At 40.5% G+C, this 288,358-nt stretch overlaps 9 protein-coding genes across 12 annotated transcripts; 6 read left to right on the forward strand and 3 right to left on the reverse strand.

Annotated features, from left to right (window-relative positions):
* Window positions 1–5,518: 5,518 nt before the first annotated feature.
* On the reverse strand, window positions 5,519–24,160 carry frk (fyn-related Src family tyrosine kinase). Its single transcript, XM_033648976.2, has 8 exons — window positions 23,566–24,160; window positions 21,344–21,465; window positions 17,288–17,451; window positions 16,994–17,162; window positions 15,676–15,831; window positions 12,258–12,439; window positions 11,222–11,387; window positions 5,519–9,692 (listed from the first exon to the last, which is right to left on the reverse strand). Exons 1-8 carry the CDS (start codon window positions 23,961–23,963, stop codon window positions 9,484–9,486), a joined length of 1,566 nt encoding a protein of 521 aa, XP_033504867.1. The 5' UTR covers window positions 23,964–24,160; the 3' UTR covers window positions 5,519–9,483.
* A 2,642-nt stretch (window positions 24,161–26,802) lies between these two features.
* nt5dc1 (5'-nucleotidase domain containing 1) lies at window positions 26,803–122,986 on the forward strand. Its single transcript, XM_033648746.2, has 12 exons — window positions 26,803–27,276; window positions 30,222–30,313; window positions 32,988–33,059; window positions 33,193–33,302; window positions 33,425–33,504; window positions 33,594–33,675; window positions 80,600–80,774; window positions 88,565–88,662; window positions 101,314–101,435; window positions 111,124–111,297; window positions 114,261–114,429; window positions 119,575–122,986. The coding sequence occupies exons 1-12, from the start codon at window positions 27,184–27,186 to the stop codon at window positions 119,685–119,687; spliced, it is 1,380 nt and encodes a 459-aa protein (XP_033504637.1). The 5' UTR covers window positions 26,803–27,183; the 3' UTR covers window positions 119,688–122,986.
* col10a1b (collagen, type X, alpha 1b) lies at window positions 33,665–40,118 on the reverse strand. The gene is made up of 3 exons (XM_033648745.2): window positions 39,965–40,118; window positions 39,346–39,478; window positions 33,665–36,268 (listed from the first exon to the last, which is right to left on the reverse strand). The coding sequence occupies exons 2-3, from the start codon at window positions 39,461–39,463 to the stop codon at window positions 34,413–34,415; spliced, it is 1,974 nt and encodes a 657-aa protein (XP_033504636.1). The 5' UTR covers window positions 39,464–39,478; window positions 39,965–40,118; the 3' UTR covers window positions 33,665–34,412.
* A 4,096-nt stretch (window positions 122,987–127,082) lies between the features above and the next one.
* Window positions 127,083–160,219, forward strand: dse (dermatan sulfate epimerase). Of its 3 annotated transcripts, none has more exons than XM_033649186.2 (6): window positions 127,083–127,359; window positions 131,382–131,847; window positions 141,661–141,914; window positions 152,117–152,356; window positions 155,412–155,619; window positions 156,632–160,219. In XM_033649186.2, exons 2-6 carry the CDS (start codon window positions 131,426–131,428, stop codon window positions 158,376–158,378), a joined length of 2,871 nt encoding a protein of 956 aa, XP_033505077.2. In that variant the 5' UTR covers window positions 127,083–127,359; window positions 131,382–131,425; the 3' UTR covers window positions 158,379–160,219. The 3 variants fall into 3 exon arrangements, with proteins under 3 accessions (XP_033505077.2, XP_078030206.1, XP_078030207.1); XM_078174080.1 differs by having other exon boundaries at window positions 131,387–131,847; XM_078174081.1 differs by lacking the exon at window positions 127,083–127,359 and having other exon boundaries at window positions 131,708–131,843.
* A 20,340-nt stretch (window positions 160,220–180,559) lies between these two features.
* LOC117270717 (uncharacterized) lies at window positions 180,560–203,567 on the forward strand. The gene is made up of 4 exons (XM_033648500.2): window positions 180,560–182,782; window positions 184,428–185,084; window positions 198,245–198,358; window positions 201,664–203,567. Exons 1-4 carry the CDS (start codon window positions 182,228–182,230, stop codon window positions 201,712–201,714), a joined length of 1,377 nt encoding a protein of 458 aa, XP_033504391.1. The 5' UTR covers window positions 180,560–182,227; the 3' UTR covers window positions 201,715–203,567.
* LOC144458258 (uncharacterized) lies at window positions 187,332–192,433 on the forward strand. The gene is made up of 3 exons (XM_078174082.1): window positions 187,332–187,407; window positions 187,516–187,956; window positions 188,236–192,433. Exon 3 carries the CDS (start codon window positions 190,079–190,081, stop codon window positions 191,894–191,896), a length of 1,818 nt encoding a protein of 605 aa, XP_078030208.1. The 5' UTR covers window positions 187,332–187,407; window positions 187,516–187,956; window positions 188,236–190,078; the 3' UTR covers window positions 191,897–192,433.
* Window positions 203,568–214,543: 10,976 nt separating the features above from the next.
* ndufaf4 (NADH:ubiquinone oxidoreductase complex assembly factor 4) lies at window positions 214,544–225,286 on the forward strand. 2 transcript variants are annotated; one of them, XM_033648503.2, is made up of 3 exons: window positions 214,544–218,425; window positions 218,591–218,688; window positions 222,708–225,286. In XM_033648503.2, the coding sequence occupies exons 1-3, from the start codon at window positions 218,290–218,292 to the stop codon at window positions 223,011–223,013; spliced, it is 540 nt and encodes a 179-aa protein (XP_033504394.2). In that variant the 5' UTR covers window positions 214,544–218,289; the 3' UTR covers window positions 223,014–225,286. The 2 variants fall into 2 exon arrangements, with proteins under 2 accessions (XP_033504394.2, XP_033504392.2); XM_033648501.2 differs by having other exon boundaries at window positions 218,219–218,425; window positions 218,588–218,688.
* Window positions 225,287–227,763: 2,477 nt separating this feature from the next.
* On the forward strand, window positions 227,764–240,180 carry gpr63 (G protein-coupled receptor 63). Its single transcript, XM_033649432.2, has 2 exons — window positions 227,764–228,241; window positions 234,523–240,180. The coding sequence occupies exon 2, from the start codon at window positions 234,638–234,640 to the stop codon at window positions 235,853–235,855; it is 1,218 nt and encodes a 405-aa protein (XP_033505323.1). The 5' UTR covers window positions 227,764–228,241; window positions 234,523–234,637; the 3' UTR covers window positions 235,856–240,180.
* Window positions 240,181–259,650: 19,470 nt separating this feature from the next.
* ufl1 (UFM1-specific ligase 1) lies at window positions 259,651–277,562 on the reverse strand. The gene is made up of 19 exons (XM_033649384.2): window positions 277,356–277,562; window positions 277,013–277,158; window positions 276,731–276,759; window positions 275,623–275,720; window positions 275,305–275,419; window positions 274,965–275,095; window positions 273,273–273,331; window positions 273,038–273,184; window positions 270,752–270,927; window positions 270,475–270,654; window positions 270,219–270,348; window positions 267,358–267,480; window positions 267,016–267,136; window positions 266,755–266,921; window positions 263,992–264,122; window positions 263,749–263,829; window positions 263,572–263,657; window positions 263,287–263,467; window positions 259,651–260,879 (listed from the first exon to the last, which is right to left on the reverse strand). The coding sequence occupies exons 1-19, from the start codon at window positions 277,430–277,432 to the stop codon at window positions 260,664–260,666; spliced, it is 2,394 nt and encodes a 797-aa protein (XP_033505275.1). The 5' UTR covers window positions 277,433–277,562; the 3' UTR covers window positions 259,651–260,663.
* Between the last annotated feature and the right edge of the window lie 10,796 nt (window positions 277,563–288,358).

A 288,358-nucleotide genomic window follows, 5' to 3' on the forward strand; every position in this document is an offset into this window, starting at 1 on the left:
GTCAAAGTATCCTTGGGTGAGATACTGAGCCCTAAATTGCTTCCAGTGGCTGTTCTGTTGTAGTATGAGTGTGTGTGAATGGTTACAGAGTAGCAGGTGACTACATGTATGGTAACCTCGGCCACTAGTGTGTGAATGGGTGAATGTGACGTGTAGTGTAAAAGCACTATACAAGTGCAGTCCATTTACCATTTGTATCTCATTCATTTGAAGCATACTGATGCCTTAAGGGGAACGCTGGTATTTTTCAACGTGAACCCTAACCCTAACAGCACTTATTAACTGGACATGCACTGAGAGAGCGCTGCAGCTGGCAGCAGCAAAGCAGGCTGCAATGTAACCACTCTGCGCATGTTCACACCATCAGTTAACGACTAAAGCCCCGTTTCCACCGAGCTGGCTGGTTTTGAGGCTCATGTGCCCACTTTTCATATCAATCAATCAATTTTATTTATAAAGCCCAATATCACAAATCACAATTTGCCTCACAGGGCTTTACAGCATACGACATCCCTCTGTCCTTATGACCCTCGCAGCGGATAAGGAAAAACTCCCCAAAAAACCCTTTAACGGGAAAAAAAAATGGTAGAAACCTCAGGAAGAGCAACTGAGGAGGGATCCCTCTTCCAGGATGGACAGACGAGCAATAGATGTCGTACAGAACAGATCAGCATAATAAATTAACAGTAATCCGTATGACACAATGAGACAGAGAGAGAGAGAGAGAGAGAGAGAGAGAGAGAGAGAGAGAGATGCAGGTAATGACAGTAGCTTACAACAACATTATTGAAAGTAATAATATTATAGTTATAGTTCTGGCTACTGTGGTACAATATGTTGAAAGTATGTATTAATATCTGGCAGTATACATGTGTGACAATAGTCATATGTGTATAATAACAGTAGAAGTATGACTAATGACTAATGATGGCAGCAGCAGCAGGAGGCATCTGGCAGGACCACGGCAGCAGCACAACCACACACGTCACGCTGTCCAGGCACCGCTGCGATATGAGTTAATCTGAGAGACAGTGGAGCACAAAGGCTCCGGAGAAGAAGCCGAGTTAGGAGAGTTTTATGAGTAGACTGTAACTATAAAAATAAAGGATGTTTTGTTACCTCTTGCAGCAGCTGTAGTTTTGCCTTTGTCAAGAAAGGCTTAATGCAATAAATGAGATGTGGAAACACCTTTGCCGAATAAGTTCTTACGTAGCGAACATTTCACTCACTTGACAGATCAGATGTTTCCATTGTTGCCATCTTTCCACATATTCCAATGCATTCTTATCCCAGGACATCAAATACCAAGGCTTTCTCATGCCATTGGGGTGTAATACCAACACTGAAGGCCCCCTACGGCACGTCCATGAGACACACGCGTTTAACATCTGTACATGACCTACAGCAGTCTTCTGGGTAAAACTCGGAACACGTGTTTAAAGTTGTCCATCGGTTGCGATCAGGTTGAGGCAACAAAACAAACATCATGTTTTGGGTTAAAATACATAGCATGAAGTGAATATGTCAGTATGTGACGGACAGACATATGTAAGTTAAGTAACCTTATGTTAAAACAGCACTGAATTTTGGATCCACACTGGACACAAACAGCAGTGTCCTGGGTGAAAGTCTGTGTTTGTTTGACCCATCCACTTCCCCTTCTGCCCACCGTACATGGACTTGCTTGCTATTTATATCTGTCAGTTTCTCTGAGCATCAAATATTGCCACGGACTACATTGGAGTTAGCTGAAAGCCTGGTGCATCAGAATCACACACCTATAGGGGCGTGACGAAAAGTTGCTATTTAATGACCTGGGAATGAGAGCAGGCTGTATAATTGTATGGTTTTTGTGGCATGCATTAGAATCATTGCATTAATATTTCTTTGTCTCATCTTCAACAGCATAAAACATGGCCAGTAGTAGCTGACATGAAAGAACAATTAAAAGTTGCTCAATTGAAACTCCTGAAGACCTCTCTCTTCTTTTCTTTCATACTGTACATGATAGCCAAGGAGACTTGTTTTGTTTCCGTTTGTTAACCTCTACGTCTTCTCCTGTGATTACTGGAGGATTACAGCATATAACATACAGTGTAAAGCATACCCTTTACTGTTAACTTCTGATGAAACTACACTTTGTGGAGCCTTGTATATATGCTTCAAAACAGTTGAAGAAAATGCGCCTAGTATTGCTCTTTGGTGTGTTATGAGTATGTTTTTATGTCACATTTCACATTGTGTCAAGGGAACAAGAAATGCCCAAACACATTTAAGACCAATTTCAGTGCAAATCTAGAGATGACATACTTGAGTGCTGTTGGACAAGTGCTGAAAATGTTTGAAGAAGAACACGTAACGGATCATTTTTCTGTGACATACACTTTGTTTTGGAGAACATCAGCTCATATAGACACTTCTGATGAAGATATATTTCTGGAAGTAAGTGCAGCAATTTTCTGAATGACGTCTTAATTCAGCCAACCAATATGTAAACCATCCCCAGTAAATATTGCTCTGGCAATGTAACTGACATTGGACATACCTCAACTATACTTAATGTAAGACTATAAGCAGACATAAATGTCTTTTCCTCTTCCTCCTTTCCTCTTTAATCAGTGTGAATTCCAAGGTTATAAACATTCATTGCACTGTGATGTATTATATGTAAATTACACAAATACGTCTCTGTATAATCTGAAATTACCTGCAAACTCAAGACTGGTTGATTTCGACCCAAATAATCAAATGTAATACACATGCCTATGTGTTTACATCTAAAAGTTATGACAAAGATATTCATGAAAAATATCCCTGAGGTCATCGGAGTCACAGCTTCCTGCCAACAAGTCTGATTCATGCTGCTCACACACTCCTCTTTGACAGAGATGAGTAGCAGGAAAAAATATTCGAGGGACAGTGGAAATTTACCAGGCACAAAAGGTTGCAGGTTAAACTGCCACAGACGACAGGTTTTAGTTTAGAGAACAGTGACGGACTCTGCTGCCGACGATCAGATATCAGGAGGAGGTGTGAGTGTAAACAGGAGAGTGTCAGCACCACTGTGTGGCCAAATTTAGGAATTACATGTGGGCATATTTTACAGGAAAGCCAGCGTATGTTCAGTAAAATTAATAACAGCTTATATGCATTTTCAAGATGTGATATTAGCTTTACCACTTATTCTATGTTATTTGCTAAATGTAGTTTTAAAAAAAGGTATTTTAATAAAAAAGGTCATACTTTTGTTTCTGTCATTTGTGTTTTGTTATTGATTATCTAACACCATAACAATATAATATATTTTTGTCAAGTTTTTTTTCTTGCCTGTCTGTTATAAGATACAACATTGCACTGCTGACCACTTGTACTCAGTGCACAAGTCAACAATGTGAGTTTCTTATTTTCTCTCTTACAGTATCTGGGGCTCCTGTCTTTAAGACTTTTTGGGGGGGAATTTTGTATTAATTTGACAGCTGACAGTGTAGCGAGACAGAAAACATGGTGAGAGAGAGATGGGTATAACGCAACAAAGCTCTCCACCTAGAATCAAACTGTGGAGACTGCAGTCATGTGGTATGGGCCTTATCCATTAGACTATGAGTGCACTCTGTGGTTGTATTCTTAAAGCCCAAAATCACTCATTTGTCTCAGAGGGCTTGACAGTTTGTACAACATGTGACTAAAAACCTTTAATGAGGCAGGCAGAGCAACAGATTGAAGAGAGACAGGCATGCAGAAGATGTCGTATCCACAGAACAGACAGACATATCTATAGTTCAATCAGGAGAGACTCATTTTTGTAGTGAAAAGAATATTTATTAGCATGTGCACATAAGAATGAAAAATGTGAAAGGTCTCTTGCAATTAGACCCCTTTGAGTTGGTATGATTTAAGGAGGGTGATGGATCCATAGTTGAATAGGGAACCCCCCCCAGGGCCTAGACGCTGGTGGTGGTGGTAGAGGTGGTGAAGACGAGATGAGAAAAGGATGTGGAGAAGATGGAGAAGTGCTGATGATCTGGATGAGCAGAGGAATGAGTCTTTGTTGAGCTTGTCCTGGACTCTGAGTACAGTGGGTGGATGTGAACGGGGTGGAGGAGGGCGTGATAATGCTGCCTAAAATGTCAGCTGACAGCAGCAGAAGAGAGAGCAGATTTCAAATTTTGTAGTAACATTGTTGGCTACTTTTGAAGTAACACCCTGATTGGCTGATAGAGATCGTGGTAGTGTTTGATTGGATTACTAGACGAATGAACACCATAGTCAGCTGATTAGAGGAAGCAGCAGGGGTGGGAGAGAGAGAATTGTGAATGGATGAACACAAAGAAAGTCTTCCTGATTGAACTTCATTATAATCACAATTTGGAGAAACAGAATGACAATATAAGGTGAAATAAGTGCAAACATGTACAAAGAATGTGAATCAGAGAAAACATTGAGAAAATTCTATGTGCCCCTAAGGAGCGGTAGGACCTGGACCTCAAAACCTCCACTGTACCATAAAGACCTGGACAGAGGACGGACCACACAAGGACAGCAAGAAGGAAAAGTGACAGAAAAGAGAGAAAGAAAGAGAAGGAGAGGAAGGCACACAGTTTGGTTACTCATCCTCAAATAGACAGAGGGATACAATCTTGTTCAGGAAGTTAACATTCTTATCAGCATGGACTTTGATTACTCATGTCTTAAACCCAATACAAACACTGACCCTGTTTATACTTGATTTTAAAATGCATCGAGTTATCTGATCACAAGTGGACAGCTACATACAAGTGTAAGTGACCACTAAGATACAGTGTGATCCGATCACACTTGCTGAGGTGGTCAGGGACACAACTGACCACATGTTTGTAGTGTAAACAATGCATGCTGATGCATTCCTGTCAAGTGCCCCGTCATCATTCTAGGACACTGTGGTTGTCATGGTGATGGCGTGCCAGTGCTCTGTAACTTGGCCATTATGACACTGGTGCACCGGCGACAACAATACCCCCAGCTGTACTGACCCAACCACTAACTTGACTAGTGAGCATGCTAGCGAGAGTGTGGATGCAGTAACAAAATCAAAACACAAGGGGTCAGCTGGAGATGCTTGATTGACACAAGTGGTAATGGTGATGTGCCTCGGCTGTCCACCTGTGCTGGCAACGCATGTTAATATCCACTGTAAATAGGTTCCTTGAGAGTGAGATCAACAGGTATGGAGCACCAGAGAAGCCATGAGAATACCTGAGTACGAGAAGATGAGTTTGACTCAGGAGACTGAAGTCAGCAGGGAGATTGCTCCATAGAAGACAAACAACAAAAGAAGGCTCTGCAGCCTGCTGTTAAACCTATTTAGATTGTTTTACTTTTGTTATTATTAATATCCTCCTCACTTCACTGAATGTGCTCAACATGTACACTTTATTTTTTTATATGTTCTGATTAATTTTGATGTTTGTGTACTTCATTCAAAACACATAGATTTAAGATAGCAGTTTAGCTTCAAATCAAAACCAATAACAAACCAAGATCATAGTAAATATACATCATTTAATTATGTCATACATAAAGCATAATTATGTTAAAATACAGGAGGATATATAAACACTGCCACGGTTATAATGTACAATTAAAAAGATTTTGTTCATGACACTAAAAACATCAAAGAAAATCATCAGAACATGAGATAATTCACCAGGTTCGAACACTTAAATATGTGTCAAGCATCCGATAAGGAGTGCAGTTTCTTACAGGTGGTCAGAAAGGATGTGGCCTCAGATCTGAGATCAGCTCCACAGCTTTAAAAAAAAAAAAAAATTCATAAAAAATAGGGATTTAGTCCAGCGTCACATTGTTCAGTCATTAAGACATTATATTGTAATTCCCACATAAGTAAGACGAAAAAAAAAAAAGCATTTAACTACTGTAATGTACCACATTATGAAAGCATGAGTGCACTGCAAATTAGTAGGTGGAGCGATTCAATTTAGCTACCAGAGGCAGACCATATGATTTTAGGGCTCCAGGAAAACAAAACAAAAAAAAAAAAAAGTATTGGCCCGGCCGGTATAACGGAGAAATATCTAAAATCATTTGTGCGCACAAATTAACAGAACATAACATTAAACAAACTTTAACACACATTTAAGGGATGACCACAAAATAAATCTCCATCCAAAATCAAAACTGCATTAAAGATTTACTCGTAGCTCTCATCAGCGACATTTTCAGATGCAACAGGCAGCTGTTTTCAGCCAAAAAAAGCTACCTGCTCACAGCTGATTTGGCTGTCATCAGGCCATTAAATGGCTGTTATCTGTGGTTATAAGTATCATAGATATGGGTTCGTCATGGCCTGCTACACCTACTCTAAGGTTCAGAAGGCCTTTAACTTTGTTTGGCTGCGACCTCGTGTAACCGTAATAACTATGACAGGAGCAAAGGAGGGTGTCAGGTGATGTAGTACAAAGCAGGGCCACAGGAAGTGCACCAGGCTTTGAAGCCATTTTTGCATTGGGCATACACTGGAGTTACACGTGTCACGTGATACCCTGTGGACTTAGACTTATTCTCAAAGACTTATTCCTGTAGACTTACATTGTGAAAAAGACATCTGTTAATTAGTGAATACATTTGTTTGAGTAACACAATCAATGCAAAATGATTAATTTCAGTACCAGAATTTGACCCATTTGGTCTGATAGCATTTGAAAGTCTGGAAGAGTTGCACGCTTAAATGTTTTCATCCCCATTAAGCTAGCAGAGTGCTAAATTGAAAGTAGCCAGCTCAGCTGGTGGAACACTCTAGTGTGCCTGCTCTATGTGCCACACAGTACAGAAGCATTGCCGAACATCTAGGTAATGTTATTTGTGGCAGTTGAACTTTTTTGGCTTCAAGCACCTTTCATAGGAAAGTCCTGCCTCAAACGCTGTATCCAGTTCTCTTTATCCATCCATGTTATAAAGAGCAAGAAAGTCTGCATTGGGTGTCAAACAAATACAGGACTTTCAACCAAGAGAGCAGGGTTTGTATCCCATGTAAAACAAAAAGTAAACACTGACTTTTTTTTTTCAAATCAGATTTTTTTTTTTTTAAACTGACGTACCATTCCTACATTTCCTACGCTTAAACAAGTATGTTTTGCCCCTAAACCAGGATTCGGCAACCTTTACAATCAAAAGAGCTATTTTTGGCAAAAAATAAAATAAAATAAAATAAATCTGTCTGAAGCTGCAAAACATATTTGAGTCTTATAATGTAAGTAACACAGTCTATGAAGTCTTAATTAGCCTATAAACATTACTAACAGATCTAAAGAGCATTCATTGATATGTTTTACTACAAGGTGGCTACAGTGGTCTATTTATAATTCGGTACTTTAACTTTGCAGCATTAGCGGTGAAAGCAAGCAAATCTGTCCACACACTATTTTTTTCTTTTTATTTTTTGGATTTGGAATCCACAGTTAGTTTAACTGGGAAAACTGCTGTTTAGGTTCAGCAAAATGTATAGGAAAAGGCACCAAGCCATAGTATTTGAAAATTAAAATAGTAAAAAAAAAAGTTATAAATTTCCATATAATTTTTTGTCAAGTCCACAGGGAGCCACTTGCGAGGGGCTAAAGAGCCACATGTGGCTCCGGAGCCTCAGGTAGCCTACCCCTGCCCTAAAGCTAAGCAAGGTGAAACTGCGTCCATTTCACAGCATCAGATATGCAAACGGCCATCAAATGGCCTGATAATAGCTTTTGAACATAGTAGTAGGTGTGGCAGGCCCCTTCTAACCCATATCTACGAGACTAAGACCCAAAGAAAATGGGCTGATGGCATCTGAATCCAGGGCAGCTGAGAACAAAAAAGACAGGAACTTGCTGGTGAACGTAGTGGAACATTTACCAGTAAGGAGACTGATTTTTCTCAGGGGTTGGTGGAGAGCTAAAAGAGAGTGAATATCGAACTTGGGTTACAGAGAGGCCATACATACATCAAATTAATGCTAATGTTGCTCGGTGTCCGCTGAATGTTTAAATAAGCCACTGTTTTCCAATGCCTTCTCCAAACTATCTTCAAGATGATAATGCCCTCCTCACAAGTGGCAAAGAAATAAAAGGATCGATGAATGCAGCTTTAAATATATTTTAAAATGTTAATACGCTTTAACAGAGTGTCTATTTGCACATAATGAGAATGGTAGCAATGCAGCAATTTGGCTATTTACGCCCCTTCCTGTGATGCGTTATTATGGATGATTGGCTAGCACTCATCATGTTGATGCGTGTAGGTCATAGTCAGGGCTACTACTAGCCAATCTCAGATCTTCTCTGAGATTTAACTTGTAAATTAAAAACAAACAAACAAACACACAAATGTACTGCCAGAAAGTCAGGTGATGTAGTATGAACAGCGACACAGTCCACAGAGGGTCAGCAGAGTCCACATTATTTTTTAGAATTAGTCGACTCATTATTTTCAGTTTTAAGGATCCATAAAGCTGCTGAATGCACACTGTGTACATAAACTTGACCAGAATAGATGAATAGACCTGTTTATGTTAACATCATAACTTCACTTTGCTAGGATGGCCAGGAATATACACCCAGGTGTAAATAGCCTCATTGGCTATTCCACTCTGGGTCCAAATATCATTGTTGGCTACAGACAGCTGGGTGAAAATAGTATCTGCCATAATTTATTACATATTTCTTATTCAGTTACAGTTATGTGCACAAATACTTCATTTTCAAGCACAAATTAGATCATTAGAACATGACAGTGCTGTCCTTTTGTGTTCAGCCAGCAGTTACTACATTGGCACAAAGGTTAAAACCTAAAGTGAAACTATTTGACTGGACTTAGCTCTACTGAGAAATAGTTTTTATGTAAGTAGTCTGTTAATAAGAATAGCCCCCCTCCCTTTAATAATGTTAAATATTTCCACTGGCTACATATGTAATCAGGAATGAGTGGAGATGACGGCACCTGCCATTCGTTCTGCCTCACGAGACGCAAAGCCAAACATACTGAGCCTGTGAGTGAGCACGGCTCGTAAATTCTCTCAGGTACCTTCTGGTAATGGAAAGAATGTGTGCTATGCTGAGCGAAAGAAGAACCAGTTTGTCGAGATGGACGGATAGCAGCTTTCTGTCTCTGCTGAAAGAGGCCTCTTCCAGTCAAGTCCGCTGTAAGAGTAAAGCTAGACCTACATAAAGCCTGTCTCAAAGTGCATTCAGTTGTCAAACCAAGCGAGACCGGGAGTGTTGCAACTGTTGCAGTAGTAAAAGCTTCCTCACTGCCAGTCAGATACAGTCATGGAGATCATTTTAGTTCCTTCATTTGACCGCAATGAGTGGAATTTTGAATTACATTTCAATCTGTTACTTCATAAAAACATCAATGTATGTTGATATTTGGATTCAGGGGATTTTGATTTAGCTTCAGTGCAGAAACAATGTTTTTTGTGTCTCTTTCTTTCCACGTCTCAGCCAGGACCGTGCGCTAGTAACGGCCGGCGTCGTCATAGGACGTTACATCCAAGTCAAAGAAGTCCTCCAGCTTCCACTGCAGGGTCTCGAATGTGGGCCGTTCCTGTTCGTTCTCCTTCCAGCAGTCCATCATGATGTCATACATGACTTTGGGACAGTTGGCAGGGCTCGACATCCTGTAGCCCTGTGGAACCCTCTGGACTACCTGGTAATTGGTCATGCCTGGAAGAAGGACATTATAACTTATCTTGCGGGAGACAATTATTTTGCATTAGATGTTTACCTGGAAGGTTTTGTGACTTTTAGATTGCTACCTACAAGTCCAGTGCGGAGGATTTAGGGAAATATATTGGCTGAAATTGAATGTAATATAGCAAGTCTGTTTTTCTTTGTTTATAATCGCCTGAAAATAAGAATTGTTGTGTTTTTGTAACCTTAGAATCAGCCGTTTATATCTACACACGGAGTGGGGCTTCATTTAAAGAAATCACCATGTTGTATCGCCATGTTTCTACAGTGGCCCAGAATGGACAAACCAAACACTGGCTCTAGATGGGGCATACATGTATTTGCGTCGGCCACCATAATTAGCAAGCCCCCTGTGACAAACAATGCTGGAAAAACACAATTTATTAAGGTAAAACTGCTTTATTCAGTGTTTTTAACCAGTTTTAATCACCTGGTCTGTTTGTTTTGGAGAGGAAGAGACCTCTGTGGATAATTTGGCTCAGGGGAAAAACCTCTTGAATTTCAGGGACTGGTTGCATAGAATACCTTAAGAATTCTCCTTAAGTGTAAGACTTAATTTCTCCTTAGCTAAGGGACTAAGAGTTTTCCTTAGTTAAGGAAAAATGTTAACTTTACTTTTGCTGCATTGACAGAGATTTTACAGCCTAAATACTTGGTTTGCTTGCACTTGTGCTTGTAACACCTCAAGTCTTTCATGCAATAGTTAGACTGAGGGTGCATTTGGAAATAGTCTCTCTGAGTGCCTGAGCGCAATCTGGTACAAACTGGACTGTTTGTACCGTTTGGTTATCCACAGCACCACACTCTCTGAGTGGCAGAGCGCCAAGCAGAGTAAATGTGTGATAAACTTAACTGTTGGTTAATTAGTGTAGAAACAGAATGCTCTGTTTCTTCAAACAACAGGGCTTTCATATTAGTGTAGAACATCAGATTGGAGATAAGGAGAAAACGTTAATACTTAAGTGAACATTTTAAGGAAACCTTTAAGACTTAAGGGTGTTTTGTGCAACTGATTTTAGTTTAAAGAAACCTAAACTCAGACTCAGGAAAATCTTAAGGTGTTTTGTGAAACCAGCCCCTGGATCTTAAGTTATCAGAGGAAAAAGGTGAGCACACATTAGCAGGTGCTAGGCTAGTGACCCATCCCCAAACAGCATTGAAGAAACACTGATTTGTAACGTGAAACTGCTTTATTCAGTGTTTTTTACCAGTTTACATCAGCGCGTCTGTATGTTATGACATATAAGAGACCTCTGCTGATAATCTAGCGTCCAGTAAAAACCTCCTGAACAATGAACACTGAAGGAATTCTAACCAGTAGAAGTGTCAGCTGGTTGCAGTTAACAATCCTCACTGCTAGATGCCACTTAATCCCCCTAAATTTTACACACCGATCCTTTATATTCATACAACTATCACACTTAGACAAACAGACAACTCTGAATAGGTTACTCCCACTTGATGTTGTAAATAATTTATGACAAGGCAGATAAAGGTCTCACCTGGGTAAGGCATCTGTCCGAATGTCATGATCTCATACAGCAAAATTCCAAAGGACCAAACATCTGATTTGATGCTGAACTTGTTGTCATGGATGGCCTCAGGAGCAGTCCACTTCACAGGGAATTTAGTTCCTTCTTTGGCTTCGTACACATTTTCATTCTCTTTCTAGAAACAAAACAAGGCGCACAAGACAGATTTTGACTTCCAGTCAGCTTTAGTGTAGAGGTCCACAATTTCACAACATGACCAGACAAAATGTGATTTTAGAGCGGTGTTTGATACATGGGTGCTGTCACGGCAGGCATTTGGGGCTGACAATACCTAATGTGAAACAAACTGTGTGGCTTGGGTTGTGGAGTGTTTATTAGACTATATAATGCATGCCATTCAATAAGGACAATATGTATAATTACTGAAGAATGTGGGCTTGCTTTAGTTTCACTTCAGCCAGTCTCCGTTGGTTAGCTGGGCAAATTTAGTGGGAGGACAGTGTGGGACTGAGAGGGGAGCTGTTTCCAAAATTTAAGATTTATCACTAAAATAAGCGCCAGTTGGTGGATCAGATTCACACCAAATTAAACACCGACTCTTGTTCTTGCACTCCACTGGTTTCTGCTGCTTTTTCCACAGTTCATTAGAACCGAGACTTGTTCATGTTCTTGCACCTCGAGTCCCCGCAATGCCCAGTTCGCTGCTTCCTGTTTGGTGCTGGAGAGACTGCAGCTATTGGTTGCTGATAAAGTTGATATCATTGAACTTCAGTATTTGAATGAGTCTAAAGACTTATGATAATATTTAATGCTTGATTTTGTTGGAACGTCAAGATGAGAAAAAGACTGATGGTCATTTTGACATTGGAAGTTTGTCTGTGATGGTGAAATTGCTTAAAAAGTTGTTTGGTAAATTAACTTCTTGATCAGCTTATACTGGCCTTACACCTAAGTATTTCTTCAGTGTAGTTAACATTTTAATTGCAATTGTAATTGTAATTACATTCATTATACAACACCTTATACAACACCGCTTTCAACTCACCATGAAGACCCTGGCGAGGCCGAAGTCAGCCACCTTGCAGATGTTGTTGTCGCCCACCAGCACGTTCCTGGCTGCCAGATCTCTGTGGATGTAGTTCTGTAACTCCAGGAAAGCCATGCCTGACGCCACCTGGGCAGCCATTTCAATCTGGTCAGGGACGCGCAGCGTGGCGCCCTTATCCTCTGTAATCAAGCAGAGAGGCACACAATCAGTCACAGTCTCACCATGTTTAGGTATCATAGGCAGCAGGAGAGAAATATGATAAAGAAGAAAATTATTCCGCCTGATTTCAATCTGGAGAAATTTTAACTGTAAAATAACAAAGTTTTATAATGTGGTGGTAAATAACAGTTTTGCACCTTACATCTGATGAGAAATTTTGGCCAATGCTGGAGGCTAGCTGCCTGTGCCTTCTTACCCTTTGCCCCTAACATGGAACTTTGACAAATCAAAATATGGCTTAACAAGGAATCATTCTAAAACTGGAACTCAAATGAGAGAAATAAGTATAAAACTCAAACAAACTGCACTTTTTAAACCACATTTTATCTCATAATTCATATTTCTGACTTAGCAAGCAAGAGTTAAAATAATTATTTGGCGATCATTGACTTTGTCAAATAAAATGTGAAATGGCAGCAAATGTCCTCAGCTGTAACAAGTTAAGAATAATTACTACCTCTTAATTCTGAACTAATAACCCTTGACTGTTGCACGCTGGTGTCTGCGCTATTGAAACGTCCTTCATCCCCCAAATGATCAATTGTATATTAATTACCTCATCCTTGTTATGCTTCATTTCAGGAAGAAAAATCATTTTTCTCAAGAATCCAAAATGGAAAAAAATTCTTGGGGAATTTCAGTAAAAGGGATTCCCATTGAACAACAGCAAAACTAAATCAAAATGTCTGTTTAAAAACTCCTGTTTAGTATAACTCAAGTTTAATTTATCCAGTTGTATGCTCAGTACTAACCAAAAACTAAAAGCTCACTATCTAAAACACTTGTGTCTCATAGATGGACAAGTAGCGCACCTACGCTGTTGTTAAACACCATCCCCGATTACTTCAGTTCATCAAGAATCTTCACCGTTTTTGGATTCTTCATTCACCACTGAACCCTACACACACCATCCACCTTCTTTTCACTCTTTAGGATTATACGGGTATGTACACACTCCACCTGCTCTTCTCAATCAAAAGAAGACTTAAAGTAAAATTTGTCCAGGGACTAACTCAACTCCCCTTTTACAGTTGTGTTTTTTGTAATTCACTATGCTTATCATGAACAATTTAATTAATAGCAGATCATGTGTTACACCTCATACTTGTGACTTTGAACATGTCCTAGCCATGACATGTTACAGTAGTTGGTATATGGTGAGTTATGGTTGATGTGGGTCACCAGACAGACTGTCTCAGGGTTGCAGACATCAATTCCACACCAGCGCTCCTCAGAGTGACACTCGGTCTAAATAAAAGTGACACTACATCTCTCAAACGACAGCGCAGCATGTCTGTGTGAGAGGTGAGCACTACACATGTCCCAGCAAGTACAAGGTCCAAAATGGAGCTTCTGTCAGAGCACTAATGAGCATCAGGGTCACTCTCCGTTTACTGCAGGTGTTAATGCCACAGTGGAAAAACAGGTGTCAGTGACCCAGCATTTGAAAAGGCCACCTCTGCCCTCCTAAGTCCATCCAGGAATTTATATTCTTTCCTGACTGTATACTCCTGCAACTAATGATTATTATCATTATTGACAGATCTGCTGATTATCCTCTCAATCAATTAACAATTGTTTTGTCCATAAATATTTTAGTTTAGTTATTTTAAATATTTTTTATTAAAAAGAAAACTAGAATGAACGCCTTGTGGTTATATGCCACCAACATCCAGTCAATTTGTAGTTACAGTTTACATCCATGTCTGTCCAGACTCTTATGTAGGAATGACAGTGGACAATACTTCAAATATGGATGTTGTTGTAAAGAAGCTACATTTTTGAAATCATGGATGATTCACACACATCTTCAACCCGGCAGCACAGAAGATCTATACAATCAGCAGAGTTTCAAGGTGGACAGTACACCCAAGGTAAGTGTCACCAATTCAGTATCTGACCAAATGTCTCCCCTTCTGTTCCTGAGATAAGGTTGAATAATGGCCAGAAAAGTTTTTTTGCAGAACATTATGATGACCTTTGACCTTCTGATATAAAATGTCATCAAATCATCATTTTATTCTGTTAGCTATTTGTGTGAAACTTTGTCATAATTCACCAATGCATTCTTGAGCTATGCCAATTTAAAAAATAAGAAGAAAAAAAAGTTTTTTGTGAGGTCACAATGGCCTTGACCAAATTTCTTGAGTCCAAGTAGACATTTGTGCTCAGTTCGAAGAAATTGCCACTAGATGCCTCTGAGATATCCGGCTGACAATAATGGTACAGACACTAGGTCACAATGACCTTTGACCACCAAAATCGAATCAGGTCATCCTTGAATCCAAGTGGACGTTTGTGCTAAATATGGTAACAGGTAATCAGGTAATTGCCAAGAGCCCAACATATATGTCATATTTAATTTACCATGATAAATGGCAGAGACATCAAATCTTAACTTTGGAGAGGGTGGAACCAGAGAAAGTTTGGCATTTTTGCTTGAAAAATAACAATGGCGATTAATCAGTTCACAAAAATTGCTCCTCAGTTGACCATTTGATTAATTGACTGATTATTTCAGCTCTATGTGTAGTACAAAAAAGAGAACATTAAAGAGCCATACACAAAGCTAAAGAGAACATTTGGCAAAATGTTGTAGACCAGCCCACCACAATTTGACACAAGTAGAGATGAACAAGATGAGATGAGATGCAACATGACATTAATGCACTTTTGAAGTATCAAGTAGGAGCTCTGCTAGGTTATTTATTTTTTAAAAGAGAACTACAGAAACTACATGCCTCTCCCTCTGCACCCTACCCGCCGGTGAAGCATCTTACAGTCTGAGAACCTCTGATCTGTAGTCAAAACTGTCCAATTAATCAGTACAAAAATTACCTATGAAAGAAAAACATCTGCCACAAAGCAGTATTGGCTGGTGTGCATTACAATACAACAAATGCTGACATCGGCTGTTAAATTAATCATGTAATGCATGAAGCTTGAAGTTCAAACACACATACAACTCATGCGGACCTGGAACCTGAAGTGGACTGATTCTGGCCCCGGCTAAATAAAATTCATGAACTATGTGCATGTAGGTACAAAGTTTGGATTGAAAAACTGTAGGATCTAAAATTGTTTTGTTGCTCTGGGATAAATCTCTACTGTAGTCTGACCATTGCACACTAACAGTGGACTGTCATGAAGTAGCAATAGTTCATTATATGGGTGTATGAAAATGAGGTTGCCTTACTATTGAGGAATTCAAGCAGGCTGCCATTCATCAGCTCTGTGATGATGTAGATGGGCTCCTCCATGGTGCACACAGCGTACAGCTGGATCAGCTTGGCGTGCCGCAACCTCTTCATGATCTGAGCCTCTCTCAGGAAGTCCTCGGCATCCATGGTACCTGCAAGAGTTGTATAGTGACTGTACATTAGGAGTGGAACTTTGAAATATAAATGTTTTGTAGTGGTTACTGTTGTGTTTGAACTTCTAGACAGATGCTTGGATTTTCTGTAAATGAGTAAGTGTTCACTCATCATTCTCAGTGACAACAGGAAATTGTAACTGAGGTCCCTCAGGGCTCTATCATAGATCCCATTATCTTTCCGTTTTGAAAAGCTCTTTCTTGGTGTACAGACATAATTTCTCCTTCCACTGAAATGCAACTTTTCTATCAAATAATTGAAGGCAAATACTGAATGCTTATTTCTGGCTCTTCCTGGAACACTTTGCATTTTGGAATCTTTATGACCTCTGTAGTTTGGCTTCTTACACTAAAGCTGCAATCTTTGTACAAAAAGCCGTAAGCAGTCCCTGTTAGCTTACTTGGGACAAATGGGTCAACAGAATAATATAGACCTGTTTTGTACAGTTTAGAAATGAATTCAGTGTTTTTCCCCATTTAATTCAACATGTTTATCTCACATCTCCAGCTTGCTTAAAATGCCACAGCTATGATCTTAACTATAACCAGAGAAGAGACAGTAACATGCTACTTAGACACTGAAGTTGTTTTCAGATTTCACTGATCCCATACTGTTGATTCTGATTCCTTAATAGTATGTTTCTGGTTTAACACCTGTAGTGAGAAAAAAGCAGCCCAGTCACCAAAGGAAAATGTTGGCATTGTACATCTCTGCAAACCACAATTACGTTATATTTGTACACGTCATTCATATCATGTCAATGTTTCTAATGTGACGTAGTACATGTCATGGTTTGTCATCTCCATGGGATGGCAAAGATCACTGTTCCAGACCAACAAAACCAGTTGTTTTTTTAGTGAGTCATCCCTGTGTTTCCAACAGTTGAACTTCCAACAGGGACTGTGTCACCAAACTGGGTATTTTAAGCCAAAACTTTATCTTTTCCTCACTATACCCAAATGTTTTTCTGTGCCTAAATCTAACCACATATCAACTGCAGCATTATTGACATGTAAAGAAACATAAAGTTTCAACATATCTGCTACATAATAATGTACAAATGTAACATATCTGTGGTTTGCAGAAAGGTATAATGCCAAACTTTTTTCTAGCAATTGGGTTAAGGAGGCAATAGTGTACCAGGTTTGAGGGTCTTCACTGCCACTGCTGTGGTATCATTCCACAGGCCCTCGAACACTTCTCCAAACTGTCCTGCTCCAAGCTTCCTTATCAACCTGATGGAGCTGCGGTCAATCTCCCATTGGTCCACAGTGTTGTAGGAGAGACCATGAGTCTGTGGAGCCTCCATCTACACACACAAGAAGAGTCGCTGCTTACTGAGATGAAGATGTGATTTTATAATGTACAAAAAAGCAGAGTAATAATGGAATTTAGAAAATAAGCAGGATGTATTTAATATACAGTGTGTTTTACCTTTTTGCATGGTTCACCCAGACGCACACAGAGGCCATCTGCCTGTTTGGAGTAATGTTCCACCAACTCCACAAGTGTATGAAAAGCTCTGGTCCTCGACACAAAGTAGTCACCATTCTCCAGTCTTTTCAGCTTGTAATGCTTCACCCTCCCACTGTCCTGCACTGAAAGACACGTCAACATCAGTGATATTCAAGAATCAACAACTGTAGAAGTCAAGTTTCCTCATGGAACATAGGCACAAAAATTATGATCAAAGCAAGCAAACACACGTTTGTCATGGTCTCACTTACACAACCATCGTGAGACATTCTAACAGGCTTAATATACGAAGAAATTTTAATTTCCAATCATTTCTAAAATATATTTTTATTATTGCTTTGGCTTGCTATTGTCAATACCGGATGCCGTAATTATAGCAGTGTATTTGTATTAACTGCATTAAAGCAGTGTTGATTGATTTTTTTGGGCCACTTGGTGGCAACCAGAGACTGTAAAAAAAGAAGAGGACATAGCCACGGTGAGGTCGCCCATTGGTTTGTTGACTACTGTTTGTTTTGTATTGGCCATTGCCGTCTTGGTTTTGAGGAGTTAGAAATGACCATATTTACCAGACACAAAAAACCAGAGAACACCGCCATGGTGGCGACTTGTCAATCACAAGGTATCACCTCCATACCCTGCTTTACCACCTACTTTACTATAATGGGACCATGATTCATAAAATGAACATCATGTTGTATTAAAGAAAACTTCAAACTAGTGATTGAGACCATAGACTCATTAGGAAAATGTTTACTCAGATAATAAATCAAGTGAGAAGCAGGGTTTTCCTCATTGACTTCTATACAATTGGACTTCTATTTGCAACCAGAGGAGTTGCCCCATGCTAGCTATTAAAAAAAATGCAGGTTTAAGGTTTTCTGCTGTTTGCTCCTGAGCAGGTGGTGTACAGTGGATTTATTAGAGCTTTTCCCCTGAAAATTGCCCGCTGCAGTTGGCAATGGGTTTCATTAATTATTGATGAGAGCCCCATCAAAAACCAAAACAATGAGCTACAAGAAGCTAAAAAGCTCTGTAGCCCTGAAGAGAACTGAGAAGTTTGGTGAAAATTCTCTGTAATGAGTTGACTATGAATGTTCATGACAGATATACATATACATAATGGCCATTAACTAAACCATCACTGCAAAGTCCTTTTTTAGTTTCTATACATAAATCAATCAAAATTTCAGCAAGGAAAAGTTGCTAAAATTGACACCTTTCTGCATTTTCACATATACATACAGTAGTGATGGAGTATGTTGTATGTTGTTGCCCAATGAACATTCTACAATACTATCAGAAGGCCTTAAAATACATATTATAGGGATATGATCACTGGAGATGTGCTTCAGTATAAAGAAGGATACAGTGCCATAAATTTACTAAAAATATAGCTAATAATCTTGAATTAGAATCGTAAAATAATGTCTAGGGATGAACAATAATATCGGTACATGCTCGGTATCAGAATCGCTCAACATGCTTTTTTTAATTTTTGCACAATGAATGAATATTATATACAATGAAAAATACTGTATTTCTTGTCTCCATCTGCTGGTGGGCAATCACGATAAGAGTATGCTTTTATAATATGATGTAAATTCCACTATAGAAGAGACTTACTGATCACTAAAATTAGGTGGGAAAAAAAAGTGTATATACATATATATCGATATCGGTATCAGTTATCAGCCAAATGAGTTGTTTGTTACATATCTGCATATCGGATATTCGTCATTGCTGCTGGTTTACATCATGCAGTAAAACATGGAGAAAATAAACATTAAATGAAATTTTTGTTGCAACAGAACAATTCTTTTTGATAAGCGTTTTTCAGCCTTTTGTACGTCAACTTTGTTCATATCAGTCGTTATCATGTGTTAATCAAGGACACAGGTTCAAAGGCAGCCGTTGAATAGTGGCCAACATTTGAAAACTTATAACTGCTCTATCAAAAAAAAAAAAAAAGTGCCGTCATTCTTTCTTTTGATTCCATCTAATTAAAAAAGTAAAACTTTTCCTGGGCTAAATATGTTATCACCTGATTCACACACAAACTCCCAGGGGTTAGTGGCTGTGAATTAGGTCATCAACCGGCTTTAATGAATGAACATGGAAAGAATTTGGTCATAATGGAAAGAGCAAGGCCAGAGCGAAAAGACAGATTAGAGCAGAGAGAGATAAAGTTATCACACTGCTTTATGGGAGCACAGACCTCTGTTTATTTAACTTGAGGACCTTGAAGCCATTAATCATTTGAGTCAGTTGGGGATAAGTTTGAGTCACCGAACAATGCTAGGGGTGTTTGGAAATGTGTGTTTTGTGGCAAAAGTACACAGACAGCAGAATGCTAACTAGCAAACTAGCATGACTACATCGGACAAACAATATCGATCAAGTGGACTAATACACTGGTACAGTTTAAATGTTTTGGCAGTCTGATTGCTTTAGGAATTATACTCAGACGTGGCTGCACCAAAGTGCCTCTCAAGTCATTATGGGTTAATAATTATTCTGATACATAAAACCACAAAGTTCTGTTAGTACGTGCCTGTAGCAGCAAAAGCCCTGAGTGTATTGAACAAGGGTGTATTTTATTGCTTATAATTTCATTCAATTTTATTTTTTTAAAGAATAAAAAAAGTCATTTGTTCTTCATAAGTTACAGGCTAAAAGCATGGATGCCTGTTTGGGTGTCTTTCATTGTCGACATAGTAGAAACTTAGATCTCTTTACTTTTTCCACATTCATTTTCCACCTATAACCCTTTCCCACCAACATGGAACCAGGTCCGTTCTGGTTCCCGCCCCTTATTTTGAACTGTTCAGAGCATCTCAACCAAAAATAAATTGATTCAGAACCAGAAAAACTTGGCTGCAACTTTGCAGATAATCAATGTAATCAGCGATTTTGCTTACTGTGTATTTCCATTGTGCATTGTGCAATGCCCTCTGTTGATAACGCATCCTTGATTACAATGTTCTACTCAAAACTGGTGGATACACAGGCTGGTTCATTATATAGGACCAAGGTTCCAAGAATCCTGAACATAACATGCTCAAGAGCCAGAGCTAATTTGGTGGAAAAGTGGTATTAGTGATCTGCAGCATGTAATATAGTAGGGATACCTAATCCCTAACCCTAGTCAGTGTAATGACTCAGTTATATCACTTATTATCTATATAATGCTTGCTAGAATTATACACGTTAGCAATCAGACATTAAACCCCTCACATTTTGCTGCTGAATAGAACCAGCATGTGCTCTCCTGTCAGTCCAGTCGCAAGACAAAAATATTGGCATTATCATGTCAGTGTTTCTAAAGTGATGTTGTATATGAGCTGGCTTTGTCATCAGGTGATGGAGGGGATGGGTGATGGCGTGTCACCTGGCAACCTGCAGACCATTGTCTGAGACCTACAACAAAACCAGCTGTACTATAGCAAGTCGTGGCTTTGTGTCCAGCAGCTTTTTAGATACCAAACGTGAGTGTTTTGTAGCCACCCGTCACTGTTTATCCAGCAGATTTTTAGGCACCAAATGTGGGTAATATGCAGTGACCCAATACTGTTTTTCCAGCAGGGATAGTGCCATGAAAAGCAGTTGTTTTTTACCAAGTCGTCAGTGCATTTCCTGCCAAGACAGTGGCACATAAAGCAGTTGTTTTTTATTAAGACATCACTGCTTTTCCAGTGGGGATTGTGCCCCGAGAGCCAGGTATTTCAAGCCAAAACATGATCTTTTCCTTACCATGACCAAGTGGTTTTAGTGTCTAAAGCAACACACAGTGCCAACATTTTATCTGGTGATTGGGTTGTTATTTATTAATGAATTCAACTTCTTGAAAGAAGGTTGTGTCATTTAATCTTTCAATATGTACATAGTACCTATTTAATGTTGATATTAATGTGCACTGTTCCTTTGAGCAAATGGGCAAAGGTATAGAAATCAGTGAATGCGTGTTTGGTTTCAGGGAAGAATTTCAGTTGCTACTGTAACATTTTATCTTACCTGAGAGGGAGAGCTCCCCTTCCTGACTTTCACAGTTTCTGATGAGGAAGGCGCCGTGCTGGTTCCCTTCTGCCAACAGCATCTTCTCTGCATCCAGCCTCTTGGTTTTGGGAAAATACCATCTGCAAATCAGAAATTAGGCAAAGAAGCAGAGCTGGTCAAACATAAAGGCCATTTCTGAATATAAATATTAAACAGAAAAACTTTAATCATCAGGGGGCAAAGGGGACAATTTGTTCCCTAGTAATTTGATTGATTGCAAATTGGCTTATTAAGACTGTCGGCACCACTAACACAAAGTATAACACTGTGATTTTTACCCAATCAAAAATGTTAAAAGATTAATGTGGTGATAGTGTTCATTTTTCCTTTTGACAACATCCCCTGAAAATCTCAAACCAACAAATATTGTGTGCGTTTCAAAGCCTGATATATCTTCATCCTCTGTACCATAGAGCTCCATTGTTGTCCAAAAACTATTAAAACATCAGTGAGCCACATTGTTGCCCTGGGTAACAAGTTCCTTCATAACTATGAACACACACACATTTTACTTTATTTTGACTTAATACTACAAATACCATTCTGCTGCCTCAAACACTCACTATATGTGGATTAATCTGACACTGACAACAGTCCCCAGCAACACTTGTTAAAAACTATGGTGCCCAGCTTTAAACAAAACAAAACAAACAAACAAAAAAAGACAGTATATATTCATGGCCCATTTTTAAAGATCTTCAGTAGGAGCCAGTTAGTTTGGGACAGGCCAGGGTGGGAAAGTCGTAAAGTATTACAAGACGGACTAATCTTTTCGTGAGATAGGTTGACAATACGAAAGACACAGAGTAAGACCAGCTTTATCTCCTCAGACCTATTATTTCAGTCTATATTGATCTTACATGACACATTATCCTCAATTGTTTCAAGTCCATAAACTAATATGAATAAGGAGAAGGTCAATAAGGTCCTTCCCCCACCCCCACCCCATGTCCCCCCCTAGCAGGTAATGGAATCAAAATACATTCACTTAAAGAAATGATCTGTTTTCTTGAATTTTCCTGATTATGTCCCAGAATTCTAAGAAAAGTTTTCATGAAAATAAATTTCTGCGTATCTTTCTCTGAATTAACTTGACAATATATAGGCCTAGATAATAATCAGGGTATATTCTTGTTAATTCAGAAAAACAAGAGCAGATTTTTTCCCATAAAGACCTCCATAATAATTTTGAGATAATAATCTTGTTCATTTAAAAAACAGGGCAGATTTTTGTGAATGCATTACACTCTTGTAGCTGTCCCTGATCAAACTGAGACTAGTCCCAGCAGCGTATCACATTCAACCACAAGTGCAGTCCATAAATACAGAATCTTAACCTAATCTATATCTAATTGAAACCTTTAACTTTACACACACACACACACTGTTTGCTGCTGTCTTCAGATATGTATATTAGGAAACTAATTCTTCTGGTTTCAAGTTTGTAGCGAAACCCTGACCCAAATAATGCCTATGGTGATGGAGGAAATCAAACCTACACTGTATTTTTACCTCAGTAAACAAAACAGGAAAAACCAGAGTACAACTGAGAAGAAACTGGTATCACTGAGAGTGTGAGGAGGCTGAGAACGAGACATTACTCTTTCCAACAATTCAGCTACACACATCAACAAAACCAAGTAGCCTACTCCTTTATTATTTTAATAAAAACAATGTCAGTTACCACACACAGTAGTATCTGAGCACGCTGAAGTGGCAGCCAAAAATAAATTCATGGCAAAACCAGTTTCTCTAACTATCCACAATGATGAAGTCATAGTTGCTAAACAGGATATACAAATGTCCATGAAAGGCCAGCAAAGGAATTCAATGCACCCTTGATGTTCTTGTGTTTTTGAGTCTTACTTTCAATTATTAACCTGTAAGCTTACATTTCCTGGTCACAGACAATCATTAACCAGTTTAAGACAAGACTTTACTCTGTAAGACATTCAGCACCAATTCAGAAAAATATGTTCTGTAAAGTGGCATGAGAAAAGGACTGTATGTGTCAGTAGGCTCTCCAAATACAACCTGGGACAATCAGTTAATTGTAAAACAAACATCATAGACTGGAATTTTGATAGGCTATAGAAAGGGGACTGCTGTTTCAGAAAATGCCCTGATAAATGAATATGAAGGGTGATGATGATGATGATGATGATGATGATGATACTTACGGTTCAGCATCAATACTCTCCACAGGGGCCACATAATTAGCCGGGATGTATCCCTTTTGATTGGCCGAGACCCCGGTGAGGGCTTTCGCAAACCACCATTCACCACTACTTTTATCCAGAGCCTCTAAAGTATCCCCACTGTTAAAGCTCAGGTCCTCCTCAGTCCGAGCGGAGTAGTCATACTTGGCGACGTAATAGACCCCTGGTTTCTCCGCTGGGGGCCGCGGTAAAGTTCTGTTCGGATTAAAGTCCGGCTCTGACTTTTTGAGGGCAACGGGATTCGTAATAACAGTGTCAGCTTTCACCCCACGCCTGGTCTCACCTCCAGAGTCGTCCGGCTTTTTAAAACATCCCAAAAAACTCTGCCAACACAAAGAAAACCTCTCTCGGATCTCCATGGTGCGATCGTCAATCACAGCAAGTCATTCTGTGCCGGGGATAAGCGGAAATAGTTTGGGGGAATCCCTTCTGCTGGCTCATGATCCAAACTCCATAAAACACAGAGTCATTTTAATGCTTCCAGTGTTTGACAGCATGCACTCAGACAACACAACACACTGAGGAGGACGTGACTGCCACTTAAAGTCTTAAGTTTCCTGGAAGAGAGTTCATGGTTCATGTTTAAGTGTGCCAACCCACAATCACCTGCACCTGCTGAGGAATGGGGAGCGGCTTACCTTCAGTGACGTCACGTGCCCCCTGGTGGCCATACTGGAGGACAGCGCCTGTGGGCTGATGATGAAGGAAGAGTTGTGTTTGGAAGAAATGCGTCACCATTTTCCGATTTATGTTTTTATGATGTTGTGAGATCACTCATAATGGAAGCCCCCTCCTGCCAGGAAAAAAAACACGACATACAGAAAGTGACATGATTTTTATGGTCAGTCACAATAATGTGGCCCTGAGGAAAGGTTATGTGATAGTGCCTAGAAATTAAGCCACAGCAAGTAAGATTTTTACTTATTAAAGGAATACTTCATCCCCCAAAATGACCATTTGTATATCAATGTCGCTTCGAATTTGTGAGGAAAACTATTTTCTCTCGCATGCTTCCATGTTGAATGAAGAATCCAAAAACTGAGAAAACTCTTGATGAAATTAGGTCATGGGGTTTAAAAACAGCAAAACTGTTTCAACATTTTTACATATTCTCACACAGCTCGTGCAGTATAATCCAAGTCTAATTCATCCTGTTGTATGCTCAGTACTTCACAAACACATGCATTTTTTGCTAAATCTGTGGTGTTAAAAATTTAACTGAAGGTGAAACTTACCTACTCTCTCTTTAAAGCCACACCCTATTGACAAAAACAGTAATTATACTTTGCTGAACATGGTTGTTGCTGGTCTACCACCGCCTCAATTGGTAGTTTGTTTACGTCACTGTTACTTTGGTGAATGCGAGCCAACCCTGTAAAACACCAAAGTCATACAACAACACAAATTAACTAACTGATGGAGGCAGTGGTAGACCAGCAGCACCCGTGTTCAGCAAGGTATAATCACTATTTTGTTGATGAAGTCTGGCTTTGAGGAGAGCAAAAATATGTTTCATTATTAAATACTAAGGTTTTACAAAAATGCATGTGTTTTGGAAGTATTGAGCATATGTATCTCAAGGCAACTGAGTTTTCTTCACAAATTCAGTGTAAAATGGGGTGAGTAACTGATGTAGATGGTTATTTGGGGGGTGAAGTATTTCTGTGAGTCACAATTATGAGATAATAAATCCAAATTATGAGTCAATACTTCAATATCATGGCCAGATTAACCTATTAGTAGGCCTGAGCGTAGGGGCAACAACATAAGGTAATAATGCAGAATCTGCTTTTGTGGATTTGCAAATTGAAATTTGCAATTAATCAGACTGCCATAAAGTAAATGACATTCAGGGAACCTGAGGAACTTTTGGTTACAGTTAAGTCAACATTTTGATACACTAGGCTACATCATAATTTGGGCTCCTTATTTGTATTTCTTTATTTATTTTATTTCATCATTACTCACTAATTACTGCTTCAGAGAGATAAACTGGGTGCTCGGCCTCAAAAAACAACTCAGTTATAAAGGGGGACACCACATAAATTAAGAATTCCAGTATGTTCTTTCCATGGCTGAGGGAAGTACAATCAGTATTTGAAAACATGAGGTAATCTCTTAAAGCCAGAAACCAGAGTAGGAAGTCTCAAACTTGTGATGTCATAGGGTATACAGTCTGGAGCTGCTTCATAGTGAGTGAATTGGAGTCTGATTTTGTGGACCCAAAGAATGATTCTTTTCTTCTTTATACCCAAATGAGCTTTATTCTATTGTAGTGTCCACAGTTCTGAAACAGAAAATGTACCGGTATACTCAGAGCAATCCCCTGGTGCTCTCACTGAGTGCAGTTACATGGACATGAGTAACATAAATGTTTATGAGGCTTATCCCAGTTTGATCAAATTCGGGATATGGTGTTATACAGTGTTATATTTCCCGAGTACTCCAGCCAGCATATTTGGGTTTCTCATAAACAACATATGGTGTTTACATTCTCAAACACATAAACGGGATACTCCACAAACCTGATCATGCACAGCTTATTCATGACCATGTAAATGCATTCAGTGTCATCTATAACAGTGGTTCCCAACTGGGCCAGCCACGGCGTCCAGATTTCTCCTTAGTCATTGGTTCAAGGTCCACACAGTTCAATATATTCAGCTTCATTCTTGCTGTTGGCCATGTCGTCAAGCTGTGTGAAGTAGTTGTCAGTTAATCATTCACTCTACAACAAGAACTTGCACTTCAGAATAAAAGCTATGCACCAGAAATTGCCTGTACTTCAGAATACAGTGTGTTTTTTACAAACTTGACACATTTGCTAGTCACTTGTGGTCCATTCAGGATGGACATGCAACCCACTTTTGGGCCACAACCCACTAGCTGGGAACCACTGATCTATAACATCTTACCCAAGTCATTATCTGTGGAGCAGCTCCTAGGTTTACACCTCTTGGCCTGTGTTGGACCATAGCAATAACATGTAGGCCATGAATTTTGAAAATGGGTGTAGTTCCCATTTAAAGTCATCACCATGAAAGCAGTCAATGTCTGTGCAGCTTCATGTTTAATGAAAATATCACTCCTGATGCATTTTATGAGAGGGTCTGTGGAGGGGGGTTCATAGGGCTCCAGCAGTTAATGTTGCCCCAGTAGTTTGAGTAGTTTGAGTAGTGAGTAGTTTCATCCAGCCCTGGATAATTGAATGCGCTTTCCAAATTCATTTGCGCACACACAGCGTATGTTACGGTTTCGTCCCACACCCGGAAGCAGTGCACTCTCCCGCACTCGCCTCTCTGCCGCCTTCTTCTGGCACACAGGAGTTTAACTCCTGGCTCTTCATGCTCAACTTATTGACGGTAACCGGTCACTGATAATCGACGCGGCTTTCGGAATACAGTTTGGTGAATTGTTTTCGCGGTACCGTAAGCGAAGGCTGAGCAGCGCGTGTCCGGACCGCAGTCCCATCCCCGCCGTCAGTCAGTGACATTGACACATCAGTAGTGTTGTGCTGCTGTGCACAAGTTACTGTGTGTACGGTAACGTTTCCCCGCAGTTCCCCCTGCTTCTGCTACAATGAGCGAATACTTCAGCCTGTCGGACAGTGATGTTATCGGCTTCGACCTGGACCACACGCTCTGCCGCTACCATCTGAAGGAGACCTCCAGGGTGAGTGTGTGCAGCGCGTGCAGCTAGCTCCGATACATAACCATACGGTGGCCGCGACGCTTCGATCCGCAACACATCTGGATTAAAAATAGCACGGAGCCGTCAATACGCTCCACGGTCACTTGTCAGTTCTGTCGTGCCTGTACGGATACATGGTGCTGAAATGCCCGTCAGTGTGGGTCGTGTCTGAATGGAGAGATGTGTGCAAGGTGATGCGATGCTCCTGATGCTGCAGTCACTCTGCGTGACTCACAGGTTGAACGTCGGCGGTGATGATCATACATGTCTTTAAATCCCCTCTGAGGCGTATTGGCAGCAGCATATTCTCATATCATGTTGCATTTGCGGTTATTATAAGCTACAGTCAGTGCAGGCTCACAGGGTCGAGCTGGATTCTGTGACACCGAGTGACAGAACCTAAATGACTGTTGAATCCCAGCCAATCATTATGGCCTGGTTTATCAGGCCTGGAGTTCATTTATGCTCTCTCCCTGTCCCCATGCATGTCACATGTATGTCTACTGATCCTGTCAGTGCAGTGGCCTAGGATAGGGAACTGTAAAGGGCCATCACATAAAGCAAATCTCATTTGAGGATTGTTTGACTTAATGGAAGAACCTGTGTCTATGCAGATGCAGTCATGCAAGAGATTTCTCTTAAGTTGAATGTGTATTACAGGCTAATGCATATTGCATGTTGAATATACTGAATGTTAGTGTCATTACAGAGATGCTTACTTTCAGTAATGAATTGTTTGTTCCCCTTAAATGACTGAAAAAACTTGATGAAACTTAAAGCTGCACCACTCAGTTATGTTGACATTAGCAATAGATGAAATTGCTACGTGTAATCACAAAGGTTATCACTCATGACGAACCCACAGTGAATTTCAAAAATATTTCACCCACAAAATGAGCATTTGTATAGCAAGAATTCACCATGTTACCTTGAATTTGTGAAGAAAACTTTGTTTTTCTTGCATGCCTCTCCGATGAACGAAGAATCCAAAAACCAGACCATTCTTCATAAATTGAAGTCATAGGGGTCCACATGTAACACCAGCAAAACTATATCAAAACATGCATATACAAACTCACACAACTCATGCAGTATAATCCAAGTCTCATTTATCCCAAACACATGCATTTTGGCTAAAAGCTTTGCATATAAAAGTGAACTGAAAGTGAAATGTATCTATGTTCTCTTCAAAGCCAGACTCCATTGACAAAAACAGTGATACCTCACTGAACACGGGTGCTGTGTGTCTACCACTGTCTTGACCCATTAGTTAATTTGTGTTATTGTGCGACTTTGATGTCAGTTTGGAATCACCAAAGTTACAGTAACACAAACAAACTACAGATCGAGGTATGGTAGACCAGCAGCTACTATGTTCAGCAGGGTATAATTACTGTTCTATTTCATATCAGGTCAACACGCCACCGTATGGATCACTCTCTTTGAGAATGACCCATACAGTGGCATGTTGACCTTCATTCATAGAACCACAGTTACCTTCTGTAATCATCCGTTATTGTTAATGGGGTCTGGCTTTGAAGAGAGCACAGATCAGTTTCACCCCAGTTTAGTTTTAACACCAAGGTTTTGGTAAAAATGCATATGTTTAGGAAGTACTAAGCATCCAAAACTATATCAAAACATGACTTTACAAACTCACACGACTCATGCAGTATAATCCAAGCTTTATTTATCCAGTTGTTTGCTCAGTATTTCCCAAACAGACTGCCCTTTCTGAGGGGATACTGACATGAAAGTGAAGCTTAATCCTTGTTCTATTCAAAGCATGACTCTATTGACAGAAACACTAATTTTACCATGCTGAAAACGGGACATGCTCAGTACTTCCCAAACACGTGCATTTTCACTAAAACATTACAACATAAAACACTTTTACCTACAAGAGGTGCACCCAGTAATGTGCCTGTGAGCTCCAGGCACGCTACTACTTGTATGCAAAAGTGTTGTAAATAGTAAAGTTTCAACAAAAATGCATATATTTTGGAAGTACTGAGCATACCACTGGATGAATAAGACTTATATTATACTGCATGAGTTGTGCAAGAGTCTGTAAACTGCTGTTTTGATATAGTTTTGCCGTTTTTAAATCTGGACCCCTATGACTTCATTTCATTAAGAATGTTTGTCTTTTTTGGATTCTCCGCTCATCATGGAGGCATGCAAGAAAAGCAAAGTTTTCTTCTTGAATTCAAGTTAACATGTGGTGAGTAATTGTTATACAAATGATCATTTTGCGGGTGAAGTATTCCTTTAACCCCCAACTCAGTACTTATCCTGAGCCCTGTTGAGGCTTTTCGCTTTCCAACCCTTTTAGTCTCATGTAATCTGTTTCCAGCAACCCCAGGCAACAGTTTTCAATGAAAAAGCTCTGATAAATCCACTGTACGATACCTGCTCAGCACCTTATAAAGCTCAGACAGAAAAAGTTGGTGACTGTATTTATCTTAGGAGTTGGAAAGGGTGAAACAGAGCTAAAAAGAAAAGTGAATATCGGACTTATATTCTTTATGTGTACATGAACCACACTCCTGCTGAATGTTTCTCTGTGTCGTTACGACTTTGTAAGATGCTATTATGTCAGTGTGGCATCATGTACAAAAAACAAAACAAAAAATAAAAATGTGTCCACATTTTCGCTCAGCATATACGGTTCATGTCTGGAAACTGTGAGCTGTTGAGTGTCAAAACATTATTGAGCTGGAAGGAAAGTTTTCCTGATCATCATGTCTTCAACCAGTGGAATCACCCTGTGCAGTGTTAAGATGGGAGAACAATCTGTAGATTCCTGGCCTTCAGTGACACATAGTTGCATTTCATTGTTGTTGTCATTTGCATTAGGAATGTGCGGCTTGTTCCTGTAGTTGATGATATTAAGTAGTGATGTTATTTCCTCTCTGTTTTTGCAGCTGATCTATGAGAGCTTTGCCAGGTTTCTGGTGGAGCATAAAGGCTATGACAAAGACCTGCTGAACCTAACCCCTGCTACCTGGGATTTCTGGTGAGTTGGGAACCATGGTAGTTTCCCCAGAGACTGTGTCCAGTATGCACTGCCAAGTGTGACCTTCCACAATTGTTGTTACTCATGATAAACTTCAGAAAGATTAGATGCAGCTCCCTCCATGGAGATCATCTCCAGGCATGTTTGGAGCCACAGTCCCTTGTTCAGCTGATCTGTGTCCTTCCAATTTGTTCCTATCAGTCTTTTATCTGTCATGCATCCCGTTTTTAAAATTTGATTGTTGTGTTTGGACCAGTTTCCTTCAACAGTATAATTCAAAAGGCACATTGCTGGATTGCAATGACCAGTATAGCCAATGAATTTCCCCAGGGTGTGTGTAACATTTTACCAGAAGGTTTTTAATGTAACAGAAGTTCATACCAGTTGACAAAAAAGTACCTTTATGTTGATTGCAGTGCCAACAAAGATCAGAGTCGGAAACACCCATCTTATGCCATCGAACAGGGGTGAATCCAATTTAGTTGCTTTGTGAAGTGTTTTCCAGACACAATCCCACTCTTCAGTTTCCAATGATATACCTCAGTCAGTTTTCCAGTTTATTTAAACTTCACTCCAGTTTTCTCTTGATGTTTTGTTCATCAGTTTGTATAATTTTGATGCAGTTTTATCTTTCTGTCTGACCATTAATTCTAGCTTTTGGTCAAATATGGTCTTATTTGCCTTTATTTATTTTAGAAAGACACCACAGAACCATTACTTTTATGATATAATTCTCTCGCAGCCAAATTCTAAACATTTGATCTCTTGTTTTGTCACCGCTTTTGAGACATCAGCATGTACCAATCATCTCAAGGATGCGTGGGCAGAAGAATTAGGTGTTCCACTGTCAGATGAACTATAGGAGGAAGGCCTGGCCAGTGTACAGAAATGCTCCATTAACTCTAGATATTAATTAATTAAATTTAAGGTCTTACATGGGCTACATTACTCCAAAACTAAACTAAATTTTTGAATCAGTGTCTCCCATATGTGATAGATGTGGCAGTGCCGAAGGCTCACTCTCACACCTGTTCTGGCAGTGTCCCGTGCTAAGCAATTTTTGGTGTGACATATTTAATTGGTTTTCTAAACAATATAGAAAATATTCAACCAGACTGCAATCTCACAATATTTGGCTCTTCAGACAGGACAACAGCTCTTCCTCCCCATCATAAGCAGGCTCTCAAAACAGGCATGGTTGCAGCCAAAAAATTAATACAGTTAAACTATAAACACACCCCCTTGTTTTAAAGGGTGGCTGATTCGCTTTAGTGAATTAAAGGAGCAGAATTCACAAAACTATTATCAGATGATGTGGAAGCCATTTTTGGCATTACTTGATGAGACTTAAATGTACATCTTGTGAGCCATGCCTCTATGTTGTATCATTTTTTTTCTGTGCAAACTCTGCCTTATCCTGATCTGACCGATATTTTAGTATTCCTTCTTCCATGTTTCTCTTTTTGTTTGCTTGGTTGTTTTGTTTTTGTTATTTGTTTCTCGCACCCCTGACAATATTGCAGAGTGGAATTTCTCAGACTGTATTTGGTTGCTCCATGTATCCTCTGTCCTTTTTTTGTTTTTTTCGTGCAACAGTGTCAGGTGCTGAGTGTCCATTGTGTATGTATTCTTTGTATTGCGAAAGGGTTAAAATAAAATAACAAACAAACAAACAAACTGATGATTGTTCAGTAGTGGAGCACTGGGAGAGTTATTGACTTTAATCAAAGGGTTATCGATATTGTTACATGGGAGACCATACATAGCCCTTGCAATGAGACCTTTTCTTTTAACATGTCTAAAACATCCTGTTCTATCTATCTAAAATCAATATGCAATATAATACATAATACGCCCATAGTACATGCATTCGGAAGGCATCTTGTTCATCAGAGAAGCTACTCTCTATCGAATCATGAGGTGCCTGGGGAGTCCTGCCCCTATGACAGAGGGATCTATGATATATTACATATGGTAAAAAGGCTTCTGAAGCAGTTATGTTTTATGTGAAAGAAGGTTATTTTATAGGTTGTTTCATAAATTTGTATGATTGAATTTTTGCTAATTCAAAGGTAGTGTAATGAAAGACTGAACGACTTTAAAACTGTTTAGTTATCTTTTATAATGAGGATATTTGTTTTGTTTGTTTCTCTAGCACATTTCATTTTCATTTCATTTTCATATTTACCAAACCATTCAGGGAGCCCAGGTTCACAGAAGCATCTGTTTTTCCATTCTTTTATTCAGGATTTTCTTTTACTTTGTCCTTCGTGTGAACCTTACAGTCAAGTGGTTCTCAACCTTTTTGGCTTGTGAACCTTTGAAATGAAACAACGTCTGCTCGTGACCCTCACCACAGGTTGTGGTCTGTGTGAGGACATGAGTTGTGACAAGTTTAATCAAGGAATCATTTTTGCTTCTTGGACTGTGTCATCCAAAGTGTAAAGGCAAATAGGTGAAGCTATCTAGTATTTTCAACAAAAGAAACATGATTTAGTGTCACTAGACAACCAACGGGATCCTTTGTACCCTGTTAAAATGTGGCAGTAGTGACTTCTGGAACATCTTCTGGAATGGCAGGAACAGAGTTGTCCATGCTGAGTACAGGACAGCAGTGATGGTCTGGATTCCTGTCTTTACACTGTATTTCTAACATGCTGAATTTTGTGCCCAGTTTTAAAGGACTCGTGGTGGATCTGGAGGATGGAAACCTTGTGAAGCTGGCTGAAGATGGAACTGTCTTGCGGTATGTTCTTGCTGCATAAATGTATTTGATGTGCTTCCCTAAACATGTCTTAAATTCCTTTGTCAATGTATTCATTGCTTTCACTGACCTTAAAAGAGAGATATTAGAAAAGTTTTATTCCTTGCTTGATCAGAGCGACACATGGAACCAACAACCTCAGCACAGAAGACATCATCAAACATTATGGTCCTAAAAGGGAGTGGAAGCACTTCAACAGTCTCAATACATCCTTCACAAGATCTGGTATGTTTACATCTATCCTGGCTGTATGCTGCTGGCTCTGATGTAGACTAATGTGCAGTATCTGGGATTCTTTCACCTCACCTGTCACTAGATTTCATTGACTTTTGTTTTGGTCTTTGCAGCAAAATACTATTTCTATGACAACTACTTTGATCTACCTGGGGCTCTCCTCTGTGGAAGAGTTGTGGACATGTTGCATAAGGTAATATTTGATTGGTTTTCAAATTAATGGTGAGATTTTCATTTAGATAAAAAACATAAACTAAATTGTAACTTCATCTTTTTGTGAAGAGAGGAAATGAGGTGAACTCTGACTTTTGGAAAGACATGGTTGCTGCCATCGACCACAATTACAACACATCTGCGTTCAAAGGTAGGCCTTTAATTCCAAAGAAGCACACATTTAAGTTTAATGCTTATTTCTAACGTCTTCTTGTTAAGGACCCATGCTGTAAATACACTAAGAACAACACGTACACACACAGTACACAGGATATTTTTCTTTTTCAAACTAGAACTTTTATTCTGTATTTTGGTCAGATAGTGGTAGATAACTTAACACATCCAATGGGACATAGTTATTTTGAAAAAAACAAATGCAGTTTGAATTTCTCATTCTGTGTTGTTTTGCTGATCACAGTGCTTGTGAGAATGTGCTGATCTCTAATAACATATAGTACAACAGTTTTACGTGTCTTTTGTATATTACAGGAAAATTCTTAAACAACAGACATTAAAAAAACAAACACAAATAAAAGACGTGCTGTAAATGTTACAGGCAGTTGTAAAGCACCATTTAAGATATCTTCCAATATTGTTTCATGTTTCTTATAATTGCAAAGGCACACACATGGTGAACTGGGGAAAGGAATCAATTTGAACCATAGATTTTAAATTTTCACTCAGAACTAATACCTTTGTCAGTCAAGTCATTCGTCAGCAAATTAAAGACTTTTATTTGTGTAGATTTGAATGAGGCAGTTGAACTTGTTAAAATTACAACCATGTATATTGTAATCTACAATCTCAATTTGGAATTTTATAAACTGATCTATTTCTCTGAGTAGTTCAATGTTTGTAAGATTTTGAGGTTTATTTGGATTTGTGAAATCACGTTGCGACAATCAAGAACCCAGAGAAAGCACAGTGAACATTATCTGCTGCAAATATGCCATTACTGTCCTCATCAGGGACCTGGACAAAGACTCTGTCACCGGCATGTAGCATAAGCACAGTACTGCCTGACATCTGATCCAGGAAGCCCTTGTTGTACTCATCATAGGTGAAAATAACTGGCTCCTCATTTTTGTAGAGGGCCACCAATGCATTGGCGCCATTGACATGCATATGATAGCTGAAGTAGTAGAGGCCTGGGATCTGGCAGGTAAACACACCACTGTGCTCGTCATAATGGCCCTCACCGTTGTACAGAACCTGGTCGAACTGAACAGGGGTTGCAGCTGGGGGGTAGGCTCGGGTCAGCACAGCACTGAAGGCGGACATGGGGGCCTTTATCATCTCATGAGACATCACAAGCTCATGGGACTTGATTGGCATGCTCTTCTCGTGGTGGTAGACAATCTCTCCTGGTGGGCCAGGTAGACCAGGAGGACCGGCAGGGCCTGGCTGACCATCTTGACCTCTGGGACCTGGAATTCCAGGTGGACCATGAGGACCAGAAACTCCCTTAGCTGTCAAGCCAGCTGGGCCAGGTGGGCCTGGAAGACCTGGGTGGCCCTTAAGTCCAGGGGGACCTGATGGACCAGGGGGACCAACTGGTCCCATGGGTCCTGGCCTTCCGTTCTCACCACTTTTCCCTGGTCCTCCTGCAGGGCCTGTGTGCCCTTTGGGTCCTGGGGCGCCATTTACACCTGGGAGTCCTGGGGCACCAGCATGGCCTTGACTACCCTTTTGACCCTGAGGACCATTATGGCCTGGAATTCCTGGAGGACCTACTGCACCAGGGCTACCTGGTTTTCCAGTGAGACCATGAGCTCCCTGTTCACCCTTGGCTCCCCTTGGGCCAGGTGCACCTACCATACCAATGTCACCTTTGGGTCCTGCAGGGCCTCCCTCACCCTGGAATCCTCTTGCACCTTGTGGACCAGCTGGGCCAATAGGACCAGGAGCACCTGGCTGACCAGTATAACCAGTTGGGCCTGGCTCTCCTTTCTGACCAGTGGTTCCTGGAGTACCGGGGGCTCCTCTGCTACCTGGTATTCCAGGTTCACCCGTTTTGCCAACACCTGGCATGCCAGGGGAGCCTGGCTGACCTGCTGGACCCTGTGGACCTTTAGCACCCATAGGCCCAGGCATACCTGGGGTACCATTCTGGCCTGGTTTCCCTGCTGCTCCTACGCCTGGAGCCCCAGTGTGACCCTTTGGTCCTTGTGGACCCATTGGCCCTGGAGCGCCATCTCTTCCTGGTGAGCCACCCTTGCCAGGTTCTCCAGGATAGCCAGTAGCACCAGGTATACCAGTTCCAGGTTTTCCAGGCATTCCAGATGGGCCCATTGGTCCAACTGCACCTGGTGGTCCTTGAACTCCAGGAACTCCAACACCTCTCTCTCCTTTAATGCCGGGAAGGCCAGGAATACCAGGGTGTCCCTTCAAACCTGGCTCTCCTCTTGGTCCCATTGCCCCAGGGATGCCAGCTGGTCCAGGTTTTCCGACAGCAGAAAGTCCAGCAGGTCCAGGTGTTCCAGGAGTACCAGGTGCACCTCTGGGACCCATTGCTCCAGTTGCGCCAGGTGCACCTCTCTCACCAGGGGCGCCAGGGGTACCTGGTTTTCCAGGGCCACCTGGGCTACCGGGTTTACCTGCTTGAGAGTAGCCAGGGGGTCCAGGAGGTCCTGGTGGGCCTTTTTGTCCAGGATGTCCGGTACCACTCTTTCCAGGAGGTCCCATTGGTCCCATTGGTCCTGGCTCACCTGGAGGACCTGGAGGACCTGGCTGGGCTGCAGGGGCTGGGGAATACATAAATACAGATACATGTGATGTAATTGTTAATATGACCCACACATAGTTAAGTCTCAGTTATCTTTTCTAGATCAATTTGGTTCAATATGTTATAACTGGATTTTGTGACCTGTGAGTCCTGTTAGTACTAAATCATGTTCTTTGATATAAAACCTGTACTTAACAGCATTCTATATGATGTAGGTGAAAATATAAAGTACACATAGAAGCATACAATGGTTGATACAGGCATTAAAAGCGTCCTCAGTTTTCCCGTAGAAGTTGAAACACTGAAAACAGAGTAAATATGATCAAGAAAATGGCTTCATTTTAAAGCATCTTCTGCCTTTTCGATGCATTACGTAAGATGTCCTCTTGGTCGTTGAATAACCCCAGGTTTGGCATACTACCCCATATCACCGCAACCTGACTCAAAACACTCCTCCCTATGATTGTAGGGTGGGTTGTGGGGACAGCACTCCTTTTTCCCAGGATAGTCTTCAGAGCAACACTGGTCTGAGGTGATGTTCTCACCATGTGTCTGCTGGCGTGGGACCTAACACACCAGCTCCGGTGCATTTCAGTTTAATTTGCCCACACTATACTGCACCCCTTAATTTCCTGCACTGCCCATGGCCCTGAATGTATGGTTAGTGGCCTGCAGCTTGTCGACATCACCCTGATGCATTTCCTGCCACAAAGTGTAGAGTTTTTGGGCAAGGTCATGTGAGTGCTTATATATGCACTACATTGGAGTATAATGTCAGTGTGTTGTTTTGCTGACAGTCATTGCTCGGTAATTTATGTTCCTCGACAAAATAAGAAAAACCCTACAAAACCAGCGTGTGGCAGCGGAGACACTGTTTTTTCCTTCTCGCTTTTTAATTATGATTTTATTTGACAGTAGTAAGAGATGACATGAAAAGAGAAGACAGAGAGATTGCGTATCACATGTGACAGAGTTCCTTGGCGGGACTCCAGGGAGGTCCTTGTGCCTTAACTCCTTGGCCAACAGGTCAACCAGTTGTTTGTCAGGAAGACTTTATTTGTGAGGAATGAATAACAAAAAGAATCACGAATGTAGCCTTTTAATGTACTGCACTGGTCAGCTTAAAGCTAAAAGTTAAAGTTACAATGGAAATCTTGTGTATATATCTGTATATGTATATCGGTATATCTATGTATATATATCTATATCTTTTTTGTCTATATCTATATATATTGTGCTTTCTCTATCTATCTATCTATCTATCTATCTATCTATCTAAACAGGGCAGAAATGTACAAAGAGTCCAGGAACTATCCACAAAGAGCATCTCTGCATCTCTTACACTATAGCTATCACACTGCATTCCTATATACGCCATAACTCAGGATGTGTCCTTGCCTGTCAGAGATTCAAATCCAATAGTGTTGGCCTCTCTTTTGAAATGGTGTTTTCAGAAGCGCACGCTTTGACAGGGCTGTCATTTTCAAAGCCACATGAGTCCGAGCCTGAAACCTCACAGAGCATATTTGTGCCAGAAGTGGACTTTTTGGCAGCCAGAAACACCACAGACTGGAGGTGATGATACTGACCACAGCAGCTGAACCACGTATGACCTGTTAACACTGCAAAGTACAAATATTCAGTGCAGCACCTGCGTCCAGTATTAATTTAGTTGCCTTCAATAAACGTCCCCTCAGTCAGAATCTTTATTCTGTCATCCTTTTCTTACTCGTCCTTCACGCTGAAAAAAAATGGCTTTGTTATGTCAGCTACAGAGTAAATTTGCCATGGTTTGTTTGGTAGATTTACTGTTTGAACTTGGGAGAGCGTTTCTCCACACTCTCTTTTTCAGCAACTGATTATGTGGTGTGAATTTAATACCACAGAGCAGTTTGTTAGGGTGTGCCTGCAACGTGGTAACAACATCTGTTTTGGAGATTTGTCAAATTTATGCTCTCATTGTCAACTTTCTGTTCTATTTTTATGTCAAGGGGCACAGTCAGACCACATCAAAACCTCCTCAAAAACAAGACTGGAGAAATAAATTCTCAACTGTCCAGCGCAGCTTTTGAATCATTGTTTAGTTGGGGTATAAAATATAGTATTACACATCATCCTGGCAGTTACATCATGACCACTGCTTTGATTTTTTTTTTATGACACATGCAAAAAGCAACTGTTTACTTCTTTAACCGTTATTTATCCAGCATATAAGTGCTCTTTTACAGCTATACCCCACCTCACAGTTATATACAGTCATACACATTCACAGCAGCTCAGCCAGGTCAACCACAGCCATCTGCTCTCGGCCAATGAGATGTTGTGTTGGACCTGCTGGGTGTGCACCTTGATGATAGTTAATGAGTAGGGGTGGCGTTGTGGCAGGAGCATTTACTGATGTGTATGAGCTAAGTTTGCCAGGCTGCACAAGAGGGGAACTTAGAGAAAGGTCAGTAGTGCTGATGATAATGATGATTGGCATAATGACTTGAATCTGCAGTTAATTAAGAAATGTGTCCTATTCATCAGGTACTTTAACTGATGCAGGAAGCTGCCATATTTCCAGGGTTCACATAGGTTATAAAGATTTTTCGAGTGGAAGTGGTTGAAATTAGATTTGACAGGGGGTCAAAAGTGCAGTTATATGCAGTCTATAACTCTACATTTCATTTGTGGATTGCTTTAAAATATCTTCAGATGCCTGCTTCCTTGCTTTTCAGCATCATAAGTTATAATTAAAAGTCTGTAAACATATGTCCTATAAACTCCACTGCAAGTGTGACTTAAAGCATCATTTGTTTTGCACATTCATTTACTTGTGTTTTAATTGTTGAATAAAAACGGATGGCTAATGGAGCTGATACAGTCTGAAAGCAGTTTCACAGTGCAGCCTGCAGTGATTGAAATGAACAATAGGCTTGGTTGGAGTTTAATTATTATACTAAACATAAGTAGATGCTATTCCTGCTTATTTACCCCAGCTGGATTTGTGTTAATTTCAGCATATCCCCTTAAAACTCTATTGTCATCATTACTCTTATTATAGTGAAAATATGGAGCCACCCTGGTGGGGAAAAAAAGAAATAAGTGACTCACCATGACTCTTGACAGGGTAGGGAGTCTTGCTCACTTTTGGCACATGGTAGTACTTCCCAGGGGTGGCCTCAGCCAAAGCGAGGAGGACGAGGAGAACACTTGTTACCCTCAGGTCCATCTTGGGAAGCTAAACCTGCAAAGACAGAATCCACTGATGAGAAGAAGCATCATCGCTCTGTTTGTCTCTAATGAGAGTCAGCAAGCAAAAGAAGCAGCACCTGTGTTGCTGCGCTTCACTGACACTTGACAGTGATAGGAAAGTGCGGTACAGATTGTGCATCATTTAATCTAACAGTCAGAATGAGGTGATGAATGAGCTGCATATAAATGCTGCAATTCTTTATTTCTAAATCAACCAGATCATATTTTTCTATCAGTTTTGCTCTCCTGAAGTGACTGTGGAAAGTATCCGCTTTGAACACATCTTTTTTACTATGTCATCAAAGCTTGTTGCATCACAGGCATAAAATTTCCCCCAGTGTAAACTCAGCCACAGCACATGGCTCATTACACTTGCCATCCACGCTCCACCAGTCACCCTTTCCTCAGTGAGAGCCAGGCTGCAGTTGGGATTCCCCCCCATGCACTAACCTGAAATCAGAAAAAAAAGCCACCTTACCGGGAAGGTTTACGCTCCAGAGAAACAGTGGGGGGGTCAGGATGCTGCTGTCCCGGCACTTCGCTGTTTATATCCTTAGTTGTGGAAACTGTCTGTCTGACAGCAGCTGCTGCTTCCCAGGGCACTGGGCTCAAGGTATTTATACCAAGCTGGTCTCCAGCATCTTGGAGGATCTACCTCGGGTGGAAGGCCGTCCCTGCTCTGATGTCATCTTTAATGACGGGTGCCATGTCCTGAGAGGGAGGACCGTCACTGTGAAGTGACAGGCCTCCCTCTCTCCTCCGTCTCCTCTCTCTTCATCTGGTGCTCTCCGTCTGTACGGAGCAGCAGCAGCAAGGGGATTCCTGTCACATTCCCTTTGGATGACATTTTCATAAGTTAGCTTTTTGATTTATCTTGCTCGAGTGATCTGTAGTTAAATTTGTGGCACGTGGTTGTGCAGATCTTAAGTTAGCCTCCTTAATTGAGTCATGCATACACATTTATCACTGTGTTTGCACTCTTTGACAGATAAGTCAGGAGTGTTCAACTCCCTGTCTTGATGTCTTTTCTGAGCCTGAATTTACATTTTTAACTGCACAAACACAGGTGCTAAAAACATCCTGTTATTGACTAAGTGGCTTGTAACAGGGTGTTTTTCAGGAAAAGTAAAGACTGCGCAAACCTGACAATATTTTCCTCCAGTCTGAAGACGCTATATTGGTGAGGCTGTGGTGGACTTCACGCACCAGACAGCTTTTTTACTGTCAGTTTTGTTTAATCTACAATCACACCCAGCTTTTAATGGATGCTGGAAAGTCGTGGCATATCTTGATCTGAAATTTCTGGGTCTGACAGACAGACAGTGTTTGCTAATTTAGATGCATTAAACTCACCACTGCAAAAGCAAAACCATAATGCTGGCAGGTTTATGTCTGTATACACTCTCTGGGATTTTTACAGACTGGCATGTGGTTTGCTGGAGGGATCCACAGTGCAGCTATAAGACACATGGGGGCAGAAGTGAGGTTTTGTTCTGAGCTGCTACCTGCTTCATCCTCCGAGGAGCCTCTGCTCTGCAGTTCAGATTCAGTGAGCTGCAGCAGCAGTGGAACTTGGTACATAGCTGAAATTGTACTGGTCAGCTCACTGTGAATGTGTGCATACATGTTATCCACTGATCAATGTTTTAAAAGTCCTAGTACTGACTAACATGGGACAGATACATTGCTCTGGGGCATTCAGAGATCAGCTTCAGAATGTGTCCTCTTTTAGTAAGGTCACATAATCACCCTGTTTTTAACTTTGACAAAAACACCTTTGACAGGTCTGTACTGCAGTTTATTGTCACTAGTAGGGCTGCAACTGACAACTTTTTTGATAATCTATTAATCTGTTGATTATTACTTTGATTAATTGATTATTAATCAAATAAAAAAGAGATAACTTAATATTTAATATTTCCAGCATTTCATGAAAAACAGAAAAAAATGGAAAGGTAGTCCTTGTCTTCTTGTACTGTGTTCCTTAAAACAACTAGCACACAGCGAATGTGTGCTACATTGAGTAATACAGACATGCCACCAAAAAAAACCAACATTTTTTTTTTTAAATAAATGGACATTTGTGATGCTGCATGCACTGAAAATAAAAGGGAAATGTAACTACGGTAATATATATATTTGATCAGATATTGCTCATGTTTCTGCAATAAAGGACTGACTTAAGACTCAGACTAATAGCATGAAATATTCTCAAAAAAAACTACATAACCTTATGCTATACTTTATTGTCTCTCTCTCTAACCCATTTTAAGCTAATTAGTATTAGCTAATTTCTGTCAATTTTTTTTTGTTTTCATGGAAAAACAATTACAGGTGAATTTAAAAACAAATGTAAGGCACATAGTTTTCGTCTCTTTTATGTCTGCTTTGTGATGGATCAGTACAGGCGTTTGCTTTATCAGGGGTATCAGCTTTGTTGAACATTAGCTAGTGATGGCCATATGAAGCCTCATGAAGCATCAATTCAGTGTGCTTTCAACCTTTTGTTGAACAAAAAGCGCCATCTAGTAGGCTCAGTAAATAAAGAAAATGCTTCATGAGGCTTCATTTGGCCATCACTAGCGTTAGCTTTAAAATAGCTTTATCAAGGGTGTTAGCTTTGTTGAGGAATGGCTTTAAAATAACTTTTTTTAGGGGTGTTGACTTTGTTGAGTGTTAAAATAACTATCAGGGGGTGTTAGCTTTAGAATAGCTTTATTGGGGGCCACCATTTACATGAATCCTTCACAGAATGGAAAGAAAAAAGACAAAAGGCATTTCTGTTTCGGACTCGGGTTGGGTTCAGTCAGGAAAATTGTATGATTGCTCTGTAGTGTGCTCACCTGTGTGTGTGTGTGTGTGTGTGTGTGAACGCGCGACCATGTAGAGACAGAAATGAAATGCCGTCGTGTAAATAAGATAATTAACATAAGGCTATTTAGTTTGTTTAATAAAAGGACAAGGTATAGACCACTTCTATAGGAAGAGTAACCTTAAATGACTTCTGTTGTGATCTGGCGCTAAGTAGAAAATAAAATTAAATAAAATTAACTTGACTTCAAGGGGAGGCAGGGGGTGCCGTTCGGGGGGCGGGGCGCCCCCTTAATATAATGGTAGGGGAAACACTGCCATTTCACATGCCTAATTATGACATTTTGGCAATAAGCTATGACCTTACTAATTTATTAGTTTGACAGTAATCTAAATTTATGATTAGAGAACAGAAACAAATCTTGTAAAATTATGCCCGAAAGGCATTAAAGGTACCCAGTTGAGCCTCTCATTGAATACGCTGTGTGTATCCTTAAAGAACGACAGACATGTCATATGCTTTTCCTTCCTCATGAAACATATTCAGAGAAGATTTTTGGAATAATTGGGATCCTGCATTAAACCAATGTTTCCTTGCTTGCAGTCCTCTTCTGCCTTGCCTTGTTGGCGCATTGCTGCATCTCTTGGCATGGTAACACAACCACCTGTCAATCAGAGGAGTAGCATAAAACCATCGACAACCACCAGGACGGTTGCTTTACCCACATGCATTGGACCGTACATGGCCTGGCCATAGCCAGCAGCTGGTTAGCTTAGCACAAAGATTGAAAAGACGGGGAAACCGCTACTATTTCTTGGCGGGAAGCAGTGACCTCCTGGATCTCTTTTGGTTGCATGGCAGTAAAGCCAGAAATTTGCGTGTTGTTAGAAAGGACTATATTAATGTTACAGTCCTTCCTTAAAGCTTTTTGTACATTTACTGTTGTGAATGTTTCTGACGTTCATCCCAAATAGTAACTCAAGTACAAATATGTAAAATATGACCCAGTCACAGCCACTATTTGTATGGTGAAATGAATGCCATGTTTTTGCTGCAATACCCACATTCAGTCAAACATATCTCTAGCTCATAGACTGCAAAATCTTCTTCATATTTTTTTTTATTATGTCCACTGGTGACAGCTGTGGCCAGAGGAATTACGTTTTGGGGTTGTTGTCCCATTGTTGTAAGTGTGATATCTCAAGAAAGCCTTTAGAATTTCTTCAGATTTGGCACAGATGACTGTTTGGACACAAGGATAAACTACTTTGATTTTGTTGGTTAAAGGTCTAAGGTCAAGGTCACTATGAACTCGCGTCCATCTCAAGTGTGCTTTGAGGGATTTTCCTCAAATTTGGCACAAATGTCCACTTGGACTCAACGATGAACAGATTAGATTTGGGTGGTCAAAGGTCAAGATCATTGTCATGTCACGTTTGTCTCATTCTTGCGACCGTGATATCATAAAAAAAACATGAGAGAGTTTTCTTAAATTTGGCACAAATGTATACTTGGACTCAACAATGAACTGATTAGATTTTGGTGGTCAAAGGTCAAGGTTGCTGTCACCTCATGTCTGTCTTATTCTCGCGACCACAATATCTCAAAAACTCTATGAATGAATATAATGTTTTTGCTGCAATACCCACATTCAGTCAAACATATCTCCAGCTCATAGACTGCAAAATCTTCTTCATATTTGTTTGTTTTTTTAATTATTATGTCTTCCCACTGGTGACAGCTGTGGCCAGAGGAATTATGTTTTCGGGTTGTTGTCCCATTGTTGTAAGTGTGATATCTCAAGAAAGCCTTTAGAATTTCTTCAGATTTGGCACAGATGACTGTTTGGACACAAGGATAAACTAATTTGCTTTTGCTGGTTAAAGGTCTAAGGTCAAGGTCACTATGAACTCGCGTCCATCTCAAGTGTGCTTTGAGGGATTTTCCTCAAATTTGGCACAAATGTCCACTTGGACTCAACGATGAACAGATTAGATTTGGGTGGTCAAAGGTCAAGATCATTGTCACGTCACGTCTGTCTCATTCATGCGACCGTGATATCATAAAAAAAACATGAGAGAGTTTTCTTAAATTTGGCACAAATGTCTACTTGGACTCAACAATGAACTGATTAAATTTCGTCAAAGGTCAAGGTTGCTTTCATCTCGTGTCTGTCTTATTCTTGCGACCACAATATCTCAAAAACTCCATGAGAGAATTCCTCAACTTTGGCACCAACGTCCACTTGGACTCAACTATGAACTGATTAGATTTTCATGGTCAGAGGTCAAGGCCACATTCTCATAAACAATACCTTAAGTAGGCCTTCACGGAATTTCCTCAAATTTGACACAAATGTCCACCTGGACTCAAGAATTAACTAATCAGAATTTGGTTGTCAAAGGTCACTACAACCTCACAAAACATGTTATTGCCCATAACTCAAGATTTCATATACTAATAATGACAAAAAATGTAGAATGAAGTAAATAAAGTGATGATTTTCATGTCCTAAAGGTCATCTTCTCTGTGACATCATAATGCCCTGCAATAACACTTTTCTGGCCATTATTCAGCATCATAACTGAGGAACAGAAGGGGAAACATTTGTTCAGATACTGAATCGGTTACTCTAATCTTTGGTGTCCACCTCGAAACTGTGCTGATTGTCGGTGCTGGCGGGTGGAAGATGTGTGTTAAGTGTCACTGTTTTAGAATATGTAGCTTCTTTACAGCAACATCCATATTTGACACATTGTCTGCTGCCATGGCTACATATGACTCTGAATAGACATGGATGTAAACTGTAACTGCAGCTGATAGAATTAACATCCTACATTTATAAAATAGATCAACTTGTTTCAAAATAAGATGAATCCACTCGTCATAGCAGCAAAAGACAGAGATAAAGCAACAGTTAAAAATGAAATACATAGTAAGATAATTGATAAAGCAGTGAAGTTTGAAAGCAGTCTTGAGGAATGTCTTGATGGCTGAATGTAGGATCAAATGTTGTTGGTTGCATTGCAAAAAGAATTCACATCATGATCGTCCTCAACCATACAACAGTCCTGATTGGTCAAGCCACTGTGTAATATATCTTTGGGTTTGGAGAAGCCTCTCTTCCCTTTGCCCATATCATTTAAACTGCCAACATCTCAGTAGCCGCAGATGAGTGCTCAGTGAGCCATGGGCATCTTTGGTAAACTCTTAGAATTAAATGACAGAGTAGTCTGGGGGTGGAGTCGACATTTAACAGCTTTCTAAGCTGCAGATATGCCACTGCATCTCATCATGAAAGTGGCTGCGACCGCAGTGAGGCAAGGCTGCTTTTTTTATTTCATTTGGATCTTTATTTTTTTTTTTTGGTGTGTCAGAATTAATGCCTCTCTATCTAAATTTGGCCACTGTGAGGTTTAATGTAAACGGCTACTTAGATTACTGGTTAAGCTCGTGCTGTGCACAGCAAAAGGCAGTCACAGTACATAAACATGTAATTAGGACGGGGAATGTACTGTATGGAAAGCACTACAGACTGAGCATGATATGGAGTTCTCCACAGGGTTTTCAGACACCTCCTGACAGCAGGGTGGGTGGCTCACTTAGCGCTGTATTTCTGGGAAGGGTCTGCTGTAACTATTATTGTGCCCCTCTAAACATCTTAGCATGCTGCTGCTGTGCTCCAGACGTGACCTAATGCTCCTTCAGTGGCTTTAATTAACTCTGCTGATGACAGAGGTTGTCCCCCAACATGCACAGCCTCTGTTTTCCACATTGTCCTGAGCAATGAGTATACCTAAGTCACATTTGTGTGTCTAAATAATCCTGAAGAAATGTGTTTTGCATCCTGGTCATCCATGGAGATATCAAATGTGGCCTTTTATTTTCTGGTTTAAACAATGTTTTTCTAAACTTGGCTTCTTTTTTTTTTAGTGTTTTCAAGTTGTCCCAAATGGGTAAGAAAGGCTATTTAATTCTTTGACTGGGGCTGCTAGGGTACCAAAAAAATCACTATTAATATGATCAAACCACAACAACAATACTTTTTCAAATACTTTACTTTGAGAATTTAACCTAAGTCCCACCCCTTTTTGTTCTGTGCTCCAATAACAGTTGAGAAAGCTTGGCACTGGCAGAACCTTGGTCAACTTTCCCCCGTCCTGTTTCACTTAGATATGCTATGTGCAATCCTTGTCTATGTTGAAAAGTAAACCAAATTTTTAAGATGGTATGGTTGAAACAACGTATCCTCATACAATGGTTCATATGATATCCTAGGAAAATGCACACACAATGCTTCTTTGACTTCCTAAGAAATAGCACCCCATGAATGATGTTAAATCCTTAACGTAAAGTTACCTAATTAACATAAAGTTACAGAGGTAAGGTTTAGACAAGTGAAGTGACTATGGTTAGGTGTTGAGAACACAGAAACATGGTGATGAGGACATACCTTAAAATGGCTCAGATTCATTTAAAGATCACATGGTTCTGGACGCCAGCCTCCTGGGGGAAAGTCTCTGGGGAAAGTCCTGTGTATATGACCCATCCACTGTCCCAAACTGCCCTCTAAGTGGACAGCTCGGAACTGCTTCCTTCCTCTGTCAGTACATTGGTTACGTGATTGCAACCCTCCAAAATATGTGGGTTATAAACAAATTACCGGCTCATCATTACATGTGATGTGTGTAAATTTTGGTGCTTTACTTTCGTAGGAAAATGTACGGAAAACATCTTGGATTAATAGAAGGTGGCTGAGGGACCTAGAAAACGACACCGGATTGCCTGACTGTGTGGAAGGTGTTTATTCCATTCAAAACAAATTTTGTCCAATGTAAAGAGTGGATTAAGCTTTGCTGTAGACCTCACCATAAGCTTAACAACATTATGACCAAGGAAACCTCTTCAGAGTTAAAGTTACTATATAAAGTTACAGGCTCCGGGCTTTTTCGGACCTAATTGTATTGTGGAGTTTTGCACAGCCGCGACTGGATCTTTGCTCTCACACCACAAAAAAATGTGATGGCACAACAGTCTCTTTCAATACATTATTCTATGCTTTCTTTTGATTTTCACATTGGCTAGTCATCCTGTTTAATTTGTCTTCTGATTAAATCAGAACCGTTGAAACAAGTTGTAGGAAGCCTCTGCAAGTAATTGGTTGCTGGCAGACACTCTGTGCTGCAATAAAATGGTTGATCAGCAGTGCCGTGCACTGTAGAGCCGATGCGCTGCTGGTTCTGCTGGCCTGAATAGAATATAATGTCTATAGCCTTACTGTTGTGTACAGCCTTATAGACTGAGCTGAGTAGTGATGCGCGGGTTGACCCGTAACCCGCGGGACCCGCAAATGGACCTGCGGGTCGGGCAGCAGTGATCATCTGTTAAATCGGTCTGTAAATGATATTTTGACATTATTGTTATAATCTATTAATCTATAATCTATTACTGTCATGGCATCCGAAGGTACTGATGCGTTGAGCAGGTGACAGTCCGCAGTCATTTTCATAACACACTTGTGTCACGCACTCCAAAAGAAACTTGGTGAAACTTTAAACAATAATTTATTGTACAAAACGGGGGAAACAAACGTTGACAAAAACGGTTCCATAATTCATATTAAATTCAAAAGATAACGAAAAAACAGCTACAAGTTAGAGGGAATAGTGATAAAGTGGTAAAACTTGGCATTGATCCACAACCTCAGATGGATCAAGCTCAGTTGGTAGGCTATACTATATTTTCACATTTTTAACAATGCAATTTAAAAGTTTTGATTTTTATTGATAACCTCCATTTACCAACAACAAAAAGACTACATTTAGCACCAAAAAAACATGTTAAAAAAAAAAAATTAAATAAAAAAACGAATATCGAATACCAAATTTTCATAACGAATACCAACCCATAGAAATCTTACTCGAAATATTCAAATATCCGAATATTTGGGCACAGCCCTACACGTCAAATATACCTTTGGCATTTCTGTACTGTAACTGCGATAAGCTAATATCGGCTGATGATATCATCCAGGCTAATTTATCAGTCTTTAGTTAATTTTTTTCGTGAGGGCAAGCAGTGGTACAGGAACTTAAAATAGGAAATACAATATTTGGGTTGTCACCAAAAATGTGAGGTTTCACACTTTGCTCAATGCATAAGTCAAATTTTCACACCACATTATTACTGTACATTCATTTAGCTCAAGCTTTTATCCAAAGTGATGTACAGTAAGTGCATATAACCATTGGGATACAACCTCCAAAAAGTACATCAGCTTTATCGAATTCATTTTTCTTCCTTAAATTTGTGTCTCTAAATGACTGCTGAAAGGAATTCTGCACCTCGGTCATCCTTAAAAAGAAGCTCAAACTTTTCATAGATCCTTTTCTCTTTTCTCTGTTGATCCTTTTTTCTCTATATCTTTACATATTCATGTATTTTTTCTTTACTGCACTCTCTTAACTGATTTTACTACATTCTGCATATTTTCACATTGCTGTGAATTAATGATTCTGGTTATTGTGCTCCCACATGCTGAAAACAGCAACTTTTCGGTCATGTAATACAAAATTCCTGGGGCATTATCATTGACACAGTTATGATAGTAAAACTCAGCCCCACTCTAGGTAAAGGACATGGTCAAACAATACACCCCAGACTGTCCATTACAGGGGGTCTGGCTGCTGCTCTACTGAATCTCAACCATTTGTTGCTCCTTTGTGGTCAAACAAGCTCCCCACTGACATCAGTACAGCAGAAACTCAACACATCTTCCGTTGCTGACAGAAACCTCATCTGTCCAGACTGCACATTGGCCCATAAAATTGAAAATAAATAAATAATTAAATAAATTATAATTTCTAAATGTAGGACTTGAAGTATATCTGCGTGTTTGATAAATACTTGCTTGATTCTTGCACTTTTAAATAAATACTAAATAAAAGTAATGTTTCATTAACAAAAGAAGCTAAGAATCCATACATGAATTGTTCCTATACGAAAACATATAATAGGAAACCCCTGAAAGATCTGGTGCCTGAGTGAAAAGAGAAAGTAATTGCAGGTTGATATGCCTATGCCAGCAGGGAAGAGTGGAAAGTAGGAGCTTAAGATAGAGGGTTTGAGCTGGGAAGTGACGGTGGTTCAGATTTAACGTTTTAATAAACCAAATGCCACTAAGAGGCACTTAGAGCTTTATGAATGGAAGGACTGAAGCCGGACCTCCTGGCTGAGAGTTGGCTGCAATTACAGAGACCCAAAGACAAAAATCATGGTTGGAAGTTTGACCAACCTGAGGCTAACTGTAATTCAGAATAGCAACCGAAAGCCCTTGCTGCATCCTTCTGGATTTCCCTCTTTTTTTATCTTGACATAGTCTTGCCCAAGTCATTATGAAATTATGGAAAGGTTGGTCTCATGAGAAGAAGGAATTAAAGCCAGAGACGCTGAATTTCTTGGTTACCAAATCAGATTTTGCTCTCATTTTAGGATTTATTTTAGGAGCAGGTAATGGTTTACTTTAGAGCGCAGTTATCTTAATCAAAGCTGAGTAAGTGCTTTAATGACCAGTACTTTTCATTTTGACTGAACCTCCCATACCAGCTCATAATCAGCAGCTTTTACAGGGCTGGTGTTGCAGTCTGTCTATCCAGCAGCTGAAGATCCCTAATGCTCTGACACAATCACACATCTTAGTCCTTGAAACATTGTGATGCGTTGCACATACAGTATATTAACTTGTCTGAGGTGAATAGAGTGGAGGCCCAAAACTGACAAAAGGCAGTAGAAAATGATCAAGTCCAAAATAGAACTGATTACATCAACCAGAAATAAAACTCTTAGTTAAATAATTAAATGAATGTGTCAAAACGTTATACTTTTCCTTGAACCGCTAATCAGTTGGGTGTAAAAGAGAAGAGTTCACTTGCTAATTTTTTTGAGCTAATGAAATTGGGCGAGAATAAAACAATTTGCACGGGGGAATTACATGTAAAGTCAATGTAAATATATGCTTAGATGCAAAGTCCCACTGGTTAGCATGATTTAAGGCCCGTTTCCACTGCAGAAACTTCGGGGTAATTTTATGGGGCCGGGGCCGTTGGTGCATGTCTCCACCGCAGGAACCACCCCCGAAGGACAGAGTTCCGGAACTTTTACGGGGGCTAAACAAGTCCCTGCCTCGGGGTAGGTACTCAGAACGGCCCCGAAAGACTCCTGGCTGGGGCTTGGGGATTACTTGGTGCTGATTGGATATACTCAAGGAGGGATGTGACGACAACAGAAAGCAACAAAATAGCCGGCATTTTTAAAACACAGCAGGCGAGGGTTAGCTCGTTCATATAGCTTCCGCCGCCATCTAAAAAAAACTCACTAAATGGCCCGTGAAAAAAATATTTTTTCCAGCGGATATCTTGGTTACAACATGATTGAGCAAGCAAAGCAGTTTTGTGTTGCTATGTGTGGTATTTATTCAGTTATGGGAAATCACGATGTCTAGAAAGCATCAGCTAACAGCAGCAGCAAAGCTAACATCAGGATGTCATCTGTTAAAAGCCTCCCGTTGTCGGATACGACATGAAACTACTCCAGTTAGCTCAATCATGTTGTAACTAAGACATCCGCTGGAAAAAATATTTTTTTCACGGGCCATTTAGTGAGTTATTACAGACACCGCTATCGGCTAACGGCGTCCCTACATCGCCCCGGTCAAAATGGTCGCGCAACGATTACGTAACATCCAGAGCCCGTAACTTTACAGGAACCTTCCTCATACTCCACTCTCTCAGTGGAGACACGGCAGTTGAAAGGGCCGAGCGAGAGGACGTTCCTGTAGTAGTTCCTGCCCCCCAAATAGTACCAGGAACTTCTTCAGTGGAAACGGGCCTTTAGTGTCATATGGTTATTCGGGAGAGATTACAAATGTGAACTTCAGCGACCAATTTGCCTCAAAATAGCCAGTCAGCACTGATATCCATCCTCAGGTGACGTATGATGCTGAGAACATACCGGCGGAAGTTCATTCATCGACTCACTTATTCCATGCGTGTATGATGCAAGTTAGTCGCACGTATGAAGTGAGTCAACACAAAATATTCTAACATTCAAACTTGCGCAAGTAACGCAACGGGAAAACTCACATCACGTTTGGTGTGAACACATCATAACAATAACTGAAGCATTTTGCCCGACAAGCTAATGCTAAAAAAGTTAGAAGCACGTTAGCTAATGCAGTTAAGAAGATTTGAGTTTAGTTTGTAATTATATGAAGGGAGATATTAATCACACATCTACAAAATGTCACAGTAAACTCTAAAGGCCATCCACACTGAGTCAGTTTATTCATATGCATTTTTTTTTTCCATCATCCATAAAAAAAAAATCGCTATGTTGGCGCTTTGTTGGCTTCTTGAACTTGAGCTCACGGTTATGGCAAAGACAGTCATGTACGCTATATGCTTGTTGTTTAAGTGGTTACATTGTTAGAGCACTATTAGGCAATGCTAACTGTAGGCAGCTAGAAGCCACTGAGGCTAACAATTTAGCAAGCCAGCGAGCGAGTCACGTTATACAGAAAATGCAGTCATAATGACAGAGGAGAAAGTTGAGGCTGTTGGAATATCAACATTTTCCTCAGACATGTTATGAAATTACAAAGAAAAACTCCATATTATAAAAGTTACAGTATATTAACTTACTACTCTCCAAAAATGAACTTCCATGGCCTTCGCTATTTCTGAAATGTCAACGAACACATCACCACAAGTGAATTCCAAGCTTTCGGAAAATTTCCTCTCCCTAGTTTGTGAATGAAAATGGAATGGAATGAATGAAAATTTTAGTGTGCACTACTTTTTGCTAACAATCTCACAATGCAATGTGCTGCATTTTATAGATGTAAAAATGACTGATTGCACGACACAATCTCAATTTATTTATTTTTTTTCAGTTGAGTTTATTGAAAACTATTGATAGGCATTATTTTACTGGGAGTAGTGAATTAGTAAAGAAGGGAGTGATTTCAGACAGTCATGCTATCTGTCAGCTTGTATTTAAGGCTGGCTTGCCAACATTGTCAGTGTTAGCTTTGCGGCTAAAATGCGTTAGCTAACGTTACAGGAGTTTATAAAGTCACACTACAGCGATTTGCGCTACAGAATATGGAAGATTAACAATACCTGCACTGGCACATGTGGTTTTATTAATGCTAGATTAATTCATCATAAATTAATATGAATGTTAGGTGCATCTAAATAGCTAACTGGAAAGGCTGTACCCGACAGGTTGGGCCGGGTTTGGTCAAAAATGTATAAATTGTATTCAGGCTCGGGTCGGATTCGGTCAGCTTTCAGTGAAAATGTAGTGTAAAAATAAATAAAATCCTATTGTGTCCTGTTTATTGCTTGGGGACTGTTATTTACGTGACAACACCTAAACAGAACACACACACACATTGGCTGTTTCTGCTGTTCATCTCTGAAGCTCCAGAGACGATTCTGAGTGCTCTTGCAATCAGGGGACTGTGTATGTAGCTGCGTGTGTGACTGGGTCAGCTGTCTGCGGCAGCGCCAGTAGTTCTGTAGCAGTTCGGTCAGTTCGTGGTTCTCCTGACAGGCCAGAGCACAGAACTGGGCTGCGCACACTTCAACACCCTCTAGCCAAGCTTGCAAACCTCCGCCGGGCTCCCACACACTCAGCTGCTCGAGTGAGAACGGCTATTATATTTTTAACTGCTGATGACACTGCGTAATGTGTGTGTGTGTGTGTTTAAACAATCTACTAACAGAATAGCACAAATCACTGCCTTTTTATGGTCATTTACAAGGTGTAACCGGGTTAAATAGCCTGTAACCAGAACAACTGTGTGACACAAATTCAGTGCTTTAGTAATTAAATAATGTCAGGCTTGGTTCGGTTTCGGACATAACAAAACAGAATGACTGTCGGGTTCGGACGGGTTCGGGTACTTTTCTCTCGGGCTCGGTCGGGTTCGGACAGAAATATGCGGCCCTTGCCGCACTCTAGCTGCCAGTGTGTTTAGCTAGGTCAAGTTTCAGTTAAGCTAGCACACTCCTCTTGATTGCTCCACTCATGTTAAACACACACACACACACACATACAAACAAACACAGGAAACCTATCGTAACCGCACAAAGACATTGACATTCCCATTTTGTTATCATACAAAAATTGGGAAAATTGGAAATTGGATAGAAAAATGGAATGTTTTATTGGGAAAAGGGGGACACATAAGTGTCTAAATCTGTGAAAATACAAAAAAAGAAAATTTAAAGAGTTGAAAAAATAAAATGAGAGAACTACAACATATAGTTAGGGATAAATTGCAGAGCTTGTACTATCTTTGGCTGTTTCGGGGCTTTACAGCACAGAACACCTGCTTGTGTATTCTGAGATGATTGCTACATTTCTTCTGTGATATTCTTGCAGTTTTACAGTGAGAAGTAACATGCTTACAAACTGAAGGGTTGCCGACCACTGCATCCTGTCGGCACGCTCCAGGATTGGAAACACGTTTGTGTTACAATGTTAATTCTGCATGTTTTAGGTTAAAGAGCCCACACCTTCCCTTAACAGTCACCAAAACGCATTTACCCTCTGCCTCTATGGTTTCTACACTTGGAACTTACAGCTACAGATGCAGGAGTCATTGCTGTTAGACTCCTGTTGTGTCTGTTGCATCAGATGTTGACATGGTATGTCCCTCGTCACATTCCTTCCACTGGTCCCCCAGTGTCTCCGTCAGCACAGAGAGGACTCAGGCCTACTGAGTGACTGGAGGTGGTGTTAGTGGTGAAAGAAGGTGTTGGAGGCCAAACCCAATGTCTCAAAGAGCTCCAGCACTATTATGTTTATGTTTTTCTGGAAGGAGCGGCGGTGTTTACCAAATTACGCAGAGCTCAAAGTAATTATGGTGCACAGTGACAAAAATAGAAAAGGGATGCTGACCGCTCCTGCGGACATTAAAGGCAAACGTATTTAAGAGTCATCTGTACTACTGTTTTCATTGATTTTGAGACACGATGAAAACTTCAAGTGAGACACAGTAGAGGAGCACGTGATGGGAGCCGAGCTCTGGTGGAGCTGTAGCCTACTGACCCATCACTGAAGGGACAGTCATATGACAATGCTGTTGTTGTTTTCAAATTCCTTTTACATTCCCTTCACACTCCGCCTTGATTCTGTTGACTGAATCTAAGGTGACAACAAAACATGTTGTCAGCTCCGGACGAGACAAATGGGTCATCAACTCTGTACCACAAATGTGCAATCCTTACTGAAATCACTGAAAAATAAGTGCAGACAGACACATGTACTGTACTGTAGGCATGTAATTATATCAGAAATTTATAAGTCTACACCCATTGCAATGAAAATCTATAAATTTTTTAGAAGACCAATATGATACCACAGTACAAAACAAAAAAAAAGAAGACAGTAAATCCCATGTACTTAAACACACACTCCTTTAGAGAAAACATTTAAATATCATTTAAATTTTTAAAAATCCCTGATGAAGTACTAGTCTGTATGGGTTCATGAGACATTGTTGGCAAGGAAACATACCGGTATATTAGAATATGGCCCACAGTATTAACATATTTCTCCGTCATTGTTGTTTTTCAGCACTTGTACACGTAAGACTCATTTATACTGGCTTTACAAAATAGATTTGTTAATTTCAAACGTTGTAAATATCACTGCCCATGCATCTTTTATGACATAGATGCATCCACAAGATAGCACTAGAGGGCAGAGTCAAAGTTTCCGGCAACAGCAAAGACGGAAACAGTGGAGGAGGTCATTATAATGTACCTTTTAATGGAGGCAGTATTGTAGGCAGCAGTGGTCTGTGAGGCCATTGAATATTTTGTTCCATTGCGCCATTCTTAAAATGTATTTGTCGTGTCCAACTGTCGTTGCTCGCTAGAAGTACTCTACACTGCCACCCAATTTCTAATAGTGTTGCTTTGTTTTATCCGTGTCCATAGGTTTTCAGAAAAAGTTCATAGATTCGGACGAAATGAATGCAGATTATGGACAGAAGGCTTCATTCATCCATGTTGTATCTAATGATTTGCATAAATGAGCCTTAAGATAGGAGGGTTGGTCTTTGATTGGGCGACTGGGTAAGTGACTGTGACGAGTGCAGCATTTTACCCAAAGTTCAACATTTTCCAACTCTCTGCAACCAAACCTGAAGTGCTCAGCACGGAGTAGATGTTCAATGCCTCGTCATGCTGCTGGCGTTTTTAGTATAGAGTAAACTAGCATCGAACATATAATGTGAACTGAATCTGAGATGTCACATGTATACGTTACAGCAATAGTTAACAAGTTCAGCACAAAGTCAGTTTAAAATTGAATTAAATTTTATTTTCATTCGAACGTTTTTGTTGTTGTTGAATTCATGAAGGTAAAATTCATGGAACAAAACACTTACAGTTAATTGTAAGCCCATTTTATCAACTCTTTTTGGAAGAAAAGCCGAACCCTAACCCTTTTTTGGAGGAAATCTGTACAGATCTGTGCATCTGTTGGCATATGAACCAGGCATATGTGGTCCACAGTGTTCTTTAATGTGTTCAGGTGCAGGGTATATTGATAGCAAAAGGCCAGAACAACCAAATACAAACCACTACTGGAAATAGTGCTATCATAAACCTTTTTTGAAACCTTAGGGCCAGTAGTGCAATAGATCAACAGCCTACAGTATCACTGAAAAAGGCATCTAGCCCAAAAGGAATTCTCTGTAAATGCTGATTTTGTCGTGAGAGCATTCAACATTTCAGAAAGATTGAGAGACATATTGATCAAAGCAGAATACAGAAAAGACATGGATGTCTTGTTCAGCAACTAACTGTTTCCAACAAAGTCACTGACCATATTCAGGGAAAAGATGTAATGAACTTCACAGTTTTCCAAAAAAACACAATCCCGAACCTAGTGATTACTTGTTGGCCAGAAATGCTGATTGTCTTTTCTACTCAGAGGAGTTCTGAGTGTTGCTTCTGCTGCATGTTTTTCTCCATGCAGACTGAGACACCAGTGCAATCACTTCATTCAGATGCAGGTTAACACTGTGGGGACTGACAGTGCAGAAAACCAGTAAGAACTGTGCATTCAGAAATAGGATGCTTAGAACAGACTGTGGGACCAAGCGTCAGATCTAGTCATGCCATTTTTGTGCCATTTTGGTAACAGCTTTACATAAACATAAGCATGTTTATATATATTTGGAAAGAACCTTGGTGTCATTGATATTAATGGTCCTTGAACATCTTTTGAGGCAAAGCCAAAGGTTTGTAGGTACACAGCTCTTCCATTTTGACTTATGCCCTGTCGACAGCAAACATGTTTTTCACTCTAAAGTCATATGTCTGTCTGACTGAACAGATACGCTTCAGTTATATACAGTTTGCAATGGCAGGGGAAGGGCCTGCATTTCACTTGCATTTTAGGCACATAACTGCAACCCAAAGCTTCTCTTTGGGTTTCAAGTCAGTTTTCTTTTGACACTAGAATAATGCTTCTGTAGATATAAGCAAACCTATACAGAGAAGGACGTTCATGGTAACTGACTGTAGATTCTGGAGGAGGCAAATCACATTTACATTGTACCTTCAGTCTGTTTAAGTGTACAAGAAACAACCATGGCAAAGTGTCTGAATGACACCTGTGTACATTGGCTTATGTGCTTTTTATCGGTTGTGCTTTCCTTACATGGCTGCTAGAATAATTTTTTTATGGCAAAATGGTCTGTGTATGATTCGATCTAAATTGAGAGTGTAGGGGCACAGGATGTCGTAAGTTGTAGGGGTACAAAGTGTCAGATTTTAGGGGTAGAGGGTGTCATAGGTGGTAGAGGTTGTGAGGGTACAGGGTGTCATAGGTTTTAGTGGTACAGAGTGTCAGGTTGTAGGGGTACAAAGTGTCATAGGTTTTAGGGGTAGAGGGTGTCATAGGTGGTAGGGGTTGTGAGGGTACAGGGTGTCATAGGTTTTAGTGGTACAGAGTGTCATAGGTTGTAGGGGTACAAATTGTCATAGGTTTTAGGGGTACAGGGTGTTGTAGGTATTTGGGGTTGTAAGGGTACTGGGTGTCATAGGTTGTAGAGGTACAAAGTGTCATAGGTTTTAGGGGTACAGGGTGTTGTAGGTATTGGAGGTTGTAAGGGTACAGGGTGTCATAGGTTTTAGTGGTACAGAGTGTCGTAGGTTGTGGGGGTACAAATTGTCATACGTTATAGTGTACAGGGTGTCATAGCTTTTAGGGATTGTAGGGATACAGGGTGATATAGATTGTAAGGGTACGAAGTGCTGTAGGTTGTAGGGGCACAGGAGGTTATAGGTCGTAGGGGCAAAGGGTGTCATAGGTTGTAGGAGCACAGGTTGCAAAGCTGTTTAAGACTAATCTGTGATTTTGATGAATAAAACTGACAAGACTTGTTACATTTATTGTGGCAGCAAGGAATCTTTTTAATGTAAGACTAAACCTTTTCATAGCCATAAATAGTCTCACCCGGTCACTTAACCTGTTGGGTGTTTTGAACTCAGGTCTTGGCGTTTTAGTATGTGCTTTAAAGGTCTTTATGGTAATGTGAACCCAGTGCTTATCAGCCCCGGTGGCCTGCGTCCTAAATATACTGGAATCTGTGTGGACTTTCCTCGCAGGGCTGCTCTCCTAGCTCAGGTCTGTTGTTGTTTTTGTCGGTTTAGATTTTATTTTAGGTGTTGGGCTGGGAAGAATCCCTGAGAACCATTCTTAGTACAGTGGGAAGAATGTATAAGGAAGTTCAGAAGCCCTTGGCTCTTTTTTCCCCCCTTCAATCCAAAGAAACCCTGCATCCCTCAGTGGAAATGAATAAGGAGCAAGTCACGAATAGCATTTATCTCACGAGCAGTATAAATATCTCTGGTTTGATTTTTACCACAGCTGATGAATAGATACTACAAATGGGCTGGCATTTGAATGAAGTAAAAGCTATTACACCCATTAGAGTAGCTTAAATAAGACTTAATATGTACTCCCAGAGTAAATATGCATAGTTAAAAAAAATTGCTGAATAGTATTTTTCTTTATGTTTAAGGTCACGCACCCAAAAAAGGCAGCATTTGCATTAAGATCAACATCTAAATTGATCTATTTTATCAACATTGTTGTGCAATATTACAACTAGTTTCATTCTCCCCCTGTAGCTTTTGGCTGCAGTCAGTTAAACTGTTCAGAAATGAAAAAACAAAACATCAAAGTACGTGTTGTTTATAGGGGTACTTGAGAAAGAACACAGTGAGGCTGTGGAAGAATGACACAGAGCTCAGGCACCGCAGTCTCTGAACTGTGCTGGGACATGTAAACAGCAAGGATCCTGCTCTTCCCAAAATGGGGGCTTCAGATTTCCAAAAGTTACTGCTGGACAGTTTTATGGCCTTGAATCGTACGCTGTCGACACCAGCACTGAGTGGTGTAATTTACAGGGTATTGTTTCTAAATCCACCAATTCTCTATGTGCTGCATCTCTGTGAAAAAAAGTAAAAAAGGAACAAAGATGAAACGGGCAAGAATGGATTGATTGAGAAAAAAAGACGAAAGCTGAGACTGAAGAGTCAGTTAATAAAATGAAATGAGGTTAGATGACGTGTCATCTGACCACATCTAAAGGCAAGGGTGTTTATACCTCTTCTGAATGGCTACATTTTAAGGTGAGGCGAAAAGCTTGCCATCGAAACTTCCTCCTGGCTCCGTCGCACTGCCTCTCCAATCTCTCCAAGAACTCTGACTTTATACCCTCTACCCCTTTATACCTATTTGAAAAACATACATTTATGTAAAAAACAAACAAACAAACAAACAAACAAAAAGCATAAAAACTGAGCTACTGGTGATAGAAGCCATTGTACTTCCCGTACATCCTCTTAATTAAGTTTCTCTCTTTCACCAAACTAAAACTAGCTTAATTGCCTCATAAACTCACCATAATACACACTTTCAAACTCAACAAACAAAATAAAATTCACCAAATCCGTCTTGGTTAGCCTTTCCACCATTCAAAATATCATTAACTCTGGTTTGGTCAAAATAAACCCTCAGTTCACTGAGTTAGATGTGAAAATTTGCTGGCTCTCTGTTTTTCCCTGCTGTCTCTCTCTGCCATTGCTAGCTGGCTTTTTACTTGTCCTGTAATGTTGTCCCCACTACTTGCAGTTGCAAAGTTTCTCCACTCAGCTGCCTGTTCCACCAGTAGAGACTGACCTCTGGTGGCATTTGCTGTGCACTACAATACCTTAATAAAGCATATCTGCATGAGAAATAGGAGTGTCTGTAGTTTAGCCATTTCTAAATACCCTGGTATACTGTAATACCATGATACTGCTCAAGTCTATTCTTAAATCTGTTCATTTTTCAGATGGCTATTTCAGTTACTCTTTCAAGGCGTTCAATGTTTTGCACTGGTTGATTGAAAAGTGATGGACATAGTTATGTGAAGAATGAAAAAGAGAGGTGCTTGAGTGTACTAAATCAAAGTACAGCTAACTAGCTTGCTTACTGGTAGTTAGCAAAGCCAGCTAGCTTATTGGAGTATTGTGACTAGCTGGGTCTAGAAAGTTACCAGCTAGCTAGCCTGGTTACACTGTGGTAGAGCTTTCAATATTACTTCATATTCCACTTAAAACTTAATTTATTTGTATTTTTAATATTTGAAAAAGGGCATGTTTGAATTTCTAATGCTCAAACCTAGCTTCTCATCAATATTTATGAAGTACATATGCATTGTATATACAGGTTTATGCATTGTCAATGCCACTATCAGTATGTGGTTGTTAAATGTTCTGTCCACTAGAGGGCATTCATACATTACTTATGAACATTTAGAACTACACAGGTGATAACTTTCTTGCAAAGTAATAATTACACTGAGGCACAAAATTAACCTGCCAACTTTAATGAATCTTTTCAGTCTGATGTTGTTTGTTAAATGGTTGGATGTGGTAATCTCTGTGGGTTCATCGCTTTCTGCCATTTTTGATATTGCAGTATTAGAGGTTAATGTTCGTGCATTGAACATGAGATTGTAGTTCTGAAAACTTTATTGGTCATCAGACTTGACAAAAGTTTTTAGTTTTTACATGTGTGTATGCCAATAGGAGAAGGGCAAGGTTAGGGATGGGTACCATTCACATGTGAATTGACACCAATACCTGGAATTTGGTATTAGTACCCAGTGGTACCTTTTTTTTTTTTTTTTTTAATAGGCCTACTTTCTGTTTAATTTATGTTGCCAGCCTCTGGGCTTCGTGGCCAGCTTCCTTGCTTTGGGGTGCTTTTGCCTGCTGTCTGAAGTTGAATTCAGCAGCTATGTGGAGCCCCGTCACTGGCCTCAAATGGTCCATGGCTGGCTCCAGGCTTCAGGGCGCTTCGCGAAACTTCTGTCTCTTGTCTAAATCTGGTGTTTTTACCCAGATGCGAATCAGTACTTGGTAGAACTGACATAATTCAAAAGGGTACTTTTAGCATTCGATTAGTGTTAATATTTTTTACTATTTGATTTATATTTGTCTCTCAAAATTCATTCCAACAGTCCTACACTGTAGCTCACTAACTAGTCCCTTATGAATTCATTATGTAACTAAGCTTCCAGCTTCCAGTATTTTGCGAGGACATGCAGCTTAATTTTGTGTGTGTTTGACCAAGCCAAGTTGTGAATCTTTGGAACTTTCTTCCGTTGATGTAGAGGTCATTTAAGTGCCGCCTATGAAAAATAATTCTTGCATCATTTGGAGAGTAACTGGTCAATGCCATGGAGGATTTGACTCAGCCCCATGGATCATACAGGGGGCTGCCTGCAGGACTGTAATGACCACTGGTTAGGTGCCCTTAACCAACCCTCCATTTACACTATAATTACTGGGAGGACATTAAAGCCACATTCTCTTTTGAGAAAGAAAATCAAAACAAATTTTTTGGGCCATTGGTTTTGTGTGTGTGGACAACACACATTTGATGTGATGCACCCTTGAAGAAAAAGACTTAGTAGCTGCTACAGGAAGTGATATGGAGTAGTAAAAGAAACTGATTTTTATGCTGAGCATTTATTTTAAACCACCGGATTTTGGTTTTGTTGCAGAAAAATTGAAAGTATAAAACCATTTTATTTGCTTATAAAATGCTTTTATACTTTTAATTTTATTTTTTTTTGCAGTGTGCACATATGTGATTCAGCTGTTACTTTGAAGTCAGTGAATATCTCCCAGCATAGTTGGAGCAACTGAAGAAAAGTAATGCCTAATTTTCTCAGTAAACTAGGGGACAGCTTTGGTGATGGGACATGTGCACTGGTTTTTATGGTAATCCAGCAAATCCAAAATAAGACAGCTTTAAAGTCAGCAGTTTCATTTCAAACATGGTATTAAGCTGCAAAAATACCAAAATGCTCTCATCAAATCCACCACGTCTCCGACCACTCATTCACCTCAGCGTCCACTGCTAAATTGACTGCAGAATTTGTTTAGCTCCACACAGCGTAATTGTTCTGAGCTTCCTGTCTGATAGCCTGGCTGCTTTCTGGATGCAGTGGAGTCTCCTTTAACTACAGAGCTGTGGTTTGTTGTTTGATTCTCCTCCTGCGCAGTAAAATCCCTTTTGTAATTTTGCAACGTTTTCCCCACATCTCAGTCTTACAGGCAACCTGCTTTTGTAGAGACAAGCCACCAATCAACAGTCTGCACTGTTATACACCCTTACAGTCCTTTATGGAAGCCAGTCAGAGTATTTTAAGCTTCATTACTTTCAAACTTGCATCTCCATGGTGAGTCTAATTTTGTCACAGTCAATGTTTTTCTCTACATTAAACACACAGTAGTCTTAAATGACCTTGGCAAGAAGGGAGCATGTACATGTGCCACTCGTATGTTGACTTAGCAACTGTATCCAAGTTTTTACAGCTTCATAAAGATTTAAGTTAGACGATGAAGTCATCCGTGCCACAAGCCTTCAACCTAAAGTGGTCTGGAAAGTTGCAAGGGGAGTTAATTTGATTTCTTTGTTTGCATTTTAAATGTGCTCACACCACACCAATCAGATAAACATAACATATATGTATAGGTGGGGGGGCTTTTTGCCTTTAATGGACAATGGACAGGACAGATCGAAATGGGGGGAGAGAGAGAGAGAGAGAGTGGGGGTTGACATGTAGCGAAGGGTTGCAAGCCTGAGTCGAACCTGCGACTGCTGCAGTGAGGCATCGCCTCTGTACATGGGCGCCGGCACTATCCACTATGCTACCAGTGCCCCAAATACAGTCTTTCTTTGTCACATCCTTTTTCATATACTTTCTGTCATTGCTATAGTTGTTAATTCAGTTGTTTGACAGTGAGTGAGTAAAAGTCATCATAGGAAGGCATGGGACAATATGAAAATTTTGATTATCCTTGCCAGAACAATTGCAATTAACAATATTATCACGATAATCATCAAAATGTGCTTAAAACTTTCAAAATGGCACTAAAACATAGTGAAATTAGTCTTCCTTTTATTTTTTTAACAAACAAATATTTCATACATCATTTTTGTGAACATCCATTTTATTTAAAAACAAACAATCTTAGATAAGGCAATCATAAATCATAAGGTTTCCCAGCATAAAAAAAGGATCCAGAGAGTGTTTTCTTTCTTCACTGATATTCACAGTGACTAGGATATTCACAATTATCCCAACGATGGAAATTCACCATGATCAGCTTAATGTGAGCATTTTTTTTTAATTGCGATCAACAATAATATCAAAAATCGTCCTATTCTTAATCACAGGCTCTATTCATCAAATGTGTTCAAATCAGAGAAGTTCACTCAAATACAGAAAGGACACCAAAGCTGAAATCTGTCTGTGCCAGTGGTTCCCAACTGTTGGGTCGTGGTCCAAAAGTGGGTCGCAGGTCCATTCACAATGGACCGCGAGTGACTCGCACAACGTGTCAGCTTTGTAAAAAACATTCTTTATTTTGAAGTACAGTGATTTTCCAGCACAGAGCTTTTATTCTGAAGTGCCGTTTTCTACTATAGACTACTACTGACTAACAGACAGCTAATTGACAGGTACAGCAAACGAGCTTGAGGACATGGTCAAACACAAGTATGACGCTGTATGTATTAAACTGTATGGACCTTGAACTAATGACAAAGGAAAAATCAGAACTCCGTGGTTGGACCAGTTGGGAACCACTGGTCTATGCAGATGTTTTGTTTTTACTTGTCAAGTTTTTAAGCTAAATGTCAGAGATTCCTGCATCGAACCCAAATATGATTGGTTTGGCTGTGATTTTATCTGTAACGCTCAGAGCATTGGAAAATGAGTTGACAGAGGGTCAGGGTCAACCAAGGAGCTTTTTTTCAATCCCATCACAATCTCACAGTCAGCTGATTGAACTGTGAAGTTTTCATAGGGACCACTACTTAAGTAGAAATTAGTTCCATGGAAGCTGCTCACAATGAGGTTTTTAGATTACCCAGAGAAACATTGATACTGTTCCTGGAAGAGGATTTTGCTGTTGAATATTTTGGACACCACAAATGAAATTGCGTTCACCTACATAAAGGTAGAAATTACAAAAACAGATAACTTAACTTAACTGGGCAAATTAAACTAAATCTTTCTGCTCGGCTAGATACCAGCATTTGTGTATGTAAGAACTTTTTTGTGTATTTTGGGAGAATCAGCTCTTGAAGTCTTGAAGTGAGAAAAACATTCTGGTGATTTATTTCCTAAGTCTGATCCATATATTTTGTTCTCCTGTGTTTTAAGAACAGGTGAAATCTTTCTGAGAGTTCCTTAAAAGTTTAGCCAGGGTCATTTTTCTAAGTTGCCTTTTTTCATCTGTGAAAACTTGTGGAGGAAAAAAAAGTTTTCTTTTTTAGTCAGGATCAGGCATTGCGCAAGACTTTTTCGTCGCTGGTCTATTTGACTGACAGGGTCATAAAAATCCGGTCATAATCTATTTTTACCGGTCATTTTAATTTTCGATTTTAAATGATAATAAAAATATTCAAAGACATTTAGTTTTCATTCATTCGTTTTTAATAAATCCAACAAGCAAGTTATAAAATGTGCTTTAATAAGGACATGAACGAAAGATGAACAGACATCCACACACCCGTGCCATTAGGCTTCACCCTGGACACACCGGACAGCACTAACGCGTCACTAACGCGTCCGGTGTGTCCAGGGCGTTATGTAGTTATGCCTGTAGGCTCGGTGACACAAAATTAAAATTGTAATGAAGTGATTATGGTATTGAAAAATGTGTTCGGTTATGCACTGTTGTGTTATTTTAAATTATAAACACGGTATTTTCTCCTCACGTTCCTCAGTGCGCGCTGTTATTTTATTTTGAAAAATGGCCGGATTCTCTCATCTTTTCTGTGTCCGAGTTCCTGTTTGGTACGATCCGCTCGATGCAGCTTGACAGAAGCGCTCGCGGCCCCCGTGAAAAATAGACCAGAAGCCGAACTGAAGCGCTGCCTCCGCAGGCGCTCCGCTCTGCTCAGCGGCCTGTGTGGACAGTCAGATAGGTTAACATGGGTGCTGACTGAAAATTGCCTCTGCTGCTGGGTGCCGTGCCTCGGTTCCGTGTCCGGTGTGTCCAGGGTAATATGTCAACAACGCTACATGAAGCAGATGAATGACTTTTTCTCTGCAGTACTGTGCACTCTGCCACCAAGTGGGCAGGGGTGGTAATTGCAACCAGTCAAAATGACAGACGGCCTTCAGATTTTCCGGTCATTGTTGTAAAAAACTGGTTAATGACCGAGAATATCCGGTTAACGCAACCCCTGGTCAGGATTCTTTTCTTTTTTGAGTGTTTGTTGTCGTAATACTCATTTTGGCCACAAGAGGCTGAAGTGCACCATTATCCCATGTTAAACAGGACTAAAATCATTTATGTTTTCTTCCAGGAGAGTTTTCATTTCTCCATGCAGTCTAAACAGAAGGTACATACTGTTGTGTAACATTACTGTCATGTCTTTCTTTTGGCTAAAACATCAGTATAGTTGAAACTAATAGAGGATTAGCGCCGATTTTAATACATTTCTGAAATAAATTTAAAACAAATCACCTAGAAAACCTAAAAAAAAAGATACTGACAAAACCTTTTTTGGCAAAACTTTTTTCCTACATTTTGCAAGGAACTTGAAAAGATTATTCTGGCAAACCCTTTCTTTTCAACTGTTCTTAAACACAATACAGAAAACTATTTGGATGAGAAATAGATCCCCAGACATGTAAAACAAATGTAGTACAGCTTAATTTAAGGCCAAGTTCTGCACAGCATCCATCTGTTTGACGGATGGGTGAGACATGACGGAGTTTGATGTTTGTTTGTTTACAATATGCGTGTTCAGGAAGGGCAACATTTACCTTCACCCCTCCTGTCTCGGCCTTCTGTCTCAGAGGACAGGGCGACACATAAACACCACAAATCCACAAAGTAACATTTAAATGCCAGCTCTCCTCTGCTAGGGTCACTTTTAACCTATTTTCATGTATCAAATGATCTGTTGGGCATTGGAGACTCTTTGTCATTCCCTTACAGCTTAGTAACAAATGTATACATCTGTTCCATGGGAAGATGTCATACTTTAGGGTGGGGATGCACACTGTTATGTCTGACTTGCTAAATGATGTCGTGGCAATGCTTGTGCTTTGATCTGGCCCATGTTTGCTCTCAGATAAGCTAAATTTCTGTTTTGCATGCAACAATAACAGTTGGAGAACATTCTGTATAGTATGAAATCAACAAACACACTCCACACTAATGAACTGGTAGCTTGGATCACATCAGGTTTGCCCCGTGAAGTATGGATGGTGTTACTGTATCACACTGATATTCAACCATGATTAATCATATGATTGGATGTTAGAGATGTATCTGTAGATGTTAGCCTTCAGTAAGGACATTTTTAAATGAAAGAAATTATTTTTTTGTGGCAGGAATGGTGTAGGAACTACAGGGCTGCAGAGAGAGTTTGACCTGATGGAGGAACTGGTTTATAACTTGACTTCCCTTCATAAGATGACAACAGAGGGAATCTCTCCCTGCCATGGAGTCATATCATGTGCAGCAACACTTGGAGCCTTATGAAAGCTTGTAACACCAAAGACCACATTTAATGTGCTTGTATTCTGAGGCACCAATAGTTGCAGTCAGTCTAATAAGCCTTTATTAGCCCACCTCACTGTTTTGTGGTTGTGAGCAACACAATGATTTTTTTATGCAGCCATTGTCATAGTGAACTAGATCTTCACAGCATTAAAGAAAAAACATTGCACTTCAAGGAACCATGTAGATTCAGGCCAAAATGAGGACAAGAGAATGAACTCAAATAACTTGAAGAACAAGGATGTATTCTCGTCGTCTTTTTTCCCTTCTACTTGTGACAGGGTGCAATAAATGCCTTGATCACTGGAACTCTGACATGCTAACTTGTGTTTGCGAGCAACTGTAAATCCTCGTCAAAGTTCAGAGCTTTAAGGGACCAGAAACCTGGAAAGTGTAAAACAGAGGAAGCCATGGTATTAGTACAGTACTGTATTGATATTACTGTTTATTCTAACTGTATTTGTACTGGGGGTCTCTATGGTTAACCATTAATTAGTTAACAGCCAAGAATATTTTTGACTGGTTACACATGTTTGTCTATAGGTTAATTTTGTTTCTCTTCAGTTCATTGCATTGCACACCACCTGTGTCTGGTGGGTGCTAACGTTTGCTAGCAGCTCTGCTTCCGGCGATTACCACTAGTAATACCATCCTGACACAACAGCATTGCTGTGGAAACATTGTATCCATGCTCCAGTCTCCCCCCTAGTGAGTACCTGGCTCAATTTTGAGCTGCAAACCCCCTTTAGCATTGTTGACTATACCTATGTTATCACTGTTAGCTCTGTGAGCAGTGTCAATGCGACTAACATACCATAGTTAAGAATGCTTGAAAGGGTTTGCGACTCAAAATGAAGCCGCTTACTCACAATGGCGACCTTGTTAGAGACTGGAGGGTGGGCACCATGTTTTTGCAGTGGTTACCGGCAGTGACCGCAAATGAGCAATGCCTCAAGCTAGCTCCCATTTGCACTGGGTTGTGCGCCATGCAGAGCAACCACAGCTAACGTTAGCTAACCAGTGGAGACAGCAGGGTGGGCAGTGGGCACTATGTCAGAAAGCCAACAGACAATCAAATAAAAGGCAAGACATTTACATGACAAAATATTTAAAAATTCAGCACCTCTAAATACTTCATGACATTGGCATTTTTTTTCCCTTCAAAATTAACCAGTTAGTAACCAGTTAATGGGTGTCGGGCTATTAAAAGCAAAATTATCCAAAACTAACATCCCTAATTTGTACAGTAAAAATGAACAGTTATGAGGCAGCTGCTATGATGCCTTTGGAATTAATATAGAGTTGTTTGAATAGCGGGCATACAGTTGGAAGAAAGTAAGTTGGACTGGTTACATTAGATTGAGCAACCCAGTCACTAAAAGAAAGTGTTGGCATTTTACATTTCTGCAAACCACAAATGTGTTTAAGCCAAACCATGATCTTTTCCTAACCATAACTAAGTAGGTTTTGTGCCTAAACCTAACCACACTTTCACTGCAGTCTTGCTGAAATGTGAAGTTTCAGCATATTTGCCGCAGGATAACCTGCAAATGTAAAGTATCGGTGGTTTGTAGAACCCTACAGTGCCAACATTTTTTCTGGTGGTTGTGTTAAATTGAGTCTGCACTGGGCAGCTGTGTCATTTAGATAAATATACTGTGTAATAAGTGGGATTGGACTCTATATCAGACTTTGATCAGGACGCCCTTACTGAATAATAGTGATTATTATTATCTCTTTGGTTTTGCCATGTAAAACATGGAGTTGCTTCATGAGGGATGTGTCACTTCTTTAACTAGCAGCGAAAAAAGCTGAAAAAACAAATCTGTTTACCTCTGCCGTCACAGACCACCATTTTCAAACAAACACAATACCATAAGTAAGGCTTTCTAAATTTCTATAAGTGACTCCACGTGCAGCATGTGAGGGCACTCCCTCCATTCATCACATGTCCGACAGTAAGCCCAGTCTGCAGCGGTATGCTACATCACACGAAGAGGCGCGGTCACTGTGACAATGAGAGAGCTATAAACTGTACATGTGGACTGGATATGGATGTGTTTGTTGGGGTATTTTGCACATTCAGAAAGCTATTTTTCCAAAAACTATTTCTGTCACATACAACAAAAATGAGACTGAGAAATTATAACAAAAAAAGGTCATAAAGAAGGAAGGTGTGGAATTATGAATTAACAGAAATGGCCTGGCTAAAAAGACCAAAACAAGGCTGTCATGATGTAGAAATATAATATTCCTTGTTTCCCCCACATGTATTGTCTGCAAAAAGTCCTGTATAAAGATGACTCCCTGTATGCTCCTGGTGGCCCAAAAGCTATTGTTTATGGAGATTGCACTGTGTGATGGGAGGATCATTCATCACTGAAGTGCCATAAACCCCCTATGATTAAAAGGAACCTGGCCGGACTTGCTCAGGGTTTCCACATTTCGCTTTCTGTGCTTTTTTATTGTTCTTCTGTGAGTCAGCGAGAGTCAGCCAAGATGGATACACTTAAATATATATAAGCTGTTGGAGGATTTAACTCCTGTATTTTACTTTAATTTCAAATCTACAGGGATATTTTTGAACACTTTCTTTCCATGTAATTGGGATCCTTCTGCACCTATAAGGCACATTTTAAAGGGATAGTTCACCCAAAAATCTAAAATACTCATTTTCATACTAGCTGTAGTGCTAAAATGTAAACATTAAATGGCGTCCTCCTCGGCTGAGCAGGGGCCAATGTTAACGTTTGTTTTCATTTGCCAGTCTGGCAAGTGGGTCAGAAATCTACTTACCTGAAGTCAGTTGTTACTTGCACATATAAAAATAGTTTTTTTTATTAGTGGTGATCAAATAACAATAAAGAGAATATATGGCTCTTGTAATGATACTCCGGGGACATTTTTTTGGAAACCTGACGTAGGATTCTATTCCATCCATCTTGTTTTCAAACTTGTGGCAAACTGCACAATACGCAGTTGGAGTTTCACCCACATCCTCTGATGCCACCCAACTAAACACCTGTTTCAAGGATTTTCTCATAGGTGCCTGATTGGCACTGGGCATGTGCACCTCCTAAGGTGGCTCACTCCTTAGCTACTACCATCATCAGCTCCGGACAAAAAAAACGACATGTTAAATTGCTTTGATTGGGCAAGTGAATTTCTAGATTTACTAGCCCGACATGGAAATTGACTTGCCCCGGGAAATCGGGCAGTCCATATTGTTTTGCCCTGCATTAGCTAGCTCAGTGGTGCTAGGTGAGCTAGCAGTAGATGCACGTTTCCTTCTGCACGGTGATGGTGCATGTAGTTCGGTTGAAAGAAAATAGTTCTTGCATGAAACTGCTCACAACAAGGTCTGTGGATTATCTTAAGTGCCTTGGTCATGATTTCTGTAAAGAGACACTGCTGTTGAGTTTTTCAAATGTATTGTTTTGCATTTTGAGTGCCATCTAGTTCCATTATGGAAGAGAAGGCAGACATCTCTACTGCCGATATCACCAACACTCGGCAACTCACACCAAAACTACATAGATTAATAAATAACACAACAGATAAGAAGAGACTATGTATTTTTGATGTGGGGGTGAACTGTCCTTTGAAGGTGCAGAAGTGAATGCATAATGTTATCTGAGGATGCATAATTTAAGATGTGATCTTCCTGAGATCAGACCTTGAAGTAAGAATCCTCACGGTTTTCTTAAGATAGCTCTGGCTAAATATAACTCTGGTTTGGTATAATAACAGATTGCAGTGTCCCTCACGTTTGCTCTGAGGGGAGAGTGACTGTGCGGCTGGCGTCACCGTCCCCCACAGTGATGTGCACTCGGATGTCCAAAAACCACCGTCCCTTTTTTTCTCAGCTGCTTTTGTCCTTTGTGTCGCCTGTTCGTTCTGCTTCAGTAGCATTTCTTCACATGGAAGGAAACCTCTGGAATCAGAATTTAGACAAAATTTGCCATTAGTGAACTATTCAAAGTTTTAAGAGTCACAATCACGTATGAAGGTGGTCCTTAGGGACATTAAGTGCCTCTTAAATGTCTCTTAGATAGGTTTGGTGTCGCTGACATCCTCTTTCCCTAGTTGGTGAGGCAACTGAGCCAATTAGAGCTCTGTATGCAGGATTAAAGGAATATGTCACCCGCAAAATGATTATTTGTGTAAGAATCCATTGGCCACAATCTGTTCTAAGATCTTATGCATTTTGCAGCAATTAGAGCCATCATTCTGTGGTGTTTTGTTTATGCAAATATCTGACATACTGCTATGCCCAAATGCCTCGCCTGGGGTCGATATCCTGGTGTTCATGCACAGTTTGTAGAGGGTGTTTTCTCTGTCCAGCTGGTAGAAACAATCCTGTTGGAAAAATTCAGGTAGACCAGACAGTTGAGGAGACTGTAAACAAGGAAACCCAGACCGCCAGAGGAACCAAGAGTTTCTGCCTGAAAACTGGAGCAGTCACCAGATACTCACCAGATCTCACTTCAGAAAACAGATGTTATCTGAGGCAACCCAGGGACATTACAGGCAGTGAGTCTACAAGTTGTTTCAGTCATCAAGATCAACAGAGGCCCAGTACAAAGAAGGACTGTATCAGTTAATCAGCCTGTGTTATGTTTAATTTGTGTAGGACACTGTCTGCCTCCACGGTGAACAAAGAATCCAAAAACTGAGAAAATTCCCACATTACACATCCAACAGTACAACTATATCAAAACATCTGTTGACACTTTCACACAACTCATGCAGTATAATCCAAGTCTCATTTATCCAGTCGCCTGCTCGGCACATGCATTTTCAACTAAAACCTTAGTATTGAAAACTGAACTAAAAGTGAAACGTATCTATGCTCTCTTCGAAACCAGACTCCATTGACAGAAACAGTAATTATTCCTTGTTGAACATGGGAGCTCCTGGTCTTCCACTGCCTCGAACAGAAGTTTGTTTGTGTTATTGTGTGAATTTGGTGAAGCCAAACTAACCCTTTAAAACACCACAATAACACAAACGAATTAAATGTTTGAGATGGCGGTAGAACATCAGCTCCTGTGTTCAGCAAAGTTAAATTACTGTTTTTTTTTAATTAAGTCTGGCTTTGAAGAGAACATAAATAAGTTTCACTTGCAGTTCAGTTTAATACTAAGTTTGAAGTGAAAATGTATATGTTCAGGAAGTGTTGAGCATACGACCAGATAAATGAGAATTTGATCATACTGCACAAGTTGTGCGAGTTTGTTAACGTACATTTTGATATAGTTTTGTTGTTAAAACATGGTCCCCATTGACTTCAATTCATCAAGAATTTTCTCAATTTTTTGATTCTTTTTTCTCCACGGAGGCATGCAAGAAAAACAAAGTTTTCTTCACGAATTCAACACAACACAGGGTGACTAATTGATACACAAATGATCATTTCGTGGGTGAAGTATTCCTTTAACTAGTTATTAATGGTCAGTAAATATTAAAGGCTGGCTGCTTTTTAAACCCCACTGTCCTGTGCAAAACACATATGTTTGATGGACAGAAAATGCGGGTGTGGAGGCTTTGGTGTTGATAGACACCACACAACCATCCAAAACAAGTTGATTGATTACATTTTACTTTTACATTAAAGAAAAGCGCAAATCCAACATACTGTAAATTACACACATCAATATGACAATACCATACATTCTGATATTGTAGGACGACGGTCTCATAGACTTAGGGTGTCCTCTTTGGTCAGAGTTTTAATTTAGTTTTATTGCATTTTTGTTATCATTGTAAGATTCTCCTCCTCTGTCACGGACCATAGATGTAAAAAAAGCTGTGTGCACCACGAGGGACATGATGCAGCAATTTGCGGCGCTCTGCTAAAAATGGAAAGTCCACAGACAAAATGGCCCAGCCACTGTTTTCCACGTGGTTCCAACAGGTGCTGGAAAACACAGCTTGTCTGGATGCCTTTTTAAGAGAAAACATTTAAGATTATAGCTTCTCTTTAGATAGCACCTTTATGTGCTTTATGTATACAGAGCATGATGCTCATTAAGTATAATGAGAAAATGGATGCAATTATCTTTTTGCATATCTGTTTTGATAACCTTTTTCTTCCTTGCTCATTAGCCAGGCGTTCGAGAAAATGAACGTGCCTCTAGATTCTGCCCCCTCATCACATTTGGTGTGGCTGTTTGTGTAACGCTCCCATGCTCGGCCCCTAATTTGCACTGCAACTGTTGATTTGTGTATCCTGTCAGGCCCCTTTGATGTGTGTGAGAGATTGAGCTGCTGCCGGTCGCGGTCCTCCCTCTCTGACGCTGGGCAGCTCTCCAGCCGTGTAGGCCCGGTGCCCAGGCACAGGCCTGCGGGCCCTCAGGGCACTTCAGCCCTACATTCACAGCCAAAGCCTGCACAGCCATATTTTACTCCACCACACACACATGCTGTAGTAAGCAGGCACTGGTGCTGGTCCAAGCAGAGTTTTAAATAGGCTCTTCCTCTGTAGGAAGAGACTTGTAGGTTGATCACATGTTGCTCCATCCAAAAATGCACCGCAGTATTAGCCTGACCTCTCTTGTCTCAGCCTACTAGAGAGGGGAAACCCCTTCTCTTCTGATGAACCACCATGGGACCTTTATTTTGGAAAAAATATGTAGGAGAGAACAGATTTGGTCATCACACTTTTTACTTTAATTTAAATATGGGCCGTCAGATGCGGTTTGTACTAGTGACAACTATAGCCATCATGGGGTTGGTTGTTACACCCATGCGTTCAGTTTTCTCTCTGTTATTTTAATGGGGAAAAATAAAAAAAGATAAAAGCAGTCTTAAAAATGAGTTTAAATTTTTAAAAAGTTTCCTTTCATTTAAATGCAGCAACGTAATCATCCCATGCATGACAGAACATAAAAATCATGTTCCCAACATTGTAGTGGAGGTATACGCAGGTATATGGTGTGTACCCACCTATCAGCCAAAAAGCCATTATGCAGGAGTGTGTTTCCACTTCCTTCTCCTTAACCCACCTATCTAACGAGTAGTACACCCACCTCATCAACAACCACTCCACCACTGCTCATTCCTGTAAGTGCAGTTTTCATCCTTATACAATAATACAAAGAACAATATATGTGACAATCACCCCTAAAGATAACGTGACAAGCATCCTCAACTGCAATTTTTTGCTAGCAAGGAAGCTAACATTCGCATGTTGTAAACTAGCTAAGAAAAATAAAGTGAACTATAGCTTTCCCTATAGCTTTCCCTCCCTTTCCCTTCCTACTTTTTCGTGTTAGTAATTGTTTCGTTAAAAAATTATAGTGTTAAAGTCTAGAGGACAAACACAGAAGAGCTGGATAATTAGATTTTGTCATGAAAAACAATGCAGGATCTGTCACCTCAGTGCCAAGTGTCTTACTCCTGAAATGACCCTGTAGGTGACCTCTTACCCCAATTCTAAAAAAGGTACCAACATTTTTTAACAGCGCCCTCTAGGGAGCGAGTAATCAACAGTAAGAGACAGATAGTTTTTTTGATTTGAATTTGACTTTTATTGTCCCCAAAGGGAAATTCTTTCTCACAGCAATGTACTTGTTTGACACAACAACAACAACCATAACAACAGCAACAACATTGACAAGTACGACGTCCTGACAGCCTAACAATAAAACTGAACAATAGATAGACGCAGCAAAAACAACAACAGCAACAATACGACACACTTAAAGGAAATGGCCACTTGTAGTTTTTTAATCCACAAAACTTGTTCAGTGGCACTGAACAAATGCTGTCTCAATTGGTTAGTTTTAAGCCTCTGTGTACACTATATTAAGCATATCTTCACTGCTTTATCTTGCCATCAAACAGACGTTTCCAACGGGGAACTGAAGCCATTATCTCAAAGCCAACAGACTCTAAAATGACAAAAACAGTCATTTTACTTTGCAGAACCCTGGAGTTACTGGTCTACCCTGCCTCGATCAGTAAGCGTGTAAGTAAAAAAACGGGAAAATATTCTAAATATAAAGTAGTCTTAAACTGATATTGATTTTTAGGTGGGTAGTTTTATGTGGCTAGAATTCATTTTGCTCAGCCACAGCAGTACATCACTTAACCTCCGTGGGGATAGATTTGGTGTATCACATACTCTAGCAAAGCAACACTGTACATAAAACAAGCACAGCAAAATTGGGCATCCATGTTTTATTATATATCTCTATACATTACAGTTGTGGCTGAAAATGACAACAGAAATAAACAAATTTGCCAATTTCACATGTTGTTGTTAGCACAGTGTCACAGTGATTCGGTCTACTGGTGTGGTGGTCTAGAAGGTTCTGTATCCAAGGAAACCTTGGTCAAATCATGCCAAAAACTTGTGTTGCAAAAAAAAAAAAATCTGCCTTTCTTGTCTCCTAATGTCTATCCATCTAAACTGTCACCTATATTAGATAAAAGCAAGTGCCCTAAAAAAAAAAACCTTTTTTTTTCAACCTTAAATTACAAAATATTTGATAATTAATACCAAGATACACAGAACAAGAAATTTACAAGTAACAAGTGAAGTGAGATTTTTAGTCATGAAGACGAAACTCATGAGGTCTTATCAGAATGAAAAATGGATACACTAAAAAGGCATTGCAACATATGCTTCAAACATCACAGTCTTGCGATTTGGAGGGGATGGTTTTTAAAGTGCAACCTTCATTCTTTTTGTATTCCTTTGTTGGGTAAATTCGCAATTTTATACAAAATCCACGTCTTATTTTGATGCAGTACAACATGGGTTGACCCTTTCCCAGGACCTTGTTTCATCTGTTTACTTCGGTGGTAAATTTCCCAGTGGAATAAAACAGCATCTGCTTCGTATCTCTGCAGCGTAGTATTTGATCAAATGTAACACAAAGGTGGTGGTGAGGTCACTTGTTTATCCTCTCACAGACAAAAGTGCGATATGGGATTTTGATGGCTGGGGAGATCTTTTAACCTCCCTCGTATGACCTCCCTGGCTGTGGGTAATGAGGCAGGACAGAATTTCAGCTGTAGGGTCCCAGAGGAGGAACAGCCTCACTAACTGAGGGCCGAACGTTTGCTTTTTCCGTTTAACTGATGCTGTTATGGTCTGCGGGTACAATTAAAAACTTCTGAAGAACTTTAGTGAAAATCAGAACCAAATGTTTACAGCTGAGACATGTTCAAAGGTGTGAAAGTTGGGCTCCTGATTGGGATCTTAGCTTTTGCTTGTTTGTGTTTGTCGTCATCTTCTGGTAAGAACCCTATACTGCCTTCTTAGAGCCTGAAATAACCTTTTCCTCACTCAAGGCCATACTGTGTTCCACCACACGAGGGCAGCATGTCCAAACATTTCAAACTGTAACTGCAGAATTGTCACGAGCTGCTTTATTCATCCACATTTTTGGCTCATGCACAAAAACTGAGTGGTATGTTATTTAGCAATTTCAAAGAAGACACGAGTCAGTGCCGGTAATTTCTAATCAAAGGATTTAAGGGCATTATGCTCAGCCTTAGAAAGAAATAAAAGACACATCACTATTCAGTTTTTTTGTGCTAGGTAAACACCACAGGGCTTTTTACTTCATGAGCCAGAGGTACCTCAAAGACTGAAACCTTAATAAGCAGAGGTGCCATAAAATCTGATCCCTCTAATGGACAGTCAGTACAAACTTCAAAAAAATCTCCAAATGTATAGAATTCTATTTGAAAAGGCCCAACCTGACTGAAAGACTTCAAAGGGCCCCATCAGGAATCTATAGGTGACATCATAGATGCTGTACATTTTTCAGGATGTTGGCCATGTCCATGTCAATACGAGCTTGCAGCAAGCTTCATTAAACTTGTTGTGTGTTAATTAGCAAATAATTAATTAATTCATGCCATGTTAACAGAATAAGAAGAAAGGGAAGACCTTTCATTCTTATAACTTTGGAGCATTGGTCAGATCAGGGCTCTTGTTAGAAAGTCATGATATCTCTGACTTGTGATTAAAACTAGGAGACTGTGATCTTATGGTCTGTACTATATTACATTAACCCTGCATTAGTTATTGAGGCTATAATGTTTTGCCCTACTGGCAGTAGGGCCTCAGGATGGAAACAATGTTGTTTACTTTGTTCACATATCTGCAACTAGCTTGTATGACTTCTATGAAATGTGTTATGAATATTCATAGTCTCCTGAGGATGTTTTCTCATGATCTGTGGGATCTCCTGCCCCTATGGCTAGTGCTGCCATTGAATCAAACGCTTGTAAAGAAGAAATAATAAAAGTGAGTGGTCCGATTGCTGTGAGATTTACAGAGCACACTGGTGTTCATATGAGGATGAACCATTTTGGACACACTATGATAGGGATGCACCAATTGGGCTGATACCAATACAGATATTTAAAAATAACAATTTAGCTGGAAAGCGATACCAATGTTTTATGTTGTTGTTGGGTTGTTTTTTTTTTGTTGTTGTTTTTTTATCATATTACCATATGTGCCTGCGAAACAAAGAATTCTTCACTATAAAAAAAACAGCTAATCTTGTATGAATTCACTTAGCCCTTCAACACTACTTTTGAATGAGCACAAATTCCATCATACAAATCTTTGAAACAACCTTTAATATAACCTTCTTTCACACATAGCACATCTTAACTAAATAACTGCGCACAAAGTTTATAATATTATATATAATATTGCTGTGAAACATCAACAAATTTTTCCTTGAAATAGTTGTATTTATTCAAGTTTCTTGCCAAAATCTAAAATTACAAGATTACCATCGACCACATAAGGATAATGATATAATTTACTTTTGCCTAATACTCATTTTTACTGCATAGAGCTTGAACGTATCATAATGAAACTCAATGCAACCTCTGTTAGTTATTAGTTCTGGCCATTGGCTGCTAACAGCTAACGCTAACTAGTGCTTCTCCTGCCGATTTCATCAAGGATTTCTTATTTATATTGTAGCATTATCAGGATTATCAGGAAACAATAGGGTGTGTCCCCTGACGTGTCAATAGTGAGTTTACTGCGCCCTTTCATCCCGAACGTGCCCTAGGGACAATTTTTTTACTGTTCTTGGGCCAACGGGACACCCTTAGTCTCGAGCCCTGCTTTTTAACCTGCACAAAACTGAGGTGACACTACAGAAAATCATCAGCCACTGTTGTTGGAGGATGGCGTCTTACTTTGCTGCAGGCTGATGGCAGTCAACAAGTTCAATATTGATGTTTGACCAATAAATTGGTGGATTCATATACTGTTAGCTTTCGTCTTGCACCACTCAAGGGTCTAAATGTCAACAGTGCACACAAGGCATTCTGTAATGGAAAAGACAGTTGTCTTGCTCCTAAGAGGATAAACCCATTTGATTTCAGTGACTCAACTGTCTTCATACTTGCACCATTGTCTGAAAACACTTAATTTTTTTTTTTTTTCTCAACCACTCCTCCAGTCCTCTAATAATACATTAGCAACACTGTCAGTGTGTCTCTTGGTTTAAAACATTGCTAATGTGGGGTAAAATTAACATTGCAGCTTTAATGGGCCCTTAGCAAAACGTCAGATCTGTATTTGTAGGTTGCCACAAAAATGTAACTCCATGGAGTTTTTTAATGTTCACACTGAGAGGAAAACATCAGAGAGGTGTCATGTGTCAGGCAAAAAAACAGAAATAGGACACTTGGGCCACAGTGTATACAGAGTCTCTGACTGTGTCTGTGACGCTCTGAGGGCCCAGTGATGCTCCTGAGAGGCTGCCGTTCTCTGCCAGGGTAAACACCTAAGCTCATGAATACACACCACTCATCCACACCCTGCCCTGTTTTCCTAAGCCCTCTTTTCTCCTGCTTGTGAATGAAGCAACAGCACCTTTCACTTATTGGTTATCCTCTTCAGCTCCAGAGCAAACACCATGTACAGGTTGCCTCATTTTTCTGTTTTGATAAGGTTGCGCATATCTCAAATTTGAATTTTGTTCTGTGCTTCACATTACTAAAAATCGCCAATTAAAAGTAATTGCATCACAGAGGAGAGGGGAAGTACTTTTCTATGTATCTCATCTGGATTACAAAAAAGTCTTATATCCTTTAATTACAAACCCTCAAGGTAACATTTTGTCACATTTCCTCCCATTACCAAGAAAAATTGCACTATTTCGTAACCTAGTCTTGAAACATGGACTTAGCATTATATGTTGTCAATCAGCATCGAGTTCCTCTATTCCCTTATGTTTTATTCATGGGTTTTTATATTCATGAGGCTTTTCTGAGAACATTAGGCCAAGAGTTATATTCTTTGCTGGACTGGGATTGTGTAACACAGATCATAACGCTGCCATATTTAGCTCTATGCAATATGCTGACAGGATGCACTGAAGGGCAGCTGGGAGGCTTCAAAGTGAGGGAAGCCCATTGACGGAGCCTCAGAAGTGGGTAGCATGACTCCGGGCTCCCCTTTACCTTTGTGAATATGAATGTGGAGGATTAAGAGAAGAACATTAGCTTTAAACTTGTTCCTAACTTGTGGAGACAACAAAATGTTAAAACCATAGTTTACATTTACTGTGTGTAAGAACGCTGACCATGCAGACACTCTCACTCACGATGTCTGTGTCTTGCATTTATTGATGATGGCAATATCAGAACATTTGTGGTGCTTCAATAGTTTCAACCATGCACCACTCTGTTTGTTTTGTTTGTTTTGATGAGTCCCTGGATAAATGCCAAGCAGATCATTTCTGTCCTGCAAATCGGATTTCTGATTGTCATTACTTGACAAATAAGTGATATTTTAAAAATAGCTTAATACTGTATAAAATCAAATTTAATCATATGTCAAACAACAATAAAACTGTCCTATACAGTTAATGTAAAGGGTTGCTAGTTACACCAGAAAGTGGCACAGCTTTCATCCTTACATCCTTGTAAAATGGGGGATGCTCGTGTGAAAATTAGAGGTGGAAAGTTAACTGATAACATTTTAGCCACTGCTGTTAGCAAGCATCCCCACTGACTGGTAATGGGTGGGACTGAGAGTTTGGTGATAGTGATTCCTTGTAAGGTCAAGCTAGCCGCTAACATGCTAGCACTAGCCTGACACAATAGCCATCCTAGCTAGCTGGCAAGCTAGCTTGTTTGGCAATTAACCAAATGATAAATAAAATGTTGAACTACCAGTTACTCCTCTCTAGAGGCAGGTAAACTACACCAACACTAAACTGTATTAAAAGTAGCAGCAACACTTCTGACTATTCAGAAAAAAAATAGATGTTACTGCAGAATTACTACTGTTAATACTTACATACTTCTAATAGGCTACCACTGTTACACTACAAAACAATTAAATCTGGTTATTGGAGACTTAAGTCCACAGTTGTTGTTCTGTAGACATCACTGATAAATGCATGGTTTATTTATTTCAGTACATTCCACAATTTTAGTTTAGTTTTCCTCCTCTGTCTGTATGCTGTCTCTGTCTCTGTCTCTTTGTCTCTGATGAGTTGGTTAGATGACTTTTAAACATCTGTCAAATTATCAGTAATTGAAAAGTGTATGTGCTTGATACTGTATGGCTGTTTTACATGGTAATGGCTGCACATTAGTTCTAGCTGTTAAGCTGTTGAGCCTCGCCTGTTCGTTTTTAACTGGCTCTTTGTCATTGCCGTATAGGCAGATGAACAATGTTTGGCTTCCACTAGTGCTGCAACTGCAGGCGGAGGTCCGCCAGGTGAAGTGAACAATGAGGGGAAGCCAAACATCGTTCATCTGCACACTGCAGGGACACAAAGCTGTTTGAAACTTGGCAAAATTTCCCCTTAAATGTCCACCAAACTCTTGGTGTAACTTAACTTTTGTCCTATTTGCATGCTGAAATATTGAAATGTAATTGTACAGTAAAGCAATGTTGCATCAGTTCAGAATAGCATTTAGTATTTTGTTGATGGTAATGGAGAGTGTTGTCACACATTGGTCTAAAATCTGCTATAATTCAACTGTGTTAAAAAGTCTGGTAAGTCTGAAGACCAAAGCATTTGATTTATTTATACACGTGTTACTGACCATGATGGTTCCATCTGTTTCGTGTCTTAAAAATCAAAGCCAGTTGTCTGACTACGTGTGTGTTTTTGTACAGACGATGCAGGGACGTACTTCCCCAGTGTGAAGAGGGACCCAGGCCGGTACCTGCAGCCCTGCTCTGACTCTGTCAAGACCTGGCTGCGCAGCATGAAGAATGCCGGGAAGATCCTCCTCCTCATCACCAGCTCCCACAGCGACTACTGCAGGCTTATCTGTGAACACATCCTGGGGTAAGACTTCACACACACAGGGACCACAGACTGGCCCCCTCTTAAACAAGACCAGGACCTGGTCTGCAGTCCTTACCATAACAGCCCCCACAGGATTTATAACCTGAAAGTGTCTGCTCAGTCCAAGCTGGCAGTTTTTGGTTTCCCTTCAACATTCCTTACAGCTCTCACATGCCATCAGTCATTCCTTTAGTCAGCGCTGGTTCACATGTCTTAAGTTACCATCATTATCACACACATATGCTACACTTATATATCTCCCAGCAGCGTTCAGCAGCCAACACTGAACATCAAGCTGTTCCTGTTTTTCATTCTTTTTTTTTCCACTTTGCAGATGTGAAACAGTATACACATCAGCATGCACCTCCTATTTTGTCCGTCAACAGTGTCTTTAAAATCCAAAAATTAGCACACACTTTGTGACACAACTTTAACGATTAACCATTTTCCTTCATCTTTTCCTATTTTTTGTTGTTTTTTCCTCTAAAATTGCCTTTTTTTAAAGTCTTTCACCCAATAGGCATCTACCATATACATACATATTCTATATTTTTCATATACCCTCTGAGACAGAGTAATTTAGTCAAAGTCCAGTCAGTTGCTTTTAAGCCAGTGGTTCCCAACTGGTGGGTCGCGGTTCAAAAGTGGGAGGTTCGCAAACATTTCCGGCACAAGCTTTTATTTTGAAGTGCCACTTTTTTGTTGTAGAGTGAGTAAATAATGAACTTGACAGACACAGCATACTAGTTTGAGGACATGGCCAAACGCAAGTGTGATGCGTAATATATTAAACTTTGTGGATCTTGAATTAATGACTAAGGAGAAAACTGGACCCCGTGGCTGGACCATTTGGGAACCACTGTTTTAAGCTAGCATGCTTTAAAGCTCCGGAAGCTAGTAAAAGCTAGCAAACGGTAGTAAGTAGTAGGGATAGACCGATATGGATTTTTTAGGGCCGATGCCGATACCGATTTTTTTCCATCACCCTTAGCCGATGACCGATTATGGACTGCCGATTTTCTTGTGCCGATATTTGGGGCCGATACTGCTTTTGTTCCCTCAATTTACATAAAAAAAATGACACAATGATAACAAATATTACAGGTCTCAAGTTTAAAATAAGAAACATTTATTGAACAGTAAAAAATACTAAAACAAGATGGAAAGTTGAGGTAGAACAGGTAGAATATTATTATTATTATTATTATTATTATTATTATTATTATACATTCAAATAAAAAAAAGAGTTCAGTGCTCTTAAATCTTCCAGTAATGTCTTTATAAAATAAACAAATATTTAAGCTGAAGCATAAATAAAACAACAACTACTGTACACAGTAGGATTCAACAGCTTTGTTCAACTTAACCACATACTTTCAAATGAAAAAAAGTGCCAGGGAAAAATAAATCCGCGAACCCATGCGCGTATCGGCCGATGCCGATACAAGTAAAAAACTCAAATATCGGCTCGATATATCAGCCGGCCGATGTATCGGTCTATCCTTAGTAAGTAGGCCTTGAATTCATATTATTTTGTCTTTCTTTTTTTATTTTAACAATGGTTTAGATTACTATGTGTAATGGAAAAGGTGTCACGTATGATAAACCCACAGGAAGTTGTCTCCAACTCTGCACTTCAAAAGCTCCTTTTAGTCTTTTCTTAGCTTATTGTTTAGATTTTTCTTGAAGCTGTAGCAGTCAGCAATCAAGTAGTGACAAACCCACTGCATACAGTAAATGTTGGTGGAGACCAAAACAGAGATAAAAGGAGAGTGAATATAATGTGCATGTATGGGGAACATATTTCTTGGTTGACTAGAAACACAACTCCAAAGGGATGCTAATGTTGTGTTGTGTCTGGTAGATGACTCAGGCAACTATTTGCAAACACATTTGTCAACTTTGAAATGTGTTAATATGTTAGATGAAATAATAAGTCTCTACAGCTGCTGCCAAAAAGCTGCCAAAAATTCTCTACTTTACTAAAATGCTTTTTGTGAGGACAGTGGTGTACTCACTAAGATAAGTTCATTGTTGAATTTGGAAATAGTAGTTTTACAAAATATTCTCTATCACTTAAAAGCTTATAAACTCAGAAAGTGGATTTCAGCTTTTAAGCTAGCTAGCATTAAAGGGGCTCTGTGAAATTCAGAGCTTTTGAATTGTTTGCACACAGTTCACAGTTTGGTGGTCGCTGAGCTAACGATGCTAACTCCATAAACAGCGCTAAACAACAACAACAGTGCTGACAGAGCTAACGGTGTTCAAGTCAGGGGGGAACCGAAGGTGGAGTGCAACCTCTGTGACAACCCCGTCCCAATATCAGAGGTAACTGCTGTAGGAATTGCAAAGTAGCAGCAATGAGCTATCTAGTGGGTTACACACATGGACTAACATGCACACATGCCCAGACTGTCTTATCACACTAAACCACAGGGTAGCTCGCATTACAACACGTACAGAGTGAGCGCAACTTCTGCTGCGTTCCATTTACCTCGGAAGTTGGAGGTTGGAGCTAGGAAGGACGTTACACCCAAGTTGACAGCGTTCCAGTATAACAAGATGGAAAACTGAGATGTTGATAGCAATACCAGTTCTGGCTGGGTTAGCCATTGAAAGCAATACCTTTTGATGACAGTGCATTACGCTGTATTTTGTGCATACAAACAGCGTGGCAACATATCCACGAAACCGTAAATTCTGATGTTCCGGTGCAAATGGAATGCACCATTCATCCTCTGGTCAGGACGCCATTACTCAACTATATTTTTACATAGCAAATAGTGGTTTGCTTCATTAAAGCTCTAAATGTGGCATACAGAACCTTTTTACGTTTCAGGAAAAAAAGCTGCTAAATTACTTGAAATATAAAGTGTACAATCAACAACCAATGGGTCTCCTGATTAAATACATTCGTTTTTGACTGAGTCAAATTTCCTTAGGCCTATTTGAAAAGGCTTAAGATCACTGGAGTCTGTATACTCACAGTTAGCTATTACTTACCATTTCACAATTTACAGCCAGTACCTAACATTATAATTGCAGGCATGCAGCAAAAGAGATTATTGTCCTAGCAAGCTCAGTCTTTGTAGTTTAGCACTGGCTTTGTGCATCACTGGCCTCCCTCTGTTACCAGTGCACACTGTGTGGTTTAGGCTTGTTTTTGTAGCCGAAGCCCTGTTATACACTCGATCAAGCAGCATGAGAGCATTGAAAAAACACAATGTCTGTGTTGCTGCTGTGCTTTTACAAACATAAGCCCTTCTTGTTCTTTGGATGGTGTTGTTATCTTACACTGCATTCGCCTGTGTAGGTGGTCTGCTTTTTCACTTCTCCTGCTCAGAGCTGATTGTTCTCTGTAGTCCAGCAGAGGCAAAAAGCAGGTTGAGGTAAAGCAGTTTTGGAAACCAGTTTGTCTCTCGGGGGCCCCTCTGGCCCAGGCCTCCCTCCACCACCCCACCCCCGCTCTCACCATTTCCTGTGAGGCAGCAAGCAGCCTGGTCATTCCTGTTGTTCCTCACCCCTCTCCCTCGCTCCCCTGCCGTTTCACTGGCTCCCCCCTCCCCTCCTGTGTCTGTGACCTCCAGCTCCGCAGCATGTGTCGCCTCCTGAGGAGAGCAGTCAGAGCCCCAGCTGTGAAGGAGGTTGTGTGTGTGCTCAAAATCATGTTCAAGTCATTACTTTACAAGGTCAGGGGATGCAGATTTATGTTGTGATTGCGACAAGAGGAAGTTAGGCCAGCTTCGGGTTGTTGGTGGAGAAGTGTGCTTTGTTTGCACGCTTAGTGGGCCTGCTTTAAGATCTTTCCTGTTTCTCCTCCACCTGAAGTTCGTGTAGCTACCTCTTCTTCAGGGAATCCGTTCAACTTCAGGCAGCTCGGGACCAAATACTTACTCTTTTTCTTAGTGTCTCATCATGTCAGCACATCACTGTGGAGAAAGCACTTTGTTGTGAAAGGCACCCTCTCCCACAACACAGTACTTCCTTCTCTGGAGAAAACCGCCTTAGGCCTCCAGCCGCTGCAGTGCGGTGAGCCGGCTGGAGGCCAGTGACACTCAGCTGTCAGAAGTAGCACAACAAGGCCAGAGCTGTCTGACAGGAGGCTACTGGCCAGTACCCAAAAGGCTGTCCAGAGGAGCTGCTGCCGCTGTTTGGCACCACCAGATAAAGGCATTTATTGCTGGAGTGCTGCATACTTTATTGATTTGTTAGTTGTTGTTAAGTCTTCTGATGTGATGTGCTGCATTTTTTGCCTGAAATAAAGTGTTAACAGTCCAGACAGGATCCTCTCCAACTGTGTAAAATTAGCCTCGAGATGGCTGCAGGCACAGTTAGAGAAGCAAGATTAATTCAAGATATCTTCAAACACAGTTTTACTAGGCAAAATACCTTTTAATCACATTCGGCATATCTCTACTTTACTTGTGACTCAGTTCAGGATATTAGCAACTGTTCAGCATTAGTTCAGGCAGAACACTATGTCAAGCTCAGCTCATGTCCCAGCCACCTCAGCTGATCTCAAACAGCCAATCAACTGATGGATCAGCTGATTGAGGGAAGGGAGTCTGATAGATCACATGATTCTTTACTATGCAACCAATTGGTGAATCTCATTCAGGGCGCCCTATTTAAACTGCTCTGGCCTGCCTACTGTTGCTGCTTCCTCTGCAAGCCACTTTGCAACCCACCTCCACCACAGCTCCTCCTTTTCATGCTGTGTCTGACTTATCAATGTCAAACCTGTTTGTCATTGATGCTGCCTTAGGCTTTCCATGTAGGCACATGGAAGGGCAGGGGGGTCTGCTCTTTCTGCCTCAGGCTTTCCTCAGTTGCACATGTAAGGGCAGAGAGGTGTTCTCTCTTTGCCCTAGGCTTCCCTCTTTCCAGGTGAAGAGGTGTGCTCTCTCCACCTCAGGCTTTCCACATAGACCTTAGGAAAGGCAGAGAGGCCCCAGAACAGAGCCATACCGCCAAATATAATACTGCAAATGGTAATAAAGTTTTCTTTGACTAAAGTGGTCCTGATTGAATGTGTGGTTATGTAGAGGGACAAAAATCATGTGGTTACGGTTAGGAAAATATCATGTTTTGGCTAAAAATCCCTGCTGGAAAGGCAGGGATGTCTAGGTAAAAAACAGCTGCTTTTTGTGCCACTATTCTGCCAGAAAACAGCACTGTCTCGGTGGGCTGAACCTCGTGTTTCAACAACCACCTCTCCAGCTTTACTTTCTCTGACTTTAAATACATGCATTAGGTACAAGTTGGTAAAGTGTGATGCCAAACTTGAATTGAAGGCTAACTTTTATTTAAGCTTACTGTACAGTAGTTCTGCTCTCTTTAACGATGCAGATTTGATCATTTAAGTACAGTCTTGTAAGAATTTTTGTGACTTTAGAAATCTGAAATTCAAATTAAAGATAGTCAAAACTGAACTGTATATATCTTCATTTGTTGAATTAGTTTTAAAGGAGTGCCCTGGTGGTCAGGGGTTTAAGGCGCTGACAATGTAAAAGCAATTGTAACACAGTATACTTAAGACTAGTTTAGATGTCCCAAAACAGGCACATCAACATCAAAATAGCCTTCTCATCTTACACCCAATAACATGGTGAAAAGTAAATTAATCAGTGTAATTAATGACTCTTGAGACAGTTCTTGTGAAGGCCTTTTAAAACTTTTATTTAATGTTAGATTTTTCTCTGAGCAGCACACTTGTGGTGTCACTTGCTGCGATCCATTTACTTTGGAAGCTGGAGGTTGGAGCTGGGAATTACGTCACTCCCAAGTTGATCGTGTTCTAGAATAACAAGTCAGGCTTCAGACTTCCCAGTGCAAATGGAGCGCATCATCTATCTCTGTGTTTTTCTGCCACTTCCTCTAGCCTCTACAGTTCAGTCAGAATTACTAGCACTATGTGGTGTTAAAGGTCCCTCTAGAGAGCAGCTGTGGAATGACCAGACTTGAATCTGCTATGGGTCGCACAATGCGTATGGTTTGAGTCCAGTTTCTGTTAAAGTCTAGTCTTTATTATGCACATTAAAGCATATTTCTGAATTTTGACAATGCCTACCAGTACTATACTACTAACAGTCATGGGCTGCCTTTGTTTTGGTTTGGTTTGTTTTGGTTTGTTTTGTTTTGGTTTGGGCTGTCAGCGCAGTGCAGCAGGGATTTGCATTTCCATCACAACAGGGCTACCTTCTTGAGGGTGTGTCTTTAGCTGATGATGGCAAGTCTTGATTGATGACGTTTAAAAACAGCAGGCTGATCCACAGCTTAAGTCCCCTGTTATTTTTGCTGCATGTGTTTTCCCACAGCTGGGCAGGTACAAGAAGTTAACCTGTTGCAGGTGAGCTGTTTGCAGAAGTGCAGTAAGAGCCTGTTGTCTGCAGCTCTTCATCAACATCTCACTGTGGCTGTTTCTGCTTTCACTTTCCTCCCTGCTGTATTATTACACTTGCCTTTATTGAAGAAAAGCTGCTAACAAAGTTCTGCTAATTCAGTGATAAACACTTTTCATTTCCCGTAGATTCATCACAATAAAAGTCCTCATTTATTTTGTTATGTAAAAACCTGTGTTGTGAAGCAGAGAAATAAGGAAATGTCTAGTTTTCGTGCAGCAACTTCACACAGCTTCTAATACGGCTGATAGCGAACATGAAACAGTAAAATAAAGCAGATATCTAAAGTAAAAACAGGACGCAGGAGAGAAACTAAACTCCAAACCACAGAGATTCCAATCTACAAAAGCAGTGAGAGCTGAACACACAGAGACTTTTAAAAACATCTCTTTCTGCTGCAGCTTGAGTAGAGTCTTGCAACACAAGCTTATTTCGGTGGATGAAGGGGTGCCGTTGGGGGTTGGCTGAGGTCGGTGAGACGTCACTGTTACCCGCTTTGAGGTGGGCAGCCTGGCTTTTTGGACCTCCTCAGGAGAAGGTCCCCCTCTGCGTGTCTTAACTGATAATGGAAACACAAATCGGTGCAGCATGGCTTGACTCAGTGTGGCCAAAAGTGACAGTGAAAAAGGCCCAGTAGTCTCCAGAATGCTAGTTCCTGGAAATATTGTGGTGCCTGGCTATTGAACATAAACCGGAGATCAGTTGCTGCATAATACATACTACCATTAACAATTGTAATAATTGATTAGTTTTTGTTTAAATAGAAGCCAAGGTTGGATACAGGAAAAGATACAGGTTAATGACGAATGCCAAACAAAGTCATTCAAGTTATAATATAACATAAATAAACTGTAATAGTAGCCTTTATAAAGTATACTTAGTAAGTATGGCAAGCTGTTTTGTCATGATAAATATATGTGATGAAACAGCTTAGCATATATACAGACATCCATGCACCAAACTGATTGGTTCACATGTTTTTAGGTTCCCATAAAGAAGCCCTTCCTGTTTCATAAGACTTTCTCACTGTATATGGAAGATTCTATAGGGATCCTCTTCATGTAGACTGCACATATACAGACAGTACTGTATTGTATGTCTCCTTGGAGACATGCTCCAGCTCTCAACATGCTCACTATCACTTCATGACTATAGCTCTGTGGGAGTGGAAGTGTTTACTTTATTAATCTCAGTATTCCCTCTGCAGCCCTGTATGTGAGCACTGTTTATTGCTCCATGTTTTCCATCATCTGTACGGGCTGTTTAGCTTCACTGGGCTGTTTGTGCTTGTGTAACTCAAGTACATTTGGAAGCTGTCCAGGCATTGTCCTTGACACAGCGGCCAGGCGCCTGTCACAGAGGTTAATGTTGTTTCTCTGGCTGTTACAGGAAGGATTTCGAAGAGCTTTTTGATGTCATCATCACAAACGCCCTGAAGCCTGGTTTCTTCTCCTTGGTGCCCCAGCAGAGGCCCTTTAGGACCCTTGGTGAGTATGCGTGCTGCTCTCATATGGCTACTGCACTTTATCAGCATTTGATGATGATTTAGTCCCTGACATTTCAACACATAGTTAACAAAACACCAATCAAGTTCCCAGAGCCCAAGCAGACGTCTGCAAACCACTTGTTTTGTCCAAACAGCAGTCCAACACTCCAATATATTCAGTTAACAGTGGTGTCAGACAGAGACACAACAGATAGTCACATTTAAGGAGGATGTTTGGTATTTTTACGTGATAAATTTATTAAACCATGACTCCATTATCAAAATTGTCTTTCAAGTCAAACGATATGTGTCAACATTATGGAAATGATCAAAACCTGTATATAGGATTGCCCAATTTCTCACTATCAGGCAATGACTAAAAATGTATTGTTGGTTTGAAATTGAGTTGAAATGTCTGACCAATGTGATACAAGGATGATTCCCTTCTTTAAGACATATCAGGCAGTTTTGGTGTAAACATAAATACTTGCCTAATCTTGCCAGTTCTAAATGTATACAGTCAATATCTAACTTAAACCTCCCATCCCTGGTCTGGTTCACCGATTGTTTAGTCAAGGAAATAGTGTTTACAGTTAGCATCTTTACGGGAAAATTCTCAAGAAAAGCTTCAGATGATATGCTTAAACATTTTGAGAAGTAATACGCTCACTTGCTTTCTTTCTGAGAGTGAGAAGAGAAGGTCAATTGCTGCCTTGAAGTGGAACTCATGAGCTTGTGGTTACACCATGGTAGGTTGTGCACACAATATGCTCAGTGTTCAAGTGGTTAAGACGTGAGAGCACCGCTGCTGGGCAACAGCATGGATGTTACTGTCTGCGTAAGCCACTGAGGCTAACAGTTTAGCAAGCTACCAAGCGAGTAGCATCATGCAGGAAATGCAAAGGCATAATGACAGAGGAAAAGATGACAACACAATACAAGTAAAATTCCAATATGTCAACCTATCATCCACCGTCAAAATGTCAGCAAGCATGTCACAACTCATGGATTCTGACAGTCACTCCCCTTACGAGATTGCAAATACCATAAGAGGGGGCACACGTATGGACTCTTCTTGTGAACACAGTTAACAACCCCATTGAAAGGCACAAATCATTCTCATGTCTGTCCGTAGCTCCACTACAGAGATAAAGTTAGGACATGATTAGCTTAGCTTAGCATAAAGCCTGGAAAAACAGCTAGCCTGGCTCTGTCTGGCTTTCAAACTACCAAAAACAACAACACCTGCCAACACTAACTGATTAACATGTTGTATCTCGTTTATTCCGTACAGAGACAAAGGTTTGAAAATGACATTTTGTAGTTTTTGGGGAAGTTATGTGCCTTAACTATTTCTTGGTTAACAACAGTGTAGTGCAGTGACTGTGCACAACTTCTCAGTGTCTTGTCAGCACAGTGATGTTGTGGTTTTTTGTTTTTTTACAGATTAAACAAGCAAGATAAGATCATTTGCGAACTCTAGAGGTGTTGTAGGTCTATGTTTGGTCTCTTTATGCTAAGCTAGGCTAACCACATCCTGACTCCAGCTCTGTTCTCAACACACAGATATATCTCACTCTCAAAAAGAAAAGGAAAAGCATATGTTTCAAGTAGTTTGTGCTCATGCCCTTCAATGCTTGCAGATTCCTGGAAACAGTGAGTTTAGCAGACAGGGTCGGTTCTCCCCAATAACAAAACAACAGATGTTTTTTTTTATGTACTTCTAATCATATGTTTCTTTTTCTGGAGAGAAATGTTTCTGTTTTTAAAGTCTATTTTAGAGCTTTTGGCAGCACAAACTAAACTCCACTTTCTCGGTATTAAGCTCTCCTAAAACGTTGGCACATGAAAGAAAACTATCTGCATAGCTAGATACTAGGTAAGTAGAACAATATGGGATTTTTTAATAATTTGGGTGAACTGGCCCTTTAATTAAGCAGTGCTTTTTAGATATTTCACTATCGTACATCTCTTGTATTATTTTAGGAATATATTGTAGTGAATCAGAGGTCATTCCAGCTGTTATCTTCCTAAACTCTAAATTCAATGTGAAGATTTCAAACAGCTGTTAGTCGTGTTAGTCAAAATCGGCTGCCAAAATTTCACTGGCTCCAGTCCTCGTCATCAGCAGTCTGCATAACTCCAGTTACCTTCCTGGGCCGTCTCCCCTCTCTCATCAGCCCAGGCATCTGATCCTGGATGCTCATGCTGAAGGTGTGCACTGACAGGGGCAGCGTGTTGGAATGCTCCCCTCATCTGGATTGTCTTCCTGCCAGCAATAACACTGGGGATGCATTATGTGTGAAGACAGGATGATCCACTCAGTGAAATATTCTCTTCTCTCTCTCTCTCTCTCTCTCTCTCTCCCTCTCCCTCGCTCTTCCTGAGTTTTGCCACGTTGGCAGAAAAAACATCAGCATCTGCTCTTCCTCTGGCCTCCGCACACACTGCCTCTCCTTTTTTAGTTGGAACATCACTTGTTATTCTGCACTCTTAAAAACGTCCTTTTGTTTATGAGCTCACAAAATGTATTTTTAAGAATCTGAGACAGAGTTTATAACTTTAGGACTGATGATTTTACACTTCCCAAATAGTTGTAGCGATGACAAGCAATAATCACATGCTAAATTATTTATTTACTCTCACTTATTGTATTGATTTAATCATTATCTGGAGCCTTTTTCGTGGAGTTTACATGTTCTGTCTGTGCTTGTGTGGGTTTCCTCCCACAGTCCACAAGACATGTATGTTAGGTGAATAGGTGACTCTACATTGCCCATATGTGTTGGCCCTGTAATTGGCTCAATGCAGCATATGCATATATAGATAAACATATTGGTGGATAAGTCAACAATGACAAGTTAAAAACGTCACTTTTGCTCTTTATAATGACTAATATTACACAGGTGACATGACAGTGAAGTGGCTTCCATTCCCAAACTGGGTTTTGGCTTTTGGCTTGGTTGTAAAAAATGTGATACCAGTACCCTTCAAGTGATACTGATACCAATAGAGTACTTAATTTGAAAATGGAAGCATCCAGTTGCATAAAATACTAACAGACACCACAGACATGTAGTATAGCCATGCTTCCACATGTTTTGGTGGCATCTCGGCACGCTGAACTGCCAACTCAGACAGACTATAGGGGTTGTAGCTGCTGTGGTTAGTGCTTGTCATTTTATAATTGTACTTTTTTTCAAGCCTCGTCTCCAAGCTGTCTGTTCTGGCACTGCAGTGTACAGTGATTTTTAGCTGACTGAAAGTACAACTGTCACGAGCAGATTTTAGAAACTGTAGCTAACCGGCTAAACAACGTTAGCTCCATAAGTTGGTTGGAAACTCTATACAACTTTGATATAATGCTAAAAGACTGCGGGTAAAGCTAACACATTGCAAGTAAAAAGTATCTTCACTGGTTGATGTGACATGTAGAGCAGTTCAAATAAACACAAGAAGTTTGTGCTCTAGAGAAAGGATCAACACTCAGTGAAAAACCTAAGCCCTATGATAAGCTAATATGGCAAGGCTTAACTATACAAACCAATGAGCAGTGATAACTAGCATGTCTTTGGGGTCATCGGGTGGGAACCTCCTTTCACCAGTGTTTCGTCTAGTTGGTCCCACGACACCTCCAGGAGGCTAGACAGTGATCTCTAGCGTCCCAGAGACACTCCTCTAATGCCAGGTCTCACTGCTCCCCTCCCTGCACAAACCCAATAACCTCCTTTACCTTACTTATGCATGGCTTTCTCAGCCCAAACAGCACTGCCACCTTCAACCAAACCCAGCATATGGAAATAATGCAGCAGCATTGTTTTTGTATCAAAGGGTAGGTAGTTAGCCCTGGTGTTAGAGTATAAACATGTCACTGTCAGAAGGAAGTGTGCATCTACTGCTAGCTCACCTAGCAACACTGAGCTAGCTAATGTTACAGCTCAGCCAAGGAAGACACCATTAATGTTCACATGTTGTTCTGTCACAAGTTATGAGTCCATGAGTAGATGCACACTTCCTTCTGCGTGGTCATACAGTTGGCAGGTCAGTTTGGTGGAAAGAGAATAGTTCCTCCATGAAATTGCTCACAACAAGGTCTGTGGATTATCTTGAGTAACCAAGTCATGATTTTTAGAAAGAAACATTGCTGTTGAGTTTTAAAACTTTTTTTGGCACTTTGAGCACCACAAGCTGAGTGCCATCTAGTTCCATTATATTGGAGAGAAGGCAGACATGTCTAACATAACATATCTCTAGCTTTAACACAAAGAACACAGGCCTATGAAGCAGGCATGGTCATAAAGGGTGCACAGCTAGCTCCTAAAGTTAGATTTTTGAAAAATTGCAATGTACTGCCTTGCTAACAGTATCGCAGTGTACACGATACGCTGATTCGCAACCCTCATGTAGTGATATGTATGGTATCCCCAGATTCTTGCCAACACACAACCCTAGCATGAATCAAGGTAAGAACTTAAGTGACAGAACGTTCTATGAGCAATTAAATCTCAACAAACTGTGTGCTTTGAAAAATGAACCCTGGGTTTAATGGATGTTAGTCCAGGATTAATAAATATCAGTGTGAAAGAAGGTTAAACTAGCCTCGGGCTTTCTTTATGCTGGTGTTTGGGCCAAGGGCTTTGAAATATAGATGTGCAAAACCCTTGAAGACTGTTATTTAAAATGTGCTGTAATCAGCCAATAACATGTCACACAAAGTGTGACATAAATCACTTCATAGCCTCAGGCTCCACGAGGTGCTGTACATCGTCGACCTTTATTGAAGTGAAAATGCCACAGCACGTCCTCAAAGCTGCTGCACATTTAGCACCTCCCTGAGCTCCAGACCACATACCACTCATTCCTCTTTCTCTCAAAGTCCAGTGTCCTTACAGCTGTTACCACGAGTGTGCGTGTGTGTGTGTGTGTGTGTGTGTGTGTGTGTGTGTGTGTGTACGCTTCCACACGTGCAGGTGCTCATCCCTGTTCTTTCGCTCTCTCCTGTCACAATATTTATAGCATATTTAACCTCAGTTTGAACCTGTAGTGGCCTGTACTCTGGAGGATACCATGGTTTTGTCAGTGAGAGTGAGGATCTGCATTTGACCTGCTGCTGCTCTTAAATACCAGTCAGACCCACAGGAGCAATTATCTGCATCAAAGACGGCGGTCCATTGATCCCCAGATAACAGCATTTAAAGAGCTTTTCATGAATTTAATTAAAGATGCATTACAGCACCTGCTGCTTTCATAAATAAATAATATACGATTACATTTATGTGGGTAACATTGACTTTATTCATATTTCCTGTTCAGCCCAATTAAGAATCTTACTTACTTTACTTATCCATGTTGATCTGTGCGGATCATGGCTGCAGTTAAGAATGCAGTTTGTTTGTTTGTTATTATTTGTCAGACTTGTGTTTTGAAATCTCTTGTTGGAGGTAGTCGTGGCTAAAACGGAAGCATGGTACAAACACTCAGAGAGGCAAGGGAAATAAAGGAACATTCCAGCAAATTTCCTATTATACTGCCATACAGTTGGAGGACTCGCAACAAACAGATTAAAACAAGAATGAAGCTGCAGAGGCAGATAGCATGACTCTCTCTCCCATAATGCAGCTAAATAGTTTCTACTAGTTTGACCCTCTGTGCTTGGTAAATTCCAACAAGTTTTAAACTCCACATTGTAACTCGAGATTCACCGATTTATTGGCTAAACATTGGCTGATATTCACCCTGTTGACTGAAATTAGCAAATAAGACAGCATCCAACGAATGGCAGTGACTGTTGTGTGTCTGTTTTATCACATCAATTTCGGGTAGGCTAAAAAGCAGGGCTTGAGACTAGTGGTGTCCTGTCATCCCTGGGATAATAGAAAGTGTGTTTGGTACAAACAGAGATCTCTAGTCAGTAAAAAGAAGTTTTGGGCGAAGGTAAATTGTGATGTTCTCATGATGTGTTCAAATGTTGTCTTGTAAAATGTATTTTTTGGTGAGAAGCTTGAATAAATAGAACTTGAAGGAGAAATTTGTTGATGTTTTCAAGGCAATATGTAAGCAGTTATTTGAAAAAATCTTTTTCATGTGAAAGAAGGCTTTGTCAAAGGTTGTTTCATAAATGTGTATGATTGAATTTGTGCTCATCCATATATAGTATTAAAAGGGCTGAATGACTTTAAAACATATTTAAATTTTTTATTTTTTCAAAGATTATTTTTTTAGCTTTCGCCTTTATTTGATAGGACAGTATTTCAGTGGCATGAGATGCCCACTTCACTCACCGAGCCACCAGTCATCCTGATTTTTGGAGAAAATTCTAATTTCTTTGTTTCTCTGGGACGAAAGCTGGAATAAATAATAACAAAGACAAAATAAACAACACCACTAGTATCAGCTATTGGCCAATGTGTTATTTTAAACAACAGTATCGGTTTTGACCCAGAATTTTACAATAGGTGCATCCCTAATTGTAACACAGGCTTTAAATCTGCTGTCTCCATGCTTAAAGGGATGGTTCATGTCCACATCAAAAATCCATATTTTGTCCTCTTACCTGTAGTGCTGTTTGTCAGTCTAGATTGTTTTGTTGTGAGTTGCAGAGTGTTGGCAATATCAGCCATAGAGATATCTGCCTTCTCTCCAATATAATGGAACTAGATGGCGCTTTGCTTATGATGCTCAAAGTGCCAAAATAACACATTTGAAAAACTCAGCAGCAATGTCACTTTCCAAAAACCATGACCTGGTTACTCAAGATAATCCACAGACCTTGTTGGGAGAGTTTCATGGAGGAACTATTTACTTTCTACCGAGCTCCACCCGCCAACTGTATCCACGTGCAGGAGGATGCGTGTATCACAATTTGGAGAAATTTGGCCAGAGGACTGAAGAGAAGGCAGACATCTCTACTGCCAGTTATCTCTAACACTCAGCAACTCACACCAAAACAATAAAGATTGATAAATAGCACAACAAGTAAGAGAAAAATGTACTTTTTTCTTTGGGGTGAACTGTCCCTTTAATCTGAGAGAACCCTGATGATATTTTATCAGACTCCCTCAGAGCCAGATAGGACATTATATAACTGTTTCTTTGGCCTGAGTCACACTCACTGTGATGAATAAATTGATCTTCATGTGCATCAACAAGAGTGTCCCTCTAAAGCACAGCAGCTGAATAGGAAGCCATATCTGGCAGTGACAAAGATAGCTTTGCCATGTTTTTGGAAGTGCTTCTTCAGCTAAGTCAGAACCAAATTCTGCCAACAGCTATCACTGTAATTACAGTAACTGCATGTGTAATTGCATTACAGACTGTCACTGTCTGTGTGTCTTGTCCTATCCCAGTGTTCTCTGACATGTCCTTTAGAATAAGCCGTAGTCAGAGCTGAAAGCAAACCAGACCATCGCAATCCAGATAATCAGGAGCGCCTGCAGACATGTCTGTGCCAGCCTCGTAGATAACTCGTTCATGGTTCTGGTTGTCATCACTTCACTTTGAAGAATAACCACAAAATGTTAGTTTGACAAGTTAAACAGTGGAACTACAAAATACAGGTGCCACCACATGTGACTAATAGTGTGATTGTTATCATTTAATTTTGTTTAATTATGTGCTTTGAATATGGTGATAATCTTGCTTTATGGATTTTTTTACAGTCGTCGTAGAGAATCCCATCTGATTGTACTGACGTAAACATACCCACTATTTAAACAGCCAAATATAGGCCTGCTGTCCATGTTAATAAATAACCATTTTGTCTGTGGAGAATCCACAGCTGGACTCTGTGTGTTTAGACGTTAGAGGCCATATAGAGTCATGGTTGTGTGAATACAGTCCTGACTATATTACTCTGGATTAGAGCTGTAATAATTCATATTGAGGGCCCTGTGTGGTCAGTGGGAGGGAGAGTTGACTGCAGCCTGTTCAACATCGACTCCATGTCTTCTTTCTGTAAGGACGAGTCAGCCTGGAGAGCAGCTTCTCTGTTTGCTCTCAATGAATGACCACATCAACACACGACTGACAGACGTCTGTAGACTTCACACTAAATCTGTGGGTGATAGTCATGCAGTGGCAATATGAATATATTTATTGTTCATTTATTGAAAATAACATACAGAAATTCGAGCTTGAACCTGCAGTAATTAATATGTTTATATTAACAATGGCTCAAATGAAATGTTGTGTAAAAGTGCTCACTTGTAGTTACAAACTGGCACCAACTTTGCAAGGCAACTAGTTGACTAAGACTATGTTGTTCAGTTGTTTCACTGTGGACAGAGTTCTCTACTAAGGCCCTGTCTATACGTATCCAGATGTTTTTGTAAACTTACATTTTCCTCTACATTTGGGCCTCTCGTCCACATGCAAACAGAGTTTTAGGTCACTGAAACGGGTAGTTTTTCAAATGCCCTCTAAGTTGAAGATTTAAAACAAAGCGTTTGGAATATGTATAGACAGGACCTAAAACAACCTGGAAATGCTAGTGTGGATGCATTTTTTAACAAAAATGCACACAGTGTAGTGACGCAGTCTAAGTATAGTATACACTACCTGCCCAGTGAAGGCAAACAGACAAAGCAAGAGACTAGCTGGTGAACAAAGTAAAAGATTTAGCAGTTAAAGAGCCGGACATCTTCCTTGGCAGTTGGTGAAGACCACAATCAAAAGGATAGTGAAAACTGGACTTAGAGTTGCCAGTTGGCCAGAGACATAACTCCAAATGAAATGATGCCTCGGTAAAAAACAAAACACCCCCATCCCCTCCGCCTCCCGTTGACCAAGTCAGATCATATATCAACTTAGAAATGTCAATATGATACATAGGAGACATGCAAATGTACTATATTTGTGATTTGCCGAAACCTACAATACCAACATTGTCTTGTGGCGACTGGACACAACTTGGTCTTGCTGCCCCCATGTGGCCAAAAAATCAGTTATGTAGGTTTGACCAATTTTAAGCTAAATATTTTTAGCCACACTAGCGGCAGGGCTCTGTGGATGGCAGTGTCAGTTTCTCATTCCACCACTTTGGTCCAAGTAGATTTACTTCAGACATTTGAGGTCCCCAAAAGACTTTAAATGTAGCGCTGCTAGCAGGTCAGATTTTCAGGTAGTCCAATACATTGATTTATTACCAAATACCTGCAGAACTAATGACTTCACCTTCAGCCTCGGCTGTACGTTGTTTGTAGGGCTAATTAGCAAGTGTTAGCATGCTAACATGCTAACATAGGGTTGCAACTGTGGTAAACATTACAGACTAAATCCAGTATTACATACATTATTATTTACATTTTACCTGTCAGTATGTTAGCAGGCTAACAATAGCATGTACTGTAGCTCAAAGCACTGCAATACAGCCTCACAGAGCAGCTAACATATCTGTAAACTCTTGGTCTGGTTTATACATTTTTTTCACTTTGTCCATTTTGGCTCAAGTTGCAACACGATGAAAGATGAGTTTTAATATACTTTATGATGGTTTTACCACTGTACATTAAATACAGTTATTTAAATCCATAAGCATTAATGGCAGAAGAAACTGCACTCCTATTCTCAGTTGGACTTTTCTGCATTCATTCCACTGAATCACTTTTTCTTCTAAGTAAACATAAAACGTAGCCAACAAGTGGAAAATCCTCGGTCATTATTCATGAGCTCTGTGAGCTCAGAATGACTGGGTGTTTTGCATGGCTGAACACACGGCTCCGACGTTTTCGGAGGGTTAACTGTGAGGTTTTGGAAGTGTTCCTGTGTGACACGTGGTGTGTATTGGGGTTGGACTGAAACGCGCCAGTCACCGCTGCTCTGCTTTCACTTACAGTCTGACCCTCCCCTCCGCTGCGGAGCTGAGCTGATGCTGCTGGAATACAGTGTGCATCAATGACAGCTCGATATCTTTATACAGACAGTGACTGCTTTAATTAACAAACACACAGAATCAAAGTAACTTTAGTTAGACCTGATGTTTTTCTTGTTTCATAATGAATTGATATATCACTCATATATGAAGGTGGTTTTTAAAAATGTATTTGAGCAGGGACTGTCTCTTGTGCTGGATAAAAAGATTATTTATTGTTGTGCAAACCAACTTGTTAATGAGCTAAAAACATGAGCTAAAATTAATGCTGTAATATTTATTAAGCGAACATGTAGATGAAGAATTAGATGTTTGACAGTCTACAATAATCATGTACAAATTCCTACTGATGGCCTATAAATAAGACAACTGAAAATAATGCCATTCCATTGTTAAAAGCACAGTGTGCAATTCCTGCTTCTAGGGGTCTCTCAATCAATACAGTAACAAAAGACAGACTTTGATGTCTATGGAAACAACCACCATTGCAGATGAAAATGTAGAAATCATGTTCATGTATTAACATTTTATTCATGTTAAGTTTAGTCACATTTAGGTATTTCATTCTAATGAAATAGCTACAAGTTAACATGCTAACTTAGCATTAGATGAGTTGAATTCCCATATGCTGTAAGCTACTGTAGCTAACATCAAGTGGCAAATTCAATCATGGGGTAGCCCAGTGCTGTTATCTGTGTTCAAAACAAGTCACACAATAACACAAACAAACTAAATGATCGAGGCAGCAGTAGACTAGCAGCTCCCATGTTCTGTGAGGTAGAATTACTGTTTTTGTCAAAGGAGTCTGATGCCTTCGAAGGAAGCAATAAATATAACAGCTTTAGTAAAATGTATTTTAGCCACCTAAAAAAAATCAATATCACATTAAGTGTATCCTATATTTTGATTTTTACCGCTTTACCTAGCCATTATACAACCCTTTCTAACGGGGAACCTTTGACAAAAACAGTGACAAAAACAACAGGTCTATCGCTGTGTCAGTTGGTTAGTTTGTTTGTACTATTGTATGACTTTGTTAAATCCAAACTAACTGTTCAAAACACCATACTCACTCAGTAACAACATTGTTGTAGCGTTATAACATTACCACATGCATTAGCTTGCTGGCTAGCATGAGCCACTTGTCATAGTAGCACATTGTAATAAGCTGGATCGATATTAAAATATATCAGTAAATTAGGTCTCTACTGGATTACTTTGTAACAAAATGACATGCAAGTAATAAAAAATGTGCTGTGTGATTGAAAAAAATACTGTATTACTGTGACTGAGTGAAATTCTGTGACGTTGTAAGATTTACAATGATGTATCATCTGTTTCTCTGGAACTGAGATCAACCATAAGGGGTAAGGGGGATATGACACCATTGACAGGCGACCAGATGATCATCTTTAAATAAAACTACAGCTTTATCTGGGTTTGAATATTGCTGGAATTCAAGGACACAATTCAAATAAATATATATCATAAGTCTAGTCATTTGTAGACATCTTAATTTGGTAATGCTACATATTATAGTTTACCTTCTTAATGTTGCCATGCTAGGTTTTGGGTGTTGTCCCAGTCCTTTTGTTGTTATTGGGATTGTGGATCAATTTAGTCCACAAATTCTTCTAGTTTCTGTTTTCCATACTTGAACCAGTAACATTAGCTATCATAACTGGCAGAGACGTAATGTTAATGAAATGCAGATTAGTGATGCGTGGGTCAGGGTTTTTGAAACCTGCACCAAACCAGACCCACAAACCCACAAACCAGAGCTGGAAGTTCCTGGTAATGACCATCACTAATAGCAAACTAATGCTGTTGGCTATAATGTATCTATTTTCCAGGAAACATCACAGTATAAAATGTGTGTTGTCTGTTTTAAAAAGTACAAACATACAAAGACGGCGGGTACTCACCCATCTTTTATGTCTTAAGTATGATGTAGAGCGAACAGCTGATAACCTATGTGGTTTGTTTACACAAGCACACCGCTGATTGTTTACATGATGTAACAGAAGTGCATATTTCACATATTCAGTTAGGACAGAGAGGCTTGCTTGCTGTTGGGACATGGTGTTAGGCCTACATATTTGCAGGGGGAAAGATTTTACCAGACATTATGACTGGAGAGAGTTAAATTTGTTGGACTTCAACAGATTTTCCTGGTCATAAGCCGAATAACGGAAAGCCTGAGTGCAGCAGTGCTGATGATAAAGCTGCTTGTTTTGTTGGAGAGACAGAGAGAGAAGAAGAGAAGGTGGATTATTGCTCTATGTTTCTGTAAGTTATTATTTTAGTTTAGTCAGAATGCTTTATGACCCACCCACCTGAAACCCATTATATGTTCTAACAAGCTTACCTGAACCGCCCGACCTGCACGTCACGTAGAGATGCATTTGACAGGTTCTTACAAAACGTTGAATTATCTCGTTATTTGCAAGAAAAAGCAAAGATTAGTCAGGGAAAAAAAGCACGTAGCTTAACTGCACCCCTATCCTGTTCATCATCACACAATCTCTAAAATTTACCTTAAGACAAAACCTGACCCCCAGGTTGTGAAACCATTGCTTAACTGGGAGAATTGGGAGCATTCTCACAGTTCATATAATTCACAGTCTGCCTCTGCTACTTTGTCCCCTTGTGGCCGTGCTGGTGAGTGCTGTGGTGAGGTTGAGCTGACGAGGTTTGGTGCTGGCGGACTAGAGGCTGTGCGGTCATGTAGCAGCTGGCTGTCTGGTCAAACTGTGGCGTCTGATTCTCTTCCCTCTCCTGCAGTGAACGACGTGGAGGAGAGCGAGGGGCTGCCGTCACTGGACAAACCCGGCTGGTACTCCCAGGGCAACTGGCCGCACCTCCTCGAGCTGGTCAAGACCATGACAGGCAAACAGGAGCCAAAGGTAGGCTGGCCACCTTGTACCTTGTTCAGACAGACCTCTGGCTGAACAACGTCTCAGGCTCACTTTGAGATTGACTCCAACTCTGGTTTTTGGCAGAGGCTGAAAGAGATGAGGGTTTCATGATAAATCAGCTCAGGGAGATTCACACTGGTGTGATGGAGAGAAGGAACGTGGCCCTTGGCATGACTCTCGACAGGCCTGCTGTGTGCCAGCATGCTGGGAGTTCACTGATGAAACAGGCCAAACAGTGCAGCCAACTCTCCTCATACTTCTCATACACAATGTAGCCCATTCTTAGAGACAGTTTCTTTTTGTACCTCTCAGGTATGGCAGAGAAATTAGCGTAACAAAAGCAAGATTCACTTTTTCTAGACTCCTGTGCAACAGTTGTTTATGTGACAGCAATATTCTGATATGGTAGATCTTGAATGATGTTCAGCTCTGCTTTCTTGCCCTGTTCTCATATGATAAAATCAAACACGAATCTGAAATTTATATCAAAATTATTACAATTTAAAAACCTTTATGAAGTGTTCTGTAGCTGGGATTTGTGAGATAATAGCCTCCATTTGTTTTTTGGTCAGTAATACGGCATGTTTTTGGAGATACAAGTGTCCACGGTCATGGCAGTGCGATAAGATTTTGAAGATTCCCTATGTTACTGCCGCACCAACTTTGGCAGTCCTGGGAATGTGTTGTAGTGTGTAGACAAATAACCTATTCAGGCAGAGGCAGGGCACTGCAGAGTAGAAAAAGAAGGACAAACCATGTCATAGTGAAAAATCGCTGAGTCATCTGAGCCCTCTGCACTCTGAATTGGAGCCAGCCACAAAAGCTCACATTAGACAGTCCAGTGAAAGCTACTTGGCCTATGGTTTTTTGCAGGGAGGGGAAACTTGCTTTCCCACACTGGAATGCCTCATCTGTTGGGAAAATCTATCAAATGGTGCAGTGCTCTCACAGTAAGCACCGAAGGAGTTCTGTACTGTATGTTTACATGTGTGAAAAATTCACTAAGAATTGGTGTCATATGCTGTATTTCCACTGCACAGCTCTACTCAGCCAAGCCTGCTCTTTTTTTCCACTAGCAAAAGCTGTGTGATAGTACCTGGAACTTTTTTTAGTACCACCTCAGTAAAGGCCCCAAGTGAGCCAGATGAAAGGATTCAGCAAGTTGGAGATGATGTCACAGCAGTTTAAAACGGCATTGCTATGGCGATCAGCTGAGAATCACGTCTACACTGAGGGTTTACTAGGGCGGCAGTAGCTCAGTCCATAGGGACTTGGGTTGGGAACCAGAGGGTCGCCTGTTTGAGTCCCCATCCAGACCAAATATGGAGCGTGGACTGGTGGCTGGAGAGGTGCCAGTTCACCTCCTGGGCACTGCCGAGGTGCCCTTGAGCAAGGCACTGAACCCCCCCAACTGCTCGGGGCGCCTGACCAAGGCAGCCCCCTCACTCTGACATCTCTCCACTTTGTGCATGTGCATGTGTGTGTCTTTCAGACCTGTGTGTTAATGACAAAATAGTGAAAAAATTGAATTTCCCCTCAGGGGGATTAATAAAGTATATTAAAAAAAAATAAATAAAAAAAATTAAATAGAGAAGGGGACCTGGTACCAAACAGCGTATAAATGCGCGCCCCACAAAAGACGTTACATCCTTAACGTACAGTTATCTAATTAACATAAAGTTACGGAGGTTAGGTTTAGGCAAGTATAGTTACTGTGGTTAGGTGTAGCAAAAGAAACATGGTGAGGACATAATAAAATGACTCAAAGTTCACACAAATCAGAACACATGATCCCAGGGGAAAATCCTGGGTGAAAGTCCATTTTTTTGTGACACCACCCCAACCGGCCTCCTTACAAGTGCTCTGGTCTGCTTCCTTGTTTACTGCTGTCAGCGCATTGGTCACGTGATCGCAGCCTTTCAAAATGTGTGGGATATGTAAGAATGTGGGTGCACTGTTTTTTGGTACAGTCATTGCCTGTACCAAAAGTAAGCTGAGTCAAGTTGTGTTGAGCCATGTGCTGGAAATGAGGTTATAGTTTCCAAAAGTTTTGGAACAACTCATGTCAGCCCCTCATTAAGAAATAAAAATGAACAGTTACATCTGTTGGATGACACAAATATCAGAATTTCACGTGACAGCCTTTAAAATAAGTGACTGCTGATTTGTCATACTTTTTACTCGTGCCCACAGTCTTATACTTCACCCCAAGGAATGACATCATAACTGATTTATAACACATGAGGGTCAACCATCAATCACTGATACAAATAAATTAGATGGATTATGGCCAGATTTGAGCCAAGTTGAGTAATGCATTGAGTTCAATAGATAATTTAAATACTATATAGCATATATATGATGTCTAACAATGAAATCATATGTTACCATTGGCTTGACAGTCTCAGTAGTTCGTCAACTACCCCTGTAAGAGATCACTACTAAGCTTTTAGCACCAACTATTTCAGGGAGCGCACAAATGCCAGTGAATGTTACTTCACTTTATTCCAGTTATGAGCCATACTAAGGTCTGTAGCAGGTAATATTTATGTGGGTATTGTTGTATCCCACATAACTAAATCAAAAAATCAGGAGAGTCGGTACAGATGAGGCACAGGCAGAGCTGCATCAGCCCTGCCAAAGTTCACCCCGCAGCACTCGTCATCGTCCACATCCCTCTCTCAGCTCCTCTCCCCCTCCTCCCAGCCTCTCTGCTCAATGCCTCCTCTGTTCCCCAGCCACGTGGAGAAAGCTCTCATGGAATTCAGTGTCAACCTGCACTTATAGCTGCTTTAAACACTCCTCGAGGTGACCTGAGGCACTCGGTGTTTTCAGTTCTCTCCACTTTCACCTGACAGGACTTAATGCAGGTGGGCTGAATGGAGGCATTCAGGGGAGATTACAATTCCCTCTCAGCAGAGTGCTGACACTGATGGGGTCATGGTGGAGCTGATGGGACACAGTCATGGAGATTCAGGCCTGGCTACGGTAGTTGGGATCTTTCTGGGGTGTCTCTGCTGTTTTTATTAGTAACAGAGGAGTTTGGAGTCACAGTTGATGTCCGAATTGTAAAATTCCCTCAGCAAGCCAATGACAAAGCAGTAATGCTTTGTCTTCATAGGTTGATGATTTCCTAATAATTAAACCCAGATCGTCCCAGTGAGTCATTGCCTTTTGAAATAAGAAGTGTAATTGGCTGCCATTATAGAAGTCAAGACAAATTTGTTATCCTCAAATGCAAATGGCAATGGATCTGTCAATCTCAGACAATGTTCTGCCTCATTTCTATTGGTCCTACTTTGTATACCGAGTCAAAAGATCCTCAAATTATGACATAATTGTACTTGAATTAATGCAAATAACATAACTTTAATAACTTCATAATGTTCTTAAAACTAGCAGGTAGATCTGTCTTGTTCCACTTGGTCTCAACTGCATTGAAAACACATGTAATGATCTCATCCTGTTGGCAGAGTCTTTCGCATCTTAAGGGTAATATAACATTTTTGGCCTGAATATGAGCCTAAATGACAAAATGGGGTTTTGCCCTGCTGTCTCATTGGCCCCCTCCTGTCCCTGCACTCCAGGCCCCACACAGTGTGCAGCACAATGGGTTCATTAAGGCCCCTCTGCATGCCTGCAGCTCTGTTTACCTGGGCCTGGCTTTGGCTTTAACTGCTCCTCTGAGTGATGAGCTGATAAGAGACGGGGCTGCAGGCCCACACTACAGGTCATCTTAAAGCAGCAGTGAGCTCTTTCTGATAGCAAGAGGACAGAAAGTAGACTCTTAAACACACTCGAGGCAATGAGTCTTGATGAGCTATATCTCCACTGAGACATCCATCAGACACTGAGGAGACACAGGGGCGTCACTCTGGAGTCCTTGATTTTGACCTGTTCACTGTATGATAAATCAATAATTCCTGGTTTAGAGTTCCAGATGTTGGACTGTTCTCACCATCCATTCGTTTACATCAGCTCATCTTCATCATTTCACTGGGGAATCAGTGACTGCCTTTGTGACTCATCCATACCGACTAATGCCGGGTAAAACACTACAAAAGAATCAAGTGGATTTCTGGCCCGACCCCCCCCCCCCATCCTCACCATCGTCAGCAAGTATCGTCAGCATCGTAAGTGTGGGCCAACCTAACAGCTGTGGTTAGACGGACATAAGCACTGTTTAACAAACCACAACCCTCTCATTTATTCAATGAGACCACTGCATTGTTACATCAGGAGAGCTAATGCAGGCAAACACTTAATTTCCTGCATTCTGGTGAATTTAATGCACTAATTTGTGCCTTTTCTTCATCAATTTAGGATGGAATTATCTTAAATTTCATCAAAATAGAATTCCTCTGCTACATGTTATTATTGGGGGGTACAAATGTGCATATTCTAAATTTTGGGGGGGCATGTTCCCCGTTGTCATCCAGCGACTGGACCACAAGGCAATGCACTAGGTTGGCCAAGCAAATATGTAAAGCACACATTCTTGGTAAATGAGTGTGTAAGGCCATATTTCTGCTGTTTCCTTGGTGATTGTGATGGGCTCCATCTGTTTTTGTCATGATGATCCTCATAGTTTCATAGAGCGCTGTGTGGAGTTTTGGATTCTGATAAGCCTTAGAACTCATAGATCTATCACCCAAACAAGCCTTCCTCTGATTTATTCTCCACCTGAAACAACACAGCCGCACCAAAGTAGCACCTTCCATTTTGTTTCAACACAGTGCAGGTTTTAGTCTGAGCACCTGGGGACAAATTAAAACAATGAGCTGAAAGCTGACGAAAGCTACATTGTTGATTCTCAGTGGGATCAGTAGCAGCAACAACCCTCTTACATTAGAAAGTTGTGATGGTGCTTTGTGTAGTTTCAACATATCTAAATTAGTACCTAGCAGGGCCGTTTTAAAACATTTGTGGAAAGACAATTTCAAGTCTCAAGTTAATCAAAACAGGTCTCAAGTTTAGACAGCCGCAGGTCTTGTAGGGCTCAGAATGCAGACAATCAAAATGACAGAATTTGAACAAAGCTGTACTATTAGTCTGTTATCGAGAGTATAACTGAGACAAAGTTTTTCAATGCATAGGCCTAATAAATAGCCAAGTTCTGTGACTACAAAGCCTGCCATTTATTTTTTTCATTCCTCCAGTTAATTTTTCAAGGTTAAAAAAAAGTCTTTATGAAGTCAAGTTTCAAGTTAGCCTTGCCGTACAGGAGACAAGTCCAATGCCGCGTTTGTACTTCATGGTTCAGCTCTATTCAGCTAACTTTTGGTACGATGTTCTTTTCTCCATTAGTTTCCCCTGCAGATAGTACTCCCTCAGTGCAGACGTGGTTCTCAGCTGATAGCCACAGTGACGTCATGTCAAACTGCCATGATATTATCTTCAGCATGGCACTTGCTGAATCCCTTCATCAGCAACCAAACAGAGGAATATCTACACTTCGTCAATTGCATGGTGTAGTATACTTACATTTTTTAAAATCTGGTTCAAGTAAATAAGAAATGTGGTCGCTATGGACAGTAGCTTGGCTATTTAAAAGTCACAGGTTTGTGTAGGATGTCTGTGTTGTGCCAGTGGTGATTCTCTTTGACCAGTCAGTGGTCTGCAGTGTTATAACTCCACCTTTCATTATCAGCTTGGCTCAACTGAGGTGAACCAGGAACTACCTACAACTTCTGCTGATGAAAAACCAACTAGAACAAATTGAGTTGAGTAGAGCCATGCAGTACCACGTAGTGGAAGTACGACATAAATCAAGTCTTAAGTCCTCATTTGTGGGACCTCTCATGTCTACAGCTCTGGTATTGATTCATGGAAAAGCTATTACGCCATTTGGATCATTTGACTTAATCCTAAAGTTCATAAAATGTAGGAATCTTGGAAAGAGGTAGAGTGACTCTAATGCAGAATACTTTCCTCCGTTCCAGGAATTATCCATAGAGTAGTAAATCAGTGTTATGAAGAAGTTAAATTCACCAACTCCATCAGCAGTAATTAAAGATTAAGAACACAGACACATCTTGCCTAGACCACCTGCCACTACATATATCATTTATAGAGTGTGCATCAAAGCACTGTGTGTGGAATTCATTTGAATCCGTTCAGTAAATGGCCTTGCATAACACTTAGTGTTGGCCAGACCTAGCGTGAGACTACGGGGCTGCTCAGGAAACTTTGATAGCGTCAAACTTGGTCTGTGCCAATATAAGCTGCACCGTGGCATCGCAGGTCATGCTCAGGGTTACGACAACAGCTACAGGCTGCATATACAACCAGTGGACAGTGTCATATTGTGTTGATGTGTTTGGATGAGAAGCGTTTGCCCGGCTGATTGAACTTCAGCCTGCAGTCTGATTCACTTCATGGTGCTTTGCCTCACGCAGAGCTCAGTCTGGTTCAGGCTAATGTAACTGTATCCATACACAATGAATCTCTTCTATAATATGTAGCCTCTGTGCTGGAATCCTCGGCCTCTGTAAATATTTATCATACTGATCCCATGACTCTGGCAGCAGCACTGCTGAGCAATGAGTAGTGCAGGGCTTTTTGGGGGTACGAAGACCAGCTGTGGGCAGTTCTGGGAAAGTCTGGTGGAAATGTGATTCCTGCTGCCCCCTCCCCGCAGGCCCGGCCCGCAGCAGCCCCGATTAGCCCGTCTGTTTGTTTACATGTGGAAGGGCCGGTCTCAGACACAGCACGGCTCTGTGAGGGGGAGGGACGAGACGCAGCTACTGGAATGCCTCACATCCTCTTTATAGCCTTCTGACTCCTGTAGAGAGGTTGGATTTAGGTAGATCTCACACAAAGAGGCATCTGCAACACCCCTGCGTGTGATGGCTAGAAAGGGTTTGCATGATGTGGCTTGCATAAATCTTTGTTTTTCTGTGTTATCAAGTTCATTCAGAAGATTTCAGGTGATGATGAAGAGCATGATTTTCATTGGATGGTTCTCCCACACAGCAGAGTTTCATCAGACTCCATTAACATAAGATAAGAATGACAGAAATATTTAAGTTTTCAGCCCAGACCTACAAAATAAATTCGAAATCCAGGCAGAAAGGCTGTATTTTAGACTTATTTTGTAATTGAACACTGAATTTTTCATATATTTGAACTTAATGTTCCATTTACTGAAAGCAACACCAATAAATGTTTATTTGTCTCAGTAACAAGGGTTTAAATGGCCATGTGTGATGTGAGACACTTATAGTTATGTAACCACAGAGAATTACAACCAAATATGCAGTTCCCCTCAGCTTTACAGAGCCTTTTATCCTCTTTCAGCTCAATTCTTTGGTTTTCTAGCCCACAGCTCAATTAAATTTTTAGTAGCACATCAATTTGTGCAGAAAGTTGAGGGATGTTTACACTTCTTAAAGGACCATACCATTAAATCTCCATGTTTTAGCCCATTTGTTACAAATCATATAGAAATAGAATGATAGTAGAACAGAGTAAAGTGTTTACTGTGGTCATTTGAGTGGTTCAAAAGAAAATGGTGATTATTGTTAGTTGTTATGGTGACACATACATCAGTGGTGCTGTAATGTATGTCACACTTAATAGTTTGAGCACTTTGTTTTGGCCTCCGTTTTGATGCTCATCATGTAGAATGCATTAAAAAACGCCTCTCCATGCTTTGTACTGCTCCACTGCTAGTTTGGCAGTCTGCAAAATCTCACCTCAGTGAGTTCGCAATTTGCTGCAAGTGGGTTTATACGAAGTTAGCCTGCAGTGGTACGCCAATTTTTTTTACCTAGAATAGTGAAAATATGACCCGCCCTACTTTCCCTCTGACTGGCTAGTTCTTTTTTGTTAGTTGATTGGATTGGTAAGGTTTATGCAAGAGAAGTGAGATTGGCTAGGGTTAGGGTAAGTATGTCAAGGTAAGCTAATCAGATGCAGAGTAAGGCAGAGTAGTGCAGGTTGTCTTTTCGCTATCCCAGGAACAAAAAATGACCCACAGTACCCATAAAATGTCCTCAGCTGGCACCATCATGCCATGTTTACATGAATGGAAATGTCCATTCTACTCTCAACGGATTTCTAGAATCAGAATCAGAAATACTTTACTTGATCCCCAAAGGGGAAATTATGATTCCTTACAGTCACTCTAGTGTAAATATCAGAGAATTATGAGAGGTAATAAAAAGTATGTAAATATGAAGTAAATGAAATTAGATAATAAAAAAGAAATAAAAAATAAAATGTGCGCTGTACTACAATGTTTAACACCAGTATGTAAAATATTACGAATATAAATACGTTCAATGTGCTGAGTCTGTAAAGTGTATAAAAATATACAAATTTGTGCATTGTGCTCTTTACACTTTGTGAACAGCTGCCTGCTGCTGGTGGAAACGGAGTTGACGGGAGCAGTGACACTCAAATGAAACACCAAAATTGTGGCTCGAAAAAACTGGCAATAAGTTGGCAATAATTCTCTATGGTTTCATCACTTCAAGCAACACCTCTCATGTTACATGTAGACATTTAATCCATTGTTAAAGGAGCTGTATATAATGTTCAAATATTTCTATGATTTAGTGTCTGATTGCTTCTCAACATGGAGACAGCCGAGCTAGCGGCTAGCAGCTATCGGGGCTAACAGCTCAAATAGTACTGACAGAGTTAACGGTGTTAACAGGGGGACACCAGGGGGTGGGTGTTACGTTTTCGTGACGTCAGTGTTGCAGATATCAGCGATAACTGTCACATGAGCGCGGGGCAGAGCAGCTGCAATTTGCTAGCCATTGGGACACACACACAGGGACTCACACGCACTAACACACACACACAGTTGAACTGTCTACTACAACAAAGAACAGAGAAGCTCAAATTACAACATGCCATCACAGTATGCCATTACTCTCCTGTATCTCTACATAGCATATAGGGGTTTGGTTTTATATTAATGCTCTGAATGAAGGTATGCAGCGCCTTTAATGCGAGTATATTGATTAGTGCAGCTTTAAGGAGGTAAAATTTGTCAAAACTTAAGATTGATCCTTTAATAGCACTGCATGTGATATTACCAGTAATTGTAGGTCAATAGTGAACTCATTTATTGATTATTTGCACTTTGCACAAAGATTTATTTCAAGCATTGGGTAGAAACAAATCTAAACAGTGACTTCACTGTTCAGTATTCCCATGAACTGCTCTCTGGTCTTTCACTTTGAATCCTCTTCTTACTAAGTATAAAGCCTTTTTCCTGTGTTCCAGTGTCAGCAGACTTCTGTGTCTTGTCATTTTAATCTCCAGCATTCCCCGCTTCTCACTCCATTTCCTCTCCCATTTAAAAGGGAATCGAGGTAAATGGCTGTTGAAATGGGATTTAAAGCTTTGAGCAGTGTGCGCCTGCACTTCACTTTTGGAATGCGTCTCAGTGAAGCCTGCCTCAGCCTGCTTTTCTTTCCAGACGTGGAGGACAAAGGAGATGTGATGGTCAAAGAGGTGGCGATGAGTTTTGCAGACTCATCGTGTCTGGTCTAGTTTGCCCTGGGGGGCCATAAGACATATGCCAGCCGACTTTGACTCCTGCTAAGAGAGGAATTTAGCTAAAGTGCAGCCTAACCACAGCACTTAAACTATTTTGTGTAGCTGCTGAAAGTAAACAAGCTCTCTGTCCCTTTCTTTTCCCCCCTCCCTCACCCTGCAGGTAGTGTATTTTGGAGATAGCATGAGGTCGGACATGTTCCCTGCCAGCAGCTTTGGGAAGTGGGAGACAGTGATGATCGTGGAGGAAATGGAGGGGGAGGGCGTTCCGAAGAGTGATGCGGCGATGTCCAATGAGGCCCAGGTGGAGCCGCTGGAGAAAAAGGGAAAGTTTGAGGTAAGTTCACTGAAGCAGCTGTTTCCGTTTAGCAGGGAGCTTTGCAGACCTCTGAAGCCCGCTCCTCAACCCTGCTAACAAAACCCACTCTCCAACCCAACCGTTTGCGCTCTCGTGGCATTGTGGGTAATTAATGTGCCAGGTTTTGACAAAGGAAGAGGAAATGTGTGAAATTAAAAAAATTATATCTGGTTCTGCTGCATTGATTTTGAGCCTTTTTGAAACTGTCCATCACGAGACTGTCAATTGTTGAAGTGCTCTTGCTGTGAATAAAGATGTAATTTCAGTGAGTGCCGCCCTCTGCCTCACAAAGCAGATGAGGACTTTAACCAGCAGGATGTTATGATACAGGTAGTGACACTGACTGTGCTGAACTTATCAGGAATTCCAGAATAACAACTGATACTCAAACACAGACACGTGGATCCTGAGGAAGTGTGAGGAGGCCACAGACCTCCACTGCCAACATTTACTTGATTAGCATTTGCTGAATAATAAAATAAATGAGTTGGCAGCAAAGGTTTGACATGATACAACCTTCAGACAAAGCAATTTATTATATGTTAAAGGAAGTACGCCTAGAGAGGAAATGAACCCGCAATCCAGGCTGAAAGGGGTGAACTGTGAAACTTTGCAGATAATAAATGCATGACATGTCCAGAGTCCTTGAACCGTCCCTGTCCATGACCTCTTATATTATCTACCTCTTTTTTTTTTTTTTTTTTTTTTTTTTGTAAATTATTTTCTGAGAGAATTTGGCTAGATCACTCTCACCTTTTAATCTTCCTGGACCAGACAATGTCAAAATAACAAACCAGATAATAGACAGTTAATGCACTCCCTCGCTCTTTTGACCAACCAGCAGTCATTCTTGGGGATTTATACAAATTGGGATGTATTTTATAATTCTTGTCACGTACATGAAGTGACAAGTGTTATCACATTCTGTATATTTTCTGTAAAGTAGCTGTGTTAAAACAAAAGTTGTTAAAATGTTCCAGAAAAACAGACATGGGTTAAATAAGAGAAAAATCACCTTTTTGATGGTGACACTGAGCTTGTTTCGGAGTAAAAGAAGGGAACCTCAAGCTCTAGTTCATCTATGTCTTGTTCCAGTAGCCAAATTCTCATTAGATTGCCCTGGTTCCCTTAACATCTGACCTGGACCTTGTTGACCCAGGTGACGTGCACCAGTATGACTCTTGCGTTTGCAATTTCACTCATCTTGAGGTAGGTTAGGAGCATTAAGAACTTTGCCTAAGAGTCCACACTGGATTATGATCAGGAATTAAATCCCAGTCTTCCGCGCCATAGTCAGTAGTTTAAACCACCGACCGATCAAGCTAATTATAACAATCCTGAGCAACAGCAACATCCAGAAGAAGGAATGTGAGAAGCTCGAAAATTACCAAGGGCTGAAAGGGGAGCTTGAAAAGATGTGGGGAGTAAAGGCAACAGTGGTGCCTGTGGTAATCGGAGCACTCCAGGGCTATGACCTACACACTGGGAGAGTGGCTTCAGCAGATTCCAGGTAGAACATCTGACGTCTCTGTCCAAAAGAGCGCAGTCCTAGGAACAGCAAAGATACTGTGCAGAACCCTCAAACTCCCAGGTCTCTGGTAGAGGACCCGAGCTTGAGGAAGACGCACCACCACCCATGGTTAGCATTCGAATACTGATTTGATTGTCAACTAATTGACTGAAGCTTTGAAGCATTGGGGTCAGCCCTTTGTTTCACACACAGAGTTTTTGATGATTAGGAGTATAACAGTGGGGTATTTATGGTGCTGTGAACGCACTTATGTGCTCAAAAGAGCAAGTATAAGAGCAGAAGTATGTATGTTAAGACAGAGAACATGATTCAATAATGGCTGTTTGCGAAAGGTCAATGATCCTGGTGAGTGCAATGTTAGTGCTGTAATATAGTGGAATTATCTTTTCATATTAACATTTGTTTCCTCTTGTAAACACAAACACCACTTTGCTGTGTGTCAGAAGTTGGTTTTAAAAGATGAACAATAAGAATTTTGATGAAGCTGAATGTCGCCAGTTTGTCTAAGAAATTAAACAAAGCTCTTGACTTCAGTCTTGCGTATCGGTCCCCTGAGTGAGGACGTTATTTTAGTAGATGGAGCCGGATGTGAAGAACATTACTGACAAAGATGAAATCTCGGTGGTGAAAGATCAAAGTATTTACAGACTTCCTCTTCCTGTGCCCCTTTTTCATTTACCAGCATCATCTCAAATACTCAAACTGATTGTGCATGGCTATAACACAGCAGTGCTGTAATCCCCATGCATGCACTCACTGTAATACTGCAGAGGAGGACCTGGAGGCAGACACATAGGCAATGTATTTGGTGATGGGTTTGATCCCTCTCATCTGTGTTGAATTAGGTCAGAGGTTTGTGCCTCAGCCGGCTGAAAGAAATCCCCCATCCTCAGAAATACCTCAGGCAATCCTACTGTGTTCTGCTTTTTGGTTCCCTCTCAAAAATTATATTTAGAAATATTTAATACAAATCTCTGTGGTAGCATGATCTTTCTTAGTATTTCCTTTTTTCTTCTCTGAATATTATGTAACAGTTCCTGATGACATTAGATTATACTGCACAGAGTGCTTATTTATCACTTTGGTTGAGCGTTATGTGTCTTATCACATCCTTCTTTTAAACACCACATCCTGTTGTCAAGACGATCACTGCTCATCAGCTCTTTCTGTGCATAAAGCGTATTGATGTATGAGTGATTATGGTTAAGAGAGCAGGGGATCTCTTTGAAATGTGATTCACGCAGTAGTCAAAATAACCCTCAAAGCTGCTTGGGTTAAAGCCAGTTTGAAGTCTATATTCCCTGTGCTCCGGGTGGAATTCCCACCTCCTTCTATCAGGTCTGCACATGTCTGAAAGGGAATCTTTACTCACAGTTACATACTTTGCTTTGTGTGTGGACTGTCTCAACAGGAGCAGGGCATGAAGTCACCCTCTGATGTGTCCAAGCAGTGGGGCTCCTACTTTGTCGACGTACATAAAAGCGGAGGAGGTGACGAGGAGACCCAGAAACTGACCTGGTGCTGCCACTGCATTCACAAATATAGCACCATGGCCATCCCTAGTGTTGAGCACATAGCAGGTATGTGGCAGGAGACAAGATGCTGGAGGAAATTACTGACAGTGTTACACATCTGCAGTGGATTGATGGAGATGTGACAGCAAAAAACAAGGTCCAAATAATATTAACAGCAATAATCATAATAAACTTTAAGAGCACTTGTCTAAATCAATGATTAAGTGCTTTACAACTTTAAAACAGAAAAAAAGACTACAATAAATGTAAAATTGAGTACAGAAAAAATAAGAAGACCAATTAAATCAAGTCATATGACATGATAAAAAACTTCAAAATGACAAATCATAAAATAAGACAAAGTTGAATGAACTTAACTTAATAAATCAGCCCCGAAAAGATTATTTGAATATTAGTTTGGTCAGGACCACTTTAGTCAAAGAAAACTTTATTTCCATTTGCAGTATGATATTTTGTGGTATGGCTCCGTTCTGGGGCCTCTCTGCCTTTCCTCGGGCCTACGCAGAAAACCTCTTCCACGTGCCTACATGGAAATCATAAGATGGAGAGAGCACACCTTTCCGCCCTTCCATGCGCCTGCGTGGAAAGCCATAAGGCAGAGAGCACACCTGTCTGCCCTTCCATGTGCAAATGAGGAAAGCCTGAGTGCCTACATGGAAAGCCTAAGGCAGGGAGAGCAACAGCAAAGAGGTGGAGGTGGGTTGCAAAGTGGCCTGCAGAGGAAGCAGCAACAGTAGGCAGGCCAGAGCAGTTTAAATAGGGCGCCCTGAATGACAGAGTATAATCTCTGTGTGGCAGTAGTTGATTACGATTTTTTTCTCTCTTGCCTGTGTGTCTTTGTGTTATCAGTCTTTGTAACCTCTCTAAATTCAGAGTTTTTTGCAGCTCAGTGAACGCCTCTCAGGCAGAACTATTCCCTTTTTCCTTCGTGGCATTTTGTGGAGTGATGAATAACTGATCAGTCAATCTGATCATAGCTGATCAGATATGGTTGACAGGTGAGAGGACCAGTTGTTTGTGAGTGAAAGCAAACTTTTAGACCCAGCAAAGTGAACCATTAAGTTTCTCTTTCACTGCGCTCTGTGCTCTCAGAGTGTGGAGAAATTAATTACTGAATGATATATATTCCAGCAGTGCTCCTTGTGAACGGTCCAGCTCCAAAAATAGCGAATCAAAATGTGGCGGCAGATGTTTTAATCGCTGTGGGCTGCCAACAATAAATGAATGTGTGGGAAACCCTGGATAGTGCTCGGCCCATTTTGTGTGCAGAGGTGTGGGACAATTAATCTCCTGTGGGAGTGTCTCTCAATAATTAATTGACAGCAAAATACCGAGACACTCCCACTTTTCAGATTAATTATTTCACAGCTGTGCACACAAAACGGGAGGAGTACTATCTATTTAAGATTAATGTTGTAAAAAGTTGTATAAAATATTCTTGATCAAGGTCCAGAGGGAAAGAAACCTTAGTATAACCAATACCTTGCTGGATGTGGAATTGCTGGATGTGCAAATATTTCCTTTAAAAAAAAGAGTTTAAATGAAGAATTCCTTTGCCATCTCAAACAGCACTAACTGCAAATAAAACCTGGATCCAAAACTTAAAGGCTTCTTACTGAAATAAGATGAAATATACTTATAAAACAGGGCAATTCAGGATGAAAGATTTTGCTGTCACATGAGCTTGTGGTTTCCAATGCAGTTCAGCAAATACATTACACTGCACTGATGTTCTTTAGCTCATCAACACTGTGACAAAAACAAAACTCATATTTTATTTTCATCACCCAGTCAAAGTGAATATTTTTGCCAGTGCTTTCCTGTAAATGCCCCCATATGGTGCCCAGACAGAACACGACTGAGAGTCAAACTCTTGGTGTAAAAACAGGAAAAAACAATCTGACGTGAAACTTTTAGCAGTTAAGAATCTCTGTTGCCACATCAAACATCCTTTCCATCATTTCAGGACAGAAACATTTACAAGAATCAAAAGAGAACTGAACAGACACAGATGTGGAGCCAACGTTAAAATTAACTCAGCTGCACAGCACTTCTGGGAAAACGGTACCAGCCTCACACAGATTCCTACAAATGTATTTAACGATCAGCTTAGGGCTCTTTTCACACCGGGATCATTTGTCACAGTCTGAACATGGTTGGAATTGACCCCCCACCCCCGACCGTCTTAGTCTGCTTCACCTTTGTTTACTGTTGTTGCTATTCATTTGTCTACTGCTACCCTTTAAAGTGCAGGTGTTTACAAGGGTCGCCAGGAAACCTCAGTCTTGATGTCTTGGTTTTCTTGGTAACAAAGACAAGAACTATTGATGTTAGCATACCGTGTGCATGATCTTCTTGCAGCGTGCAGATTGCACTGACACACAAACCACAGCACAGTTTAACAGGAACAAATGTCAGACAGCTTTAAGGGTTCAGTATGCTTCAGGAGGAACTAGGTCTGAGGTAGAAGTGTTTATAGCTAGATTCAAAAGTGGGCCAAAAAAATATAAAAATGGCTGTAGTGTTTAAACAAAAGTCAGCAGGAATGCAACAAATACACAATTTAAAGTTAAAGGAACCAAACTTGTCACAGCACTGGTAAACACTGGCAGCTCTACGTGACAGCACAAGTACTTTCAAATCAATACACCAACATCAAGTACTCATGTTGTACAACCTGTACAGAATGTTCGTCATTCCGATCATTCTGGACCTGCAAACTTAACTTCCTTTGATGTTAAGATCTTCTGGGCAGCTTGCACCTATTCAGTTGCTATGGGACATGAGTGCTTCTCAAGGCAGCTGCGTTTTAAGCACTTGAAAGCAGTAACATCTCTTATTCACTATCAGGCATCCGTAACATCATGATGCACATGAGCTCTTTAGAAAAAGAAAGCAGCTTATGACGTTCGCCTTCCAGATCCAGAATACTGCACCACGACTACTTCTGTTCATGACGCATCCAGTGCTACAGTTTGGCAGAGTGTGATGTACTAATGGATTGGGTTAAAGGGACAGTTCACCCTAAAATCAAAAATACATATTTTTCCTCTTACCTGTAGTGCTATTCATCACTCTAGATTGTTTTGGTGTGAGTTGCAGAGTGTTGGAGATATGAGCCATAGAGATGTCTGCCTTCTCTCCAATATAATGGAACTAGATAGCACTCAGCTTGTGGTGCTCAAAGTGCCATAAGTCAACAGCAATGTCCAGAAGTCATGACATGGTTACTCAAGATAATCCACAAACCTTGTTGTGAGCAGTTCATGGAGAAACTACTTTCTTTCTACCTACACCCACCAACCGTATCACTGCGCAGAAGGAAGTGTGCATCTACTACTAGCTCACCTAACACCGCTGAACTAGCTAACGTTCCAGCTCAGCTGAGGAGGACGCCTTAATGTTTACATCTTGTGTGAGTATGAGCCTCTCGTCCATGCATAGATGCACGATTCCTTGTGCTTGGTCATACAGATGGCAAGTGTAGAAACTGACAGTAGTTCCCACATGAAACTGCTCACGACAAGGTTTGTGGATTATCTTGAATAACTCACACCACAACTATCTGTATTAGTACTACAGGTAAGAGGTAAATATTTCTAGATTATATTTTTGAATTGGGGGTAAACTGTCCCTTTAAGGCCAATTTATTCAAGAAACTAACCAGTGTCACCAGTTGTCTGACCAAGTCTGAAGCCAAAAGAGTTTATCGTTGTTCCAAACCACCACAATTAAAGGCAGGGCAAATAGCCTGTCATTACAGAGGGGAGCACAACATGATAGTTGTTTAAATATGGGAATAACGGCAAACATTTTATGACAGTCTTCTCTCAAGGCATTGATGGTGCTTAAAGGAGGATTTTCAATTCTGTATACTTTCTGACCTCTGTGTTCCTGGCCAATTGCTGCGTGAAGTGGGTGTGAATGTTGGATTGTCCGGTTTGGAAAGTTACAAAAAATGTCAGATGCAATTCCAACATTGAGAAGCATTTCTTTTGAAGCATACTGACCCTTTCACACTGCCAGCTTGTCTGGAGTGCAACACAGACCATGTTTGGGAAAAAAAAAGTGATTAGAATGAGGCACTTGGCTGAAAAGCAACAATGAGAATTTAAATGGTAAGTATGGTATTTTTTAACGTGGACACCTATTTTCCCATGTTTTTCTGTCCAAGTGGCTAATGGGAACAACAATTTTTAAAACTGGCACACTATTAAGCGAGACTGCTGCAGCCGGCAGCAGCAAAACAGGGTGCAAAGGCACCATTGGGGGCGTTTGTGCACCGTTAAATTACATCCACTAAAAGTGTTTGTTTTTGCCACTGACGTGTCCAGATTATCATTTTAAGTGTCTGACAACTTATGGAAAGCATCCCGACAGAGATAGACATTTTTGGTAAAGAATAAGATCCTTTTTGTTTAACCAGAAACAGCCCTGAAATCACTTTTGCCAAACCCACCAGACTCCATTTGAATAAACAGTAATTTTATCGTCATAAAACACACTTCATTCAAAGTAGACAGAAACAAAATAAAACTCCAAAAACCCATCTTGGTTCGTCTTTTCACTGTTCCAACAATCACCAACTCTGGTTTGGTTGAAATAAACCCTTAATTCACTGAGTTAGATGTGAAAATATGTTGGCTCTATACATGCTTAAATTACTGTTTATTTAAATGGAGTCTGGTGGGTTTGGCGATGGTGATTTCGAGGCTGATTCTGGTTAAACAAAAAGGATCTTACTCTTCAGCAGAAGAGTATATATTTGTAGGGCGCCTTTCCATAATGTTTTCAAACACTTATAATAATAATCTGAGCCTGTCAGTAGCAAAACAAGCACTTTTAATGGATGTAAATTGACAGTACAAACGTGCACTGGGTGGTTACATTTCAGCCTGTCACTTTTTCATCCCACTTGAGTTCACAGGCCTGTAATTTATGATTGTTTTCTACCAGAGTTGTCTCTTCGGAGGAAAAAGATCAAACACGAATGAGTCCAACATTCCCTGGCCTGAGTGATTATTACCTGCTGTTTAGAACAAAGTGTGCTTTTCCACTGAATTATGAATCCTTGGTCTTGAACATTTGCTGTTGCTTTTCAGTAGCAGTGATGCCTTTAACATACAGGCGGTTTGCACATGTACTGAATAACCTGCAGTTGACTTCCCTGTTTGATTTTACTCTTTGTAGATCTCCCTCTGGATTACAAGTTCCCCAGGTTTTCTCCGGATAAGCCCTGCACCACAGGCTACTACCCCAGGCCCCCGGATTCTTTGCTGAAATGGTGCGAGAGTCTGTCTTAAAAAAAAAAGGAAAAGGTTAAAAAAAGAAAAAGTCCTCCCTAACCCCTCTGCCTCAGGAGAGGAATGTGCCTCCATTTTTGCCTGTAGTTTCCCACCTGACCCCGCCGCCATCTGTGGAGCACAGGAAGCATACACACCTCACCCATTCGGAGAAACCATGTGAATGTAAGCCACAGTATCTCTCTGTAATAACGCCTACATTTGAACGTCGTTTTGTGGTTTAGTGTACCGTACACGTGGAAATACGACAAAATAAGTGTGTGTGTGTGTGTCTGCATACAGTAATAATAGGAAATGTAGTGTTTTTATTGTTTCATGTGTGAGGCCCCGTATTATTTTCTATGGTAGATTGTTTAAAAATCAGAATTCTTCGAACTTTTCCAAAATAAAGTGAACATTTTACTGTGTCTTTATCCCTGAAGTGATTACCTCAAGAACGTTATCTACTGTAAGCAGAACCCAGATGGTCACAGTGTGTTTGTCCCTAAAAATCCTTTGGAGTCATTGTGTCAGTATTTCTGTACAACACTGTTATTGTGAAGTCTACTCTATTTTTTAAATATAGTTTTACTGTATGCATTTTTAGTAACCTTAACATTAGATTTAAGGTCTACTGTTTACCCTGTGTCAGTTTCGTAGAAGGTGTTAATCTTCAGGTCATTGTTGCTAACGAAATGGCACAATGCGGTCCTTTGTGTTGGCTGTCTCAAAAAACACTTTGAGAAACACCTAATAATAATAATGGATGATGAAGACTATGCTAGATGTTCTCTGTATTATTTTGGTGCAACAGTGACATGTGCTCTTTGAGTGATTGTGTAAAAACGTGGACTACTTGTGCTTCATTCATATGCAGTACCACATTGAGATATGCTTTACCGACTTTTGAATGGTTATTTTGTCGGTGTTCATAGACAAGTTGTGCCATAATATTTAAGGAACACTAAGTTTGGGAGAAATCTGTGGAAGTTTGCTTGTTTCTCTCATGTCAGTGAAGATTGATTTCGGATTTGTCTCTCTGAATCCAGGAAGTAGCCAGCTTAGCACTGAGACTGGACCACTATTCCGTCCAATGGGGAAAAATACAACTTGCAACAACTCCAAAACTTAAATGTTTCATCTTGATAGCCAGCAATCTTGACATAAAAACAAGAGTCAGTTGGGTTTATTTGACAGCAGAGTTTGGACTGTGTGCAAACTAGAGGTCATCACAGATCCATTAGTTGTATAGTGACTGAGAACCGATCAGGTCTGAATTATATTCGGTGTCTCATAGAGTGCTTCAAAAATGCGTCACAAAGCCTGAAAATGGGTGAGTGTCTTTTTACTTCAGGTTCCCTCATCTCAAAGTCAGCGGGTTTTTTAATTGTTTTTTGCTCAGATGAAATTAATTCTGTGGTTATCACAAGCTTAAGAGGCTTTCTTGCTTTGTTCTACGACATAAAATACGTCAGTAGATGCCCCACCTATGAATTTTTAAGCTTTTACGTGTCCTAAAAAAGGTGGTCACTAATTAGAGAAAAAATAAGACTACAGAACATCATCACACTGAACACGACTCTACAGTCTTGTTTTGGTGGCGAAGTTTAAGTCAGGAGACTGTTGTGTAGTTCATTTAGAGCCTAACTTTAGCTTTTTACTTCCAGCGATTGCATTTACGCACAAATCATAAAGGTTGTGTTCATTTGCGAGGATTATCTTACTGAACAAAATTTGTTAGTATCATAAATGTTTGTTTGCCACAGAGCATATTTTTTTGCAATAATCCAAAATCCAATGCAAAAATCCCATCGTCTTTTTGTCAAGGGAACCATGGCGATGCTAATTTCCGGGTTGGGCTTCAGAATAAGTCATCCCTGCAGCACTCTATTTGGCTGCAGTCACATCCCATTTCCGAGTCTTGGTTGTGGTACCTAACTGGACCCAGAAAGACTCAGTATTCGCTATCATCTGTTTGGGTCAGTTCAGGTCAACCAATTTTGGCTCCGTCTAAATATCCTTCTGGTCACGTCTGAGTGTTTGTGGGTCATGTCTGGGCTGTTATCATGAAAAATAATCTGTAGGCAATGGGACAAGATCTTTGTATCCAAAGCGTTTTGGTTGTAGTCCGAGTAGTATTGAGGGATCACATTTGAGCAGGCTTTGGTTCCCTCTAGGTAAACAGTCCATGTGGAGAGCAAAAGAGGCAGAACACAGTGGCCAAAATGCAATCTCAAGACCCATCGCCTATGTCTGACGACTTAGCTTTTCATTAGATAGCTAGTTAGCGCAGATGTTGTCTGGACCTGTCTCAAGTTACTAATTAAACTGTAAACAATGACCTGCACATGGAAGAGGAAGTCTTCACTGGAATGCCCAAAATATTGGCCATTGCCCCTAGAAGGTATATCATCGCCAGACCGATAACAGATGGATGTCGAGATTGGTGTAAACCTGGCAACCAGGCAGGGAGAGGACATTTGAAATGCCACAGGCTAAGCTGTTAAGTTAAGTTCGAACAAACAATGACGCACAAATGATTAGTTCGAATAATTTGAATAAAGTCAGCAAATAGCTTTGACTTTGTCTGTGAGTTCTTCCATGTTACATCTCAGGTGGGCTGCTGTTATCTGTTCAGCACATAGCTAGTTCATGAAATTTTGCATTAGTGAAGGGAACAACAATAGCCTAGTTTGCTAAGGGGCAGGCAATAGAACAAAGTGACAAAGCTTTTCATGGTAGGCTACACCCTCATTGTTTGACAGAAACAAGACACAAATATAAATAATACTAGTTTGGAGTGTTTAGATGTACTTCAAATGGAGCCATGAAAGCTTCTTGGCTAGCTGCTAGCTTGTTTGCCAGTTAGTTTCTTTTAGCCTTTGGGCTAAGCTGAGCTAAACATCCCGGATCAGTCTCTAAGCTAACCACACAGAGATGAAACTGATTTCAATCTTCTCATCTGGCTCTGAGTGACTCATCAAACAAGGATTTCCTAAACGTCCTCTCAGATGACCATCATCTCACAAATGTAGAGAGAATATTTTGACAATAAGCAGCATTTAGCTGTCAGCATGTATGTGAGATTGGTCATCCAAAGTGAATTATTACTTTTGCTGTGTGTGCAAGTGTGTTATGCATACAGCTGTGGTGATTGTATTTTTATTTTCTCATCCAACCTGGAAAATTTGACATGCACATTTGCCTTATGTTGGATTCATTTGTGGTCTTAAGTTATTGAAAACACAGGGAAAGTTCAATTCTGTGTTCAAGTGTTGAAGTACTGTCAATGAAATAAAATGTTCTACAATTTTCTTAAATAAGGTTTCCTCTTTTGAGTCTTTTTTGCAAACTTCAGTAAACAAAGCCCCTGTACTGTACATACACACACTGAGTATACAGTTCAGTTGCACAGGTTTAATGAGAAACAAATGAAACCAAATCTGAGACATGGACTGGTTTACTCCCATTCATGAATCATGACAACGACTAATGTGTGTAAATGGGAAGAGAAGCAACAATGTTTTTTCTCCACAGTTATGTATTTTATTTCACCCCACCCCCACCCTCATGTCTCCAAAGCAGCTCTGCAAAACATGACATTGAACTGCACTGCAGAGTCAAAGCCCTGCCTCACATTTGTCCCCCAGTCAGGGTTCAGCTGTAGCTACCAGCTGTTGTGATACAGTCTATTCACCCTCTGAATATAAATAATCATTTCCCCATGACTTTTCAACCTGTCAGACAACAGCATTAATGGCTTTTTTTATTGTTGTAATTTGCTGAACAGAAACCTGAACAACAGATTTTACACATGGACTGATGTTAAAGTCGCCTGCATACTCACTCCAGCTGGTTTGTTGACCTTTATTACTGTCTGAATCCAATGATTCTAAAATACACACTGGTTTAAACAATATTCTGTGTCGTCTGCAGCCAAGTAGACTTTTAAACATGCAAAACATAGCTATACTAAACATTACAGTAGCTACTTAAGGCGCATCAATGTAACCAAATCTTGACTACTAATCTAAATGATAAAACAATTACCATTTTATTAAGCACAGACAAATACTACAGCCCAATATAAACTACAGAATGACCATAAAGTTGAACCAACACCTCTTCATAACAGTTTTAACAGAAAATGAGCACCAGAGTCGTCATGAAAGGAGGATTTATTGCATGAGTGTTGTATTAGACTGCGTTAGCTTGAGTGAGGTGGACCTAATAAGCTGGGAGTGGAGTTTACATCCAATGGACCACTCACACTACAGAATGAGGTGTTAGTAAGTGATATGTCCTCAGTTTTCGGGTTTAGTTTTCAGTATTTAATTTTATAATGTGTGTGGGGCCCAAAGTGTCAGGGGCTCCCCTGGCTTTCACCAGTAAAACGTCACTCAAATTAACACATACAGACCAGGAAGAGACTTAAACACGAAGACACACAAAAGACCACAAAGAGATGCAAAGGAACTGCAAAGAGACACAAAATAACTATAAATCGGGCAAGTCAACAATAAGAAAACAAAAAATGATTACAAGTAGTGACATAAAAAGACCAATAGGACACAAAGTGGCCGGCACAGTGGTGTGGTGGTTAGCACTGTCGCTTCACAGCAAGAGGGTTCCTGGTTCAATCTCGGGTGTGGGAGGCCCTCTGTGTGGAGTTTGCATGTTCTCCCCGTGTGGGTTTTCTCCAGATACTCCAGCTTCCAAAGACATGGAGACTGGAGATAGGTTAATTGGTGACTCTAAACTGTCCATAGGTGTGAATGGTTGTCTGTCTCTATGTGTCAGCCCTGCAATAGTCTGGCGACCTGTCCAGGGTGTACCCTGCCTCTCGCAAAATGTCAGCTGGGATAGGCTCCAGCACCCCCGCGACCCCCAAGAGGATAAGCGGTTAGAAAATGGATGGATGGAGGACACAAAGTTATCTCAAGCAGACACAAAACGGCATCGGACGGACTGTTGTGGTGAGGAGGGAGCTGAGCCAGAAAGCGAAGCTTTCAGTTTACTTGTCGCCTAAACCCTCATCTTTGGTCATGAGCTCTGGGTAGTGACCTAAAGAATGAGGTCATGGATACAAGCTGCCAAAAAAAGTTTCCTCCATGGGGTAGCTGGGTTCAGCCTTAGAGATAAGGTAAGGAGCTCGGACATCCGGAGGGAGCTCGGTGTAGAGCTGCTGCTCCTTCGTATCAAAAGGGGTCAGTTGAGGTGGTTCGGCATCTGATCAGGATGCCTCCTGGGTGCCTCCCGCTGGAGGTGTTTCGGGCACGTCCCACTGGTAGGAGGCCCCAAGACAGACCCAGAACACATGGGAGGGATTACATATCTCATCTGGCCTGGGAACGCCTTGGGGTCCCCCAGGAGGAGCTGGAAAGCGTTGCTGGGGAGAGAGATGTCTGGGGCACTTTGTTTGGCCTGCTGCCCAAGAGACCTGGCCCTGGATAAGCAGATGAAAAAGGATGGATGGATGGATGGATGGAGACACAAAACTGCCTCAAAAAGACACAAAATTATCTGAGAGAGATCGAAAATGACTGCAAAAAGACACAAAACAACCACTAGGAGACACAAAATGACTACAAAGACACAAAGGTGCATATATGGACTACAAAGGGATGCAAAATCACCACAAAGTCTATGGGCTCTAGTTTCGCAGACTGGGCGAGGCGGGGGAGCGCAGCGCACCTGCGCTTCGCCAACTGGGTGTGGCCAGGCAGATTTTGCAAGTTTGGCACACCGTGCGCCTGGCGCAGCTACTCCTCTTTCCCACCTCTGTCCCTCCTACCTGTGCAAGTCGGAAAGAGGGAGAAGAGAAGTTGTGGAGTGGGTTTTACACACATCACACCAATCAAATGAGCCTCTCTCCTCGCCCTTAAATGTGCCGCACGAAGGCGTAATGGGAGTTTACTCAATTCGCCATGGCAGAAGAGAGCAGCAGCATCAGACGGCCAAACTTCTCCCAGGAGGAAACTGATGTTTTGGTCCGGGAGGTCCAAGCTCACAGTGTCCGAATATACGGAACTGCGAGACCTCCATGGGCTGATGATGCAAAGGTAGCCTGGGAGGAGGTCACCACAATTGTAAATCAATGTTGCGTTTCTCTCTTTCTCTCTCGCAGTCTCACTCTGTTTCTTTTCTTTTGGCTTTTCTAAGATGACAGATGCTGAATATATACTCCCTATCTGATGCTGTGGCTGTTTGTGGTTGGCTGAGAGGGATGTGAACTCATTAGTTTGGAGCTGTGTTAATCAAATCAGGTTGGGTTTCCATTACGCGTGCCAAACGTGCCAAACGGTGCCAATCCCCTTTGATCTGACATCAGATGTGACGGGACAGTCGATATATATAGATACATTTATGTGCTGATTGCAGATAGTTGCATTGAATAGTGGTTTTTTTTGGGTATTTATTGCATTATTAATGTGCCTGATATTCTGGAAACCTGCCTGTGAGGTTTTGGTGACGTATGCGCACTGCCCGCCGGTCAGCCAAACTTCGGCTTACACCGGCTGCGCACCGCCTGCGCTGACAGTAGACCTGGTTTCAGCTGGCGAGCTTTTAGTGGACCTTTGGCGAAGCCTTTTGGCACAAAACTGTCACTGTGCCAAGCTGGATCTGTCGACACCTCCCCCTGCTTCGCCGCCACACCCATCTCAGCGCACCTCGGTCTGCCAAACTACCAAACTGGGGCCCTTTGCATATCTTTTCCCAGGGGCCCATCGTTTCATAATACACCCATGGTTAAAAGATGTGTAAGGAGGTCAAGGACACGTGACTCCGCCATATTTGGTTAAAGGAATATAGTTAAAAAAGCGCAGAGTTAATTTAAATAAAAACGTTAATTTTCTGTTTACCATATGAGAAAAAAAACTTTAAAACTGCTTCAGTGACAGATATGTTGTTTTTTTTTCACTGTGGTCACCATGTTCACATGTATAATTATGGGATTATGGTAAATGCTAAAAGGCTGTAGCATCAAAACCCCACTGAATTGAGAGAGGGTGCTTTATTGCTTATAATTATAGCCTTTCATTTGTAAGAGGAAGAATGTCTTATTTCCCTTTTAAAAGTTAATTTATCACAGTTTAAGGATTTTGGAAACATCTTCGAACAGAGGTAAGCATGTCAAGTGAACTGCTTTATTTTTTAAAGTGTCATTTGAATTTATTTTTGAGGAGACAGCAGCTGTATCAGCCACTTCATATTTCAGATATGAAAAATAAGGAGATAGAAGAGTTAGCATAGAGCCGATACACAGGCTACACAGCTAAATGACCAGTATTAAAGCCAGGGGGTTTATGACGCAGTCCTAAAGTCTAATGTCAGGAGACAAGGAGAGAATACAGAGCAGACTCAAGAGTCATGATGTATTTGCGGTCAGCATTAGTGTCGGAGTTTTCCATTGACTACCTGTGAACGTAGCATAAGCAAAGAGGGAGGAGGACAGCCACTTAGTTCATTAGGTCTCCTTTAAGCCTCTCTCCCCTGCTGCCCCTCCTCATTCGCTAGCATGACGCTCCCTCGGCTCTCACACACTCTCTCCCTCCCCTCTTTAACTTTCTTTCGTCCTTTAAACTAACTTTTCAACCGTATTGATAATCTTTTTAAACCACCGCTGCCGTGAAGGGAAGAAATGACTGTGTTGTCGACGGGAATACGGCTTCGTGAGCACCGCTTCTGACAGGTAACGTTAACGGCTTTTTCCCTCTCTGCTCCCGTCTCTCCGTGGCCGACATGAACAAGGCTACTTTTGTGCGGAGATTTGGATTATCGATACCATCGATAACTGATACAACTGGTAAAATTCACTTCACTGTTTGATGGAGCGGGATTTCTAACACTAGAATATTATCCCCACAGTCGTGTGATAGCAGAGTTTTTAAATAAAACTGAAAGTTGAACGAAAAGTTAGCATAAAGTTTGAAAAGGTGATAGTAGGATCTTATATCCATGGAGAGGCATCAGTGTCTGTGGAGGGAGGAATGCGTTTTGTGGCACTTTACGGTGGTTCACAATGAAATCTCTGCTGTTTTACCTTCTTACAATTGTGATACAGTATTTAGTGACAGAGATTAATATGTCGTAACTATTCACTGTATTTAAATAGCATTTCACTTCTACAATAAATGACTTTGAATATGGAAATAGCTAGTAATGCCTGAGGCGAGGTATAAATGTTGATTCAAGTTGTCATTGCTATTGGCTCATTAGGCCTGTGTTTTTTTACAGTGACAACACAATGGCATTCGTTTGACTTTTTGCTATGTATCCAATGATTCCCTAATTAGTTAAAGAAGAATATACTATGGGCAAAAATCACAGCAAATTTAGATATTTGTTAATGCTGCCAAAATGACTCAAAGTGCCATAACGTGACTAATGTATCTGAGACACTTGAAGCAGGGCAGTAGCTAACATTCAGGACCCTGAGGTCATGCCCTGTATTTTTTCTGGGATTTAGGTGGTGCTAACAACTAGGGGTGGTTGCTACACCATAGTATCACGATATTTTTGAGTGGCAATATCATTACAGTACACACCAAGTATCAATTTTTTATAACAGAAATTATTAATAATGAAAATACAAATTAAAATGTTGGTAGCCTACCAGAATAATAAAATGGATTGCTTTTTAGTCCACCAGATACATTTTAGTGCAGTAAAAATGAAGTGAGTTGAACAAACTGAAAACTTAACCTTATTAGAGAAAACAGATGCTGAAAAAAGTTTTTCTATGGGGACTTAATTTGTAGTTGAAAAAAGGCAATCATAATTTATCACAATATATTTTATCGCAATACGCAGCATATCGCAACACCTTTAAAATTGCAATAATATTGTATCGTGACTTAAGCATTGTGATAATATTGGATCCTGGGGCCTGATTCCCACCCCCTACAACAGTGGAGGAGTTTATATTTTACAATTTTAAAACATTTCACATCATTTATTTTCCCAGCTTATTGTAGGTTATAAGATATATGTCAGTTTAATTACCACGAGGCTTTAAAAAATAGGTTAATAATTAACAAGGGCTTGGTTTTAATATCAGTCCTAATTTTGATATTTTCATTACCCTACATTTTAATAATAGTATGAATGATATAGCATCAAAATGTGGACTGATAGTAATACCCAATCCTAATTCATTATTAATCTCTTTTTTGTTTGCCTAGAAGTAATCAAACTGAAGTGTATCCTTTTGATACTTGACACGTGTCAGTGCTCAGCTACAGCAACATGACAATGGTATTTAAAAATAATGAGGTGTTATACTTGAGCCCAATAAAGGACTTTCTAAAGCACGTTTCCACAAGAATTTTATTGCTGACATTTGTAGAGACTGTGTTGAAAAAAAACAATTGATGTTGAATTTTAGAGCTGCAACTACAAATACTTTCTTTATCCGCTTTTCCATTGATTGTTTTTGTTGTTTTGTTTTTTTGATAAATTAACCAATCACTGTCTACAAAATGTAAGAAACTATGGAAAAACCATCACAACTTCCCAAAGACCAAGGGCACGTCTTCACGTCTCTCATTTTGTTGCAGCATCAGTCTGAAATCCAAAGATATTTATTTACAATGATATGAAACAGAAAAAATAGCAGTAAATCTTCACATTTCAGAAACTGTAACCTGCACATTAAAAGATTTTTGTTTCAGCACTACACACAGAGGATCTGCAGTCCCTTTAAAAGATGTCTTATAACTGATTTTATTAATATTGGACCTTAAAAGTCATTGAACTGTCTTAAATTTGAATGTCTGAGGTCTAACTTGTCGCAAACATTTATCTCATTGCATTTATCCATCTTTTAATTTCTTTTTGTCAAAATGAGTCAAACTCTTCTGCGTGAAAGTTTCTGATGTTACAAATCTTTTAACCTACCACTGAACCTAATATTGTCTTTTTACTTTGTACGGTCTAACCTGTTAGTAAAATGTAGATTAACCTAACCCACTCTAATACTCATACTCCTACATAAAACCTACTTCAGACGGGACCACATATATAGCCTACTGCTTAACTTTATGCTTGAATAAGAAAAAAGGTGATTTGTCCAGAAATCAGTCTGAAATTTGGTCTTTAAAACCCTGTTAACACTGGACATCAAAATTATATTAGAAAGACATTTGACTCTTTCATTGGACAGGCATTAAATTTTGGTTGGAATGAAAAGCGGGCAGACGATATTTGAAATATCCAATGACACTAGGATGTCATGATGTGAGGACATTGACATTATGACATTTTGCAGACACTGGGTTTTGTTCTCCATACCTTACAACTCGGTCAGTATGCTACAACATTTGGAAAAGGCAGGATTTTGGTTCCTTAACAACTTAACCTAAAACCAACAAAATATCAGCATCATCTGTTGTCAGTATTCTACATTGAGTGATGTTGGCATTAGACGTCCTCACATTGAGTTTTGGTCGCTTGATGTCACAGCTTAAATTCAACCAAATATCAATGTTGAAAGATGTTGGTGGCCTGCTGGGAAGCATTCAATTTCAATGTCTGATACTAAGTATGAAAATATGGGCTCAGCCTCAGTATTTCTAAAACTCTAGCCCCAGCTCTGACTGTGAGTACCCATAGAATACGTGACAGTGATGCTAGAGTAGATAAGGCTGTCTGAAAGTGCCATGTGGTCTCTCAAAAATCACTGTTATCAAGTAGAACAGATTTATAATTCCCTACTAAAATAGCACCAATTTAATTAAGTGAAATAGCCCAAATCAAGTAAGTTTGGGATCAGTCTAATTCAGTCTTACAGGCATCCTCAATAAAAATAGATCCCTGGCTCCTGCCACAATTTCAGTTTTAGTTTGATAAATGAGTCCAGAATGGTCTTGATAGTTTCGTCTTGGCTACAAGTTCACCTCCCTCATGTTCACCACAGAGGAATGTGATGCCTCACAAGATCAAATGTCAAAATTAACCTCAGAAGAGACAGCATGTACCAACTTTCTCTGTTTATCAAACACAACACAAAAAAAAACATGCATACCCTGGACAGCTAGCTGCATTCAAACGGACCCAAGTCTAGACGATGTTGAAATCACTAGCAAAGGGTTTTCCAGCAGGCCTTTGCCAAGAGCTCCACTAAGGTCATGGAATTTACTCTCATGTTCGGAGCAGAGACGCTGGGCCAACTCTTGTCTTTCTGTAAAGCACTGCAGTTTGGGTTTAGAGGTTGTTTCAGTAGACCAGAGTACTGCAGTAATGGGCCATTTATGACCTCCAGGTCCGCTCGTCTGGCCATCTGGGTGTGCATGGCTAGACTTGTCTTACAATACCAACTCAGAAATAAATCTTGGGAAGTGAATATTGGGTAACACAGTGTGCAGGGTGTAATACAACCCAGATTTGGCTGTTGTGTAGATATAGTGAGTGAAGATTTTATGGCAGGAGGGTACCATTGTATTCTTGGGAACTATAAAAAAATTAGAATTTAGAGAAAATGGAAACTGTCTCAGTTTTAACGACAGTGACTCCTACGTTGCCGGAGTGTAATGTGATTAGTCCTTAGCTGTGCCTCTCAATAATGGTCTACATTACTATGGAAAGCCTGCATCATCAGGACTACAGCTGTATCTAATTATTCAAGGAATGCAGGGCTTTTTGTAAGAAAAGGCTGTGCAGAATATGGGCTGGCTTTCTAAAATCCTTCTCTTCCCCCCTCTGTTTCCCCCTCAGCTGAGCTCCTTTGGCAATGCCACAGTCCCATCTCTGATGAGACGATGAGAACCCACACCCGCGGGGCCCCCACAGTCTTCTTCATAAGTCTGCTGTGGCCCCTGCTCGCCCCAGCGGTGGCAGCGGAAGTGGATCCCAGCGGAGGAATCCCCTTCATGGGAGGCAACTACAATGGTCATCCCATGCTGTACTTCAACCGGGGGGACGTGGAGGAGCTGCAATATGCAGCGGCAGGGACTCATATGGACATGGCAAGGAGGATCCGCGAGGCTGGGGAGACCATGCTGGAGCATCCTGAGATGTACTTGCCCCCCTGGAGCCCCGCAGAGTTCAGCGCCCGCTGGAACGAGGTGTATGGAAACAACCTAGGTGTGCTGTCCATGTTCTGCGTGCTGTACCCTCACAGGGCCGGGGCCCTCGACCTCGCCAAGGACTACATGGAGAGGATGGCGGCTCAGCCTAGTTGGTAGATTTTCTGTCTTTTTTATTATATCATCTCTTTAATTTGACGCAGTGAGATTTCTGCATGAGTAATTTGAACCACCCTTCTCTGATCGTTGGCTGCTTTTCTTTTTAGAGCAACAAATAGAAATCTGCTCATAGTTAACAGATGGTACCTGATATCTGTTTCCAACTCCATGTGTGCATCAACTGGGTATTAATGCTAAATCCTCCCCCTCAGAGGCTTTCTGGTCAGCCCTGTCTCCAGAGTGTTCTCATTTTCCTTTGTGGGCAGAGATCTGGTAAAGATGCATTGTGGTCCGATAAGTCTGTGGTCCAGGAAATATGTTTAGCAGCTGTTTGCTGAACATGAAAGGAAATGAAATGTTCAGATGTGAGCTGAGTAGGGCCACTGGAGGGGCCTGGGCTGAGACTGAAGCTCAGGGTCCAGGTGACCAGAAAGGGATCGATTCCAATCTGCTCTAACTGTCAATATTGTGTAAATCAGTGTTGTGTTGTCTGGATTTATTTTTGGAAGGAATGCACTAGGTTTAACCAGGGTAAGATCAAATGAGCTGAAATTATCCAGTAGTTTAAAAGAAATAGAGAGAATAGAGAAAAGAACAGTTTTCTTTTCAACTTTGACCTTTGTACACCTTTGACCCACTGGTTTACAGTATGGCTATGATGGAATATTAAATGGCCCTAGAATTGTATGGTAATAGTATGGTAATACTCAATAAACACAGTTTAATTGAAAAAGAAATATCTTAGAAAATCTCAAAGCTACATATTACATATACTCAAGACAGGGCTTCAAGCTCGGGTACTGAAACCGGACCCAGTTGTTGGATATTTTTCAGCCTGGACCCTATTTTTCTATGTTGTTGTGTTTAAGTGACTAATGGGAACATCATTTTAAAAAAAAAAAAAACTGGTCCAGTTTTGAACAAAAGGCCTGCTACAAAACTGCACCATCCATGTACATCTCTAAAAGTGCTTTATTTTTGCTACTTACAAGGTCACATTATTATTTTAATTTATTGAAAGGATCCCTACAGAGATAGACCTTTTCATTTTAGAGTAAGATCCTTTTTGTTTAACCAGAAACAGCCCCAAAAATTGCAATCGCCTAACCCACCAGACTCCATTAAAATAAGCAATCATTTCATTATCGTAAAACACACGTCATTCAAAGTAAACAGAAACCAAATAAAACTCACCTGGTTCAACTTTCTTGGTTCCTCTTTTCACTGTTCCAACAATCACCAACTCTGGTTTTGCTGGTTCTATACATGGTAAAATTACTGTTTATTCTAATGGAGTCTGGTGGGTTTGGTGATGGTGATTTTAGTGCTGTTTCTGGTTAAACTAAAAGGATCTTACTCTTTAACAAAAAGGTCTATCTCTGTAGGGATCCTCTCCATAATATTGTCAGACACTTAAAATAACAATGTGATCCTGTCTTTTTTTTTTTTTTGTTAAATGTTCCCATCAGTCAATTGGACATAAAGATGGGAAAATAGGGTGCAGGTTGGGAAATACTGAACTTACCCTTTAAGTTCGTTATTATCTCCTATGATATTGTGCTGTAGTAGTGCACATTCCCAAATAAAAGTTACTATTGATCATATTATGGTTACCACTACTCTAAGCTTTCAGTTCATTATCAAAGGACAGATCTCCTTCAGTCAGGTATGTAAAAAATAGAGATCCTGTTGGAACCCAATGCAAAATTAAGAGGAAAAAATATTACATGACTAGATTTATTGTATTCCCTGCAACACCTCTAATGCTCGACGCAGTAAACACTTCATTTCCCAGATTTTAATTACAGATACATACAAAAAACAAGAATTTGTAAGAACCAGCAGCAACAAAAACCTCCTCACCATACTTAATACCTTGAGATGTACAATCAACAAGTCAGCTGAATCCATCCATTCAGCTCTTGTTTGGACAATCCTCAGGCTTTTCAGAGTCAGCCATGGCTGAACGTCATGCAGGCATCAGCCATCAACAGTGTTTCCTTATTTCCCTAACAATTTGATTAAGTACAATGAACATTAGTTCAGCCTGCAAAGTGCAAAGTGGCTGAGAAGTGGATTACAGCCATTCACGACTTCCTAGCTCTCCACAGCTTTTATTGCAAGAACTAAAGGAATGAAGGTCTGAAAATGACGCTTGGAGAAGGTGGTTGTATTCAGTGTTGGGCTCCATGGTAACCTTCTACAGTTCATTCATTCACATAATCTCACACGATCAATGCTCACTAGCTCACCTCACTATGGATGGTGATTTGAACATTAACCGCCTTTCTTTAAGTTTAGACTTAAATTAGATTTTTTTTAGTACAAAGATAAATATATGTACAAACATCATGTACAGTTATCCACAAACCCAAATCATCCAATCATAAAAAGCCTGGAGATGCTGAAGATACCTTACTCAAATGTAAAATTACAATTCATATTACAGTACAATTATTGTTAATTATTTACTGCAGTGTGGTGAGATCTGTACACATAGGAGCCATAAGTCCACAGAGGCAGAGCAATTGTGAATTAGCTGTCCAATAAAAATCTGAACCTTAACTTTACCTTCGGACAAACTATTGTGGCTGCAAAAGATGTTAGATTTCAACTCTGATACTTAAGAAAGTTTGTCATCCAGTGAGGTCATATATTCAGAACACTACAGAGACATCAGGAGCACCAATATTTCGTCAAGGGGCTTGCTGGGATAAGACTGCTCTCCCTGATCCTCACATCTCATACCAAATTTTCAAACAGGAATTATTTGAATGAATCAACTGCATATTTTAAGTCTAGAGTTACTTTCTCTCCTGAAAAATGTCAAACTCAGTTTGTGACACAGTAACAGTTACTGGACGAAAATGAAAACAGCAATGAGCCTGGCTCAGATTCTCTGCAATTGCCGCTGATTGATGCAAAATGCATTCTGGGATACTTGATACTTGGCTACCTCAAGGCCACACAAGCCTGCTTCTAAAGTATCCTGGACAAATTAGGCGGGGCAACAACACTTCCGATCATTTCGACTGTATTTTGCTGGATGTGGACGTTGAATTGTAACAGTGGTTTGGCTGTAATTGTCTGATGACATTTCACAAGACAAGGAGACACCAGTACAGACAGGAATGCAGATTGAGAAATGCCTAAAGACTTAGATTCAGACAGAAAAGTTGAATTCATAGGCAATGAAATACACCTTGTTCAGTTCAGGATACTCAGGGGTTTTTCCTTCCTTAGTGTTGCTTGGTCTGGTATGACCAATAGCTCATAGTGGCTGGTGTTAGCAGACAGATATTGCTCAGTGACTGACAGTACTCAGTCTGTTCTTTACCTTCACCATTATCCTGTAATTTATTTAATTAATTTAATAACCGGTGCTCTATGCCAGATTGTATTTTATGAACTGATAATCAGAGTCATCGTAAATCAATATATCTATCCAGTTATGCAGTGTGACTAATTCATTCTATTCCAACAATTCCTCTGCCTTGAGCCAACATTTTTACTCCCCCGAAAATGAAACTCTCACTTAAAATTTGCAATTGACATTTCCATAGATAAGATTTCTGTAAGGCGTTATCAACTCTACATTAGTAATTTTTTAATTGCAGGATCCATAAGATTCTCAGCCACTGTATTCTCCTGTCTGAAACTAGTTCTAGAGAAACAAAATACAAAGGTTCACAACTACACACCTGCAGTTGGAGTGTCTCACAGCTCTTGTTCCCAGTGGTCAGGATAGAGTGATGTGTTCTGTGACTCACTGTATGAACAGACTTTCCTTTCTCTGACAACTGACATGTCATAAAACATATTCTTTGTTCTAATGTTAGACCAAACATAACAGCAGCAGATGGACAGATGAGCGTGTTCACTTGAAGTGAACCTCAACTTCCAAAATTAAAGGAACACTTCACCTCCAAAATGATCACTTGTATATTAATTAATTACCTCATGTTATGTTGAATTTGTGAAGGAAACATTGTTTTTCTCACATGCCTCCATGGTTTAATGGAGATTGTAGGAACTGAAAGAAATTCTTGATGAATTGGAGTAAATGGGGGCCGGGTTTAACAATAGCAAAAACATCAATTTACAAACTTTCATACAACTCCTGCGGTATAATCCGAGTCTCATTTATCCAGTTGTTTACTCAGAACTTCCCAAACACATAGATTTTCACAAAGACCTGAATACTTAAAACACTTCCACATAAACAGTCTCACACATGGAAGAGAGCACACCTGGGTAAGCGAGTGCTCGTGCATTTCATTGAATTCTCGCCTCCCAGCCTGTTCAGCAGGAGTTCTGCTGTCACTCACGCACGCCTGTCGCAGCCTGGCCAGTAAACAAGCTGGGACGCAGGATTTCAATGGAATGCACGAGCCAATTTCAAATAAACGTGCTTGCCCTGGCACACTACTGGTCCGTGCGTGAGACTGTTTATGCAGAAGTGTTTTAAATAGTAAGGTTATAGCAAACATGCACGTGTTTGGGAAGTACTGAGCATGTGACTGAATAAATAAGACTTGGATTATACTGCAAGAGTTGTGTGATAGTTTGTATACAGATGTTTTGATATAGTTTTGCTATTAAATAAACGTGGCCTGTTTTACTTCAATTCATAAAGTATTTTCTCTGTTTTCTGGATTTTTTGTTGTTGTTTTCACTGTGGAGGCATGCCACAAAAACACAGTTTCCTTTTTAAATTGAATGAAACTTGGGCTGAGTAATGGATATACAAGTGATCATTTTTGAAGTATTCCCTTAAATGTAACTTTCTTGGCTGAACTCTTACAGGTGCACCCCCCTCCTCTTTCATGTGAGCAACATAATCCCTCTCATTTTGCTACATGGCTGCTGTGTTGCCTCCAGCCATTGAACAGGTGGAAGGGGATTTTCCCTCAGCTCATTTCTTGAGGGGGGGTTTAAACAGTGTGGTATTAATGCAATTTGCAGGACATTTTTTACCATATCAATGCTTGTGCCACAGTGCAGAAACGTGAAGCCACTGAGCATGTGTTTTCACATCTTAAGAGCACACTGTGAGTTTTCTCCTTGGCCGCACTTTTATTATGGTCACTGAACCTCTGAAGAGTTTGTGCAGAGTGGCTCCAGGAATCAGTCAGCTGTGGTATTCATGACCTTCAATTATGTCTCCAACAACTCCAGGAACCATGTTCCGACGGGGAACTTCTACTTTGTGGCATACTGGTGCCTGCTTCTTTTTGGGTTTTTTTCTTTTTACACAGTCTGTGCAAACATACAGAAGTGAGATTATGTGCTTTGGCATTATTCAATGTACAGTCCAACTGCAACTTGGCATCTCTTACATTGATAGTCTTCCTTTTTGCCTTATGGACATATTGCAGCATAAAGAAGCTATCCATTTGGTGTTCATTTGCATGGCCAGACTGAAAATGATTTTCAAATAAATCTCAGCTGCCACTTAACATGTGGAAACCATGCATCACCAACATCAAACGTATGCTCTTTAAGTAAAAGAACATGACATTAAATGTCATTGTTAACATTTGAACATGTGTTTAAGGGATGTCAGTGAAAAACTGATTCAACAAGGGAGGAACATTCTGGTATTGAGATGCCTCTAAATACTGAATTCATTTCCTTATAGTAATATATTCAGACACATAACACTGTGTAGACTAATGCAGTCCAAAGCAAATGGTCAAAGTTGTCAGGCCATGGATAATATACAGTACAGGCCAAAAGTTTGGACACACCTTCTCATTCAATGCGTTTTCTTTATTTTCATGACTATTTACATTGTAGATCCTCACTGAAGGCATCAAAACTATGAATGAACACATGTGGAGTTATGTACTTAACAAAAAAAGGTGAAATAACTGAAAACATGTTTTATATTCTAGTTTCTTCAAAATAGCCACCCTTTGCTCTGATTACTGCTTTGCACACTCTTGGCATTCTCTCGATGAGCTTCAAGTGGTAGTCACCTGAAATGGTTTCCACTTCACAGGTGTGCCTTATCAGGGTTAATTAGTGGAATTTCTTGCTTTATCAATGGGGTTGGGACCATCAGTTGTGTTGTGCAGAAGTCAGGTTAATACACAGCCGACAGCCCTATTGGACAACTGTTAAAATTCATATTATGGCAAGAACCAATCAGCTAACTAAAGAAAAACCAGTGGCCATCATTACTTTAAGAAATGAAGGTCAGTCAGTCCGGAAAATTGCAAAAACTTTAAATGTGTCCCCAAGTGGAGTCGCAAAAACCATCAAGCGCTACAACGAAACTGGCGCACATGAGGACTGACCCAGGAAAGGAAGACCAAGAGTCACCTCTGCTTCTGAGGATAAGTTCATCCGAGTCACCAGCCTCAGAAATCGCAAGTTAACAGCAGCTCAGATCAGAGACCAGATGAATGCCACACAGAGTTCTAGCAGCAGACCCATCTCTAGAACAACTGTTAAGAGGAGACTGCGCCAATCAGGCCTTCATGGTCAAATAGCTGCTAGGAAACCACTGCTAAGGAGAGGCAACAAGCAGAAGAGATTTGTTTGGGCCAAGAAACACAAGGAATGGACATTAGACCAGTGGAAATCTGTGCTTTGGTCTGATGAGTCCAAATTTGAGATCTTTGGTTCCAACCGCCGTGTTTTTGTGAGACGCAGAAAAGGTGAACGGATGGATTCCACATGCCTGGTTCCCACTGTGAAGCATGGAGGAGGAGGTGTGATGGTGTGGGGGTGTTTTGCTGGTGACACTGTTGGGGATTTATTCAAAATTGAAGGCACACTGAACCAGCATGGCTACCACAGCATCCTGCAGCGACATGCCATCCCATCCGGTTTGTGTTTAGTTGGACGATCATTTATTTTTCAACAGGACAGTGACCCCAAACACACCTCCAGGCTGTGTAAGGGCTATTTGACCAAGAAGGAGAGTGATGGAGTGCTGCGGCAGATGACCTGGCCTCCACAGTCACCGGACCTGAACCCAATCGAGATGGTTTGGGGTGAGCTGGACCGCAGAGTGAAGGCAAAGGGGCCAACAAGAGCTAAACACCTCTGGGAACTCCTTCAAGACTGTTGGAAAACCATTTCAGGTGACTACCTCTTGAAGCTCATCGAGAGAATGCCAAGAGTGTGCAAAGCAGTAATCAGAGCAAAGGGTGGCTATTTTGAAGAAACTAGAATATAAAACATGTTTTCAGTTATTTCACCTTTTTTTGTTAAGTACATAACTCCACGTGTTCATTCATAGTTTTGATGCTTTCAGTGAGAATCTACAATGTAAATAGTCATGAAAATAAAGAAAACGCATTGAATGAGAAGGTGTGTCCAAACTTTTGGCCTGTACTGTATGTGAGCTGCTTAGATTTTGTGTAATTTTCTTTTGCTTCTCTCTTTTTTTGAATGTTAACAAATGTATATTTCTTAACTTTGTGAAGGTCATGGAGATTAATACTTGTAATATCAAGTGCTGAAGCAGATACAAAACTAACTTACAATTTATGGCCTCCAACCTCCAATAGGTTCACTTTTTCATAAGCTCCTTTGAAAGAAAGCATCAATGATCAGTGGCTAGACCAGAGGGGACATCATGGCCTAGGTGCTCTGTCAGATTTCAACAGAATACCTGTGTCAGAACATGATTTATTGATTCGACTCAGGGAAGTTTAAAGGGGGTCTATTATGCTCATTTTAAGTTTCATATTTATATTTTGGGGCATTATTAGAACATGTTTACATGTTTTAGTGTTTGTCACTTTAAGACAAAAGGTCCAGTTTGCTCTGACGAGTCAGCATTTTTGGATCTATCTACATATCTGCACATTTGACATCTGTGCAGCGCTGTCATTCAGTTGCAGCCAGTGAATGACTGCAGTGGAGTATAGTGGCACTTTCTACCGTGAAAAATCACCAATAAAACTTTCACATCTCTACATGTTTCAGCAGGAATATGATCTGAAATCGGGAATAAGTGAACAACGTTAGTAACCAAGATTACATGTTATTAGCATGCAGCTACATGTAGCAGTGTACTCGCAGCCGGGGAATGACTGTAACAGAATATAGCAGAACTTTCTATCCTGAAAAATGACCAGTAAAAGCTTGTAAACCAACTTCTCCACAACCAGACATGTTCCAGCAAGAATATGATCCGAAAAAGGGGAGAATTTTAAAACAAGACAACCAAGATTATGTTTCCCTGATATTAGCATGTAGCTCCATGTAGCAGTGTATGCCTGGAGCAGATGGCCACATAACGAAATCCATCATGAGTTGACATCAGCGTGTAACATATGAAGTCAGAAAAATCTTGGAAAAACAAAGTATTCAGAATTGTCTGACGCCTGAGAATATTGCTGGCTACAGGAGTACTTGTACATGAGGGATAATGCCCAACAAGGTGTCCATTATCAGGAATTAATTGCCAACATAGAGGAGTGAACCATCTGATGTGCCATTATTTCTTTATAATCAGCGCCTCTAAGAGCAATTTTCCGCTCATACCACGATCTCTTCCCATTTCTCATTTTCATTTATATTTTCATGCCTTTTGCTATCAAAATCAAAAGTTTTTCACAAGCCATAACTCGTTTTTCTTGCTGACATTATGCAATGGAAATGTTATTCACTACTCCAGTAAATAGGACGAACCTTAGAAACAACTCAGCAACTAGAGATATTTCTTGTCCTAGAACCCTGTGGCTCAGCTATTAGCCAGAAAGCTAACATTATGCTACCAAGTCAATTACATTGCATACAGTTGACAAACAGTTAACAATAAGACTAGCTAGCCATCCAGCCATGACATTGTCTCAAAATCAATATTAAGAACTTTATGAACAAATGGTATGTTAATGTTGGCAGCAGCCTTATGTTGCAAACTGAATAGTAATTGGATGTGAGATGATCACTGATGTGATACAAAGTATCACTAAGTTAGCTTGGAGCTTGTGTGTTTCAGTCTGCATCCTGTGGTGTTCAGAGGATGAGATACTGAAGGACTACAATCAGTGTTGGAATAAATTGTAAACAAGGGCTTTGACTGCATCCCTGTTGTTATAGTTACTGCTACTATTATGGAGGCATGGATTTGAATTTCCCCTCTGGGGGATCAATAAAGTATATCTTATCTTAATTTAGAGCAGTGAACACAGTTTCACTGGAACTACTTGGTGTTAAAAGGTTTTGATGGACACCCTGCAGCCAATCAGAATCGAGTATTGATCCGATCATGGAATAAATACATTAACCCCATTATCTGAAACTTTGGTCACATTTAGTATGAACGTCCAACATTTTAACACATATACCTGACAGAAAATAAGTCAAAGCATAAAAGAGCTGCTTTCAAATGCAGCATTTGGTTTCACCACCACATCTTAAGTTCCTTTCTCTTTAAAGTGGGAAGAATGATTACAGAACACTTTTCACTCTTTTACAACACTTTGCACTCCTAAAACTCACAGAAGTCAGCACTCTTAGATCCTAGCGCCTCTTAACCAGGAGGGAATTTGCTTACACTACACTTTAAATGTCTCATTATAAATCTTTTTATTGGTAAGCAATGGTGCAGCAGTTGCGGTACAAAATGCTTCTTAGCATCTTTATTTTTGCTTTCAAAGTGAATAGATGTTTTACAGCTGTGGTAAAGATAATTAAAAGGCTTTGCAAAGAAAACGTCAAACAAACATTTGCCAGGACTTCATTTAAAGGGTGAAAATTTAACACCTGATTATCATTGAATGTTTATTTTCCACGTGCACCACATATGCCTTGCCTTTAGACTTGTGTTGGTGTTTGTATTGCAGGTTGGTTAAAGATGCCCCCTGGGATGAAGTTCCTCTGGCGCACTCTCTGGTCGGGTTTGCCACCGCTTATGACTTCCTGTATGAGTACTTGAACAAGGGCCAACAGGAGCGTTTCCTACAGGTGATCGGCAACGCGTCACGCCTGATGTATGAGAAGTCATACGTCCGAGGCTGGGGGTTCCAGTACCTACACAACCATCAGCCTACCAACTGTGTGGCTCTGCTCACAGGAAGCCTGGTTTACATGACCCAAGGTTAGTGGATAGAGATTCATGTCTTTGTAATGTGTCTACTGTATGTCTTTGCCCTCGAGGCAGTGGGCTGAAAGATGAGCATGTAGGTCAGTATGTACCATCTGACCAATGCACAAGAAATCTTTACAACCAGTGGCTAAGTTTGTCATGATATTTGATAGAAATATTTACATTCCCCAAAGGAGGATTCCTTGTGTTTTCTGATATTTCAGTTTCACGTATGCCTTTGTGAAAAACCATAGCTTTTGACATGTCAAAAGTTTTTTGACTCCCTTCACTCAGTCAGCAAACTCGTTCCAGCTCTGTATGGGAGCATAAGGGTTAGAAACCTGCCTCGCTCAGCATTAACCAGCTTCATCTTAACTAAAGGAATTTCATTAGTCTGGTTTTCACTGTAGAGGTTTAGTCTCACATGGTGTAAAGGCTGATTCTCAGTAAAAGCCTTACTAAGACTGCAGTTGTAAAAGGACATACTCAAATATTTAATTATTGAGATAGAGCACCAGATTTTGAGATATTAAATATCGGTTTGGGATATTAGATCAGTAATAATTGTAGCTTTAGTTTAGAAATACTTATTCATATCTACTGTACCTCCAAGATACAGCAAATGTTACAGATCTTTTGGCAGACTCCTTTAGCGTCTCCTTTAACTGACCTGGTGACAGATATAACAATTTTTCAGACCACATTAGCTAGCCTCCCTTAAAGAGAATTGCCAATACTGCTCAGTGAATATGAAGTCATACTTGCTCACTGCAGCTTTTTTTAATGATTTAATTTGACTCACCCACTCTATCTTACTCACAAGAGTTTACAAGAATCAGTTTATTCTGATCTGTTGGAGTCTCAAAGTTCACACAATAACCTATATAAAAGGTTTGTGAAATTACAGGTAGATTTAGATGGATGGCAGGTTGAACTAGTCAAGTGCACTCAGTAGAGATCTGCAGATCTCTGCCAGGTGTGTCTGGGGGTGTAATGGTGGGGAATAGGGAGTGGAGGGCAGGCAGTGTGACCAGCATGTGTGCATGACAGTAATTGAAAGGTGCATAGAATAGTATAATGGTCTGGTTACTGAACATCCAGGTTTGCATAACTGTATATACAGTGGAGTAATGGTGTCCTGAGCTGAGAATTAAGTCACATCCTCCATCATCCCATCATTTCTACTGGCTGGCTTAACACCACAGCTCTACACTGCATCATGCAGTGGTTACTGCTGTTAATGATTTTGAAGCATAAGAGCGCTATTAGCACATTAAACGTGTCTACCACTGCTAGCCACCACCGTTTTTGGCTCTCTATGTTTGCTTGTGACGTCAGAGGCTTGCTGGAAATGCCTTTTGCCTTGTGATTTCAGTACTTGCGTTCCTTACCGGTCGGTTTAGAAGTATAAGGAGTCAGCAATCAATGACGGTAAAAAATAGTCAATAGAACAGATTTTTCAACAATTATGAATCACTGCAACCACAAGACGTCCTTACATACAGCATACAGTCATACACACAAAATATTAGGCTGATGGGTCCAGTAGTTTGTGAGATTGGCTGTGGACAGACAAATACACACATACACACACAGGACCAAACGTATGGTCAAAAGCTTAGCTGATAGAAAATCAGCTAAGGTTTAACGATTATTTTTGTTACTGATTAATTTGGCAATACATTTCTCAATAAATCCATCATTTGTCAAAAAAATCTTGACTCTGTTCAGTTTGAAAAGCTGGAATCGAAAAATGACTAAAATGATTCTTTATCAAAATAGTTGTCAATTAATTTTCTGTCAGCTAATCAGTGAACTAGCCTATTATTCCAGCCCTTAAAGGTAGGCCGACTTTGTCCTTCAACGATGTCTATTAAATGTGTCTTTCAGTGTGTAAATCGATGAACAAAAGTAATCCCTTAACTTAAAGTCCACTTACCGCACTAACTTTTAATCAAGTTCATCACTAGTTTTCAGTTCTCGGTTTTCTAATGTAATACCTCTAATATTCAATGACAGCACACCACCAGGTCTTCAGACTAAAAGTACATATATGTACTGTATATGGTATGGGTCATGTCTCCTAATTTGGCTGGTGAGACTTGCCAACCTCAGTTTGCTTCTGAGAGAAACTTTGACTGGAATTTCAGTGAAGTCAGCCTGAGGTTATCTGCCATGGCTGCACTTAATCCTCTGTAATTGTTCTCCAGATGAGGTTCCTCACATAAATCTGCCACATTGTGCATAAAAGGTTTGGTCCTTATTCTCTTTGTGAGACCTTGCATGATTATTTACTGCCTAATGTCTCTTTTTGCCTCAGTATCCTGCACCGAATATTTTGAGTAGCAGCAGAGAAAGGCCATCTGAAGGTAAACGCCTGCAGGGCAGCTTGCTTTGCTTACAGGGATTTGATTTCTGGTACAAAAGATCCAGTCCTGATGTGAACTAAATGACAGCTGACTTACAGAGAACTGCTGTGGTCACAGTGGTTTTATTTGAGGCTTTTTTCTAGAGGGCAACAACAGGCGCAAAGCTCTGTGAACACTCAGGAGAGTTATAGCCTGACCTGTTTTTGCTTCACTTCAGTTTGCGTCAAGCCCAGGAAAAAGTGAGTTTGCTACGCCAGGCTCTGCCGGTCTATGTTACCTGTGAGGGATTGAGCTCAGCTGCTGCTGGGGTGCTCTGTTTATGACAGGTTTTATTTATTAAGTGTCCTTTAAAGCAGACTTCATGTGGAGATGATAGATTGATACCTAGCAGAAAATAGCTTCTTAAAAGATTGCTAACATATGATGTATTTGCAATGATTTAAAAAAACTCTCATTTTAGCTGCTTTGTTTAGCAGGCTGTCTCAAGTGCCTCATCTAAAACTGTGCAGAGGCCTGACTGCATTCCACTATCTTCTATGCATCATTCATTTCCTGTGCAAAGAGATGACATTACGTCCAAATATTGTTCTGCCAAGATGAATAAATGGAAAGTTTCCAATATGCACAACCAGAAAAGAAGAAAAAACTCTGTCTTCTTTTTCTTCATTGGTTATCTGACACAGGCTTTAAGCCCATTTCTGACATTTTGGACTAAGTTATTGTTTTTTCATTATTTTGGGCCCTAAAATAACGCGCTGTTACAATGAACAATTCCTGTGCCACTCACTGAATTTGGAAATATGAGTCTCTGAGTTTAGTTCCTGGGACATGCTGACAGACTTCAGTGTAGATAACCACATAAGAAGGCAGCAGCACATTCCAGATACAGGTGTTTGCTTGTTGGTGCCTTGAAGCTGAATGTTCAGTTAGACAGAGCTGTGCACAGTTTACTCACAGTTAATCTACAGGGAACCCCTACTCCCTTTCTGTCACACCCTCGGCCAAATGTCTGCCAAAGTGATGCATTATTGACTATGGATGTGGCAGTCAATGCTTAGGTCGGCTTAAGTGCTTATAAAACAGCTTGGAATCCTATTAAAGGAGATGTATGCACGTTCAGAGGATTAAAATAGCACGAAGTAACTACTTACAATGTAAAGGTTTAGTGGAGTAATGGCATCCTAAGCAGAGACTGAACTTACGCTTCCTCTGTGTGTGTTGTAATCTGAGCTTCTCTATTCTTTGTTCTGGTAGCCAGTCTGGCCGTGCATGCATGTAAGTGCATGTGAGTCCCTGTGTGTATATCCTACTTGCTATCTTATTCCTGTCGCTCTGCACTCCACCATGAAAATTACCTGGATCTTCCACATTGTTGGTCCCATAGAGCAAGCGCACTTTAGGCTTATTGCGATGGAGCACAGCCAAGTGCGGCCAAGCAGCTAACTTCCACTGGTGATACTCAAAAAAATGTTTCCCCTTTTTTACAGGCATCTCTTTCACAATGTAAGTCTATGGGAAAAAGTCCTTTGGGCCTCATGGCATCATGTGACAGTGTAATTTCACTTTTGGCCACTTGCAAAATTGGCTTTAAAGCCCAACACTGTTCCTGGGGGGCTTCCGCTCTGCTCCACGTTAACACTGTTAGCTCTGTCTGCATTGTTGCTGTCATTAACATTATTTGTGCTGTTAGCGCCATTAGCTGCTAGCTGCCAGCTTAGCCACCTCCATGTTGTTAGCCGTGTGCATGCAATCCCAGATCACACAGATATGCTCTGAATGTCATATTTCAGTCCTTTAAACCATTTGGAAAGTTAGGTGAAGATACTGTAATGTCAAGTTCCCTTATTCCAAATTAACTTGGAGGATAAGGGCGTATTAAACAAGAATATGGAACTGTAGGCTGACAGATTGATTTGTTTTGTAAACCACATAACAAAATACTGATTGAACTCATTATCATATTAATTTTCTTGGACACACTAGACAGCAGAGGGTTACAGTAGTCCAGTGTGCTGGAAATAAAGGCATCAATTAACTTTTCTATGTCTGCCTGTAAGAAAAATGGCATGACTCTGGCAGTATTCCTTAAATGATAGAAAGACACTTTAGTCACATTTTTATTGTGGCATTTAGAATTTAGGCCAGAGTCAGTGATGATGCCAAGGTTTTTTTTATCTGTTTGCTAGTGTTTAGTGCAAATAACGGAAAGTGGTCAGACAGGTTTTCTCTCGTAGCTTTTGCTGCAATATCTAGAATCTCAGTTTTGTCATGACTTAACTGTAGGAAGTTCCAAGTCATCCACAGCCTTATGTCAGAGATGCATGCAATCAAGTTGTGTAATCCTTTGAGCTTACATTGATACATGCTGGGTGTTGTCTGCATAATTATAGAAATTGATATTGCAGTTTCTTTTAATATTGTCCAAGTGGTAACATGTACAGACTGAAAAGAATTGGGCCTGAGATTGGGCCCTGTGGAATACCACATGTCAAGTCTCTTTTATCAGGGTAGCCCTCATCCATGACCACATAGAATTGTCGACCATTTAAGAACTGTGCCAGAGAGACCCCAGCAGAATATCATGATGTACAGTATCGAATGCAGCACAAGATATAACAGGAGAAGCAGAGAACTTTTACTAATCGGTATTCATTCTGAGGTCATTCACAACTTTGACTAGAGCTGTTTGCGAACTGTGTTGGGCCTTAAAAACCAGACTGGAATTTTTCAAACACAGTGTTGTCACAGAGGAAACCATTAATCTGTTAAAAAACTTTTTTTTTTTTCCTAAAATCAAAAAAGGCAGGTTAGAGATCAACTTCCTCAGCAAATCAGTTGAAAAACAGTTTTTAAACAAGTGGTGGAAATAAGATCAAGAGGACAGCCAGAGAGCAGATGTGTAGTGTTGTTCCTTTCAGTGAGGAGTGGCATTTAGCTTTAATAGCTACACTCTCAACATTGCTTCCTTAAAAACTCTTGGCTCCATTCATTTCCTCTGTTACTGCTTGCAGTTTAAAGCAAGACTGCGTACCTGTAATACCTCACATGAATGCAAATCCCCCACAATTGACTGTGGGAAATATTGTATTTCATTACTGACTCTGTCCTGCCCCTAATGTAAAATAGATTACAAAAAAAATTACCAGCTCCTTAATCCTTTTCTATTGTACCCTGCTAACTGTGTGTGATGTTCTGATGTGCAGACACACTGAAGGAGCAGAGAGTAAGTTAAAGAGCATTGTTGGAAATAAATCTGTTGACCTTTCACATTCCTCTGGACATAATGTGTGCTGAGTGAGGGATCTGGGTGCCCAGAACCAGCACCCTGGCTAACAGCATGGGAGACAGTCAGACCTAAGCCCTCAGCCTGACAGCAGCATTATCCCCTCTGCTAGTCATTAGGCAAACTAGCCCCATTATTAGACTGTGGGAAAACAGGGGAAATTAGAGCTGAACCCAGAGAGTCACTGTACACGATGTGCATGTGATGTCGTTTGTCTGGTATGTGTTTTCCTTTTAATGTGGGTTCACAGGATGATTCTCTTTTTTTTTTATTTCTTATTTTTTGATGACGTCTTTGGTATTGCAGTAATTGCTGTGGTGTAATTGCACGTCAAGGACTGTGTCATGGTTTTCCTAGGATTTTGTGTTGATGACGTTAGAGTTTCAGTACATAGTACTTCCTTTTTCTTTGTTCAGTTATGGTGAGTATCATAATTCCTGCTAACTGGCCAGTTTCTCTTCTGTTTTTTATGAATTTTATATATGTTTTTACTGACAAGCTGCTTATGTTTTTGCTGAAAATCTTAAATGCATCATTGTCTACGTGGCGAAGGCTGAAATCTCTACTTTACACAGGGTGTTGTGTTGAGTTGTGGTTATACTATTTTTAAAAGCTGGCAATAGAAGAGAAAAACTGATTTTAAAAGCTCCACAAAGGAAACCCACAGAGAAATAAAATTAAATGCATTTCATCAGCTCTGTGTAGCTTTTTTTGTAGGGGTGCACCGATTTATTGGCTGAACATCAGTGGCAGACAATATTCACCTTGTTGACTGTCATTGGCCTATTGGCAAATAAGATGAGGTAAAAGAAGAATAAACTGACTGTTGGACAAGTGGGCGCTGTGATCTCACTGTTGTGTGATGAGATGGCAAGTAGCAAAAAGTAAAAAGCATTTGGGGTAAACAGAGATCTTCCCCAGGTCCTGGGACATCTTTGTGATGAAAGGACACAGTAAACCTACTATTGTCACATCAGAGGACGCACCCTATTGTTACCCTGATAATGCTACACTGTGAACCACAAATCTGTGTTAAAATTAGGAGAGCTAGTTAACATTAGCTCTAAGCAGCCAGTGGCTGCAACTAACAACTCAAGGAGGTTGTATTGAGTTACATTATGATGCGTTCAAGCTGTATACAGTAAAAATGAGTACTGAGCAAGTAAATTATAACATTTTCGTGATGTGTTCAATGTAATCTTGTAAAATGTAGAGAGAGAAACTAATAATAAGGCATTTGAAGCAAAGTTTATATTAAAGGCTGTTTCATAAACTTGTATGATTAATTTTGTGCTCATTCAGACAGACAGTGTAGTGAAGAGCTTAATTACTTTAAAACAGTTACGTTTTTTTTTTAATAATATAGATTTCTTTGTTTCCCTGGCAAAAAAGGGGGGGTAAAATACAACAAAAGAAAATAAACAACAATAAAAAAAACATCAGTGTGGGTATCAGCTATCGGCCAAATTGTCATTTTAAACATCAGTATCGGCCCAGAATTTAAAAATCGTCTTTTTAGCCTCTTTTAGCTTATTGTTTTGTTCTCTTTTTTTTTTTTTTTGTTATTCTGTCTGTATCCACCTTGTGTGCAGAAATGCAAAGCAGCTGTGTTGAGCAACAAAAAAAAGGTCAGATGAACTCGCTGTTAGCAGCTAGCTGGCAAAGCCCAACATTTAGCAAACTGAAAAAGCAGACATTTTGTGGTTGTTGAAGACTGAAACAAGCTGAAAGGAGAGTATTAAACTTGAATTTGTAATGTGGCTAGGACTCTGAAATTGATGATACTGTAATGTAGCTTAAAATGAAGAGTAGCTCATAGATTAACTAGCTAAAGGGACAGTTTTAAAGTAGCTTCCCCAACATTGCTGTTTTCTAATGGTAGCCAAAAACAGAATCCAAAACTTTGTAAGACACACACAACTTATATTTTCAAATTGTTCTTTTGCCCTCAAGTGGCCAAAAGAAAAATAATGAATGTAACTTTAAATAAATAAGAGATTTAATTAATTTTAACCAGACTGTTGAGCATTTCTAGGGCTATGGTAGTCCAAGGCATTGACAGATTGTGTGTATTTTTAAAGAAATTATAAGAATTTAATTTTTATGATGTCTTTACTTTTGAGGAAAGAACTGATGAGACTCAAAGCCTGAGCTGCTGTGAAGTGTGGCCCTGGACTGTGCGAGCGCTGGTGAAGCTCTGTTTGTGTAAATATGGTCTTTGTACGTGCCAAGAGTTCCTGTTTGATGGTAAATACCTGCTCTGTGTAGGCCAGCGGTCCCCAAGCCCAAACCAAACACTGTTGGGGACGACTCCAGTGGGCGTACTCGGCATACTGGGCGGGTGCAGGCCGGTTACCGCCGATGGCCTCGGGATTCCTCAATGAACTGTGGCTGGAGTGTTTATGTGGTCGCTTGTTCTCATAGTAAAGTCTATGTGTGTGATCCAGTGTGTGTGTGTGAGAGAGCGTATACATGGTGTAGTGTGCCATAGTGGTGTCATGCTTTCCATAGCCACAGTGAAATGTGTGTGGAAGGTTTCTTTAGGTAACAGACTAAGGAGACGTTGTTGGCTGCAATGCTGTTTTTCATAAATTCCATTTATGACATAACACACACGCGGGTATACTATTAAACGCAGGGCTATAGTCACTTTGTAATTCAGGATCTCTCCCTTTAAGTCCCTCTCAGTAAGTGGAGCACTTTTCATGGCCCCTGCTTGCAAAGAGGATTACTGCTCTCCTGTTTTGTACAAAAAGTCTATTATTGGCCAGGTATGTTGTAGAATACTTGTAGGCCAGGGCACTTTTGATGAGGTTTTTAGTGAGAATATATTTCTTAATGTGAAAACAGCTTGCTTACTTCAGATTGAATGTATCCATATGAAAACAATGTGCTTCCCCTTTGTGCCAGAAATGTAATTCTCCACTCCAGCATTGGCTTTTATTTGTCTTGAAGAGAGTAGATCATAAATCATGAATCGTATGAACAGAAACAGTAGAGAGTTCTGTCTAAAGATATCTGACCTTAAATTGTTGTGGGCATTTCCCCTCTTTCTGCTGTTTCCTGTAGCTTTAGTCCAAGATATGCACATAGAGATAGCTGAAGCTCTCAAGCAGTTAACCTCTTGCTGACATTAGGAACAGCCATGTGCAACATTGTCCAATTTAGCCCATGCTACAAAGTACAGATATAATATGCTGCTAGCCATTTTTAAAGCATGTTGATGCAATCGTACTTAGGTTAAATGGTCTCACTGGTTAGGCTATCTGCTTCTCTTATTCAAAAGTGAGATAACTGGTGCCACCATGTAGCTAGCAATAGCCCTCTGTATGTTGTTGCTAATACTTCAAGAAATCTAAGTCATAGACGTGAGATGCTATTTTCAATGGATTCCTTGGGTATTGCCATATCCTATTGCTACTGGCCATGAGCATTTGTACCTAACTCGATTTTCTGTTTTTCTCAAATTTGGCTTATCACCATATACAACTTTGTCCCAGTCCTTACCAAATTTGGTACATGGATCACTCTATAAAAAGCATTTTACCATTGATAGGAGGGTTGGGCCGTTAGTTGACGCCATTGTCAGACATTGCCCAATCATAACTGACCAAAGCTGGACCAGTGTAACTCATACTTACTCACACAAACTTAGAGCTTTTCTGCCAAATTTGGTGCAAATTTAACGATGACCATAACTGTGTGGACTGCAGAACTTTTGTCCCCCTGCATCTCCAATTAAATCGACCACAAACATTGTCCTTGCATGATCTAATCTGTAGCATTTCATTAACTCGCTGTCATGCAGTGTTCGGAGAATATTTCTACCACCTCTTTGTTTCCCTCCCATTTTCTCCTCTGCTTGAGAAACTCTCTTAAACCCTCTTAAAAGTCCTCCTCCCTGCTCCTAACAGATTTTCACCTTAGGAGCTCTTTCAAGGTCTAAGATGCTTTGTGAATAACTTTTATCTTTACTAGGACCTATTCTTAACTTTAAGGGGAAATTCTGAGAAAATGTCACACCTCTAGGTATTTTTTTAGATTTAAAGTCTGATGTGTTTGAGATATTGTACATTTACTCTGTATACAACAGCCACTGAAAAGATTTTGAAATCCTTTCTACAGTCATGACAACTGTTAGGCAATCATTTTCAACATTTTTTCCACAAGGTTACCAAAGATCTGTCCGGGCCAAATTATGTGCGACCGTGGACCTTGAATTACTGTGTAAAATATGTCATGAATCTGCCATCAGAAGGCACTAAAGATGCACTTCAAGCATTTTACTTTCAAACAGTGGGATTTATGGCTATGGTTTACCCATGCTTTGGTAATTTATTTGAAGATATTAATCTGTTTGTACTTGATGTTATATTAGCATCTATACTGCTCTCTGCAGCTTTATTTTCATATCACATTGAAATGGACTGACAACACTACAGCGTGTTTTGGAAAAAGGTCTTCAGCATTGCATGTTTGGTGAAACCCTTTGAGCATTTGAGAAAGAGGGGATCTTAGATTGTATTTAACCTGTGAAACCATCTCAACTTCCTGTGTTACAGGTTACCTCCAGGAGGCCTACCTGTGGACAAAGCAGGCCCTGTCTATCATGGAGAAGTCAATGGTCCTTCTGCGCGATGTGACGGATGGTTCCCTGTATGAAGGAGTAGCCTACGGGACTTACACCACCCGCTCTCTATTCCAGTACATGTTCCTGGTGCAGCGCCACTTTAGCATCAGCCACTTCGATCACCCCTGGCTCCTCAAACACTTCGCCTTCCTGTACAGGACTATCCTGCCTGGTAACTGTCACTCTACCTGCTGTGGCGACTATACTTATTTACTTTTTCAAAAGCTGAAAATTGATGTGGCACACTTTTCACTGCAGTAGATACATTAAGGTAGCCAAATACAAAGCAGGTCAACAATCCGTAAGTAAGGGTTTACATAGCTATGAATGGCTGACACATCCAGTTAGTCCTTACGAGAGTGCTCTCTCCAAAACGTTAAATATGTTAGATCAGATGTGAAAATAACCTCAGGCTGCCACATCAGAGAGTAGTCTCTCCTCTGAGCTGATATGGGGTATGCATGCGTGTAGTTATTACCTTCCTGGATGCCTTTCAAAGCTGAGCTGAGACCTGCAGGGAAATGTGGTGTCCTGGAAGTTTCGTCTGAAGGTCAGGGGGAGGGCAGCAGCGGAGGAGGGGCCCCTAGGTCAGGCTCGGACATTTCACAGCCCCCTGCTAACCGTTTCTGTATTGTGGCTGAGCAGCACTGCTGCACTCAGAAAGCACCTCTAATTATATCAGCCAGGAGAGCCTTGGATCCACAGTCACAATGGCAACATGAGTGTGCTGAGAGAAATGTCAGGAGGAATGGTCTCTTCTCGTGTGTGAGGATGCTTGTGTGTTCCCTAACAGATGTGAGTGATCAAAGGAGTTGGACATTTCTGTGGAAGCGCTCCAAAAAGTCACTGTGAGTTCGAGTGAAAGCAGTGGAAGCGTCACTTGGAGTCTAAGAGATAAAGATGTCAGAATGCCAATTGGAGCATTTGTGTCAGTTACAATGTCAGTTGACTTGTAGGCACTAAAAGGGGTTTAAGTGTAATCACCTACTAAGTTAAGTAGCAAATGGCAGTAATAGGAATTTTCCACCAGAATTAGCATATATATACAGGTTTATTAAATGGAGAAAAACCTGCTAAAAATGTCCATCTGTCCTATTCTTGTGAACACCATATCTCAAGAACAGACTTTTTGGAATCAAGGAGGAGCTGATTAGATTTTGATGGTCAAAGGTCAAGGTTACCATGACCTTGCATCCGTCTCATTCTTGTGAATGGAATATCTCAAGAACAACATGAGAGCATTTTTTCAAATTTGGTGCAAACATCCACTTTGAGTCAAGAATGAACTGTTGGGAGTTTGGTGGTCAAAGGTTAAAAGTGACTGTGACCTCACACAACATGTGTTTGGCCATAATTTAAGAATTCATACGCTTAGTATGACAAAAGTTCCCACAATGGTCCAATAGGATCAAATGATGAAGTGATGACATTTTATATCCAAAAGGTCAAAGGTCAGCTTCACTTCGACATTGTAATCTTCTGCAAAACCACTTCACTGGCCATTAGACAACATCATAACTTATGAACAGAGGAGGAGACATTTGTTCAGATACTGAATTGGTGACACTAATCTAGGGTGTCCACCTTGAAAACAGTGCTGATTATGTAGATCTTTTCTGACTAATTTTGAATGATTGTCGAGCGCTGCTTGGAAGGAGACGTCATTGCACTGCATAAGGAGTGAGAAGTAGCATGTGCACCCAGGTGTTGTATTTCCATTACTGCTGATTGGAAGTGATAGGGGCTGGAGCTGATAAATACCTGTAACTCCTGTAGTCATTTGTCCCAAGTATGAATGCATAGTGTAATATTTCCAAAAGAAAAGCCAGATGTTAGTGGGTGTTTGTGGGTTATCTGCCCAGTGGGAAAGGAGCTTCAGAGTGCTTTTACACCTGTAGTTCAGTTCCTTTGGTCCAAACCAAGGGTGAAAAAATGAACTTTGTTGCTTTTTAGTTCTGGTCCATTCCTGTTCACTCTGACTTTTTAATGAACAAACCAAGAGGACTAAACACATTATGTTAAGTTTTACAATCTGACAGGATTGAAACATTGTTCAGACAGGCCATTGCCATCTTGCATCATCAGGAATAGGTCCTGATGGACTATTCGTATTCCAGTGACTGACAGAAGTTTATGCAGCAGTTTAATGCGTCTGATGTGTGTATTTATGCACCAGGGTTCGATTGACTGCTTTCATACGAGCCCAAATAAACCATACTAAGAGAGTGGTAGTAACATAGTGGATGAGCACTGAAAGGAACTGAAATGTTAGTTGATATGCAAGTTGGAAGGAGTTATGGGTCTGTTAAATTATAAGCACTGAATGGAAAGTGTCAGTTGTTTTGGTTGTTGTCCTCTCACTGCACATCTTTGTATGTTGACATTCAGTTGACAGAAAGCAAATGCAAAAACATGTACATCGTAGCTCCATGCCAGTACTGAATGTTAGCACCCCTGTTCATTTCATTGCAAATAATCCATGCTTAACCCTCAATAGCATTACCTTAATTCTTATAATAAATATCTCAAAGAATTTGCCACTTGTGGAACCATGCTCACAGGGATAGTGTGAAGAGACTTTACTTGACAGAGTGTTTCTGTTGCAGTTTTTGTTTTACGATTTTTTTCGGTTGACAAATGATTTACTGTGATTACATGCTGTAGTTACGATAGCTGGTTTCTAAGAAGCCTTCTTACCACCAGAGTGCAAGGTTTCCCTACATAATTACAGACAACAAAACAGTGTGAACATTTTGCACTTGGTTTGGTACTGAGCTGGGTCACAGCAGAGGGGACTGAGATTCATGCTGAGGGGGTTTAGATGAAAAATAAACACTTTGTTGAGCTTTTTCTTGTAAATATGTGACTTTAATCTCAGATCATTTTTGAGTCATGCCTCGCAAATTCCAAACTTTATAATAGGAGAGAATTTCTGACTTTTTATCTGAAATTTATGACTTAAATCTCAACAATTCTGAACTTTCATCATCATATCACCCCCTCCCTGGGCTCTGTATTTATTTGTTTTGATCTGCAATGGCCCTTATACACTGTCATAGCACTGTGTTAGAATTTATAAAGAATCCACCATTCAAACTTCAACATGAGTCAATACATGAGCATTTTATTCGTCATATTCACCCATTATTTCTTTGTTTAAGAACGTTTAAGAACTTTAAGAACGGCCACCACTGAAGTCATCTTCTCTGTGTTTTCACTGTCACCAGGATTTCAGCGGACTGTAGCCATTGCAGATTCCAACTACAACTGGTTCTATGGGCCGGAGAGCCAGCTGGTCTTCATGGACCGTTACGTGTTACGTAATGGCAGTGGAAACTGGCTGGCAGAACTGATTCATCAAAACAGGGTGACGGAGGGGCCGGGGCAGGCTGGAAAAGGACAGCGATGGTGTACTCTCCACACAGAGTTCATCTGGTAAGCTGCTGAATTTGGTTTTAATAATAGGAAATATATATGAGCACAGTGTTTTTTTGTTTTGCTATTATTAAAGGGGAAATTCACCCAAAAACCACTGTATCTACTGGTAAAGTACCTTACATTTTTACATACTTCCCATGTGTCTTCAATAATGGTCAAGATATTTGAATCTAGGGCTGCACCTAATGATTATATTTCACAACACGACATGTTGTGACACTACAGGGAGTGGTGTGTCTGAACTTTTTCTTGGCCCGCCAGTGACTTCGCTGAGTCCGCACTTCCCCACAGTCCACCATAAAAGGATGTAGAAACGCCCTTAAACATACGTTTTCATGTTGATACTTCACCACTCATTAGACCTGTCAGTGACAAATACGATTAAGAAACAACCTGTGTCACAGCAGTGAGGTTCCAGAGCAGCTGTCATTACGCACGGCTGTGGATATGTCAGGTTACATACTAAACGTCAAGTTATGTACTTAATGTAATGTGATGTCATGACAACATACCTCAAAGAACTCACTTGGTTTTACACAGGACACGAACACCAGTCTCCTGGAGAAAAGTCGTGTATTTGTTTGACCCATACACCACCCTAACCTGCCTCCTTAGGCGGCGTTTTGCTCTTTATACTTTTGTCTTTAATCCCGTCAGCGCATTCATCACATAATCGCAGCATTCATGAGTACATGGCTTATATATGAATCCTAGTGCATTACTTTAGCATGAAAACAGTGTGAAGCAGCAAGGCCTAAGCTGGGTTTTTTTTAGGGTTGCCAAAAGGCATTCTGGGAAAACATAGGGAATTACATAAATATAATACATGTTAATGAGGCAGGTTGAATAAAAAGTGGGTTTAAAAGATGTAAAATTGCAACATGTTGTCACAAAATAACTTCTGGAAAATCTTTAATCTGATAAGACTTTCCATCAGTGGTTGTGTATGATTGATGTCCATGTTGGTATTTTATCCAGCTGACATCTGTCCTCTCATGGTGTTCTGCAGGTATGACCCAGGACTGATTTCCAAGCCTCCATCGGATTTTGGAACATCCCAACTCCACTACTTTGAGGACTGGGGCGTTGTGACGTACGGCAGCGCTTTACCTGCTGACACCAACCGCACCTTTCTCTCCTTCAAGTCGGGGAAGCTGGGAGGACGCGCCATCTTTGATATCGTCCACATGAACAAGTACAAAGAGTGGATCAAAGGGTGGAGGAACTTTAACGCTGGTCACGAGCACCCTGATCAGAACACTTTCACTTTCGCGCCCAACGGTGTCCCATTCATCACAGAGGCACTGTATGGACCAAAGTACACTTTGCTGAACAACGCAGTGTTGTTTGGCTCTGCACTCTCAGGGAGTTGCTTTAAGCCGTGGGCTGGACAGGTTACGGAAGCCTGTGATTCCAAGTGGTTAAAGTACAAAGCTGGACTGGCGGCTGATGCCCAGGGCAAAGTCGAAGCTGCTATGGAGAGACAGGGAATGGTCTTCATCCGCGGCGAGGGACACTCCGCTTATAATCCAGAGCTACAGATTAGGAGCTTCCAGAGAAACCTGCTCCTTCTTCACCCACAGCTCCTGCTCCTTGTGGACCACATCCACCTGGAGCCAGACAGCCCAACCAGGGCCATGAGCGCCTTCTTTCACAACACAGAACTTCCATTCCAGAGTACAAAGGTAGATGGCGTTCATGGAGCATTTGTATCACATGGTGAGGATAAATATAAGATGTTCTGGATGGATGACACAGGCTACAGTAACAAAGGAGTGGTAGGTTACTGGAATTACCCTCGAGGGTACCCGTATAATGGCTCCAACTATGTGAACGTCACAATGCCATTGAGATATCCTCACACTAGGGTGGCCTATATTTTCTTTGGACCAGGTGTGGATGTACAGAGCTTCAGCCTGCGCGGTGATGACCAGAGAGTGGATATCTACCTGGCCACCAAGGATCACACCTACACTATCTACCTGCTGACCGGAGAGGTCACCAGCAAGCCTCTGTTCGCCATGGTGCTGCTGGACCACAAGAAGATCGTATTCGAGAAGTCAGCGGCCGTGGAGGACAGCTCACCTGAAGAAGTAGAAGAATACGTCAACGTGATGGAGGACAACCTCCAGCATGTCAAGCCCGTCTTCCAGCAGATGGAGAGACACATTCTGGGACGGGTTCTAAACACTGCCAGCTTCCGCAAGACTGCAGAGCGCCTCCTCCAGTTCACTGACAAGAAGAAGACGGAGGAGGTCATAGAGAAGATGTTTGCTATGTCGAAGAAACAGGGCAAGGGTAAAGGGGGGAAGAAAATGAACTTTGGGGAGAAGCTTTCAGAGAGTCTACCTGACATTTTTGCACAGATCGAGGCGAATGAGAAAAAGGTGAGACAGAGGACTTCAAAGCGTACATATGAGGACAGTCCAGAGGAGGGAGAGGGAGACACGCGGGCCTTTGTGGATTATACAGACGGCCGCAAAAACAAGAAGGGGGCCTTTGTCAAGGGCCGCAAATTCAAGGAGGTTCACATGGTGGCCACAGCAGGGAGCGAGGGTCTCTCCAGCACCGCCTCCTACATAAGACTCTTCCTCCTTCTGAACACCGCCACCTTCTTTTTGCTGCTGGCCGTGTTACTGACTCGCTTCCAGAGAGGTCGGAGTTTGCACACGCAGAGATGCTTCTACACCATCCTCCTGATCGACTGCTTCATCTTACTGTACCTGTACTCCTCCTGCTCTCACACACAGTGTTAACGTCATGAGCGTGTGAGGGGGTCTTCCAGATCCAATGACCATGGTGACCTTAAAGCACCCCACGCCTCAGTCTGAGCCAGATCTTACCAGTATTTGGGCCAATTTAAAAAAAATAAATAAATAAAAAAGCTGAGATTTTGGGAATTGTTTGGGATTTTTTTTTTTTTTTTTTTTTTTTTGACGAAAAAGTAATGTTGGGGAATAAATTTGTAATTTTACAAGAAAAAGGTCAGTATTTCAACAATAAAGTCAGAATGTGGTGAAACTATTGACATACTTACATCTGCTGTTACTGTAGTCACACAGTCAGTCAGCTTTTACTGTCAGATGAGGGATACAGATGAGCTGAAGTTATAGATTTCATCAGTGACGACATTATAGGTTTTAGGACAATAAATGAGATGAAAACAATGACATCACATAACAGGATGCCTATTTTATCGTAAAATGATGTAACGTGACCTTTTCTAGAAATTCCAACGTCATTTTCTTAAGACATTTTATTCTTATATCATGGCTTTTATTCTTGTTATATGATTTTTCAGCCCCCTCTCACTCCCAGGGCATTAAATACCACTGCTTTGTTACGTCCCTCAGCATGTGGTATTGACGCCAAAGGCACCCTTTAGCATCTTTATGACTTACCAGGCTATCAGCTAACTCTGATGTAAACCTATCCGCAGCAATACATAGTGCTCCGAGCAACATGAGTGGTGTAGAGACGATAAAGGAGATCCAGGAGACCCACAGGTTGTGTCCAGTGTGAATCCAAAAGTAAATGCTGTGCTGACATAACGTTAAGTTAACTGTCATATCTATACCCCATGTGAATCCAAAAGGCAGTGTTGTGTTGATGTAACGTTAAATCACTTTTGTGTCTACATCCCGTGTGAATCCAAAAGTCAGTGTTGGTTTAATATTACCAAACGCAATTTACATACAGTCCTCACATTACATTACGTTACGTTACGTAACAAACATACATAATTTAACCCAAAACATTATCTTTCATCTTAACCTGACCAAGTAGTTTTGTTGCCTAAACCTAACTATGACCATATAACACCACGTGTTCCAATGTGGTTCAGCTGTGAGTCACATAGATACGAAAAGATTCCCAGTGTGTCGCTTTGAGACACCGAAGGGCGTGACAAAGAGTTTGTATGTGATGACCTGGGTATTTGAGTGATCTTTTACAGTATTACAGTTTTTATTTTTTGATGTTATATGACTTTTTAAATTATAATCTTTATAATATTTTGATTTTAGCTCTTTTAATATTTTTTTCTATAAATAGACATTACTCTCCTAATATGACTTTTTCTGTTTTACTTATGTAGTCCAAAATCACAAATTTGCCTTAGGGGGCCTAAGGATAGTCATCTATAAATTATTATGACATTTTCTAAAAGTTACAACTGTATTCTCTCAACATTCTGATGTTTCACCCCAGAATATTATGAATGTATTCCTAAAATCTCAGATTTTTTTTTAACTATGGGCCAAATACTGGTAAGATCTACCTAATGGGTGTTCAGGAAAAACAACTGATTCCAAATAGGAATTGAAGAATTGCCAAGATGAAACCAGACCACCTCTGATGTATAAGCTTCTGTGGAGCTTTAGTCTGTGTGAAGTTGGTCCTTTGTAGTGTTCAGAGGTCCTGCCTTGTATCAAAGATCTCAAGGTTAGCCACTATGATACAGTCGCCACATCTGTACTTGAGATTTGTCCTGTCTACATAGTTCATAGAAATGCATTTAAATGTATATATGTGAAAGCAAGATATATTTTTATGGTGTTTGTTTTTTTTACCAAATGTAAATAAAATTACTACATGCATAGGTATGCCGTCACGGTGTGTTGTGTCTAGTGAATGTGTGAAAAATGTGGGTAAAAAACTGTGGCTGAGAGAGCTCCACATACAGTGACTTAAACAATGAAAAGAAAAGAAAAAAAAAATCCAGACAACAAAAGCAAAGAAAGAAAAACTGCAAGTCCAACAACATGGTAAATTTCCAGGAGACATAAATGGGACAAATATGTTGACCCCTCAATAACAGATGCAGATAAAAATCAAGAAGAGCACAGATGTAAATAATAGATTGAATAACAGCTGAATTCCATTTAGCTGATTCAGTTCAGGGTCCTGGTACTGTTCGTGCTGGCTCACTGTCACAGCTTACTGGGAAACTTGAACAGATCAGAGCCATCATTAATATGAGAAACACCTGTGCTTTTCACACCATGACAACTCAAAACTTCTGCAGGGACGTCTGCTTTTTCACATCCTTAATAAGTGATTCCAGTATCATTGAAGACGCATAGCATTAGCATACTAGCATGCTCATCTGTTACAATGCTGCAGTCATGTCCTATGGGATGGATGGGTTTGGATTGTGTTACGAGCAATCATGTCATCAGACAACTTAAGATGGTTATATGATTATAGAGCTGGTCATGTAAGGGTTAAAAATACCGTGCACCATATCTATTAAATTTCATTACAAATTTAATAGATATGGTGCACGGTATTAAATTTGTATTTCATTACAATGAACGATGGACTTTGTTGTTCTGAAGCACCGATATATCAGAAAAGTCAAAGTGTCCCTGTTGTGATTATTAGATGTTGACATGAAGGCTGTATCCAGGGCAGAAACTTTTAATTAACTCAGATATGACATGAACACAGCATTAGTGTTGTAACTTAGTCCGGTTGTTGTGTGTAATGTGTGACCAGCGTGTTTCTTTATATATTCATTCTGGTGAATGTCTTACAAAATTTTCTTGTGCATTACATATTTGCAGCGCTTGAACACGACGTGTTATCAAAGTGGAGACATTTTTCTTCTAATTTGCTTGTGCTTTCTGTAAGATCAGCCTTTTCCTATATTCTTGTTTTTGTCAAAAAATCCCTCATGTATAGCTTTATAAAGTGTGTGCAAATACAGAGTTTCATTTCTTAATGAGACTCAGTTATTTCCTAAAACAGCCGGTCTCTGTAAATTTCTAAGTAAACATTCAATATCCTTTGCAAACAGGAGGAAATGATGCATTTGTTGGGGACTTAAGGGGCTTCCCATAAAAATGGTTAATAGTTTATGGTCACTTCTTGAATTTATGGTAGAAGTGAGCCCAGTGTGAGTAAGAGTCATGAGAGGGACTGTTATGATCATAGGTCTCATTTCCTCCACAGTCATCTCCTCAACTGTAGAATTTTGGTTTTAATCATATCTGACAACCAAAATCTTTTCAGATGGAGCTCTCTGAAGACAAATCTTACCAAATGGGGGTCTTTGACCCTCATGAATTTAGGGCTCCCTGTCACGATAAAGGTTGAGAACCACTGATCTAATAAGTCTTGAGGACGGCCGGACGACACAACACAAACTACGGTGTGTTCATGGTGATGAAGGAACATGGCTCCTTGGCACAGAGGAAGAAGATGTATCAGGCTTAGACACACACAATACCTATTAGTACAGTGTTTCCCAACTGGTGGGTCGTGGTCCAAAAGTGGGCCTCGGGTTTGTTCTGAATGAGTGACTCGCAAATGTGTCAAGTTTGTAAAAAACACACCTTATTCTGAAGTACAGTGAATTTTTGGCACAGAGCTTTTATTTTGAAGTGCTGTTTCCTGCTGTAGAGTCAGTGACTAACAAACAGCAGCTTAACAGAGACAGCGAACTAGGCCAAGGACATGGCCAAATGCAAGTATGACACTGAACATATTTAAGTGTGTGGACCTTGAACTAATGACTAAGGAGAAATCTGGACCAGTTGGGAACCGCTGTGTTAGTAGATACATACAGTCACTCTTACTTTGGGTTTAGTTGCACATGTGAATTTGTGACAGTAGTAAAAATATGGAATAACACCAGCCTTTCCTTGTAACATTTTGATGTCTCTTGGGCTCCATAGTGTTATTTTGAAAGGTATATTGTGAGCTAACGCGGCTACCAAGCACTGCTAATCAGTCATTTAGCAGCCATACTGGCTCTGAGGTGTTTTATCATCTACATACAAGCTCCTGACCTTACTTTTGGTAAATGCTTAAACAATTTACTGTCAGAATCAGTGCTGCATTACAAAAAAATCTGTTTTCAGATGGAGTAATTCACTCAGCCTGTACGAGCAGTGATGGATTTCTGAAGAGTGGAAGGTTTTATTTATTCAATGATGATGCTGATACACATCTGCTGTAACTCCACAAGTCAACACAGTCTAGACACTCGACTCCTCCACGCCCTTTGAGCCTCACATGCATCAACGTGCCTCGGAGGTGTCTTATTGAAGAGTTGTTAAATCCACAGGCTCCATGCAGTAAATAAGGTTGGATGAAGATGACAGACAGTATAAAAAAAACACTCCCAGGCAAAGAGCCAATCAGGGATCAGAACTGTATTTATCAAACAGTGAAATAAATTCATTTTCTTTTTTTATTTTAAAGTAAAATTAATGTCTCTCTACCACAGATTAGTGTCACAGGTCAGTTCTCTGGGTGGAGGAGTCCTGCTGCAGTGTAACTGAGGAGCATCACTGGCCTTTTGTTGACTCTGTGAATTTCATCAGCTCCTAACTCCGGAGTCAGGAATACACCGAGTTAGTGAGCCAAATGAAAAGAATTTCTTTCCATCCCTCTCCTCACAAAAATGCTGTGGGTTGTTTTGTTATGATTGAGCAGATAATCACTTCCAGATGTGCTCCATATGGCTTCCCTTATATAAAAAGTGACCTCTGCTGTCTGGCCTGGTCCAAACACATCGGGGCGATGGAAGTGAAAGACGACTTATTCACTCGGTCTCACTAACACATGAAACCTCATGGTGACAAACAGGCAGAGGTTTGGTTTGCCTTTGAAACCGGCACTGATAAAACATGAACCTCAGAACGAGGCCAAACATTTCTTGTATGATGGTGCCATGAATGTGTTAGGATGTGAGATGCTGCCATCTGCTGGCTGTGCAAAGGCTCATTATGTTACTAACTGGAGACTCTGAAAATGTTTTCTCTACACTCTAAAGACACTGAAACAAAATTGCATTATGGAAGCAACACAGAGACAAAAGTGGTATAAGTTTAACAGCCATTTATTATTGAATAATCAAATTTAAATGAAACTAAATTAATAGAAATAATTAATTTACGTATTTTATTTTGTAAACTATGCAACAGAATTTTTTTGTTCTGAACTTTTTTTTTTTTTAAATTAAAATATAAAATTTTGTAATTTGCAGTTTCAAATGCTGAATTTTAGTTGTTTTTTTTTTCAGTGTTCACAAAGTCAGTTTCAAAGATCCATGTTTCAGAATTTTAAAAATCAATTTAAGCCACAAGTGGCATTTAAAAAATTAATTTTACTTGAGTTGAATATATTGGATATTTGAGATTTGTCAAAGGAGGTTGGGAATTTTAGTTGTAGCAGTGATTTATTATCATATGTTGATGTTTGGGGTGTGAAATGTCTTGAAATTTAGATTTGTTGTAATAAGCACTCTTTAAGCAATCATTTCTAAATTTAATGCATTGGTTGAGACGTGACCCTAGATGGTGCAAACTGAATTTCATATTAATCTCTGGCTAATTGAACTTTTTTCCGGAGCTTTTTCATGTCAGCAGTTGCCAACAGAAAATACCATCAGCAGTTAAAGCCTATGTCTTTATCTCCTATTGAAACTTTGGTTTAAAATAATGGTTATCTATGGTCCTATATTATGTTTCATCTTTAATAAATTAACTTTGTCACAGAACTAAAGTGTGATTTGAATTTATTTAACCACCTTGTGTGAAAATTGTTGACATAACCAGGTTTAGTAAGTCTGTTTAAAGTTACGACCATTTTAACAAAGAAAACTAGTTTAGTTGGACTTGATAAATACAGATTAGTAATGGTTGTCAAACAGAGTTAAGTCAGTATAATGAAATATCTTAATGTTGGCATTAATTAACATATGTTTGTCAAAACAAACTACATTTTGTTATAGTTTTTTTTTTCAATTAAGTTAGCTGTAAACTGACATTGAGTAAATATCATTTGACCATATAATGTTCAAATTGCTATTAAAGTCACGTTGGTTGCACATGAATCAGTTATTGCCATCTTCATAGCATTATTAATTCTATCTAACACAACTCAATTGGGCGGTAATAGCTGACATTACTAGATTAACTAAATCCAATTTTTTTTTCTCTTGTGAGTTTGGAGACACATTCACACCTATGAGCAATTAAAAGTCATCAATTAACCTAACCTCCTCTGTGTGTGTGTGTGTGTGTGTGTGTGAGAGGAGTGTCACGAGAAGCACAGAAGACACTAACAGTGTCCTCTGAGCTGGTCGGGACAGGGTGCTCCTCATTGTCTTGTCTGGTGGGTGAAAAGGGTGGTGTCATGGGTTGGGGTGGGGGGGCAGGGGCGTCCTGGACTCACTGAGGTGCTGAGAGTGGTTCAGTGGTCTGCTGTGGTGTTGGAGCTTTCTAGGATGGTTGACGTCCACTCTCAGCTGCCCCAGGAGTCCTGTCCTGTGAAACACAAACAGTAATGACTTAAGACTTTTGAACTCAGCTATACATGGAACGATATTATAAACAATGAATAATGTTCAAGAAGGCTCCTCTCATGAAAATAATTCACATATGTAAAGTTATCTTTATCTGAGCAACACTTTATGTCAATACTGGTACTTTGTAGTCTTAGTGAGGGGATGACTTACTGAGCCCAGTGAATGGGCCTGTGGTCATCTGTCCTTCTCATCTGGGCCTGTGGTCATCTGTACTTCTCATCTGGGCCTGTGGTCATCTGTCCCTCTCATCTGGTCCTGTGGTCATCTGTCCCTCTCATCTGGTCCTGTGGTCATCTGTCCCTCTCATCTGGTCCTGTGGTCATCTGTCCTTCTCATCTGGGCCTGTGGTCATCTGTCCCTCTCATCTGGGCCTGTGGTCATCTGTCCTTCTCATCTGGTCCTGTGGTCATCTGTCCCTCTCATCTGGTCCTGTGGTCATCTGTCCTTCTCATCTGGGCTTGTGGTCATCTGTCCTTCTCATCTGGTCCTGTGGTCATCTGTCCCTCTCATCTGGTCCTGTGGTCATCTGTCCTTCTCATCTGGTCCTGTGGTCATCTGTCCTTCTCATCTGGTCCTGTGGTCATCTGTCCTTCTCATCTGGTCCTGTGGTCATCTGTCCCTCTCATCTGGTCCTGTCTTGGTCTTCCACGTCGCTGCTTCCTGTGTGTGTGTGGGGGGGGGGGTCTGTTACACCTGACAATACCTGAGCAAAAGAGACTTGGAGACTTTTCTGTATGTCAGTAATTATTACCATCCCTCTGTTTGTTACAGCTACCTACAGCTGAAAAGACAATCTGATATTATTATACTATCAGAGAGATAAATACTTGTAGGAGACTTGTCACTAAGTACTGACTTACCTTTGAATGGTATGGTCAAAAAAAAACTAGAAAAAGTTGAAAAAAACTGGCGTGCTCTGTGTTGGGTGTGTGTGTGTGTGTGTGTGTGTGTGTGAGGAGTGTCACGAGAAGCACAGAAGACACTAACAGTGTCCTCTGAGCTGGTCGGGACAGGGTGCTCCTCATTGTCTTGTCTGGTGGGTGAAAAGGGTGGTGTCATGGGTTGGGGTGGGGGGGCAGGGGGGTCCTGGACTCACTGAGGTGCTGAGAGTGGTTCAGTGGTCTGCCGTGGTGTTGGAGCTTTCTAGGATGGTTGACGTCCACTCTCAGCTGCCCCAGGAGTCCTGTCCTGTGAAACACAAACAGTAATGACTTAAGACTTTTGAACTCAGCTATACATGGAACGATATTATAAACAATGAATAATGTTCAAGAAGGCTCCTCTCATGAAAATAATTCACATATGTAAAGTTATCTTTATCTGAGCAACACTTTATGTCAATACTGGTACTTTGTAGTCTTAGTGAGGGGATGACTTACTGAGCCCAGTGAATGGGCCTGTGGTCATCTGTACTTCTCATCTGGGCCTGTGGTCATCTGTACTTCTCATCTGGGCCTGTGGTCATCTGTCCCTCTCATCTGGTCCTGTGGTCATCTGTCCCTCTCATCTGGTCCTGTGGTCATCTGTCCCTCTCATCTGGTCCTGTGGTCATCTGTCCTTCTCATCTGGGCCTGTGGTCATCTGTCCCTCTCATCTGGGCCTGTGGTCATCTGTCCTTCTCATCTGGTCCTGTGGTCATCTGTCCCTCTCATCTGGTCCTGTGGTCATCTGTCCTTCTCATCTGGGCCTGTGGTCATCTGTCCTTCTCATCTGGTCCTGTGGTCATCTGTCCCTCTCATCTGGTCCTGTGGTCATCTGTCCTTCTCATCTGGTCCTGTGGTCATCTGTCCTTCTCATCTGGTCCTGTGGTCATCTGTCCTTCTCATCTGGTCCTGTGGTCATCACTAAGTACTGACTTACCTTTGAATGGTATGGTCAAATAAAAACCAGAAAAAGTTGAAAAAAACTAGTGTGCTCTGTGTTGGTTATGTGTGTGTGTGTGTGTGTGTGTGTGTGTGTGTGCGTGCGTGCGTGCGCGTGTTTGTTTGTGTTTGGAGTCGGAGTTGCAGCATGTAGATGATTGGCCCACAGCCCAGCTGCTATGCAGCATGCACTGGACGTTATGTTATCTGTCTACCACTCACTAGGTCTTGTCACCAACACACAAAAAACAGAAGTCCTCTTTCAGGAGAGGTCTCCATCCCCATTCTCCATCCAGTGTTCCCCATCAACGGTGTACCCCTCAAGGTGGTTAACCAGTTTTGCTACCTCAGCAGCATACTGACATCCACATGCCAGACTGATGATGATGTCCAGGCCCTCATCAACCTGGCGTCCTCTGCCTTTGGTAGACTGCCCTCTCGTGTGTTTGACAACAACCACCTTAGCACATGGACGAAAGTTGCAGTTTACAGGGCAGTGTGTGTGTCAACACTGCTTTATGGAGCAAAAGCCTGGACGACCTGCCGCCATCACATCAGACGCCTTGATGCATTTAACATCAGATACCTCCAATGCATCCTTGGCATCACCTGGCAGGACCGTGTTCCTAATACGAACATTTTACATCGCCCCGAGTCCATAAGCATCGAGACGATTTTGGCACAGAGGCAACTCCGGTGGGTCGGCCATATCATCCAGATGCCTGGATACCGTTTGCCCCATCAGGTGCTTTATGGACAGCCCCTGTCAGCCAGCAGAAAGCCCCTTGGACAAAAGCAGCGGTTTAAAGACCAGCTGAAGGGGACATTCAAGAGGTGCAACATCACACCAAACGACCTAGAGTCTGCTGCAGCTAACCGTCCACTTTGGCGCTCTCTATGTTATGATGGGGTCATGCACTTGGAGGAGAGTCACATCCAACAACAGAGGATCCAGCAGACAACCTCACGCTACCAAGGGTTTTGTCAGCCTCGCCAGACGCAGAGGTTTCCAAATCACTCGTAAATGCATTCTCGATTAAAATGAAAAAGTAAAATGTAAATAAAAAGCCCTGGTGCAAGACGCTACCGAGGGCTGTGTTGACCTCGCCAGACGCAGAGATTTCCGAATCACTCGTAAATGCATTCTCGATTAAAATGAAAAAGTACAATGTAAATAAAAAGCCCTGGTGCAAGACGCTACCAAGGGCTTTGTCGACCTCGCCAGACGCAGAGGTTTCCAAATCACTGGTGCATGCATCCAGCATCATCAACTATATGATGAAGTAAAATGTAAATAAAAAGCCCTGGTGCAAGACGCTTCCGAGGGCTCTGTCAGCCTTGTCAGACGCAAAGGCTGCCTGGGGCTTTTTCAGTCCTGCCAGACACAAAGGGTTCCCATCAGTGCCGTCAGTCGTCGTCACTGAAGTCGCTGTCCAGCCACCTCAGGGACTCAAAGAGAGTCAGGCAGTGTCTTCTGAGGTGGGGGAGCTGAGGCCTGCAGTGGAGGGTCTTAGGTCTTAGTTGCCGTCCTCACCAGTCGTCCTCTGCCTCTTCACACTTACCTCAGGTGTGTCGCTGTCCTCCCTGCTTCTCTTGGTGGATGAGCTGGGGGTGGAGGCTGGGGGAGCAGAGGCTTCAGAGCTGGAAGAGACTGCAGGCGGGATCCAGTGGACGCGAGGGAAGAAATGAATGTAGTCCCGAGTGTCCTCGTCATCCTCTTCTTCTATGTCCCCTTCGCGCCTTACCTGCAGTGTGTCGCTGTCCTCCTTGCTTCTCTGGGTGGGTGAGCTGAGGGCAGAGGCTGGGGGGAGACCTGCAGGACTCTCCACTGGCTGCACAGGAGGCTCCGGGGGAGGAACACCGAAAGGACGCCATCCGGGCCAAAAACCTCCAGGTGGGATCACGACGGGACGGGAGAAACGTCTGAAGTCAAACATGCCCAGCTCTTCTTCTTGTGCGTCCTCTTCATCCTCGTCGTCAGATGAGAGAGGGGGAATGAGCTCACCTTCACCTACCTGAACCTCTCCATCGTCCTCGACACTTACCTCTTCCTCACCAGAGGAGATGTAGATGAGGAGATCTTCGTCGTCGTCAAAGTCAAGCGGGGGAATGAGGTCACCTACATCTACCTCAACCTCATCATCGTACTCGACACTTACCTTGTCCTCACTTACCTCTTCCTCACCAGAGGACATGTAGAAGGGGAGATCTTCATCATCGTCGAGGATCCTGACGACTTCAGGAAGGCCATCCTCTGCTGGGCGCTCGACGATGTAGAAAGCACCACCTGAGGAGGATAGATATTCAAATGATAAGGATTTTTCATTCAATCTCTCATTAAATATTTTGGATTAAATCAGCAATCATCAAAATTTGAACTGGGAAATAAACTACAACATCTCCATGTAACTACACGTGCACTACACTTGTAACAAAGCATCAACACACAAGGGGCTGCGACTTTTAACAGTAACATCAGACACTGTGCAGTTCAGCCACTGAGTTTGGACAGATGAGGGATGAGACATTAATGTAGCATAATATCACATTTCATAAAGCTGCAGTAACAATTAACGATTAACGTGTCAGTGGGTCAGTTAACCCATTGATGAGCAGGAGCTCTGAGTAAAGGTGGTTATTCTGCACCAACCAAACACTTGTAAGCAGAGTGCAAATTATACAGTGACAATTTGGGGGGGGGGGGGTTACTTCAGTTAACAGAAGTCTTACAATCCTTACACTATCTTGCTTGTTTAACGAAATGTCTGCAGTCTGTAGATGATGACAAACCATATTCTACACCATTTAACAGCTCATGGGGCACATACTGTACCACACAATCAACTTTTGCAGTCAGTGGTCACCAACAAAGTATTCTAGATCTAAACTGCCAGCAAGTCAGCTGTTTTCTTAATTTGAAAATAGTCTAATAGTAAAAATAAAGCAACATTCCACATTGTAGATCCTGTACTGGTCCCAATATTGAAATGAATGCATAAGATAGGACTCACTCTATAGGCTCAGAAGCCTGGGCTAGAGTGACTCTCGTCTTTTCTATTAATTCAGAAGTGAGAAACATATGGATCCTGTAGAATAAGGATTTATTTTTCTATTAGACTATTTTCAAGGTAAGAAAACAGCTCACAAAGTTTGATTTTGGGGTGGTCTTTGCCTTTAAGTAGTAGCTAGGTTAATGTTCAGTTTTCAATTATTCTATCAAATGTACTGTACTGTACTGTGGCCTTTGTTCTGTTGTAACTGCTTTATTTCATTTTAGCTTGTTTTTATGTTATTGTATCTTTATTTTTTTTATTTTAAATTTTAACTCTTTCTACTATATTAATATTTTTATATTGCCTTTGTGTTGCTTCTACATTTTTACCAAATTGATACTGTATGTTGATATTTGTAAGTAAAGCACTATGAGTCACCTTGTTTTTAAAATATACTATATAAATAAAGTTGCCTTACCAAATCACTCTTACTTTAACAAAGTGCCCACAGAGGTTTGGGTTGCCTCTCCTGGGCTTTCCTCCCTGTCACTGCTTCCACCACTGTCTATAACTTAGTGATGTCAGAACGTAGCGTTATCTCTACAGCTAGCTAACATTAATCCATTGTCTCACTGCTTGACTGAGCTCCAGTGTAAGCTAACAGTCACATAATATATGACATCTTACATTGAAATGCCAAGCCATAGACACACATTAGCATTCACCTGTAGTCTAGACACCTGACACAATATAATTCTGAAACTCTGAAAGTGAGAAAGTAAAGTGTATTAACTAGCTAGATAGCTACTTACATTAATTTACAGCATTGTGTAAATGCAGAGCAAAGTCTTTTTTTTTTCTTTCTTTCTTTTTTTTTTAATGCAGCGACTCCCCCCCTCCTAAATACTTGGATGTGAGCCAGCCAGTGCAATGACTGGAAATGGTATAGTCCACTTTAGGGGTGTCTGAAATTGTACTACAAGCTTCGTCCTGGCATGAATATGGAATGTACTGTATATTGTAAGATTCATGATTACTGATAAGAAAAGTAAATGTTTAAGCCCCCCCAATCTGTTATTTTTACCTCTTTAGGGGGATGAAGTCGTAATTGGGGGGGGTCAAATCCCCCGTAATTCGCACTATGCTTGTAAGGACTTCAGTGGTGACAGAACTAGAAATGGTTTAGCCTACAATAAACAGCATCAATGTATTTAATATGCATCGTACTACATGCGTCATTAAGCACAGTGAACCATGGCTACATTCATCCTAATATACCACAGTGAGCTCTGTGCAGACCTCAACATTAAATGTTAAAAATAGGTTTATATAATATCATACAATGAGTCCAGCTTCAACAATCAAAACAAACAACTCGAGGCACCTGTGCATCCCTGCGTCCTGACTCTCACTGGTAATAGTTACATCGTTTCCATGGCGACAACTAATAACATTTTTGGCATTACTCGAAATCCGACACAGTCGCCATCTTATTTTCAGTAAATTCAATCACACATTGTCACATTTGAAAGATTTGATCCCTAAAACAAAAATATGAGTGTTTTCATATCACTATATTCATTGTTAACACACTCCACACCTGTCCCGGTAGATTTAACACACACTGTCCATCTAAACATCCATTTACACCAGAAATCATCAATTAGTGTCTATTTGAATCAAATGTGGAATTTTCTAACAGGCTAAGTAACACGGTGTGAACCGTCCACATTTCATCTCTAAAAGTTACACGGTTTCTACACTGATAACGATTTGAACGATTTCAGAGGCGGGATCAAAAGGAAAATGTTCAAATCAGTGTAAAAGCTGTCTTACCTGCGCGGTTGGGGTCCGGCTCACACAGGTGCTCCTCCTCGGTCCATGGTCTGCTGGCGGCCATTTTCGGGCTCTTCGGTTACCCACAAAGTTGAGTGATCAATCAATCAATCAATCAATCAATCAGTCAATCAGTCAATCAGTCAATCAATCAATCAGTCAATCAGCGATCCAAAAGTCTGTTAAGTGTTTTCCAACAACTTTCTGCTTTCTGTTTCAAAACTTTCCACAGTTTGGCTCAGGTCCAAATCCAAGTGCAAAGGGAGAGATCTGAAGGGTGTGGAGGCTTTATATACCTGACCTCGCCGGGTCGTCGTTCTGTTGCCATGACGTTTGGTGACGCACGCGCCTTTGTGTCACTGAGACAGAAAGATGGACATTTTTATTTATTTTTCAAATTTTTAATTTATTCATTTTATTTACTGGCTACTTTCACTGTTTTTTTAATAAGCTATTCTCCCTCTTTCATTAACTGCTATTTCTGTGTAATTACTGCGACAAAAATAGATTAAATAAATTTTAAAATAAAAAACAAATAAATATAATGAAATGAAAACACTATAAATCAAACCATAACCACCCTTAACATTATAATGCAGCAAGACCATAGCCATGGAGTCAACATTGGGAGGGACCAAATCTGCTAGATCCCCCCAGTGTTAAAAGCCTGACCCAAAACAATATTCAGAATCTTGAGACTCATTTCTGTTGGCCGATATTTTTTAATCAGAAGCATGTAAAGCTATTGTAATATAGTCTGAGACTGGTCAGGTGCACCTCTCTGTTGGTGGCACACACACACACACACACACACACACACACACACACACACGCAGACACACTCAGGAAGCTGTGTCTTTGCATGTGTACACAGTAGTGTATACTGTGTGTTTATCTCCTGATTCCTATGCTACAATGCAATATATTGAACTTTTTTTATTTCCTTTGTATTTCTTTATTTTATAAATAATATCAGAATATTTCATATGTCATTGAGAAATGTGACAGCGTCTGACATCGTAGATAAAATAGCTGTTGTACAGGTTATGATTTAGTATGGTTTGACTTAATTGGACTTAAAGGCTGTAACTTTAACTTTAAACTGTGTGGGTTTCAATCATCTGGTGAATTAGTTTCATATGTAATACTCCTAATGTTGATGTATATCATGTTGATATAAATAAAATGGGGAATGCTTTAGATTACCTCCATGCATGTACAAAATCATTCTTCCATATTTAATTCATACAAATCATAAGCTACTGTAAATTGTTGCAGGTGTGTGGTCTGAAAGACATAAACATGAAAATAAAACATACATACATCAGGTTATTATTAACTACAAACAAGTTAAATAGGCTTAGCTGACAGAGCTCACCAGTAATTGTACTCTGAGTTATGATACTGCTACAGTTATTAACAGGAGAGAACTAATGATCCTATTAACAAAAATGCTGCTGTCAATAGCAATAGCATGCTAACACTCATATCAATGCCCAAAGTATCAAAATCAAGGCCCTGCCAACCGTGTGGCTGGGTCATGCCTAATAAGCAATTAACAACTACACAATAGTGTTAATGAACAGAAGCAGGATTACAATATATATTTGTACATGTAGTCAAGTATCTTGACCTGGCTTATCAATAACAGTGTTAATCAAACAGAGGTGCAGTCAGCCAAAGTTTAAACAAGCTAAGTGAAGCGAGACCCAGCTACAGCCAGCAGGTACTTTGATGTTATGAATGTTAGTGTAACCAGGTTTTAATCAACCTGTGACATTTACATGTAAAACAGATCTCAAGGTCGAGAGTCACCACTCCTGCTAGTGATGCCCTGGTTCGAGAATAAAGATAATGTTATCAAAATGTTCTGACTGACAGTGAATAACTAATAAATTTTTGACTGTAAAAATCATTGACTTCACACAAAGAATAATGACACATACACACTGTAACTCTTTGTTTTGTTTCAATTATTATTCAACCACATTTCATTTCCAAAGCTGACAACTTCAAAATGTTTAAACCCCAAACCAAAATAAAATAAAGTCTGGCCAGAGAAATATATTTATAGCTGCAGCTTTAGTTCATGTTCAGTTGTGCACAACCCTGTACCTTTGAGCTCAGTATATTTTCCTCAGTTTTCTTTCACTCTTCAAGATCCAACGTGATGGACAGATTTTACTGATAGGAGTAGAGATAGAGTCCCGACCCAGGCCTAAAGTCTTGAATCCAACCCTCAGTCCACGGATCACGCTCTCCTCTCCCCTACAGCAATCTGGTAGTGGACAATACCGCTGCTCCTCCTGGTCAGTCGCACCACCGCTCTCACAGTTCAAGGCTATTTCAACAGATAAATGTTTCAGACACTCCTTAATCACATTCCCCAGGTCTAAATGTTATTTTTTTCTTCTTTTCTTACAGAGAACTACTTTCCATTGTTTCTCCCTCTGCATCAGGTTCAGAAAGGGAAAGGCTAAATAACTAACACAGCCTCCAACATTCAGATTCAAATAACTTACAACAACACACTTTTGAGCAAAACAAAAAAAAAAATCACGACTCAACATGGTAGAAATCTTTTAATATTGACCATATAAGATTGTCTTTGGAAGTCTTAACAATTAAGCAATATCACACGAGAGGGAGTGATATTGTACTGTATATCGTCACGGCTGTGATTCGGTCATAGGCACGAGGCTGTGATGATATACTGTATAACGTCACAACCTCAAGTGTGATATTGCTTTTATACAACAGTTCAACAACAGCTTAAACAGCAATGCTGAGTGAGAAATGTTAACAAAAGGTGATGAAATAAATGATTTAAGTATGTTATGTAGCTTCGCGGAAAAAAAAAAACAGTTCCCCCAGTCTGTCGCCAGGCAACACAGCACACACGCAAGGAACTCACAAGCTACTTTGTATTTACATTGATCTGCAACTGTGTAACTTCGTCCAGTTCGGCTGATGAAACGTTGGCAAACCTGGATGTTGGCACGGCCGGATTCAAACACACCTGGAGGTCTGCACTGAAGAGTCCTGGCTTTCCTTTTCCTCGTCCTCTCCTGACGACCTCTCGTAATTTAATTCAAATGTAATTTTGGGGAAAATATCCATCTTCTTGGTGTAACACTGTAGTGTCAGTTTGCCTCAATTTAGCGAGCAGAGTAGGGTATAACGCGTTACACAGTAACGAGTAACCTGACGCGTTAGTTTGCTGTTTGAGTAATCAAATACTTGAGTACATTTTCAAACAAACCATCAGTTACTTCCGTTACTTTTAGAATGCTGGTCCTTCAGCTCCGAAACAGCAACGGCTGTCGTTTGGTTCTAATAATGGAGATAACTTTAAACCCATCAGTCTGAAAGAAGCCACGGAGCTTGTGGCTCGCTACGTGTTAGAAGAAATGCTGCCATTGTCTACAGTGGAGTCTAAAAAAACGTGGACTCGCTGACAGACAGGTCAGACTCAGGACTTGCATTATGCATGGTACACACTACATGACTTTTCTGCCCGGTCTTAAAGTCACTATGTCACATTACACGATTGTAGAGTCATAAAATCATGCCGTGACTTGGCCGACAGACATGACACACTACACGATGGTACTCACCAATTATCCCCGGTCGTCGTTCATGGCATGTGTGATGTCATCAGGTTATTCTTGTCCTATTTTTATTACTTTTACTATTATGTGAGTCACTGTGTCTGTTCATGTGCCAGCTGAAATGTTGTAGTCACCTAAAAGCTCCAGCAGATGGCAGGAGCTACATTTGAAGTGCCGTGCGTAAACATTCAAGCTACTGTATCCTCCACAACCAAGTTCCTACAAATGTTTCAGAATAAAAGCCTATTTAGAAAATAGAGGGATTCTCTAGCTGAGGTTATAAGGAGCTTTTAATTTGAAAGAAATTCAGGAAGTGTTGAGTTTGAAATGACGGTGCAATGTGTTAACTTTATAAAGACAACGGGAGCGGATAAAAAGTAAAAATATAAAGATAAAGAGAGATTAATAAATAACAGACTGTCTATAATGTAGTCTGTTTCAAATGAAGCTGGGAGCCTCTGCAGTTGTGGTGAGCAGGGCTCAACAATAAGGATTGCCCGATTGCCCGGGGCAAGTAAAACTCACAGGCATGTAAACTAACAACTCACTTGCCTGATCGGGTAAGTTGCTAAAAATAGTAAAAGTTAATAACTAATTGATAAAATAAATGTATTTTAAAACGTGCTCTTCTGCTCTGATGCAGCGGTCTCTCTGCCTGAAGTCACAGGCACAGCTGTGTAACAATGTCCTGCCCACAGCCCCCATTGATATTATTTTGCGTGACGAACGCTTCATATAATAACATAACAACATATTATTTATGGTGTTATGTCATCGTGTCATTTCTGTCTCTACATGGTCACGCGTTAACAATTCTCCTCTGCTCTCTGTATCGCGCATGACGGAGTTCCGCCACACACACAAGTGATCACGCTAGAGCAGCTCGGGCCGCTTTTTCCTGACCAAACCTGACCCCGAGCCCGGTGCAGTTTGTCAGCTGACAAAGTTATTGTTATGGACAGTGTGTAAATAACCAACAGATTGTTATGCACAAACACGCTGCTCGCACAGCAGCTCAGCACGGCACTCATGCAGAACTTGTGTTGCATTCAGGCATTGTGACGTAAATAACAACTTCCAACACTTAAATAGGTCATAGCACAAAACAGCAGCATGTCAAGTGACTTTTTACTTTATTATATTCAATACAATTGTATATTCCTAAATCTTGAGACACCTCATATGTAAACTAGACACCTGTTCATAACTGTGCACAAATGTACTGTATGTACTTAGTCCTAAAGAGCCCTTCTGGTGCCAGTAGATACATTGAAACATCCCAGCAGGCTGTGCTTTGCAAGCATACAAAAAAGTTTCACGCATGTGAAAATTATTTTTCATGCGTGTGCTTCACCTCCGCTGCTACAACTCCATCCTAGGGGAAACACTGCTGTGTGCGTTTTGTGCAACAGGTGGATGTGGTAATCTACTGGTAGAATAGAGAGAGAGCTAAGTAGCGTTGAAGTAGAGTAGAGCAGGGCAGAGAGATGGAAGCAAAATATATTAAACCCGGTGTTAATACAGCAGAACTGGAGAGAGGGGTGAAAAATAAATAGAGGTGGGCACGGCTCAAGTAGGGCGCAAAATTATAGACGGAGAACGATTGACAAATTTTTCACTTTAAGCCCTGACACTGTCATTTTGGTGTAGGAATTAAGCTACAATACATGACATATGTTGTTGTAATTAATAAATACAGTATGAATAAAGATTACATAACATAAAAATAACTGCAGTCTTTGTTATTTGTTATTGTTTATTTATTAGCCGCTTAAATTAAACAATTTTTATAGGGCAAGTAAAAACTGACTTCGGGCAAGTAGATCTCTGACCAACTTGCCCGACCGGGCAAGTGAAAAAAAAACCTTAGCGTTGAACCCTGGGTGAGTAAAAGCCCCACCGCTATTTGTTAATGTTATTACTTTATGTCCGACCGTGAGGATGTAACATTGTTTGCTAGCTTGATGCTAATGAGAGTAACCAGAGTTGGGTAAGGGTTACTTTAAAAGTAATCAAAGTACTTTACTGAGTCACTTTTTAAAAAGTAACCAGTTACTTTACTGCGTTACTCCCTGAGTAAAGTAACTCAAGTACTTTAAAAGTACTTCCAACGTTACTCCCTGAGAAAAGTAACTCAAGCACTTTTAAAGTACTTTTGAGTATTCTACATTTCCTATTGGGCAGTGGACCACAGGGTGCTAAGCCTACATTTTTTTGTCTCCAAAATTAAAGTTATGGACCACTTGCCCTTCACTGAGATCCAATTCTCCCATCACAGCCGTCACTTTGACCAGTAGAAACACAGAATGATCTGCTGCCGTAGACAACTGTATGACAACAACACCCCAGCGTTTTTAATATTTCTTCTACGAATGTTACCACACAGAGTAAAAGGGGGAATGATGGTGTGAAACAGCAGAGGCACTTTGTCAACCTGCTGAATTAACGTTACTGTCATTAGCATCAAGCTAGCAAACAATGGTACATCCTCACGGTCGGACATAAAGTAATAACATTAACAAATAGTGGCAGCGCTTTTACTCATCACAACTGCAGCAAGTTAGCGGGAGTGACAGTTGGTTAATTAACGGTTGTATTTATATTTATAAAACCTGTGAGCAGAGTGATTTTACTGTTACATGTCCCAGTGATGTTATACTCTATATCAGCACTCACAGAATGCCTCCCGTCCAATCAAATTACTCGGTCGGAACTAACTGTTGTATAATATACTTGAGCATTAATATTGAACAGATTAGCATAACATATCAATAGCACTGGCTATCACAACATAATTGCATTCAGATTTAAACATAAAAAATAACAGTCAAGAAGTTTACAAGGCATATGAGATTACCTATTTCAACAGATAAATGTTTCAGACACTCCAATCATATTCCCAGGTCTAAATGTTATTTTTTCTTTTCTTACAGAGAACTAATTTCCGTTGTTTCTCCCTCTGCATCAGGTTCAGAAAGGGAAAGACTCCTGTCTTGTCCTGTCCTGTCCTGTCTAGTGGCCGTTGCCACAAAGCGTTTGCCAACTGCTGCAAAATGTAGAAAAAACTAACAAATAAAAAACAATATGATTCAACCTAGGTTATTTGTGTCTGATAATAACGTGAAACAGGAAACTGTGACTTTATATCATCCGAACTTATTAATATGATGTTACTAAGGTGACAGCCATCTTGAAAAACGGTCGCCATCTTGAAATTTCAATTGGCTGTGAGTAGTTCCTTGTCAAGTGACCCATGGAGACTGCTCATGCCAATTTTCATGCTTATATCACCAACTGAACGTTTACACCACATAACTGCTCCAAAAAGGTGGCGGCCATCTTGAAAAATGGCTGCCATCTTGATATTTCAATTGGCTGTGGCAATTTTCTTGTCAAGTGACCCATGGAGACTGCTCATGCCAATTTCCACGCTTGTATCACCAACTGGACGATTATGTCACTTATCCGCTCCACTATAGTAGCCTACTGATAGATAAGTAGAGCTACAATGTACTATACACGAATTATAAGATAAATTATGAGATTTAATAAGTCAAAGTAGAGATAGTTGGGTTTTCATAATATTAATTTGTTTAATAAGTTTCAGTTTTGACTAAGGCCTCTAAACCATCTCAAAATTATGTCTCTTCTCATATATGTGACTTGTTTCCTCTTAGACTCACAAGTCAGTCTTTAGACGCTTTGCTTAATACTGATGTCTTTCTCCCTGATTTTGTGTTTAGATGGGTGGATACAGTTTCAGAGTTTAAAAATATTAAATTAACTGATATTAATTCTACTCTTGAACGTTTGGCTGTGGAAGTTTGGTCTAGACAGGGTCCTATAAATATTGTTAACGTTTATAACCCTTGTAAAAGGTTAGTGTTGTCAGAATTTGATGAGGTTATGTTACAGGTTAAATGTCCTATTATATGGGTTGGGGACTTCAATGCTCATAACCCATTATGGGGCAGTGCTGCTATGGATAGTAATGGAGGAGTTGTGGAAGAATTCCTTGAAAAGTATGATCTGGCAGTGATCAATGATGGAAGGCCAACCAGATTTCATATTGTTAGGAATACTTCAAGTCATTTGTTTGTTGCCTCTTCAAGCTTGGCCAGAATTGGGGAGTGGGAAGTTATGGACAGATATACAATACGTTGTGATCATTACCCAATTCTGTGCAGGTTTGAGAATAGAAGGGAAAGGGAGGGCTCCAAGGTAGAGTGATTAAAACTACAAAAAGAAATAGTTGGAAGAGATATTGTGGAACACTAGGCCCTGAAACTCATGTAAGGCAATTGTGGTCAGCTGTACACAGAATGTCAGGTCTTTATAAAAGGAAACCTATTCCAGTTTTGCAAAATGGGGAAGTGGAGGCCATATCAGATGAAGGAAAAGCTGACATGCTTGTTGATGTTTTTCAAGCAGTACATAGTTCTGGGAATCTGGAAGTTGAAAGAAGTAGGAAGAGGACTGAAGTAATGTTAATAAATCAGTGGAAGTTGGCTGGGAATTCAGATAATGTAAATCCAATTAATCTGTTTTTTAATATGACAGAGTTATATGCTATATGTTCTGGAGCAAACACTACTCCTGGGAGGGATGGGTTATCCTATGAATTATTTAAACATTTAAATGAGTTTGGTCTTGAGGAGTTGTTAGCTTTGTTTAACTCAGTGTGGGAGGAGGGCTGTCTGCCTGTGGAATGGAAATATGCAGTTATAGTTCCTATTTTGAAACCTGGCAAAGATTCATGTGATCCCAGTTCATACCATCCAATAGCATGAACATCAGTGCTTTGTAAAATCATGGAACAGATGATTACTAAAAGGTTGGTTTTCTTTATAGAAAGCAAGGGACTTTCTGTTAATGTTCAAAATGGGTTTAGAAATGGAAGGTCAACAATGGAGTCTGTTGCAGTCTTAGAGCAAGATATTAAAAAGGCATTTGAGAATAAAGAAATAGTGGTAAGTGTATTTTTAGATATTGAAAGAGCGTATGATTCATTGTGGACGGAGGGACTAATGATTCAACTTTATGATTTAGGAGTAAGAGGTAGAATGTTTAATTGGATTAAAAACTTTCTGATGAAAAGAACAATACAAGTACAAGTGAGTGGGACATGGTCCAAAATTGTAGAAATTGAAAATGGCACGCCGCAAGGCAGTGTAATTAGTCCCGTTCTTTTTAATATAATGATGAAGGGTTTGGGCAGTCTTTATTTGCAGATGATGGGGCCATATGGAGAAGAGGGAGAAATGCAGAGGACAATTTAAAGCAAGTTCAAAGGGCATTAGTTTCTATAGAGGAATGGTCAGATAAGTGGGGATTTAAAATCTCAGCCATGAAGACAAAATTTATGATTTTTGGATTCAAAAGAAAGATACCTAAGGTGGGATTGAAAATGTATGGATCCTCGCTAGAGAGAGTGAAAGTTTTTAAATTTCTGGGTTTATGGTTTGATGAACGACTGACATGGGCTGTTCATATTGCAAAAATACAGGCAAAATATGAAAAAGTGATAAATGTAATGAGAAGTCTGGATGGATGTGATTGGGGTGCAGAGAGAGAGAGACTATGCATTTAATATATAAAGCAATGATAAGGTCTATAATAGATTACAGTTGTTATGTATATGGATCTGCTGCTAAGTCACTGCTGGGGAAGCTGGACATTTTGCAAGCCAAGGCATTGAGACTCTGCTGTGGGGCATTTAAAACCTCACCACTGCTCATAGAAATGGGGGAAATGCCCTTATGTTTAAGACGTAGTAAGTTGGGGCTGCAGTACTGGGTAAAATTAAGAGGATCTGATCAGGCACTCCCAGCTAGGTGTCTCTTGCAAGAGCCAGGTGGTAGGGTCAAGTACAGATCATTTACTGACAGTGTGCATCATTGGGTCACGAAACTAGGAATGGAGCAGGACAGCACAGCAGGCTGGTTACCTGTACCTCACTGGGTAATGCAGGAACCGGATGTTGATCTCACTTTATGCAAGAAAAAGATAACACTCTGATAGCTCCTCAAATAGATCAATATCTTAACAGCATTATGGAATATTACTTGAAAATCTTCACAGGTGGTTCTCAGGATCCAGAGAGTGTGAAAGCAGGATTTGGGGTGTATGTAGCTCTAGCTGGGACTCAAGTTTGATCAGCGTATCACAGATGGAAGTTCTGTTTTCACTACAGAATTATTGGTGATTCTTTGGGCTCTGTGGTGGACTGAGGACACAAAACCAAAATCAGTTCTCATTTGGTCGGACTCAGCAGCTGCTCTGTTGGCTTTAAGAGGAGGTAAATCGAAAGCTCGGCCTGATCTTGTTAAAGAAATGTTGTCTGTTCTGTTTCGAGTTGGAAAGACTGGGTGTGCAGTCAAGTTTTGTTGGGTTCCTGGACATGCTGGAGTTGAGGGAACTGAAATTGCAGATTCTATAGCAAAGGCAACCCTGAAGAAAGAAGCAATAGATTTAAATATATCTCCGGGAAGAGTGGAACTGAGAGAAACAATCAAAGAGGGTGTTGAAAAAGAATGGCAGGTACTGTGCGGGAAAAGGAGACTAGAGGAAGGTAGGCTATTATTTTTCTTTACAGCCCCTGGTTAGAAAAGCCAGTTATAGTTTTGGAACTCGAAGTGTTTCTGTTAAAATCTGCAGACTGAGGCTTGGGCATTGTGGATTGAATCATGTGGGTGTTCAGAAACAATTAAACATGTTTTTTGGAATGTCCGATGTATAGAACAGAGAGGAGGTCTTTTTATAAGAAGCTGTCAGAGCTGGGTGTTGAGACATTTTCTGTTAAATCTATTCTCAGGCAGGGTGAGATGATTACAAGAGCAGCCTTACAGTTCCTGAGTGAAGCAGGGCTTTATGTGAGAATAAAAAGACTTTGTCCAGTGGAGGGCAGTGATACGCCAAGTAGCGTCGATACTGCCGGAAACGAAGAAGAAGAAGAAGAAGAAGAAGAAGAAGCAGAAAAAAGAAATGGCTGAGCAGCGATCGCAGAAAACTCCGTCAGAGTTAGTGGATGTTTGTCGCGTTTGCGGCGACTCATTCTCGCCAACTAAAAGAAACAAACATAATGTTTTACAAGGCCATGACTTATCCGTCCGGCCGGACTATACATTGGCTTTGGAAGACATCACAGGAGAACGCGTTACACAGGGAGATGGACTACCCAAAGCGGTATGTGGGACCTGTCGCACGCTTTTGCGACGGTATGGACGGAGCAAAGCTGATGTGGAGGGAATTGGCTCTTTTGTAAAAGAAAAAGCTACCACAGTGCCGAGGTTTAAAAGATGTGCCCCCTCAACGCCCAGTCAGCAGCTCAAAATGGAACCAGGTCCTCCAGAAGATAGTCGCGGCAGCAGTCCGGCGTTACGAAAACTTTTCCCGAGTGGTGAGGCTGAGGGTACAGATCCAGATGACATGGGCGGTGTAGTATCATTAGATGATGGGGCGACCAGCAGAATGAACGCAGAACAACATGTAGCTGCTGAATCCAGGCCTGAGCCCCAACAGCCTCAACGAGTAACTAAGGTGAGCTGTTTAAGAATGTCAGTCATCTTAGTCAAACTTATTGTAAACATAAACAAAGTTGATAACACTCTTTCATGTTTCTTTTGTGTAAATTTTTAATAGACAGACAGATATCTTTATAGACCCTTTTTCACGGCAGCCATTTTGACATGAGATAATAAAACAAATCAGGTGTTACCAATGCTACTAATTAAGGTTCTGTTGAATTTAGTGTAGCAGAGCTTTTCTAATGAGCCAACATGCACAATAGCAGCACCTGACTCTGTTTGGCCTGAATGGAACAGAACCTTAATTATTATAATTGGTAACACCTGTATTTGTGCTACTATCTCATATCAAAGTGGCTGCCGTGAAAAAGGTCCATTGTCATTGTATTAAAAGCACAACGGAATAGCACAACGGAATCGCAGGCGCTCCTCCCAGCAGTAAAAGATTAAGAATAAAATAAATAAATAAGATTGCATTTATATCACTCACTCATGTACATAAAGCCACTCACTCGCTCACGTATGTAGAAGTCAGTCATTGCACATGTACAAACAACATAAAACCACTGTAAACATTCTGAATATATTGCACTGTCTTTGAGAGATATTGCAGTTTTTAAATGTTAGATATGTCACAGTTATGTGTAACCCTTAAGGTTGGTGTGTCAGTGTGCTTGTATGGCTTTAGGATAGAGACTGTTCAGAAGTCTGTAGGTATGTGTTTTAATAGGCTCTGTGCACCAGCTCCACTACTTCCTGAAAGGAAGTGGGCATGTTTATTTCATGTCCTATTAGGGATAGACCGATATGGATTTTTTAGGGCTGATGCCGATACCGATCTTTTTTCCATCACCCTTAGCCGATGACCGATTATGGACTGCTGATTTTCTTGAGCCGATATTTGGGGCCGATACTGCTTTTGCTCCCTCAATTTACATCAAAAAAATGAAACAATGATAACAAATATTACAGGTCTCAAGTTTAAAATAAGAATAATGTATAATAATAATAATGTATAAGATGTATAAGATTATTATACATTCAAATAAAAAAAGAGTTCAGTGCTCTTAAATCTTCCAGTAATGTCTTTATAAAATAAACAAATATTTAAGCTGAAGCATAAATAAAACAACAACTACTGTACACAGTAGGATTCAACAGCTTTGTTCAACTTAACTACATACTTTCAAATGAAAAAAAGTGCCAGGGAAAAATAAATCCGCGAACCCATGCGTGTATCGGCTGATGCCGATACAAGTAAAAAAACTCAAATATCGGCCCGATATATTGGCCGATATTATTGGAGTAAGTGATTAATCAGGTGTGCGGCAAAAACAACCAGCGCACACCTGATTAATCACTAATCTGGGGTTAATAAAGTAATTTATTATTTTTTAAACTGATTATGGTTATCCCAATTACATGTAATCCATTACTAACAAAACACATGCACACGCGCACGCACACAGACACACACACACACACACACACACACACACAGACACACAGACACAGACACACACACACACTGTGGTCACTATGTGGTTCTTGTAATGTTCATCTATCTGCATGTCGTGTCACCCTGGCAAAATCTGTCTTTCATTAAGACCTTATTTTCAAGGAGTTTTGTAATGTATTTGTTTTTCTCTCTCTCCAAGGTTATTGTCACCCATGGACCTGCCACACTTTCCAGGATTGTTACTGGACCTATTGAGAAGATTGCCATGTGTCTTCAAAGGAATCATACCAAAAGATTGCCAAAGTTGGTTATGGATGTTCCTGGTTTAGACAACATTGCCATTAAACAGGTTTTTAAGCGTGTAGACAAAGAATGTCAAAAACTGACTGGTAACAAGTGGAAATCCATATTGAAAAAAACAACCCCATCAGATCTTAAAAAGTTTTCCTGGGATAAAGTTCTGGATGAATGGAAGGAGAAAGCGCCAACATTTCTCCAGTTTCTGAAAAGTGCAAGTACCGTTTCCACCGAAAAAGGGGAAGGAAATGCTCGTGCAAAAATATGCAAAATGGCAATGGCCGGTGCTACTCTTCTTCGAGCACGTTCGAAATTCATGTGCGCACCAATGTACTTAAATGCACTTCTTATGCAGCACGCAGGAGCTAAGAAGAGGTGCTATGATAGATTTGGCAGGATTGGCATCTCTGTCAACAGGAGAAGCTGCCTTCGGAAATTAAAAACTATCAGCTCATCCTGGGACAAGAAATACCTGAAGTGGAAGAGGAATATATGTGCAAGGTCCTCTGAGATGGCCGAACAATGCCTAGACCACCAACCTCTTCAACATGACCAACAGGTAAGAATGCATTTTATGGTTTACATAATAATCAATTTCTTAAAAAAATAAATGCTTCTTGCTTCTGCTTCTGTCAAAATTTGATGGATGGTGACCATCACTCCTTCCTTCGGGGTGAACACCAGGGTGAACGCTGTTTGTTTAGAGCAAGCTTATTGATGAGATGAGCAGGATGTTGGGAGGGGGAAAAGGATTGTATATATTGTTTGTATGTTTGTGATATTCATGATTCACACTATCATGATATGGTGACATAGAAAGGAGGTTAAATGGAAACATCATCATCAAAGTCTCAGTGCACGTCTTCACCATCTTCTTTTTTCTCTTTCTCTTTGTCTCACACACACACACACAGCAAATTAAATATTCAGTTTATTTAAACTTTTTTTTGACATGTAAAAGTTTCAACACGTTAATTATATTAGTTACAGAGGGTGAAAAGATGAGTTCTAATGACTGAAAAGATTAACGGTTAAACATTATTGTGAAAAGTACAAGCAATTCTCACCGAACAACCCAAAGTGTGAACCTAAAGTAGTCAAACGTCCTCCTGACCTCCACACACTATTCACTCTGTTAGTTTCTCCAATCACCTTACCAGATGTAAAACAAACTAGAAAAGACCACCATTTATCGATACAAGTGTTTACTAGCTTTACCGCTGTTTACTAATCTAGACCATACGCGGTGACCTTTAAGCACATATTACAAACAAGGCATCAGTCAGGGGTGGTCAAGAAAGCATAGGTTACTAGGCATGTAACGATATGTCGAATTTCGCGGTGTCGCGATAAAATAAATTCTCGATACCGTCGTGGGAATGCCACGGTAGTTATATAGCTGCGTTCTCCTACAGAGCCGGTAATATGACTGTGTGACTACATTCCTCATAATCCTTTGCATGCAACTGCGCGCGCAGGTGAGAGCAGACTCGTGCAGACTCGTGCAGCTCAGCCTCTCAGCCTCCGACTCTGACCCGTGCGTGACCGGAGGAAACAGCAAATAAAAGTAAGGAGATTGATTGTTCTTCTCTGTGGATTTTCTCCACGACCGTTCGTCATAGCCACACATATCACGTGAAACAGCGGAATCGTGGCTTTCCGACAAGACCAAGCACTTGTCGGTAGTCCAATGTTTTCATAGCGAAAACAAATGATAAGTTTACACTAAAATAATGTATAACAAAGCTTTCATACAGCTTTGCACACACATTACTTTTGGATGGATTACTCGCGAATGCAGGGTTGCATAGAAATGCCACGCATATCACATGAAAACGCAGGACCAGAGCTTTCCTCTCCTCATCTCCTGTTCTGAGAAAGTGTTAGGGTCTCCTTGATGTCAAGATTGTCAACCTGGCGTGAACAAACTGAGTGAATGTGTGTTTTTGAGTTTTTCTATGACTTCCAGGGAAATGGCTGGGCTTTATTTATCTTGGTTTTCTTTTACACACATCTCTACCCACCTCTCTCTCTCTCTCTCTTTCTCTGTCCTCTCTCTCTCTCTCTCTCTCTCTGTGTGTATCTGAGAGTGAGGAATTGTGTGTTACTGAGTTTACATTATTTCTAATTTGTTAATTTTGTTGTTGTTGCAGGGTCTGATTGTTTTAAGTTCTGTATATTTGATGAATATTAAGACTACTCTATCCTCATAATTTGATGTCATTCAGATGACTTTCTAGTAATAGTACTACACTACCTTTGTTCAGAGTAGGTTAAAAAATACTGAATGTTTCCATTTTCATATTCTGTCACTATAGTTTTAACTGACATGACTTTGTTATGGCACTTTAATGTCTGCCTGCCTAGCAGTAATAGGAGGGAAATGAAAGCACATGTTCAACTGTGTGTTGATTTGTTTATGATACGCTTCCAAGTTAAAAATAACATGCTGTACAGTGTACATGCACTATTTTTGAATAAAATAGCTATTTTTAACAATAAATTTTCTCTTTTTTCCCCTTGTATAATTATCATGATATATATCGTATCGTGGACACTTTATCATGATAATATCGTATCGTGAGTTTCTGGTATCGTTACATCCCTATAGGTTACCATTTGTACGTTTTTCTTTAAATACAGCTTTTTCCAGCTTCGTTAGTTACTCACACCAAAGAGCGCATTTACAAGAACACCAAGACCTATCATGGACAGTGGTAAGAAAACTTTTACCATCTCTTTAAACCATTTTCTTGTCATTTAAGTTTCACTGCAATCTGTTATTTATTATTATTATTTTCAATTTACAGACTTCATCGATTTAACAGACGAAGGTTATCTCATGAGGTTTCCCAGCCAAGAGTATAACAACCTTTCCAACTGTAAGTCTTGTTGTTGTTGTTGTTGTTGTTGTTATGTCACGCATTGTTAGCACACATCTCATAGGCATTTACACATCTAATACACAACATATTCTGTCGTTTTTACAGTCACGGCCGATAATCTGGAAGAGTTGGGCAAAATCATTCGTCAAGCAGAGGCTGAAGGAACTAAACAGTCTGCTCCGGCACTGGTTCCCTCACCAGCCGGCGTGGGTAAAAGACATGACCCGGTGCAATGATTGCCTCAGACCCCTGAGGCCCTGACACCGTTTGTCTTGGCACAGCCGCCACAGTCCGAGAGAGGAATCTCTGAAGCCTCAACCGAGACTCATCAGCTCCTGCAGCCAGTCCCCCAGACCACCGCCGCCGCAACTCTGAGAGCAGTCGACGCCACTCCGGAACATCCGAACGAGGTTACACGTCCTCCTGCACAACCGCCACAGTCTTCTGTGGTCGGGAGGAAGAGGCGTCATACAGCCGGCGGTAGCACCGGTAGCACCGGCGACATCGACAGTCGACCGAGTGTTTCTCATAACACTTAAGAAACTGGTGAGTCAAAACCTTTTATTTTCTTTTGTCAAAAATAAAACGCAGGATCTGTGTTGGCTTCATGCTGCAATGCTACAAACAGGAAGTTAGACCATTATTAATATAGGTCCGACATGAAATGCGTCATAAATGCTGCTCATAAATGTTCCCCCCAACCAACAAACGTATATTTCATATTTATTACTTGTTTTTATTTAATTTAGAATACAATTTGAATAAAATAATGAATAATAAGTAATCCTCTCTCTCTCTCTCTCTCTCTCTCTTTCTTTTTTTCAGCAAAAAGACCCAGAAAATGTCCGCACAGTTACAAATGTTCGACCTGTCAGAGGGAGAAAGAAGAATTACATCTTCTCGTTGCTAATGTGCTAATAGACATGAGCGAGATCCTCTTTGTGCTAGGCCTTGGTGTTTGAGTGTAGGTTTGGATTGTTGTTGTTTTGATTTGTTTTTTGATTTTGTTTTTTGTTTTCCGTAACCATGGATGAAAGCAACCGCCGTCCCTCAAAACTTGATGTGATGATACAAGAATTAAAGCAGAATGTATTAAATGAAGCTCAGGAACCCACTCAGTCTTTATGTGAGGAACAATAAGATAAAGAAATCCCTGACCCACTCACAGATCAATGGCTATCGCAGATCTTAATCATTCTCAAAGCATTTTAAACACCATAAATCAATGTCAAGACTTGTTAAATCAAATACCCACCATACCCTCGCCTTCAAACAAAGTACTTGCACAATCCGATTCTTTAATCAGAGAACAAAGCCCGTCAGTTCTTTTATCTCTGACCCGTTCTCAGATATTGATTTTGCTATCGCCAAACTTAATCATACGCAAGCTGTTTTAAACATGATAAACCAATGTCGAGATTTGTCAAATCAAATACCTGCCAAAACCTTGACCTCAAACGACACTCGTTTGCAAACCGAGACCCAACTTAATAATCAAAGTGCCCAAAACCAAACGGGCGTCTTTAACGCTGTAAATCATTTAGAAAATGTCCAACGTCCAACACGGCCGTTGAAACTGACGGTAATTTGGTGTTCACCGTCCAACTAGTCAAAAACCCCTGAGGCGGCGGTCGAAAAAGACTCTTGTTTGATACCTTAGACAGCGAGATTATTTAAAAAAAGCTACGCTTTCTGCGGGTCGTAATCAACGGCCCCGACAACCAACTTTGTTTTGCGACTAATTTGGCTTATCTGCTTTACCCCGATATCGTTGATAGCGAAGCGTTTGTGTTCGGCAGAGACATTCAAAGTAAGGCGGGTTTGAAGGATCAGACCGCGGTAAGGTTCGGCGATATACCGAAATTTGAAAAAGTCTCAAACTGCAAAATTGCAGTGTTCTACAGAACCGATGACGGTCGAACGCTTTCTAAATTTGCGACAGATTCACCAAGAAGACAAAAGATGGTGTTTATGTTTGGAAAAACACTACTACAGCATAACGAGCCTGAAATCCTTCCTAGGCTCGCTGTATGTGTGCGAGTATTGCTACACGGGGTACACCTCCGTCGTGTCTCACCGTTGCTAGGGTCAATCCTCCGTTTGCTCGGACCCCTCCTGTACCGAGCGAGAGCTCCGACCCGTAGTTTGTGTCGACTGTAACAGAACGTGCCGTTCTGTGTCGTGTTTAGCCAAACACAAAGAGCCCGTAAAGAGGCCCGTAGCTGAAAAATACGTCAGTAATTGCGAGCTGATAAAAAGATGCAAAAAATGCAACATGCTATACTACATTGCTATGAACGGTAACGGTAAACAACACGCGTGTCCAAAAGTTAAATTTAAAATCTGCGGCGTAACTGTAGAAAAAGATGAGAGCGAGGAGCACCTGTGTTACATACAGCATTTACCGGCCGAGACAAAACATACCGAGAAATTGATTTTCTACGATTTTGAGATGTACGTAGACTCGTCAGGAGCGCACGTCCCTTTTCTGGTGTGTACAAAAAACACTCAACGGCAAAAGGTGGAATGCTCAGGGTGTAGATTGTGCAGTTTATTACGCATTTCAGACGACCCATGTACAGAACATCTGTCTTTATCGCTCACAACGCTAGAGGATTTGACAGCTACATCGTGCTGAACGCCATACTGTCTCTGAACATGAAGCCAGATGCGCTCGATAGTCTGTTTCTTGACGAGCCGTCTGTCAGCTCTGCCTAAAGTCCTAGGTTTTCCCGATAAAAACAAGGGTTTTTTCCCCCATCGATTTAGCTCCGAGAATCATTTAAAGTACTTAGGCCCCTACCCCGAGCCAGAGGCCTACGGCATCAAACAAATGAGCAAAGAGGGTAAGAGAGAATATCAAGCGTGGTACGAGACGGTGCGTCATGGCACGTTCAATTTTGAAAAAGAAGCCATCCGCTACTGTCAAAACGACGTGGATATTCTCGGCCAAGCCTGCGGCATTTTCAGAAAAGGTTACATCGATGAAACGGGCGTGGACCCTTTCAGTTGCGCCACCATTGCTTCGGCCTGCATGAAAGTGTTTCGCACAAATTTCCTGCGTCCCAACACCCTGGCCATTCAATCTCCCGACGACTATGGAAGATGTCGCAAAGCCTACTCAAACGCAGGCGTTCAGTGGTTAGAGTGGGTGTCGCATACCGAGGGTGTCTTTATTCAGCACGCGTTGAACGTGGGTGAAAAACAGATTGGTCGCTACTTTGTAGACACTTGCATCGAGGCCCGAGGTGTGAAAACGGCGTGGGAGTTTCTGGGTTGTTTTTATCACGGTTGTCCGTCTTGCTTTCAGCCCCATGACACCTGCCCTCTGACGGGTAGACCGTTTGACGAGTTACACGCCTCCACCATGGCGCGGATACAGACGTTAGAGTTTGTCCACGGTCTCAAAGTGAACGTGATGAGAGAACACGATTGGCTCGAGTTGAAAAAATCCCGTCCGCTTCTGGGAGATTTTCTCGAGTGTGCCAAAACCCCTCAACCTTTGTCACCCCGCATCGCTTTGTACGCCGGTAGAACGAGCGCCGTGAGGCTGAGGTACATGGCGGCACCGAACGAAACTGTACGCTACGTGGACGTGACATCCTTGTATCCCTACGTTAACTGCGTCTTTCCCTATCTTCTAGGACACCCCGAAATAGTTTACCGAGATTTCAAAGAGCCGCAAAACTACTTTGGGTTAATCAGGGCCGTCGTCTACCCGCCTCGAGGTTTGTTTTTCCCCATGTTCCCCTACAAAACAGCCACCAGTAAACTGGTGTTCACCCTCTGTCGAACGTGCGACGAGCTTAATTTTCAGGCCGGCTCATGTACGGACGACTATGAGGCTAGGGCGTTGATGGGGGTTTGGGTCACTCCCGAATTTAACAAAGCCTTGGAGTCGGGGTACCGCTTAGGTGAGATCACAGAGGTGTGGCACTTTGATAGACGCAGCGACGACATATTTGTAGAGTACACGCACACTTTTCTCAAGGGTAAACAGGAGGCCTCGGGCTACCCCGCCGAGGCCTCGGAACGGGAGAGTAGAGAAAAGTACATTGCAGACTACAGGGCGAATCAGAGCATTTTGCTGGACGCGGACAAAATTCAACCAAACACGGCTAAAAGACAGGTGGCTAAACTCTGTCTAAATAGCTTATGGGGAAAGTTTGCCCGGAGAAGTAACCTGAACCAGACCGTGCTCGTCAGGGAACCAGAGGAGTTTTTCAGTTACATGTTTTCAGAAAAACACAAAGTCAAATACTTTTTCTTCCTAAACGAGACCACGGCTCTGATTCAGTGGTGTCACGGCAATCTGTATATCGCACCCCCCAACAAGACAGACAACGTGTTTATTGCGGCATTCACCACAGCCTACGGCCGTCTAAAGTTGTACGACTATTTGCAACAAATGCAAAATCGGGTACTTTACCTCGACACCGACTCTCTATGCCGCAAAAGAGGGAGAGACAAGGCTCAAACTGGGTAATTATTTGGGAGACTTGATGGATGAGTTGGGCGGTGACACGATACGGGATTTTGCAGCCGCGGGTCCTAAAAGTTACGCGGACTTGACCAAAAACAAGCGAGCCGTGCTGCGGGTGAAGGGCATTACTCAGACGCACAAATGTCAAAATCAATTTTGACGGCGTCAAAGAGCTGGTAGAGGGCTACCTGCAAAACCACCGTACAGGGGACAGGGAGGAGGAGGGGTTTATTGAGACTCTTCAACATGGCATAAAGAGGGATAAAAACGGGTTTCTTCTTAAAAACTCGTCATTTTAAAAAAGGTTTCATGTGGTATTTCACAAAAGACGGCTGCTTTCCACAGGTGAAACGTTGCCATTTGGCTATTGAAATGTTTTCAGCCGACCAGCGGTTGTGGAAAAACTTTTTGTAAAAAGTGTATTGGAAAACTGTCAATGTTTTGTCTCAGGTGCCTGAAAATATTGTATGGATATATACTTTGTTTCAACCCATGTACGCAGAGCTGCAAAAGATGAATAAAAAGATTAAATTTGTTGAAGGCCTGTTTGATTCTTTTGATGATGAGAACCTGTTTCTGCCCGATCAAAATCACTTGATTATCCTGGACGATGTCATTTTTCAGGCCTCTGACCATCCTGAAGTAGTCACGATTTTTACACAATACAGACACCACAGGAACATGAGCGTCATGATGTTGACGCAAAATGTTTTTCATCGGGGCAAACACAGTCGGACCATCAGCTTAAACAGTAATTACCTGGTCTTGTTTAAAAACCCCAGAGATAGGTTACAGATAAATATATTGGCTCAGCAAATTTTTCCTTCGCAAAAAACTTTTTTTCAGTAAGTTTTGAAGATGCCACCAGAAACGCTCATGGTTATTTAATCATAGAGATCACCCCAAATTGCCCAGAACAAGAGATCGGGGTTGTTACCAGAGCAGTGGCCGGTCGTCTATCTACCTAAATCGCGGTCTTCCTGAATCATCATCATCATGTCTGTGCGTTTAAAAAGGAATGCTTCTTTACTGCGTGTTTTGTGTCACGCCACGCCTGAGAGACGTAAAGATATTCTTAACCACGGCTCTTCCGACTTTCTTCAGTCTTTGCGCGAACTCTCTTTAAATGTTTTAAAAGGAAACATTCCCCTGACGGCGCTCAATATTAAAAAAATCAAAAGGCAAAAAATTATCAAATTGCTGGTAAATAAAAAAGCCAGCCTAAAAAGCAAGCGCTGAGCTCTGATGACCCAGTCCGGAGGGTTTCTATTGCCTCTGCTTTCGGCGGTTGTGCCCATCTTTGGACAGCTTCTAGGAGGACTAATTAATAGGCACTAATCAAAAATGTCTCAAAAGATGTTTCTGGTCACGCCTCAACAGCTGAGCCGTATGAGTCAGACTTTGGGCAACAACAACAACGGCGGTGAATCTCACGCCATGAGATGTACGGCTGAAAATGATTTAGACACAAAAAATGAGGGATATATTAAATGAATGGGGGCTTAATCCTTATGAAAAAAATAAAAAATATAACGCTGTTACAAAGATACCTCACCCTGATCAAACAAGGGGAGGAGGAACGTCGACTTTACCTAAAGACGGTGAGCGGCCTACCTCGTGACTCTGACGAGCTGGAAGAAAAACAAGATGAAAATGAAGAAAAGGACAAGAAAGAGGGAGGAATGGATGAGACGGCGCGAGGTACTGCAAAATCTTCCTCAGTGTGACCGCAAAAATGCCAAGTATATTATTAAGAAATTAGTCAAGAACCAGGACGGGTGGACTCCTAAGGGCGAATTTATTCATTGTAAGAGGTTCGCATATGACTGACTTGTTTAAAAACCTACCAGTCTCTTATAAAAAGAAATCTCTAACGCCAAAGGGATGGATGGGCTTTTTGAATACTCTGATGGAGCTCAACATACCGATAACCTCGGTGACCAATCCTTGCGCTCGTGCTCAATATCGTCGACTCAAAACCACCGGAGGGTGGCGTGAAGGAGAGGAAGAAGAGGAAGAAGGAGAAGAGGGGGCCATAGCGCTGGTCGAGAGGGAGAAAGGAAAGCGGAAAAAAACAAGATTTAATTCCGTTTGCGGACGAGGAGGAGGAGGAATGGGTTACACCGGTAAAAAGGAGTGAAAGAAAAAAGTGGAAAACGGCTGCTCATTGGATTAATTATACGGTAATTACTTTAATAATAAACACCTAGAAGATGACAACTGCCTTGCTGAGGAAGCTGAAGGTGAAGGTGATGGACTGGCCAAGTATGTATGTATGTATCCAGCCCTAAACTCACCTGTGCACCTGTGGGGCATCCTCAAGCTGAAGGTGGAGGAGCGCAAGGTGTCTTCACATCCATCTGCTCCATGATGTCATCATGGAGGAGTGGGAGAGGATTCCTGAAGCAACCTGTGAGCTCTGGTGAATTCCATGCCCAAAAGGGTTAAGGCAGTGCTAGATAATAATGGTTGGCACACAAAATATTGACACTTTAGGCACAATTTGGACGTGTTCACTGTGGGGTGTACTCACTTATGTTGCCAGCTGTTTAGATGTTGATGGCTGTGTTTTGAGTAATTTTCAGAGGAAGGTAAATCTATACTACTATACAAGCTGTACACTGACTACTTTAAGTTATATCAAAGTGTCATTTCTATAGTGTTGTCCCATGGAAAGATATAATGAAATATTTGCAAAAATGGGAGGGGTGTACTCACTTATGTGAGATACTGTATGAGGTATACATGATTCAAACAATAACAAGTTAAATGAGGTATACATGTTGAAAACATTACAAGATATATGAGGTATACATGACTTAAAAACAATCACAAGATATATGAGGTATACACGGTAAAAAACAAAACAAAAAACATAGCATTAGGCTAAAGCAGACGAGAGCAAATTCATGGCGGAGGTTCCTTGGATAATGTGAATAATAATGCAACCTTTTCAATTCTGTCAAGGTGTCCACAGGTATGTTATTGCCTTGTACAAGACAACTCACTGCGTCTACAAACAAAGCGTACAGAGTAACCAAATGGCTTACGTTTGAGGCATTCATCTCTTTAATGATTTTGTAGAATGCATCAGCCACCAAACCGTCTTTTACAAGTTGCAATGTGCACCGTACCAACACATCCCAGGGTGTATGTACAGATTGAGACCTAACTATATCCAACATGCATTCCAATCGAGTTACTTTAACGTCTCTGTTCAAACCCACATGATTCACACTCATTTTGTTTTTAATAACCTGATCCAAAACATGGATTAAACGACAAATGACAACGTGTTCCTCTACATGCGTTACAAGTTTACTCCAGTAGTGACCCATTTTCACTTTTTAAGCCAAAACTCCAGAGCTTGGTCTACAATTTCAATCTCCTTCGTCATCGTGTTGTAAATCTTGGCGATCGAATGTTCGATGCGTCTTATCGTTTTAAAGTCATGCAGCAGGAAATCACAATCACGGATCCGGTACTGGGACATGCAGAGACGGCGAGCATTAAAAGCTTGTTGGATGGTAGGGATAAAATGATCCGTCCAAAGTCTTTGCATCAGCTGGTGGTAGTGTACCCCGTAAAAATAGTCCGACATCTCTTCCAGACATTCGTGCTGACGCTGACTCGGATGCTTGATTTGACACCCGTTGCAGATTTACCTTCTGTACTGGCCCAAAACATTCAGCAGCAGTTTACTCACTACGGCTCTCACTAGTGCCCTGCACGGGCCTATTATCTGGGCCCGGCCCGGCCCTGGCCCGAGGGGGTGGAGCCCCAGCCCGCCCGGCCTGACAGGTTTTCAGAATTCTCATGCCCGAACCCGAAAAAAAGCCCGACTTTTTTTTTTTTTTTTTTTTTTTTTAAACCTCCCATAACAACATGTAGGCTGTTAATGTTGCAGACATTAAATTAGTTTAATTGGGGTTTCTATGGTATTAAGCTATATTCATTATATTTTGATTGAAAGGATAAAGTTAAATATGAATTTATTTAACTTAATGACTGTATTCTCCTATTTAGTGAGAATTGTCAACTGTTGCTGTGCACTGTTGCAGTTGCATCGCACACAGTCACTTCAAAAAACAAAATAATCAGTTAAACAACCCCCAAAATGCTTCAAACACTTTTCTAAATAATCTTAATATTGAAAGGAAATGAAATATACCCACTTATGCCATAAGTACATGCACATATAGACCCTTATCTGGGTATATTTCATTTCCTTTCAATATTAAGATTATTTAGAAACGTGTTTGAAGCATTTTCGGGGCTGTTTAATTGATTATTTTGTTTTTTGAAGTGACTGTGCGAGATGCAACTGCAGCGCCTGATATTGCAAATTGTAGGTGGCAGGTCTATTAACAAATAAACACGTCTATCCAAGCCTAAGCTACAAACACGAACAAAACAAACCTTGTCACAGTGTTTATGAATGGGATCAGTAAAATATTGTAGCGACCCTGCAGTGAATGTTCTGTTGTAACGTCAATGTTCTGTGAGCGGGGTGCGAGAGTGACGAGGATGAGGGCTGTGTGAGTGCGCGTGCTTGTGTGTGTGGAGCGAGCTGGAGGAGAGAGCAGCAGTGCATGGTTCGAGTTAACGTTACAGCTAAGTCCTTGTTTTGTGGTTGTTTTGGCGTGGTTACGGCCAACAATAACCTGTACTGTTCAGTAACAAACGGTGGTTTGCCGAATAACCGCGTCATCCTTCCACACGTCCTGGCGGACGCTACAATATGATGAGTGACGTGCAGCGGAGAGGGAGAGGCACAACGGCTGCTGCGTTCAAGTGTTGCCATTTAAATCGGTTAAACACAAACACACACCTCTCTAATTGGCAGGTTAAAAAAAAAGCCAGAGCCCGGCCTGTGTCCGAGGTAATGATGTGGTAATTGGCCTGAAGCCCGGCCCTCGGGCCGCCGGGCCCCTTGGGCCCCTTGGGCCCCTCGGGCCTCGGGCTCCAGCGCAGGGCTCTAGCTCTCACCATATTCAGAAATCCCACAGACAGCACCGCGTCCATTTCATTGGCATTCCTTTACAAGGATATCCAGTTCGCACGTCTGCTAAAGAAACGGTGGCAGCAGGCGGTGAAGAAGAAGAAGAAGAACCACCGTCAGGTGAATCAGGCGTTGTTGGAGTTGACGGAGGAGTGGGGTCTGTCGGTGAAGATGGAGGAGTAGGAGGAAAGCCCTGGGACAGCTGCAGCGGTGGAGAAGGAGGCTGAAAAGCCTGAGCCAGAGGAGGAGGAGAGGCCAAACGCATCAGCGACGGCGGTGCAGAAGAAGGCCTGATAAGGCCGGCCTCTGGCGATGAAGGCGATGATGAAGGCGGGAGAGACATGTTTTTCAGAGTCTGTCGGTCGTTTTTAACTACGTCCGCCCGCCGTAGCTTTTTAAATGTATTGGTACGGAGGGAGGGAGGGAGGGGTTTTTGAAAAGGAGGAGGAGGAGGAAGTGGGGGAGAAGTCTTCTAAAATAGCGCTTTTTTCACAAGCATAATGTCTCTCGAGCTCCGACTGCTGGCAAAGAGTTCCTTAATATTTTCCGCATTTTCCTCCATCATTTTCAACCAGTCTGTGAAAGGAATGCGCAATGATGCCTAAAATACGCGGCATTCAGAATTGAAATACTCTAAGACAAATTTGTCCTGGCCACAATTTTCTTCTTCTCTGTACCCGGCAGAATTTCTTTCAGGCCGTGCAAGGAATTTGCTTCTCTCATGTCTCTTGTCTCGGGCAGAAAGGGCGCTCTAAGATCGCTTAATCCCACCATATTTAACACACCCCAGTCTATTAAGGTGAGTGTTGCTTGGGCAACAAGAGATCCAAAAGTTTCCCCTTTCTCCAACTGATAAAAAAAAACACTTCGTTCGTTTTATAATTGAACTTGTAGCCCCACGCACCTCCAGCATCTAAACTCCATTCCTGCGTAAGAGCGGAGGCCGGAGGCATCTGCATGCGACCGACATGCCTGACACGCTTCTGGGGTGCTGGCCAAGATTCACGAAAACTCGTCACAACGGTGTTGCAGATGACGTTTCTCTCACCAAACATAATTTTCCCTCCTCTTCCCAGCGTTTCTTTTTCGTTTACCGCAGCATTCTCGGAGGAATCCAACGCTCTCTTGGCCATGTTTTTTGTTTGTTTTCTCTTAACTTGTTTTTTTTTTTTTTCTGCATAAAATCCGGAGTCTTTCCGCTCTCTTTTAAACACATTTGCTCAACACAGCTTCTTAGGAGAGGGGTGGGGAATTCCAAAGGTCACCATCCATCAAATTTTGACAGAAGTGGAATTATTCTACTCTCTTCCAAGGTTACCAATTTTTTGAAATTGTGTTTTCTCAACCAGACTGCAGCTTGTCCGGATGTCCAACCAAATGAGAATGCTGCGCCATCTGACAACCAGAGCCAGGGATCACAGCAAAGACCACCTAATGATGACAATGATGGTGATGCTGAATCGGTATGTTATCAAAATACATTTGAAAACCTGCGGAGGAGTCATTTATAAACTCTGGTAATACAGCATCAGAGATGTCATTTCTTGAAGCTATTAAAAGAATAGTTCACCCAAATATGTAAATTCAGTCATCATCTACTCACCCCCTTGCTGATAAGAAGTCAGGTGTAGTTTTTCAATCCTCAAAACACTGTTGGTGTACCACAGGGAAACAACTTCCAGTATTTTTCCAAACAATGGATGTCTATGGAGACCATGGGCAAAACCTAAAAAAAGTACCCCCAAAAAACCTTCCAAATCCTCCTATGGGGCAGGAACCAGAGGGTCACCTGTTCGAGTCCCCGTCCGGACCAAATATGGAGCGTGGACTGGTGGCTGGAGAGGTGCCAGTTCACCTCCAGGGCACTGCCGAGGTGCCCTTGAGCAAGGCACAGAACCCCCCAACCGCTCAGGGCGCCTGACCAAGGCAGCCCCCTCACTCTGACATCTCTCCACTTTGTGCATGTATAGGTCCTGTTTGTACATGTGTGTGTCTTTTGGACCTGTGTGTTAATGACAAAAAGAGTGAAAAAATGGAATTCCCCTCAGGGGGATTAATAAAGTATATATTAAAATATATATATATATATATATATATATATATATATATATATATATACACAGTACTCAAGTTGTAAAAAAAATATCAGGGGAATGGTGGATTTTATCACATGGGGACATAATTTGTGCTGATGACAGCGCAGAGGGTCTGCCATAGCATCACTGCTCTTACATAGTTAGGGTCAAATGCACAGGACAAATGCGAAATCATTTCTTCAGCTTCTACTTGGGTCAACCGATGATACTAATAATATAATATATACACACACACATAGATAAATATATATATATACATATATATGTGTGTGTGTGTTATTGTTCAGACTTAGATATTTGACTCTACTTGTACTGTATGTGCCCCTGCATCAAAAGGACTGGCCCTAGCTTGGCCCCCCATTGAAACTGGCCTAGAACCGCCACTGCTTACCTGACTGTATAATATTACATTTTCAATGTTTTATTTTGTTGCTTGTTATTATGATTTATGAGTTGCAAACTTATTCATCTGTGGCCATTTGAATGCCACATGCACGAGCCCCTGCAGACTTTACTGGTGTGCCCCGTTTCTAAGCAGCAGTCTGCTGTCTGAAGAACTTGTGGTAGATTGGCTTATATAGGCTTGTGCCGGTTTGAAAATTTTCCAGCCAGTTTGATTTAAAGCCAAATATCTAACCGAAGCGATATATCGAATTATATACCTAATTTTGCCACTGGGGGTCGCATTTGAGCTATTTTTCCCAATAAAAGCCCATTATAGGTGTAATGCGCTTCCAATCCACTAGGTGGCGGTAATGCTGTATTAACGGCCAATACACACAAGGTTACACAAGAAAAAGAAGACGACGACAAAGAAGAAGCAGAAGGACACCAAGAAGTTAGGGCAAAGACGGTGGATAAACCAGTAATAATAGTAGTAATAGTACAGTATAGTATATACTGTATAATACAGTAGTAATCCAGTATCTTTGGTTAGGGCAACAAACTGAATGGCTGTATCCGAAACCGCATACTATACTAGAAGTACGTACTGATATTGCCAAAATGTAGTATGTAGTATGCAAACAAAAGCAAAATCTGCAGTATGCAAAAAATACCCGGATGTCGTACTGATTTGGAAAAATTCCACAGTATGCATCAGACCAGTCTGCCTCGCCTACTGTTTCCCACAATGCAGTGTGCCCTTGACCGGGACCAGTCAATTGTCGTAATGGCGGACAAGAGTGATCAAGCCGGGAATACCGCGGAGATGTTATTATTTTATTAAGCGCCATCCCGTACTGTACTGTGCGTGTGATATTATTTTATTAAGCGTCATGCCAAATCTTTGATACATATACCTGACTTAACGTACGTAGAGATGCACTAAATCATGTTGTCTGTAATGTAGCTATAATAAAAACCCAAACTTGTGTAGCTTAATAAGATAAAACGAAATTCAATATAGACTGATCTGTTCATTTTAATACATTTATATTTATTGAAATTGTGATGTCTGTACATAAGAGCCCCAGAGGCAGCGCTGCTATTCTGTCCAGTAAAAACATGAAGCTTCACTTTATATTCAGACAAACTAATGTGGCAGCTACAATTGTTAGATTTCATCTATGAAACCAACATTTATCTTCCAAAAGGATTTGTATCAGCCAGCGGTAAATCTCCAAAGAGCAGCAGGTCAGTTCATTGGATTGCTTTCTCCCTGGGATGACGACGGAGGTTGACCGGCGATCATCTCGGTATTCCGGCTGCGAGCTGCTTGCTGCTCCCGGCCAGCGGCTTCCACAGCGGCTCTTCTCATCCCTGAATACGTTGGAGCAAATTTCCAAACAGGCATTATTTGGATAAACTGACCACATGTTGGGGATCTAAACAGTTACCTTTATGCCTAAAAAAATATTAAAACTTAATAAAGTGACATATTAACAGCGCTACAGCGGAAATTTAAACAGCTTTTAGCCTGCTTTGAACTCTCTGCTTTCGCTGTTGGCTGGTGTGAAATGCATTCTGGGATACTTGGCTGTATACTGCATACTGCGAACGGTCTGCTGGAATGGCATACTGCAGTATGCAGTACATACTGATGTAGTATGTTAGTATGCTGTTTCAGATACAGCTAATGACTGCTGACTCCCTCGCACTTTTCCCCGCCCCCAATGAAATTTGATCTCTGGAAGCAGACAGCTGAGCAGAGCTGTGGAGTCCCTCTGCAGTCTCTGAGACAAACACTTGTAGGCTCCTCCACTTCATTTATAAACCAAGATAAACCTTATCAAGTTGTCACAATGCATGTTACAATGCAAGATAAGTTGAATATAGTCCCTTGACACGCTGCTGATGTGAAAAGCCCCCCCCCCCCCCCCGCTTTATCCGGTTGACGTGAATTAAACCGGTGGAGCTCTTGAACGGGAAATCAGCACAAGCCTAGACTTGTACTAAAAAGGCACTTTATTTGACATGGATGTGAAGATATGCTCCAGACAACAACTGCTGATGTTGTGTTGTGCTGTTGTTTATGATGTACAAGGAGTTAATTGCCAAGTAAGTGTTTGGTAACTTTGCTAGCTTAAAGTTAACGTGTGGCTAATCCTAGCAGCATGAAATTTTAACAGCTAGTGAGTCATGAAACGTATTTTCTTTCAGTTTATGTTTGATCCTGAGCTGTGGCTGTGATACCTGGTGAACATAATATATTGTTCCTGTGTTGTTGTCAGATATATGCCATTAAAGCGGCATCGGAGTTTGACTGTCCTTCTCATCTGTGAAACTCATCTACACAACACACGTGATAGTACTAACCCACTACAACGGTGCCGTGACCCGTCCTCCTCTCTGGTGTTGCTGCGGGCTCCACGTGGGACAGACAACTCTTCGCGCTGCTGCGTCACCTGTGCTTTGATCCCTTGGTGCCGTGAGTCACAGTTATGGCTTAAAGTCTGATATATGGACTGAATTTGATGCATGGCAGTCCTGAGAAGGCTTAAAAAAAGGGACTTTACTTTGAGATGGTAATTGTCATTGTGTACATGCAACTGGTAAATTGGTATGTGTAAATGTAACCTGTGAAGGTAAAAAGTGTATTTGGTTTTGGATATTTTTTTCCTGTCTGCACTGTAAAAAATATCAAGGTGGTTTAACTTGAAAACTTTAAGTTCAGTTGCCGCCTTAAAAATGTGAGTAAACTCAACTTCAAGAACAGCTTTATTTCAACTCAGAAAGCTAAGTCATATAAGCTGTTAAACTAATGATCATTTGTTATTTGAACTTGATGCTTAGAGTTGAAATGACTAATTATTTTACATTTAACATTTAAGAAAACTTGCCCTCTCTTGTCAAACAAACTTATAATTTTACACTATTTCAACTCACAAAATTCAGTTACATCAGTGTTTAATGAATGATTATTTGTTGTTTGAATCCCATTTGTTGTTTGAAACAACTCACTATATTACATTATACATTTGAGAAAACTTGCTTTGTGTTGTCAAAAGAACTTAAAATTGTACACCCTTTTAACCCACATTTTTTAAGTCAAAATAGCTAACTATATTCATACCAATCGCCCGTTCAAGTTAACTTGTGTCTTTAAGGCAGCAATTGCACTTAAAATTGCAAGTAGGCTAAGGTTTTCAATTTGTATCCTCTGTCTCGCCTAATAATGGAAAGTTCACCTGTTTCCAAAAAGATTACAATGAACACACGTACAGTTACTGTTCAAAAACATTTATTTGAACAATTATCTCAACTTAAAGCTTGCCCTATATCAAATACAAGTTTGGCAGATGACAGATAAGACAAGCCTAAAATCCAGTGTAAATGAGAAAATTTATCTCAGAGACCACAAGTAAATGTGTTCAAAAAACATCTGCCAAAGAGAACAATCAAGACCACCGTCTCTTATCCGTCCAAAATTAAGTGGGTGAGTAACAGTGCTTTAAATCCTAAGACTGCTGAAACTTTGCAGAGGTGCACTTCACATTCATAAAACAAGGTTTATGCTACATAAAAATACTCTGCCTAAGCATAGAACAGCTGAGACCGTCACTTATATGAGTATCTGTGCCTTGACCTGTTAAGCCCTAGCCATATTTTCAGAAAAAACGCCTAAAAACACATGCCCAAAGTAAATCAAGAACTTCTCCACAATAAGGTTCATATGCAGGTTAAGAGAATGGATTCCCAGTGTCAAAAATATTGTGTTTGTTACTATGCCTGAGTAAATTGGGATAAACCAAAGGAGAAATTTGAAATTCCTATCCTCTTTTACAGAGGATAACACCATGTTACCAATGATTCCATGCACCCACTACCTTTCGTCACCCCCAGCAACTCCTTGACTACAAATGTACCAAATTTGGTGGAGTTTGGGCAAAGGGCATAGCCTCCACAGAGGTTTTAGTAAGGATACCACCAGGCAGAAACCCAATTTGGCACCAAAGTGTGCCAAATCCTGTTATTTTGCACTTCCAATGTAATATGGCAGGAAAATACAACTTATATCAATTACAGGAGTCTAGCACCATCTACTGGAGCTTTTGGTTATGAAATTTACCTTGTCCTTCATGAAATTCTATCATTGTGCACAGCATAATATCAATAAAAACAACAACAAAATGTATTACTTTGTCTCAACATTGAGCTCCACAGTCATCTCCTCAACTGTAGAATTCTGGTTTTAATCATATCTGACAACCAAAATCTTTTCAGATGGAGCTCTCTGAAGACAAATCTTACCAAATGGGGGTCTTTGACCCTCATGAATTTAGGGCTCCCTGTCACGATAAAGGTTGAGAACCACTGATCTAATAAGTCCTGAGGACGGCCGGACGACACAACACAAACTACGGTGTGTTCATGGTGATGAAGGAACATGGCTCCTTGGCACAGAGGAAGAAGATGTATCAGGCTTAGACACACACAATACCTATTTGTACAGTGTTTCTCAACTGGTGGGTCGTGGTCCAAAAGTGGGCCTCGGGTTTGTTCTGAATGAGTGACTCGCAAATGTGTCAAGTTTGTAAAAAACACACCTTATTCTGAAGTACAGTGAATTTTTGGCACAGAGCTTTTATTTTGAAGTGCTGTTTCCTGCTGTAGAGTCAGTGACTAACAAACAGCAGCTTAACAGAGACAGCGAACTAGGCCAAGGACATGGCCAAATGCAAGTATGACACTGAACATATTTAAGTGTGTGGACCTTGAACTAATGACTAAGGAGAAATCTGGACCAGTTGGGAACCGCTGTGTTAGTAGATACATACAGTCACTCTTACTTTGGGTTTAGTTGCACATGTGAATTTGTGACAGTAGTAAAAATATGGAATAACACCAGCCTTTCCTTGTAACATTTTGATGTCTCTTGGGCTCCATAGTGTTATTTTGAAAGGTATATTGTGAGCTAACGCGGCTACCAAGCACTGCTAATCAGTCATTTAGCAGCCATACTGGCTCTGAGGTGTTTTATCATCTACACACAAGCTCCTGACCTTACTTTTGGTAAATGCTTAAACAATTTACTGTCAGAATCAGTGCTGCATTACAAAAAAATCTGTTTTCAGATGGAGTAATTCACTCAGCCTGTACGAGCAGTGATGGATTTCTGAAGAGTGGAAGGTTTTATTTATTCAATGATGATGCTGATACACATCTGCTGTAACTCCACAAGTCAACACAGTCTAGACACTCGACTCCTCCACGCCCTTTGAGCCTCACATGCATCAATGTGTCTCGGAGGTGTCTTATTGAAGAGTTGTTAAATCCACAGGCTCCATGCAGTAAATAAGGTTGGATGAAGATGACAGACAGTATAAAAATAAGTGAAATAAATTCATTTTCTTTTTTTATTTTAAAGTAAAATTAATGTCTTAATTAGTGTCACAGGTCAGTTCTCTGGGTGGAGGGGTCCTGCTGCAGTGTAACTGAGGAGCATCAATGGCCTTTTGTTGACTCTGTGACTTTCATCAGCTCCTAACTCCGGAGTCAGGAATACACCGAGTTAGTGAGCCAAATGAAAATTATGTCTTTCCATCCCTCTCCTCACAAAAAATGCTGTGGGTTGTTTTGTTATGATTGAGCAGATAATCACTTCCAGATGTGCTCCATATGGCTTCCCTTATATAAAAAGTGACCTCTGCTGTCTGGCCTGGTCCAAACACATCGGGGCGATGGAAGTGAAAGCTGACTTATTCACTCAGTCTCACTAACACATGAAACCTCATGGTGACAAACAGGCAGAGGTTTGGTTTGCCTTTGAAACCGGCACTGATAAAACATGAACCTCAGAACGAGGCCAAACATTTTTTGTATGATGGTGCCATGAATGTGTTAGGATGTGAGATGCTGCCATCTGCTGGCTGTGCAAAGGCTCATTATGTTACTAACTGGAGACTCTGAAAATGTTTTCTCTACACTCTAAAGACACTGAAACAACATTGCATTATGGAAGCAACACAGAGACAAAAGTGGTATAAGTTTAACAGCCATTTATTATTGAAAAATCCAATTTAAACAAAACTAAATTTATAGAAATAATTTTAAGTATTTTATTTTGTAAACTATGCAACTGATTTTTTTTATTCTGAAGACATTTTTTGAAATTAAAATATGAAATTTTGTAATTTGCAAAAGCTGAATTTTAGTTTTTTTTTCAGTGTTCACAAAGTCAGTTTCAAAAATCCATGTTTCAGAATTTTAAAAATCAATTTAAGCCACAAGTGGCATTTAAAAAATTAATTTTACTTGAGTTGAATATATTGGATATTTGAGATTTGTCAAAGGAGGTTGGGAATTTTAGTTGTAGCAGTGATTTATTATCATATGTTGATGTTTGGGGTGTGAAATGTCTTGAAATTTAGATTTGTTGTAATAAGCACTCTTTAAGCAATCATTTCTAAATTTAATGCATTGGTTGAGACGTGACCCTAGATGGTGCAAACTGAATTTCATATTAATCTCTGGCTAATTGAACTTTTTTCCGGAGCTTTTTCATGTCAGCAGTTGCCAACAGAAAATACCATCAGCAGTTAAAGCCTATGTCTTTATCTCCTATTGAAACTTTGGTTTAAAATAATGGTTATCTATGGTCCTATATTATGTTTCATATGGGTGTAATGGTACACAAAAATCACGGTTCGGTACATACCTCGGTACACAAGTCACGGTTTGTTTTTTTTCAGTACAGTAATGAAAAAAATAGACAACTATTAAATATCTTTTACTTATTGGTAACCTTATTAAAACATACCACCACAGCAGTTAACTCTTTTTACACAATTTTTGAATGAAACAAATATATATAAAATCCTGCTTTTTCACAGTTTGAATGAAAATAGAAATATAAAAGTGAAAAATAAAATCCTGCTGTTTTTTGACACATTTTTTGAATGAAAAATAGAAATATACATTTCTGCTTAAACAGTTTTACTCAATTAAAATAAAAAGTATATTGCAGCTGGTCAGTTTTAAAGCCTGCTCAGATTCAGTTTTACTAGGAACTTACTTAGCTTTCCCACTTTGTTAAAGTGCAGTAAACAAAACATGCTTCAATATCTAAAGTGCAGCTTAAACAATTTTACTCAACTCCAATGGCATTAGTTATTTCTTTAACGCGATCAAAATGGTCAGGGAAACGCTCTTTCTTTTTAAACAACGACGATATCGTAGTTTGCACCAGATTGCTCTTTCTAGTCGTGCCGGTTAACGTTCAAACTCGGGTGTCGCTTTAGATGCGTTGGCATGTTAGACGTGTTTCCAAGTACATACCCGACCGCTGTTCTGCAGTGTCGGCACACTGCTTTTGTCTTGTCCACTTGTTTATTTCCATCTTCGTATTTCACCCTGAAACCAAAGTGTTCCCAAACGGAGGACGTAAGGTTTGCAGGTGGGTCTTCAGATTGTTTAGGCTCACTAGCCATGTTGTCAAAATGCGAGAATGCGCTGCACAAAGTGAAAGCGGAGATTTACGGTCGGACTCGGTCCGTCACTCAATTATGTCCGTCGGGGAACTAGATATTTTAAATGGTTCGGCTCGCAAAAACGGAATTAAAATAAAACAAAATAAAATAAAATAATATCCTGCGCCGAATAATTCAGTACAGGGTCGTGGCAAACTGAAAGTCGCGTACCGAACGGTTCGACACAAATACATGTACCGTTACGGCCCTAATGTTTCAGCTTTAATAAATGGACTTTGTCACAAAACTAAAGTAGTGTGATTTGAATTTATTTAACGAACTTGTGTGAAAATTGTTGACATAACCAGGTTTAGTAAGTCTGTTTAAAGTTACGACCATTTTAACAAAGAAAACTAGTTTAGTTGGACTTGATAAATACAGATTAGTAATGGTTGTCAAACAGAGTTAAGTCAGTATAATGAAATATCTTAATGTTGGCATTAATTAACATATGTTTGTCAAAACAAACTACATTTTGTTTTAGTTATGTTTGTCAATTAAGTTAGCAGTAAACTGACATTGAGTAAATATCATTTGACCATATAATGTTCAAATTGCTATTAAAGTCACGTTGGTTGCACATGAATCAGTTATTGCCATCTTCATAGCATTATTAATTCTATCTAACACAACTCAATTGGGTGGTAATAGCTGACATTACTAGATTAACTAAATCCAATTTTTTTTTTCTTTTTTGTGGGTTTAGAGACACATTCATACCTACGAGCAATTAAAAGTCATCAATTAACCTAACCTCCTCTGTGTGTTGGGTGTGTGTGTGTGTGTGTGTCTGTGTGTGAGGAGTGTCACGAGAAGCACAGAAGACACTAACAGCGTCCTCTGAGCTGATCGGGAAAGGGTGCTCCTCATTGTCTTGTCTGGTGGGTGAAAAGGGTGGTGTCATGGGTTGGGGTGGGGGGGCAGGGGCGTCCTGGACTCACTGAGGTGCTGAGAGTGGTTCAGTGGTCTGCTGTGGTGTTGGAGCTTTCTAGGATGGTTGACGTCCACTCTCAGCTGCCCCAGGAGTCCTGTCCTGTGAAACACAAACAGTAATGACTTAAGACTTTTGAACTCAGCTATACATGGAACGATATTATAAACAATGAATAATGTTCAAGAAGGCTCCTCTCATGAAAATAATTCACATATGTAAAGTTATCTTTATCTGAGCAACACTTTATGTCAATACTGGTACTTTGTAGTCTTAGTGAGGGGATGACTTACTGAGCCCAGTGAATGGGCCTGTGGTCATCTGTACTTCTCATCTGGGCCTGTGGTCATCTGTCCCTCTCATCTGGTCCTGTGGTCATCTGTCCCTCTCATCTGGTCCTGTGGTCATCTGTCCCTCTCATCTGGTCCTGTGGTCATATGTCCTTCTCATCTGGGCCTGTGGTCATCTGTCCCTCTCATCTGGTCCTGTGGTCATCTGTCCTTCTCATCTGGGCCTGTGGTCATCTGTCCCTCTCATCTGGTCCTGTGGTCATCTGTCCTTCTCATCTGGTCCTGTGGTCATCTGTCCCTCTCATCTGGTCCTGTGGTCATCTGTCCCTCTCATCTGGTCCTGTGGTCATCTGTCCTTCTCATCTGGGCCTGTGGTCATCTGTCCCTCTCATCTGGTCCTGTGGTCATCTGTCCTTCTCATCTGGTCCTGTGGTCATCTGTCCTTCTCATCTGGTCCTGTGGTCATCTGTCCTTCTCATCTGGGCCCGTGGTCATCTGTCCTTCTCATCTGGTCCTGTGGTCATCTGTCCCTCTCATCTGGTCCTGTGGTCATCTGTCCCTCTCATCTGGTCCTGTGGTCATCTGTCCTTCTCATCTGGGCCTGTGGTCATCTGTCCTTCTCATCTGGTCCTGTGGTCATCTGTCCCTCTCATCTGGGCCTGTCTTGGTCTTCCACGTCGCTGCTTCCTGTGTGTGTGTGTGTGTGTGTGTGTGTGTGTGTGTGTGTGGGGGGGGGGGGTCTGTTACACCTGACAATACCTGAGCAAAAGAGACTTGGAGATTTTTCTGTATGTCAGTAATTATTACCATCCTTCTGTTTGTTACAGCTACCTACACCTGAAAAGACAATCTGATATTATTATACTGTCAGAGAGATAAATACTTGTAGGAGACTTGTCACTAAGTACTGACTTACCTTTGAATGGTATGGTCAAAAAAAAACTAGAAAAAGTTGAAAAAAACTAGCGTGCTCTGTGTTGGGTGTGTGTGTGTGTGTGTGTGTGTGTGAGGAGTGTCACGAGAAGCACAGAAGACACTAACAGTGTCCTCTGAGCTGGTCGGGACAGGGTGCTCCTCATTGTCTTGTCTGGTGGGTGAAAAGGGTGGTGTCATGGGTTGGGGTGGGGGGGCAGGGGCGTCCTGGACTCACTGAGGTGCTGAGAGTGGTTCAGTGGTCTGCTGTGGTGTTGGAGCTTTCTAGGATGGTTGACGTCCACTCTCAGCTGCCCCAGGAGTCCTGTCCTGTGAAACACAAACAGTAATGACTTAAGACTTTTGAACTCAGCTATACATGGAATGATATTATAAACAATGAATAATGTTCAAGAAGGCTCCTCTCATGAAAATAATTCACATATGTAAAGTTATCTTTATCTGAGCAACACTTTATGTCAATACTGGTACTTTGTAGTCTTAGTGAGGGGATGACTTACTGAGCCCAGTGAATGGGCCTGTGGTCATCTGTACTTCTCATCTGGGCCTGTGGTCATCTGTCCCTCTCATCTGGTCCTGTGGTCATCTGTCCCTCTCATCTGGTCCTGTGGTCATCTGTCCCTCTCATCTGGTCCTGTGGTCATATGTCCTTCTCATCTGGGCCTGTGGTCATCTGTCCCTCTCATCTGGTCCTGTGGTCATCTGTCCTTCTCATCTGGGCCTGTGGTCATCTGTCCCTCTCATCTGGTCCTGTGGTCATCTGTCCTTCTCATCTGGTCCTGTGGTCATCTGTCCCTCTCATCTGGTCCTGTGGTCATCTGTCCCTCTCATCTGGTCCTGTGGTCATCTGTCCTTCTCATCTGGGCCTGTGGTCATCTGTCCCTCTCATCTGGTCCTGTGGTCATCTGTCCTTCTCATCTGGTCCTGTGGTCATCTGTCCTTCTCATCTGGTCCTGTGGTCATCTGTCCTTCTCATCTGGTCCTGTAGTCATCTGTCCCTCTCATCTGGTCCTGTCTTGGTCTTCCACGTCGCTGCTTCCTGTGTGTGTGGGGGGGGGGGGTCTGTTACACCTGACAATACCTGAGCAAAAGAGACTTGGAGACTTATGTATGTCAGTAATTATTACCATCCTTCTGTTTGTTACAGCTACCTACAGCTGAAAAGACAATCTGATATTATTATACTGTCAGAGAGATAAATACTTGTAGGAGACTTGTCACTAAGTACTGACTTACCTTTTGAATGGTATGGTCAAATAAAAACCAGAAAAAGTTGAAAAAAAACTAGCGTGCTCTGTGTTGGTTATGTGTGTGTGTGCGTGCGTGCGCGTGTTTGTTTGTGTTTGGAGTCGGAGTTGCAGCATGTAGATGATTGGCCCACAGCCCAGCTGCTATGCAGCATGCACTGGACGTTATGTTATCTGTCTACCACTCACTAGGTCTTGTCACCAACACACAAAAAACAGAAGTCCTCTTTCAGGAGAGGTCTCCATCCCCATTCTCCATCCAGTGTTCCCCATCAACGGTGTACCCCTCAAGGTGGTTAACCAGTTTTGCTACCTCAGCAGCATACTGACATCCACATGCCAGACTGATGATAATATCCAGGCCCTCATCAACCTGGCGTCCTCTGCCTTTGGTAGACTGCCCTCTCGTGTGTTTGACAACAATCACCTTAGCACATGGACGAAAGTTGCAGTTTACAGGGCAGTGTGTGTGTCAACACTGCTTTATGGAGCAAAAGCCTGGACGACCTGTCGCCATCACATCAGACGCCTTGATGCATTTAACATCAGATACCTCCAATGCATCCTTGGCATCACCTGGCAGGACCGTGTTCCTAATACGAACATTTTACATCGCCCCGAGTCCATAAGCATCGAGACGATTTTGGCACAGAGGCAACTCCGGTGGGTCGGCCATATCATCCAGATGCCTGGATACCGTTTGCCCCATCAGGTGCTTTATGGACAGCCCCTGTCAGCCAGCAGAAAGCCCCTTGGACAAAAGCAGCGGTTTAAAGACCAGCTGAAGGGGACATTCAAGAGGTGCAACATCACACCAAATGACCTAGAGTCTGCTGCAGCTAACCGTCCACTTTGGCGCTCTCTATGTTATGATGGGGTCATGCACTTGGAGGAGAGTCACATCCAACAACAGAGGATCCAGCAGACAACCTCACGCTACCAAGGGTTTTGTCAGCCTCACCAGACCCAGAGGTTTCCAAATCACTCGTAAATGCATTCTCGATTAAAATGAAAAAGTAAAATGTAAATAAAAAGCCCTGGTGCAAGATGCTACCGAGGGCTGTGTTGACCTCGCCAGATGCAGAGGTTTCCAAATCATTCGTAAATGCATTCTCGATTAAAATGAAAAATTACAATGTAAATGAAAAGCCCTGGTGCAAGACGCTACCAAGGGCTTTGTCAACCTCGCCAGACGCAGAGGTTTCCAAATCACTGGTGCATGCATCCAGCATCATCAACTATATGATAAAGTAAAATGTAAATAAAAAGCCCTGGTGCAAGATGCTACCAAGGGCTCTGTCAGCCTCGCCAGATGCAGAGGTTTCCAAATCACTGGTGCATGCATCCAGCATCATCAACTATATGATAAAGTAAAATGTAAATAAAAAGCCCTGGTGCAAGATGCTACCGAGGGCTGTGTTGACCTCGCCAGACGCAGAGGTTTCCAAATCACTGGTGCATGCATCCAGCATCATCAACTATATGATAAAGTAAAATGTAAATAAAAAGCCCTGGTGCAAGACGCTACCGAGGGCTCCGTCAGCCTCGCCAGACGCAGAGGTTTCCAAATCATTGGTGCATGCATCCAGCATCATCAACTATATGATAAAGTAAAATGTAAATAAAAAGCCCTGGTGCAAGACGCTTCCGAGGGCTCTGTCAGCCTCGCCAGACGCAAAGGCTGCCTGGGGCTTTTTCAGTCCTGCCAGACACAAAGGGTTCCCATCAGTGCCGTCAGTCGTCGTCACTGAAGTCGCTGTCCAGCCACCTCAGGGACTCAAAGAGAGTCAGGCAGTGTCTTCTGAGGTGGGGGAGCTGAGGCCTGCAGTGGAGGGTCTTAGGTCTTAGTTGCCGTCCTCACCAGTCGTCCTCTGCCTCTTCACACTTACCTCAGGTGTGTCGCTGTCCTCCCTGCTTCTCTTGGTGGATGAGCTGGGGGTGGAGGCTGGGGGAGCAGAGGCTTCAGAGCTGGAAGAGACTGCAGGCGGGATCCACTGGATGCGAGGGAAGAAATGAATGTAGTCCCGAGTGTCCTCGTCATCCTCTTCTTCTATGTCCCCTTCGTGCCTTAACCTCTACATCGTCCTCGACACTTACCTCTTCCTCACCAGAGGAGATGCAGATGAGGAGATCTTCGTCGTCATCAAAGTCAAGCGGGGGAATGAGGTCACCTACATCTACCTCAACCTCATCATCGTACTCAACACTTACCTCGTCCTCACTTACCTCTTCCTCACCAGAGGACATGTAGAAGGGGAGATCTTCATCATTGTCGAGGATCCTGACGACTTCAGGAAGGCCATCCTCTGCTGGGCGCTCGACGATGTAGAAAGCACCACCTGAGGAGGATAGATATTCAAATGATAAGGATTTTTCATTCAATCTCTCATTAAATATTTTGGATTAAATCAGCAATCATCAAAATTTGAACTGGGAAATAAACTACAACATCTCCATGTAACTACACGTGCACTACACTTGTAACAAAGCATCAACACACAAGGGGCTGCGACTTTTAACAGTAACATCAGACACTGTGCAGTTCAGCCACTGAGTTTGGACAGATGAGGGATGAGACATTAATGTAGCATAATATCACATTTCATAAAGCTGCAGTAACAATGTGATTAACGTGTCAGTGGGTCAGTTAACCCATTGATGAGCAGGAGCTCTGAGTAAAGGTGGTTATTCTGCACCAACCAAACACTTGTAAGCAGAGTGCAAATTATACAGTGACAATTTGGGGGGGGGGGGGGTTACTTCAGTTAACAGAAGTCTTACAATCCTTACACTATCTTGCTTGTTTAACGAAATGTCTGCAGTCTGTGGATGATGACAAACCATATTCTACACCATTTAACAGCTCATGGGGCACATACTGTACCACACAAACAACTTTTGCAGTCAGTGGTCACCAACAAAGTATTCTAGATCTAAACTGCCAGGAAGTCAGCTGTTTTCTTAATTTGTAAATAGTATAATAGTAAAAATAAAGCAACATTCCACATTGTAGATCCTGTACTGGTCCCAATATTGAAATGAATGCATAAGATAGGACTCACTCTATAGGCTCAGAAGCCTGGGCTAGAGTGACTCTCGTCTTTTCTATTAATTCAGAAGTGAGAAACATATGGATCCTGTAGAATAAGGATTTATTTTTCTATTAGACTATTTTCAAGGTAAGAAAACAGCTCACAAAGTTTGATTTTGGGGTGGTCTTTGCCTTTAAGTAGTAGCTAGGTTAATGTTTCAGTTTTCAATTATTCTATCAAATGCACTGTACTGTACTGTGGCCTTTGTTCTGTTGTAACTGCTTTATTTCATTTTAACTTGTTTTTATGTTATTGTATCTTTATTTTTTTATTTTAAATTTTAACTCTTTCTACTATATTAATATTTTTATATTGCCTTTGTGTTGCTTCTACATTTTTACCAAGTTGATACTGTATGTTGATATTTGTAAGTAAAGCACTATGAGTCACCTTGTTTTTAAAATATACTATATAAATAAAGTTGCCTCGCCAAATCACTCTTACTTTAACAAAGTGCCCACAGAGGTTTGGGTTGCCTCTCCTGGGCTTTCCTCCCTGTCACTGCTTCCACCACTGTCTATAACTTAGTGATGTCAGAACGTAGCGTTATCTCTACAGCTAGCTAACATTAATCCATTGTCTCACTGCTTGACTGAGCTCCAGTGTAAGCTAACAGTCACATAATATTTGACATCTTACACTGAAAGGCCAAGCCATAGACACACATTAGCATTCACCTGTAGTCTAGACACCTGACACAATATAATTCTGAAACTCTGAAAGTGAGAAACTAAAGTGTATTAACTAGCTAGTTAGCTACTTACATTAATTTACAGCATTGTGTAAATGCGGCGCGTTTTTTTTTGTTTTTTTGTTTTGATGCGGCGACTCCCCCCCTCCTAAACACTTGGATGTGAGCCAGCCAGTGCAATGACTGGAGTGACGCGGGCAGACAAGACAAGCCTAGATGAAATGGTATAGTCCACTTTAGGGGTGTCTGAAATTGTACTACAAACTTCGTCCTGGCATGAATATGGAAAATACTGTATATTGTAAGATTCATGATTACTGATAAGAAAAGTAAATGTTTCAGCCCCCCCCCCAATCTATTATTTTTACCTCTTTAGGGGGATGAAGTCGTAATTGGGGGGGGGGGGGGGTCAGACCCCCCGTAATTCGCACTATGCTTGTAAGGACTTCAGTGGTGACAGAACTAGAAATGGTTTAGCCTACAATAAACAGCATCAGTGTATTTAATATGCATCGCGCTACATGCGTCATTAAGCACAGTGAACCATGGCTACATTCATCCTAAAATACCACAGTGAGCTCTGTGCAGACCAAACTAGTAGTTCATAACTCATTACTCTCACAGTGTGTACATCACAGCGCGTGCACATGCATAACGCGCACACGCACTCACAGACGGTTACTGAACAAATCGCTCTCTTGTCCCTCCTAAACAAAATACCACACTAACGAGCACGAGCGCGTTTCAACATTGAATGTTAAAAATAGGTTTATATAATATGATACAATAAGTCCAGCTTCAACAATCAAAACAAACAACTCGAGGCACCTGTGCATCCCTGCGTCCTGAAGTACACTGATAATAGTTACATCGTTTCCATGGCGACAACTAATAACATTTTTGGCATTACTCGAAATCCGACACAGTCGCCATCTTATTTTCAGTAAATTCAATCACACATTGTCACATTTGAAAGATTTGATCCCTGAAACAAAAATATGAGTGTTTTCATATCACTATATTCATTGTTAACACACTCCACACCTGTCCCGGTAGATTTAACACACACTGTCCATCTAAACATCCATTTACACCAGAAATCATCAATTAGTGTCTATTTGAATCAAATGTGGAGTTTTCTAACAGGCTTAATAACACGGTGTAAACCGTCCACATTTCATCTCTAAAAGTTACACGGTTTCTACACTGATAACGATTTGAATGATTTCAGAGGCGGGATCAACAGGAAAATGTTCAAATCAGTGTAAAAGCTGTCTTACCTGCGCGGTTGGGGTCCGGCTCACACAGGTGCTCCTCCTCGGTCCATGGTCTGCTGGCGGCCATTTTCGGGCTCTTCGGTTACCCACAAAGTTAAATGATCAATCAATCAATCAATCAGTCAGCGATCCAAAAGTTTGTTAAGTGTTTTCCAACAACTTTCTGCTTTCTGCTTCAAGACTTTCCACAGTTTGGCTCAGGTCCAAATCCAAGTGCAAAGGGAGAGATCTGAAGGGTGTGGAGGCTTTATATACCTGACCTCGCCGGGTCGTCGTTCTGTTGCCATGACGTTTGGTGACGCACGCGCCTTTGTGTCACTGAGACAGAAAGATGGACATTTTTATTTATTTTTCAAATTTTTAATTTATTCATTTTATTTACTGGCTACTTTCACTGTTTTTTTAATAAGCTATTCTCCCTCTTTCATTAACTGCTATTTCTGTGTAATTACTGCGACAAAAATAGATGAAATAAATTTTAAAATAAAAAAACAAATAAATATAATGAAATGAAAACACTATAAATCAAACCATAACCACCCTTAACATTATAATGCAGCAAGACCATGGAGTCAACATTGGGAGGGACCAAATCTGCTAGATCCCCCCAGTGTTAAAAGCCTGACCCAAAACAATATTCAAAATTTTGAGACTCATTTCTGTTGGCCAATATTCTATATATTTTTAATCAGAAGCATGTAAAGCTATTGTAATATAGTCTGAGACTGGTCAGGTGCACCTCTCTGTTGTGTCTTTGCATGTGTACACAGTATGTTAGTGTATACTGTGTGTTTATCTCCTGATTCCTATGCTACAATGCAATAAATTGAACTTTTTTTTTTATTTCTTTTGTATTTCTTTATTTTATAAATAATATCAAAATATTTCATATGTCATTGAGAAATGTGACAGTGTCTGACATCTTAGATAAAATAGCTGTTGTACAGGTTATGATTTAGTATGGTTTGACTTAATTGGACTTAAAGGCTGTAACTGTTACAAAGGTAACTTTTAACTGTGTGGGTTTCAATCATCTGGTGAATTAGTTTCATATGTAATACTCCTAATGTTGATGTATATCATGTTGATATAAATAAAATGGGGAATGCTTTAGATTACCTCCATGCATGTACAAAATCATTCTTCCATATTTAATCCATACAAATCATAAGCTATTGTAAATTGTTGCAGGTGTGTGGTCTGAAAGACATAAACATGAAAATAAAACATACATACATCAGGTTATTATTAACTACAAACAAGTTAAATAGGCTAAGCTCATATCAATGCCCAAAGTATCAAAATCAAGACCCTGCCGACCGTGTGGCTGGGTCATGTCTAATAAGCAATTAACAACTACACAATGGTGTTAATGAACAGAAGCAGGAATACAATATATATTTGTACATGTAGTCAAGTATCTTGACCTGGCTTATCAATAACAGTGTTAATCTAACAGGGGTGCAGTTAGCCAAAGTTTAAACATGCCTGATGTTTCTGCTTTAAACTTCGATGGTATGACTGTTAGCATGCTATTGCTATTGATGGTAGCATTTGTGTTAGTAGGATCAATTGGTTAATAAGGTGGCTATCCCAGCCTACATTTGGCGAGAGGTGGGGTACACCCTGGACAGGTCGCCAAACTATCACAGGGCTGACACACTCAAAAAAGTGAACATTGTGAGATGTTGAATTGAATAAATGTACCTATACATAATGTCATGAACTTTAGCAGGTTTAACTTCAAATGAAGACTTGTTAAAGTCATAAAAGCCACTTGATTTGATGCAATGTGACAGTCCTGAGTAAATCGTACCGTCAAAATGGACTCTGGTTCTAGATGAGTTCCTGTAGGACAGATGCTGCCCTGAGTAGTGGGTGGAAATTGCAACCCACCTGCCAGTTTTGGTGAGTTTTTGTCGTACAGTTTTTGCTGCACAATAACTTTTGCGAAAAAGAAGAACAAGAACAACACCAACAACAACAAAAACAATAAGGCTCAAGCAGCAGTCGCAGCAGTCACTGCTCTGACCCCTAAAAATCAAATATATAAAATAGATTCAGGTTGCTCAAATTAGATTGACAGACAAATTCAATTGGTAAAATCTATCTATCTGCATACAGTATATATACTGTACATATATACACAAACACACACACACACACACACAGACGTGTGTGTGTGTGTGTGTGTGTGTGTATCTGTAGCAAACTTGTTTTTTTCTTATTTAGACACTTATATTTTTTGATCTGAAACTAACAAAAATCAAATTCAGCATTTTAAGTTGCAAATCAAGAAATGTCATATTTTAATTTCAAAGAGGAGATACATGGTTTTTAAAGTAAAATATTTCAGTGCTTTGAACAGATTCAGTGGCGTTTAAATTTCAATATTAAGTATTCAGTAGCTGTTAAAATGTAAAAACTTGAGTCTCTTATTTGCCTCCACAAATCTCCTTTTTTTGTCAGTTTTAGCACAGTACTGATAGACAGGCAGACCTATAAAGTATTTTTTTAATCTGAGATTTAATAAGTCAGACTAGAGATAGGTAGGTTCCTATGCTATTTCATGATTTTAATTTGGCAAATAAGTTTCAGTTTTGACGAAAGCCTATAAACATCTCAACATGACGTCTCCTCTTATATGTGACTATGTCATGACTTGCATTTTTGACTTATAATTCTAATTTTGTTTTTTTTGTTTTTTGTCTCCTCCTGTGTAAGATGTGTTTCCATAATACAGAAATGGACAAAAAGAACCTTGTTTGTTTTAAAAATAAAGACATGAGAAATATTACACTCTTCCAACCATGTGGTGTCGCTGCTACTTTCTGTGTTCGCTTTTCCATTTTGAAATGAACCTTCTCGCTTCCCGTCGACGGTTTGAATAAACTTTATTGTCAGCGGTGTTTGGTAACTTGTCAAACATGGGGGCGCGGGTTGCGCGTATGTTCCGAAATTTCAACCTAGAAAACCGGGTACACCGAGAAATCTCGAGGGAAAAACCGCGGGTAGCACCCCGGCATGAGACGCCTCTGCCGCCCTCCGCCGACAGCTCTGAAGGTGAGTGTGTGAAACCTCCGCGGTGCTAACTTGTGTAACTGTCTTCTTCGGGGACATGCCCGGTTTATTCCTCAGCCTCAGACGTGACGTTACTACTCAAGACTTGGCATGAAGGCTGAGGAAAAGCGTCCCTGTTGTTGACGAGCATGTTGTGTGTTTCAGCAGTGGACACAGCGGTGAACCAGAAGAACGACCCTCTGCTCAACCTCCTTAAGTCTGTGTATGTGGAGTCAACAGACCCAGCAGCAGCAGCAGCAGCAGAGGTCAGACTGGGACACTCGCTGTATCCATGTGTATTAATAGCTCTGATGACACACGGTGCTTTCATTCTATTCAATTTGACATAAATCGCATTATTAGGCTGTTTATTCATTAGGCTATAGTGGCATTGTGAACATTGTTAGTCTGACTCATCCTAAGTCTCTTTGCCCAACCCGTCCCCCCACAAGGGTGAAGCAGCAGGTAACTGAGCCTGCAGTCACACTTGTCTGAGGCAAAGTCACTGCTGTTATTTTTCATAGAGCTGGCTGTTTCAAATAAAATTAATTAGACACCTGATCAGAAAGGCTCCACTGCTGTATGAAAGTACATTTCTGCCAACGTGAAAAAAAAAATCTAGTACTAAGTCATTATAATGAGAAATCTCCTTGAATTCATGAATTAGTCTCTCGAAATGATGACTTACTGTTACAAAATAGTGAGAAACTTAACTGAAATAACAATGTCAAAATAATGACTATTTTGAGGTACTAAGTCGTTATTTCTAGATTTGAGAATGTTTCTCATTATTTTAAGAACGTTTCCCATTATGCTCCGAGACCAAGTCAATTTGGAATACCAAGTCATTACCTTAAGAAAGTTACTCATAACTACTCACACAATCTTTTTTTCAATTACATTGTCAGAAATAGGCTGCTGTACTATTGAAAGGGTCTGTCCTTGTATGGTAAATATAAATTATTTTTTTTACTTCTAAACATTTGGAATGAGAAAAATAAACAGTAAGTGTGTCTCAAATCACATACTTTTGTTAGTACACTTCAGAGTAGTACACTACATACACTATTGTTGTGTCTCAAATCACGTACTTCTGTACTTACGCTGAATATTTTGAGTGCATAAGTGCGTTCACACTGAGAAGTATGGAAAAATGCAGTGCACTATGAGTACTCGGATGGTGCACTCAAAATGGTCAAGAACTTGAGTGTGGAACTATGGACACTTCTCGCCCTCAATGGTCACCATCTTGGCTACATAGCAGAAACTGGAAAACTGGATATAGCAGCGACTGTGTTGTGTTAATTGTTCAAATACATGTGTTTTTTTGCACTAAGCACCACTATACTGTTGTCGGGTATAAGCCAGCAGTATGTTCATTGGGTTAGTTTAGCAGTATGTAATGATTTTGTACCGCGAACAATAATGCGAATGCTAATGCTAGTTTGTTAACTAGCTAATTTGCGGCCGTCATTTCTGGTGAGTGCACAACGGCTGTGTTTGGTTTGAGACAATACCCTGTCGAAATTTGCGCACTACGCCAATAAGTACATAGTGCACATAGTATACTACATAGAAGTGTACTAACGGAAGTATTTGAGACACACCATAAGTACTTCTTGCGTGGTCGTGCACTGCGATTTTGCCCTTACTAGAAATGACGACAGTTTTTTTTTTTTGTCACCTTTTTATTGTACAGGTGAATTGCAAATGGACGGTGGAGCATTCTTGCCAACATTTGACCGCCATCTCCACTCACACATTAAAAGAAACTTACGCCACAATGTCAATGTTAATGTGATTAAAATGTGATTAGCTTGCTGGCTAACGTTAGCATTCACTAGCTAGCTAACTTGCTCCCAGCTACAGTGGCACACAAAAGATCCTACGTTAGCCTGCTAACGTTAGCCTGCTAGCTAACATTAACATTTGTTAGCTAGCTACCTAACTTGCTCCTAGCTTGTTATGCTAGGAGCAAGCTAAGCTAGCTTCCATTTTGATTGTGCCAGCAGTACACTGCATTTTCCTGTACTATGCAGTGTGAACACATTTGGCACTCAAAATATTAAATGTTTAGTATAGAAGTATGTGATTTGAGACACACTGAGTGACTTATATGTAGGAACTAAACATATCAACATTAAGTGTGTGAGACAGAGCAAACATCAGGGCACTCACATTTGGCACCAAATAATGTACATTATTAAAAACTGCAGCAATAGTTGTAGCCACCAGAGGGCAGAACTCCACAACAAACTTGAAATCACACTCATTTGACATATTATTGCCTTATAAAATCAATATAGCTAGCAGGTTTGCAAACAGTTGCTTACAGAGTGCTCCAGGAATGACTGTATGCCAGCCTGAAAGTTAGTGTTTCCCTGCTTCTCTCATCAAAAGCCAAAGGGATTTTTCCATTGGATTATTGCAGAAAATAAGCTCTGTGGCAAACAAAAATGTATAATACTTACGCATTTTGGGAATGAACACCACTTTTATGATTTTCGAAGTTTAAGTGCAGTTGCCGGAAATAAAAAGCTAACATTAGGCTATAAACAAACTACACCAGGGTCGCATGACTTCATGTTGCCACCAGAATGAGGCTGTAAATCTGTTCGGCGTGATGCCACTCTGTAGTCTCATTTAGCCACTTGTGGGGTATTTACTGATGTATTTTATGTCGTAGAAGAAAATGTGAAAGTCTCATAAACTCGTGTTAAGCATAGACTATATTTCAGCCATCTGACCAAAAATCATCCAAAAAAACCCCATTAACTTCAAGATGAGGGAACCGGGAATGCTAAAATGCTAAGTCATTTCCAGGTTGTAGGACACATTCCTGCAGCACCTCTATAAGTGACTACATGAGGAACAAAACTTATTGATATGAAGTGTGTGTGTGTCTGTGTGTGTCCGCTCTCTCACTAAGCAGCCTCCCTCTGTCTCCTCTCACTCAGCCTTGTTCAGCCTCGATCTCGTCAGCATGCGCCACACATGCGGTGTATGCCCCCCCCCCCCCCCCCCCCAGCAATTAGCTATCTTTTCCTATTCTCATATACTCTCATATAAAACCAGGGACAACAGCAACATTTAACAAAGGTAACGGAACACAGCTTGGCTCCATAACAACTTACAAGGTTCACCGACAAAGCAACTGTCCTGTACTAAACATATTTTTTAAACAAATACAACATGCTAACGTTATTAGCACAAGCCTATGGCATTTTACATTGTATTGATTAGCCTAGCGGCTGACTTTCTTTCCCGCTTCTCATATGAAACCTGGATAAATCCTGAAGTATGAATCCCTGAAGGATAAATCACACACACAAGACTTTAAAAAAATGTCTTCACAATTTATTGTTTCTTATCTTTGAACTAAAAGTAAATACAAGCTACATTTCCCCTGAGGGAAATGGTGTCAGTATACAGCGACAGACCGGAGGTCTGCATCACCGCAAAGCGTAGTTACAATTCTGGGGACGTGCACATCAGGCTACGTCGCAGGTTACTGTGTAGGCTCCAAATCTACGTGGAGCCTACGCAGTAACCTACGCGTCGATTCAACGCAGAACTATAAATTACGTGTGAGAGAGAAAGAGAAAGCAAGACAGACACACTAGGGCCCTCACATTCCGCAATAAGACATGTACGTTATTAAAAGCTGCAATAATAATTGTGGCCACTAGGGGACAATTCGATGCAGCAACCTTAAAATCCATCTCATTTGATTATGTCCTCATAAAGTTGATTTAACTTCTGCGCCAATCGCCATTTTACACAGCAGAAGAACACAGAGTGGGGTTATCAGAGCTTTTGCTTTTCTGAGCAGTTGTTAATGTCTGATGGAAACAAGGTCGATGAGAGGCAGAATGTTAAATTTGTGGACCAGAAAATGAAAACAACAAGCTAAAGAAAGCTTGAGTTGGGTGATAATTCTCTGTGGGTTCTTCACTATGAGTTATTCCTGCCACATTACACATAGGCCAATGTTTTGATCCAGTGTTCATTTAAAAATATTAATTAATGCAGCTTGAAAGTTATTACTCAAAGCCTGGTACACTCACTACTTGAATCTGAAACTTATCGACAGAACTAGAGTCCCCAGTGACCACAGATATCCATAGCCGATTTGTTTTGAGATGACTTGTTTGTAACACAAAAAGTGTTGGTCACGTGGAAATCTCAGTCAAGTGTGTATGTTGCTAAGCTTAAACAGTAGGGGTTTTAAGGATTTTAGATTCATTTCCTTCTGCCCCTTTTCCTCCTCTTAATCCTCCCACAGGCATCTAAGGAAGTGACGGCAGGCAATGAAGCGAACCGGCGGCCGCTGAAGTTCAGTTTACCAGGGGACCATTACGGCCTGGTGGATCTCACAGATATTCCTAAAGGCAAACTGACCATCATTGAGGCCCTGAAGGCCCTGAGCAGCCACCAGCGCCAGCCTCAGACATGGACACCGGAAAAGATCGCTCAAGAATATTCTCTAGACTTAAAGGACACCAAAGCTCTTCTAGAGTTCTTCATTCCCTTCCAGGTTCAGATCATACCACCCAAGACTGAAAATGCCAAGCAGATTAAGGCTTCTTAGGACTAGACTGTAAGTGAAAGGTAGACAGTAGACAAGATATGACCTTACTTACTTATGTACATCAACGCATTGCACTGGGAGAGTGACCTGAGTTTCTCAAGCCTGGGGTTTGGACCCAGTGTGAGGTGGAATCATGGGATATGTCTAAGATTAATATATTGATATAAAGCAAATAAACAAAAAAACGAATAAATAAGTACAAAATATTTAATCTTAAACACTGTGTCTTTATAATACCTCTGTGATACTTGTACAACACAATAGTATTTATACTCAAAGTTTAATGACATTTTGGGATCTTGAAATGGCCAGAGGTCCAAAGAAGGTTGAGAAACCCTGGTTTAAAGGAATAGTTCAGTATTTTAGGGAAATCTGTTCATGAGATTTTCTTCTAGCTCTGAGATGAGAAGGAAAAATGTCTGTGTGTTAGGTACAGAGCTGGAGCTATGATATAGTTAGCCTAGCCTAGCTTAGCATAAAGACTTGCATGCTCTGGCACATAATTTCCTCTAGAGGTGTTGGTAGGCATATTCTTTCACCTCGGACAGAATCGGGCTACCTGTTTAGCCCTGCTTCCAGTCTTTATGCTAAGCTAAGCTAACCACATGATAACTCCAGCTCTGCTACTGCACTCAGATGCACATAAGCATACTTCCCAAAATACTGAACCATTGCTCAATGGAGTGAAGGCTAAATAGCTTGAATATCTGTCCAGCGGAAACAGTATTTTGCATAATACATAGCCATTTATTTCAGTATGACAAGTAAAACATCCTTTGTTAGAAGCTGTTGACGTCAGCATGCTGTGTATCTGTTATTAATTCATCTGAGCAGTCTGTAGTTTGTTATAGAGGTTTGTCGAATCTCTGATCCAGTCCAGTGTAGTACTTGGGTGTTTGCCATATATGTGAGTGTCTGTCTGTCTGTGAGCCTAAAAACCTGTCATTTACAAGGCATATAATAGCATCCAGCTAGGGAAGGTGTCCATCTCATTACAAGCAAAAAATAAAACCCAATATACTGCTAAATTCCATAGATTTTTATTTTGAAAGATCGCTGTAAACTGTTCAAAAATATTCCGTTTAGGTCTGATAATTAGTCACAAAACCAAAGATGATGGTGTGAATACATTGCTCGTGTAAATCCCAGTAACTCTGACCTCATAAGATCTAATGCTGCCCCCATGTGAAGAGGGACGTATAACCCGCACCTGTCGTGCCTCGTTCTGTGCCAGGCTGGTCTTTGCCCATGACTGAACTTAACTGCTGTCCCTTTATTGTTACCACTGCACAGGCAGTTAATAGAAGCGATGTATTTAAGCTAACATTGTACGGCCTAAAAATGATAGCGTGGCTGATATTAGCTTCTCACAGATATATCACTGTTTGTCAGCCACTAAGTGACAAAAAAATTGCGGCACAGGAAGTGTTACCTTTCCACAGCAACTTGTCATTGTAGGAAAAGCACAGGTGTTCCTTACATTAATAACAGCTCTGGTGTATTAATGTGTCCCAGTAAGCTGTGACATACCTGTGTGTGCCTACATCACTTCCATTAGAAGGTCAAAGGGCACTGCCCTTAGCCGTGGTGTTGGTACAGCTGGAGATATCAGGGTCAGCAGAACCCATCACGTCTTCTTCTATAGTGCAAAATGATGGCCGGTCATGCAACATTTTTTCCAACTCGTGAGACCGAAGTTAGAAAACGTTAACCATGACGTTAATCATGACGTTAATCATGACGTCCTGCATTGATGATGTAGTCCTTGTCGGTGATGCACCAGGACACTTAAGCATTTACATTACAAAAGATGAGGTCAAATGCGTCTCAGGCCACCTCTGCAAGCAGTTTGAGGGATCTCTTCACGCTTGTATTTAGCACTCCTAGCTAATTTGCCTCCAGTGTTGCAACTGCAAGTTAATAACACAGTGCACAAAGCAGGAATACAGAAACCTTTGATTCAACAGTTCATGATCAAACATTAACCGTGCAGTTATTACTTTGAATTTAGCTCTGCCAGAAAGACAGGCAGCCCATATCACTGGGTGATGTGCTGTTTTATGCCATTATTGTGGACAATTGGAAATGTATTTATTAATATGGTTTCAAATGGCAGCCAGTGCTGGAATAGCAGGAGCCTCAAGGAAACATAATGGGAAGTAGTGTGTCTCAGCAGTATGAAGTTTATGTGTGGGGAAAATTAACTTGGAATTTGAACCAATCCGCTGCATTAACGCACACTTTTTCAAAATAAAAGATTCTTTTGTTCTTCATGTTATGTATTTAATTATTCCTAATTTAAAGTGATTGTCTGTGAATAAGCCTTATGTTTCACCTTCATCTCATTGGAGTCAACCCACCAAGTCACACATATATCTGCAGTGTACCCAGTAAGCATCGCTGCTGTGTTGAAATCACATTCAGATCATTTTCATAGCCCGACCACACAGTAAACACAGTAAATGAAATGTTGATATCACTCAGCTCACTTTTGCAATAACAGCCTCTATTTGTCATCTTTGCCACCCACCACACACACCCGCACGTGCCCAAAAATGCACTTCCTCCAACCTGGTCACGCCCACTTCAGAACATTGGTCGTTTCTATTGGACGTCGCTGAAAATGGGGCATATACTACTAAAAAGTCCACTTCTGTCCATGCGACTGGCTTCTGTGGGTGTCAGTTATCACTGAATACAAAGCTGCGTCAAACTCACTACAGAGAGCACAAATACTCTCGGAAGCTATGCTGTTTAGCCTTCAAAATAAAACGCGCTTTAAGAAAAGTGTCCAGAAAACTAAATTAATATCAAAGTGCTAAGAGTAAGAGTAGGATCATGGGAGTTAATATAAAATAATGCTACCTGCAGCTAGGCTATACATATTAAAAAGCACAAAAACAAGAACATGGTGGTATGTGTGTGTGTGTCGAGAACATAAGGGTGTTTGAAAATAATAGTTCAAAGTAATTGTAAGTGAATCTTTTTCTGGAGTACATTGGCTTTTGCAAAGTATTGAAACATCAAAAGTGGAATTACACTTTTGCTTAAACAGACATGAAAAGTTTTCATGTAGTAAAAGTAGTAACAGTTGGATTTATAATACAACCTTTCTACACTGGCTCCTTAATGCTAACAATATGCAGTTGTTACCCTAAGGAGATTTTCTTGTACTTGTATTAGTATTCGTGCCAGGGCGTAGCCAGGATTTGAAAAAATACTATTGTCATAGGTATGTATTCCCTCAGCACTACCTCATCTACCAAGACATTTTCAACCAATCACTAACCAAACTTTGTAGATGAAAAATACATGTATAAATAAGGCTGTCTTTAACTGTCGTATTACAATTTCAGTAACTACAAACATATGTCCTGATATTTCGATGTTTAAATCCTCTCCACTTCCAGACATGTAATTCTGGTGGAGAATATCAAACATTAAAAGTCTAGTGTGTGTCACTCAGTGGCATCTAGTGCTGAGGTTAAACTTACTTACTTACTTACTTACTTACTTCTCCCATGTGCCAACACGTAAGAGAACTACAGTGGCTGATGCAAAATCACAAATGGCCCTATCTAGAGCCAATAGCCCCTTTTACACTGCCTCTTCAAAGCGAGAATTTCACACCAATACGGCCACCTCACTGTTCTCAAGTACAATGGTGGAATGGGGGTACAGATTTGTCTTGCCTCTATGCTGGCATCGGAGATGGTAGCAGTGCTGAAACAATGACTATATAAGCGGGACAGCTAGTAAGATGGGATCATGTTATGCATACGACCTATGGCTGGAAATGTAAAAAGTAGCTTATAGCAGTTAGCAGCTAACTCAAAGATGAAGAAGAGCAGACGAAAATGTCTGCAAACTGGGAAAACAATGAGGTCTGGGAGCTCCTTACTCTCCGAGCAGAGAACAGATCAGCGGCCATATAACGCGGACAGTAAATTATTGTTATTGCCATGTTAATGCCATTGTTATTGTTTATATAGCGCTGCCTGCTCATACGTTTTATGTCACATTAGAGGCTGACGCTGACGTTTTTTGGTGCTGTGAAAAAAATGCAAAGGTGGCATGAAAAAAGGACTTTGTATTGGCCCTATAGTGGTAACAGTGATATCCAACCTCTGTGTAAAAGAGGCTAATGTGTGGTTTGTCCGTTTAAGGCTACTGGAGAACAATATGGTGGACTCCATGGAAGAGAACCCGCTCCAATTAATGATATAAATGTCTCATTCTAAGCTAGTGAAAACTAAAAATTCCTATTTTCAGGTTATTATAAGTGAATGGTAACATAGTTATGAATATTAAAGGTAGGCCTTCACAGTCTCTGCCAATAGGTGCCCCCAAATCCTACACACTGGACCTTTAAATTAAATTGGTACTTTTTTTGCCGAAAAACAGTCAAATTAATAACAGTTTGTCTAAAAATATCAGAGACAGCAGGCAAAGTCTAATGTCTGTAGAATGTAAATTTGTGCCACTATTATTAAATCAACACCCAAAATGTCTGTAATCATACTTGGGTTTTGGCTGAATCCTCAGCTGCTCAGTAGCTGCCATGTTTCTCCCCCTTGTAAACAGGTGTCTTTTTTTTAATGTCCATCTAGGCAAGTAGTGGCAGAAATTTTCAGTTTGTTTTTCCTGAAAGATCAATCTTACACATACACTTCTTAACATGGGCTCTCCCTCCCCCTTATTGTGAAAGTCCAGACCGGAAGTGGTGTATGTTTACTCCCGGTGCCTTGCTGTATGAAGCCGACAGAGAGTGTAGTTTGTAACAGTGTGGTGATAATTTGGGCTACATACAATACATAGCCTGATACATTCGGTGCTGGAGAAGGGGATGCTTACATCTCACATCTGTATGAAGGAAAAAAGGAATGAAGAAGAAGCTTTATATTTATTCTTGCCATAAAAACGTGGATAATCAATGCAGTGTCGCTCGTGCGCCTCTGGAAACAAAGCGAGACTGACCAAATGCGGATTTTTTACTTTAACTACGACTTCAGTTGTGTAGGTAACGCTACTGGCATCACCGGCTCTCGCACTGTTGGTTAAAATTACACAGATAAGGGCCTTTATTTTTTAAAGGCATCTCTGGTCTGTTTTATTTGTTTTCTACAACGAGGAGGAGAAAGCGTTTTGGGCGGCCAGATGCACCATTTGGACGGCTGAGCTGTAGCACTTCACCCGCTCCTGAGCTCCAACGTGGGACACTGAAGCAGGTAATATCTAAGGAAACCCAACCAGGGTCTGTCAGCAGCACAATGACAATATTATTTCTCATATATGTCGCTTAAATCCCGGCATGACGCTGTAAATGTTGGCCTTGTGTTCCAAACACCCACTGCTTTCTCTCGTCGTCCACAGAGATATAGCCTAACTCTCCATGGACTCTCCATGAATCACTGTTTGTCGTCTCAACCATTTTGGTGGCATAACAACGGAACACAGGAGGCTGTATAAATTCCTCAATCTCTTCAACATAAGATATCACACTGTTAGAGTCAAGGCGAGCAGTGGGCTGCTGGGGTTGGCCTGAATTGCTCTTATTGGTGGTCGATGAAGTGAAAGCCTGGTCTGAATGAGGTGTAATTCTATTTGACATTGATTTTCCTAACATACGAGTCAATTTTCAGACACCTCTGAGCTTTTCTCACAGATTTACCATCAGGTGTTGAAATGCTTGGATGTGATTTGACTTGTGAATATGATTTAATCTGAATCAGGGACACCAGCATCATGTGTCTAACAAATGGCCACTGGCTAGTTTAGGATTTGTTATAGTCAGAATACTGCACTGATTTATATATTCTGTGTATAACACCACATATCAAATCTTCTACAAAAAGTAAACAAACTAGGCTTGGTGTTTACACAAATTAAACATCTCCTACACAGAGAATTAAATGACATTTATTCAAGCAAAGACATCCAGCCGCCAGAAGAAAATGTTGGCATTGTACATTTCTGCAAACCAAGAAGACCCTGCATTTGACATAGTATATGAGCTGACTTGGTTACTGAGAGGTGGAGGGGTTGGAGGATGGCATGTCACCAAGCTACAGACACTGTTCAAGACCAAAGAACAACAAAACCGGGTAGCAAATATCGCTGTTTTTCCAGTGGCCTTTCAGCCCCCAGATGTGGATTTTTTTAGAAACCCATCAGTGTGTTTGCAGTGGCTTTTAAGCCCCAAAATGTGGATCTTTTTTAGAAACTCGTCATCTTTTTCTAGCAGCTTTTTAGTCCCCAAAATGTGGAGTTTTTATAAACCTGTCAGTGCTTCCAGCAGCTTTTTTAGTCCCCAAATGTGGATGTTTGTTAGAAACCCACTACTGTATTTCCAGTGGCTTTTTAGCCCCCACATGTGGACACTTTTTAGAGACCCATCACTGTGTTTCCAGTGGCGATTGTGCCATTAAAAGTGTTTGTTTTTCACAGTGATATCGCTACGTTTTCTGTGGGAGTAGTGCCACAAAAAGTCGTTGTTTTCTTACCGACGTCGTTGCTTTTCCAGCAGGTATTGTGCCCCTGAAACCACGTATTTCAAGGCAAAGCATGATCTTGTCCTATCCATAACCAAGTGGTTTTTGTGCCTGAAGCTAACCACACTTTACCACAGCATTGTTGAAACTGAAAGGTTCAACATGTCCGCTAAATAATATTGTACAAATGTAACATATTAGTGGTTTGCAGAAATGTACAATGCCAACCATTTCTGGTGATGAGGTTGTGATTTTTAGATCCAATCAGTCACTTAAGCAGTGAAATTCAGTGATGTTGCATTTAATAAATTTGACAGCAAAATTCAAGCTAAAAAAATTCAATATTTCATTGTTATGAATTCAGTGCTAATTTAATTTATTAGCGAAACTTTAAGTATTCAGTTGTTGTTAGGACTGTCACTCAAAAAATACATTTTAAATGAATCTAACAGGTAAGTTGTTTGAATAAATTCCACTATCTAACATTACTGTTCAGCAGGACTTGTTAGGTTTGCCCATTTTGCTTTAGTAAACAGAACAGCAGTAAGCTAGTTTATTGATAAGGTGATGTGCAGGGGATCAGATGGACTGGACACATCATCCGTGTTAAACAGTGCCATGTGACATAAATGATGTTCTCTCTGACAGGTTGTTACAGCCATAAACCAGTAAATCTTACCACTCTGGATTTACTTGGCAGATTTCCAGGACACCTTTTGTCTCCTAATTCTACTTCCTAGCGATTCAGGGTTACAAGATGAGGCTGAAAAGCTCTCAGCATATTCTCTCTGCAGTTCTCCGTTGCATAATTGCGTTGCCACATACAGTATTTGAACAATTCCCAGTGTTTATAACGCTGAGTACCTGATCATCTGTTTTTACTGCAGGTTTACTTGATTGCTTGGAGGCTGAAGTGGCTATTTTAACATTTTAGGTCACTTCACCCCTAAAGGAAGGGAAGGAAATGAGGTGTTAACTTCCCTGTAGAAGTAGACTGCTGCACCGTATGTTCAGTATTGTAATCTACCATGCCCATGTCCTTTAGAAAATATGCTGTGTATGGATGTAAGGTAAATGGAGCAGGAAGTAGGCCAAGATTGAACCACTTTCTTATTTGCCCTCATTCGCCAGGTCTCCATTGTGATGGAGCAGTGGGTAATTGCAGCAGATAATACCCCTGTCATCATCATATAAATACAGCAAAGTCTTCCCAGCTTCACTGCCGCCAGCCTGTTTATCTCCTTACTGCAGCCTTTTCTCTCTTGACTGTCTTGGTGACACGAGATAACGCTATCTGTTGAATGGCTACATATCCAGGTATCAGAGCAACATCCAACCTAACATGGATACAGAAAAGGCTGACATCCACTCTTCTCATAATAATTGCCTATAATTATATTTGCTGGATTTTTACACCCACGCAAGCCTACAAACTAATGAAAAACTTTATGTGCAAATGAATCATTTTAATTATTTACAAACGGACTGTTTTCTACAGCACATTTATTATTTGCCATTTGCTGCTTAGCCATTGTAAATGATACCAGGCAGTCTGAAATAACAGTGTCCAATGTTTATACAAGTGATAAGGGGTTTTTATTGCAGTATTTGACTTGTCCCCAGTTGAACACTGGCTGCTGGTTACTGGCAACAGTTAAGAAAAGCACTTTCACAGGGTTTCTTATCACATGTCAGGCAAACAGGGGAGATGTTTTATTTCCTTTAAGGCAAATGCTTTCCCGTTATATATGGAAAAATGCAATGTTTTCTTTCTTTCTGAGATGAAGTGAGAAGGTTAAAGCTGGGGTATTCAGTTTTATATTGATGTCAAAAATCCCGTCATAACCTTTAAATGAATTTTAATTCAAGTGATCTGCGAGAAAATGACTTCTGCACCTCCTTTTGGCTCTGTTTTCAGGCTTTAGAAAATCTAGGCCGTGATGAGAGCTTTTGGCCAATCACAGGACATTTTAGAAAGAGGATGTTCCTATCCACCTTATTTTCAAACACGGAAGTAAATAGTGATCAACTTCCGTTTTTTTTGTGCGTGACTTCCGGTCAACCGCTTTCCCTCATGCTTTCCCTTACTGGAGCTAACGGTGCAAGCTAATTTTTTTTTCACTTTTCAGTTGTTTATGTTAGTCAATCAGTTAGTTAGTTAGTTAGTTAGTTAGTTAGTCTGTGTATTTTGTATAACGTTAGATAACTGTGCCCACGTTTCCGTTATAACGGAAATTTATTCCCTCTAAACGCGAATAAATCGCACGTCAATCATAAACTATGAACCAAAAAAGCACAGTCTATCCCGAGTGAGACAAACTGCTTGATCCCTGTCTCCAGTATACCAGCAGAGAACCTGCAGAACCGAATCAGCGAAAAAACACACCGGGCTACACAGCCTCTCTACCTGAGCAGCTGAAGCTGCGGCTCGCACCCTCGACACACAGACACACAGACGGTGCTTCTGCATGCCAGCCACACGTGTGTGCAACTGTGAGAAATAAATATGTGAGGTGTACGCTGCTTTTCTATCTTTTTTTCCGTTTTCTTTCTTTCTCTTTGTCAGCGACATACACTCCTAACACAGGACGGGTTGTTTTAATTGACTGAGTTGATCGTTAAGACATAGTGATGCGCGGATCGGCTCTGACAGCACCCGAATCAGCATGTATGCATCAACCATCCAGCCGTTACAACATGATTGAGCTAGCAAAGCAGTTTTGTGCTGCTATGTGTGGTATTTATTCAGTTTTGGGAAATCACGATGTCTAGAAAGCATCAGTGGCTGCAGCTGACAGGGACAGCTAACGTTAACACTAGCAGCAAAGCTAACATCAGGATCGTCATCTTTTAAAAGCCTCCCATTGTCGGATACGACATGAAACTACTCCAGTTAGCTCAATCATGTTGTAACTAAGACATCCGCTGGAGAAAATATTTTTTTCACGGGCCACTTTGTGAGTTTAGTGAGTTATTACAGACACGGCTAATGGCTAACAGCTAACGGTTAGCCCAGCTAATCTACGATAACCATGTTATTAATTACACACAGAGAAAATACTGTTTGTTCAGTCATTGTGTTTATAGACTTTACAAACATCAGATTAGTTTAAACGGTGATATAGTGACGTGAAAAATGTGATATATACATATATATATATATATATATATAGCTAAACGCAGCAAGGTAAACAACAAGGGGATTCCCATTTACACAGTGGTAAGAGTGCTGGACCGGAAGTGTCGCACAAAAAAACGGAAGCTGGCTGCGTTCTGTTTTGCCTCCGTGTTTCCGTGAAAAATAAGGTGGATTGGCTGTGCTACAAATGCAGATGTGCGTGCGTACACATCACTTAAGTAAAAGCCTGATTGAATGGTGGAGGGTTGTTCTCCCAGCAATAGCAACAACTGTATCACAACCCAAAAAAGGAAGACGAAAAAATGTTAATAGTTCAGCCTTCTGCTAACTGGAGACAAGGCTCACGATTGTAGCGTCAAGATCACGCTAATGTAGCTATCGTTAGCTAGAGCCTCGAATTAAAGTGTGTCCTCCACCTCACTTCCTGCCACTACAGACCACTTTGCTGGGGGGGGAGAGTGGGCAGCAGTGCTGGGGGACCGTATGGCCTGACTCCGTGACTGTGTTGCTGCCATTACCCAGGTTAAATCCAGCTGTGACAGCTCAGTTTGATTTGCAATAGGTGCCGACCAAATCTCCGTCCCCCAGAGCTGCTGCCCGCTCTCCCCTGGTGAGGCAGTCCACAGCGGCGGGGAGTGAGGCTGAGGGATTGTGCAGTGTGGTAGATTAACAGAGAGAGCTCTACAATGAAAAAGGTTTAATGAATCCATGTACGGCAAACACCGGGTCATGGTCATCTAGTGGGAAGGGCTTAGGATAGAGAGGGGAGATCTTCAGGAAGAGGGTGTATTTTATAATTCTGGTTTTGTTTGTTTTTCCTTTCCAGAAAACTGCCTACTCCAGCTTTAAAAAGCACTCTCATATCGGTGTGTTGAGAATATAGCTGTTTTCAGGAAAAGGTTAGCCTAACTTAGCATAATTTAGCATAAGAGATAAACAGATTGTTGATGAACAGCAGTGTATTCATCCGCCCAGCACTTCTGTGCTGCGTCTCTGGCTGCAGTGTGGTTTTCTAGATACATTCAGTGAGCACAGGGTTTGATTTTGGTCTCTATACAGGCTCGATGATAGCAAACATGTCAGCCTCACTTTGACGACAAGAAGCTGTGCACCGACACTGCACCTGGCTGTTGTTTGCCAAAAAATAGTTCCATTCCACAGCATCCTGTAAAACGACAAATTGTGTTTAACTTTGTCCAAACGGAGTTACAAAACTATTTAATGCACCACAGACATAAGACAGGCATTGATCTACCATCTCTCTCACTCACTTTAACAGTTAATAAACCTGTTTTTTTTTTTAATGTTAACTTTTTTAACTTTAATTGTGTGTAGCTTTCAGATTAATTTCAAATGTTTAAACTTCATTTAAGGTCATGAAATGTAATGAAATTCAGCCTACACACATTTTCTGATACACTGTGTTGTGCAGAAATGAAAGGAAGGCTTTAGTGTGCAACTTCCACGCTTCATTTTATCTTTTAATCATGACATTGTAATTGAATCCGTCATGCATCAGTACGTACAAAATTGGAAGTTGAGGGAATAGTGATTATCTTCTGTTATAGGATGCGAAATAGTCTGCATGTAAATCGAATGGAAATGTCTGGCATGCAAATTCAAACACCTTGAAACTAAGTTTAGCATCCAAACACTGCTTTTAGTGTCAATCTGAATAATTTGTCTCATTCTGGTAGATTACAGGTTTGAGAGAGATCATGGCAGTGTGAATTAAGTAGGGAGATGCAGGCGTATAACCCTGAATGGATTACAGGCTCACTGTCATTACAACTCCAAGGGGAATTTTGATGGAAATGATGCTTTCACATGCCCTTTCTTGATTTACTTGGCATTCATTACATTTTTGTGTACATCTTAGGGTCTCGCAGCCATGAGGACGCTGCCATGTCACTTTGAGCTGGGAATATCTGCACCTATGGCATCGTGTTTAGCGTGAGCTCACCAGCAACGATGCCTGTTCACCCTGGGGAAGAATGGTTCACTCCACTACTGCTCCCCTCCCAGAGGCAGGGGACATTAACGCCAGTCTCTGCTGCTTCGTTACGGGGCTGCTGAACCTTACAGAGAGGCCGTCGATGGAGAATATCTCCATGGGCTCCCGGTTGCCCTCGGAGCCAGTCACGCCGACAACGGAGGCCCCGGAGAGCCTGCAAGGCGTTGGCCTACCTCTGCAGGTCTTCTTCTGCTTCATCATGGTCGCCATCCTGCTTTTGGCTCTGCTGGGAAACGTGGTGGTGTGCCTGATGGTGTACCAGAGATCTGCCATGCGCTCGGCCATCAACATCCTCTTGGCGAGCCTGGCGTTTGCAGACATGATGCTGGCCATCCTGAACATGCCCTTCGCTCTGGTTACCGTGGTGACTACCCAGTGGATTTTCGGAGACGTTTTCTGTCGAGTTTCAGCCATGCTCTTTTGGTTCTTTGTGATGGAGGGCGTGGCTGTACTGCTTATAATAAGCATAGACCGCTTTCTTATTATTGTCCAGAAGCAAGATAAGCTGAGCCCACAGAGAGCTAAAGTGCTCATAGTGGTCACATGGGGACTCTCTTTCATTTTCTCTTTCCCCCTGGCTGTCGGTTCCCCTCCCCTTCAGATCCCTCCCAGGGCCCCTCAGTGTGTATTTGGCTACAGCGCTGAGCCTGGTTACCACGCCTATGTGTTGATACTAATGCTAGTCTTCTTCTTCCTACCTTTCATGGTCATGCTGTACACATTTATGGGGATCCTCAACACCATCCGGCACAACGCCATCCGCATCCACAGCCACCCAGACAGCATCTGTCTGAGCCAGGCCAGCAAACTGGGCCTGCTGAGCCTCCAGAGGCCCTTCCAAATGAACATAGACATGAGCTTCAAGACCCGTGCCTTCACCACCATCCTCATCCTCTTCTCTGTGTTTACAGTGTGCTGGGCGCCCTTCACTGCCTACAGTCTGGTAGCTACCTTCAGCGATGGCTTCTACCACAAAGACAGCTTTTTTCAAATTAGCACATGGGTCCTGTGGTTGTGCTACCTCAAGTCAGCCCTAAACCCTCTCATTTACTACTGGCGGATCAAGAAGTTCCGCGACGCCTGCCTTGATCTGATGCCCAAGTACTTCAAGTTTCTTCCTCAGCTGCCAGGCAACACGAAGAGGCGCATACAGCCGAGCGCAGTGTATGTGTGCGGAGAGCATCGCACGGTGGTCTAAAGGAAAAGTCCACACTTCGACACTGTTAAAAACACATCTTTACATCATGTACCTTGCAGTTCTGGGCCTGTTTTGTTGTTTGGTGGTTTACTTCTCTTGGCAGAATGAAAACAGCACTGCATTAAAAAAAAAGGCAAGGGGCATGCACGTTTTAAGGCTCATCAAACACCAAAACACCTGCGCACCAAGATAATTAATATCATTAGATATGATTTGTCCGAAATAGGGCTGTGTATTGTTTGATAGTGTCGTCACGACACTGGAATTTCAAACTTAGTTGCAATACCTCGAAAAATATTGATATTTGATTTGATTTTTTATTAAAAGATAAACATAACATGGCTATAACATGACGACAAATTTTCTCAGTAGCAGTAAAACAGTAAACACGAACAATAAGAGATAGCAAGAAAGGGCAGCTGTTACAAAAACTGCAGAAAATAAGTATTGACACTGCTTCAAAATATTTAGTATTGTAAGTATCGATAAGTAGATATTTTTGACAACACTGTTTTTTGAAAGGTTCCAATACATTACCCAAGTTTCAGTGCCAAAACAGGATGTTCTTGAGACCTTACTTGGGCAATATGAACATTATTTTCGACATAACTCTGTATTTGACAAAATAAGTCAAACCTTTCAAATGATAAATGTAAAATACAAACAGCTAAACAAGAACTTTGAAATACAGCAGTGGCAAAATGTTAATGTGAATCCAGTATTTGCTGTCTGTGATAAAATATTCAAAATTCAAGTTTGACTTACTAGCTGTTATGGGAGCCTTTTGATATCAACTACATGAATCTGATTAGATATTCGATGTCAGCTTTTGGTACTAAAGTCACAATGAAGTACCCAATGCAATGCTGCAGGGATGACGTCTTTTTGTAGGCCGACCGGACATTACACATTGCCCTGGTTCCCCCGGCAAAAAGTACCAATGGGATATTTCCATTTGATTTTGGATGATTCAAGAAAAATGTTTGAGGTTAAAAGCTAGCGTTAGCCTACAAATTAAGTATGCGATCGTTGCTTAACTTCGTCGTCACCACAACAAGGCTCACCGCGTTCGCAGTGATGACATCCTGTAGTCGCATTTAGCCACTTGTTAGCAACCGCTTTTCTTAAGACACGTAAAAGCTTCAAAATTCACGGTGGTGGTGTATTTACGGACGTATAATATGCCATAAAACAAAACAGGAAAATTTCAGGCAACTAACCAAAAACCCATTGTGTTTTAAAGCTCTTCCTTGCAAGTCTGCACTAACAGGCGTTGAGTATAAATACCCGGCCCTACTGGGGAAAGTTCATCCATCATCATTTTCCCTTCTATCTTGATGACTGGAGTTAAACCATTCTCATTACAGAATAATCTACCAGCGTGCGCGACATATTTGATCGGCCAGTGCAGTACATTGCCCGATGGCACTGCAAGAGTTGAGTCAGGGTCTACTTTTATGCCGGGTGACCTTGCACTTCCTTGCTGAAGCCCTGCACATCAAAGACCCTGCAGTGTTTTAATGCAGTGCTTATGTTGTTCTGACTTCCTGTTAAGCTCTGAAGTTCAACAACAATCAGAGTGTGTATGAAGATTCTCAATGGGTCATGGGATGTCAGACAGGTGAAGGCAACTGGACTCAGCGTGTGGAAGATGTTTTTGCATCCATTCAAAGAGGCTGCATCACTGGTGAAACGTCAGTTTTAAATTTCTGTCGTGTTTAGCTGAATAGGTATTTATTTCCCATTTTAAAAGGGTAAAAACTTGGTGGCTGTGCCGAAAGTAGCTGCAGTCTCTGCTTAATTTAATTTAAGTTACAGTTGGCAGCAGGTCATGTAGAATTGCTCCTCATACAGCAGATGATAGTTGATAGTTTTGAGACTTGCATCTGCACTGGAAGTCCAGTTGCCTTTGAGTCTGTGGAGATTGTTTCATTCAGCTCATCATATATCATCATGTACCAACTGAAAGGCAGCTGCGCTGGCGGTTTTGTCTCAGTCTCAAACAGCAGACCAAACAACAGGTACATTTTTCTCTGATTTAGTTATTGTAGATAAACAAGCATACAGAAAAAAATGGTTTTATAGAAGAGGGAGAGACTCATCTCCACCAACAGCAGCTTCAGTAGGCCTTGGTAGCAATACCTTTTATTCTTTTAAATACAAATGTTCTTTTTTGTTAAATATGTGAACACAAGCAACCGTACAACATTTTTGCCTAAATACAGTGTAAAAAAAAAATGCAGCCCAAACGCCAGAGTAAATGTTGGCAGTATATGTTTCTGCAAACCATGGATATGTTACATTGTACATTTTATATGTTAAAGTTGTGCATTTGAAATGTAGTGGATATGCTTAACTTCATGGTTAATTACATTTAAATTTTATTTTTAATTTTATGTTGTGACAATGCTGTGATTCATGTGCAGCAGAGTCCTGCACGGGTCCATTTTTGAAAACTCGCACCTGCCCATACCTGTAAAGCTCAGTACCAGAACCGATGCTCATCATTATGTTTAAGTCAAAGCTGCACCCACCCACACCCATTAATAAAAGTCTTGCAACCAAACCTGCACCCGTGATTAAACACGTTATACGTTAACAAGTTGGGTTCTCCATTGAATTGAATTACAAATCAGAGAAGATGTCTCTTTCCCTGGCTGCGCTCGATGCCAGGATGGCGAAAACATTCTGTGCAATGACTGCCAGGTTAGGAAACATTATAGCACGCTCCCTCCACCACCATAAAACCTCAAGAGTGTCTTGGGTGTCTTGAACTGGGTGTAAGCTGCCACCTCATCCTCGGGCTGCATTGTTTTATAGCTGGAGTCCTCCATGTCGGTGGCGAATGTGACCACGGTGTCAAAGGATCAACTTGAGTCATTGACTTTCAAAATAAAAGGAATTGCAGCTTGATAGTGGTAACATATACTGCACATCTTTTTCATTTGTTTTATTCTGAAATAATATATTTTTGTTCTCGCCCGCTGCCCACCCAAGTGTAGTTTATTTTTACCCCTGCCCGTATCCATGAATTTATGTATATACATATTTTGCAACAAGAGCAGCTAAAAATGTCCTGACGTGTCATTAAAAAATACCTGGTTTTATTGCAACAAGCAGGGCTAGAAATGTCCCAACATGTTGTTAAACATACCCGGTTTTGTCACAACATAAATGGTTGGAAATGTCCCAACATGCCATTAAAAAATACCTGGTAGTGTCGCAACAAGCATGGGTGGAAATGTCCAGACACATTGTCCAAAATATCCACTTGTGATGTTAGTTGTTCTCAAACAGTGGTCTGCAGATGTTCGCCTATCTGTCAGGCTATCCACCATCCCCTTGACCTCCTGATGAGTAATTCAGTTCATATACATATACATGTAACCTGAACTTCATTGTGTTGGAATTGTCACTTAAGAAATGTTGATATGATATGTATGAAATGTACAAATGTAACATATTGGTGTTTGTACAGTGCCAACATTTTATTCTGGGGACTGGGCTGAAAAATTGGCTAAATTTTTGTTGAAGTCAGAAACTATCTGTTCAAAGTCAACAAGGATACCAAACTGTCAAAATATTTGGTGCCAGTTTTTGATACTTGATGGTTTTTAATACTTGGTTCTGCTGACATATTGCTTTTGGTACAAAAGATATTTAAATTCAATACCAAGCTCTACTCTGCAGAGCAGACTCAGCAAGAATTACCAGCTGAGAATTCAACCTTGGATAACTTGCTGTGCTGCTGTAATCCTATCACTGCAGCTACGGCTCTTTGTCCACCTACTCAACCAAAAGTACAAACTTCTTCTGTGAGGGGGAGGCAATGTCATTCTGGGAAAAAAAAAAAAAGAAGCCTTTTAAGTGAAGTAGTTGACTGAAGGAAACTATAAATTACAACACTTTTATAACTCCTGGAATGCACTGAATGGCACATACTGTGTGATAGTATAAACGGGTGAATTTTTCCTTTAATATTGTACGAAGAATACAGGCGCTGCTGGGTTTCACTTGACCATACGTCTTTTCTCGCCACTGGAATCACGAGTCACGGGGAAAGGATGGCGTGTTTTAGCTGCGTAGAATTTGTTTTATGAGGCATGTAAATTAATAGCTTCAGTGGAATTTGAATATGGTCAGAAAGTGGCCAGGACACATTTGGACGTGTGTATTTCTATTTAAATGTTTTGGATGTGCCTATTGATTAGTCCATTTGCCAGTCAGAATGCTGCTATATCTGGTGAAAATGTGCAATTTCAGTGTACTGTACTGTTGAATGTAATAAAGGAATAGACATTTCTTACCTTGGTAAACTGTCTAAAGTGGGTTCTTTGTGTATCTGTCGTGGATCAATGAGTCATGCTTTGTTGAGATAATGGGGTGAGGGTTGGATGACATGATATATACCTGGAGACAAGAAGCCCTGCTTGGTTTGATGCCGATCCACCAGCTTGTGTCAGACAATGCAAACTCTTATTTCATTGTTTAATAATGACCCTATGTTCTGTTGTTTACCTTCCACATTCTCAGGTAAATGTGTACCTTCAGCCCCAGCTATAGGAATTTGAAAATGTCATCATTTTAACAAAGCTAAACAACAATTAAACTGTTAGTCTACAGCTCCCATTGTTATTTTACAGACTGTAATGCCTCACTGTAATTGCTTGTTTATCCCTTTATACATGATATCCACCTGAACCGTCTTGTAGGCTAATGCCGTCTTTGATTCTTTTAAGCTGTATCTCTGCTGTCTAAAAAACAAACTGACTTAAAGTCATGGGCTTATGGGAAATGGTGTTCATTTAAGGCTGCCAAAAGACTTATATTAGATGTGGAGTGAGACACATTATAGGTCATGTTATAGAGCAAAATTCAATGTGGTTTAGAATTTTTTTTTCTTTACTCGTGGAACAGAACCTGAAATTTCTGCTGTCTTATTTCAACTCTCTATAGCTCATGGTTTTAAGTGCATAGCGCAAGTGCTTTTAGGCAATGTCAAACTCCAAACAGTGCAAAGTAAGGTGCAAGGGTGTATTTTGGGCCTACCATAAATTCAGCCAATTAGAGTGTCATTGTCTATTTCCTTTAAAAGCCATGTGTGAATGCACCTGGTGCATTGCTACTTACAAGGCGGATTCTTCAAGTTGGAGAAGCGAGCAGTTTTCGACTGAGAGTAAAGCAGTAAGAGCAGCAATGTAACTACAGCAAACATTGTGTAGACAACAAAACTAAATACTGTAGTTATAAACTTGAATGAGGAAACAGAACTAACCTTTTAGCTTCTGAAAAAAGGGTTTATGTGTTTTTTTGTGTATAAATCTGCACAACGTCTCTTAATGGGGAGTTAGACAGCAGCTCATCTCTGCTCTCTGCTACGTTCACATTTTAGAGAATGTGATTAATGTATTTCTCATGAGTGATGTTACCCATCTGCACATCCCAGTGTGTGTAACAAGCAGAGTGTACGCATGATGGGAACCCACCTATTGCTATCTGAATGATTTGCCCTTAAATAGCTGGAAATACTGCGCTATTGACTTTAGAACAGGTTTTTGTTGGTCAATGATGTAATCATTTTGTGCTGTCTCAAGATACCCAGCTGGCCAACAACACCATTAGATATTGATATTTGGTTGACTTTTGGTTGTGATGTCAGGTGACCAAAATTCAGTGTCAGAACAATGTCATGTCAATGTGCCTTAGAATACTGTTTACAATGATGTTGATAATTTGTTGGTTTAAGTTATGTTAAGTAAAACACAAAAAAAACATGTCTTACAAATGTCAAATAAGCCAATGTCATGTTGACGTAGAAAAATGACATTTTGTTTATATGTTGAACAAAACCCAACATCTGCAAAACGTCATAATGTTATCTAAAGTTGATAGGCAATTCGAATATTGTCAACCCAATTTTCATTCCGACCAAAATATGTCTGTACAGCGTAAGAGTCCAATGTTTTTCTGACGTCATATTGCCGTTCACTGTCAACTGGGTAGCAATGCAAACGCCAACAATGCATCTGACCACACCTCATGTTAAGTCCTACATGACCATGAGCATATAGATGGGCGCAACATTTGCCACTTTCACAATGTGGGCACTTTCCAAACAGACACTCCCACATCTATCAACAGTTTTGACATGTAATTGTAGAAAAATCACAAGTGTTACTAAATATTACCAGTAGCTCAGTTCTGTTAAAGTGTCCTGGTAAGCCACGACTGTGTGCCAGCATAAACATTATCAGCACCCTGAAACTGAAGCAGCTAAATGGAATCCAGCCATCATTCATTGGTTATTTACACCTGTGCCTCTCTTACCGTCACGTCAAAGTTACATATATATCAATTTCCAGAAAATGTAATATTATGATGCATATAAAAAGACATAAACCATTACTTAATACTTTTTACCACCAGCTCATGGTGTTATAGAGACATTGTGTACCTATCTTTAAAGCTTGCTAGAATGAAGTGTCGTCTGTTCAGGTGAATAGAACAGCTGAAAAAGCTTCTCAAGATCAACACAAAGGATGTCTACATGCAGCTAGTATAATAACCCATAGAACTATGCAACAAGCAAATGTTATCTTGTATGAGTGTACGACCTCAGTGTATCTTCCATACAGCACTGGCTGTGTTTATCTGAGGGGTAGTATCTCATTATCCTGGATACATAATATGTGGGCAAGCTGATGTTTCTATAAGCTGGGATACTGAGGCATGTAAACAATTTATACTGTTCACGATCCATATTTGTGTTTCAACATGAGGCAATAATATGTGATTACAGTGGGACACAAGACTGTTGGAACCACACACCCTTAAATCTGTCCTAATGATGAGTTCCCAAGTAATCTTTAGAGACTGAAAGCAAGCGTATCCGATGTGATTCATCAACTCCAGATCAGATGTTAGAGGTATAATAGCAATGTGCATGTAAGTACATTATATGATATATAAGGTGTCACGTCTGGGAGCCCAGTGTGTTTATGTGATGCCTCAGTGCAAGCTCTGCGTTAATTATCTTCCTTCCAGTGCGTCACCTGTGTCTATTCTTTCCACTCGGGGACTCCACTTCCTGTCATAGTCTCTGCTGAGTGCATTCACGGGGGCGACATAAGCCCAGTGTGCATTCATGCATCGCTCCACCCTCCATACGATGACCCCCCCCCCCCCCCCCAAACCTGCTTTGATTTTGAACGGGCCTGCCAGTCGTACGCTTCACAGTGGAGTCGCCGGCGTGTTGTGCAATGCAGCTGATAATAGAAATGCCATGGAGCTGTATCAGCTGCCGTGCCTGACAACCAGCCTCCGGTCTGTTTACAGTCTCACTGTTCTGTTTGCTTGGATTTCTGTTTGCAGTGTCTTGCACCACAGAGTTTAGAATTGAATCAAATCAAAGTAGATGTGTATTTTCAGACAGGCAGAGTGAGCAACTGTCCACAGGCCCCAGGACACCAGATGCACCCATAAGCCCCAAGTTCACTGTGTGGAGATTAGGTTGTGGGAATTTATTTCTGGTTTGTGGATATTTTGTCTACATCAGTGATACTAAACTTAAATGGCATGCTAGGTAGCCCGGTACAAGCATTTTCTTATACACAATGAAAATAAAATGATTCACACTGGGATTTTATTTTTGTACTTTAAGTGAAAAAAAAATGTGCTGGAGTGCATAAAAAGCATCAAGTAGAGCTTGTTAAGCCCTGCAAATTCAAGTTGAAATACTTTCTAGCACATCCACAATGCTAATTATGGTGTAAAAATACATTTTAAATTAAAAAAATATATGAAGGGTATATGAGGATCAAATTAAAAAAAAAAAAATAATAATCAGAATGAATAATAAACAAAATGGCATGAGAATCCATACACATAAATAAATTTGTAAAATAAATATATGTAATGCACACAATTTTTAAATTTTTAAAATGTATATTTGCCCAGTATGTAGGTGGTTTGTGTCATTTTTTCATATATGGAATAGTCAAAATTTCCAAATGTTACAGCAGTTTCTGAAATTCTGATTGTGTAGAATCAGTTCCTACCAATAAAAATTGTAAGATTTAAAGGGTAAATTCAGTGTAATTGTAAGAAAGAAAGAAAGAACGTTATTTACCCCTAATTACCCCTAATTTCATCCATAAGTTTGGCTTGATTTCTCCATGTTGTGATGAGATTTCCGCTTCAGTATAGGTAGTTTGAAGTCTGCATTCTGTGCTCAAAGCATTGAAAACAACATTTGAAACAACAAAGGCTTTGTGTCTGAGCTCAGCACTCGGCATTGGTGGCTGTTGAGTACATTGAGTTTGACTCTGGAACACATGCATTCTTGTTAACCTTGTATGGCTACACAAAAGGCCACGTGAGTAACTACCACCCCCAGAGGCTCTTCGTAGAAATTAAACCGCAGTCTAATTTTAAAAATGAAAAGAGCATCTTCTTTAGCAAACACAACATTGCTCCTATTTGTTTGAAAGGTTCAGCAGTAAAATGTCATAACATCTATACACTGATTTCTAGAAATAAAGAAAAGAGAAACAACATATAAAATAATAGCATTAAAGGGATAGTTGGGATTTTCTGACGCAGCGTTGTATGGGTTACCTATTATACTCAATGCATTACCTATCGTAGATGTCAGCTGGCGTGCCCCCAGTTTGGAGAAGTGGCAGGCTGCAGTAGACCAGCAACTCCTGCGTTCGGTGATGTTAAATCACTGTTTTTGTTTTTGAAGTCTGGCTTTGAGGAGAGCGATGTAACAGCTACAGGTAAAGCAGTGAAAATATTTTGAATATGGCGTACACTTAAACTGATATTGATTTTTTTATGTGGGATCTTTATGAGGTATCTAAAGTATGTGTTGTTGCTGGCCCTGTCCAAGCAGTTCATTGCTTAGCTTCTGTGTCAGTACACCTGCCTGCTTCTCCAAACTGGTGGCGTGTTGACTGACATCTACTGTGTGTAATACACTGACTATGGATAAGTGCTCCATACAACCAGGGGTGTAAATATAGATATGCAGTGTGGTTGCACCAGGGCCTATCAAGTGGGGCGCCTGTAAACAGACTTGCTGTAGGGCCCGCTTTCTCTAGAGCAGAGAATGGGCCCTTGCAAGTGATTCAACTTGCCACCTCAGAAATACGCCTGTGTAAAAAAAAACAACCTTATGTTAAACTACAAATGCTGTCATCTACTATATATACCCTTGAGACGGCAAACCCATCAGTCAATGTTTATTTTTCTGTCTGTTGTGAAATAGTCAATAGCAGTCTATAACACAATTATGTTCATTTTACAAAAAATTATAAGAAAATATAAACTATAAAGGGCTGGACGAGGTGTAGTGGTTAGCACTGTCGCCTCACTGCAAGAGGGTCCCTGGTTTGATCCCAGGAGGGAGCCCTTCTGTGTGGAGTTTGCTTGTTCTCCCCGTGTCAGTGTGGGTTTTCTCCGGGTACTTTGGCTTCCTCCCACAGTCCAAAGACATGCAGGTTGGGGACAGGCTAATTGGTGACTCTAATATATATAATTTTTATTTTATTTGGTACTTTTGTCATATGTAGTTGGCAGTGATGATGATATGTACGTTGATGTTGTCCAGTGTCAAGACTATATCATACTATGATATGTATTACTATAAAATATATGGTATATATATATATATACACACACACACACACACATATATATATATATATATACAGTACAGGCCAAAAGTTTGGACACACCTTCTCATTCAATGCGTTTTCTTTATTTTCATGACTATTTACATTGTAGATTCTCACTGAAGGCATCAAAACTATGAATGAACACATGTGGAGTTATGTACTTAACAAAAAAAGGTGAAATAACTGAAAACATGTTTTATATTCTAGTTTCTTCAAAATAGCCACCCTTTGCTCTTATTACTGCTTTGCACACTCTTGGCATTCTCTCCATGAGCTTCAAGAGGTAGTCACCTGAAATGGTTTCCACTTCACAGGTGTGCCTTATCAGGGTTAATTAGTGGAATTTCTTGCTTTATCAATGGGGTTGGGACCATCAGTTGTGTTGTGCAGAAGTCAGGTTAATACACAGCTGACAGCCCTATTGGACAACTGTTAAAATTCATATTATGGCAAGAACCAATCAGCTAACTAAAGAAAAACGAGTGGCCATCATTACTTTAAGAAATGAAGGTCAGTCAGTCCGGAAAATTGCAAAAACTTTAAATGTGTCCCCAAGTGGAGTCGCAAAAACCATCAAGCGCTACAACGAAACTGGCACACATGAGGACCGACCCAGGAAAGGAAGACCAAGAGTCACCTCTGCTTCTGAGGATAAGTTCATCCGAGTCACCAGCCTCAGAAATCGCAAGTTAACAGCAGCTCAGATCAGAGACCAGATGAATGCCACACAGAGTTCTAGCAGCAGACCCATCTCTAGAACAACTGTTAAGAGGAGACTGCGCCAATCAGGCGTTCATGGTCAAATAGCTGCTAGGAAACCACTGCTAAGGAGAGGCAACAAGCAGAAGAGATTTGTTTGGGCCAAGAAACACAAGGAATGGACATTAGACCAGTGGAAATCTGTGCTTTGGTCTGATGAGTCCAAATTTGAGATCTTTGGTTCCAACCGCCGTGTCTTTGTGAGACGCAGAAAAGGTGAACGGATGGATTCCACATGCCTGGTTCCCACTGTGAAGCATGGAGGAGGAGGTGTGATGGTGTGGGGGTGTTTTGCTGGTGACACTGTTGGGGATTTATTCAAAATTGAAGGCACACTGAACCAGCATGGCTACCACAGCATCCTGCAGCGACATGCCATCCCATCCGGTTTGCATTTAGTTGGACGATCATTTATTTTTCAACAGGACAGTGACCCCAAACACACCTCCAGGCTGTGTAAGGGCTATTTGACCAAGAAGGAGAGTGATGGAGTGCTGCGGCAGATGACCTGGCCTCCACTGTCAACGGACCTGAACCCAATGGAGATGGTTTGGGGTGAGCTGGACCGCAGAGTGAAGGCAAAGGGGCCAACAAGTGCTAAACACCTCTGGGAACTCCTTCAAGACTGTTGGAAAACCATTTCAGGTGACTACCTCTTGAAGCTCATGGAGAGAATGCCAAGAGTGTGCAAAGCAGTAATCAGAGCAAAGGGTGGCTATTTTGAAGAAACTAGAATATAAAACATGTTTTCAGTTATTTCACCTTTTTTTGTTAAGTACATAACTCCACATGTGTTCATTCATAGTTTTGATGCCTTCAGTGAGAATCTACAATGTAAATAGTCATGAAAATAAAGAAAACGCATTAAATGAGAAGGTGTGTCCAAACTTTTGGCCTGTACTGTATATATATATATATATGTATATATATATATATATATATGTATTAAATGCCAGAACTTGATCTGTATAAAATGCACATGTGCATGCACCACATGGACTAATAGGATACCTGCTGGCACAGCTACCTGCCCACGTCATGCTGCATGTTTAATGAATATGATTGTAAGTCAACATTTAATTTGAAATAAAATGCCGTTCAAAGCAGCCCACCTTTAATGTCAGACACATCAAAGAGAAGCTAATCTGTTTGGACTGTGAGACATGAAAGGAGAGCAGATGAGGTTGCTGGCAGCTTGTAGCATCATGTGGAAAACACCGCCCGTCCAAAAAAGGTCAGCAGGTTGTTGTTTAAGCAGATATCAACCTGGCGAGCCTTGCAGTGACCTCTGTGACCCCTTCCAGCTGGGTACGGCACAGATACTTCCACTGACGAGTTGAGTTTGATTCGCTCCAGACTTGTGATTATAAAGGATGGCGTTCTTAATCAGCTTCCTCCCTGGGATTCATTATGCAGCCGGCAGTGAGTAATGAGCGTGCCCAGAGCTTTGAAGCTCACTTTAATCACGGCACTGAAGACTATTACTAAGCAACAGGAACTTGCAGATGTCTCAGAAGGATGCGTGGTGACGGCGGATGGAGTGATGTTCACCTAAGGAGATGAGACCAAGTCAAAGAGGCACTTGTGGTTATCCAACTGTCTGTACCACTCTGGCATTTGTTGTTATGCATGTGAGTATCACTCAGTTTCACAGTTCATCATGGTTTTTCATTGGTTTGGAGTGTGAACGAACCCAGCAGAGCAGGAAACCAGAGAACAAACAACTCAAACATCACTCATGCAGGCTAAAAATTTCAACAGTGAATTTGTGACTGATGTTAACAGATGGCAGAATTAAAGGATAAATTCTTTGCTTTCTGGCTTAAGAAGAAATTGCTGAAATTGATGCAACTGTCATGGACAGGTGTGTAGACATGTTGGAATTCTTAAAGGACCACACCAGTCCAGACCAGCCCTTAATAACTTGCACTGGGCACAACAACACACTCACCTGTTTTCACTCTCCCCTGCCTGCTTTTCTCAGTCAGTGGCTATTCTAAGTAAAATTACATTACACAAACGTTGGCCTTGAAAAGTCAAATCTTACGATACTAAATGCAGGCTGAGGGCAGCAAGCTCACGTTGGTACCAAAACCAGCTGGGTCTACCGCCACGAATTTTAATGAGAAGACACGTTCTTTCAAGTAACCCCAACGAAGCTATACACTGCCATCGCCAATGTGCAATGAACATCACCTGCTTATGCTCTGGTCCAAGCTGCATCAACCAATGAGACCATGTCAGCGACCACAGCAATAAAATGTACCTGTGTCCAGTTTGATACACTCAGGGATTTGTTATGACAGCTTTAATTGGTATGACCAGCATTAGCGCTAAGGGGCTAATCTTAGCTAGTTATGTAACTAAAATTACATGGTCAGTTTTAGACTTACTTTTAAGCTGCGACCAGTAGCTGTAGATTGCACTGTTGGTTGGTCAGTTGATCGGTCGGTTGGTCGGTTAACAATAACTTCCTTGCTGCCTTTAGCAGCCACAGTTTTTCCCCTAGGAGGCATAATTTGGCATGGTGGTTGCAGCTATTGTGAATTCATGCTTGTTTTTTTCTTTGTGTGTGTCTCTTACTACAGGGCTACATTGACCATCATAACACAATAGGCTATTTATGGTCCTTTAAAATGTAGAAAAAAATAACAGTGACAGTTATGACTGTTCAGCAAAGTGTAGTCATCATAACGGCCAAATAACATGACATGGGAACGGTACAACACTTCAGCTGTGGCATTTCCGCAGCAGACTGCGATGATTATATTCAACGGAAGCTGCTACACTGAACATGGAAGTTGCACTTGCGCACACCAGCTACGTAATTTTTGCGTGGCTGGTGTATCTTTGAGAACAAACAAGCAAAATGATATAAAATGAATACCTTGTAACAGGCAGTGCTAAGCAGCAGAGCAGACGTGTGTGTTTTTACATTTCATTAAAAAATAAATCAATCGAATCAGTGCATCCTGTTGTTAAAACAATCCAGTTAATTAACTCAGTACCAGTTAATATAGTCTATATGCTTCCGAACCCTTCACAATTAACTGCATTATTGCTTGGCAAAACTCAATACACACACAGTGCAGCTGGCAGCGACCACAGCCTGCAGAGATGGAGTCTATGTAGCAGGCAAAGAACCCCACTCCGCTCGGGCTACGTGACAGGCCGCATCCGTGCCCAGTGGATTTCAGCTATTAGGCTGAAAGAATGTGGTACCCCCTGGTGAGGTAAGGTATATTTACTTCCTGTTTTACTACTTGTTTTAATTTTGTAATAAAAAGATCATTAAAATATTTAACACATGTACAAGTACAGACGAGTCAGTGAACTGACTCAGTGATATCCATTACACAGCGATAGTATGTTTACTAATATTAGCTAACCGTAAGTTACAGGTTACACCAGACCAAGCCCTGAGTGTATGAATCAGAGCAAGTAGCATTTTATGTCTTATGAATTCAAATTTTCATCTTGAAGCAGATGATTGTTGTTTCCTCTTTCAGAATTTACATCAGCAAACCTTAAAGTGATGCATTAAGTCAAATCTTTGCGTAATTTAGATTCTGCTGTCATTCAATGTATGTTTACATTTACATTTCACTACATTTCCTCAAACATGATCACTTTGAGAGTTGGATAACATGCTATGAATACTATTGGTGTACTAAAATATTATTTACACACAGAACAGGAATATTTGTACAAATTATTAGGGTCCAGGCAGCTAAGCTGCCAGGACACTATTGTAATCCTAGGTATTCTTCTTCTTTCTTCTTTCTTCTTCCGAGGAAATCATACTTCCCATGGGTGAAAACTCACCAAACTTTGCACAAAGGTCCAGTCTCATGCCAGATATCCTCAGCTGTAAACTCAAGCCAATAGTCCTGATGGTGGCGCTACAGCAAGCGTCTAAAGTTCAAAACTTTGAAAATTCATAACAAATCAACCATACGTGCTACAACTTCACAACTTTCATCAAACTGTAGCCTCAATACTGAAACTTTTGTACATTTAAATCTATTAAAAATTATGAAGTTCATTACTCTTTTTTCAAAAACTGTGAAACTTCTTAAACCTATCTCCTCCCACAATTTTTGCTCAATTGACACCAAACTTGCTACAGAGCATCTTCAGATTGTCCTACACAAACAATCCACACAGATATTTGATTTATCGAAAATTGAGCCTACAGTGCATCAAAATGTTTGACTGTAAACAGTATTGTAAACATATACATGCAAATTCTTGCTAAATAAATCTTCAATGTTCATAAAAAAATGACAGAATTCTAGAGTCATGGTGGATGATGTGTGGCAAATTTCAGAATTTTATCTCAAAAACTGAATTTTTGACAGCATTTTGAATTTTGCTCTAATGTGAACAATTGGAGTCAATGTAAAAATGGCAATTTTAAACATCAGTTTTTCACTTATGGAGCAAATCAATCATTGTTACAAACAAATGACCAACATCTCCATGCTGTCTAGATGCAATATGTGTATTTTCAGATTTTTGTTTCAATAACTGAATTTTTTACAGTGGTTTGAAATCTGCTTTTCCATGCATGGACAGCTGCTAAAGCTGCACGTCTGGCTTAGTCAATTTGTGAAGCTACACATGAATTGTCACTGACTAATTAGCTCAGTGAGATAGAAATTGATTCTTAGTCTCAGAGGTTGTGAGTTCAAGCCTCAGCTGATGCAAAAGGCAGATTGTGTTGCTAAATGTCTTCCAATTCTTCTGCTTGTTGCTCAGAATTGCCTAAAAATGCCCAGACCCGACCCATCGCTGCGCAGCAGCTATAATATAATTTTGTTTTTCTGGTTTTCTGATTGTTGCTTTCACACCTGCTGGGCTGTGAAGCTGCTGTCCTATGAATGCTATTAGAAACAAGCGCTGGGATGTGTGGGTAACCTTGAGTGTTTCTTCTGGGAATCTTAAATCCTCTGTGTGGGTTCATGTCCTTGCTCCATGAAATATAGATGCCTTGGACTATATTCTTAAATTAGAGAGGCATCATCTTGTTGCCCGTAGTGACAGCAATGCAACACTGAAATTGTCTTGCAAGGGCAGAACTGAAAGGTCAAGAAAATGTAAGACTGCACTGCTTAAACAATGGTCTATTAGCTCCTGGATCAATATAAGGGCTGTGCTCATTCAGGCTAACATTTTAGAAATGTTTGCATACATAATGTTGCTATGCAGTGTTCCTGTAATCATCAGTACATGGAGTGCAAAGGTGAGTTTAGAAGGGGCTTTTAGGGTTTTACATAAACAACATCAATTATACTGACTGGATAAACATGGATTATATTGACTGTATGAGCCACTTACATAGTCCTGTATAACTCAGTGGGGAGAGTGTGGGACTAAATGCTGTCGTTAATGGCTGATTCCCACTGGGGGGCAAATGTGATTAAAATGGACCCATTGATGGTATTCTAACATGTTATCACTAAAGCAGTGATTACCACCATCTCTATACGGACGTGACTAAATGAATTTACTCATAACCTTATATGTATTTCTATTTTGTATATGAGCATTTCCATTCTGGGAGACATGCTCGTGTTACTCTATTTTGGTCACCTAAATCTCATGAAAAGACCAAAAGCAGCATGTGTAAGTCCATTTCTGCAGTATGCTTTCGGGGTTGTCCTTCTGTCCATCCTTCCCATTCTCGTTAACACAATATCTCAGGAACACCTTGAAGGACTTTTTTTTTTTTTTTTTTTTTTGTTCAAATTTGGCACAAACGTCTGCTTGGACTTAAGGATAAACTGATTTTGGTGGTCAAAGGCCAAAGGTCAAGGTCACTGTGACCTCACATCCATCCCATTCATACCTCAGAAACACTTGGGATAATTTTGTTAAATTTGGCACAAACGTCCACTTGGATTTGATTAGATGTTGGTGGTCAAAGATCAAGGTCACTGTGATCCTACAAAACACGTTTTTGGCCATCTCAAGAATTCAATAAGTCATATGCTAATTATGACAATTTATTTACTTGTTTATTTACTTGTTTATTTGACAAGGACAAATGCATACATCATTGCTTCATATGTAAAATACAAAGTAGATGCAGTGCATACAGGTTTCTAGCCATGGCTAATTTGCAACCCCTGTCCCTGGTTAGGCTTTTAGAATTAAAACAGTAAAAGCCTAACCAGGGACAGGTACAAAATTTTACACAAACGTCTAATAGGATAAAATGATGAAGTGAAGACATTTTATACCTTTTATTTAAGTCTTCACTACATATCTGTCTGGAGAGACATGGATGTAAACTGCAGAGGCATATGATCATGATGTGGTAATTTTGTTGTTGTTGTCTTTTAGGCTAAGTCATTTCCTAGCACAGTTGGGCAATGTGATTCTTTTTTTTAATCAAACTGGGCCATATCCATGACAATTGAGCAAACCCCCCTTCGCTGATGAGGACCTGAGATGCGATAGAAAACACTGGAAAAAGCTGGTAAGTAGACCTTAAGTCGTGAGTATTTAGGCAAACTACTGACATTAGAGCTGCAACATTGACAGAAAATGTATACATACTTATAATAGAGAAATGCAGAGATTCTCTGGTTCCAGCTGTTCAAATATGAGGATTAGTTGCTTTTTTGTTTTGTTATTTTTGTCTTTCAGACTACTGGTTTCTGATGTTTAATGTGGTTGACTAAACATTTAATCAGTTTATAGAGCAAATAATGGACAGATTAATCTATAATTACAACAGCTGTTAGTTGACAGTGCACTCGGTGAATTATCTAGAGTAATGAGGACATTTTTCAATGCTGTGAGCACTACGAACAGACAAAATTCCTTTCTTCGCCATTGTAATCGGAGGTCAAGGCAGAAATAATTTATTTATTTACTATTAATTTCTGTGGAACTTCACTGGTTTGTCTCCTTTACTGATACACTGGAAGACTTACTCAGCCGTGGCAGCAGCATGAATACCTTTACTCTTGCTGATTATTCAATTCAGTTCAATTCAATTTTATTTATAAAGCCCAATATCACAAATCACAATTTGCCTGACAGGGCTTTACAGCATACGACATCCCTCTGTCCTTTGGACCCTCACAGCAGATAAGGAAAAACTCCCCAAAAAAAACCCTTTAACGGGGAAAAAAAACGGTAGAAACCTCAGGAAGAGCAACTGAGGAGGGATCCTTCTTCCAGGACGGACAGACGTGCAATAGATGTCGTACAGAACAGATCAGCATAATAAATTAACAGTAATCCGCATGACACATGACAGAGAGAGAGAGAGAGAGAGAGAGCTACCTGATAATAGAGAGTTACAGTAATCCAGCCTTGAGGTAACAAAAGCGTGGACCAATTTTTCTGCATCTTTTTGGGTCAGGATAGGCCTAATTTTCGCAATATTACGCAGATGAAAAAATGCAGTCCGTGAGGTTTGTTTTAAATGAGAATTAAAAGACAAATCTTGATCAAATATTACTCAGAGGTTTCTTACGGTAGTGCTAGAGGCCAGAGCAATGCCATCTAGAGAAACTATGTCATCAGATGAAGAGTCTCTGAGTTGTTTGGGGCCAAGAACAATAACTTCAGTTTTGTCTGAATTTAACATCAGGAAATTGGTGCTCATCCAATTTTTTATGTCTTTAAGGCAGTTATGGAGTTTAGTTAATTGATTACTTTCTTCTGGCTTCATCGATAAATACAACTGAGTATCATCCGCATAACACTATACACTTTATTCAGAATAATGAAAGAGTAAATGTACTGTTCAGTTTCCAATGATAGAAAACAGATAAAAACAGCAAAATATTTGCTAAAAAGACTCAAAATGGTTATCAAAATAGTTATAGATTTGTTTTCCCTTAATGGACTAATGGAATAATGATTGTTGCAGCTTTTCTGTCAACAGCTTGACAAAATATTCTTGACTTGAGGTCTACTTACTGTATATAAATATTTGATAATGGTTAATTTAAACATATTACTGATGAAACTCAAAGAGGGATTTATAATAATAATAATAATAATAATAATAATAATAATAATAATAATACATTTTATTTATAATGCACTTTATATTTAAAAAATCTCAAAGTGCTACAATTTATTGGCAAGTATTGATGTTTAATCTTATAAATAGTTAAGGCCTGTGGGATTATCAGCCTGGTGCACACCTGGTATTTGCTAGCTATCAGATTTTCATACACAGCAGTGTTGGGTCCTCTTGAGTGTTTACTTAACCACCATAGCTCGCTTATACAAACAGCTTATTAGGGGCTGTATTTACATTTAGTATAGGTGGCAACCTTTAGTGACCATGGTAACTATTATGGGAGCAAAGGAGGAAGTCAGGTGACATAGCAGAAGAGGAACAAAGTCAGTGTAGGGAGGTGGTTGGGTGAATGGTTTGAAAAACAAGGGACTTTCACCCAGGAGACCTGCTGTTCATGTTTCGTGTTACTTTAAGTTAGTAATGTGAGGACAACAAAACGTACAGGACTTTCACCTCAGAGACTGGTGTTTGTGGTCTGTGCGAAGTCCCTGTTGAGTTACTTAAGTTACGTAAGGAGGTAACATCACGTTACATACTTTACATCACGTCATGTTGCAACGTTACATTAACTATGTAATATTACGTTAAAAGTACCTAATGCAACAACGACAATACACACAGGACTTTCACCCAGGAGAGCTGTGTTTGTGTCTTGTGGGACACCAAAAATCAGTGTTGAGTTATTTAAAATTACATAAGAAGGTAATGTCATGTGACATACTTTACATCACGTAATGTTGCAACTTAACATTAAGTGCGCAAAATCATGTTAAAAGTACATAATATGACGACGACAAAACACACAGGCATTACATTAAGTTGCGTACAAAAGCCAGTGATGTCCAACCATGATTCTTTTCCTACATCTAACCTAAGCGATAGAGGCGCTTATGTAGGAAATGCTCCAATGGGTCGTATGAGAGGGTAGGAACAATCAGCATATGTGGTTGTGTGGGTTGAAGGACTTTCTATTATCTGTATTATTGTGGAAAAATAAGACAGAAATATGTATGTTATCCATGAGTCTATTTTGCTATAGTCTAAAGAGATTTGTGTGGTTTAAATTTTGCCTCAGTGTTTAGTATTGGTATGAATCATATTCTGAGAGTAGGCGGCTCTGTTTTTGAATCTCTCATTTTAGAATTAAATTCCTCATTTGACATCTCTCACTTGCCAAACCCAGAGGCCTCGGTGGAAAACAGCAAGCAAAAAGAAAAGGAAAAAGAATCTGGCCTCTGTGAGGAGATGCTTGTTTCCATGGCAATGTGGAGCATGTGCTTGTGTGTATGATGACCTCACGCATGCATATTCTCCTCACCAACCTCCTCTTCTGCCAGGATGCAGACAGTGTGTCTGCCTCCACACAGCACATAGTGTAGTCACATGTCAGGCTGTGGTTTACAGGAGGATTTTGAGTTCAAAACGTGAGAAATCCACAGGAGAATGTCACCAGCTTAAGTTTAGCATTTACTGAGGAGGATATTAATAATTCTGACAGCCTATGGCTCAGGTTTCTTTCTATCATGGTTCCCAGTGGTCAGTGCTTGGATTTCATTGAATTTTTTGAGCTCTTCTCTAGACAGAGAGAAAGACAGATGGAATTTTTTGGCTTTCAGAAGTTTAATACATTTTTTTTAGATGTCATTTGTCTTGACCCAGATTATTTCCTTCTTTTCTGACAAACACAGAGCAACATTATCATTCAATCAGTCATATATGTTGCCACCCGATAAATATAAGTCCAATACTTCTTCTCCTTTTATCTCTGTTTTGGTCTCCACCAACAGTGTCTGTGTTTTTTTAGCTGCTATATACTCTACTTGTTCACTAGCTAGTTTCTAATCTTGTTTATATTTGATAAACCCACTGTAAGCTGTTTGTCCAGCAACAGAGCTTTTTCACTGCCTGCTGCTGGTGGAGAGAAGGTGGTGGTGAAAGCCCTGAGAATAATCAAAACATTAAAGTTGCAGGATAGGAAACCATAACAATGAGCTTAAAGATGCCACTTGTGGTCACAGCTGTTGTTCTTAAGTAAAAGCTCCATCATTTTAAAATGAATATACATGTTAATAAACCACCAACATTTGTAGCTCTCCAAACGCAGCTTTTTAAGTGTCTGTTTCAGAGTAGATACTGTCCCAGCTCAAGAGGAACCTTGAATGACAGAAGTGTGATCGGTCAATCAACACTTTCTCACTCCGACCTCCTCACATATTGATATTTTGGTCATGGGCTTTCCACATATGACGTGCAAGGTACCCTGGGTGTGTTGATTGTTGACGTTCTGGGACGCCGTTTCAAGTTCTGCCTGTTACATGCATTGTCTTCTTTCAAAATAATTTACGTTTCAATACAGTCAAAATAAACGCACCACGTCAGTACAAAACCACAAATCGACGTTGACACGAAACACACATGGTTAGGTTTAGGCAACAAAAGCAAGTGGTTAGGTTTAAGAAAAAAGAACAGGGTTTAGAATCTTAGAGGACACAAACACCTCTCTCTTGGGTGAAAGTCTGTGTTTGGTGGACCCATACACCACCACTCCCGCCCAGCGTACTTGGACTTGTGTCACCTTTACTTTTGTTCTTGTCCCGCCATGTTTCCCCCTAATGCCGCCGGGCACCTTTAAACTATAACAGCAACTGGCTGCGTATCATGCCGATGTTAAGGGATGCCTTTTTTCGTTGTTTTCTGTTCAAGTTACTGCCCAAGCGCCGGATTTCCACTACTTCAGAGTGAGACCATGCTCGTCAAATACATGAGCCAAAAACCACCAGCAAGGTCGTGGCTAGATGGTAACCCTAGATTTGCGAAACTCTCATAAGCCACCTCAAAATATTCTTGTCTTGCTGTTTTGTTGCGTGACAACACAGTTGATAAGCCGAGTTAGGTTTAGGTGCAAAAAGCACTTGGGTAGGAGCTAGGGGTTAGAGGATGGTTGAGGTTAACATCACTTGAAACATGAAGCATGAAATCTTGCAGTGCATCTAGTTTTTACACATCTGGGGTAGCAATCTAGACATCACCCACTGGCACCTGCCCTTTTTAAAAGCCTGACACACACACAAAAAAAACCCCATACAAATGGACTGACAGTAAATAATAGAAGGCAAGGCAGTGTTATTTGTATAGCGCATTTCATACACCAGGGACATTCAAAGTGCTTTACAGAGCAATACAATGTAAACCATAACAAAGGACACAGATTTACAATAAAAGAATAAAGAGAAAAATGATATATAAAAGGTAAAAATAATTACTAAATGATTTACATTTAAAAAAGAAAAATTACCATTAAATAAAGCAAAAGTGCAAAAAAAGAGGTGCACAGATAAACAGATTATTTAAAATTTTAAAAATAGAGTTTTATAAAGTTGCAGTGCAGTTAACATCTATACAGGTATCTGAATAACAAAAATTACAGTGCAGTGCAAGAAAGGAATAAATATTTGATTTAATAAAAGGCAGAAGCTAACAGATAAGTCTTCAACCTTGATTTAAAAGAAGTGGGAGTTGGTGCAGACCTACAGTTTTCTAGGAGTTTGTTCCAGATATGTGATGCATAAAAACTAGACGCTGCCTCTCCATGTTTAGACTTGACTCTGGGGACACAAAGCAGACCTGTCTCAGAAGGCCTGAGAGGTCTGGTTGGTTCATACTGTAGCAGAAGGTCAGAAATTTATTTGGGCCTTAACCATTCAGTGCTTTATAAACCAACAGCAGTTGATTCTTGGACAGACAGGAAGTCAGTGTAATGTTACTTCAAAGTAGCTCACATCACATGACAGACGTGACATACATGCAGAATTGCTGTTGCTGCTTACTGCTGGCTGGCTTACACAACGCCAGTGTTCCTGGTGGCAATGTGAATGCAAACAGAACAAAAGCTCTTGAAGGTACAGTATGTAGTTCTTGAGGGAGCCCCCCAATAATCAGCACCTCTCAGTGACTCACCAGAACTTAGCTGGAAATCACCTTGTATGGCTTAAGACATATCAACATACATATGATGTGGGACTTTGTCATTGTTTGGGTGGATGAAGGATTGACTTAAGTGTAACTGCAATACCACAGAATACGCTGTTGTTGTTGTTTAGTGTGCTTCCAGCAGAGGTTTTGGGAAACCTCTTCCTGTTTTAACATGCCAATGCCTCTGGAAACAAACAAGAAAAGAAAGAAAGAAAGAACTTTTCACAATTTGGCATGAAAGAGCTTCACTGGTTTGCACACAGAGCCCGCCCAACACCTTTGGGATGCGATGGAATTGAGAGCAAATCCCTGCAGCCAGTGTCAAAATCTGGTTTAAGAGCAGAGAGCAGTTATTGCAGCAGATGGTTTTGGAATGGGGTGTTAAAGCATCACACATGTATGTAATGTTAGGTTGTCCACACACTGTGTGGTATATGTATATTTAATGCTGTTGCCATAATTGTGGTATTATCTAAATTTGGTTTGTGTGACAGTGCCATATAAAGTGTCTTTTTCTGGCCCTCTAAAATAACCTAAATATTATCCAGTGTGTTGCTGATACTATTTTGTGTTTGGTGCCCTCCAGTGTTACAACAGAGAATTACACATAGAAAGACAAACCATTAAAATGTAAGTTATGTGATGCTCCATACGTCGCCAGAAGAGGGAGACAAACAATTCTTATTCCAAAGCTTTCACTTTCTCAGTCACAGAAATATCATGGGAATATTTCAATAAGTCTAAGTGAGATTTCCACTTGTTTGATGAGCATTCTTTACAACTGTGACAACATGTAGAATCAAACCTTGTTCCCAACATCAAATATGTCTTGCTTCTTCACAAACTCCTCCTGTGACAGCTGAAACCCTTCATTTTACTTTTCCAGCTACTTTGACAAAGTGTTCTAAACTCAAGGGCCACTTGCTCATTTGTTTTGGAGCTTTCTATGTCAAACTGTCCTTGTCAGATGACTGCAGTTGCCATGGAAATAGGAGCTTAAACATCTCATGATTTTGATTACCTCTCACACTCATCTGAGCTAAATCATGAATTGAACCTGACAGTTTTAATTTCAGGGTTCACTTACTGGCTTGTTCTGGTGCTTTCGGCCATATCACATAGTGCTCATCATCTCATATTGAGATTAACTCGGTTGCCAGAAAGCTTCAGAACAAGCAGGCTGCTTTGTCAACGCATTTTCAAGGTTAATAATAAACTGTCCTGCACAATTTCCCAGGTCTGTATAGGAGCGTGAATGTTGCTATAGTGAGGTGAACGGTGAGTCATAGCTCACAGTGATTCTGAGACCTTTTATAATAACAAACTCAAACACATGAGGAAGAGGAGAGCTTTAATGAATGCATGAAAATCAAAACCTCATTGAGGATTTTCATGTTAATTGGGTTTACAGGGAGACATCCCACACAGGAATTTACTTTAATAATTTAGAATTATGTCCACATGGATAAATCACAAAAATATGGTATTAAAGGGGAACTTTGGTATTTTTCAAAATGGATCCCATTTTCCCAAGTTCTTTTTTTAAGTGACTAATAGAGACAACAATTTTTGAAAATGGTCCCATATTGAGGGAGAGCAAAACTACGATGTAACCAGCCGGGGCATTTGTGCACCTTCAATGTACGTCCACTAAAGTGCTTGTTTTTGCCACTGACAGGCTCAGATTGTTATTGTAAGTGTCTGACAACATTATGGAAAGGATCCTTAAAGAGACAGACTGAGACAGAGTAAGAACCTTTTTGTTTAATTTGAAACAGCCCTGAAATCACCATCGCCAAACCCACCAGACTCCAATTAAATAAATAGTAATTCTATTGTGAATAGAGCCAGCATATTCTCACATATAACTCAGTGATTTATGGGTTTACTTCCACCAAACCAGAGTTGGTGATTGTTGGAACAGTGGAAAGACAGACAGAGATGGCTTTTGTGTTTTATTTTGCTTTTGTCTACTTTGAATTAAGTGTGTTTTACAATAATATAATTACTATTTATTTAAATGGAGTCTGGTGGGTTTGTTGACAGCCATTTCAGGGCTGTTACTGGTTAGACAAAAAAAGGATCTTCCTCTTCAACAAAAAAATCTATGTCTGTAAGGATCCGTTCCATAAATTATCAGACACTTAAAATAATATTTTGAGCCTGTCACTGGCAAAAACAAGCAAGGTGCAGCCTGTTTTGCGTCTGAAAATAGGGTCCAGGGTGTCAAACACCGAAGTTACCCTTTAACAGCTGATCTGACAGAGTTTTAAGTATTCATTTCAACATGTAAGACATGTAAAAGATTCATTATTGATCACATTCATTTCTCTAATCTATGAAATGTTCAGTCCTCTGTGACAGATGTCTTCCTCTGGGACACCAGATCCTTGACTTGTGGTGTCAGGGCCATGAGCTCTGCACGGACACTCCTGGCCTCCTCGTCCTGCTCCTCCGCTTTGTCGGCCTCGCCCTCGGCCTCCTCCTGCTTCCTGCTCTGACTCTGGCTCACCAGCTGCTTCACCACCAGGCCCTGGTAGGCAGCCAGCAGCTGCTGCTGCTCCTGCAGCAACACATGGACGCACGCAAACATTTCAGCCGTTTAACTCCCCAAACAAACGCTCTGTTACACCAACACTGCAGCAGATGGAGATTACCGACAGCTGTGGAGTCTGAAAACTGGATGTAAACAATCCTAAGATGAAGCGGTGTGTTGCCAACATTTGCTGAAGCATTTAGACCACACCGAAGCACAAATACACATGTCTATTATAAGAGAGCTGAAGCTGCACTACTGTAGGTTTTCATGGAAATAAACAGTCTCTAGATCACAAACTGCGTACTAAACACTCCTAACTGAGATGGTGTATATTTTATGTTATTTGCTCAAATTAGTTTCATGTTTTTGCGTCTGCCACTGGGGACATTTTCCTCTATGAACTGGAATGACGTGTTGAAATGGTGGATCAAAGCTGAACTCAAAATGGACTGTCCTTGAGCATAAAATGACCAAAGGGTGAAAGGCTGACTGGGTTGCTAATACATACAACTTGCTCAATGATTAGGAGCTGAGTGTTCTGACTTTTAAACACTCTCTGGTCCATACTGTGTTTGGGAGAGGGATTTCAACATTTAACTGTTACTCAGTTCACCATCAAGACTATTAAGGGTGTGTCTTTAACTGATGACAGCTTGTATTGAGTGATGACATTTAAAAGCAGCAGGCTGATCCGTGGCTAAATTTCCTTGTTATTTTGCTGCATGTGTTTTTCTATCACACAGCAGGGCAGGTAAAAGAAGTTTACCTGTTGGAGGTGAGCTGTTTGTAGAGGTGCAGTTAGAGCTTGATGTCTGCAGCTTTACATCAACATCTCACTGTGGCTGCTTCTGCTTTTACTTTACTCCTTGCTGTGTCAGTAGACTAGTTAGACAAGTTCCACTAATTCTGTGATAAACAAATTTAATTTCCTGTAGATTCTTCACAGTAAAAACCCCCATTATTTTTTACGTTAAAGCTTTCAGTGTGAAGCAGCAAAATAAGGAAATGTTTGGTTTTCATCAGCAGTAACTTAACACAACTCATACAGTGGAAAGCGAACATGAAACAGTAAAATAAAGCAGATATTTAAAGTAAAAACAGGACGCAGGAGAGAAACTAAACTCCCAACCATAGAGATTCATTTAGAATCTACAGAAGCAGTGTCAAATGAACACACAGAGACTTTTAAAATGTCTTTCTCTCTGGTCTCCTACACAGACAGAGATGAATGGAGTTTGGCAACACACAAGCTTGTTTCGGGCGTCGTCAGGGGTTAGCCGCTGTCAGTGAGATGTCACTGCTACCTGGCCCTACTCCAGAGAAGGTCTATTTCTGGCATGGTGTGGTGTGGTCATGGTATGACATGTTAAAAACTGACAAAGGAAATGTAAATTGGCGCGGCATGGTTTGACAATGCCAAAGGCCCAATTGTTAGCACTGTTAGCACATTTGCGGCGTCAGCACAGTTAGTGGTGCTAACATACCTTAGTTAACAATGCTACAGGGCTACTGTGGCTCAAAATAAAGCTGCTTACTTACTTTATGCACAGTGATACAGCTGGCGGGTGTAGTTTGGTAGAAAGAAAATAGTTCCTGCATGAAAGTGCTCACAACAAGGTGAGGTTGAAACAATATACCAGTTTTAAGGTATACCGTGATATAAAAGTTGATGTTTATTGCACCGTGTACATATGCTCATCTATGAGAGTAAAAGCAAATGCAACTGGACGGAGAATCTCCATTTTATTTTAGTTAGTTTAGTTATTTTCTAAGGGGGGAACTTTTTACACATACTTCCATGAACAAAATGGTCCCAAGTTTCAATTATTCTAATAAAATGTTTGTTTAACCAACAATAACCTCTGTTTTCATACCTTTAAGGGTTATTTTGACTGATAATAATATAAATTCTGTAATACTGTGAGACCATGAAACGGTGATATTTTCTGAGACAGTTATCGTACCATGAAAATCTCTTACAGTTGCAACCCTACAACAAGTTCTGTGGATTATCTTAAGTAAACAGGTCATGGTTTCTGGAAAGAGACATTGCTGCTGAGTTTTTCAAATGTATTTTTATGGCGCTTTGAGCACCACAAGCTGAGTGCCATCTACTTCCATTATATTTGAGAGAAGGGAGACATCTCTACGGCCGATATCTTTAATGCTCAGGGGCTCGCACCAAAATGATCTAGACTGATATGCAGCTATACAGGTTAGAAGAAAAATATGTATTTTTCATTTTGGGGTGAACTGCCCCTTTAATGCTCACATCCTGTAACTACTTGCTGAAAATGAAACAAGTGGCACCTGCAGCATACTTATTATTGCGCATGTAAACGCAGCCATTGTTATGTAATAGCAATATCTTGTAGTCACAGAACTGAATGTGGCTTATAACAGCCAGTAAGTCAGCGAGTGTCAGACATACCGTGGCTATCCGGCCAGTGAGGGTGCCGATGATCTGAGGCACGCAGCGGCCAGGGGCGTGCAGCATACACTGGGTGCTGGCCTGAAACAGCAGCACACTGGTCAGGTGCAGCACCAGAGCTGGATCCTCCGTCTCCTTCAGCTGCTCAGTGAGAGCCTGACGGTGCACAAACAGCGCCTGTCTAGATAACAAGCAATCATGCACATTAAAACTACCAAACTTAGAAAGAACTTCATGTACATTTAGATACTAAAAGTTACAAGCAATCCAAAAAACATGTATTACCTCTCCTTTTTCTTATCTCCCTTCTTCAGCATGAAGCCACACACCTCGGCACAGGTCTCTATGTTGGTCATGAAGTCTTCTATAGTCTGTGAAGCAACAAAAAGTGAACAAGTTTCCATCACTCTATTTCTGCTGTATCCTTTGGCTGATGATGCAACTGACAGGAAACGCACTCACTTTGCCGTTCAGGCAGTTGTGCAGCTTCATGAGCGGTCCTCTGGTCTCTTCTGACAGTTTGCCCAGAATCTTCACTCTGACCTGAGGCAACACATCAGAGACAGTCATGATCAAGTCCAAACTCTAACAAGTCCCACAGTGCATTTCAAACAATGGTGCATGGTCTTAATTAAGTCTAACTTGATTTAAATGTGAGCTCAGCTCTTTGCCTGTCTAGCTGAATACAGTTATTTAAGAGGAGACCTCGTTGGTGATGGTGCTGGGATTCTCCACAGACATCATCAAGTCAGCAGCCAGGAAGTTGACCAGGATGTTGGTGACGTCCGTGCACAGGGTCTTCAGGAGGTGCTTGGAGATGTGGACCTGAGTTTCATCTGCATGGTAAAAGAATTTCCACCAATTTAACTTTGAATCTGAGGTAGTTCTCTCTTTACATACACATTTATGGCATATTTACATGTGTGAAAGGCATGACAGATATGGTTGTTTTTTTGCTGATTAAGGTTCCTTCAGAATATGGCATGAAAGATTCAGACACGAGCTTATGCAACACTGTAAATGTAATTTTCCAATGCAGTTAAATATGCCAGCACTATGGCAAAGCTTGCCATTCCTACCAGTCGAACAGCACCACAAGCTAAGTCCTCTAACAGTTAAATCAACACCTCAATGTATCCATTCAACAATCCAATATCAATGCTGCAGTGAACTCACTGATCTACACCAACATCTTTGAGATATTCCTTTATGTTAAAATTCCTATGGCACATCTGTGTCACCATGAAATGGTGCCAGACAGATAATGGCAAGCAGCCAAGAAAAGATGATGAGGGTATGTACTTCCCCCTCGGGAATATATCAGCAGTGTGGAGATACTTTGGATGTCGGAGAAAAAAATGGGTCAACAGAGGAAGCACATGCCACGTGCAAACGATGCCTTTATGAGATAAAGTACTCAGGCAACGTGACAAACCTGACCGGGCATCTCACTCTGCTTACTTGTCGCTACGGCCACATTAGCCGCCCCATTTCAAATGATATTAGTCTGAAAAATCGTGCACGTAGGTTGAAATTTAACTGTGCTGTTCTGCTAGGAGAGGCATTGACTTAAACCAACAGGGAGTAAGAACTACAGTTGCATGTCTCTGCAACCAGTCAAGTTACAGTTCCAGTTTAAATCCATGTCTGTCCAGACTCATATGTAACCATGACAGCTGACGTTTGCCTTTGACCTTTTGAATATAAAACATCATTACTTCATCATGATATTCTATTAGGTCCATGTTAGTCTTGCCACTAGACAATCAGAGATCTCCGCCTTCTGATAGTCTGGGGACACTCCTTTCTAAAGTGTGTTTCACACACTGGAGAAAATGGCCGGCAACAAAGCAACGCCTCTTGCATTTTTGAAAAGGACACGCCCTCCCGGAAATGTGCGCTCCCCCTTTTCTCGTCTGCAAGGACACAAACACACAGAGAGCTTGAAAATGGATGCCGAGAGATTCAACTCTGTTTTATCAAACGTGTCCTCAGTCCACAAGATTGTGGAAATGAAGGACTTACAGCGACTTGAGCCATTTTGTACCGCTACACGTGTTTCTAGTCGGACTATGTTTACGAGCACAAGAGTTGAGCGAGCCACGGAAGGACCGCCCTGCGGATTTACTATTGGTTCTGCAACGTAGGGAGTTTTTTTTTAAACTCTGAAATTGCATCCGCCCATCTAAACACAAAATCAGGGAGAAAGTCATCAGTCTTTAGTTAAGCAAAGCGTCTAAAGACTGACTTGTGAGTCTAGGTCCATGTGGATGTTTGTGCCAAATTTGAAAAAATTCTTTCAGGGTGCGTTTGAGATATTGCATTCATGAGAATGGGCCAAATGGGCACCCTAAAAACATAATGCCTCCGCCCACAGCCAGCAAGGAGGCATAAAAATGATAAATAATACATGTCATTTGTTACACTATGACTAGAAAAAAAGTCTGCTAACCATTAGGCTAATTTATGCAACATAAAAGTGCTTAAAGGAATACTTCATCTGCATAATGACCATTTGTTTATCGATTACTCACCATGTGTTACCTTGACTTAATAAATAAAACTCTCTGCCTCCACAGTGAACAGAGAATCCAAAAAGCTAGATTTGATTGATGAACTGAATAAAAGAGGTTATAAACATGTGTTTACAAACTCTCTCACTACTCATGCAGTATAATCCAAGTCTCATTTATCCAGTTGTATGCTGGCTAAATCCCAAACACATGCATTTTTGCTAAAATGTTTGTACAAACAGTCTCTTGCATGACCGAGTAGCGTTCCTGGAGGTGCTCAGGCAAGCTCAAGTGTTTTATATTTTAATGTTATGGCAAAAATGCACTTGTTTTGGAAGTATGAAGCATATGACTGGATAAATGAGACTTAGATTACACTGCACGAGTTGTGTGAGAGTTTGTAAACAGATGTTTTGATATAGTTTTGCTGCTGTTAAACATGGCCCCCATTTACTTCAATTAATGAAGAATACTGTTGCCTTTTTTGGATTTTTCGTTCACTTTGAAGGCATCCAAGAAAAGCAAAGCTGTCTTCACAAACTTAGCAAAAAATGTGGTGACTAATTGTTATTGTCTATAAACCTTGACAATTATTGAGCTGAATTTTATACTTTCATTAAACGTTGTTGTTGTTAAGCCATGATTTATGTGTGTTATTGGAGTAAATTTAAAGTAAACTTTACTGCACTTAACCGGTTACAACTATTTACAGTAATCTATGATGTGTTTTTTCCTTTCACGGCCAAAAGCAAATCAACGAAAGCAGTGGCAGCTTCTTCTGTAACCCAGTTTGTTTAATGGGCATATGACACTGTCTCACACCTATCGCAGGCCCCTGAATCGTAACGGCAGGCTTTGTGATTCAGCAAACATCCTATCCTTGTCCAAAACATCGATATAGTGTTGTATCTTGATGAAATGTGATTTCCGCTTTAGTTGTAATAACAGGATTTACCAGAGAAGAACTTGGTGCCTTTCTCAAAGAGTCGGATGTTGTTGTACAGGTTGGTGATCTCCTCCTGCAGCTCCTTCATGCTCTTCTTCTTGTTGGCCCTTGATGGAGAGCTGGTGGAGGACATGAACACCGTCCGCAGCACCTCCTGATAGGATTTAGCTAGAGGCCTGCAGAGATATTAACAGTGACTTACTGTTCTCAGTTTTCTGCAGCAAAGTGTTAGCAGAGAAAACTAACTTTGGACAGAAACCTTTGTATTACCTTACTAAATGCTCTGCCAGCTCAGAGAGGATTTCTTCGGGGCAGTCATTCAGTCTCTCCTCTAAAACAGCTACGATCTCCTCCTGGGCCATAAAGGGGGCCGCAGTCTGTTTACTGCGATCTTGGCAAAGGTAAAACACGAGCTAATTAGTCTCACAGGGATAGTACAGTTACCTTTGTCTTCCATGAAAAAAAAAAGCTTAACAACCCAGGGGAGAGATTTCTAGCCAACCAGCCATTACGCTCTTGTTACAGTAAAATGCCTCACTGAACAGGTTTAATGTGCATATAGAGACATTATGTCCCTGTGCAGATAAAATAGCTTTGTGGCCGTGACTGTACTTTGCTGCGAAGGTCCAGTTTCCTCATCGCTGTCCTCGTCTTTTCTCCCTTTCTTCTTGGTTTTACGGATTCGGATCTCTCTGGCGTTTCCTCCTCCGCCTGCTTTCACACTGCCACTGCCCTCTGGGAGACAAACAGTTAACAGATGATACATAATCCAGGAGCAAATACCCTTCTTCTCATATCAAATATCACATGTGATAGTGAGTACCCTTCTGCTGGGTTGGGGTAGTGTTCTGCTAAAGCCAAGTGGAAAATACAAGACTTTTAAAATCTCAGAATGACTGTGCTGTCCACACTAACCAGACTGTTGTTATGACAACATGAGGCTGCACATGACGGATCACATACAAGGTGCCCTGATTACAATTTTATTCCACTAGCAAAAGTCCAAGACCAGGTTAAATCATCCTGATATTCAAGAAAACAGCCAGAAAAGCTCTGCAGGGGTGGATTGTGCTCATTTTTTTTTAGGTGAAGATGTGAAGCATTCTGCCTCACGAGGTGTATGTATCAAGAAACAGGTGTAAAAATAGCACAGGATGAATTTACATATGCCACAAAGAAAGTTAAAGTGGAGAAAAGTTCAATTACCTCATTCTAAATTCTTAAAATGACATTTCCTCCTCTCTCACTGACAAATGGAGATTTGGATGGTTTTTATTTATCGATTGGACAAGATGTCTCCTACTTCACTGAAAAGTCCACTCTCAGAGTGTGTGCACTGGAGGATTCAAGTTTTGAGTAAGACACATACTGGAGCACAACTGACTCAAATAAGGCACAAAAACATTACAGTAACATTAACAATAAAACTTAAAACTGATCCCTGGAGAGAATCAGAACAAAACAATATTAAATGTCCTCAATCCAAATTCCTAAAAGACAACAAACAGAGGAAGGGGGTTGTTGTTTGTGTGAACTTAATGTTTAAATATTTCAGTGCCAACTATTGGAACAGTGTAAAGATGAACAAAGAAGGTTTTTAGCTTTGAATTAAGTTTGTTTTGCAAAGAAAAAAGTACTGTTTATTTAAATGGAAACTGGTGGGTTTGGTGATAGCGATTTCAGGGCTGTTTCTGGTCAAACAAAAAGGATCTTACTCATGAACATAATATTTATCTCTGTTGGGATCCTTTCCAAAATGTTGTCTGACACTTAAAATAATGTGAGCCTGTCAGTGACAAAAACAAGCACTTTTGTGGATTTAAACTGACAGTGCACAAATGCTGGAGTGGATTACACTGCAGCCTGTTTGAGAAACTTGTTTACTGACTACTATTATATTGATATCAGAATTAGTGCCCTGCATTAGGGGGTGATCACACAGAAATGAGACGCTCGTGACGTGGACGCTTCAAAGACGCTTGAAACGCTGGAAGCGCTTATTCAATGCTCGCTAGCTACTGGCGTCTGACGCTCAAAAAGTTGAAAATATTTTAACTTTTCAGCGTCTACGCACGTCTAAAAACGACGTCTAAAAAGACGCCGGAAAAACGCCCGTCTAAAAAGACGCTTGAACGCCGGTCAGACTTGCCATATCATAGGAAAACAATGGTTTTACTGGCGTCGCGTTGCTAGCGTTTAATCTCGGTGTGATCGCCCCCTTATTGGCTGTGTGTGTATTAGAGCAACAGTGATCCATCCACTACTTGATTAATTAGGTAATCAACAGGACATGAGTGAGTATTTTGATTATCTGTAAAAATTCATTGCCTCCAGCTACTCAAATGTGAATACTCTCTGGTTTCATGAGCCTTCTATGATCATAAACTGAATATATGTGGGTTTTGGACTGTCGGTTTGACAAAACAAAGCATTTTAAGACAACACCATGGGCTCTGGGAACATCATCTGCTTTCTGATAATATTCTATAGACTAAATGATTAACTCCATCTGCATTCTTTTCCAGGTTTTTCAAATGGAAACACCCACTCAGCCGTTAGCAAAAAGCAGTGGCATAGGTTACACAGCTGATGACCTGCTCTTCCTCAACCCACAAACATGCACTTCGCCAACAGTATGACTGACTGTGATTGTATCAATAATACATTTTAACCAAAATTACCGTTTCTGTCAAAGAAATTTGGTGACTGTGGACAGGGGCAGCAGCAAAACCTATTTTAGCCACGTAGAAAAAAAGACCACCTGTTCGCTATATTTAGAATATTATATTTGTTATTTTACCTTGCTGTCAGGCAGCCCTTTCTGACAGGGAACTGAAGCCGTTACATAGCTTTCTTTAAAGCAACCGGACTCTTTTGATAGCAACAATAATTACACCTCACAGCACACAGGAGTTGCTGGTCTACCAACTGCTTCAATCTTTCGTATTATAATAACGTGGCATCCATACCAGTTCATTGCTAAGCTTCTGTGCTGGCACTCCTGTCTGCAACGTCATCATACAGAAACGTGGGGAAACATTTTCAGAAGGGCTTAGAAAATAGCATTTTGGTGCAAAAACATACATACTAAGACCAACATTTGAATTTTCAGATTTGAATACACAAGAAAGACTACTGGGAGGCTACAGAATGACACAAAAACTTGACAAATGACAAATGTCTCAAACTTGTCTCCAAGGTGACCCAACAACCAGCACATCCTGCTTTTGGCAACACGGCAATCAGATGTGTTTGAAAAGTTTGGGACAGCCAACAAAGAGGTGCAGACATGTCTCAGGACGCTGGAAACAGAGGATCAACTTTTCTAAGACTCAGATCTAAGAGATATGTCTGGAACAGGCTAACTGTGGCAAAAGTTTCCAAGTCTGCAGGAGATTTCCAAGTTTGCCTGTGTGTGTGTGTGTGTGTGTGTTTGTTTAGTCTCAGAGGTAGGTTGGGAGAACTTCACCAACCTGTAGCCTTCTTCCTGCGCTCTGCTTCTCTCTTTTCCTTTTTAGAGGTTATTGCTGAGCTCTCTGTCAGCATGGATGCTTGCTTCAGATCGTCTTCAGTAATCACAAACACTGGATTGTTCTTGACTTCCTGAGAGCCACATTAAACAAACAACACAGACACTGTACTTTCAAAGAGTAAATTAGGACATTGTGCTTACTGACTCTACACAGGAGTGCTCTGTGGAGGTGTGTTACAAACGAGGCTGTACTGTACCATCTGAGCTTTCTGCTGCATGGCGTCTTCAAATAAGGACAGGCAGCTGCTGATGAACTTCTCACTGACGACGACCGTGTCTCCCAACACTCTGGCAGAGGACTGGACATTAGTGTTTCTCATAGCCTGGTTGATTAACATCCCCACGTCCTCCATCGACAGGCAGCTCGGCAAAATTGGCTAAAACAGCCACAGGGAGAGCCAGAATGAAAAACAGACGTAACTCATATTTTTACAATAATTAGTGGCTCAGGGGAAGACAGAGCTGTGTGAGCACCTGTATGTCAGTCCATGTGCCAGAGGTGACAGCTTCTTCTACAGAGGCCTCCACCTGGTCGACCAGAGCCTGACCCACGCAGGCTGCTCTAAGGAACAGCAGCTTGTTGGACTTGAAGCGCTTCTTGATGTAGGTAGAGGCGTCAGGGATCCCCAACCTGGCCAACGCATCAAACTCTGCAGGAGGAGCACTTCATCAGTTTGATTTAGACTATAATGCATACATATCACACCTCTACTCTAACATCACATACACAGATTCAAACAGTAGAACCACCATTCACTGTGAATGGAACCTCCAAATCACATCGTGATGCCTCCCCATGATTTAAGATTTAAGAGGATACCTCTAATCCTACTAACATCCTGCAACATGACACCACTAATAATCATCATCATTAATCATTACCATTGTTTATTGGACCAGATTGGATAACTGAATTTTGAAGCTGATGTTGCTCTAACACCATTTCTCTTCACTGATATGTTTGTTCTCTGCTGGTCAGGTAACTCACATACAGTAAAATCAGCTCCTGTACAGTTACCCTTGCTGTAGTGTTGTTTCTGCGGTTGCCATGGTCACACAGCAAGCCGCCACGACAAGTTTAAAAAGTTCAACCACCATCAACAGCACTACCCAGACCCCCCACATAGAAGCATGGGGCTTTAGTGACTCCTGCGGCCAAAGACGACTGAATTTACATATTTGCTGGAAAGGGCATTTTGCAATCTTTCTTCTTTCCTGTTTTTCAATACTTTGTGGTAACAGTTATTCATTTCATGTGTGCTGAAAAAAAAATTCAATTGATTTCAAAGAAAAATCACTTTTCACTGCTCATGGAAAAACAACCACATGCTCTATGCTCATGCTCCACTTGTTTTCCTCCAGTTTTCCATTTAAGAGTCTAAAAACATGCTTGCAACCAATTAGGTCATTATTATTTTTTACATTTTATTCTGCACAGTTGCAGATAAAGCTTGGGCTACTCTAATATTATTACTATTTTACTATTGGTATAATTAGATTCCAGTGGTGGCTGTATAGGATTCTTTCTGACTCATGTGTCCTAACATTTCCCACAATTCCAGAGCATTGTTAAGTTTAAAAATCACAATTTACTGATAAAGATCAATGTATCTATTTAAAAAAATCACAAGATGTTTTTTATCTATCAAAATATTCTGCTTCAATCTGCAGTGGACTAGTTTTTGACGTTGTTATTAAAGGCCCTGACACACGAAGCCCACGGTTAACCATCGTCAATGTCGGACTAGTGGTGAGCATCTGCCACCTTAGTTGGTGTGGTGTGTCAGCACCGTTACCCCTTGCCATTTTTTTTTCCCTTTTTATTGGCGATTCAGCATGTTGAATCGGGGTTAGGGGTAGGCTGTGAATGAAATCACTGTGATTGGCAGTACAGCTCAGCACACAAGAAGAAAATGGAAGTGAGGAAAGTAAACAAAAAGCTTTAGTCGAGAGGGAGTGAGACCAAAACAAACATACAAACGTTACATAAGGAGAGATTATTTTTCTTTTCATTTCATGATGGTTTGTGTTATTGTTCACTGGCACACAATAAATATGCTCTGTTCTTTCATCATTGCAATGTGTTGTTAATGTGCTAACTGGCTAACTAGCGTCAAGACAGTCTTCTGGTTTCTCTTTTTGAATGTATGTGTTGGTTGGCTGTCGGCTGCAGTCTCTGCAGTGTGTTCATGTGCAACTTTTTGGCTTCAAATGTAAAACACTGTTATTCAATACAGCTCCATAACCCATACGTATATAAATTTGGTGCAATTGAAAAACATGTGTCTAAGTTTGAAGCGGGCTGGGTGTAAGCACAGCCTGAGAAGGTGACTCCAGGGACAAAGTCATTTAAACATGAATGTATTTGCAGGTAACTTGGTGTGTTGAGGTCATGGCCGCTCTTCTTATTGGATTTTTTTATAAGAAAATCCTAAAACTGTCTGCAGAAATGTTGCAGGGATTGAACATACATCTCTTAAAAATGCAGGTTTAGTTTAAATTGCTATTAATGTTGTGTTTTTTTCATCATTACTGTTCATCTTTTATCTTGAGTGATTAAAACAGTGTTGTGGGTGTCACCATATGCTACGCACCATGGGGAGAAATGTCTATTTGGAGGCTGGGCTTCACAGAGCAATATTTTGTATTGTATTGGGATTTTTTAAGCACATACACAGTCTGAAAAGGGAGGCTAAAAAAAACAACAACAAAAAAAAAAAAACACCACCACCAACAACAAAAAACGAAAACAGCTCATACCTAGATATCCGTTCTGCTGGAGGAAAGAGTCCACCCAGGCGTTCTGCGTTTTGGCGTAAATATCAGGGATGTAAACAGCTTTGTCCTGCCGACCTCCAACCACGCTTCCTTTCAGTCGTCCAGTATTCACCAATTCCTCCAGGACGGCTGGCAACAACAAAAACCCATCCCAATATCAAACACTGACGCACACCAAAACCAGTCAAATACATAACTGTCAAATGTCTCAGCTTACAGTAGAGAAGATGTTCCTGAAACCCAAATGCTCCGATCATGCTGCTGACAGGTGTTGGCCTGCAGATTAAAGGCAAACAGGAGAGCATTTAGTGTAAAATACTAACAGTACAATACAGTTCAAGATATCTGGCCTCATGCAAGACCATTTTCATATTGTTATCCTAAATCTGTCTTTGTTTTTTTATCAAGTTTGCTCTAAGTGTTCTAAATCGGATTCACTAAACTCTCTTAAGTGCACAAACTTGTCATAGAGCGCTTGTTTCAGCCTGATGAATACTATTGATGAGTGATTTCATGTTTGTGAGATGGAGTAGTCAGCAGAATTGAGACCCCCAAATACTTATGAGGCTGCCTGTTCACCTCTGATCACGATCAAGTTTCATTCACAAAAATGTTCCCAAAGAATAAGGGAAGAAATTCAGACTGCTGAGCTTCAGTTTCTGCTGACAGAAATGAGCAGACAAAAACAGAGCAACTTCAGCAGAGTTAGTATTCATATTAGGAGACCCGAATCAGTTAGAGAAGATCAATACAGCTACCAACGACACACAGATTTATTAGAGCAGTGCTGTGCTGTGACAGACATGCTAAACAACATCTTTATAAAGCAAAGCAGTCTGTGACAGTCATGGAGATTATGAGAGAATATTATAGCCCTCAGGTGATGTTACACTGTTGGGTGCAATACTGGATGATACTGTCACTGGCATAAAGATCCACAGGCTGTTCGAGTGACAGAATTATCCTGTAAATTGAAATGTAAATCTGCTCATAAAATAAAACAAATTTTAAAAAATGGCTGCCATAATGAATGAATTATTGGTGAACAGAATGTTATTTTCTATTAAAGGAATATTTCACCCTCCACATGAACATTTATATCAAAAATCATCCTGTCTTACGTTGAATTCATGAAGAAAACTTTGTTTTTCTGACATGTCTCCACGGTGAACGAAGAATCCAAAACAGAGAAAATTCTTTACGAACTGAAGTCATAGGGGTCCAAGTTTAACAACAGCAAAACTATATCAAAGCATCCATTCACTCTCACACAACTTGCACAGTATATTCCGAGTCTCATTTATCCAGTCGTATGCTCAGTACTTCCTGACTGCCCTTTCTGACGGGGGACTCAACTGAAAGTGAAACTTTGCTATGTTCTCTGTGAAACCAGACCCCATTCACAAAAACAATGATTTTACTTTACTGAACAAAGGAGCTGCTGGTCTACTGCTGCCTCGAATGGTAGTTTGTTTGTGTTATTTTGTGACTTTTGTGAGTCCAAACTAACCCTTTAAAAGAACAAAGTCACACAATAACACAAACAAATGAACTGATCAACATTGTAGTAGACCAGAAGCTCCCATGTTCAGTGGGATAAAATTACTATTTTTGTCAATGTAGCCTGGCTTTGAGGAGAGAGTTAATTTTGGTATAATATTCAAATTCCAATAAGATTAAGGCATTATGATTCTCCAGTCAAAAAAAGTGTTTCATCCCTTGTGAAGAAAGAACAAGTGCATGTACATGGCGATAGGTACGATAGGTCTGGACCACTTGTAAATTTCTAAGTATGAGAAAACCGGTGACTGTGGCAAGTTGTCCTAAAACACAAACAGCCACAAATCTGTTGTACCAGAGGTTCTTGCATGAAGCCCAGTGTGTGAAAACTTAGCAGTGCTACATTTACCTTGTGATGGCACTGAAAAGCCCTCGTATCCTGGCTTTGTGACGAGCAACAAAAGCTGGGGTAAATATGACCCCTCTGTTATACTGGTCCATTTCTCCCTGGATGAGCTTTCCAAGACGCTTTGATAGCTCCTGAGAGATATTAGAAAAAATACATCTATCATATTATCATACTGACAGGGAAGTCAGCAAGCATCAACATATCAAAGAAGCTGAGATCATCTAAAACTGTCAGGAGGAATCAATCATCTAAATACAATACATGAAACAACTTATTGTCTAACTTCTTGTGAGATTTTTTGCTCTGATAAACACATGTAGATAAAGACTATGAGACTCACCTCAGATAAGAAATCTCCTGGGAGGTCATAGTTTTTACACAGTTCTGCAATACTTATCAAACCAGCCTCCTGCAGTTTGTCATTCACCTCCTCAGCCAAACGGTCCAGGTACGTGCTACATACAACACATGAATAATCAACATGCTTAAAACGTTTGACAATACGTTCTCAGCATATAATATGCTTAACATTGTGTCTTTTACCTGTTCAATTAAAATCTGTGTTTTACACTTCCGTTTACACACAATAGGTCAGTTTCCCAGGAAATGATTAAGTCTTTAATGAGTCTTTGTGGTGATAGTGTCACATAATACTCACTCATCGATAAGTTGTCCCAGTACAAGTTGAACCCCTTTATCAGTTTTTGCAATGTCACTTGCTCTGTTTTCAACGTGGACCCAATCCACATTGATAATCTGAAAGGAAGAAGATCACAACATCATTTTTGAGAAGTTTTAATAAACAAGATTTTTAAATTGTATTTTTATTTAATCTTTATTTAACCAGAAAAAAAACATGAGATGAAAAATCTCATTTTCAAGAGTTTCCTGGCCAAGACAGGCATCAACATAAGTTACAGACAAAAAAGAACAAAAATACGAAATAAAAATATACAGCTCTAAAACAAGCATTATAAAACACCTAATGAGATCATGAAAAGCCAAAATGTATGTTGAGATATGCTATAAGTGAACCATAAAAAGATAAAACAGGGGCAACTACAGACCAGCTAAAATACACCCTGACACTGCATATAGATGACTTCGTACAAAAATACTGCAACAGTGCTTTGAAACAGCTGAGAGGAACCAATCAATGCAACTTTTAGTCCTTCTACAGAAGATTCCACATATAAGGAGCTGCATGCATGACTGCTCATTTGCAAAACTTTGTATGTACCCTAGGTACACACAATAAACACATGCTCTGTAAAGGGAGAGCATCCATTTAAACATTTTTCATTTTTGCTTAATGTACACACATAAATACACTGTAAGTAGGACAAAAATAGCTTTGTAAACAAGAGAATGCCGATGACAAAGTCTATGAAATTTTAAAGACAGCCACCCAACCCTAGCATACAAGATACAGTGATGAATTAGGGGCTTATAGTTGATAATAAATCTCAGTGCATTATGATACAGAGTCCAGAGCATGCAAACACCGGGAGGATGCATTCATATATAATACATCCCTATAGTTAAGCACAGTCCAGAATGGACTCAATTTTAACAATTTTAACTCAAGCCTTTTCACAAGTAGTTCAATGTGTCAATGTGTGCGATAATCTGAAAGGGGGAAGAACAACATCTAATTATCAGGAAGTTATAATAAACATGAATTCTGTGGCTCAGCTTTCTGTGGGCATATGGTACAGGACACAGCTGGTAACACACAGGGCTCAGAGCAACATGCTGATACACACCTGCTGCAGGTCCACGATGTTGATTCGCCCTGTGAAACAGAGGGACAGGATTTATTCACTATTATCATATACACTTCTCAGTATGCTGCAGCTGACAATGGTTTAGTGATATTCATATTATGTATTACAGGGTATGACAGCAGTGAACACAGGAAAAGTGATTATATCCCACAGACAGTGACTGTTATATTTAATTTAAGTCCATATGACAGGTCTGTATTAGCTTGCTTAGCTGACAGGATCATTTCTGGAGCCTGTGCTTCATGTGGCTGTTATACTGACCTCCATGGACGTAGAGCTCATCTCGTATCTCTCTGCTGATTTGTGCAGGAGTGATGTACTCCTTCCCATCAAGTGTGTGCACCACATCCAGCTTCTTGTCTTGGACCAGTTTTGCAATAATTTCAATGCAGTTCCTCTCCGACAGCCTGAAGACAGGTTTAGCAAAGTGTCATTGGAGACGTTTCCTGCTTATTAAAGACGTATGTTTTTACTGTTATTGCTAACGCCAGCTGCTAACATAAAGAGGTATTTTCACAGCTAGCTTAGCAGCGTTACTTCTAAATGAAAGTTTAATGCTAGCTAACCATAGCTTCGCTGCTAACAGCTGCTAATGTGCACTTACCTCTGCACTGTGTCAGCAAACTGTGCTCTCTGAAAGTCAGCGGCAAGCCGGCGGATTTCCTCCCAGTCAGCCGCCATTATTACAAGTTTATGTGTTTGCAGAAACAGTCGGTGCTGTCAGTGCTTCTCTTTACCACCCACTGTCAAGAAGCAAGCGCCCAGCTAGCTATTTTTACAGTCTATACTCTCTGCCTAGCTTAGCCACACGTCAACATACAGTGAGTAACAACCGAGAGCCACGAGGACCAAATCTCCTCCTCTTGCCTTTCGCGCGTTGGGTTTATCAGATAGCCTACAGTAATTTTAATGTCTAAACGTGGTGTTTTTATGTTACAAAATATTAGGAAATGGTTTTTACATAATGCAGCAGTACCTTTAAACATATACTCTGTATAATACATGATAATACACTAACAGTCCTGGGACATTCAGCTTAATGCTATTGCTTTTGTAATTTAATATTTAATTTTTCTTTACATGTACTCGTGAATTACTCCATGCTCAGTAATCTTACACTCACTGATTTAATTATAAAAGCCTAATTAGGGACAGGGGTTGCAAACTGGCCATGGCTAGAAACCTGTATGCATTGCATCTACTTTGTGTTTTACATATGTAGCAATGTCTTATGCATTTGCTCTCGTCAAACAAACAAGTAAATGAATAGCCTATACAAATAAATACAATTTGGAATGTAGGACTTTTACTTGTGATTGAATAATTCTACATTTTTGTATTGCTACTTTAACTGAAGTATGATCCATCTTATCTGAATATTTTGAATACTACTGAAATCTCCACCTGCGTCCAGGGATTCATTTGATGGGAAATCAAACACCTTAATCCTACTGTAAAAGAAACCAATCCATAAATGAAGATGGAGGAGTAAGGATTTAATGTCACAAGCAAACAAAATAGTCACCAGTACATTCTCTTAAATATGTGGTTCGGATTTTTTGAAGTGGGGCTGTATCAGCCTACATATATCCCTTTTCCACCAAATTAGTGTGTGTATGCAGATTTTTTTTTAAAAAAACACCAGGAAACCCCCTAATAATAGGCAATAGACCACTTTTTTTGTGGAGTGGGAAACATACTGTTGTCACGTTCCCAGCAATGTACTGCTGTGGATGGGGGTCAGAAACCCAAAAGCCACCTAAAAAAAGTCCCACCTAAAAAAGTCAGTATCATTTTAAGTGTACACTTTATTAAGGGTATTTTCATCGCTCTACAGCCTGTTCTGATGGGGAAACCATTAATCAGAATCAGAATCAGAAATACTTTATTGATCCCCGGGGGGAATTATTTGCGTTACAGGTGCTCCTTGCAAGAGTGGAAAGATAAGTGAAAATATAAGAAATCTAAAAAGATTATTTACACAATATATATAGTAAACTAAATAGATAATACATAGAATATATACAGTCAAGACTTCAGTTTCCCATCTATGCTCTCATCATAGCCACCAGACTACACTGATAAAACCACTAATTTTACCTCACTGAACACATAAGCTGCTGGTTTACCACTGTTTTGATTAGTTAGTTAGTTTGTGTTATTGTGTGACTTGAATGAATCTGAACTAACCCTATCAAAACCCAAAGTCACACAAAAAAACATAAACAAAATAACTGTTCCAGTCAGCAGCAGACCAGCAGTTGCTGTGCTCAGTAATGTCAAATCACTATTTTTCTGAATGGAGTCTGGCTTTGAAGAGAGTGACATAACAGCTTCATTTTCCTGTTGGAATTCACTGTCTGACATTAAGGTGAAGCAGTGAAAATACTCTCAATATAGCATACATTTAAAATGATATGGATTTTATAGGTGGGACTTTTTTTTTATATTTTTTATAGGTAGCTAAAATGCATGTTGTTGCTGACCCCTCCACAGTAGTACATTGCTTAGCTTTCGCGTCAGACTCCAGCCTGCTTCTCCAAACTGGGGGCCTGCCAACTGACAGTAACTGTATGTAATATACTGTCTATGGATAAGTAACCCATACAACCCCACTTAAAAAGAATCTTAACTATCCCTTTAATGTGCCACAATCTAGTGAATAGCACATTTAACATGTCCTTCATTTTGCAGGAAGACCAACAGTAAATCTGGTCCCTGGACAACAGTGAATACAGCAAAGCTGGATGACATTGCTGTGAATAAAACCCCAGCTGTTATTCATTTATTATTAGTATGATCTTAATAAAGCATTCACATCATGTTGAACAGTAGTGATGGGAAAGATTCCCATGAATATGACTCAAAATTGGAAATGCCAGTGTTAATGACACTGAATCTGGCAATGAGCTGTGGTTGTGTTATGGGCAGAGTCATGCATGAGGGTGTAAAAATAAGAGCGCCTGATCAAAATAGCATCCTATTGTTTTCTCTCACTTTGTTGAGATTAAACTTTTAAGGATGCACATTCTCATCAGTTTGGCATAATTGAATTTCACAGATTACTTTTTGATTGATTGTTGTCCCTTATTCCAAAACTCACAGTGTAAAGGAAATACTGTTAGGATAGAAACTGGGATGACATGCGACAGATTTTCCAGGCAGGTTTGAACTCAGCAGGCAGAGTTAGCAGGCATTCAGACCAAAAATGGCACTGCATAAAAAAAGTATCACATGGTGATGATGGTGGTTTTATATCTCTTTGTGGTTGTTTTGTTGGTTTCAGTAGTTATTTTGTGTCTCTTTGCAGTTCCCTCGCATCTCTTTGTAGTCATATTGTGTCCCTTTGTGGTTGTTTAGCCTGTTTAGGTAGTTATTTTGAATCTCTGTAGTTTCTTTGTGTCTCTTTGTAGTCATATTGTGTCTCTTGGTTGTTTTTTTTGCCTGTTTTACACATTATGTGTCTCTTTATAGTCATTTTTGTGTCTCTTTGTGGTTGTTTTGCCCGTTTTAGTAGTTATTTTGTGTCTCTTTGCGGTTCCCTTGCATCTCTTTGCAGTAATTTGTGTGTGTCTTTGTGGTTATTTTTCCTTTTTAGGTAGTTATTTTGATTCTTTGCAGTTTCTTTGTGTCTCTTTGTAGTCACATTGTTTTTTGCCTGTTTTACATATTATGTGTCTCTTTGTGGTTGTTTTAGCCATTTTAGTAGTTTTTTTGTATCTTTGCAGTTTCTTTGCATCTTTTTGTAGTCATGTTGTGTCTCTTTGTAGTTGTTTTGCCTGTTTTCCTACCTTTGTGTTTCTCTTTCATTTTCTTTGCAGTTATTTTGTGTCTCCTGGTTGGTGCTGATTTAAGTTACATGTTACAGGTGAAACCCAGGAGGGGCCCCTGACACTTTGGGCCCCTGAGAGGCCCATTCAGTTATCCATCCATGCAAGTGAGGTCAGTTTTCATCTAACTAGACTATTTTAGATGTTTTTACTTTACTACAGTAACCACATTCTGAACTAATAACAAAAATAAATAAATGTGAAATTCCTACCAGCTGTTGTCTGTTTTCAAAATCATTTCTGTTTGAGATTTCCTGACATGAAACCATTTGGAAATCCCCTTCTTAAACTGTGTGTCCTGCCTTTGCCGCACAGTGAAACATGATATCAAAGGCAGTGCAACACAAGTTGCAGTGCAAACACGTAACCTCTAGGGAGCAGTACACTACAAGCCATTAAACTCCTTCCAGGGAGCTTAACAGATGGTGCTGTACTGTACGAAGCACTCCATCATGCCAGCAAAGACCTGGTAGGAGTGAAATACTGTAATTATATGTCATATGCATATTCACTGCAGGCCTATATGTAATTAATTGCGAGTTAATTTTTAAAAAAGCACAATCTCAATGAGAAAACTGTCCCTCTGTGTCTGGCGAAAGTGAACTATGTCTCACAGCCATGCACACTTTAATAACTTCTTGAAATACCCTCTTCATAACCAGACTCCACATCAGTATATAGTGTGGCTGCAGCCTCGTATGACATACACACTCTCTGTGAGAGTAAAGAAGAAACTAATCAGTAGCCTCGGGCTAACTTTTAGAATCAGGAGAAAAGTTGTAAGTAGATTTGTTCAAACTTTAGGATATATTATATGATTCTCTCCATATAATTTCTGCCTTGAAGCTCAGATTTAAATGACCAGTCAAGGTAAAGGAAAATTATAAGATTAAAGTAAGTTATGGAGGTGTTTTGTCTGGTTTCAGAGGGGCGTGTGGGTGGTATACACCTTCTCTGGAAATGGAGAAAACGACACAGAGGAATGTCCTTGTCCGACCCATTTGAATATTAGATCATTTGTAAAAAGCAAAACGGTGGGCCGTTGCAAAATTTCCCTCTGTTAGGGCCTTTTAATGGATTTTCCCAAATAAGTTTGAGTGTATTGGATCCAGTGTGGGCAGCTTATAATTAATCTTAGCATTCCAGCACCGCAGCGCAGCTAACATAAACCTGGTGGGGCAGCGGTGTAGGACACACCTAACTGAGGAAAGATGAATGTGTACTGTTAATCATCATAGTGCTGGTGTGCATAGATGTTTATTTTTAATGATATTATGTGTTTGTGGCTTTGGATATATGAACCTGTAAATTACAGAATACAGGAAAGTTTGATGTTGAATAAAGTTGAAAAAATAAAACTACTACCAAAACAGGTCAAGCTTTTTTGATGCCCTTACAAATGTGAGAAGACTGAATTATTATCTCTTCCACAGTTATGCAACAAGACATTAATGTTGCTCCTTTTAGATTTAGGAGTACCATGGGGGAAAATACACTTTTATATAATGCTGCAGTTCTCTTGGATGAAGCAGTTGAGAGTGAATTATCAAATCAGCCTAATTAGCTTCATTATGTTTTATGCTTGACAATTTCAACATTAGGGTGGGGGTGATTGCAGTCATGCATTTACCTTTATTGCTGACAAATAATTCTCTTAAGGAGTTTGTTAGCAATTTCAAATATAAATTTGCTGAGGGATCAGTCATGAAGTCATAACTGGGGCTTTGCTGGCTCCTGGGGCGGCTGCAGGAGGCAGAGCGGGTCATCCACTAATCAGAAGATCATCAGTTTGATCCCCAGCTCCTCCTGTCCACATGTCGAAGCATCCTTGGGCAAGATATTGGCCCCCAAATTGCTGAGCGGGTGTGAGTGGTTAAACAGAGCAGAGTAGGTAACTTCTTATATGGTGGCCTCAGCAATTCAGTGCATGAATATGTGTGTGAATGAGTGAATGTGACATGTAGTGTAAAAAATCCTTCTAGACTAGAAAAGCGCTATACAAAATAAAAGTCCATTTACCTACTTATCAGGTTCTTTTCATTAGGTTTAATGGTGTCTATTACTATAACTGTGATTGTGTTGCGTATGTTGTTATGTGTGTTTGTATAAAGGCCAGTCTAGGGACAGACATTGCAGACTAAGCCCTGTGTTGTGTGACATAAGTTCATGCTATGGATTTATTGTAAATAAAAATAAACATGAATTTAAACAAATGTGCAAAGCTGCAGAACAATTTAAATTAATAAATTATTAGCAATCAATTAATTATCAATTAGATTAACTGCAAATCTGTTTGGTGGAAGAAGTATTCAATATTACTTTAGTAAAAGTTAACATGCAAAATTTTACTTAAGTAAGAACACAGGAATGTTTAAGTATCAAAAGTAAAAGCACACATATATGCAGAAGAATGACCTCTTACAGTATATGATTTAATTCAATTATTATCACTGATACATTAAGGTGTCAGCATTTTACCAAAATAATGCATCATGCACATTATATAAGCTGATCAGTCACCTTGTATGTAAAATCTTAATCATTTAGTAAAAGTTTAGTGGAGTCAAAAGTAGCCTACAATAATTACCATAACATGGAAATACACACTGAACAAAAATGGTGTGAGAAACAGTACCCAAAAGCAAATTCAGAGTATGAGATAAAATGGCTCTTTATAAAACCATTAGAGATGTTATTTAGCACTATGTTGTTTTAAATCTTTCAAGCCTAGGAGCCCTTGAATGATACCATGGACGAGTCAAAATGCTTCTAAATGAAACTTTTACTGAAAGTGGAAATGTTGGATTAAAAATTCAGAATATACTAAATGCTTACTTAGAAACATGATCTTACCCTTTCAAACCTGAACTATTCCATGCACAACTGAACTGAACTGAACTGAACTGAACTGAACTGAACTGAACTGAACTAAACTAAACTAAACAGTCTAGTCTTACCGGTTCTTCATTCTAGTTTAATCTACCAGGGAAAGAACCAGTAAAAAACCTTTAAAGCACCAGAACAAGGGGCTTTAAAAGGTTTTTGTTTGGCAGCATCTTATGTAGCACCTCTTAACCCTCACCAAAGGAACCTTCATTTTCTGTGTGTACTTGAACAAGGTTACTTCAAAACTGTACTAAAGTATGGTACATGATTAAATGTAAATTTACATTTGCATTTTTTTACCAACTCTTCTCTGTTTTTAGGTGCTGCTGTTTTGACATTGTACCTTTCCAGTGAGGATCATGATGGAAACGTGTTTAGCTTTGATGCATTAAAAATGCATCATTAAAAATGCATCAAAGCTAAATGGGCATTGTAATTGCATGTCAGGATACTGTGAAGGAATTGATACTAACTTTAAAATTCAATTTGTTCACACATTTGCAAAACACTCAAGTACAATTAGAGTCACTGTGAGAAAAAGAACAAACCTGGTAAGCTGTGAAATAAATTTTCCTTGTATAACATTTATAAAACTTAACATAATTAACTTGAAGACTGAAAGACACTTTTAATTTGTGTGTTTGAAGGGCCCCTCTGGTGGTCATTGTGCCCTTTCATTTGCTGAGGGCTGGTTGTGCTTACTGTGTATTTTCACAGAATGGCCCTTATCTTACTCTTATCCTACATGTTTGTTTTATTCTCTGATTTAGTCAAAAATCTCCAGAACTATTGAACAATCTGACTTTTGTTTTGTACTGCACCATGTGAACCTTACATTTCTCTCCGTCATGCTGGTTTGCAGCAGTGTAACCGGAGTGCTCTTTTTAACAGATTGGAGTCAGATTGGATTTATGCACACACCCCACAACCAGATGCTCCATGGTTTATGTTGCTGTGTGATGGCCCGGGAATCCTGAATGATGTCATTCACAGAGCCGTAATGCTTTACGAACATGCTCCGTTGCTGAAACAGGCTGCTGCGCATCCTATGAGATAGTGGCCAGAAACAACTCCAACAGCCTGTTTATATCACAGGCCCGTCTGCTCTCTATGACCCTCCATTAAATCTAAGTCTAAAGTAGCTTCATGACAACACCAGCGATGTGGCTAATTGAGTCTTCAAAAGCTTTGATATATAGAATAAATGAAAAAATAAATGTGTTTGATAAGCTGTCTTCTTCTTAAAAGGAAGAATAAAAGTTCCCCAGTCTAATTTCAAACTTCAAAGCATAGCTTCCCTGACAAAATTTAGGTCATATTTCCACAGTGAATAAGCATTGTGAGACTGCCTCTTTGAATTGTAATCAAGTTGAGGTCCGTAAGTAAACACGTTTGTCTCAGCAGCGGCGAACACTTCTCTCCTGTGACTTCAAACAGCTGAACTTAAGATATTGTAGCCTACTGTTGATTGTCTGAAAAAAAACTTCCTTTGAAGATGTCACTGAACAAAAAGCGAGACGCTTGTTAATACTGATCCTTTTTGTTTTCTTAAATGCCTGAGAAAAATGTTACATTTAGTATGTTTACACACATAAAAGAAACCAGGCTAGGCCCAAAATAGGACAATGCTAGGTTGACAGTGTTTTTATGCACCATATTAACCTGGTTACTGAACAACCCATATACAAGCTACATGCAGCAGATCAGTAAATTTCTCCCCTATCCCCGACTTTAACCAGGCTGCACTAATCAACCCAGCCAAAACATTTTTACTGCGCCATTTGGTGTATTTGTCATTCTTTCTTGGCACCTTCACCCATGGAGGGAATACTGAACAGGCCTATGGGGCACAGGCCCATGGGCCCAAAGTGCCAGGCCAACCTGGCCTTCATGTGCAAAATGTCTCTCAAATTAACATGTGTCAACCTGGAAGAGACTCAAAATGACCCCAGAGAGATGCAAAGGAACTACACACTGACAAAAAACAACTACAGAGACGCAAAATGGCCAAAAAAGACACAAATATACTTCAAAGACACACAAAATGACAATAAAGACATACAAAGGATTCAGGAACTATGAAGTGACACTTGACTACAAAGAGAAACACAACAACAACCAAATAGGACTTCAAAAAGACATGAAATGACTACAAAGAGATGTAAAGAAACTACAAAGAGACAACAGAGACCAAAAAAAGACATAAATACACTTCAAAGAGACACAAAATAACTCCTCAAAGACACAAAATGACTACAAAGAGATACAATGGACCTACAAAGTGACACAAATATACCCATAAGAGACTGAAAATGACAACAAAGAGATGCAAAGGAACTACACACAGACACAAAACAACTATAAAGTGACACAAAATGACCCAAGAAGACACAAATGTACCCCAAAGTGACACAAAATGACTAAAAAGTGAAACAAAACACCAAAAAAGATACATATATGCCTCAAAGAGAAACAATACAACACCAAAAAGACATAAAATGACTACAAAGAAATGCAAAGGTACAACAAAGAGACACAAAAAGACTACAGAGACACAAAAAGACTACAGAGACACAAAACGACTACAAAGAGAAACAAAACAACCAAAAATGACACAAATATACCCCAAAGAGAGACAATATGACTTCATAAGGGCACAAAACAGTGACAAAGGAACTACACGGTGACACAAATATACCCCTAAAATACACTAAATGACCTCAAAGAGACACAAAACTATTACAAAGAAACACAAAACAACCACAAAGACACACATTACTAGGAAAGAGAAACAACACCACAACAACAAAAAGAGGCCAAGCCAGCACAAAGTCTGTGTCTTGTTCTCATGTCGGAGAGGTGGTGGGGCCTTTTGCATGTCTGTGTCCAGGGGCCCATTGTCTCATAATCCACACATGCCTCCACCACAGCCATGCTGCCCAACTTTTCAATTTGGTTTGGAGTGAGTTAGTAAAATACTTGAAATTCGACATGGTTGGGGTCAAATTTACTGATGACTCCGTTTAAAATTTCAGCAAACCTATTACGGATTTTTTAAATAACATTTCAAATATGAGGAAATTATGAATGTTGTCATGTAAATTGAGCCAACTTTATATTGATTTTTCTTCCAAACTGTTTGGTAAGATAAGTTTGATTTCAGCAAACTTTTAAAGGAAAACATGTATTTATTTTTTTCATGAGAATTTTAGAATGAGGACATTTTCAATGTGTGATAATCTTATTTGAGCTGACTTTGCCTGTACAGTTATGCACAGTGAGAATATTATGGTCACAGTCAGTGACATTTTGAGCATAAATCCATTGTTGCTAACTGTTTTATCAAATTAGGACTTCTTTGTTGACGATATAAAAAAATTCCCTTCTTTATCCTTTATGCCGAACCCAGCTGTACTGTAACATCATGAAAAGACGCGGATCAAAATTCAACTGATACCTGGTTTGACCGCACAGACTGTAAATAGATATGGACGACATGAGAGCTACCCAAAAGTGAAGCCAAAACATCGCCCCCTAGTGACTGGCTGCAGATGGGACATGCTAAACTAATTTAAAAATCAAAGTACCTGGCAAATAACTTTTCCAGAAGATGGTTTCTGTCATTTTGGATATTTCTTTGTCAGTTGATGTGATCACAATCAATCGCGCTGCATGTGATTGGGTCAGGTTGGTCACCTTGAGAGGGCTGATCCACTTCACAATCACTACTGCACAGACTTTGGCTTCATTTTTGTACAGAAGGAGAAAGTGGAGACGCGTTGTCCATCTTTATGTATCATCAGACAGACGTTAAATTTTGTTTGTAATAAAAATTGCGTTGGTGATATTTTAAATGTCTAACAACATTAGCATGTCATGTTTTGTGGATATTACCGTTATGACATTTTGCAAATGTTGGCTTTTGTTCTCCATACCTTTTGACTAAATGTTTTTAATCAATGTCAAGATGACTTTGGCTTTAGACACTTGGAAGACATTGGGTTTTGGTTACTTAACACAACATAAAACCAACAAAATATCAACATCTGTGGTGAGTATTCAACACCAAATTGACGTTGGCATTAGACATTGTCCTGGCATTGAATTTTGGCCACTCAATGTCACAACCTCAACTAAATATCAATGTTTAATGATGTTGGTGGCCATCTGGGTTTTGTTTTGTCTTCCAACTCAGTTTCACTCTGAAGTCTTCGAAATGCGACACTTGGGCAGTGACTTATGGTGTCAGACAAACATCGGCATGATAGGAGGGGTGGTGGAATGGTCCAACAACCACCAACCCTCTCCTGGGAGACCAGCGTTTGCTTCCTTTAAGATTGTAAAGCCAGACCCTGTTCTTTTTATCTAAACCCAACCATGTGTTTTTGTTGCATAAACCTAACCTAGTGTGTGTGTTGATTAAACGTAACCACGTGCGTTTGTTGAAGAAAAGAAAAAAAAGGCCAATTTGCAGTATTTTACCAATGTAGTGCATTTATTTTGAAAAAGACTGTATGCAGACAGTACCCTGGAAATCCAGAGTTCTCACGAGAGCACAATTTGAATTTGCTCAGCGAGTCACTCTGGCAATCAGTAATGATGCTCATTACCCATGCCGTTGGAGCTGAGTTGCACCAATCACATCGGTGTATCTGATATAGGCGGGCCAGAGGCGAGCTAAACAGATGACGACAGCGCTGCGACAACGAAGTCCGGAATCAGTCAGTAAACATTGCAAGATGGCTACGGATGAACACCATTTGTTTGAAACAGCTTTGGCCGCTACAATGAATGAGTTAGACTTGGCTTTTTCTCTAAAAGAGGAACAGAAGACGGCGCTCGAATCTTTTCTTTGCAAGAAGGACATTTTTGCTGTTTTGCCGACCGGATA

This window comes from Epinephelus lanceolatus, chromosome 13, assembly GCF_041903045.1.
Source record: "Epinephelus lanceolatus isolate andai-2023 chromosome 13, ASM4190304v1, whole genome shotgun sequence".
Taxonomy (NCBI): Eukaryota; Metazoa; Chordata; class Actinopteri; order Perciformes; family Serranidae; genus Epinephelus; species Epinephelus lanceolatus.

Excerpts from the sequence above, each read along its gene's own strand:
- frk (XM_033648976.2), bottom strand. The coding sequence starts at position 23,963 with ATGGAGATCCGAGAGAGGTTTTCTTTGTGTTGGCAGAGTTTTTTGGGA. Across the intron at positions 15,832-16,993 it reads AGTGAAGACCCTCAAACCTG|GTACCATGGATGCCGAGGAC; the intron begins GTACACTATTGC and ends CAACTCTTGCAG. Across the intron at positions 9,693-11,221 it reads CGGACAGATGCCTTACCCAG|GCATGACCAATTACCAGGTA; the intron begins GTGAGACCTTTA and ends TCCTTCTTCCAG.
- nt5dc1 (XM_033648746.2), top strand. The coding sequence starts at position 27,184 with ATGAGCGAATACTTCAGCCTGTCGGACAGTGATGTTATCGGCTTCGAC. Across the intron at positions 30,314-32,987 it reads CCTGCTACCTGGGATTTCTG|TTTTAAAGGACTCGTGGTGG; the intron begins GTGAGTTGGGAA and ends TTTTGTGCCCAG. Across the intron at positions 33,676-80,599 it reads CAACACATCTGCGTTCAAAG|ACGATGCAGGGACGTACTTC; the intron begins GTAGGCCTTTAA and ends GTTTTTGTACAG.
- col10a1b (XM_033648745.2), bottom strand. The coding sequence starts at position 39,463 with ATGGACCTGAGGGTAACAAGTGTTCTCCTCGTCCTCCTCGCTTTGGCT. Across the intron at positions 36,269-39,345 it reads CTACCCTGTCAAGAGTCATG|CCCCTGCAGCCCAGCCAGGT; the intron begins GTGAGTCACTTA and ends TGTATTCCCCAG.
- dse (XM_033649186.2), top strand. The coding sequence starts at position 131,426 with ATGAGAACCCACACCCGCGGGGCCCCCACAGTCTTCTTCATAAGTCTG. Across the intron at positions 131,848-141,660 it reads ATGGCGGCTCAGCCTAGTTG|GTTGGTTAAAGATGCCCCCT; the intron begins GTAGATTTTCTG and ends TTTGTATTGCAG. Across the intron at positions 141,915-152,116 it reads CCTGGTTTACATGACCCAAG|GTTACCTCCAGGAGGCCTAC; the intron begins GTTAGTGGATAG and ends CCTGTGTTACAG.
- LOC117270717 (XM_033648500.2), top strand. The coding sequence starts at position 182,228 with ATGGCTGAGCAGCGATCGCAGAAAACTCCGTCAGAGTTAGTGGATGTT. Across the intron at positions 182,783-184,427 it reads AGCCTCAACGAGTAACTAAG|GTTATTGTCACCCATGGACC; the intron begins GTGAGCTGTTTA and ends TCTCTCTCCAAG. Across the intron at positions 198,359-201,663 it reads ATGATGGTGATGCTGAATCG|ATATATGCCATTAAAGCGGC; the intron begins GTATGTTATCAA and ends TGTTGTTGTCAG.
- LOC144458258 (XM_078174082.1), top strand. The coding sequence starts at position 190,079 with ATGCGCTCGATAGTCTGTTTCTTGACGAGCCGTCTGTCAGCTCTGCCT.
- ndufaf4 (XM_033648501.2), top strand. The coding sequence starts at position 218,290 with ATGGGGGCGCGGGTTGCGCGTATGTTCCGAAATTTCAACCTAGAAAAC. Across the intron at positions 218,426-218,587 it reads CTCCGCCGACAGCTCTGAAG|CAGTGGACACAGCGGTGAAC; the intron begins GTGAGTGTGTGA and ends TGTGTGTTTCAG. Across the intron at positions 218,689-222,707 it reads CAGCAGCAGCAGCAGCAGAG|GCATCTAAGGAAGTGACGGC; the intron begins GTCAGACTGGGA and ends ATCCTCCCACAG.
- gpr63 (XM_033649432.2), top strand. The coding sequence starts at position 234,638 with ATGGTTCACTCCACTACTGCTCCCCTCCCAGAGGCAGGGGACATTAAC.
- ufl1 (XM_033649384.2), bottom strand. The coding sequence starts at position 277,432 with ATGGCGGCTGACTGGGAGGAAATCCGCCGGCTTGCCGCTGACTTTCAG. Across the intron at positions 270,349-270,474 it reads TGCAGCAGAAAGCTCAGATG|GAAGTCAAGAACAATCCAGT; the intron begins GTACAGTACAGC and ends TGTGGCTCTCAG. Across the intron at positions 263,830-263,991 it reads CCAGCACCATCACCAACGAG|GTCAGAGTGAAGATTCTGGG; the intron begins GTCTCCTCTTAA and ends GTGTTGCCTCAG.